General features: G+C 42.3%; 5 protein-coding genes across 12 annotated transcripts; 1 reads left to right on the top strand and 4 right to left on the bottom strand.

The window, feature by feature from the left end:
- Window positions 1-59,439: 59,439 nt before the first annotated feature.
- LOC120061002 (SLIT-ROBO Rho GTPase-activating protein 3-like) lies at window positions 59,440-80,517 on the bottom strand. Of its 5 annotated transcripts, none has more exons than XM_039010473.1 (21): window positions 80,366-80,517; window positions 74,944-75,027; window positions 74,284-74,455; window positions 73,846-74,011; window positions 73,510-73,572; window positions 72,998-73,318; window positions 70,448-70,669; window positions 70,253-70,354; window positions 69,847-70,080; window positions 69,584-69,668; window positions 69,139-69,166; window positions 68,928-69,027; window positions 68,782-68,842; window positions 68,583-68,660; window positions 67,926-68,054; window positions 67,739-67,844; window positions 66,771-66,998; window positions 66,626-66,663; window positions 66,308-66,464; window positions 60,899-60,947; window positions 59,440-60,647 (listed from the first exon to the last, which is right to left on the bottom strand). In XM_039010473.1, the coding sequence occupies exons 2-21, from the start codon at window positions 75,002-75,004 to the stop codon at window positions 60,483-60,485; spliced, it is 2,565 nt and encodes an 854-aa protein (XP_038866401.1). In that variant the 5' UTR covers window positions 75,005-75,027; window positions 80,366-80,517; the 3' UTR covers window positions 59,440-60,482. The 5 variants fall into 5 exon arrangements, with proteins under 5 accessions (XP_038866401.1, XP_038866404.1, XP_038866400.1 ...); XM_039010476.1 differs by lacking the exon at window positions 80,366-80,517 and having other exon boundaries at window positions 72,998-73,126; window positions 73,214-73,318; window positions 74,944-75,182; XM_039010472.1 differs by lacking the exon at window positions 80,366-80,517 and having other exon boundaries at window positions 74,944-75,183.
- A 4,488-nt stretch (window positions 80,518-85,005) lies between these two features.
- LOC120060624 (N-alpha-acetyltransferase 10-like) lies at window positions 85,006-88,278 on the bottom strand. 2 transcript variants are annotated; one of them, XM_039010009.1, is made up of 8 exons: window positions 88,106-88,278; window positions 87,361-87,459; window positions 87,105-87,163; window positions 86,975-87,020; window positions 86,676-86,791; window positions 86,357-86,401; window positions 86,001-86,085; window positions 85,006-85,615 (listed from the first exon to the last, which is right to left on the bottom strand). In XM_039010009.1, exons 1-8 carry the CDS (start codon window positions 88,124-88,126, stop codon window positions 85,430-85,432), a joined length of 657 nt encoding a protein of 218 aa, XP_038865937.1. In that variant the 5' UTR covers window positions 88,127-88,278; the 3' UTR covers window positions 85,006-85,429. The 2 variants fall into 2 exon arrangements, with proteins under 2 accessions (XP_038865937.1, XP_038865938.1); XM_039010010.1 differs by having other exon boundaries at window positions 85,006-85,606.
- A 40,051-nt stretch (window positions 88,279-128,329) lies between these two features.
- Window positions 128,330-140,394, top strand: LOC120060961 (ceramide kinase-like). The gene is made up of 13 exons (XM_039010414.1): window positions 128,330-128,456; window positions 129,712-129,810; window positions 130,921-131,058; window positions 131,408-131,536; window positions 131,754-131,817; window positions 132,098-132,243; window positions 132,501-132,575; window positions 133,253-133,405; window positions 135,564-135,669; window positions 136,539-136,642; window positions 136,930-137,126; window positions 137,334-137,620; window positions 140,274-140,394. Exons 1-13 carry the CDS (start codon window positions 128,330-128,332, stop codon window positions 140,392-140,394), a joined length of 1,746 nt encoding a protein of 581 aa, XP_038866342.1.
- A 24,909-nt stretch (window positions 140,395-165,303) lies between these two features.
- On the bottom strand, window positions 165,304-185,808 carry galnt6 (UDP-N-acetyl-alpha-D-galactosamine:polypeptide N-acetylgalactosaminyltransferase 6 (GalNAc-T6)). 2 transcript variants are annotated; one of them, XM_039010007.1, is made up of 12 exons: window positions 185,622-185,808; window positions 181,545-181,779; window positions 179,817-180,100; window positions 179,055-179,227; window positions 175,198-175,347; window positions 173,792-174,026; window positions 173,369-173,486; window positions 172,522-172,722; window positions 169,825-169,956; window positions 169,255-169,356; window positions 168,682-168,840; window positions 165,304-166,145 (listed from the first exon to the last, which is right to left on the bottom strand). In XM_039010007.1, exons 2-12 carry the CDS (start codon window positions 181,749-181,751, stop codon window positions 166,032-166,034), a joined length of 1,875 nt encoding a protein of 624 aa, XP_038865935.1. In that variant the 5' UTR covers window positions 181,752-181,779; window positions 185,622-185,808; the 3' UTR covers window positions 165,304-166,031. The 2 variants fall into 2 exon arrangements, with proteins under 2 accessions (XP_038865935.1, XP_038865936.1); XM_039010008.1 differs by lacking the exon at window positions 185,622-185,808 and having other exon boundaries at window positions 181,545-182,231.
- A 4,677-nt stretch (window positions 185,809-190,485) lies between these two features.
- Window positions 190,486-274,125, bottom strand: LOC120061001 (adenylate cyclase type 6-like). Of its 2 annotated transcripts, none has more exons than XM_039010470.1 (23): window positions 273,931-274,125; window positions 266,536-266,675; window positions 265,228-266,173; window positions 212,286-212,435; window positions 211,857-211,978; window positions 210,755-210,866; window positions 210,377-210,504; window positions 210,077-210,235; window positions 209,571-209,712; window positions 209,098-209,235; window positions 207,084-207,112; window positions 206,344-206,491; window positions 205,948-206,045; window positions 205,560-205,647; window positions 205,199-205,315; window positions 204,775-204,933; window positions 204,493-204,668; window positions 204,092-204,160; window positions 202,454-202,586; window positions 200,957-201,220; window positions 197,532-197,736; window positions 197,035-197,159; window positions 190,486-194,050 (listed from the first exon to the last, which is right to left on the bottom strand). In XM_039010470.1, the coding sequence occupies exons 3-23, from the start codon at window positions 266,167-266,169 to the stop codon at window positions 193,913-193,915; spliced, it is 3,642 nt and encodes a 1,213-aa protein (XP_038866398.1). In that variant the 5' UTR covers window positions 266,170-266,173; window positions 266,536-266,675; window positions 273,931-274,125; the 3' UTR covers window positions 190,486-193,912. The 2 variants fall into 2 exon arrangements, with proteins under 2 accessions (XP_038866398.1, XP_038866399.1); XM_039010471.1 differs by having other exon boundaries at window positions 265,228-266,170.
- Window positions 274,126-288,358: the final 14,233 nt, after the last annotated feature.

The raw sequence follows: 288,358 nt of genomic DNA, 5'->3' as shown, positions 1-288,358 counted from the left end.
AAAATAAGAACTTAACAAGGTCATGCAAGTTACTTGTTTCTGTTGACGTCAAAAACAACATAACAAAATGTCAAGTAAATTATATGGGGAGAAATTCGCCCAAGTAATATCACTGGCCTACATTAGCCTATGTTTGTTGAGACCTCTGCCTTATGTCCATAACTGAACACAAAACACAGAACATAGAACACATAAGCAGGGTTTGGAACCGGTTCAGGGAACAGAACCGAAAACCGGAAAATAACTATATTTGGTAACACTTCCTTTTAATTACATATGTAATTACACTATAACAAGTATTGTAGTTAACGTAACGACTCATAGTTATTTAAGTGATAATGCCCTCGAAGCCGGTGTTTAGAGGATATATTGGCATGGGTGTTGTTCATTGAGGGCCGGCAAACTGTGCCAATATATCCTCTAAACACCGGTTTCGACGGCATTATCACTTTGCCAACATATTCAAATAATGTTTGACATATTTTTATTAAAAACCTTATTTTAATGAATTTAGTCATACTATTTCATCCTTCCAGAAGATATAGTCCCAACACAAATCTAGCGTTGCCAGAGACGCGACCCAGTCGTTCAGTCTTTTTGTTCTGTATCTATGGACGCGACAGTCATTAGTTCTAAATGTTCCATTGCCATACCGGCTGGCAATGTTCTTATATCTTGCTTGCTAGCCAACTACGGCAAACTTACAGTCAAAACAAAAAGGGCAGCCAGAATAACAGCAAAGTAGCTGCGTTTGCATTTGTTTAAGCTGTTTTCTAGTGACATTTATTTGGATACATTCATAACAATGAGCTAATGAGGTGCGATTTCGCCTGGTATAGAAAATCTGCACACTCGTCAGGACACTGTTGTTCAGAGGAGCTAGCCAACAACACAGTTAACATAATCACTTCAAACTGAAGTTTAATTTGACCTTTTTTGAATTTACATTTCTTTGTATATATCCATAAAAAATTATGCCAGCTGATTCATGATTTCGACTGGCTGAGAAACGCTGCCTGTCTGTCTCGTCTCGACTCCAGACATGGTCATTACTATGGGACAACTGGAGATTGAATTTTAATATTTATACAATGTTGCAAATGTCAGAGAGACAGACAGCAAGGTTTATACAAATCTCCGCTGTTGAAGTCTAAAAGAATGTGAGATAATGTCTAGATGCTTTTTATAGTGGAGATCAAGTTTATAAATTGCCTGGCTGGGCTGATGAGACAGTGGATTGTGCAGTGAGATTGAACAGAGTAAATAGGCATTTTAACATCATAGATTTAGCTGGTGGTAACTTGTTGAATAGACACCGGCTGGAATGCGGTTTTAACCAATCAGCATTTAGGATTACACCCACCCGTTGTATAAAATGTGATAACAACATGTAATTGGTAGTAATTACAGAAGTGTAACAATGAATGCTTGTTACCATGCTTGTTACAAATGGGTAGGTTGTGACAAAGGTTGGGATCCCATGTGGATGCACTGCGTGTCTGAGAGATTATCGCCTCAATAAACGCTAACTACTAAACCATGAATGTGCACTGTTCAAAATATATCTCCAGTCAGCATTGTTGCTAGCACTTGCCCCCAAAATAAAGGGTTAACTTGGTTGAGCTGACGAAAACAGATCTAATACAAGTGTCATCCCAGATAAGGAATAAGACACTATTTCAAAGCACATGTAATGTTTGCCTAAGTACAATGTAATTGCTAGTTGTTACGCAGGTTTTAGCTAGTTAAAATGAAGTGTATCTCGAGGGGTACTTACTTGTACCTTTACAGTACATTACTCATTCTGACAACCTGGCCCTCAATTTAAACCTTGTGGATGTGAGATCCAAGTGGAAGAATAAATACACTAGTACACCACAGAGTACATGTAATATCTGCATAAGTACAATGTTATTACTAGGTGTTATACAGGATTTGTCTATTTATAATGAAGTGTATATTGAGGGGTACCTACTTGAATTATAATGTACCAAGCCATTGGTGGGAAAAGTACCCAATTGTCATACTTGAGTAAAAAATTCAAGATACCTTAATAGAAAATGACTGAAGTAAAAGTAGAAATAATTTCACATTCCTTATATTAAGCAAACCAGATGGCACAATACATTTTTTTTTTTTAATGGATAGCCTCCAACACTCAAACATAATTTACAAACAAAGCATCTGTTTAGTGATTCTGCCAGGTCAGAGGCAGTAGGGACGACCAGGGATGTTCTCTTGAGTGTGAATTGGACCATTTTCCTGTCGTGCTTAAGCATTCAAAATGTAATGAGTACTTTTGGGGAAATGTATTAAGTAAAAATTACCTTATTTTCTTTAGAACTGTAGTGGAGTAAAAGTAAAAGTAGTAAAGTAAGGTACAGATACCCCAAAAGACCACTTAATTAGTACTTTAAAGTATTTTTATGATTCGGAGATTATTCAGACCCCTTGACTTTCCCCACATTTTTTTACAGCCTTATTCTAAAATTGATTAAATAAATAAAACATCTAATCAATCTACGCACTATACCCCATAATGACAAAGTGAAAACAGATTTTTTATTTTTATTTTTTTAAATGTATAAAAAAAAGAAATACCTTATTTTCATAAGTATTCAGTCCCTTTGCTTTGAGACTCAAAATTGAGCTCAGGTGCATCCTGTTTCCATTGATCATCCTTGAGATTTTTCTAGAACTTGATTGGAGTCTACCTGTTGTAAATTCATTTGATTGGACATGATTTGGAAAGGCACACACCTGTCTATATAAGGTCCCACAGTTGACAGTGCATGTCAGAGAAAAAAACATGCCATGAGGTTGAAGGTATTGTCCATAGGGCTCCAAGACAGAATTGTGTCGAGGCACAGATCTGGGGAAGGGTACCAAAACATTTCTGCAGCGTTGAAGGTCCCCAAGAACACAGTGGCCTCCATCATTCTTAAAAGGAAGAAGTTTGGAACCACCAAGACTCTTCCTAGAGCTGGCCGCCCGGCCAAACTGAGCAATCGGGGGAGAAGGCCTTGGTCTGGGAGGTGACCAAGATCTGATGGTCTGACAGAGCTCTAGAGTTCCTCTGTGGAGATGGGAGAACCTTCCAGAAGGACAACAATCTCTGCAGCACTCCACCAATCAGGCCTTCATTGTAGAGTGGCCAGACGGAAGCCACTTCTCTGTAAAAGGCACATGACAGCCCGATTGGAGTTTGCCATAAGACTCCCAGACCATGAGAAACAAGATTCTCTGGTTTGATGGAACCAAGATTGAACTCTTTGGACTGAATGCCAAGCGTCACGTCTGGAGGAAACCTGGCACCATCCCTACGGTGAAGCATGGTGGTGGCAGCATCATGCTGTGGGGGTGTTTTTCAGCGGCAGGGACTGGGAGACTCGTCAGGATTCAGGCAAAGATGAACAGAGCAAAGTACAGAGAGATCCTTGATGAAAGCCTGTTTCAGAGCGATCAGGACCCCAGACTGGGGGCGAAGGTTCACCTTCCAACAGGACAACGACCCTAAGCACACAGCCAAGACAACGCAGGAGTGGCTTCGTGACAAGTCTCTGAATGTCCTTGAGGGGCCCAGCCAGCCAAACCCGATCGAACATCTCTGGAGAGACCTGAAAATAGCTGTGCAGCAACGCTCCCCATCCAACCTGACAGAGCTTGAGAGGATCTGCAGAGAAGAATGGGAGAAACTCCCCAAATACAGGTGTGCCAAGCTTGTAGCATCATACCCAAGACGACTCAAGGCTGTAATTGCTGCCAAAGGTGCTTCAACTAAGTTCTGAGTAAAGGGTCTGAATACTTATATAAATTTGATATTTATTTTTATATAAATTTAGCAACCAAAAAAACATTTTTTTTTTTGCTTTGTCCTTATTGTGTGTAGATTGATGAGAAAATGTTTTTTAAAATACATTTTTGAATAAGGCTGTAACCTAACAAAATGTGGAAAATGTCACAGGGTCTGAATACTTTCCAAAGGCACTGTATGCACATAATGTGACATAGTAAGCAATTTTCGGGACCACTTTTTGTATACAAAAGTACCGGAGAATCTCTTTAATAATAAACAACCATTCATAAGGATGGTCGTCAACATAAATACAATTTTATGTTGGAAGATTTTAAATGTTGTATTATTATTAGATGAAAGATATGGAAAGCCATTTTTGATTAAGCTGGCCCCGACTAGAAAATAAATGTTGATCGACAGAGAGTCGTCGTCTCTTCTTTCGACCAATCGATTAGTCAAAATTTTGAAACTTGTATTTTTCCATATATAGACACCCTATGTGTTTGAATAAAATCAACTATATGCACTGAGCTTGTCTGATTCTTTAAGCACACTGTTTGAAATAATTAATATAATAATTAAGACACACAAATGTAATTAAATAATTAAGACACACAAATGACTCAAGCGGGAGGTTTGGCCACATTGTAAAAAAAAAAGACTGACTGGAACACGTTGTCTCTCTCTCCTCCCTGCTGCATCGAACAGGCACCACAGCACAGTAAGTGTTTATCACACTGTCCGTGCTGAAGCTGCAACATAATTACAGCCATTTAGTTTCTTATTTTTTTCTCTGAATGAAAAGTTATGTTACCGAAATAACTTATTTGTTTTGGAAAAACTTTCCCTATTCCCTCAACCCTTGCCCTCTTTACGTGAAACATGTTTGCATCACATGCACGTGACCAATAGGGCTTGACCATTAGGGCTTGACCTATAGCCTATCATAATGACATCTATAAATTGGTTATAACAAACTCGAACACCGTAACACGTGACAGCAAAATGGATCTGGAGGACGTGAAAAAGAAACTTGAAACGGGTGAATGTTTACTGGTTTTTCAGGAGGGAATGTGGAAGTCAGATGTGTGGAAGACATTTAGACTTAGTTGTGGAAATTACTGGAGCTCAAGAAAAGGAGGGTATAGGAGGAAGTGCTGAGTGAGTATTGTGTGCCAAACAACTGCTGTTGGATTACAATATTATACTTTTTTCTGACCATTTGGAACAGTGAAACAAGACAAAATTAATTCGAAGTGTATCAGAGAGTCTGTTATGACGAGAAAATATATATAAAGCCTTTATTACAGCAAAGAATTAAAACAGTTACATGCATTCATGAATTGCGGTTTATTTTTTGTTCAGAGCTACTTATCCAAAGCTTCCTTTGTTAATTCATTTTAAAACTAAAATGCTTGATTCCATTTCAAAGAATGAATGATTTGTATGCTGTGTGATGACATGAATGAATGATTGATTGATATAGAAGCCTAAATATTGAAATATAGGTAAGGTACGGTATTAAGATTAAACCGGACGCACTCTTAGGACTGCAGCTCGATGGTGGTTATACAAGGCTACTACTGTAAGAAACCTACTAATGACATTACTTATTATAATGATGATCATAATAATAATTGTAATAATAACAATAAGAAGAAGGAGATCAAGAAAAATTAGGGTATACAAACAGACAGGTGCTGTTCGATAACAATATAATCTTTTCTGTCCGTTTGGAACAGTGTAAACATTGTAAACACGAAATAAATTATAAATAATATCAGAGAGTCTGTTCTAACGAAAAACAATTGTAAAGCCTTTAGCACAGCATTGCAAAAATGAAAAAGAGACGAATTTGTGAAATGGCTTTATCCAACATTTTGCGGTTGCGTGAGGCTTGGTGCTCACCGGATTCAGTAGGCTATTAACACGAACAGGCAACAGAGGCAGGATCTGTCTTATTTTTGTAGATTATATATGGATGATTTATAAAGCCATGCATGTTTAACAGTTAGGCTATTGATTATAGACCTAATTAAGTTGGTTTCCTCTCTACACAATTTTCTTAGACAATTTTGGCAAGAGCTGTTTCCTCGTCTCCTCACTCCGCTGCATTGTTCTCAACACTAATATGCTGGTTAACCCTCACTATTATGCACATAGCAACATATCGGGAAAGGCACCAATTCAACGGTTCACTGAAGATTATGTTTAAGAACCATAGACAGCGCTGGAGGTAGCGCATTTGTTATAAAATAATACTATATTTATTAGTGTTGCACCAATTAGTGTTGCACCAATATAACCAATTACAATTTCAGTAGCAAATGTCTTAGGGTGATGGACTGTGCCATCCACATGGGCTCTGTAATGGATTAGTCCACAGAGACAGGCACGAATCAGACATGTGACTTGAGCATGATACATTTGTTGATAATTTGCAACTGCTCGACTAAAGAAATCTCGGTCGACAAACAGCCTATTGACCAAACAATCGACCAGTCGACTAAATGGAGTCAGCCTCAGTTTTTGATTTTGTCTGTGTACAATTTATACTTTGAGTGTATATTTGAATAATTATCTGGGTTCATACATATATTAATTAGCATCGAAACAGTTTTGGTCAGTGTGACAGAATGTAGGCTAGGCACGTACACACCAGAAGAGAAGAACAAACCAAGGTGAGTATAAATCTTCTCTCCCTTCTCCCTGTCTCAGTCTCGGCTCTCACCTTTTTGTCAGTGCATGGTCAACCTCTTCATGCGTGTCCTGCTACAGCAGGGGAAGGAAGGAGAGAGAAATAGTTGTAGTCATAACCACAGCCTACAAAGACATAATGAAAAGTACAGAAAGGTCCACACACTATATGCTCTTTATACCACCTTTGATGCAAACGTTTGAAAAGTTCTTCATTAGTCAAATATTGTAATTGAAGGTGAAATACGGAGCATATAGCATGCAGGCCTTTCTGGTCTTCTCAGGAAAGGAGACTCATTATGTTCCATAAAAATGTATTAGACTGATGATTGGCTGGTCTAAACGCAGTGGCAATTCCCAGGACCAGGAGCTCCCATAAGAATCCCTACATACACAGCTACTGACCTTGGATTGGTCAGTTATACAAGGAATGAACAAACTAAGATAAGTGTGGCAAGAGTGTTGACATATAGGCTAGGTACATATAGCAGAATTTTGTTGACTTTCTGCATCAATGTCTATAGGCTAGCATGTTTATCACAAAGCTTTTAGTATAATCTTATCTCATTATGCCTGTCATCATGCTTCACACACACACACACACTGAATATTTATTGTTGTAAACTGCCATGCTCAGACAAACGCACAGCTACTGTAACATCTGAGGATTAAAAAAATACATATGTTTACACCGGATAGGCGCTGTGAAATGTGTTGTTTTACTTGGTCATAACGTTACAAGGAAAAGTAAAAGGTAGCTACAAACGCTCAAGTGAGTTAAAAGCTAAAGTACTGTACTTACTTTTGCTTGTGGTGCTCTTCAGTGATGTTTCACAAAGGTGTCAGAATCCTCACCGAAATTCACATCTTTGGTCCTTCAGTTCAACACTGAAGCCCATGCATTTCCATTGTGTCTGTGTTTGTGTCAGAATCAGAGAATCCGTGTGTCTATTTACTCTAATGTAGATTAAGAGACCTGTGTTAGAACTGTCTGTCTCAAAGTCTGTGTGATTTAAATTTGTAGAGAGCTTGTTGAGTGTATGAGGCTGAAGTGAAATCAGTGTGAATATTGTATGTCTGTACTGTATTTGCCAGGTTGTGTGGTTGATGGTATGTCGATGCTGTGTAGTTCACAAGAGTCTGTGAGAGTAATCCATTAGTTCACCATGCGTTTCCGGGCTCCCTCTCTTCTCTGCTATTTCTGAGTGCCTCTACTCACTGACAGGACTGAATTTGAGCTCCGTCTGCTCTTACCATCCCTCCTTCCCCCTCGCCCTCCCTCCCAGTCCTCCCCCTTCCCCTTCCTCTTGGCTCAAACCAACCTGTCCTCTAGAACGGGAGGAGGAATTAACAGCCAGAAGGAAGGGTGGCCAATGTTATTATACATACCTATGAACTCTCAGAGAGAGCTAGAGAGAGAGAGAGATACCGCATTGTAATAGGCTAGATTGACTGTACTGTATGTAGCCTATACTGTTGTTGTTATGGGATGGGGGAAGAGAGAGAGAGAGATAGACAGGAGAAACATCCAACCATAGGAATAAATCTACTTTACTGAGTAAGGTGTTGTTACGTCGTTGTTATGTGATTACTGAGTCATTGGCATTTACTGTTGTTTTCACGCCATCTCATCCCTTAATTCCTCCTTTGTTAACAACATTGTTACTAAACACGTAAAACCTTTGATCTCTTTATGGGGCTTCCTGGAGTGGCCTGTTGGTCATGAATACCACAGTCTATGACTAACTATTGGCAGAGTCAGCTTGGTCAACAACAGCATGTTCACAACCCACCTGGTTGAACACACATGTAGGTAGGTAGGTCACCATCGGGGCCTGTTTTGAATTATGTCAAGTTTTGTGACCCTTGTTAAATGCATTTTAAATACATTTGACTTTACTATACAAGAGAGAGAGAAAGTGAGTGAGTGTGTGTTGGTGTGTTTTAGAAACATACTTTGCTGCGTGCATTTGTGTGTGCACACTGTCTCTGTTTTCATGTCACCGCCACCAGCAAACAAAGGGTTTTACCAGGAGTGTTGTCTTTCTCTGCCTGACCATACCAGAGCAGCATGGCTCAGCTGGCCCTGAGCCAAACGATGTGGTAAAGAGTTCCATGGAACGCAGACCGTAGGGGATAGAAGAAGGACGCCGGAATCGGATTTGCGCACATTCAACAAATCTGATCTAACAAAGTGGTCATCTTCAAATCTGTTATGAATGATGTGTTGTAACAGGCCCATAATGTGGTTACTAAAGTCCGATTTTGGATAAATTTGGCTGTTTTCACTGCATAACATTTAGAAGTTGTTATTTTTCAGGTTAAGAAGTGACTGCTAAATGCTAACGCCCGTTCCTATAACTTGTTAGCATAGCTAGCATACAACAATCACTGGTAGTAGTCAGTCTTTTTAAACTGCAATGCAGTTTGTTGGGTGACGATGACATGAACATGTATTGGGGTTTACATCCATGCAAGCGATTTTTACCTCAACATAGTATGAAATACACATATAAACACTAGCCTAAATGTAGGCACATTTCTCTGGGGGGCAATGAGGAGATTCAGGATCTTTCCCCCAAGACATCTTTCCCACACAAGTTTCCATGGCATTACCATTGTTTGGGTCAAGCTCCGTTGACCTCTTCACCGCATCTGTAGAGACTCAGTGTTCCAGAGGGTCTCTGAAGCCAGAGAGCTATGGAACTAGAACAGTGCCAGATTATCCTCACATGCCACCGTCACCTTCAAACTATTCCATTGTTCTACCGATGGTTCTCATAAGTTAATGCAATATGATTATCCTGTCTCCTTTGGACATTGGCTTTGTCCAAAATGGCACCCAATTCCCTATATGGTGTACTACTTTTGACCGGAGCCTTATGGGCCCTGGTCAAAAGTAGTGCACTAAATAGGAAATAGGGTGCCATTTGGACGTTGCAATGTGTCACATTGCTGCAGTGCAGCATCAATCGCTGATCCACTTCTGATCCATTCAAATTAAACAGCAGTGCGTGAGCAGCGTATGGGAGGACAAACGAAGGCTTCCGGCCAAAGAACTTAATGAAATTACCTCAGGCAGCCCATAAAAAGCAAAGCTATGAGTCTTTAGGTCAAGCACTGGCGTAAATCCCTGAGAGGGAAAGGGGCATCTTGTGATGATAGTTTACGCAGGAGGGAAACATTTGATTAAGCCTGGTCACTCAGACATGGAGGGTGTGAGTAGTCTGGTGTCTAAGAAAACAATAACACTAAACAATAAAACCATTGAGACACGATAATAACACTTTGACCAGTGAGACACACGTTTCATTCAACCACACTTGACTAGACAGTCAAGCACTGCATTGGAACACCACCACCATTCTAATGCTCCCTAGAAACGAATATATTGTCCATAATAGTAATAACACGTTGACAGAAAACGAGTGAGACACGTTTCATTTAACATTTAACCACGCTTGACTACACAGAGTCACACACATTGAACCACCGCCTCCATCACTCACTGTGCAACAGTCCGCAGGCAGATCTGTGTAGGCTATGCGCATGGAAAGTGAATGCGCATGTCTAACGAAGTTAGGAATGTACTATAAACTCACTCCACAGCTAGCTTGAAATGTTGCGGATGGAGCCGTTCAGTTGTTACCTTTTTGGCGGCTCAACCCGTTGGAACGTTGTCAAGGAGGGCGGTCACGTTTGTTACGAAGCAGAGGATCACTGGTTTTAGCCCAGTACGGGGCAGTCGAACAGTGGAGGAAGCTAAGCTGTTAGCAGCACACTGACCCCCGTTACACATGTATGCGCTTAACAATAAACACATCTGGAGACATCGCACCATTTTTGGAGACATTATTTTTTTTTTTTTATCAGCTTTAATTAAAAACATAGCTCTAAGATGATTTTCTCTTTCATGAGATACAGACAGTTGCTTTGCACCATCTCTTTTTGTAACTTTTTTTTGTGCAAAAAATATCTTTATTTCATATTCAGTAGGCTTGTTTTTTTTGTGTGATTTCCCTAGTTTTTGTGATCAAAAGAGTTGATTAACATCAATACATTACATCACAAATGACTGAGAATTGATTTGAAGGAATTCACAAAACAAGAATATCACATTGTTCACCCCTTCCACATTTCATTTCAATGGTTCTTCTCCCTTTTTAGTTTTGTTCGAACTTGCCTCCCGGTCGTTAGCTTCTATTACAGTATTAAGATAACATTCTATAATGACCGTATACCCTATGGATAAAAGTTCCACCACAGACGTTCCTTTTATTCAAGAGTACGTTTAAAAATTGTTTAGTGTCTGTTAGATCTTTCAGGCAGAGTTCTTTTAAAAATGTCTTTCAATTAAAAGCCACATAGATTATGCTTCAGGATGTTAAACTGGTGTGGCCTCATAAAAAAATATAGGGTGACATCCTATGTAGGGCTACGTTTCACATCTTTTATTTTTGCATTACCTGTAGATGGTGAGGAGTGAAGACACTTGACCGGTTGAGCAGTCGTGCTGGCCATCTCAGAAGGGGTGGGCGGCAGGGGGTGATCTCTCATTGTCCTCGTGTCTCCGGCTCCTTCTGGGTCCCCGTTGGAGGACCGTTCACATATATTAACCTCGCTCTCAGGAAGAAAAGAGTCGAAAATTGTCTTCTTCTTTTGCGCTCTCTCCTTCTCGCTCGATGACTGAATGGTCTCTCTCAGATTTCTTGTCTTCGGCCTTCTGCTGTTTGCGTTCCTGTTCTGCTGGTTCTTCACTGGAAGCTGCCTGTCTTAGAAGGAGTGGCTTTGGCTTTGTGGCCAAGGGATCCACAGAGCCAGCACTTGATGGTTGTACATTCTTTGGCTTGATGGTCAGCAAGGTTACAGATGAAGCAGCTACCTGTCTGGTGTAGAAACCCTACCACTGTAGATGCCCAAAGCGATTGCGTTCGGCACCTTTAACAGCTCTCCTGTCCTTCCCCTCTTCACCTTGTACTTTCTCACTCCGTACCAGATCCCATAGTTATCGACGGGCTTCACAGCTGGCTGTAGAATGGTGCGATATCTTTTGATGAAGGTTCTTCTCATTGATGTTCATTGAGGATTCCACCTGCCAGTGCTTCCACTTCTCATCCTGTGACTTGGTTGCATAGATTCCAGGAAGTAGTGCAAAGACGTCTCTGCTTTGAAAACTAGTTCACGTTCCTTCCTATTAGCTAAGGCTATGAAACTATAGATGGCACTGGTATTGATCCAATGAGACTCAAACAAAAGGTTATCCCCAACATATTCTCCACTGGGGGCCTCGTCTTCCCCCACATATCTCAGCCGGGTCCAGTACTTGCCAAAACGTCCAGAGCTGGGAGCCATAATGGTAAGGCTTAGGTTGGCTGATCATTGTGGAAGATAAGGAGGGTGGACCACGGCTTACTGTCGCGTCCTGACATTGTGTGTTTACTAGTTGAGTTCAAGTGAATTAATTGCCAGGGCTGCACTTTAACAAAAGAGTGAATGAGTGTTTGCTAACTAACTGTCAACAATCTATAGCTGGCGAGCTAAGCATCACAACTGAAAGGTGTCTCTGTGATGCTCCATTTTCCAAGCATATAGCAGCTCTTGTTCCAGTTCTAGATCCACCACAACTTTTTACTTGAGTAGGAACCAACCAACATGGAACCCATGGAATTATAATTAACCAGTGGTGTAAAGTACTTAAGTAAAAATACTTAAATGGTTGTTTTGTGTATCTGTACTGTACTATACTATTTATATTTTACTACTTTTTACTCCACTACATTCCTGAATAAAATAATGTACTTTTTACTCCATACATTTTCCCTGACACCCAAAAGTACTTGTTACATTTTGAATTCTTAGCAGGACAGTAAAATGGTCCAATTTACACACTTATCAGGAGAACATCCCTGGTCATCCATACTGCCTCTGATCTGGCAGACTCACTAAACACAAATGCTTTGTTTGTAAATGATGTCTGCGTGTTGAAGTGTGCCCTTGGCTATCCATAAATGTAAAAAAAACAATACAATTGTGCCATCTGGTTTGCTTAATATAAGGAATTTGAAATGATTTATGCTTATGTATATACCAAATACTTTTAGACTTTTTCTCAAGTAGTATTTTACTGGGTGACTTTCACTTTTACTTGAGTCATTTTCTATCAAGGTATCTTTACTTTTACTCAAGTGTGACAATTGAGTACTTTTTCCACCACTGAGAATTAGTAGAATGGACATCCCCATTCAGGTCAATTATGCCATGATGGGTGGACTGGTGGCCATTTTGAGTGTCCCCATAGTTTCTCATTCTATTTCTATGGTGAAACCCAAGTGCAAACATCTCAATGTTCTCAATCAGAACTCTGTGGTTTCTGGCTGGACATTCTCCCACATGTTGAGGCTCATTTCCAGCTCAGCATTGGAGTAGGGTATCGAGGCCAGAAATGAAATGACAGCGGTTTTCCTCTGAGATGGTTAGGCTGCATCCCAAATGGCACCCTATTCCCCAAGTGTGTGTTGGTGGACGATGTAAGGAATAGGGTGCCATTTGGGACATATCCTTTGTCTCTTATGCAAACCCTTTCAGCAGCTACTCTCACAGACCTCCTCGTTCTAATGGTGGTGTTGAAAGCTCTGCAGTACACTCCGTTGCATAATGGTCAACAAATCAATCATGTGGTCAATCCTGGACTGATGGACGTTCCTTAGTTAATTCGTTCCCCGCCCTGGGGGATGTGGAATACATTGAGCCAGACCCAAAGCCAGTCTGTCAGTCTGCTTTTCTGCCTGATGTTCCAAGAAGTTAAGAACCCTTGGCCTTGAGTCCACCAACACACACACACACGCACAGAGTCGAGTTCTCCGTTCTTCCGTTTGAGTTCTCCAACCAATATGGCTGCCTGGCGAACGGAGCGTCGGTCCATAGAGATGATTACTGTTTTACGAGACACTTTATATTCTCCACGCGGGCCGAGGGGCGAAAAGTTCATCCAAGCAGATGGGGCAAGAAGTGGGCCACAGGCCTTGAGGAGGGGAGGGATGCCAGGTAGCACACTAACACACACTAGTGATGAGTGGGTTGACACATAATCCGCAGTCATATCGAGGCGGGCGTGTTTGGGGTCATGAAATATTATGTGGATGAAGGGCGCGTGGTTGAATAAAGAGGAAACAATACATAAAAACATCCATAAATGTAAAATTCTTGTGAAATTGATATCTATTGGCTACATTGAGGTTTTTCTTTCATTCTTTTTAGGCTATCTGGCATGAGTGCGTAAGCCTATAAGGTTTAGGGCCTAACTGTACGCGCGCCAAATAGCTTACACTCCAAACGCCAAATGCTTTTGGGAACGGGCAGAAAAAGTTAATGTCATCCACTGGGGTAAAAAAAACACAAAGTCAGAGTTGAATTCAATAAAAGAAAATCTGTGAAATGGAGAATGGAAAATAATGACAAGGGGGGGCCAGAAACGTAATGTTTGGGAAAGATTTGGTGAGGTGGTAAAAGAGGATGATAGCAGTGTTATGTATGATGATTACTATTTTCATTATTTTCAGTTCTCCATTTCGCAGCTTTACTTTTAGGTTTTACTGCTAACCTACAGAGCATTACATGGGCTTGCTCCTACCTATCTTTCCAATTTGGTCCTACATACCTACACGTACGCTACAGTCACAAGACACTGGAGGCAGGGCTTTCTGCTATAGAGCTCCATTTTTATGGAATGGTCTGCCTACCCATGTGAGAGACGCAGACTCGGCCTCGACCTTTAAGTCTTTATTGAAGACTCATCTCTTCAGTAGGTCCTATGATTGAGTGTAGCCCAGGAGTGTGAAGGTGAACAGAAAGGCACTGGAGCAACGAACCGCCCTTGCTGGTTCCTCTCTCCTCTGGGATTCTCTGCCTCAAACCCTATTACAGGGGCACTGGCTTACTGGTGCTCTTCCATGCCGTCCCTAGGAGGGGTGCGTCACTTGAGTGGGTTGAGTAACTGACGTGATTTTCCTGTCCGCGTTGGCGCCCCCCCTGGGTTTGTGCCGTGGGGGAGATCTTCGTGGGCTATACTCAGGATAGTAAGTTGGTGGTTGAAGATACCCCTCTAGGGGTGTGGGGGCTGTGCTTCGGCAAAGTGGGTGGGATTATATCCTGCCTGTTTGGGGGTATCATCGGACGGGGCCACAGTGTCTCCCGACCTCTCCTGTCTCAGCCTCCAGTATTTATGCTGCAATAGTTTATGTGTCAGGGGGCTGGGGTCAGTCTGTTATATCTGGAGTATTTCTCCTGTCTTATCCGGTGTCCTGTGTGAATTTAAGTATGCGCTCTCTAATTCTCTCTTTTCTCTCTCTCTTTCTTTCTCTCAGAGGACCTGAGCCCTAGGACCATGCCTCAGGACTACCTGGTCTGATGACTCCTTGCTGTCCTTCTGCCTGCGGCTATGGAACCCTGACCTGTTCACTGGACGTGCTACCTTGTCCCATACCTGCTGTTTTCAACTCTCTAGAGACAGCAGGTAGAGATACAGGTACAGGTAGAGATACTCTGAATGATCGGCTATGAAAAGCCAACTGACATTTACTCCTGAGGTGTTACTCCAAGCCCTCTACATCCACTGTGATTATTATTATTTGACCCTGCTGGTCATCTATGAACATTTGAACATCTTGACCATGTTCTGTTATAATCTCCACCCGGCACAGCCAGAAGAGGACTGGCCACCCCTCATAGCCTGGTTCCTCTCTAGGTTTCTTCCTAGGTTCCGGCCATTCTAGGGAGTTTTTCCTAGCCACCGTGCTTCTACACCAGCATTGCTTGCTGTTTGTGGTTTTAGGCTGGGTTTCTGTACAGCACTTTTTGACACCAGCTGATGTAAGAAGGGCTTTATAAATAAATTCGATTGATTGATTGATTGTGAGGCGCTATACAAATCGCTGTACAAATTCGCCAGTCACAGGACGGGGACTTCAAATATCTCGTCAATGGAACTGTAGCTTACTGAACAGATGGGTTCACTTGAAACTGAAATCTGGACACTGACTGTTGGTCTATAACCTCTCACATAGCCTTAATATTAACTCCTGCAGAATTAAGCATTTCTTGCAGTAAAATGATACACTAAATGTAAGTTCTGACTAGGGAACAGGAGTGGAGAAATAGGATGTCTTTCTTTCAACATCTGTAGAGGTGCTATCTTTATCAGCATCATAAAAAGCTGATAGTACATCAACCACATAAAATATACATCCAAGCTGAACTGAAATATGATCAGAAACATATCATTCCCACAGCTTTTTATTTCCTCGCAACCGATCAAACTGATGTCATTTGGAAATGGTTAGAATGGCGTCAGCTATTTTCTTTTATTATTTTGAATTGATCAAAATGGGGGTATTTAGAATACCATATAGGTACAGACCATTGAACAGAACAAGGCTGATGTCAGTAACTTCATTTGGACAAAAATGCAGATAGAACCTTATCATCCCAAGCTCTTGAAATAGCCTACCAAAAGGTTGGAAATTATAAGCAGAAACATATCTGAATTAGTTAAAACACTTGGGCATTTTCTATATTAGTGTATTGGTTAGGGTGAGGTGCAGGCCTCAGATTTTCACTGTATCACATATAGTCTGGCTGTTGCGGATGGGTTATTGGCAATTGCGGGCGGGTGCGGGTGAACGAACACCTGACACGCGGACCACTAACACACACACACAGAGGTAAATAGCAAAGACATATGTGGAATTTGGACATATTGTGCTCGATGGATGTCCTGGGGCCCTGCCTGGGTGGATGTCCTGGGGCCCCACCTCAATGGATGTCCTGGGGCCCTGCCTGGGTGGATGTCCTGGGGCCCTGCCTGGGTGGATGTCCTGGTGCCCCACCTCAATGGATGTCCTGGGGCCCTGCTTGGGTGGATGTCCTGGGGCCCGCCTGGGTGAATGTCCTGGGGCCCTGCCTGCCTGCACTTTATTTTATTACCAGGGGGGGCAACCAAGACCGAGTTTGGGAAACCCTGCCCTACGGTACTGCCCAGGGATACAGTGATTTATGGCAGAGTAGCAGATTTATGGCATGCGCCTGTCGCAGAGAAATACAAACGCCAGCTGGTTGGCAGAGCTCCGGGCCATCTCAATGCCCTTGTTGGCGTCCTCCTCCCACTGGAACATCCAACTCCTCCACTGTGTGACCACCGTTGTCCAGGGGAACATTTGGATGACTACCTTCAAATTAACTCTCATCTGACGCACCAGGGCTGTCCCCTTTGTGTGTCCTAAATTGTTTCCACGGAGGTGGATGGATTTCCTTGCTCTCGCCAATGATCAGTAGGATTATGAGCTGGGATTTTATCAATCAACGCACGACATTGTGAGGGTTCAAAAGCTGTTGCTGTATTATAATATAATGTATAATAATGTTGCATAATCATCCTTCCGGTGTAAAAACCATGGAAATTAAAAACTAAAAAAATATGTTTTAAGTGAGAATAGTCATTGGTCTGAAGCCAAAAAAGAAAGGAAAATCACGAGCACCACAATCCCTATTCCACCCATGTTCCACCAAGGTTTTCCAGCACACAGCTATGCCCTACTACAGTAGCTATGTTGATATTGTACTTCAAACTATGTGTAGGCAGGTTGCTTAGGGTTCAAACCTTCTCAAACAGTCTAATTCATACTCTTCAGAGGGGTAATGGACTTTACAGTGTCCTGTTATTAAAATGATGTATTCGGTATATACAAAACATTAAGAACACCTGCTCTTTCCACGACATAGAGTGACCAGGTAAATACAGGTGAAAGCTATGATCCCTTATTGATGTCACTTGTTAAATCCACTTCAATCAGTGTAGATGAAGGGGCGAAGACAGTTTAAAGAAGGATTTTGAGATATGAGATATGGACTGTGTATACGTGCCATTCAGAGGGTGAATGGGCAAGACAAAAGATTTAAGTGCCTTTGAAAGGGGTATGGTAGTAGGTGCCAGGTGCACCAGTTTGAGTGTGTCAAGAACTGCAATGCTCCTGGGTTTTTCATGTATAATTTGGCTGTATGTATTTTTAGATATAGGCCTATTATAAATGTGTATTTATTGCAAAAGGAAATACAAGGACAAACATCACTTTAAGCTACACATTATTTTGACAGAGATAACGAACTGTCCATTGATCAGGACAGCAATTGATAAAACAGGACCATGTTTGAAACAGAAGTGGTTCTGAGCTTTGTCAATATTACACAGGTAAGCTAACAGTGACAGAAATCAGGAATGCAGACAGGCTCTATCTATCTGAGCTACTGTCTCCAACATGGTGTTATGTTTGGCACCTACTGATACAACATTTTTCTATTACATGTTTTGCTAACATAAAGGTTTAAGTAAATACAGGGATGCACCACATTACTACAATATGAAACAGATCAAGCCTGATGGTCTTATTAGTCTAAAAGAAAAGCTTGCTTTCATTTAATTAAAAAAGCATTAAAAAGTAGCATAATGGAATAATGTCTTACTGTGGTGTGTGAATAATCCAAAAGTACAATACCAACATAGCTACTGTAGTAGGTCAAAGCTGTATGCTGGAAAACCTTGGTAGAGCATGGGTGGAATAAGCATTGTGGTGCTCGTGAATTTCCTTTATTTTTCAGCTTCAGACCAATGCCTATTCTCACTTAAAACATTGTTTTTAATTTACTGTAGCTCATCATTCAACACCATAGTGCCCTCCAAGCTCATCACTAAGCTCATGACTCTGGGACTGAACACCTCCCTCTGCAACTGGATCCTGGACTTCCTGACGGGCCACCCCCCAGGTGGTGAGAGTAGGCAACAAAACATCTGCCACGCTGACCCTGCTTAGTCCCCTCCTGTACTCCCTGTTCACCCACAACTGCGTGGTTGCACACGACTCCAACACCATCATTAAGTTTGCTGACGGCACAACTGTGGCAGGCCTGATCACCGGTGACGATGAGATAGCCTACAGGGAGGAGGTCAGCGAACTTGCAGTGTGGTGCCAGGACAACAACCTCTCCCTCAACGTCAGTAAGACCAAAGAGCTGATCGTGGACTACAGGAAATGGAGGGCTCGAGCACGCCCCCATTCACAACGACTGGGCTGCAGTAGAGCGGGTCGAGAGCTTCAAGCTCCTCTGTGTCCAAATGACTAATGACTTCAAATGGGCCACACACACATGACAGCGCCTCTACCCCTCAGGAAGTTGAAAAGGTTTGGCATGGGCCCTCAAATCCTCACAAAGTTATATAGCTACACCATTGAGAGCATCTTGACTGGCTGCATCACCGCCTGGTATGGTAACAGCACCACCCTCGATTGCATGGTGCTACAGAGGGTGGTATGGACAGCCCAGTACATCACTGTGGCCGAGCTCCCTGCCGTCTAGGACCTCAATATCAGGCAGTGTGAAAGGAAGGCCTGGAAAATCGTTAAAGACTCACAGCATGATGCTGCCACCACCATGCTTCACCGTAGGGATTATGCCAGGTTTCCTCCAGACGTGATGCTTGACGTTCAGGCCAAAGAGTTCAATTTTGGTTTCATCAGACCAGAGAATCTTGTTTCTCATGGTCTGAGAGTCCTTCACGTGCATTTTGTCAAACTCCAAGCGGGCTGTCATGTGCCTTTTACTGAGGAGTGGCTTCCATCAAGCCTCTCTCCATAAAGGCCAGATTGGTGGAGTGCTGCAGAGATGATTGGAGCTCTGTCAGAGTGACTATTGGGTTCTTGGTCACCTCCCAGACCAAAGCCCGTCTCCCCGATTGCTCAGTTTGGCTGGGCGGCCAGCTCTAGGAAGAGTCTTGGTGGTTCCAAACTTCTTCCATTTAAGAATGATGGAGGCCACTGTGTTATTGGGCACCTTCAATGCTGTAGAAATGTTTAGTACCCTTCCCCAGGTCTGTGCCTCGACACAATCCTGTCTCGGAGCTCTAACGACAATTCCTTCGACCTCATGGCTTGGTTTTTGCTCTGACATGCACTGTGCACTGCGAGACATTATATAGAAAGGTGTGTGCCTTTCCAAATCATGTCCAATCAATTGAATTTACCACAGGTGGACTTCAATCAAGTTGTAGAAACATCTCAAGGATGATCAATGGAAACAGGATGCAGCTGAGCTCAATTTCGAGTCTCATAGCATAGGGTCTAAATATAATTATATAAATAAGGTATTTCTGTTTTTTATTTTTAATACATTTGCAAGAATTTCCAAAAATCTGTTTTCGCTTTGTCATTATGGGGTATTGTGTGTAGATTGATGAGGATTTGTTTTTATTTAATTCTTTTTAGGCTGTAATGTAACAAAATGTGGAAAAAAGAAGGGGTCTGAATACACTGTATATCCTGATGCCTAGTCACCTTACCCCTATACATACCCCACTTCTAAAGACAAAGTTGTGCCCCTGCATTTCACTGTACCGTAATTTCCGGACTACAAGCCGCTACTTTTTCCCACGCTTTGAACCTTGCGGTTTATACAATGACGCGGCTAATTTATGGATTTTTCCCGCTTTCACAAGATTCATGCCGCCAAAAAACTGAGCACCGTCACATAATGTGACGTAAATCGAGCGCACTCAAACTTCCCATAATTCTGATTACGGTAGTCATTTTGTCACCCTCATCATGGCAAAGACACGGAGAAATTGTCACGTTCCTGACCTGTTTTTCCTTTTTCTTGTATTTATTTGGTTGGTCAGGGCGTGAGTTGGGGTGGGTTGTCCATGTGTTATTTTTCTATGTCGGGTTGTTTGTGTTCGGCCGGGTATGATTCTCAATCAGAGGCAGCTGTAAATCGTTGTCCCTGATTGAGAATCATACTTTTTGTATCTCGTGTTGTATCTCGTGTCTGTATTCGGGTCGTTTCTCTTTTGTCATTTTGTTTCGTTAGTGTTCCGTTTATTTGGTTAATAAATAATCATGGACACAAACCACTCCGCATATTGGTCTGATCCTTCTCGCCTCTCGTCCGAGGAGGAGGATTACGCCGACCGTTACAGAAATGCATATGATGCAGCTTTCAATTTGAAGGCGATCGATCTGGCTGTTGGAAAAGGAAATAGAGCTGCTGCACGGGAGCTTGGCCTTAATGAGTCGATGATAAGACGTTGGAAACAGCAGCGTGAGAAACTGACTCAGTGCAAAAAGACAACAAAAGCTTTCAGAGGAAAGAAAAGCAGATGGCCCGAACTAGAAAATGAGGCTTGGATGACAAGTGGGGAGAAATCCTTCACTAAAACGGGCCGCATGCGAAGAGCAACTTATGGTCAAGTCTGCCAGTGGGTCCTGACAGCGTGGAGCACTGTCAAAAAAAATAAAAAAATCCACTATCATCAACGGGTTTCGAAAGGCTGGATGAAACTGATGAGAGCGACAATGAAAACGATCCAACATCGGATGAAGCAATTCTGAGGCTATTCAACTCCGACACCAAAGGAGATGACTTCAGTGGTTTCAGTGCACAGGAGGAAGATAGTGACCAATGACTTTCTTGGTAGGCTACTGTTTACTGCTATTTTTTTTAAATTTTTGTTACAAGCCGTGTTTCGTTAAAGCCTATTTATTTTTGTTACAAGCCGTGTTTCCTTTAAAGGCTGTGTAAAGTTCATTTGTTTCAATGTACCGGTAGGCACCTGCGGCTTATAGACATGTGCGGCTTATTTATGTACAAAATACATATTTTTTTAAAATTCTGTGGGTGCGGCTTATATTCAGGTGCGCTTAATAGTCCAGCAATTACGGTACTTGTGCATGTGACATTAAAACGTGAAACTACTGCAACATGTTAACACCATCTTTTCACATGTGAGGAGAATAACAAATCAAAGTTTATTTGTCATGTGCGCCGAATACAACAGTGAAATGCATACTTACATTTCAACCCCACATGTGAATATGGAAATTCCACATCTGAAAGTGAGATTTTCACAATTGGAGTTTTCTTAAATATGAAACTGCAAATTAGATTTTCACTTTCAAATGCAAGATTACATGTGAAAAACAATCACATGTAAAAAACTACATGTTATTCTCCTCACATGTGAAAAGTGGTGTTAACATGTGAACTCTAAATGTAATACATGTGAAAATATGGTTTTACGTGTGAAATTCAAGCTCAACATGTGAAAATAGCTATTTCACATGTGAAAATGTGATTTTAACACGTGAAACTACAAATTTGACATGTTTTTTGACGTGCTTCTCCAAAAACGATTGTTGGAACTTCAATGTCTCCCAAAACAATTAGCTTTTTTCCCACGCTTGCAATCCCCCCATCTGTCTGTCCCCTTCTGCAACTATTCCATTGTAAACAGGAGGGGAAAGAACAGGACAAACCAGAGAGACAGTAATTCAAGCATGAAAACTGGATGGAACACAGTGGAAAAGAGAGAGAGAGAGAGAGAGAGAGAGATTCTAGTGCCGTCATTGTAAATCGTATACGTTCGTATGGTTCTGATTATATATGCATGACTTCATAATCTCCTACATTGTATGCATATGTAGCGGGTTTCTTATGTACCACAGGAGAACCAAGAAATGAAGAGCGACACTACGGCTGTCTTTTAGGCTTTTATGTTGATCTGCAATAGTATTGTGAAAAGACAGGACAGGAACACATCAGTCTCCAATGCACCATCTGACAAGTTGTTCTACACAGGAACATGAAGAAAGGCAAAACACATATCCTGTCTCACATCTAGGTGCTTTTAGTGTTGACAGTACCAAAATACAACAACTCATGTATAAAAATACTGCAACATAAACAAGTTACAACGTGAAATCGCATATATTCCATTCGACCGTAGAGGACCAAACTACATCTCCCATAATGCAACGCCAGCACCAGTCGGCAGTTTAGCTAACCGTCTGCATCACAGAAAGGCATGCTAGCTAGCAACAGCAGCACTTTTAGCACTCTGTAAACTACATTAATAACAACAATAAAACTCTGAAAGTGACATGTTTCAATAGCATCACACTCCCCTATAACAATATCTACAGCATTAACCTTGGGATGTTTTATTTATTTCACGTTATGGACTTCTACAAAGGAGTAATCTACAACACATACCTTTCTCTCTCAGTGTTTTCTCGGATTGAGGAGAGGGGAGCTACGGGTAGTACCAGGGTGTTAGTAGGTGACACAAGCACCCGGAGGAAATAAAATACATTTAATGAAATAAAACCCGAAGATGTTAACATCATTCAGCTACTGTAGCTGCCTACTTAACATCAACAGGCAGCACCAGTAGCGCAACAATTAAAAATAGACACCAAAAGTAAAGTTCCTGGCGATCATAGCGATCTGACTCTCCCCCTCTGTCTGAACTTGGAATATTCCTGTTCGCGGGCTTTGGCCACTGACCCTCAACCTGGTTGTTCTGTTCTGCGTTGTGTACTATTCTAATAATTTGAAGTTTGATGGAATAACCATGTTAACTCTACTACACATACATGTCTTATACATGACATGATCAAGATAAATCAGACCAACATGAATCAGCTTCTACAATGTGATGGTTGTAGGAGGGAAAGGCTGTGCAGAGTGTGCTGCATTCAGGAGGGAGTGTATTTACAGTGTGTGGATTGAATATGCAGATGAGGAAAAACAATCTGCCCCAAATGGCATCCTATTCCCTATACAGTGCCTTGCAAAAGTATTCATCCACCTTGGCGTTTTTCCTATTTTCTTGCATTACAACCTGTAATTTAAATAGATTTTTATTTGGATTTCATGTAATGGACATACACAAAATAGTCCAAATTGGTGAAGTGAAATGAAAAAAATAACTTGTTTCAAAAAATTATAAAAAATACAAAACGGAAAAGTGGTACATGCATATGTATTCACCCTCTTTGATATGAAGCCCCTAAATTTTGATCTGGTGCAAGCAATTACCTTCAGAAGTCACATAGTTAGTTAAATAAAGTCCACCTGTGTGCAATCTAAGTGTCACATGATCTGTCACATGATCTCAGTATATATACACCTGTTCTGAAATGCCCCAGAGTCTGCAACACCACTAAGCAAGGGGTACCACCAAGCAAGCGGCACCATGAAGACCAAGGAGCTCTCCAAGCAGGTCAGGGACAAATTTGTGGAGAAGTACAGATCAGGGTTGCGCTATAAAAAAATATATCAGAAACTTTGAACATCCCACGGAGCACCATTAAATCCATTATTAAAGAATGGAAAGAATATGGCACCACAACAAACCCGCCAAGAGAGGGTCGCCCACCAAAACTCACTGACCAGGCAAGGAGGGCATTAATCAGAGAGGCAACAAAGAGACCAAAGATAACCATGAAGGAGCTGCAAAGCTCCACAGCGGAGATTGGAGTATCTGTCCATAGGACCACTTTAAGCCGTAAACTCCACAGAGCTGGACTTTACAGAATAGTGGCCAGAAAAAAGCCATTGCTTAAAGAAAGAAAGAAAGAAAGAAGCAAACACGTTTGGTGTTTGCCAAAAGGCATGTGGGAGACTCCCCAAACATATGGAAGAAGGTACTCTGGTCAGATGAGACTAAAATTGAGCTTGTTGGCCATCAAGGACAGCGCTATGTCTGGCACAAACCCAACACCTCTCATCATCCCGAGAACACCACCCCCACAGTAAAGCATGGTGGTGGAAGCATCATGCTGTGGGGATGTTTTTCATCGGCAGGGATTGGGAAACTGGCCAGAATTGAAGGAATGATGGATGGCGCTATATACAGGGAAATGGGACGGAGGTTCACCTTCCAGCAGGACAATGACCCTAAGCATACTGCTAAAGCAACACTCGAGTGGTTTAAGGGGAAACATTCAAATGTCTTGGAATGGCCTAGTCGAAGCCCAGACCTCAATCCAATTGAGAATCTGTGGTATGACTTAAAGATTGCTGTACACCAGCGGAACCCATCCAACTTGAAGGAGCTGGAGCAGTTTTGCCTTGAAGAATGGGCAAAAATCCCAGTGGCTAGATGTGCTAAGCTTATAGAGACACACCCTGAGAGACTTGCAGCTGTAATTGCCGCAAACGGTACAAAAGATACTACAAAGTATTGACTTTGGGGAGGTGAATAGTTATGCATGCTCAAGTTTTCTGTTTTTTTTTGTCTTATTTCTTGTTTGTTATACAATAAAAAATATTTTCCATCTTCAAAGTGGTAGGCATGTTGTGTAAATTAAATGATACAATCCCCCCAAAAATACATTTTAATTCCAGGTTGTAAGTCAACAAAATAGAAAAAAATGCCAAGGGGGGTGAATACTTTTGCAAGCCACTGTATACTGCACTTTTTTGATCAAAGCACTGTGGGCCCTGGTCAAAGTAGTTCACTATATAGGAAATAGGGTGCCATTTGGGACACAAGATACAGATGCTGTGGGAGGGTGAATGGGAGTCATTTCACAGAGCCAAATCTTTGGGTCTCTGTACTACCTACCACTTGTATTGACGAAACTAGCTGCTTGCGTGTGTGTGTCTGCACATGCGTGTGTTTGTGTGCGTGTATGTGTCCGCACGTGCTTGTGTGTCCTGTCTTCTGTCTCTTCTTGTAGGGAGTTCCTATGCTGATTATTGGCTGCAACCAATTAGAGGCCTGAAGAGAGGAGAGGAAAGGCGATATGAAGGTAGAGGAACTCCTTTGTTTAGATCTAGCGTAACTGTCTGAATCCCATTACAGCATTAGTAAACCCGGGGGAGAACAGCTGAATAAAAGGCAGAAAGAGAAATCAAGAGAGATGGAAAGCAGGCGAATGAAAGACAGATGTGGAGATAGATGGATGGCCAGATGGCACATACGATAAAGGTGTATCAATCTCACATCACCATTACAAAAGGATCTAGACACACAAATAGAAGCCCAAAGATCTATATCACATGTCAAACTCTCCACCGAGTGTCTGCGGGTTTTCACCGCTCCCTTGTACTTGATTGATGAATTAAGGTCACTAATTAGTCAGCAACTCCCCACATCTAGTTGTCTAGGTCTTAATTGGAAGGAAAAAACAAAAAACTGCAAACACTAGGCCTTCCATGGAATGAGTTTGACACCCCCTGGTCTATATAATCGAACAGGAAGACTCCAACAATATTGATGGACTGACCAAACTTTCCTCCTGGACATTTTAGAGTATGGAGCCAATGTAAAGACAATGTAAACACTGTGAAGACAAAGTATAGACCAAGTTGTAAATAAACCTCTAGAAAGCTCTGAGCATAAGCCCCAATTATGTTTATAATGATGTACATAAACTGACTATATGTATAATATAGTTATTCAGAAAGGAAACACCACGTGCACGTTTAAAGATGCACTATGGAGAAATCGCTCCGCCGTTTCCTGGTTGCTAAAATGCTAATAGTTTGCCTAATTTCAGTTTATGTGACAAAACAAGCACGTAGGCTATAGTGTCGAGAATCATTGTGCCATCTAAACCGCTGTGAAATATATTTTCCGTAGCAATTTTTTTTGTATTTTTAGCTGTTCCAAGCTGGTGTACAAAACCGAAAGTAAAAGACGCAAAAACAAAACTTAAGAACGGGAAGCATTGAAATAGCGCACATAGAAAATATATACAGTTTCTTTGACTTGCTTTCAATGAGAATGACAGATCTATAACACACATTTCTATGTGAATATGGTCTGGTTGCCCAAAAAGTTACATATTGCAGCTTTAACCATTTATTAGGAAAGATTACAATGCATAGTCTTGGCGTTTGGTCTCTGCTCCTTCAGGGTAGCTCACTGCCAGAGCGAAGCGTCATATTAAAATAACTACAGGCAGTGAGCACGATATGTTATACCAAATCCCCTGAAAGGAAGAAACACAGAACCCAGACAGGTGGAGGTTGTGGTGGTGGTGGTGGGATTTCAGAAAACAACAAGCATAGTGAGTAACTGCTAGTTACAGCTAGTTAGCAGCAAGAGACACCAGCGCATGCATGCATGTGACATCTGGCATCAAGCAAGCACTGGTCAGGTTAAGTAGACTGCATATACAGTGCCTTCAGAAAGTATTCATAGCCCTTGACTTATTCCCCATTTTTGTGTTACAGTTTGAATTCAAAATTGATTACATATATCTCACCCATCTACACTCAATTCCCCATAATGCCAAAGTGAAAACATGTTTTTAGACATCTCCCAGTGTCTGGTGTAAAGCAGACTTAACCAGGTTTTGCCTGTGCTTAGCTCCAGTCTGTTTATTTTTTATCCTGAAAAACTTCCCCGTCCTTAACAATTACAAATATACCCATAACATGATTCAGCCAACACAATGCTTGAAAATATAGAGAGTGGTTCTCAGTAATGTTATGAAGAAGTAATGCAATGCTCTACTTTCTGGCTACCCGGATAAAGCACTAAATAAACTTCAGTTAGTGCTAAATATGGCTGCTAGAATCCTGACTAGAACCAAGAAATTTGATCATATTACTCCAGTGCTAGCTTCCCTACACTGGCTTCCTGTTAAGGCAAGGGCTGATTTCAAAGTTTTACTGTTAACCTATAAAGCGTTACATGGGCTTGCTCCTACCTATCTTTCCGAGTTGGTCCTGCCGTACATACCTACACGTACGCTACGTCACAAGACGCAGGCCTCCTAACTGTCCCTAGAATTTCTAAGCAAACAGCTGGAGGCAGGGCTTTCTCCTATAGATCTCCATTTTTATGGAATAGTCTGCCTACCCATGTGAGAGACGCAGACTCGGTCTCAACCTTTAAGTCTTTACTGAAGACTTATCTCTTCAGTAGGTCATATGATTGAGTGTAGTCTGGCCCAGGAGTGTGAAGGTGAACGGAAAGGCTCTGGAGAAACGAACCGCCCTTGCTCTCTCTGCCTGGCCGGTTCCCCTCTCTCCACTGGGATTCTCTGCCTCTAACCCTATTACAGGGGCTGAGTCACTGGCTTACTGGTGCTCTTTCATGCCGTCCCTAGGAGGGGTGCGTCACTTGAGTGGGTTGAGTTACTGACGTGATCTTCCTGTCTGGGTTGGCGCCCCCCCCTTGGTTTTGTGGGCTATACTCGGCCTTGTCTCAGGATGGTAAGTTGGTGGTTGAAGATATCCCTCTAGTGGTGTGGGGGCTGTGCCTTGGCAAAGTGGGTGGGGTTATATCCTTCCTGTTTGGCCCTGTCCGGGGGTATCATCTGATGGGGCCACAGTGTCTCTTGACCCCTCCTGTCTCAGCCTCCAGTATTTATGCTGCAGTAGTTTATGTGTCGGGGGGCTAGGGTCAGTTGGTTATATCTGGAGTACTTCTCCTGTCTTATCCGGTGTCCTGTGTGAATTTAAGTATGCTCTCTCTAATTCTCTCCTTCTCTCTTTCTTTCTCTCTCTCGGAGGACCTGAGCCCTAGGACCATGCGTCAGGACTACCGGGCATGATGACTCCTTGCTGTCCCCAGTCCACCTGGTCTTGCTGCTGTTCCAGTTTCAACTGTTCTGCCTGCGGCTATGGAACCCTGACCTGTCCACCGGACGTGCTACCTGTCCCAGACCTGCTGTTTTCAACTCTCTAGAGACCGCAGGAGCGGTAGAGATACTCTTAATGATCGGCTATGAAAAGCCAACTGACATTTACTTCTGATTATTATTTGACCATGCTGGTCATTTATGAACATTTGAACATCTTGGCCATGTTCTGTTATAATCTCCACCCGGCACAGCCAGAAGAGGACTGGCCACCCCTCATAGCCTGGTTCCTCTCTAGGTTTCTTCCTAGGTTTTGGCCTTTCTATGGAGTTTTTCCTAGCCGCCGTGCTTCTACAACTGCATTGCTTGCTGTTTGGGGTTTTAGGCTGGGTTTCTGTACAGCACTTCGAGATATTAGCTGATGTACGAAGGGCTATATAAAATAAACTTGATTTGATTTGATTTGATTCAATGGATAAGAAGTTAATGCTTTACCACGTTACTTTAGTGCCTTGTTGCAAACAGGATGCATTTTTTTTAACATTTTTTATGCTGTTCAGGCTTCTTTTCTTTTCACTCTGTCAATTAGCTTAGTATTGTGGAGTAACTACAGTGTTGACTGTTTTAAAGTCACCATTGGCCACCATTGGCCCACCCTGAGCGGTTTCCTTCTTCTCCGGCAACTGAGTTAGGAAGAACGCCTGTATCTTTGTAGTGACTGGGTGTATTGATACACCAACCAAAGTGTAATTATTAACTTCATCATGTTCAAAGGATATTCAATGTCTGCTTTTTTATTTTATAGGTGCCCTTCTTTGCAAGGCATTGGAAAACCTCCCTGGTCTTTGTGGTTGAACCTATGCTTGAAATTCAATGCTCGACTGAGGGATCTTACAATTATCTGTATCATTGTAGTCATTCAAAAAAAGTCCATGCAACTTATTATGTGACTTGTTAAGCAACTTTTTACTCCTGAACTTATTTATGCTTGCCATAATGAAGGGGTTGAGTACTTACATTTCAGCTTTTAATTTTTTATTAATTTGTAAACATTTCGAAAAGCATAATTCCACTTTGACATTATGGGGTATTGTGTGTAGGCCAGTGACGACAAATCGAAATGTAATCCATTTTAAATTCAGGTTGTAACACAACAAAATGTGGAAAAAGTAAAGGGGTGTGAATAGTTTTTGAAGGCACTGTAAGTACAATGTGAATCCAATTGGTGCAATTCCCGCTAACGCAATCAGCTGATGCTACCACACTCAGGTTTCCCTACTGAACCGGCTTTGCTTAATTTCCTGCCAAAACCAGCACCTGGATGTAGATGTGCTGCTGTTTTTTGTTTTGCACTGAATATATACATGTATTTGAATGTACTTTATGATTAGCCCTCCTCATAGGCTATAACCTGGGGTTGGTTATCTTACGCGTCATCGAACTGAATGAATGAATGAACAAATTAAATAATTAACGAATTAATGATTGAGCCAAAAAAACAAAAAAACAACCAAGAAATGAATGAATAGTTTATTTAATGGTTTATGTCAAGTCGACTTTAGCTACCCATTCCTTACGTTCTATTATGAGGTTTTGAACGAGCTAATTCATCTTTGCACAGGTTGTATTGCTACATAGGTGAGTGGTGTGTTTTGTATCATAAATATGTTCACGTCTGTAGGCTACGAGAGGTGACAGGAGGCGACAGAATGTTCAGGCCAATGTTCCATCTGGTGCCAAGGTGTGTGTGTTCCAGTGTGTGTCCGTGTGTGTGTGTGCGTGCGTGCCTCTGTGTGTGTGTGTGTGTGTGTGTACGGTACATCTTCCACATACAGTCCACATACTTCTAATATCCAGAGTACATGTATGTGAGCGCTGACATAATTCACTTAATTATGATGATGATTATGTTTGTTTGTGAGTGGAGGTGGATAATGTGGCTGTGGTTGAATGAGAGTGTTGTCAGTGGGAGCCCTGAGCGGAACAGGAAGAGACAAGGAAAGAGGGAGAAGGAGAGAAAGGGAGTGGGGTGGATAGTGCTCTGTTAGGGAGGGGAGAGGGAGACAAGAGAAGGGCTTCTGTGGTATTTTTACACGTCAGCGTGGTTCCAAGACTGAGTGATAATGTGTGTGCGCTTGTGCCTGTGAGTGTCTGTCCATCCGTCTGTCTGACAGTGTCTCTGTCTGTGTGCCTCTGTGTCTGCATCTGTGTGAGTCTGCGTGTGTTTACGTCTTGAATTACTGGGTTCTCCTCTGGTGTATAATTTATTCCAAACCGTTACGCCTAATGTTCTAAATGTCACCCGATGATTCAACGGACGTCCTTAGAAATGTCTGGCCTATGAAAACAAGCCGAGGTGCGTTTAAAGGCCCAGTCCTGCGTTTTCCATTAATTTGACTTACTATGGGACAAAGTTACAGGTAACTGACAAAATAATGTAAATGAGGGATACAAAGTATATTGAAAGCAGGTGCTTCCGCAAAGGTGTGGTTCCTGAGTTAATTAAGCAATTAGCATCCCATCATGCTTAGGGTCATGTAAAAAATGCTGGGCAGGCCATTCTTTTGAACATTATTTTGGCTACCGTGGCTATGCCCCCATAGGATGACAACGCCCCCATCCAAAGGGCACGAGTGGTCACTGAATGGTTTGATGAGCATGAAAACAATGTAAACCATATACCATGGCCGTCTCAGTCACCAGACCTCAACCCATTTGAACACTTGTGGGAGTTTCTGGAGCAATGCCTAAGACAGCGTTTTCCACCACCATCACCAAAATTCCAAATGATTGAAGAATGGTGTCGCATCCCTCCAAGACTTGTAGAATCTATGCCAAGGTGTATTGAAGCTCTTCTGGCTCGTGGTGCCTCAACGCCCTACTAAGACACTTTATGTTGGTGTTTCCTTTTTTTTGGCAGTTACCTGTACATACTAACACTCTCCCACAGACAGTGTAAATCTAAGCTGTATTTGGCTCATTAGTGCTGGTTTTGGATAGAGAGACTATGTGCACATCCCAAATGGCACCCTATTCATTATTTAGTGCACTACTAGTAACTACAGAGCCCTATTGGCCCTGGATAAAATTAGCGCACTGAATACGTAATATGGTGCCATTTAAGACACAAACAACAGGGTTAGCCAACAAGAGGTGTCGTCATAATAGAGAAAGGCCAACTTGACGAACTTTCAGGAAATTAAACGTAATTACAGAACAGACATTACTCTGCAATTACCCTATCTTAGAGAAATCAATGTGATTTTCAAACATTACATTTACCATGCTTTCATAGCACTGCCATCATGCAAAGAAAGCATAGGCTACATACAAATACCATAACCCGATAATACGTTTTGCTATAAAGATTTTTATCAGCAAATAGCCCATCTCAGGCAAACACATACTGGCTTTGAAGTGAGGTTAAAAAATGTGGGAACAATTTATGTTCTTGAGCAGATTTGAAAGTTTCCTGTGTCTAAGGCCTTGGAAGAGCTGTTTCTCATTATTCAACAGCAGAGAGGAAAGGGGAAGGAGAGGGTCGGAGGGAGAGAGGGAGGGAGGAGAGGAGGGATGAAAGGAAGGAGAGGAGTGAAGGAGGGAGGCTAATGGAAAGAAACCAAGGCGCTACACAGAGCATCAAAAACACTGAATGGACAGTGAGCTGTTTTGTTTGTTTTTTATCTGGAAAATGTAGTGGTTACAGTACGTAGTGATACAAGGTTAAATAGAAGAGAGATGGAGATATATAGGGAAGGGGAGAGAGAGAGGGGGAGGAAGAGAGAGTGTGCAGCGCACTGGTCATCCGCAAAGCCAACACCTGCTTTGGCCGCCTTTCCTTCCAGTTCTCTGCCGCCAGTGACTGGAACGAATTGCAAAAATTGCTGAAGCTGGGGACTTACATTTCCCTCACTAACACTAAACATCAGCTATCTGAGCAGCTAACCGATGGCTGCAGCTGTACATAGTCCATCTGTAAATAGCCCACCCAATCTACCTACCTCATCCCCATATTGTTTTTATTTACTTTGCTGCTCTTTTGCACACCAGTATCACTACTTACACACCATCATCTGCTCATCATCATCTGCTTATCTATCACTCCAGTGTTAATCTGCTAAATTGTATTTACTTTGCTACTACGGCCTATTTATTGCCTTACCTCCGCATGCCATTTACACACACTGTATATAGACTTTCCTTTTTTTCTATTGTCAAATCAAATTTTATTTGTCACATACACATGGTTAGCAGATGTTAATGCGAGTGTAGCGAAATGCTTGTGCTTCTAGTTCCGACAATGCAGAAATATCCAACGAGTAATTTAACCTAACAATTTCACAACAATTACCTTATACACACAGGTCTAAAGGAATGAATAAGAATATGTACATAAAAAATACATGAATGAGTGATGGTATAGAACGGCATAGGCAAGATGCAGTGGATGGTATAGAGTACAGTATATACATATGAGATGAGTAATGTAGGATATGTAAACATATAAAAGTGGCATTGTTTAAAGTAGCTAGTGATACATTACATCAAGATGACAAGATGCAGTAGATGGTATAGAGTACAGTATATACATATGAGATGAGTAATGTAGGGTATGTAAACACTATATAAAGTGGCATTGTTTAAAGTGGCTAGTGATACATTTATTACATACATTTTTCCATTATTAAAGTGGCTAGAGATGAGTCAGTATGTTGGTAGCAGCCACTCAATGTTAGTGATGGCTGTTTAACAGTCTGATGGCCTTGAGATAGAAGCTGTTTTTCAGTCTCTCGGTTCCTGCTTTGATGCACCTGTACTGACCTCGCCTTCTGGATGATAGCGGGGTGAACAGGCAGTGGCTCGGGTGGTTGTTGTCCTTGATGATCTTTTTGACCTTCCTGTGACATCGGGTGGTGTAGGTGTCCTGGAGGGCAGGTAGTTTGCCCCCGGTGATGCGTTGTGCAGACCTCACTAACCTCTGTAGAGCCTTACGGTTATGGGCAGAGCAGTTGCCGTACCAGGCGGTGATACAGCCCGACAGGATGCTCTCGATTGTGCATCTGTAAAAGTTTGACAAGCCGAATTTCTTCAGCCTCCTGAGGTTGAAGAGGCGCTGCTGCGGCTATGAAAAGCCAACTGACATTTACTCCTGAGGTGCTGCACCCTCGATAACTACTGTGATTATTATTATTTGACCATGCTGGTCATTTATGAACATTTGAACATCTTGGCCATGTTCTGTTATAATCTCCACCCGGCACAGCCAGAAGAGGACTGGCCACCCCTCATAGCCTGGTTCCTCTCTAGGTTTCTTCCTAGGGTTTGGCCTTTCTATGGAGTTTTTCCTAGCCACCGTGCTTCTACAACTGCATTGCTTGCTGTTCGGGGTTTTAGGCTGGGTTTCTGTACAGCACATTGAGATATCAGCTGATGTACGAAGGGCTATATAAATACATTTGATTTGATTTGATTTGCGGTGTGATTGCGATTGTGTCGTCTGTGGACCTATTGGGGCGGTAAGCAAATTGGAGTGGGTCTAGGGTGTCAGGTAGGGTGGAGGTGATATGGTCCTTGACTAGTCTCTCAAAGCACTTCATGATGACGGAAGTGAGTGCTACGGGGCGGTAGTCATTTAGCTCAGTTACCTTAGCTTTCTTGGGAACAGGAACAATGGTGGCCCTCTTGAAGCATGTGGGGACAGCAGACTGGGATAAGGATTGATTGAATATGTCCGTAAACACACCAGCCAGCTGGTCTGCTCTGAGGACGCGGCTGGGGATGCCGTCTGGGCCTGCAGCCTTGCGAGGGTTAACACGTTTAAATGTTTTGCTCACGTAGGCTGCAGTGAAGGGGAGCCTGCAGGTTTTGGTAGCGGGCCGTGTCAGTGGCACTGTATTGTCCTCAAAGCGAGCAAAGAAGTTGTTTAGTCTGTCTGGGAGAAGGACATCTTGGTCCGCGACGGGGCTGATTTTCCTTTTATAGTCCGTGATTGACTGTAGACCCTGCTACATACCTCTCGTGTCTGAGCCGTTGAATTGCGACTCTACTTTGTCTCTATACTGACGCTTAGCTTGTTTGATTGCCTTGCGGAAGGAATAGCTACAGTGTTTGTATTCGGTCATGTTTCCGGTCACCTTGCACTGATTAAAAGCAGTGGTTCGCGCTCTCAGTTTTGCGCGACTGCTGCCATCAATCCACGGTTTCTGGTTTGGGAATGTTTTAATAGACGCTGTGGGTACGACATCGCCGATGCACTTGCTAATAAACCCGCTCACCGACTCAGCGTATTCGTCAATGTTGTTGTTCGCCGCAATGCGGAACATATCCCAGTCCACGTGATCGAAGCAATCTTGAAGCGTGGAATCCGATTGGTCGGACCAGCGTTGAAAAGACCTGAGCGCGGGAGCTTCCTGTTTTAGTTTCTGTCTATAGGCTGGAAGCAACAAAATGGAGTCGTGGTCAGCTTTTCCGAAAGGAGGGCGGGGGAGGGCCTTATATGCGTCGTAGAAGTTAGAATAGCAATGATCTAGGGTTTTGCCAGCCCTGGTAGCACAATCAATATGCTGATAGAATTTAGGGAGCCTTGTTTTCAGATTAGCCTTGTTAAAATCCCCAGCTACAATAAATGCAACCTCAGGATATGTAGTTTCCAGTTTACATAGAGTCAAATTAAGTTCGTTCAGGGCCAACGATTTGTCTGCTTGGGGGGGGATATATGCGGCTGTGATTATAATCAAAGAGAATTCTCTAGGTAGATAATGCGGTCGGCATTCTAAGTCAGGTGAACAGAAGGACTTGAGTTCCTGTATATTGTTATGATCACACCACGTCTCGTTATTCATAAGGCATACATCCCCGCCCTTCTTCTTACCAGATAGATGCTTGTTTCTGTCGGCGTGATGCATGAAGAAACCAGCTGGCTGTACCGACTCCGGTAGCGTGTCTCGAGTGAGCCATGTTTCCGTGAAACAAAGAACGTTACAGTCTCTGATGTCTCTCTGGAAGGCTACCCTTGCACGGATTTCGTCTACCTTGTTGTCAAGAGACTGGACATTGGCGAGTAGTATGCTCGGGAGCGGTGCGCGATGTGCCCGTCTATGGAGCCTGAGCAGAAGACCGCTCCGTCTGCCCCTTCTACAGCGTCGTTGTTTTGGGTCGCCGGCTGGGATCCGATCCATTGTCCTGGGTGGTGGGCAAAACAGAGGATCCGCTTCGGGAAAGTCATATTCCTGGTCATAATGTTGGTGAATTGACGTTGCTCTTATATACAATAGTTTCTCCCGACTGTATGTAATAAAACGTAAGATTACCTGGGGTAACAATGTAAGAAATAACATATAAAAAAACAAAATACTGCATAGTTTCCTAGGAACGCGAAGCGGGGCGGCCATCTCTGTCGGCCCGGCAGTAGCGGTATTGACTGTACGCTTGTTTATTCCATGTGTAACTCTGTGTTGTTGTTTCTGTCGCACTGCTTTGCTTTATCTTGGCCAGGTCGAAGTTGTAAATGAGAACTTGTTCTCAACTAGCTTAGCTGGTTAAATAAAGGTGAAATAAAAATATTTAAAAAACAAGAGTAAGAGAAATAGAGGTAGCAGCAGAGAGAGAGGGAGGGGGAGAGAGAAGGAGGGAACAAGAGGGGGAGAAAAAGAAAGAGAGAGAGAAAGAGAGAGAGAGATAGAGAGAAACAGTAAAAGAGAGAGGCAGTGAATGAGGGAGAGGGAGAGGGAGAGAGATTCTGTTCATCTCACATTACAGTCAATGAAACATTAAGTGTGTCAGTCAGCATAGTTTAGTGTGTGTTAGTGTTGGGATCAGTTTAGCCTGTTACTGAATAATGAATATGATTACATGGACAGGGGTGACTTGATACTAGATCAGCACTACTACTCTGAGACACTCACTCTGGGGCCGGGGTTCAAATAGTATTTGTTTTCCTTTCAAATATGTCAAGCGTTTGATTGCCCGGAGTGCCAGATGAGATGGGCGGGTTTTGCACTTTTGGGACTATTCCATTGGTTCCATCGCACCAGCCAAGCTCAATCAAGCACAGCACAAAACATTTGAGAGAAAACCAATCCTATTTGAAACCAGGTCTGTACACAACAGAACAATATTAATCCACCCTGTGTTACTGATCCCTCTTGCCATTGACATCTCCTTCTCTCTCTATCTCTCTCTCTCTCTCTCTCTCTCTCTCATTCAGATCTACTTTCAGAGAACAGCAGCGCGATGCCAATCTGAGGAGGGAGGGATGTGTACAGTATCTGTAAATGAATTTGTTTATGATGACTTTCCCATAAACCCTCAGGGAAATATGACCCCCCTAGTTCCCAGGCCATGGTGTTTGTATGTGTGTGTGCTCACACATGCTTATGTTTGTTCCCAAGAAAGAGAGGACCAACTGGGGTTATAGAGTTCAGATCCTGTTCTGTCCTGGCTGTGGTGGAAAAAGTAGCCAATTGTCATACTTGAGTAAAAGTAAAGATACCTTAATAGAAAATGACTCAAGTAACAGTGAAAGTCACCCAGTAAAATAATACTTGAGTAAAAGTCTAAAAGTATTTGGTTTTAAATATACTTAAGTATCAAAAGTAAATGTAATTGCTCAAATATACTTAAGTATCGACAGTAAAAATATAAATAATTTAAAATTCCTTATATTAAGCAAACCAGATGGCATGATTCTCTTGTTTTTTCCCCAATTACGGATAGCCAAGGGCACACTCCAACACTCTGACATCATTTACAAACAAAGCATTTGTATTTAGTCAGTCTGCAGATCAGATGCAGTAGGGATGACCAGGGATTGTCACGCCCTGACCATAGAGAGCCCTTGGGGTTCTCTATGGTGCAATAGGTCAGAGCGTGACTAGGGGGGGTTCTAGGTATTACATTTCTATGTTGGTGTGAGTATGGTTCCCAATTGGAGGCAGCTGATGATCGTTACCTCTAATTGGGGATCATACTTAGTGTGTACTTTCTCCCACATGCGATGTGGGATATTGTTTTGTGTGAGTGCCTATGTGCGCTACGTATTTCACGATCGTTATGTCTTTGTTGTTTTGGAAGTCTCACTATCATTAAAATGTGGAACTCTACTCACGCTGCGCCTTGGTCCAATTATTCATACGACGGTCGTGACAGGGATTTTCTCTTTAAGTGTGTGAATTAGACAATTTTCCTGTCCTGCTAATCATTCAAAATGTAACGAGTACTTTTGGGTGTCAGGGAAAATGTATGGAGTAGAAAGTACATTATTTTCTTTAGGAATGTAGTGGAGTAAAAGTTGTCAAAAATATAAAAAGTAAAGTACAGATAACCCAAAATAGTAGTAAAAGTAAGTAGTACTTTCAAGTGTTTTTACTTAAGTACTTTACACCACTGGCTATGACCAAGCATTATGTCCTCAGGTGGTTCTAACAGTGAATTTTTTGTAACTGTGCATGACGTCTCCATGGATATTTGTAGTCACATTTAGAGTTGGGGGATTCTCTGGTGGTAAACTGCTCTCTGATTAGAGCTGTGTCCGAAATGGCACCCTATTCCCTACATACTACTTGTGCTACTTTTGTCCAGAGCCCTATGGGAAAAGGGTGTCTTTTCAGATGAAGCCTAGGCCTTGTATTACCAGTAGAGCTGGAAAGTGAGCTCACAGACACAGTTAAGACCTGATTTGATTTGATTTGACTTATGATCCTGGATCCCCCTCACCACCAGCAGACACACACACACACACATTGCATGCAAGCATGCAAACACAGAAGTGGAGACACACACACACACACACACACACACACACACACACACACACACACACACACACACACACACACACACACACACACACACACACACACACACACACACACACGTCAATAAAGATAGGATGTGAAAGGGGTTTGATACTGTATCAACCGACCCTATTACATACAGTGCATTTGGAAAGTATTCAGACCACTTCCCTTTTTCCACATTTTGTTACGTTACAGCCGTATTCTAAAATGGATTAAACACCTTATTTACATAAGTATTCAGCCCCTTTGCTATGAGACTCGAAATGGAGCTCCGGTGCATCCTTTTTCCATTGATCATCCTTGAGATGTTTCTACAACTTGGAGTCCACCTGTGGTAAATTCAATTGATTGGACATGGTTTGGAAAGGCACACACCTGTCTATATAAGGTCCCACAGTTGACAGTGCATGTCAGAGCAAAACCCAAGCCATGAGGTCACAGGAATTGTCCTTAGAGCTCCGTGACAGGATTGTGTCGAGGCACAGATCTGGGGAAGGGTTCCAAAACATTTCTGCAGTATTGAAGGTCCCCAAGAACACAGTGGCCTCCATCATTCTTAAATGGAAGAAGTTTGGAACCACCAAGACTCTTCCTAGAGCTGGCCGCCCGGCCAAACTGAGCAATCGGGGAGAAGGGCCTTGATCAGGGAGGTGACCAAGAACCCGATGGTCACTCTGCCAGAGCTCTTGGAGATGGGAGACAGTTCCAGAAGGACAACCATCGCTGCAGCACTTTATGGTAGTGGCCAGATGGTAGTGGCCAGATGGAAACCAAGCCTCAGTAAAAGGCACATTACAGTCCGCTTGGAGTTTGCCAAAAGGCACCTAAAGACTCTCAAACCTTGAGAAACAAGATTCTCTGGTCTGATGAAACCAAGATTAAACTGTTTGGCCTGGATGCCAAGTGTCACGTCTGGAGGAAAACTGGCACCATCCCTACGGTGAAGCATGGCGGTGGCAGCATCATGCTGTGGGGATGTTTTTTCAGCGGCAGGGACTGGGAGACTAGGCAAAGATGAAGAGAGCAAAGTACAGAGAGATCCTTGATGAAAACCTGGTCCAGAGTGCACAGGACCTCAGACTGGGGTGAAGGTTCACCTTCCTACAGGACAACGACCCTAAGCACACAGTCAAGACAATGCAGGAGTGGCTTTGGGACAAGTCTCTGAATATCTTTGAGTGGCCCAGCCAGATCCCGGACTTGAACCCAATCGAACATCTCTGGAGAGACCTGAAAATAGCTGTGCAGCGACGCTCCCCATCCGACCTGACAGAGCTTGAGAGGACCTGCAGAGAGGAATGGGAGAAACTCCCCAAATACAGGTGTGCCAAGCTTGTAGCCTCATACCCAAGAAGAGGCTGTAATCGCTGCCAAAGGTGCTTCAACAAAATACTGAGTAAAGGGTCTGAATACTTTTTATTTGTGATAAATGGGCTAACGTTTCTAAAAACAATGTTTTTACTTTGTCACTATGGAGTATTGTGTGTAGATTGATGAGGGTAAAAAACAATTTAATCAATTAGTATAAGGCTGTAATGTAACAAAATGTGGAAAAAGTCAAGGGGTCTAAATACTTTACGAATGCACTGTATGCAACCAGGTCGTTCAAGATTGATGTCGAAATTGGACGTCTTTCAAAACCGGCCAGTAGGGGCAACAGTGAGCACTATTACATCAAGTATGCCTGGGATTTGCTAGGGCGTGGTGGATGGGTGTAATCCCATGACTCTGGATCAGAAATTTGATGTTTGGAGAACATGGATGAACATCTAATTCTGCAGTGAAACTGTGAGATCTTGTTGAAATATGTGGGTTCGTGACCTTGGATTAGCTGTTCTCTCTGTGTGGATCTGAAGAGCAGAGCAGTGGAACTATATTAGAAATAGAACTACGAGAAATGACAAAGCCATCATGGCATATTGACTTGAACGGAGATGTCCATTCTAGTTAATCATTTTTTATGGGAACTACTGCTGTGTGTCTGACAGTTGTAAAGTCGTTATTCTGTCTGTCTGAATGGCCCAAGCTACAGACTGTCTGGAGGGCTGTTCTAAATATAAATGTGGTTGTTATGATTATTGATGGTTACTTATGCACATTGAGCATGGGAAATGCACTCTACAAATGAAATGTTATTATTGTTAATTAGACAGACAGACAGACAGACAGACAGACAGACAGACAGACAGACAGACAGACAGACAGACAGACAGACAGACAGACAGACAGACAGACAGACAGACAGACAGACAGACAGACAGACAGACAGACAGACAGACAGACAGACATGGACAGACAGACAGACCTGATAGATATACAGTGGGGCAAAAAAGTATTTAGTCAGCCACCAATTGTGCAAGTTCTCCCACTTAAAAAGATGAGAGAGGCCTGTAATTTTCATCATAGGTACACTTCAACTATGACAGACAAAATGAGAAAAAAAAATCCTGAAAATCACATTGTAGGATTTTTAATGAATTTATTTGCAAATTGGTCACCTACAAACAAGCAAGATTTCTGGCTCTCACAGACCTGTAACAACTTCTTTAAGAGGCTCCTCTGTCCTTCACTCGTTACCTGTAATAATGGCGCCTGTTTGAACTTGTTATCAGTATAAAAGACACCTGTCCACAACCTCAAACAGTCACACTCCAAACTCCACTATGGCCAAGACCAAAGAGCTGTCAAAGGACACCAGAAACAAAATTGTAGACCTGCACCAGGCTGGGAAGACTGAATCTGCAATAGGTAAGCAGCTTGGGGGTGGAAACATCATGCTTTGGGGCTGTTTTTCTGCAAAGGGACCAGGACGACTGATCCGTGTAAAGGAAAGAATGAATGGGGCCATGTATCGTGAGATTTTGAGTGAAAACCTCCTACCATCAGCAAGGGCATTGAAGATGAAACGTGGCTGGGTCTTTCAGCATGACAATGATCCCAAACACACCGCCCGGGCAACGAAGGAGTGGCTTCGTAAGAAGCATTTCAAGGTCCTGGAGTGGCCTAGCCAGTCTCCAGATCTCAACCCCATAGAAAGTCTTTGGAGGGAGTTGAAAGTCCGTGTTGCCCAGCAACAGCCCCAAAACATCACTGCCCAAGAGGAGATCTGCATGGAGGAATGGGCCAAAATACCAGCAACAGTGTGTGAAAACCTTGTGAAGACTTACAGAAAACGTTTGACCTCTGTCATTGCCAACAAAGGGTATATTGAGTATTGAGATACATTTTTGTTATTGACCAAATACTTATTTTCCACCATAATTTGCAAATAAATTAATTTAAAATCCTACAATGTGATTTTCTGGATTTTTTTTTCTCATTTTGTCTCTCTCATCTTTTTAAGTGGGAAAACTTGCACAATTGGTGGCTGACTAAATACTTTTTTGCCCCACTGTATCTGTTGTTTCAGACGTGAGACAACTTGCTCACTAAACAGCAGACACAATAACAAGATTGGTATTGCTATACTGTAGGCCTAATCTGCGTCTGGAAGGATGTCCGCAGTCATGCAGTATAGTAAACAGTCAATTAGTGAGAACATTATGCCATGCTAAGGCAAGCATGTAAGCAGTTAGCATTCAAATGCTGTAATGCTGCAGTCATGTAACAAGACAGTTCCGATAGGCATGTAAGATGTAAGGATGACTTAACACAAGTCAAGATAGAATGTCAGTCACTGGTATCTGGACAGTTCCAGACTGAAGAACCAGAGGTTAGGAAACCTGCAAAGTGATGACGCACGCCTCCAACTCAATCATCAAGTTTGCAGACAACACAACAGTGGTAGGCCTGATTACCAACAACAACGAGAAAGCCTACAGGGAGGTGGTGAGGGCCCTGGCGGAGTGGTGCCAGGAAAATAACCTCTCCCTCAACGTCAACAAAATGAAGGTGCTGATGGTGGACTTCAAGAGACAGCAGAGGGTGCATGCCCCTATCCACATCGATGGGGCCGCAGTGGAGAATGTGAAAAGCTTAAAGTTCCTCGGTGTTAAACATCACTGACAATCTAAAATGGTCCACCCACACAGACAGGGTGGTGAAGAAGGCGCAACAGCGCCTCTTTGACCTCAGGAGGCTGAAGAAATGTGGCTTTGCCCCTAAGACGCTCACAAACTTTTACAGATGCACCATTGAGAGCATCCTGTCGGACTGCATCACCTTCTGGTACGGCAACTGCACCGCCCGCAAGCGCAGGGCTCTCCAGAGGGTGGTGCAGTCTGCCCACAGCATCACCGGGGGCACACTGCCAGCCCTCCAGGACATCTACAGCAGCCGGTGTCACAGGAAGGCCTAGAAGATCATCAAGGACCTCAGCCACCCGAGTCACGGCCTGTTCACCCCGCTATCATCCAAAAGACAAGGTCAGTACAGGTGCTTCAAAGCTGGGACAGAGACTGAACAACAGCTTCTATCTCAAGGCCATCAGACTGTTAAATAGCCATCATTAGCCGACCTCCACCCAGTACCCTGCCCTGAACTTAGTCACTGTCACTAGCCGGCTAACACCCAGTTACTCAACACTGCACCTTAGAGGCTGCTGCCCTATGTGTATAGTCATGGAACACTGGTCACTTTAATAATGTTTACATACTGTTTTACCCATTTCATATGTATATACTGTATTCTAGTCAATGCCATGCTATTCAACTATTGCTGTACATATACTATTCTGTCCTACGTATTTTTCCGATATACTATCCGCATACTGTCCATAACGTCTATACATCCCATCACATATATATATATATTTATACTCCGGACTCCGACATTACTCGTACTAATATTTCTATATTTCTTAAATCCATTATTTTACTTTTAGATTTGTGTATATTGTTGTGTATTGTTAGATATTACTGCACATATGGAGCTAGGAACACAAGCATTTCGCTATGCCCACAATAACATCTCTAAATATGTGTATGCGACCAATAAAATGTGATTTGATTCCAGCAGCCGCTGTGTGTGTGTGTGTGTGTGTGTGTGTGTGTGTGTGTGTGTGTGTGTGTGTGTGTGTGTGTGTGTGTGTGTGTGTGTGTGTGTGTGTGTGTGTGTGTGTGTGTGTGTGTGTGTGTGTGTGTGTGTGTGTGTGTGTGTGTGTGAGTGTGTGTGTGTGTCTGAGGCACCCCAGCAGCATAGGGCAGGCTAGTATTAAATGCTTTGCCTAAATAATAAAGAGACAGGGAAAAAATGAGGGGGAGGGGATGAAATTAGACTGTGGGTCTTTGTGTTTTCAAAGCCCTTGTCTTTTACTACGGCTTGTTTAGTGGTTTAGTTGAACAGGGATTAAGACAAATCTAATAAGCATAATAATACAAAATCCCCATCAAAGTATGTCTGCTTAAACTAGAGATATCTCCGTTTTTGCATGAGCTGTGTCTCAATTCTGCAACAAGCTCTCATAGTCTCACTGCAGAATTAGATCTTTATCCACGTTCCTCCAAACATCAAGTTATTCCAAACGTCAAATGTTGAAGTGATTTTGACACCCTTGGCTAACTTCTCCTGCTCAGTATTGTTCCATTTCTCCAAACGTCAAATATCGAAGTTGCTCCAAATGTCAAATTTCGAAGTTACGTTTTGTGATAGGGTTAAAACAAAACAAAATGAAACAAATGTCCAACGCTGTGATCGAACACTTAACCTTCTTATCCAGAGCCAGATCACTGTTACCCCTAGAGGCCGGTTTTAAAGGAATTTCCGAAGTCCTCATGACATGGATAGACGTCCAGTTTCGAAGTCACTCTTGAGCGATCTGCCTGGTCAATCCACGCATTCACTGATGTCGGCCTTCTGCATCTGTTGTGGAAGGCGGCAGAGCTACAGAGGCGTTTGTCAGACTACTGTCTCCATGATTCTTGAGAGTTAACACCTCCGTCAAATATCATGAAAGGTTCAAGAACTGTTCTAGAACTGTGAAATAAAGTTCCAGAAGTTTATTCAAATATATTTTCAGTGCCCACTGTTCTAGAACTGTTAAAGGAGTGGTTCACTTTTTTTTAACCAAATCAAAAACATTTATGTAAAGGGCATGTTAAAGAAGTGTGCAGACACTATTTTTACGATTTCACTTGGTTTTGAGAAACTTATTCACCATCAATAGACTTCATCGTTGCGCGTTCGTCAGTATGTGGGCCAAGGAGAAGCATGAACAAAGGCTCCGAAAACACCCCAAATGAGTCCTTTTAGAAACAGCAAAGCTCCCAGTATAGTAATGCAGGTCTTTAGATGTTGTTACACATGAAATTGTGTCATTCTGAACTTTATCTGCAAGGTTATATTCCATTTTGTTGGACTCAAGCAATACTTTTCCATATGTGAGCATGCGCGTGCTTTCTCGTTCCCGTTGCGGTGATACGAGAAACGCATGCTCGCACATGGAAATAAATGAGTACAAAAAATTACTACAAAAATTCCATGTTAACGATAAAATGACAAACAAAATAAATATGCAGGCTATACCAGCCTATAGGTAAGTAAATGGTGGTGTCTTTCCTGTCTTCTCTCCTTCTGGCGGTGGCGGGAATGATGAATAACTGTAGGCAGCAGCAGTAGAGGTCTTCACGGAACCACCTGTACCCGAATACCCGAGACCTGATCCGGGACCCGAGCGAGTCCGGATCCAGAATTCCAAATAATGTCATGGGTCTGGGTCGGATCTGATATGATTGTCATGGGTCTCAGGTATGTGTCATTTTAACTAACTTGTCCAGAAGGACCCATATAGATCTGAACACGACTGCTGCAGTAGAGAGAGAGAGACATTTTTAATCATTTATGCTGCTGCTCTTTGCTTGTTGTTGTTGGCCAATCGTCATCAAAGCGGCAATTGGCTACAGTCATAGAGTGAGGCAAGAGTGGGGCAAAGGTTATGGGATATCTAATCAATGGAAGATGTAATTAAAAGTTAAAGGAGAAAGATAGGCTACAACAACCAAGAGCCAGCAGGTAGGGTGCAGGTAGGGTGCTAACGCTAGCTAGCTTAACTAGCTTTTCCCAGTTTGATGCAGTCAAGACAGGTACTATGTAATCCTATTGGATGATAAATAACCTACTGTAGCTATGGCAGGTATTAGTCTACTATAGGGTGAGTCGGCTTGGTGGGTTGCTGTGTCTTATCTCTCCCTCCTTCCTCCCTGTTCCATGTCACTCGCTCACACTCACAGTAGCCTACATACACAGCACGGCCCCTGCTAGAGCGTCACCTCTCTATGCCTTCTCTCCCTCACGCTTTATCAGTTCTGATTAATAAAGTAGCTTAAAAAATGGACTTTTCTGCTCACAACACTGACATTGATGAGCTTACATTTCACTGTGTGGCAGGCACATAGATGCAATAGGCATGGAATGTAATGTATCTAATGACTATGTTATGACTGTGTAATATCAGTGAGGCTGGATGTACTACCTGTCTGCTTAACAAGCATATGAAAGACAACATGGCCAGACACACAGACAGATGTACAGCCTCAATATACTTTAACATATCAACTTCACAGCCATGTCCCAGGCTCCCAGCTGCTCCATTAGTCATTGGTTCCATCATCTACTAGTGGAAAAACACCTGGGATTTTGGGAGACAACAACACCAAGAAAATAAAATGTGTTATAACTCTCTCCAGGTTCCACGACAGCCCAAACCAAAATGGCAAGACTTCAGTTGAAATGCTCCTTACAAAGATAGTGACTGCTTATGCGCTATTGTGTGTTAAATTCAGGCTGTAACACAACAAAATGTGGAAAAAGTAAAGGGCTGTGAATACTTTCTGAAGGCACTGTATGTACCTATTTTAATGTTTTCTACTTACTTTGCATTCAGGCCCATGGGGAAGGGGTGGGGGTGGAAAAACACCCTAGTTGCTAGGGGAGTAGGAGGGGTGAAAAAACAGGGTTTCCTGGTGGGTGGTTGGAGGGGGACATTTTGGATGGGTGGGGGTGGGGGTGGGGGAATGGGGTGGAGGCTCACTTCTTTTTTCCCTCTCATTACATACTAAATGTATTGTTACTTTTGGATCTGTGATGCGAGCTAGCTATTAAATGATATGAATTTGTGTATTGTGCATGTAGCCCCCACAAGAAAAATGAATTTAAAAAAAAGTGGCCTGACTTGGCCTGGTTTGTCTAGGTGCTCGGTCAGAGCAGGTATGCACTAAAGTAAGACAGATAGCCACTCACTAGTGTTCACTCTGTACTAAATACTCACAAGTGTACTGACCTGACCTGGTCCCTTTTAGTGCTGGGTCACAGTAAGTATGTACTGTAGTAAGACAGATAGCCTCAACATCAGGTATGTACTGTAGTAAGACAGATAGCCTCAACATCAGGTATGTACTGTAGTAAGACAGATAGCCTCAACATCAGGTATGTATTGTAGTAAGACTGATAGCCTCAACATCAGGTATGTACTGTAGTAAGACAGATAGCCTCAACATCAGGTATGTACTGTAGTAAGACAGATAGACTCAACATCAGGTATGTACTGTAGTGAGACAGATAGACTCAACATCAGGTATGTACTGTAGTAAGACAGATAGACTCAACATCAGGTATGTACTGTAGTAAGACAGATAGCCTCAACATCAGGTATGTACTGTAGTAAGACAGATAGACTCAACATCAGGTATGTACTGTAGTAAGACAGATAGCCTCAACATCAGGTATGTATTGTAGTAAGACAGATAGCCTCAACATCAGGTATGTACTGTAGTAAGACAGATAGGTAAGATGGATAGCCTTCACAGCAGGTAATGTTAATATAATAAGTGGTCTGAATCATCTTAGCACCAGATCACAGCAGGTGTGGACCAGAACTCCCCTTTTAAAGTGTCTCTCTACTACAATTACTACTGTACACTGCTATTCATTTAACCATGTACTGGCCTGGCTTGGCCTGGCTCCTCTTTTGTGCTGGGTCACAGCAGGTATGTGCTGTAGTAAGACAGATAGCCTGTCACAAGAAAGCTTTCTTTCTTTCTTTTTGTTTACAATACTTGAAAGTGTGCATTTGGAAAGTATTCAGACCTCATTCTAAAATTGATTTTAATATTTTTTCCCCTCATCAATCTACACACAATACCCCACAATGACAAAGCGAAATCTGCTTTTAATTTTTTTTTTCAAATTTATAAAAAATAGGCCCACAGTTCAATTTCAGAATAAGGCTGTAACGTAACAAAATGTGGAACAAACCAAGGGGTCTGAATAGTTTCAGAATGCACTGCATATACCACCTGTAAAGTATATATGGAGTGTTCAACCAACTCTCCCTCCAGAACCATTAGTCCACGTGTTGAAACTATTTCATATTGTGGTGTTCAAGTTATACCCACAACTGCTTTATTTGTACCTTTTTTCTTGCAGGCATTTGGTCCATCCTTCCCTATAGTGAAGCCAAAACAGTGTAATGTGTTATGCTGTATATATTTGTTTATTATGTGTTATGGACTTATTTACAGTGCCTTCGGAAAGTATTCAGACACCTTCACTTTTCCCACATTTTGTTACGTTACAGCCTTATTCCAAAATGTATAAAAAAAAAAATAATTCTCATCCATCTACACCCAATACCCCATAATGAAAAAGCAAAAACATTTTTTATTTTTTATTTTTGCTAATATATATTAAAAACTTCTCTGCGCTACGGATCCCTTTTACGGGATCATTTTCCTAAACAACCGCTGAATTGCAGGGCGCAAAATATTACTAAAAATATTTATAATCATGCAATCACAAGTGAAATATACCAAAACACAGCGTAGGTTGTTGTTAATCCACGTATCGTGTCAGATTTTGAAAATATGCTTTACAGAGAAAGAAATCCAAGCTTTTGTGAGTGTATCAATCAATGCTAGAACAGCTAGCCCCAAATTAGCATGGTCACGAAAGTCAGAAAAGCAATAAAATTAATCGTTTACCTTTGATAATCTTCAGATGTTTGCACTCACGAGACTCCCAGTTACACAATAAATGTTCTTTTTGTTCGATAAATATTACTTTTATAACAAAAAAACGCCATTTGGGTTGCGCGTTATGTTCAGAAAACTACAGCCTCGTTCCGGTGCTGAAAGGCAGAAGAAAATTTCCAAACGTATCAAATTCAAAAATATTACTAAAAATATTTATAATCATGCAATCACAAGTGAAATATACCAAAACACAGCTTAGCTTGTTGTTAATCCACCTATCTGTAACGGCAGTCTAAGTCGTCCTCCTCATCGGACGAGGAGAGGCGAGAAGGATTGGAGGACCAATGTGCAGCGTGGTAAGTTTCCATAATTTAATGACATGAAAACTAGACAAGAATACAAAACAACAAACGTACTAACCGTCACAGTCCCGTGTGGCACAAACACTGACACAGGAGACAGGAAACAATCACCCACAAAATTCCAACACAAAACAAGCCTCCTATATATGATTCTCAATCAGGGACAACGATTGACAGCTGCCTCTGATTGAGAACCATATTAGGCTGGACACAGAAACAGACAAACTAGACACACAACATAGAAATCCCACCCAGCTCACGTCCTGACCAACACTAAAACAAGCAAAACACATAAGCACTATGGTCAGGACGTGACACTATCGTGTCAGATTTTGAAAATATGCTTTGCAACGAAAGCAATCTAAGCTTTTGTGAGTGTATCAATCAATGCTAGAACAGTTAGCCTTATATTAGCTTGGTTAGCTTTTTCACGAAAGTCAGAAAAGCAATAAAATTAATCGCTTACCTTTGATAATCTTCGGATGTTTGCACTCACGAGACTCCCAGTTACACAACAAATGTTATTTTTGTTCGATAAATATTACTTTTATAACAAAAAAACACCATTTGGGTTGCGCGTTATGTTCAGAAAACCAAAGCCTCGTTCCGTTCGACGAAAATTCCAAAAAGTATCCGTAATGGTCGTAGAAACATGTCAAATGTTTTTTATAATCAATCCTCAGGTTGTTTTTAACAAACATAATCGATAATATTTAAACCGGACCGTAACCTATTCAATAAGAGAGAAAAAGAAAATGGAGAGCTACCCTCTCACGCGCAGGAACTAATCAGAGGACACCTGACTAGTTTTGAAAAATCTCGCTAATTTTTTAAAATAAAATCCTGAAACTATGTCTAAAGCCTGGTCACAGCCTGAGGACGCCATTGGAAAAGGAATCTGGTTGATACCCCTTTAAATGGAAGAAAGACGGGCCAGGAAACACAGATTTAAATTTTAAAAAATCACTTCCGGGTTAGATTTTCTCAGGTTTTCGCCTGCAGAATCAGTTTTGTTATACTCACAGGCAATATTTTGACAGTTTTGGAAACTTTGGAGTGTTTTCTATCCTAATCTGTAAATTATATGCATATTCTACAATCTGGACCTGAGAAATAGTCCGTTTACCTTGGGAACATTATTTAAAAAAATAAAAATAAAAAATCTGACCCCTAGCGTCAAGAGGTTAAAAACCCTGAAATATCACATTTACATAAGTATTCAGACCCTTTACTCAGTACTTTGTCGAAGCACCTTTGGTACCGATTACAGCCTCGAGTCTTCTTGGGTGTGATGCTACAAGCTTGGCACACCTATATTTGGGGAGTTTCTCCCATTCTTCTCTGCAGATCCTCTCAAGCTCTGTCAGGTTGGATGGGGAGCGTCGCTGCACAGCTATTTTCAGGTCTCTCCAGAGATGTTAGATCGGGTTCAACTTCGGGCTCTGGCTGGGCAACTCAAAGACATTCAGAGACTTGTCCCGAAGCCACTCCTGCGTTGTCTTGACTGTGTGCTTAGGGTCGTTGTCCTGTTGGAAGGTTAACCTTCTCCCCAGTCTGAAGTCCTGAGCGCTCTGGAGCAGGTTTTCATCAAGGATCTCTCTGTACTTTGTTCTGTTCATCTTTCCCTCAATCCTGACTAGTCTCCCAGTCCCTGCCGCTGAAAAACATCCCCACAGCATGATGCTGCCACGACCATGCTTCACCGTAGGGATGGTGCCAGGTTTCCTCCAGACGTGACACTTGACATTCAGGCCAAAGAGTTCAATCTTGGTTTCATCAGACCAGAGAATCTTGTTTCTCATGGTCTTGAGTTCTTTAGTTGACTTTTGGCAAACTCCAAGCGGGCTGTCATGTGCCTGGAAGGGCTTCCGTCTGGCCACTCTACCATAAAGGCCTGATTGGTGGAGGGCTGCAGAGATGGTTGTCCTTCTGGAAGGTTCTCCCATCTACACAGAGGAACTCTGGAGCTCTGTCAGAGTGACAATCGGGTTTTTGGTCACCTCCCTGACCAAGGCCCTTCTCCTCCGATTGCTCAGTTTGGCCGGGCGGCCAGCTCTATGAAGAGTCTTGGTGGTTCTAAACTTCTTACATTTTAGAATGATGGAGGCCACTGTGTTCTTGGGGACCTTCAATGCTGCAGACATTTTTTGGTACCCTTCCCCAGATCTGTACCTCGACACAATCCTGTCTCTAAGCTTTACGGACAATTCCTTCGACCTCATGGCTTGTTTTTTGCTCTGACATGCACTGTCAACTGTGGGACCTTATATAAACAGGTGTGTGCCTTTCCAAATCATGTTCAATCAATTTAATTTACCACAGGTGGACTCCAATCAAGTTGTAGAAACATCTCAAGGATGATCAATGGAAACAGGATGTACCTGAGCTAAATTTCAAGTCTAATAGCCAAGGGTATGAATACTTATGTAAATAAGGTATTTCTTGTTCTAACCCTAACCCTAACCCTTTTTTAAATTCTAATTTAGTAAAAAATCATTATGGGGTATTGTGTGTAGATTAATGAGGAAAACAATTAATTTAATACATTTTAGAATAAGGCTGTAACTCAACAAAATGTGGAAAAAGTCGAGGTCTGAATACTTTCCGAATGCACTGTATATTAGAGAGATGCTATGAAGATTCTCTTACTGAGATAAAAACTTCAAGCTGTAGTCATAGCAAGAGGAGAAAAAGAATCAAAGCTGTGTTTTCAAACACCGGAATGTGAAACGTAATCTACACCTCGATTAGGATGATAGTAATCATCTTTATTTTGTTAAATGATTTTCTATTTGAGCGTAAATATTTCTATATAGCCTACACTTTCTCATTCTGAACTGATGCAAGTGGGCTGGTGTGGCTTTGTGACAATGATCAAGAGCAGCTGCTCACCGATTTGACAGCTCAAATAGAGTTACACCTATGACACATCAGCTATGCGTGTGTCGGCTATCGCCGGTTAACGCTTGATCTGATTGAATCTAGACCTATAGCCTGATGCAATGGAACCAATAGAAAAGTTCAAACTGCAAACCCCGCCCACCTGGCACTCAAGGCAGGCTAAAGCAAACGTTAAAGTAATTACAAAGATTTTGAATAGTTTTTGAACCCAGGTCTGCTACCTTCTCCGTATGTGAGGTCTCATCCCGGTCTTGGGAGTAGCCTACCTCAGCCTCCTCGCCTTGTCAGGGGCTTGTCTAGACTGCTATTAGGGAAGAAAATATTGTCACATTAAAAGACCCTTGCAATCCTTCTAATCCTCCCGAAATGAGAGGTTGGACATTTATAGATCAGATTTTCAAAACAAATTCTCAACCAAGTCCAGAATCTAGACATATTTCCACCTCTCCTCCTTTCCTCCTCTCCCTCTGTCTTTCCTCCTCTCCCTCTGTCTTTCCTCCTCTTCCTCTGTCTTTCCTCCTCTCCCTCTGTCTTTCCTCCTCTCCCTCTGTCTTTCCTCCTCTCCCTCTGTCTTTCCTCCCATGGTAGCTGTCTGCAACACAGACCATTCCCCTCACATCACATTCCCCTCTTCTTTTTGATATTTTCCGCTCTCATACTATCCTCCTGGACTCTCTGTCTGTCTTTCTCTCTCTCTCTCTCTTGCATGTCTGCCCTCCCTCCTCCCTCCCTCATTCTCTCCAGGTGCACCGTTTCTCAAGTGCTTTTGAAGAAAACAGATTTTTCCGTAAATCTACCAGCTGCTCTTGATCATTGTCACAAAGCCACACCCGCCCACTTGCATCAGTTCAGAATGAGAAAGTGTAGGCTATATAGAAATAGTTACGCTCAAATAGAAAATCATGAAACAAAATAACGATGATTACTATCATCCTAATCGAGGTGTAGATTACGTTTCACATTCCGGTGTTTGAAATTATCAACAAAGCTGCATGGGATTTCTCTTAATGGACTCCATGCAGCCAATGGCAATGTCCGGTTTAGGTATAATGACAGGAGACGCTTGTGGATTTGACAGCTCTAACACAGTTCCATCTCCGAACCACCAAAACAACCGCTATGTGGATGTCGGCTAAAGCGGATCTGATTGAATCGAGCCCTTCGTTCAAGCAAGCCCAGTTAAAGTATTTGAAATGATTTCACATAGTATTCGAACTTGGGTCTGCACGAGGTAGTAGATGGGAGACAAGATCATTTATCACAAGACATTTCATCAACGTCCCCAAGGAATGTGGTCTGTTGCTTTAGTAACACCTGGCAGTAAAAGAGTAAAATAAAAATAAAACTGGGGGTTTGACTGAATAAGTGGGGGACTGATGGGAGGCGCGGAGCTGGCACCATGCCATGGGGGTAATTATGTTGGGATGAAACCACGATGACATCACAGTCATGTTATGTAGGTCATCTCTGTGTGCATTTCTTGATGTAATGCAGCTTTGGCATTTTCCCCTGAATCAAGCCAAGAACCCAGGAGGTAGAACACTTGTGAGGGATGGAGGAGGAGGAAGAGGGAGGAATAGTTTGAAAGAAGGCACAACGGGTCCAAATAGAACAAGCATCCCATCAATATCGAATCAATCACCCCCATGCTTCCTTTCGTCCCCCCCCCCCCTCTCCCTCGCTTTCTCTATTTCTCGCTCTGTCTCTCTCTCTCCCTCCTTCGCTTTCTCTTTTTCTCTCTTATTCTCTCTCTCCCCCCTCTCTCTTCCCCCTCTCTCTACCCTTCTCTTTCTTTTTAGTCTGTCTATACATCCTGCTAATGATCGCTGAAGTTTAACCCCTGATGATTAGCAGCTGCATTTCTCTGTGGTCCGCAGAGGTCTATCCCTTCTAAAGGAAAACAACTCCACCAATTTGACATTAAACCAAACAGAAATAGCACGTAGTTAGTCTAATGCCGCTCTCCCACCGGCTCGCAACCCTCTTAACCGGCCCAGCCAGGAGGCTTTCAGCCAGACATAAAAGCCCAGAGAGAGCTGACTGGGGAACGAGGGGGTGGGGGCGCCCACTCACCCTACGGACGTGATCCAATAACGCCCCAGCTGGACCAAGCCACCCCCAGCTAGCCTCATCTGTTCCCCTAAAAGAACAATGATCACCTAAGTCCTCTGACAGCTCTGATTACCAGCGCCGGGGCACAAGAGGCCAGAGAGCACGGCCCAGTGTAGGATATACACGTGGGATACATTTCCCTGTGTGAGCGCGTGTGTGTGGGTAGGGGTGTGTATGTGTGTGTGTGCGTGTGTATGTGTGTCATCACAACATTGACATGATGATATCAAATTACACTGTATGTGGCACCTAGATGCAATAGACATGTAATGTATAGTATGTAGCTAATTACCAAGTTATGACTGTGTGTAATATCAGTGAGGGAACATATAGGATCACTATAGGGGGAAACGCCCGCTTGACCCTCTTGCTCCTGTCCCATAGGGGCTTCCATGGAGCTCAGGAGATAAGAGGAGAGATCTATCTACAGCCAGTGGAAAGAGTGTCCCTAGGTGGTAAGCCCTGGTGGTATCCCTGCTGACACACACACACACACACACACACACACACACACACACACACACACACACACACACACACACACACACACACACACACACACACACACACACACACACACACACACACACACACACACACACACACACAGTAGAGAACAAACCCATAAACTCCCTCCCGATGACAACAGCAACAGATAAAGAATCAAACTTCAGTCAGCTGTTTCCTAATCCCATTACTGTACAGTTGATCTGGAGTGGAACAGTAGTAAAAAGTTATATGTATATATGCTGGGATCCCGTCAACGGGATCGATATGACAACAGCCAGTGAAAGTGCAGGGCGCCAAATTCAAAACAACAGAAATCTCATAATTAAAATTCCTCAGACATACAAGTATTTTACACCATTTTAAAGATAAACTTGTTGTTAATCCCACCACAGGGTCTGATTTCAAAAAGGCTTTATGACGAAAGCACAACATCTGATTATGTTAGGTCAGTACCTAGTCACAGAAAAACAGACATTTTTCCAGCCAAAGAGAGGAGTCACAAAAATCAGAAATAGAGATAAAATTAATTACTAACCTTTGATGATCTTCATCAGATGACACTCATAGGACTTCATGTTACACAATACATGTATGTTTTGTTCGATAAAGTTCATATTTATATCCAAAAATCTTAGTTTACATTGGCGCGTTATGTTCAGTAATGTTTTGCCTCCAAAACATCCGGTGATTTTGCAGAGAGCCACATCAATTTACAGAAATACTCATAATAAACATTGATAAAAGACAACTATTATACATGGAACTTTAGATAAACCTCTCCTTAATGCAACCGCTGTGTCAGATAAAAAATAAAAAAAAGCACAGCATGCTATAATCTGAGTACAGCGCTCAGAGCCCAAACAAGCCATAAAGATATCTGCCATGTTGTGGAGTCAACAGATGTCGAATAGCATTATAAATATTCACTTACCGTTGATGATCTTCATCAGAATGCACTCCCAGGAATCCCAGTTCCACAATAAATGTTTGATTTGTTCCATAAAGTCCATCGTTTATGTCCAAATACCTCCTTTTTTTTGCGCGTTCAGTACACAATCCAAACTCACGACGCGCAGGCAAGTCCATGCGAAAGTTCAGACGAAAAGTCATATTACAGTTCGTAGAAACAAGTCAAACGAAGTATAGATCAATCTTTAGGATGTTTTTAACATAAATCTTCAATAATGTTCCAACCGGAGAATTCCTTTGTCTGTAGAAATGCGATGGAACGCAGGTCTAACTCTCACGTGAACGCGCGTGGTCAGCTCATGGCACTCTGCCAGACCCATGACTCAAAGAGCCCTCATTCCCCCCTCCTTCACAGTAGAAGCATCAAACAAGGTTCTAAAGACTGTTGACATCTAGTGGAAGTGCAATATGACCAATATCCCACTGTATATTCGATAGGCGATGAGTTGAAAAACTACAAACCTCAGATTTCCCACTTCCTGGTTGGATTTTTTCTCAGGTTTTTGCCTGCCATATGAGTTCTGTTATACTCACAGACATCATTCAAACAGTTTTAGAAACTTCAGAGTGTTTTCTATCCAAATATACTAATAATATGCATATATTAGCAACTGGGTCTGAGTAGCAGGCAGTTTACTCTGGGCACCTTATTCATCCAAGCTACTCAATACTGCCCCCAGCCATAAGAAGTTAACAGACACTTTTATCATAAGCGACTTACAGTATAGCAAGTACATAATTAATTTGACGGCATTGCAGAAAAGTTATCCTGCAACAGTGTGATCAAATTAAAATCCTACATCTGTAGGGCCAAAAAGAAAAACTGTACTGCAGCAGACACTATGAGTTAAGTGATGGAGGGAATAGCTGACCCCTGACGTATTGTAATGTACCTAAACCATATGGCTCTGAACAGGCCTACTAACAGAGCAGCAAATGACTGGAGCCAGCTGTGGTGGGCAAAGGCCTGACCAGACAGCCCGATTGATTACTATCACCTGGAGAGCAGCGCTAAGCCGCGTTCTTTGAGTAGTGAGAGAAGATCAAAATTAGAACGAAGGAACACACACACACACACACACACAGGAAGGGAAGAACTGGAACGCAATCACACACACACAGCCATGTGCACAAACAAACTCACACATTCACGCACACTAATTTATGGCCTGAATATAAGGGAAATGACCTGTACGAACTTGGATTACGATAGATAAACAGAGGGAGAAATTAGGAGATATAGCCGGAGGGAGTCACAAGAGAGCAAGAGTTATGTCAACTAACATCATCATGTTGAATATCATTTCCATATCTCACTGTTAGGGTCAACCTCTAAAACCAACACTTAGTTTGTCATGGAAGAAAGGATTCGGTTTTCAAATACAAGAGGATGACAGAGACAGGAGGGAGATATGAGGAGAGAGGACTGAGAGAGAGAGAGAGAGAGATTGAGAGAGACAGGATATAAATTTGCCACAAGGGTGGGAGAGGACAACGAAGGGTATTTGGGCCTCTGGTCAGACCAAGGAGATGGTCAGAAAGAGCTACAGAGGAGAGAAAGGAAAGCGACAGGAGAGAGCGATGGAAGGCAGAGAGAGAGCGACAGAGGGGAGGGAAAGAGTAGGGAAGTCTGTCTGTAATTAATAAAATGGCTGAATTGAAATCCACACTAACCTGCTTGATTTGTTTCCCAGGCAACTCCAGTGGCTCTGCTGAAGGGGTTATGGGCTCAATCCCTGTTGGTCTATTGAATGATAACACATGGAGAGAGCTCGCAACCTTTCCATCAGGTGTCTGTTCTCTTTTAAAGCTCTTTCTCTCTACAGATCATCAAGCATGAGTTCCGACCACATGAATCACATGCTAGCTCCGGCTCAACCACAGGGACATTAGGGGGGAAGATTTATGGGGGAGAGAGAGGAAGAGATTGGGGAGAGAGGGTTGTTTAGGGGAAAGAGATGGGAGTGAGGGAGGAGAAAGAGGGTAAGAGTGCGGGAGCACGAACCAGCATTAAGAGAGAGGGAGGTACGGGGAGAGAGGAAGGTATGGGGAGAGAGAAGGTATGGGGAGAGAGACGGTATGGGGAGAGAGAAGGTATGGGGAGAGAGAAGGTATGGGGAGAGAGGGTGGTATAGGGGAAAGAGATAGGAGTGAGGGAGGAGAAAGAGGGAAAGAGTGCGGGAGAACAAACCAGCATTAGGGGAGAGGGAGGTATGACTGGATCCATAGGGGAGAGCGGTGGAGGGGTTATTAGGGAGAGAGGAGAGAAATAGATGAGGTATGGGGGAGAGAGAGGGGAGAGGTGGAAAAGGTATGGGGAGATAGAGGGGAGAGGTGGAGAAGGTATGGGGAGATAGAGGGGAGAGGTTGAGAAGGTATGGGGGAGATAGAGGGGAGAAGTGGAGAAGGTATGGGGAGAGGTTGAGAAGGTATGGGGGAGATAGAGGGGAGAAGTGGAGAAGGTATGGGGGAGATAGAGGGGAGAAGTGGAGAAGGTATGGGGAGAGGTTGAGAAGGTATGGGGGAGATAGAGGGGAGAAGTGGAGAAGGTATGGAGAGATAGAGGAGAGAGGTGGAGAAGGTATAGGGGAGATAAAGGAGAGAGGTGGAGAAGGTATGGGGGAGATAGAGGGGAGGTATGGGGGAGATAGAGGGGAGAGATCGAGGAGGTATGGGGGAGATAGAGGGGAGAGGTCGAGAAGGTATTGGGGAGATAGAGGGGAGAGATTGAGAAGATATGGGGGAGATAGAGGGGAGAAGTGGAGAAGGTATGGGGAGAGAGAGGAGAGAGGTGGAGAAGGTATGGGGGAGATAGATGGGAGAGGCCGAGGAGGTATGGGGAGAGAGAGGGGAGAGGTTGAGAAGGTATGGGAAGATAGAGGGGAGAGGTGGAGTTATGGGGGGGATCAGGGGATAGAGCTCAGCGCAGGGAGAACTGACCAGCATTAGGGAAAACAACATGGGAGGTATGGTGGAGAGAGAGCGATGGAGGAGAGAGGGGGAAGAGGGGGAAGAGGGGGGACTGGGGGAAGGACCGCAGGGAGCATGATGCAGTGATTAAGAGCTTGAGGGAGAACATGGGGAATGTGTTGGGGTGAACAGTCAGAGGGGGGTGAGAGAGAGTATTGAGCAGAGACATCAATCTAAAATGAAGGAGAGAGAGCAAGAGAGAGAGAGTATTGAGTACATACACACACACACACACAAGGAAATTGAGTGGGGTAAGTTTGAGCAAACTGGCCTGGAGAGGATGTACTCATAACATCAATCTTAAACGACAAACGAAAGAAACGCAAAAGAGTGTATAAGCCAATTTCAGGTCTTTGCGGGCCAAATATGTGATGGAGATGGCGATAGAGCCAAAATTCACTGGAGGGCAATTCCCGACCCACTTCACACACCATATATCACTCATCCAGTCCTTCAGTCGCTCCCCAGCGCAGCGCTCCCTATGTACCTTACATTAAATCTTCTTACATGAAATCGCTCCATAAACACGTTTCTTTATTCAATATGCAGATGAATAAATCGCAGGGAACAATTTTCCCACAGAATCCAAACAGTTGGGGAATTGGCCAACAGTGGATCAGTGGGTCTCTGTCCGTTCTGACTGCATGGGACAGAAGGACCAAAGGGGCGGAGTGAAAGTGATTGTTTAGACAGTACGTCTGGCCCCGTTGTACACCTGATATACACCATGTTTCAAACAATGGTTGTGATACAACTGAGAGTTTGTCTGTGCAAAAATGATTACACAACCATTGTGCAGTGTCTCGGCGAAGCTTTTGTGAAAAACTCTCTGTTGTATCCCAACTGTTGTGTCGAATGTGTTGTACATCAGTTGTGCAATCTGAGTGTGTATGGAGCCATGATGAATTGGACAGGGGTCTCTGTCCTCTCGGACTGCAGGGCCGAAAGAACCACAGGGGCGGAGTGACTGTGATGGCTGGGACAGTACCTCTGTGTACATTGTGCCGGAAATGTAGCATCTTTCACCAGAACCCGATTTTTCCTGCGATCTAGAGCCATAATCATTATGAATATTCTATGTAAAAAAAAATATATATGTCAATTTTTCGGTATAATGAGCTGTCTGTATTCTCCTGACTGGTGGTTCTTTAAAATAAATGTAAAAAAAAAAAATATTATGTGTGTTCAGCTAGCTAGATATTTTTATTTAACTAGGCAAGTCAGTTAAGAACAAATTCTTATTTTCAATGACGGACTAGGAACAGTGGGTTAACTGCCTTGTTCAGGGGCAGAATGACAGATTTGTACCTTGTCAGCTGGGGGATTTGAACTTGCAACTTTTCGGTTACTAGCCCAACGCTCTACCCACTAGGCTACTATCTGCTGCAGATAGTGTTCTGCAGGTTTGCCACATGCCTTGTCTTCACGAAGACTTCCTGCAACGTTTCACAATGTGTTTGTCTTGACGAAGACTTCCTGCAACGTTTCACACTTTCTCTGCTGCTCAAAGTGTTTCAAGCCTGTGCCGTTTCCTAATCCCAAACGCAGATAATTACAGTGTAAGAGTCACAGTGATTACATCATGGCATTTCTCCTTGTCAAACAGCTAATAATGGGATGCATATGTTGTTGGAGCACAGTGTGCTGAAGACAGTGCAGGACATTTCAAGAACGGGACAGACTACAGCTGACCTTTCTGTCCAGCTTCCCATTGACAGCATGACTAGCCCAAACCTAAAAACTGAATCTTCCCAAACCCAAACCCTAACCTAATTTTAACCAATTCAGAAATGAAATATCAGTTGCACGTCAGCCACGTCCCATTAGTTTCCCCCATCCAGAACATACAGTACTCCTACAACATAGGACACAAACATACTGCATCCTCTCTGTGAGTTGGTGTTGCCATCTAGTGAGCAAATGTCTAACTGCAAATATCTTCTCAGTATCCAGTACAATGTGAAGTACAGACCTACAGTAACATGGGAAATTCTGAACTAATTCAACAAAAACATTTATTCAAACAATCATCAGATCCAGAAAACTATATAAAAATAGCAATACAACATTTAAAGGTTCATCGTTATCAGTAGCTCAATGACTCAATCACAGACAGGAGATCTTGCTGGTAAAATGTTAAAATGTACATTTCATCTGATAAAGGTTGTTAGAACATATGTCTTATAGGATCTCAAAGACCATATGGCCGTTGAATGTTCATAATTATAGGCCTACCCAAACATGAACCGTGAACTGACCAAATCAGATAGTGAGCGCTTGTCTTGGTGTTGGCATTGCACACATTGGGCATAGAGGGCCTCCATAGGCCCATAACCACAAGAGCATAGAATACAAACAGCACTGATAATAGTGTACATTCCAAGTCATTGTGGGTAAAATAAGTTATGATATAGCAACTCAAAACCTGCCATTGACTGTGTAGCATTGGCACTGGGGTCACTGGGGTTCTATCAAACACAGCCTGGTCCCAGATACAGATCTGGAATCAGGCTAACCAAAAAAAGGCTTCACAGTGGGAATCAAAACCTGTCTGTCCACTTGCAATAGCAAGAATCCCCTTAATGCATACCATCCAATGCTTTTCAAATCCATGGCGGGGAGTGTGCAAGTGCACACTTTGGGAAAAGTGTGGAGAATGGGGACACAGCCCTACAGTGAAAATCAGAGTGGGGGTCATTGGGGTGTGTTGTATCAAACACACGAACAAAAGGCTTCACAGTAGGAGTCAAACCCTTTTGTCTGTGACTGTCCATTCACAGGCTTCACAATGAAGGCTGCTGTCTGAGCAGACTCATACAGTACAGTGAACTGACTGCGGTTCCTGTAAACCAGCCATCTGTAATCCCACTGTCAAAGGCTGCTGTCACAACCTGTCATCCTACACTGTGTCATCTCATCTAAGTATCTCGTCTCTTTCGTCTCTCTCCTTCCTTTCATTCCCTCTCATTCATTTATTCATCCATCTAGCCATTAATTCATTCTGGTCCCCTCTCTCTTTTTACCAGTCCAGTTGGTCAGATCTAAACAGGTCTTTCCCTTCTTCGCCCGACCCCTCCTTTCTTCTGCTCTGGAGGAGGTTGGGAAGAGCGGGATGAGGTGACCGAGGGGGTGGAGGAGGATGGAGGAGGGAATGATTGTCGAGCAATAAGCTCCTTGAAGACAGAGCTCATCTGGCGACAGACCTCCTGTGAGATGAAAAGAGGGAATATGGGAGGAGAGGAGGGGGACAATGATGAAGGGAAGAAAAAAAGAGAAGAATAGAGGACAGAGATGTTTTTCTTCACTGGACCGGAGTGGACTCCCTCTAGCGTGGTCGCAAACCTCTTATTATGCACGCTTAGTGAGTTCAAAAATGACAACAGTAATTGCAACAGCTGCTGCCGGTAATTACAGAAATAAAATATTAAATATTAGCTTAATGAAAAACATGTCAGACCTTGTCAACCTGAACTGTTCTATCTTCACTGGATGACAGGTCCTGGGCTCTGTGAAAAACAGAGAGAAAGAGAAATGGGAGAGAGAGAATTTCAGTTCCCCCGCTTAAGCTTATTTAGGTCACTACAATTTATGACAATGAGTGCTAAAACAATACAACAATAACAAGTCAAAATACCCTGTGAATATCAGAGTAGATGGTACATATTACTACCAAAGTTATGACTACAGCAGTGGATGCTCCTAAGAGAAGGAAGGGGAGGACCATCTTCCTCAGTGAATTTCATAAAAATACAAATAAAACATTTAAACAGTTATCCTTTTTAGATAAAACTATACTAAATATAATCACATATATAGTCACCAAATAATTGATTAAAACACACTATTTTGCAATGAAGGTCTACAGTAGCCTCAACAGCACTCTGTAGGGTAGCACCATGGTGTAGCCGGAGGACAGCTATTTCCGTCCTCCTCTGGGTACATTGACTTCAATACAAAACCTAGGAGGCATGGTTCTCACCCCCTTCAATAGGCTTACACAGTAATTATGATGACAACTTCCGGGGGACATCCTCTAACCGATCAGAGCTCTTGCACATTAACTTAAATGTTGTCCACCCAATCAAAGGATCAGAGAATGAATCTAGTACAGAAAGCATAAGCTACAGCTAGCTAGCGCTGCAATGCATAAAATGTGGTGAGAGGTTGAGTCAAAGAGAGAGAAAGACAATAGTTGAACAGTTAACAAATTAATTTCTTCCTAAATGAAAGAAAAGCGAGAAAGAGAGATTTCATACATTTTTTTCACTTTCAGTTTCAAATGCAGCTAGGTAGTTTAGCCTACTCAAACACCCTGCTCAAACAGAGGCTGCTATGAAAGCTATCTGGCTATGACTATCCAACGCAACACTGTATCTCTTCGAAGTCAAGGTTTTCCTAATTTATTGCCTCTGGGGCCCGCCGTTGTAAGTGCTAAACTGCTTACTGACTGTACACTGTAACGTTACTGCATGATTGTAGCGAGTTTACTAACGCGTTAGTTCTATTATCTATGTTGACTATGATGTTACTTTAGCTAACATGGTGACAATGATGTAGGCTGTGTGTAGCGGTTATGATATAGTTTGGCTTGGAAAGGTTTATTCGCCTGGTCACATACAGCTGATGTGTTGTGCATTGAAGTCCACAAGCGAAGGGAAAAGGTTAGAGGTGGAGATCACATAGATGCGAGAAGGAATACAATCTGGCTGCTATGAAAGTGAACTGGGTATTCATTCCGCTGATTCTGTTGAAAAACTTTTCTTAAACGGAAGCAAACGGGACGAAATTGGGATAAACATACCTGAATTTGTCCAATAGAAACTCTTGTTTATAACGGTTGGATTAATGATTACACTCTATATCATCTAGACGCAGGCAAGAGTGTGCAAGGCGGTATTGAATGTGTCACTGTCTGTCACCTCAAATTTCCCTCGACCTGTGTGCGACTACGTTGTAAACTTCATTCATAGGCTAGGTTGTAGCAACCTCATGATAGGTATAGGGAAAAGTTGAGTATCATATAGTAGCCTAAACGTATCACTGTTACATTGAACTGGGTGAATGGAATTTGAATAACAGTCATCCAATATGCTGTAATAGAAAAAAGGCCATGCTCATGAAAAAAATGATTCCTCCCACATCTTAAACGGCACTGACCGCCACTGGGCTACAATGTGGTTTAAAGTCTCAGTGGTACAGGTACCACAGTAATAGGTGAAATATCTTTGATGGTACTTGTGGTGTTATTTGCATATTGCATCCTGATTGGCCATATACTGTGGGAATGTAGGTGTTCACGAGGAAAGCATATCTCTCTCTCATGTGGCTCGTAATGTGAAGCAACGTGAAGTTAGCAATAAATGTGCCTTCATAAAGATGCACCGTTAGTAGTTATTTTACTCACATACAGACACGTTTGATTACACGACATGGTGTTAGAAGTGGACTAGAACGAGTTACTAACAGAGTTTAGCTTACAGTACCTGGTTGAAAACTTTTGCGAAGAGAATCTAGGAGGCTAATCAGCATGGAAGACATTGCTGGAGAATCTTCACAAATCTATCGAGGAGAACCAGGTAAACACTCTCATGTACTGTATGAGAGAGGACGTTTTGAAGGGTCTAAACCTAAACGAACTCGAGCAAAAACAGTATGGACAAATAAGAGACAGATTTCATGCATTCTTTGTTGTGAAAAAGAATGTGATCTATGAGCGAGATCGCTTTAACATGTGGAGACAGGGGGAAAATTAAACAGTGGATTATTTTGTCACAGATATGCCCTAGCAGAATATTGCAACTATGGACTTTTGTATGATGAACTAATTAAAGACAGGCTAGTCATTGGGTTAGCAGACGTGCATCTGTCAGAACGTATGCAGCTAGATAAAGATCTCACACTAGAGAGAGTCATTGAGATGGCAAGACTGAAGAAGTGAAACAGCATCAAAGTTGCCTGCGAGGTGACACAGTAACAACAAAAGAGGCATGCTCAGTGGATAGAGTTATGCAGAAAGGCAGCCAGTGGACACAGAAATTCCAGCGTGAGAAAGCTAGCCATGAAAATGCTAATGACAAAAAGCAGTCAGTGTCAAAACTGTGGCAAAATCCCTGCACATCCAAGATCACAGTGTGCAGCTAATGAAATAGTGTGTCACTCCTGTGGGGACGAAATGGCATTACCAACGTGTGTGTATGTCATCAAAAGCCCTAAACGAGATTCAAGAAGAAGATGATAGCATTTTCCTAGGAACAATAAAATCAGGAGGTGACCTATGGACGATTGACATTCAAGTGATGAACAGAAATGTGAAATTCAAAATAGACACTTGTGCCGGTGAGACTGTTATCCCATACAATGTGTTCAATCACATTTTCAACGGGAACCAGCAAGCCAGCTCTGCAAAAACCAACAAAACCTCTGCTAGGACCAGGAAGAGTGCCGCTGGACGTGATCGGCGTCACACGTCTGGTTCTTGGAAAGGGAGAAAAGGAGACACTGGAGGAGGTGTATGTCCTCAGAGATCTACACAGCTTTACTAGGCAGACCAGCGATCACAAAGCTTGAGCTAGTTGCTCGACTCCACAACATTGATTTACACACTGAAAGAAAGCTATCCAAAGCTGTGCAGCGGTCTTGGCACAGTACAATAACCAAATAACATCAAGCTGAAACCCGGCTGACAAAATTCAAGAATGAGCTAGAGCGCAGGAAAGGTTTTCACCAGAGCGGAGGAGCACACGGACTGGTGCGCCGGCACGGTGGTTGTCCCAAAGAAGAAGAGGGACGTGCGGATATGTGTTGATTTCACCAGTCTCAATGAGTCAGTGTGTAGAGAAAAAATACATACTTCCAACTGTCGAGCAGAACTTTGGCTCACTAGCCGGGGCGAAGATCTTCCACAAGCTCGAACCGAACATGGGCTTCTGGCAGATCCCGCTAGCCGAGGAGTCAGTTAAGCTAACAACCTTCATCACACCTTTCGGATGTTACTACTTCAACAGTCTGCCTTTTGGCATCGCTTCAGCACCTGAACACTTCCAGAACAGAATGGTGACCGAGGTCACTGAAGGCCAGGAAGGTGTGGTCTGTCACATGGATGATCTGTTGGTCTGGGGCCAAACTCAGGAAGCGCATGATGCAAGACTTCATGCTGCATTGCAGAAGATGGAAAAAGCCGGCTTAACTCTGAACATGGACAAATGTGACCAGTCAAAGGAGGAAGTGAAGTTCCTGGGCCACATTATCTCGGACAAAGGAGTACAGCCCGACCCAACAAAGACAGAGGCTGTCATGAAGTGCGGAGCCATCCAACATCAGCAAGCGACAGAGTTTTCTAGGATTTGTGAACCAACTGTTAAAGTTCATCCCTCTGCTAGCAAAAAAGGGCAAACCTTTCAGAGACCTACTCTCAAAGAAAAACCACTGGTACTGGAGGAGCCTTCAAAGAGCTGAAGGAGGAGCTGACATCCACACCCGTGCTAGCCCTGTACGACCCAAACAAAGAGATCAAGGTGTCAGTCGATGCGTCTTCCTACGGACTAGGAGGAGTGCTGCTGCAGAAGAAGAGCGAGGAATGGAGACCCGTTGCCTACGCTTCCTGGTCTCTCACAACGACCGAGCAGAGATACGCTCAAGTGGAAAAAGAAGCCCTGGGGCTGACATTGGCATGTGAAAGTTTCAGAGACTTTTTCATCGGTAAACACTTTCAGCTGGACACTGATCACAAACCGCTCCTGAGCTTTCTGGGGAACCAACCCTTGGACACCCTTCCTCCACCAATCCAACGCTTCAGGATGAGATTTATGAGATATTCCTACAAGATTGCTCATGTCAGTGGAAAGAGTCTGTGGACTGCAGACACGCTGTCACGTACGCCAGTCAAAGCAAAAGCTACTGCTGCAGAAAATAAGCACATGGAGAGCACAAATACATATGTGGATGCCATCATGGAACAGCTTCCAGCGAGTGTTTCCTACACGGACAATCTGAGAGAACAAATCTAAGCCGACAGTGTGTGCTTAAACATCATGACAATGTTTCAGGAAGGATGGTCTGAGTTCAGCGGATGCGAAGGACCGCTGAAACTGTACTGGGCAGAACGAGCTTTTCTCACAGTGCACGACGGTCTTGTGTTTAAAGGAACAAGACTTGTCATTCCATCAGCCTTACAAAATGATGTCCTCACTCCGCAGAAACAGACATCACCTCATCCCTATGGATGGACATGAGGACCTGAGAACAACAACGCTACGCAGGAGAAGATTCAAGTGTCTTCACCACTCCGACACTCTGCATTGTACCTTTTACACCCAGAGCAAGGTCTGGGCGAGCAATAGGTAAACCTTAAGGACTGGATTTATAAGCCAGAGCATCAAGAACAAAAGACTGAGCTCAAAGTTAAAACAAATAAATCAGATAAAACAACAGCTGTCAAGTTGTTACAGTTCTAACTTACCTGTGGGGTAGATTTGTGTTTAAAGAAATTAGACATTTTGGGTTAAAGTTTACAGAAAATATTTGATGTTCATGACTATGTAGAAACGTTCTAGAATAACTAGGCAGGAACAGACCTACTGACATAAGAGCAAAAATAATCTCTTGAGGTCTATTGAGACAAAGGAAGTCTAATCTTTGTTCTCTGAAAAGGGAAGATGTGGTGTTCTGAATATTGCATCCTGATTGGGCATATGCTAATGAGGGCCTGTGGGAATGTAGCGGTTCGTGAGGAAAGCATCTTTCTCTCTCATGTGGCTTGTAATGTGAAGCAACTTGATGTTAGCAATAAATGTGCCTTCATGAAGATACACCGTTAGTAGCTATTTTACTCACATACAGACAAGTTTGATTACACGACAGTACTTACTCTTTGCGTATGTAGCGGGGGGAGCGGGGCCTGCCATGTAGAGCCATGGGGATCTGTATGGTGAACTTTTCTCCAAGGGACACACTCCCACCTGCTGTGGATTGTCTGGAACTGCAGCTGCTATTGGATCGAGATCGCTCTCCCTTTGACTCTGACTCTGGATCACAAAGAGTTATTACATTTTTTTGACTGGGACAATGCACATCAATCAAGATTTCAGTTAATGTTTCTCATAAAGCATAGACGGAAAAACAATATCCCTGTGTCAAATGACTGATTCTCAAACACACATGAAGTTAGCAGCCGGCCCCTTCTCACCTTTACTGAGGATTTCTGAATCCCCTTCTCCCTCCTCACTGCAAAATAAACACAGACAATCAACATCAAGTGTATGTGCCTGAGTATGTGCTTGCGTGTATGTTTGTCTACGTCGCTGTCCATTTATCTATGTGTTTTCTGTCACCAATCGTCTTGCTCCAGCGTCATGCATTTCTCATACACCGGTCCCTGTAGCTCGGTCGGGCTGGGGAAGATGCTCTCGTGCTGCAAAATGATGCCCTTCACCAGAGAGTTGATCTGAGGCTGCAGAGTAACAACATCCTCATCCTGCAACCCTCGCACCAGACTGGGGCCGAAGCACACGGCTAAGTTATAGGGCTGCATCATGTTCTCATCGCTGTACTGGGATACACTGGGGGAAGAGGGGGGAGATAGAAAGGGGAGCAAAGGGAAAGAGGGAGGGAGGTAGAGCGAGAGTGTGGGAGAGGGAAAAGAGAGAAAGAGACAGATAGAGAGAGAGGGGGAGTGAGGGGAGGGAGAGAGAGTGAGAGAAAGAGAGGTAGGGAGGGAAAGAGAGAAGAAGAGGGGGAAAGAGGGAAGGAGAGAGAAAGAGAGAAAGAGGGAAGAGGGCAAGAAGAAGAAGAATAACATAATAAGACAGCTGAAATTTCACAGTTCAAGCTCTTAGTGCTGAACCAAATGGCTCCCTGACCCTTTGAAGAACTCTTTTTGGTTCCAGGTAGAATCCTTTTGGGGTCCCTGAAAAATCCTTTCCACAGAGGGTTCTACCTGGAACCAAAAATAATTCTACCTGGAACCAAAAAGGGTTTATCCTATGGGGACAGCCGAAGAACCCTTTTGGAACCCTTTTTTTGTAAGTGTAGTGCACAACTTTTGACCAGAGCCTATATAGGGAATAGGGTGCCATTTGGGACGCAACCTAAGTGTGTTTTAGAAAAGCGCCTATCTCATCAAATGGCTGCTTCTCTCTTCTTTGAACAGAGGGTTTTCTTTGCAATACTGACATTTGCAAGGGCTTTGTGGTAAGTATGGTACGTGTATGGTTAGTTCCTCTTGACAATGACAGTAAAGAAATCCCAAATAAGTGTTTGTTTGTGGACAATGTTTTAGAAATAGAACAAAGATACTTACTGATGGAGGAATGCAAAGAGGTATCTCATGACGATGATGACAGGTGGAGGATAGGAGGAGATGACCGATTTGAGTTTAGCTGCTCTCTCTGTCTCGTTGTCAATCTCTGGAAGGGTTGGGTGCAACAAGGAGAAAGATTAAGGAAAAGCATATGAAAAGCTACCCAACCCCCCACGCACACACTTACCTGCGTACTCCAGGAGCTGAGTGGTGCTGTCCTGAGGGAAGAGAGGGTTCTCCAGGGTTCTGAAGTAGAGCTTCAGTATTCCTGCAACTAAGTCCATGTCACACCTGCTGTCTGCCAGGGGGTCCTCTCCTACAGGGAACACCAAGGGCACATTGCCCAACATTATTAATGATCAATACTACAGCACTGGACTACGGCTTCCATAGACACCAGACCTAGGTTAAAATAATATTAACTTTCTATCTAAATACTCTGACTGTTCAATTGAGCCTGCCTGAGTTTGCAGTTTTGGGACTATACCATTTGTTACATTTACCACAATGCCAGCTTAATCCAGTAAAGACAAATGATCTGAAACAGATACTTTGAACCCAGGTCTGTACTAGATGCAGCTAGAGCAGCAGGCAAGGAGCAGGTTGATGTTTATTGGGATGAATATTGTCCTGGAGGCAGCACTGAGCGGTTTCTGCCAGATGGGCTAGCCGCAAAGTCAAAATTGGCTATATCATATAAAAACAAACAATTAATGTTAGGGTTAGACAAGGTTAGCAGTGTGGTTAAGATTAGGGTTAGGTTTAAAATCCTAGTGACCACCCTGCAAAGCTGCCTCCCGGACAAGATTCATTCCAATAAATGCCAACGTGCAGACAGGCCTACCTCTCTCAAACGCATCTCTCAGACTGTTGACCTCGGCCTGAGACCCTGGTACTCTGAAGATACCCTCATGGTGGAGACCTACAGTTTAGGATTGATTGACAGACGGACATGAAGACCTTCATAGATACACGCTACAGTCCATTAGCTGTTTGTAATATACAGTATCAATATGCACCAAACATGCACAATAATGGCTCACCATTGAGGTTGATGAAGCGAATGCAGCTTTCCACAACCACTGGGATCTCTTGCCCCGATGCCTGAGAATATTGGGAGAAGTTTATTGAAATCAGGATACTAAGGAGGAGAATGAGATGTTGACAGACAGCAACAGTAGGCTGGTACCTGTATGAACGAGAGCATGTCTCCAGTGAAGAGTTTGTGGGTGAAATGGATGCTAGGTTGACCCTTCATCCTCACACGAACAGACTTCCTGGAGTTTTCTCTACAGGGGGGAGAAGACACACTAGTCAGTTGACTATAAGACAGTGCCCTAAACTGTTATGTTACTCTTATGAGGCAGTTATAAAGGTCTTACAGAGGAATGTAACTCTACCTGGCTTGATGACCATTGGTTGCTTCAGCTAGGAAGGGAAGAAAAAGCAACAATTAGGATAGCTGTAACAGCTGTATTATAGGAAATGAAGAGCCAAAATGACACTTGGGCAATTAAGGAACAACAATGAGTGTACTGTATATGAGGCTATACTACAAAGTCATGCCAAACTGTTGTGTGTGTATTCGAGAGCTTGGAACTATAAGGTTCTATCTGAAAAAATAGGATTCTGCCTTTAATGTTCCGAACCCTCATTGGGTTTAAATGGTGTCCGCTATTTTTGTTCTTGTATTCTTTTGAACTTTACAACATAAATTGGGGCATTTAGAGTACTGTATAAGTAGAGACCATTGAACAGAACAAGGCTATGTCAATCACTACATTTGGACAGAAATGCAGATAGAAAGTTATTGTCCCAAGCTTGTAGAAGTGGTTAGTGCTGTACCTTTCTCTACAGCCACTTTAAGCAGATCATGTTTAGCCTGTAGTTTGGATACCAGAGAGCTTTTACAGAGATACTCCTTCACTTTCTGAGAGAAGAATCAAACACAATTCAAAAAAGTCATCATCATCGTCATTGTCATCATCATCATCACCTCCACCGTCATTTCCTTGTATTTCATTTTCATCATTACCGTAACCCCCACTATTATAGTGCACTCCTTTTGGCCTGACCCTTATGTGTAAGTCAGTTTAATAATGACTCACAGTACAGTAGAGGATCTCAGTCTCCTGCAGGTTGGCTCTGCGTCTGGCCAGATTAGGTCTGCTACTGCTGCTGGCCAGGCTTTCATTGCTTCCCTCCTGACCTTGGCTCTGAGACGGGGACTGAAGATGGACCTGGGAGCCCTGGGTCTGGCTGCTGGAGGGTGGAGGATCTAGGTCATCATCACTGATACCTTCCAGCAGGGTAACGCGGGCCGCCCGTAGAGTCTTATCTGCCTAGGAGGGAGAAAGTGTGTAGTGAATATATTGGAATCCATCTTATCCACTACAAGGTCGATTTTAAGCTTTTGAGGGAGTCATGGCCCGGTTACTGTAAAGCATTTTGTGTTGATAACAACAGTTGATAAAGGCTTTATACATTTGATTGATTGGGTGGACTGGACTTTACCTCCTCCGTTTCCTGGGTGAACCCGGTGAGTTTAGATTGTAGCTGTTGTAACCTGGTCTCCATCTCACCCTTAATCTCCTGCTCTGCACTCACCTCAAACACCTGAGAGGAACAGGGACAGGGAATAATCAGGGGATATCAGACAGGTGGGAGCAAAGACATGTGATGTTGAGATACACAACCCACACACCCTACCTGGTCTCCGTCGTGTGGCTGGTAGTGGAAGCGGAGGGGCAGACAGAAGGTGTTGGTGTGTGTCTGTAGCAGGTTGTCTCTGTCCTGACTCTGGTCCAGTCCAGACACAGCACTTTGGAGCTGCTGCAGCCCTACACTCAGGTTCTGCTGACCCCAGGACCGGTTGGACAGGTAGGCCGACAGCACACGGGACAGAGACAGGTGGTAGCCCACATCTGAACACTGAGAGAGACACAGAGAGATGACACTGGGATAAGATGATGTGTTTATGTCGTAGGCAGGGTTGGGGTCAAATCCATTTCAATAGTCAATTCAGGAAGCAAACTGAAAAATGCGAATTGGAATACGTCATGCAGGTCGTTTGAATGGACTTCAAGATTATTTCAAGAAATCCATGAAAATGCGGTCAAATAAGGTACACTACCGGTCAAAATTCTGAGAACACCTACGCATTCAAGGGTTTTTCTTTCTTTATACTATTTTCTACATTGTAGAATAATAGCGACGACATCAAAACTATGAAATGACACATATGGAATCATGTAGAAACCAAAAAAGAAATATATTTTATATTTAACTTTCTTCAAACAGCCACCCTTTGCCTTGATGACAGCTTTGCACACTCTTGGCATTCTCTCGTCCAGCTTAACCTGGAATGTAGTCTTGAAGGAGTTCCCACATATGCTGAGCACTTGTTGGCTGCTTTTCCTTCACTTCGTGGTCCGACTCATCCCACACCATCTCAATTTGGTTGAGGTCGGGGGATTGTGGAGGCCAGGTCATCTGATGCAGCACTCCATCACTCTCCTTCTTAGTAAAATAGCCCTTACACAGCCTGGAGGTGTGTTGAGTCATTGTCCTGTTGAAAAACAAATGACAGCCCCACTAAGCCCAAACCAGATGGGATGGCGTACTGCTGCAGAAGGCTGTGGTAGCCATGCTGGTTAAGTGTGCCTTGAATTCTAAATAAATCACTGACAGTGTCACCAGCAAAGCACCCCCACACCTCCTCCTCCATGATTCATGGTGGGAAATACACATGCAGAGATCATCCGTTCACCCACACCATGTCTCACAAAGACACGGCGGTTGTAACCAAAGATCTCCACCAGTCTAATGTCCATTGCTCGAGTTTCTTGGACCAAGCAAGTCTCTTCTTCTTATTGGTGTCCTTTAGTAGTGGTTTCTTTGCATCAATTCGACCATGAAGGCCTGATTCACACAGTCTCCTCTGAACAGTTGATGTTGAGATTTGTCTGTTACTTGAACTCTGTGAAGCATTTATTTGGGCAGTAATTTTGGAGGCTGGTAACACTAATGAACTTATCCTGCAGCAGAGGTAACTCTGGGTCTTCCATTCCTGTGGCGGTCCTCATGAGAGCCAGTTTCATCATAGCCCTTGATGGTTTCTGCGACTGCACCTGAAGAATCTTTCAAAGTTCTTGAAATGTTCTGTATGGACTGACCATGTCTTAAAGTGATGATGGACTGTCATTTCTATTTGCTTATTTGAGCTGTTCTTACCTTAATATGGACGTGGTCTTTTATGAAATAGGGCTATCTTCTGGATACCCCCCTACCTTGTCACAACACAACTGATTGGCTCAAACGCATTAAGAAGGAAAGAAATTCCACAAATTAACTTTTAATTGAAATGCATTCCAGGTGACTGCCTCATGAAGCTGGTTGAGAGAATGCCAAGAGTGTACAAAGCTGTCATCAAGGAAAAGGGGGACTATTTGAAGAATCGCTAATATAAAATATATTTTGTTTAACACTTTTTTGGTTACTACATGACTCCATATGTGTTATTTCATAGTTTTGTTGTCTTCACTATTATTCTACAATGTATAAAATATTAAAAAGAAAGAAAAACCCTTGAATGAGTAGGTGTTCTAAAACTTTGACCGGTAGCGTAAATCTAAAATTATATTTGTGTTTGTGGACAAATTTACTTCTGCCAGACATCTTTTTTGACATTTTTGTGCTGAAGAGCATTGCGTTACATTTTTGCCCATGAAAGGCTATTCAAAAAGCACACAAAGGTTCAAAACTACTTGCCGGGTCACTTTCATGGCGTATTTCAGTTTACTTCCTGAATTTAATTAAATTAAATGGACTTGACCCCAACCCTGCTTGTAGATAACATGTTGGATGCACATTGTATTGTAAAGTATTGTAGTAAACCTTGGCTTGTGTGAGCCAGAACGGCTCATAGAAGCAGGAGCCTATCTCTTGTTTCTGTAGTGTGATGTACAAGTACACCCCTTGTACAGGACGCTAGTCTATCGCAGGGCCTTACCCTTAATCTATCTCCTTAATGCTTAGTGCCAGGCAGAGACGCCTCGGATCCCATTTTTACAATCTTTGATATGACTCGGCCGTGGATCAAACTTCCATCTTTCCAATCTCAGGGCAGATACTCTTACCACAAGGCCGCTGAGTTTGCATCATTGCATTGCAGTCATTGTGTATTATGGCTGGTACTTTTCAGTACAATCCAGTGTCTTCCCTATTGGCGCCAGACAGCAGCTGTGAAGCACCACTCACATCTATGAGTGAGGAGATGTCCTGGAGATAGTACTTGTTCATGGAAGCGTTGGCTGCAGCCAGGTTGAGGAGGTAGTCGTTTCGAGCCTTGGTGCACTTCAGCTGAATCTCCTGCACTTTACACTGTCTCTGGAAACACACATCGGAATGAGCCATTACACGCACGCGCACGCACACACACACATTTTGAAAAAAGGGATGTGAGCTGTTCTTTACTTTCTCTATCTTCTTAGAAGCGCCTTGTTTCTGTTTCTCTGCTTCCTTCAGCTTTCCCTCTGCAGACACATAATCTGAATGGTACTGGTAGTAGGTCCTCCATGCCTGCAAGCCAGGAGAAACACACAAACATTGAAGCAGACACGCACACACACACACACAGAGAACATTCATCAACACGTCATATCATGCAAATACCAAGACGACTACTTTACATCTCACCGTCTCCTATTTTAGAAAATATGCCATACTTTGTTTCTTAACTGGTGTCTGTTTCCCACACATGTTGGACTTACTGTCTGTAGCTCTGTGGTGACTTTCAGTAGACCATCCTGTAACTGGGTACAGACATCTTTACTCTGGAAATAAAGAGATCAACCAATACATGTGTTAGATGACTAGAGAATGAAACAGAGGCCGAGGCAAAGATAGAGACAGATTAGAGATGGAGAGAGAGAGATTAGAGATGGAGATAAAGACAGATTAGAGATGGAGATAGAGACAGATTAGAGATTGAGAAATGTACAGATTAGATATAGGAATATGACTCCCCAGGACTCCCTGGAAAATAGTGCAAATGTTACTGAGCGGACTATCCTGGCTGAATGAATCAAATGAAGATGGAGCAGTACCCTCTTGGCCAGGCGCTGTGTGATGTCCAGACAGTGAGTAAGGGGCTCGGTTAGGGTGGTCCTACATATTTCACTCAGACCACTGTGGTCTCTGCTCTCCTGTCTGGTCTGAGCCAAGAGCACCACCCAACACTGGGCCACAGACTGGCCACTACAGGGCTCCTTCCTGAAAGATAGAGGCACAGGGAACGGGCCATGGTTTAAACATAGACATGGTTTAACCATAGAGTTACAAGAATGGAAAATTAAAAAACACTGGTTTTTAGTTCTGGAATAGGCTTAATCTGTGTCTGGGAAACATGTCATTTGTAGAGTGGATTCAGAGACACAAAGACCATCTCAACTCTAGCCTGATCCCAGATCTGTTTGTGACGTCTTGCCAACTCAATGACCATAGGACTAACAGACATAGCACAAACAGAGCTTGGAGCAATTTACCTTTTGATTTTGGAGGTGAACCTCTCGGACAATTTGTCAAGCGAGCGTGCATACTCCCCTTCTATCTCACTGCGTCTACGCAGGTAGTCTGTCAGGTCCTGAAGCTGCTGAGATTTCTGCTCCAATTGCAGGTCCAACACCTTCAACTGGTCCAACAACTGACAACGCACCTCTTGGGGTGGGAGCAGGAGAGTGGGAGGGAGGTGAGAGAGAGAGAGAGAGAGAGAGAGAGAGAGAGAGAGAGAGAGAGAGAGAGAGAGAGTGAGAGAGAGAGAGAGAGAGAGTGAGAGAGAGAGAGAGAGGGGGGAGAAAGAGAGCGTGAGAGCGGTAGAGAGAAAGAAAGAGGGAAGTTGAGAGTGATATACAGAGGGATGCCTCCATTTTGTTTACTGACTTTGAATAGTGAATGATCACTTCCATGTCCTGAACATGTAGACCTTCAACCAAATGCTGAAGGTGACGGTTGTGTTGTACCATTGAGTCCAATGTGTTTACAGTCAATAAGCATTTAATATGGACTCAGTCTGTGACTAGACAGACATGCATGGAACTAGAACTATGTTGTACCAACCGGAGGGCGGTGAGAAGAGAAACATTAAAGATGAGCAGTAAAGTAGAGTAATGTTAGAGAGTAAAAACAGTAACAAGGATTTCCCTTACCTTTGATTTGTGTGTCATAGTCTAGAACACCCACTTTTCTCAGCTTCACATTTGACGTCATTGTTGCTCTGACAGGGTGAAACCCTGTTGCAAAGAGATGTCAATAATTCCACAAGGTTTTCTGCGATAGTTCAACCTGAAACGTTACAACCAACCTGCTACCTAGTTCCTGGCAAAACCCCTCACTGTACCCATGCTTCTTAGAGAGTATATGTATGTGTGCAGCTAATGACCCCACTTCCGGGACAAAGTCCACTTGATTATTGACCTAACTCTTGAAAACCTTTCTGTCTATACTTGTAGTGTACACTACCCTGCTGCGTCTTGATACAATCTGTCCCAAACACTTTGGAACAACGCTCTGTGACACTCTGTGTTTACAATGCAGACTGACAGACTCCACAGTATCCACGTATTAGAGATAGACTGACTGAGATAGACTGACTGAAATAGAGTGACTGTAAACAGTATTCTCTTACTGCAACACATCTCCTAGTTCAAGTCAGCCTGCCTCTGAAGGATAGATGCGTAGAAAGTCAGTTGGCATGTAACGCACCGCTCTGCTCACGCTGCTGCATAACTGTAGTATGCTTTGCAAAAATAGCAGCAGAAACATTTCAGCTGCTCTATAAATAGTACTTTGCCACTGCCACATGGTACACAGCACTGTCACTGAGGGGATGTTTGTTTTACAAGCTACAGGTGGTTTCACTAATAGATTTAGTAACTGTAACCAATGTTCCCTCTAATTATTTTCGGCACTGAGCAAATTTCAGGTCTGCTGAGCGCAAACTTGAACTGTGTGAAAATTCTATGCGTGAGTTTACTGTGAACACTGATGTACCCACTTTAAGTTACAGTTTTAACAGTGGCCTTGTAGGCTATTTGATCATAATGTAGGCCTACTAAAGTGGCCAACCATCAAAAACAATGGAGAAAATGCATCCCATAACATTTTAACATGGAAATAGCTGTTATTATTCCCATAACATTATAACAGAGGATCAGACACATCGTGCTACTGTACCCTCTGCCTATTGGCTACTTAGCTTAATCAAGTCTGTCTCAAAATACAAAAAAAAGCTCTAACTGACTCGCTTTTCAAAGATGTCTAGTAATTTACACATTTGTGCTCTTGTAGGAAGCAATCACTCCCCTATTGCTGACTACAAGTTATCTATAACTGGGCTAATAACTCACTAACAAGTAAAGGATATTAACAAAATGTGCACACGCGGCTATATGCAGCTCTCACTTTGATCTCAAAACAAGCGCATCTACTCACGACTGATCTAAACACAGTCCAGTTCAATGTACAGTGCATTCGGAAAATGTTCAGACCCCTTGACTTTTTCTACATTTTGTTACGTTACAACCTTATTCTAAAATTGATTAAATCATTTTCTTCCTCTGTACTTTGCTCCGTTCATCTTTGCTTCGATCCTGACTAGTCTCCCAGTCCCTGCTGCTGAAAACATCCACACAGCATGATGCTGCCACCACCATGCTTCACCATTGGGATGGTTGAGGTTTCCTCCAGGCGTGACGCTTGGCATTCAGGCCAAAGAGTTCAATCTTGGTTTCATCAAACCAGAGAATCTTGGTCTGAGTGTCTTAATGTGCCTTTTGGTAAACTCCAAGCGGGCTGTAATGTGTCTTTTACTTAGGAGTGGCTTCCGTCTGGCCAATCTACCATAAAGGCCTGATTAGTGGAGTGCTGCAGAGATGGTTTTCCTTCTGGAAGTTTCTCCCATCTACACAGAGGAACTCTAGAGCTCTGTCGGAGTGACAATGGGGTTACTGGTCACCTCCCTGTCCAAGGCCCTTCTCCCCCGATTGCTCAGTTTGGCTGGAGGGCCAGCTCTAGGAAGTGTCTTGGTGGTTCCAAACTTCTTCCATTTAAGAATGATGGAGGCCACTGTGTTCTTGGGGAGCTTCAATGTTGCAGAAATGTTTTGGTACGTTTCCCCAGATCTGTGCCTCGACACAATCCTGTCTTGGACCTCTACGGACAATTCCTTCAACCTCATGGCTTGGTTTTTGCTCTGACATGCACTGTTAACTATGGGACCTTATATAGACAGGTGTGTGCCTTTCCAAATCATGTCAAATCAATTGAATTTACCACAGGTGGACTTCAATGAAGTTGTAGAAACGTCTCATGGATGATTAATGGAAACAGGATGCAGCTGAGCTCAATTTCAAGTCTCATAGCATAGGGTCTGAATACTTATATAAATAAGGTGTTTCTGTTTTTTATTTTTAATATGTTTGCTAAAATAAAAATAAAAACAGTTTTTACTTAGTCATTATGGGGTAGTGTGTGTACCCCATCATTTTAGAATAAGGCTGTAATGTAACAAAAAGTGGAAAAAGTCAAAGGGTTTGAATACTTTCTGAAGGCACTGTAAATGGCCACACAGGTCTATGGGCTGAGTAGTGTGTGTCAATGTAATAGAATCCTTCTCCGATGTGTTCTGCCTACAACAAAATCTCTTGCATAGTTTGTTTTGTTTCGGTATGTTGCGTTGAAAGTGGCTAATATTGCATCGATTCGATCACAATTGCCACAGTAAAAGGAAACGTTGATAGTGTTAACAGGGAAAACTTGAGAACAGTGGTCACCAACCTTTTCTGAGTCAAGATCACTTTAAATCAAAATGCAAGCTGAGATCTACTGCTGAGATTTTGTTTTATACATGACTTAAAAAATGTAAGCCTATGCAACATTAACCAATGAAAAACAGTTCTGTAGCAATGAGGTTTGTGAAGTGAGCTATAGGCCCAATATATTATCACCGCATACTGGCTTTGCTTGAATTGCCCTACCAATTGCTGTTCGGGCCATTTTTTTTCAATTATTTTTCCAAATTTGAGGTAGACTATATGATCACAACGGTAATAGTGTGATCATATAGTGAGCATACATTTAAATAATTTGCTTTCTATTTTTATTGGGCTAATGGTGCCTGAATCTGATGGTCAGTCTCAGCTGATGGAGAGAGCAGCAGACTGAGGGTTCGCCTCTCATCATCCCTCCGCTCTCTCTTTCCTCCACTGACACTGACCAAAAAGGGACACAGTCTTCCAGCTGATGGAGAAACTCGAGTCACACAGCATTATTTCTGCCTCATGCACACATTCATGTTGTTACTCCTACGAACAGAGAAAGTGAAATATTCCTCGATATTAAAAAAGACCCAAGCCTCTAATAATAACAACAACGCAACCATATTGATTCGCCTCCCTACTCATTCATTACTGCTGCAGTGCTTGTTGTAGTGCTGATTGGAAATAGGAAGAATGTGCATTTTATGGCTAATAAAAGTGTTGAATACAAAGTGTTGACATTGCTGAGTAAGAACTTAAACATGAACTCACTCATAAAAACAGCAGCTCTTTGCTGTGTTCGTTGACAGTCTCTCTCTAGTCATGGTTTTAAACGTTTTGACACCTCACAGCATCAACTTTGCTGTAGCTTTCTTTTATGCCTGCTACATTACTGCAGACACGGTCATCTGAGCCATCCTTCGGCCAGAGGAAGTCTTAAGAAGCACTAAGCTCTTGATTTGCCTTCTGGGCCCACGGGAAGGCAGCTTGTACCTTCAGACACATGACATGGTTCAAAATGGAACTATGTTTATTGTTGTGTTTTTTACAGAAATGTTTGCCGATCAACTAAGAATGCCTTGGAGATCGACTTTCGATCGTGATCGACCGGTTGGTGACCACTGCTCAAGAAAGTTGAGTGAAGTTCAATCTCCTGTTTCTCTCTGTGGGCTGATATTTCTGCGCGGCAGTCTCGGGGCTACTGCCGCGCACAGACAGACAAGACACAGCACACACAATCCTTCAATTCTAGTTGACATGATTTGCAGATTATATCCGTTTATAAACTATTAACTACAGTTACTGGTTTATGAATATATAATTTCATGACAGTCAGACCCAGCCCACCCATGTTGCTTTTCTGTTCAATAGCATAGGCCTGGTGTTGTTGGCATAATAGTGATCTGATGATCCAACATCATTTTCCCTTCTTCCTCTTTACGTTGGATCCAGAGTCATTAACTTGTCCAGTGGATGAGAGAAAAGAGAAGTCTTTATGGATTTGTGTTGTTTGTTATTCCTTATGTTAAGTACTGTCAAAGGCCTGAGAGGTGGATCAATTAACTACACTTCAACCTCCATTTATGAAGTTAGTATTATTGGTAGACTAACAGTGAAATGTTTACTGAGGAGCCCTTCCCAACAATGCAGAGGGAAAAAAAGAGAAATAGAAAAATAATAACATGGGGAATGCGGTTACCTTTAGGGGAATGATTGATTGAGAGCTTAACCAGTCAGTACATGATCACTGCCTGGACTTATGGTTATGAACTGCATTTGAATTGCCCTTCATGAAGTTAGTAGTTCAAATTATTGGCATCTGTCCTGCCTCTCTGTTTCTCTGTTGTCTGTCTATCACATAGAGACACCTCTAGTGATCTTTTGAAAGGGGAAGACAGGGGTGGTGTTTCCTGTGTCAGGGGCACACACACACACACACACACACACACACACACACACACACACACACACACACACACACACACACACACACACACACACACACACACACACACACACACACACACACACACACACACACACACACACACACACACACACACACACACTGAGGAGCATATTAGGACTCACTTGACCTCCCTAACCAGTCACTTGACTTCTCTCTCTCCATCTGTCTCATCACTCTCTCACTCTTCACTGGCAACTAACTTCCTCTTCTCTTTTCAAAAAGCATTCTCTTAACTTACAATTCACTTCTACATGTCACACAGCTGTTTTACAGTCTTCCCAATTTCACTCCCTTTCATTTCTTTTAAACAAAACAACTTTTGCCTGTGATTTCTTCAGTCCATCTAGATCGGCATGCCTATAGGTTAATCTATGTATGTGCCTGTAGGTTAGCTATAGGTCTATTGCATCTCCATTTGGAATTTGTAACACATTTCATCTATCTTAATAAAATGCATTTTAGGAAGCAGATGTTGTACATGCAGCATGTTGTTTTTACAGCTTTGTCACCCTTTCCTTTCTCCTTCTCTCCATTCCTTCACTATGTGATCATCATTGAATCACCCAACAGGAATTGGAGTTTATTGCCATCATCATCAGGACATAGGCAGGGTACCAATTCTTAACTGACATTCACTGGTCAGTTTTAAGGTGTTTCCCAAGTTATGGTCCAAACACAACCACACATAAAGGTCACAGTGGGGTGAGATACAAATTGAGGAATACAGTATTCATAACTGTCAAACAGTAAATAAACCACATTCACAGGAAGTAGAGAAAAAGTAACCTCACAAAATGTGAAATAAATACCCTAGTTATTCTGTCATGAAAATGTGATTCTTACCTGGCTGAAATTAGTTTTAATACTCTTCTTTTCCACAGTGAGTAACATTTATCTCCAAACGATAACTTCTCTCCTCCTCCTCCTTACGTTAAATACATAAACCTGGGTGCTCTCGCTCTCTGTCACAGACACACACACATCTGTTCTGTTGCCCTCTGACACACTCTCTGAGACATCCTGTGACAGCTTGTGAAAGAGTTGTGAAGAGTGAAAGCTTCTAATTCAAGCCACACCCTCTCCTCCTCATCATCCCCCTCTTCTCCCCTCCCTCGTCATCCATCCACTTTCCCCTATGAGTTCATGTGTATAGAAGTAACACACATAGGCTGAGTAAGAGTAAGCGCTGTCATCTATAATTACCGTATTAAGTCTTACCACCGATCTCTTACTCTGAGTAACTAATATACTTGATGAGAGCATTGCACTTAATTGTGTAACACGTCCTAAAATGGTGGTGCCAAATCCACCCACCATGTCATGACAAAACACATTCATATCATCTCACTGAACGAGTTCTCCACATATAACATGACATAGTGCTGATACTATACATGACTAGAGAGCAGTAGTTAGCTAATATTGTTTACCAGAAACAACGGTGCAGAGTGCAGTGACTGTGTTGTCATGCCTTTGCAAGGTGTGAAGATACCAGATAATGCGTGAAAACAGAACTGTATGCTTGTGGTTAAGAGAAGGGAAGAGTTTTACTGAATGTCTTAAAAATATTGCTGTACGAGCAGAGAACTTCTTTCTCACTTCTAACTTCCTGTGTATTTCCTTCCCTCCCTTCCAACTAAGACACATTAAATAGCTGACTGTTAACTGAAAGTGGCTTCTAACTGATCTATATTTTGTTTTGACTGTAGTTTTCGGTATAAATGTTATATGGTATAAATGTTGGTTTAAATGTTGACGCATTGCTAGGTTTATTTCTTCCCCTTTCTCAAGAAGTCCAACCTTCTTTAGAGTTTAATTCTAAAACTGTAAGCTATGCAACATTAAACCAATTTTTCCTTTTGTGCACAATTCCATTAATGAAACTTCTCAAAATGCTTTTTATTTCCATGAAAGAGAGTAGAGAGTCTTTTTCTTTCTAAACAAATCAAAATGTATTTTATATTGGCCAGGGTTTCTCTCAACCAGCTTCATGAGGTAGTCACCTGGAATGCATTTCAATGAACAGGTGTGCCTTGATAAAAGTTAATTTGTGGAATTTCTTTCCTTCTTAATGCATTTGAGCCAATCAGTTGTGTGTGACATACTATATACACACGTGTGTGACGGTGCTATACAGAAGATAACCTTATTTGGTAAAATACCAAGTCCATATTATGGCAAGAACAGCTCAAATAAGCAAAGAGAAATGACAGTCCATTATTACTTTAAGACATGAAGGTCAGTCAATTCGGAAAATTTCAAGAACTTCAAGTGCAGTTGCAAAAACCATCAAGTGCTATGATGAAACTGGCTCTCATGAGGACCGCTACAGGAAAGGAAGACCCAGAGTTCCCTCTGCTGCAGAGGATAAGTTCATTAGAGTTACCAGCCTCAGAACTTGCAGCCCAAATAAATGTTTCACAGAGTTCAAGTAACAGACACATCTCAACATCAACTGTTCAGAGAAGACTGTGTGAATCAGGCCTTCATGGTCAAATTGCTGTAAAGAAACCACTACTAAAGGACACCAATAAGAAGAAGAGACTTTCTTGGACCAAGAAACACGAGCAATGGACATTAGACCGGTGGAAATCTGTCCTTTCGTCTGATGAGTCCAAATTTGAGATTTTTGGTTCTAACCACCATGTCTTTGTGAGATGTGGTGTGGGTGAACGGTATTTCCCACCATGAATCATGGAGGAGGAGGTGTGGGGGTGCTTTGCTGGTGACACTGTCAGTGATTTATTTAGAATTCAAGGCACACTTAACCAGCATGGCTACCACAGCATTCTGCAGCGATACGCCATCCCATCTGGTTTAGGCTTAGTGGGACTATCATTTGTTTTTCAACAGGACAATGACCCAACATACCTCCAGGCTGTGTAAGGGCTATTTGACCAAGAAGGAGAGTGATGGAGTGCTGCATCAGATGACCTGGCCTCCACAATCACCCAACCTCAACCCAATTGAGATGGTTTTGGAAGAGTCGGACCACAGAGTGAAGGAAAAGCAGCCAACAAGTGCTCAGCATATGTGGGAACTCATTCAAGACTGTTGGAAAGCATTCCAGGTGAAGCTGAGAGAATGCCAAGAGTGTCCAAAGCTGTCATCAAGGCAAAGGGTGGCTACTTTGAAGAATCTCAAATATAAAATATATTTCGATTTGTTTAACACTTTTTTGGTTACTTCATGATACCATATGTGCTATTTCATAGTTTTGATGTCTTAACTATTATTCTACTTTGTAGAAAAACCCTTGAATGAGTAGGTGTATCCAAACTTTTGACTGGTACTGTATCTGTTGTTAAAATGTATCTCAGGACATCCTGTTTAAGACATCATGTTGGTGCACTTCAACACCTTGTAGAATGTGAGAGAGATGGTACCACAAGGCAGGCTAAATACAACAGTGTGAGGGTGATAGATGCTTCGGGTATGTGTTACCTTGGTATCAGTTCAGTCTGTGATGTCAATTCTTCTAATGATGATAATGATGTTACCATGGTATCAGTCCAGTCCTGGAGGTCAATTCTTCTGATGATGTTACCATGGTATCTATCAGTCTGTGCTGTCAATTGTAATGAAGACAGGAACAGAGTTACTGGCTCAGGGGCTCATTTATAAGATCGCAACATTACAGAAAATTCAGATAGAAATGTGTACAACAGAAATGACTGTCAGATAGAATAGTGAATTGTAAGCTCTATATATTACATTTCCATCTGCAACATTTAAAACAGCACTAGTGTGAATCAGGGTTTTCGTTAAGGAAATGTGGCCCTGGACAACAGATTTTAATTTAGCCTACTGGCCATTTGAGAAATTTGCCGGACCCATATGCATATCCCATTAGGGCGTCCACCCGCGGTGCTCAGAATGACAGAAATCACATTTAGATTATGGTAATGCATCTTAACAGAACATGCAACTCCTGTAAGGAAGCAGACAGTTTTCAAACTTTTGCCAAAATGCAATTTGCGGAAAAACACCATTCTAAAAAGTGCACCTGATAACGCGGTTCCATATGCGACGGAGATGAAAATCTCTGTTCGAAATTTAGGAAGAGGGAGTCTAAAGATGTCACAACGAGAATGGGTTGCTAATATGACTAGGACTGTGCATTTGGCTTCTGGAAAACGAAAGAAAGTTGATATGAAAAACAATAGAACAGGAGAGAAGTGGCATAGCTGTGGGTCCAATAGGGAAGTTATTGGAAATAAATTTGCCCAAATTATATAATCACTCCTATCTATCTTCATATTTATGTCTGTGTGTGTGCAAGTAGAAAAAACATGTTGATTCACCCTAGGTCTGCTTCTAGAGAAATGCCAATGCCATCTTCCGCTCTTTCATCTTGATGAAACAAACGGTCTGCTACGGGTGGCAACAATGTCATACTCTTTTTGAGCAGACAGCATCAATCAGGTTGGCTACACACACAGAGACAGAGGGGTGCTGTTTTGCTCGCTCGGATGCTTTATCAGGCGATAAGCGTTCAGCCTCTTGCGAATTGAAAGAAAATTATGAAGCAGAGTTTTTTTCTTGGTCAATTCTTTGGGCAAGTCTGGCTTCCCTTGGCATCCACGAACAAAAATGTTGAGACAAGAAGGGGAGGAGTATGTGGCGAAGACATATGAGTCTCTCTCCAGAAGGGCTTAGCTGTCTCCCGCCAATGCTTTCACATTCATTGTTTAATTGTGTGTATTGTTTACCCTTTCATTTTATTCATATCAATTCTCCATTACATATGTCCCCAGTAGTAAGTGTACCATTAATCACAGTCATTTGGTTACATACAGTACATTTCTGTTAATGCATGTATTAATTACAGTCATTTACTGTTCTCATTCTGAGTGGAAACAGTGTTTGCAGAGGTCACAACCTGCTACATATGTGAGAAACAAGTTTTGGTTTATTTCATAACTATCATTTACAATATTTGTCAATTTGTTTCATTGTCTTTTGTTTGGAGTGATCCATGTGAGTAATGAGTGTCTGTTTTTTTAAATAATTTTAATTCATGACAATGATTGAGAAACAAAAACATTATTGAAATTAAACTGTTCTATGAAAATGTGCATATGAAAATCATAAATGGTACAAGGATAAATTGTAAGCTTCCCCAAAATTGAAACTCGTGTTGCCTATGCAGTCGATAAAATAATTGCCTCCATGTTTAAATGGTCATATTTTGCCTATAGGCTACTTTGAAGCAAGGGAAGAAATGCCTCATAACATTAAATAAATATTCAGGTTTCAAACAATTCCGTATGTTTTTGAAATGCATACTGCCTAATTTAGCCAGGTAACTGAAACCCTGGTCTGAATATGCCCCTAGTCTTTTTACTAGTTGTAAAGTCTCACTACTGTAAGCGTTGTATTTATTCTACTCACAATAGTACTACCTAGTGGTCATTCTTAGAATTTCAGCCTTAAATAGTTGCAATTTCAAACCTAGAAAAAAAGAATGACACTACAAAAAGTATTACTTGAAACTTTTATTTTCAGCATTTTGAAGAATACTTCACAGATCTCATTAAGTCACACCCAAAAGGTTATATTTTCAAAATGTATTGATATCATGGGTGAGTGGGGGGGTCGAAAACAGTAGTAGTGACAGCATCAAGCCCAAAACAACCTTTATAGAACCAGTTGTGAATTTGAGCTCAACATCAACTTTTCATTCCAGTTGCAAAATAATTTCTTTCAATCACAGTGTATCACTAATGTCGAGAAAGAAATTATATTTTAGTAAAAAAAATCTATTTGACTTTACGCTGTAAAAGTAACAAAAGTGAATGGAGAAGCTGACTGCCACTGGGTATCATTTTTCCCTTTCTGTGAGATAAAAAGTGTAGTAAGTAACTTTGATGGCGAATTTAAAAATGGCTACTAAAGATGGCTGAGTCATTGTGAATCAGAGGATGAATCTTTGACGTCTGTGCTCTCTGTGGCCTCGCTAACTTCACTGAGGTCTTTGTTCTCTCCTCCGCTGTCCCCCTCTCCCTCTTTCTCCTGGTCACCAGGTGTGGTCGTAGTGGTAGGTGCCTCCTGACCCAGGGCCTTCATTCCTGGCTTCCTCAACTGTGGGACCCATAGACAGAAACAACAGACAAACGGTCAAAATGCAGTTGACAAAAAGGAAAGGTTGACCTTAACCCTCAGGTAAAGAGAGTGTCTTATGACTGCGTTACGATTCTCTACCCTTCATCCAGAAGTATGCACTTGTTCACTCCAGTTCATGCATTTAAAAGCAAGCACGGCGGGAGGGAGTTTGCACCATACTGCTCACACCAGTCTATTACTTTTAAATCCATGAGGGAGAATAGAATGTAGGACGCACCCCTCGGGAAAAGCGTAAAGAATTGGATCAAAGCGACTGTATGCAAAACACTGGGTGAGTCGAAGTTGGCTGGATTACACCCATAAAAGCCATGCTGCTGGGTAAAGGGAAAGAGTAAAAAAAATAAAAATTCACCTCATCAGCCATGTGGGCTAGGTCTCTCTTCATGGCATAGGCATCCTCCCCATCTGCATAGTACTTGGGCTCTATTTCACTAATCCTATGAAAGAGAAAGGAAATGATTCACTCAAGTGAGTGAGTGAGAATAGGGCCAACAACATATTATACATGTACATTGTATCACTGGTTAAATAAGGGGAAAAATAAATGAATTTGAATGCAAAGAGTATCATTAGGGAATATGAGGGAATATGACCCACAGTTCCTGAATAAACATCTGTTTGAATAGGAGGCTGACATGGAACATCTGTATTTACATATGCATTTGCTTTAAGAGGGTTTGTTTTCACAAGGATAGAAGGAGATCTTACTGGAATTTCAGTGTGTTTGAGTACAGGTGCAAGGCCGCTCGGTTACTGCAGTAGGAGAAAATTAGATGGATGCAATTCAAGTTATTTGTGAACAAACAAATACCATTCAATATACCATTTAAGAATGATCTGAAACGAACGTCTCCCTGTATTTAAATTATCTTCTGGCTACACTTCTAGAGAACCGAAGAGTGATATGTATTCAGCATTCCTTTACAACAACTAATGTAGAAATTCTTATTGAAGAGTCATATAAAAGCGACTCGAAATAGAACCATCTCATTGAAGTTCAACACAGGTATCCAGCACACTGCACTACCTTTTCCGGACATGAAGTGAGACATATTTGGCGTTGAAGTTTTCAATCATAGCTCGACTGGCTTGGTCCATCAGCTTCTGAGCTAGTCCCAAACGTCTGTGAGAGCGCTTGACAGCCTGAGCGACAGAGACAATCCAAACATTTGTTAATAATCCTTTCTGTTACTCAACAACCGCAACTAAACAACCTGACAAGTGCTGCAGATGATAGCGCGCGCGCGCGCGCACCCCCCCCTCTTCTGCCTCTCCCATATTGATTCAATTAAGTACTACAATGAACAATACAGAACCAAGACTCACCAGGGATGTGATGTGACCATGGGGGACATCATCTGGATCCTCCTCCCTGCATACCACATAAAGAGTGAGGGCTTGATAGAGACTGACAAACAATGGCTTGAGATAAGATCTGTAGTTCAGGTATACTCACATCTTGGCCAAAACATATCCCACTATTTTGCCATTCTCATCCTCTGCGATGTAGGAGAGCTGAAAGACGAACAAAGACGAGGTGATGTTAGAGATAGATACACTGAGTTACACAGACATCAGGTAACAACTAGGCCTACATCTAACTCGTCATTCCTTTTGATGAGTTAGATTCAATTTGTGACGGACTGAATGCCAAACAAAGACTTGAGTCAAGTGGTGATGGAGATGTCTGCTGAAGAGGAAGCCATGTTAACCTGCGGCCAGGACAGTCCGTGGTAGAAGTAGTATTTCATCTGGTAGTTCTCTGGGAGACACAGCAGGTTGCAGTGCTGCATGTTCATAAGGTCCTCTGGCTGAGGAAACAGAACCAGGAATGTCCTGTCAATGGTATGGATACTGACTGAAACAATTACATTAACGTTGTTAGCTAGTACACGTCCTGTCAATGGTATGGATACTGACTGAAACAATTACATTAACGTTGTTAGCTAGTACACGTCCTGTCAATGGTATGGATACTGACTGAAACAATTACATTAACGTTGTTAGCTAGTACACGTCCTGTCAATGGTATGGATACTGACTGAAACAATTACATTAACGTTAGTTAGCTAGTACACGTCCTGTCAATGGTATGGATACTGACTGAAACAATTACATTAACGTTGTTAGCTAGTACACGTCAGAAAAGGGACTACAAGAAGAGATGTCTGGAGTGGGGACACTGATTCAGTCAAAATATCACTATTGACTATAGTAGGCTAACGTTAACTACACTTCAAGTGGCACTTCTCTTGTTTACTTTGTTGCTAGTTACCATATAAGCAATCTAGTTAAATAGTAGCTAGCTAAATAGGCTAGTTGGCTCACAGTTGGACATGACATGCATAAGTGGAGCTATCAGGAATCCTTTGATTGTTATTATTAGCGATGGGTGGCTATCTAGCTAAGATGGTAAACTAGCACAGTGTTGCATGGTCGACAGTGCTTCTCACTTACCCTTGCGTTGCGAATATTCATGTTTTCTTCGACCGTCACACGTTCAGATTATGAAAATTATAAATAATGGAAGTAACGTGTTCAAGCTATGAACTCCTAACGTTGTCTTAGATTCTGTTTCAGGAGTGTTAGTTAGCTAGTTAAACCGAAGAAGAAGCATGCGCTTAACCGGAAGTGAATGAAAGGTAAGTCCCGCCTCTCGGGTCATGGGTTGAAGGAATCCAGCTTCATCTTCGGTGGGGTTTATCGGCGGTTGGCATCTAGCATTATAGTGCATTATCGTCACCTACTGTACTGGGGTGTGAGCCAGATACAAGGAGAAACTACTGTACAAACTTCCTGCCAGCCCCTTTTTACTCTTAAAAAATATAAAATATTTGGGACAATATCTAATGACGTTCTATTCAATATACTCTTTAAACTAATTTCCTGTATGCCATCTCCCTCATATCAGTTGTCAGCCTCTCTCTTTCCCTATGATACTGCCCAAGCAATACATGCTCCACGGTCTCGGTTTCCTGGCAATAATCACACTTTTCTGTTGGATGCTTTCCTATCACATTTAAGCACTTATTTAACCGGCTGTGTCCCACCCTTAATATTGTAAAAAATAGCCTCCCCTCTTCTGTCCCTTCCTGCCGTTCTCCCCTCCCCGACTTGCCTCTTTACTTTAAATAAATTAGTATTAGTATTTATATTTATATTCCACTGCTCCTGCCATCTCTGCACCATCACTGTCCATATCAGGCTTTTTGCCTCTGCATTGCTCATTGAAACTACAACATCAACATCCCCACTACTCAGTGCTTGTTTAGCCAGTACATCAACTGCCTCGTTCCCCTCCACCCCCACATGGCTGTGTCCCAAGTAAATCTTATCTGTATACCCATGTGTTTAATCCTGCCATGGGTTTGTAGCACCTCATATAGCAGGTCTTGTCTGCTACGTGATCTAAAGGACTGGAGACTCATTAACACTGCACATGAATCAGAGCAAATAACTACTCTGTCTGGCTTGACTTCCTCCACCCACTGCAAGGCCAACAGTATGGCCATCACATACTTTTTCTTGCCACTGTACCTCCCCACCCTCACCTGGATAGACTTTCCAAACCAGAAATCCTTTATCCAGTTGTACGTTCTTCCTCCTACCCCCATAATATCAAGCTTGATTAACAACCCCTCCTTCCACATCATATCATACGCCTTCTCCACATAAAAAAAGACAGCTACAAGTCTCCTTGTTCACCTGCGCCTTCCTGACCTCTGCTTCTAAGCAGAGCACTGGGTCCATAGTTCCCCAACCCTTCCTGAACCCACTTTGATGTGGCAATACTAGCACCCTGCTCTCCACGAAGTAAGTTAACCTCTCCGTAATCATACGTTCCATAATCTTACATACATGTGATGTTAAAGCTATTGGCCGATAGCTTGTTGGCCTCGTTGAGTCCTTTACTGGCTTCTGGATTGGTACCACTACTGCCTCCTTCCAGCTGCCTGGTAGTTTCCCCTCCTCCCACCCTCTGTTGTACAACACCAATACCTTATCCAGTGCCTCATCATTAAGATGGGCCAACATAACATAGCACACCTCATCTTTCCAAGGTGAAGTTAACCCAGCCTTACCTATTGCCCTTTTCACCTCTGCCATGGTAAATGGTGCATTCAACGCATCATTTACTTCCTCCCTCCTATCCAGCTCTCCAGGATAATCCTCTCTCGTTCTCCTTCTCCCCCTCTGCCCCTCCTCTGACAAATTTGCCCGAGCTATACACTTGGACAAATGCTTAGGCCATCACCTCTGCCTTCTCCTCATCTGTTACTACCACATCCTTCCCACTCGTCAACACTGGATAATCCCACTCCCTTCTGACCCCACTCATCCTCTTAATCATCCCCCATACTTCTCCTACAGGTGTCGCCCTTCAATGATGTCATAGACCCGATGCCAACTTTGACCTCTTTGCCTGACGAATAGTTCTCCTCACCAGGGCCTGTTTATACAGAATCAGATGTTAGAAGTTATGCGTCCTTTTCAGTACTCTAAATGCCGTGTTCCTACTCCTCACCATTGCCCCACACACATCCGTCCACCATGGGACTGCTTTCTTCCTCCCTGAACTCTTAGGTATAGTCTCAGTAGCTGCCACCACTAACGCTGTTCTCACCCAGTTATTCATACTATCCACATCCTCTCTCATATCCACCCAAGCCATCACCTGCTCACTCAGCTCCTGACACTGATCCCACTTTGCCCTTCCAAACACCCACCTGCCTCCTTGACCCATTGACACCTCCTCCTCCCTCTGGCCTGCTGTGCATACTATGGGGTAATGATCACTCCATACTGTCGACTCCTCCCATACCTCCCACTCACAGATTCCTGCCATCGCACTAGATACCAGAGTGAGTTCCGAGGCAGACTCTTTCCCTGTGGCTGCATCAATCCTGGTCCCTCGGCCATCATTCAGGCACACCATATCTTTCATTACTATCAGATTGTCCATCACTTGGCTAATTCCATCCATCTGTTTCCCCCCCAGAGCATATTGTGGGCATTGAAATCTCCACACCACATTACTGTACTTCTATCCTGGCCCTCCACCTTCTCCAGCACTTCCAGGTCCAATATCTGACAGGGATTATAGTAGTTCACTACCACTAGCATCCCTCCTCTCAACCACACCTCCACATATTCCTGTTCAATACCTTTGCCTAACATCCTATAGGGAAGTACTTGCTTTATGAGGGTGGCACTTCACCTCCCCACATATCCCTGTATGATAAACTCCACAGTCGGTTTGAGTCATGTTTCCTACACACAAATCACATCAACCTTAGCTGGCATATCTACAATGAACTGCTTGAATTCCTGCCCATTAGCCAACAGGCTTCGACCATTCCACTGTAGTACTACCATCATAACTAAGATCCAGTGATACATGACTCCACCCTCGGCTGATTGAGGTAGTCTCAAACCTCTTCCCATGTCAACCCTGTCATACTCAGATCCCTCCCAGCAGCTTTCACTATTAGCTGAATCCTCTCTGTTTCAGACTCTACTTTAGCAGTGCTATTGATAGCTCCTGCTATGAACGTCACCAGCTTTCTCTTATCAATGTATACCATATCGCCGCCCACCTGCCCCGTAATCCCCCGGTCTAGATGCTCCTACCCATCTCTCCCTTGAACCTGTATCTACCTGGACCAGCCTCACTGCCTCAGCATATGACACCCTTCTCTCCACTCTTACTTGTTGCACCTCCACTGCCTGCTTCATTGCCTCACACCCACTATATGCCACACTATGAGCACCCCCACAGCTGCAGCACTTTGGTTGTACACCATCCCCACATTTCCCATACTCATGCTCCCCTCCACATCTTGCACTCCTCTTTTTCTGTTTACAGGCTGTTGCCACATGCCCAAACCTCTGGCAGTTATAACATCTTAAAGGCGTTGGTACATACCTCACATAAGCCCTCACATAATAACTCATATATCCTATGGTTACTTTATTTGTCAGTACCCGGTCCTTGAAGTGTAACAAAATCGACGGGCTATCTACCCTAACTCCACCCCTTGTTGCTTGCAATCTTTGAACATCCACTAGAACACCTCCTCTCAAATTGTTGCTTACCTCTTTACTGCTGACACCCACAGGCCTGCTGACACCCATCACCCCTTTAATCCACTGCTTCCCTGCTTTTTAAAAATGTATTTTATTTCACCTTTATTAAAACCAGGTAGGCCAGTTGAGAACAAGTACTCATTTACAACTGCGACCTGGCCAAGATTAAGCAAAGCAGTTCGACACATACAACAACACAGAGTTACACATGGAATAAACAAACATACAGTCAATAATACAGTAGAGAAAAAAAGTCTATATACAGTGTGTGCAAATGAGGTAAGATAAGGGAGGTAAGGCAATAAATAGGCCATAGTGGCGAGGTAATTACGATATACAGTTGAAGTCGGATGTTTACATACACCTTAGCCAAATACATTTCAACTCAGTTTTTCACAATTCCTGACATTTAATCCTAGTAAAAATTCCATTTCTTAGGTCAGTTAGGATCACCACTTTATTTTAAGAATCTGAAATGTCAGAATAATAGTAGAGAGAATTATTTATTTCAGCTTTCATTTCTTTCATTACATTCCCAATGGGTCAGAAGTTTACATACACTCAAATAGGATTTGTTAACATTGCCTTTAAATTGTTTAACTTGGGTCAAACGTTTCGGGTAGACTTCCACAAGCTTCCCACAATAAGTTGGGTGAATTGTGGCCCATTCCTCCTGACAGAGCTGGTGTAAGTTAGTCAGGTTTGTAGGTCTCCTTGCTCGCACACACTTTTTCAGTTCTGCCCACACATTTTCTATGGGATTGAGGTCAGGGCTTTGTGATGGCCACTCCAATACCTTGACTTTGTTGTCTTTAAGCCATTTTGCCACAACTTTGGAAGTATGCTTGGGGTCATTGTCCATTTGGAAGACCCATTTGCGACCAAGCTTTAACTTCCTGACTGATCTCTTGAGATGTTGCTTCAATATAGCCACATCATTTTCCTCCCTCATGAAGCCATCTATTTTGTGAAGTGCACCAGTCCCTCCTGCAGCAAAGCACCCCCACAACATGATGCTGCCACCCCCGTGCTTCACGGCTGGGATGGTGTTCTTCGGCTTGCAAGCCTCCCCATTTAACATCCAAACATAACGGTGGTCATTATGGCCCAACAGTTCTATTTTTGTTTCATCAGACCAGAGGACATTTCTCCAAAAAGTAGTTGTTTCAACGTAATTTGTCAACATATTGTGATGTGGAACCGGTAACACTTTACTTGACACCCAGCATCATAACACGAAAGTGAACTTCTTGTCAGAGGAAAAAAAAAGTTTTGACACTCTTATGTAGGTGTCATAACCAGCCATAAAATAACACAATACACTGTATATCACAACAAGTGTAACTATATGGGTCATGACAGTGTTATGACCATATTATGACAGGTTATGACAATGGATGTCAAGTAAAGTGTTACCGTGGAATCTATGTGGAAAATACCTTTAATTTAGAAAAAAGTAATCAACGTAAACTGTTGTTTTAAGGGTACAATTTTGTCATCACGGCAACAAATTGTCAACATATTTTATACAAGGTTTGTCTATGTTGAATTTGTACCTTTGAAACGTCAGATCTTCAACGTAATATCCACAGGGCTCTCGAGTAGCGCTGTGGTCTAAGGCAGCGTCGTTAGGGTTTGGCCGGGGTAGGCCGTCATTGTAAATAAGAATTTGTTCTTAACTGACTTGCCTAGTTAAATAAAGGTTAAATAAAAATAAAAAAAGAAGATAGAGCACTTGCACCATGTACTTTAATGTAATCTCAATTAACTGCAATCCAGGTCATTTGGTTGTGCTATTAGATGAAGCACAGTGACATTAAGTTGTTGTATGAACAAAATATTAGACATTGTTTTCCTATTTGAACTATGTTGTGCTTTTTAAACGGTTGAAAGCATAGTGATAACACATTGGGATGTCAAAACCCTTTTGGCTGTCTTTTTGAGTGGTTGAAATTAGGTTGGAATCTCGTTCATCAACGTATCTACTTCTCTACGTTGAAATGACGTGGTGTGCCCAGTGGGCAGTTTATTCTAATGATGGTAGAAATTCAGAGGTAAGGGGTTGGCTGCTCTTTGACCAGTGTTCATATATTTTTCAACTGTGCTGTGATGTTTCACAAAAGATCTGAACCTATATACATTTTACGGACAAAGTATATTTTACAATAGTTATCTTGTTTTTTTTGGTTATTTTTAGTCCCACCTTTCAGCTCCCCTCAACCCCTCCCATCTATCTCCGAACACGATCCAGTTTTGATTTACAGTGCATTCGGAAAGTATTCAGACCCCTTAACTTTTTCCACATTTTGTTACGTTACAGCCTTATTCTAAAATATATTTTTTTTACATCCTTGAAATGTTTATACAACTTGATTGGAGTCCACCTGTGGTAATTTCAATTGATTTAACATGATTTAGAAAGGCACACACCTGTTTATAAGGTCCCACAGTTGACAGTGCATGTCAGAGCAAAAACCAAGCCATGAAGTTGAAGGAATTGTCCGTAGAGCTCCGAGACAGGATTGCATCGAGGCACAGATCTGGAGAAGGGTACCAAAACATTTCTGCAGCATTGAAGCTCCCCAAGAGCACAGTGGCCTCAAATTGAATAAGTTTGGAACCACCAAGAATCTTCCTAGAGCTGGCCGCCCGGCCAAACTGAGCAATCGGGGGAGAAGGGCCTTGATCAGGGAGGTGACCAGTAACCCAATGGTCACACTGAAAGAGCTCCAGAGTTCCTCTGTGGAGATGGAAGAACCTTCCAGAAGGACAACCATCTCTTGGAGCAGCACTCCACCAATCAGGCCTTTATGGTAGAGTGGCCAGACGGAAACCATTCCTCAGTAAAAGGTACATGACAACCTGCTCAGAGTTTGCCAAAAGGCACCTAAAGACTCTCAGACCATGAGAAACAAGATTCTCAGGTCTGATGAAACCATTATTGAACTATTTTGCCTGAATGCCAAACATCACATCTGGAGGAAACCTGGGACCATGCCTACTGTGAAGAATGGTGGTGGCAGCATTATGCGGTGGGGACACTTTTCAGCGGCAGGGACTGGCAGAGATTTTTGATGAAAACCTGCTCCAGGACCTCAGACTGGGGCAAAGGTTCTCCTTCCAACAGGACAATGACCCTAAGCACACAGCCAAGATAATGCAGAAGTGGCTTCGGGAACAAAGTCTCTGAATGTCCTTGAGTGGCCCAGCCAGCGCCCGGACTTGAACCTGATCGAACATCTCTGGAAAGACCAGAAAATATTGGTGCAGCAACGCTCCCCATCCAACCTGACAGAGCTTGAGAGGATCTGCAGAGAAGAATGGGAGAAACTCCCCAAATACAGGTGTGCCAAGTGTCATACCCAAGAAGACTTGAGGCTGTAATTGCTGCCAAAGGTGCTTCAACAAAGTACTGTGTAAAGGGTCTGAATACTTATGTAAATTTCTGTTTTTTATTTTTTATAAATTAGCAAAAAAATCTAAACCTGTTTTTGCTTTGTCATTACGGTGTATTGTGTTTAGAATGATGAGGGGGAATGATTACCCCTTTTTTCTCCCCAATTTCGTGATATCCAATTGGTAGTTACAGTCTTGTCCCATCGCTGCAACTCCCATACAGACTCGGAAGAGGCGAAGGTCGAGAGCAATGCGTACTCTGAAACACGACCCCGCCAAGCCGCACTGCTTCTTGACACACATGCTTAACCTAGAAGCCAGCCGCACCAATGTGTTTGAGGAAACACCGTACGGCTGGCGACCGTAGTCAGCGTGCATATGCCCGGCCGCAACGAGTCGCTTGAGCGCGATGGGACAAGAACATCTCAGCCGGCCAAACCCTCCCCTAACCCAGACGATGCTGGGCCAATAGTGCGCCGCCTGTTGGGTCTCCAAGTCGTGGCCGGCTGCGATACAGGCTGCGAACAACATTAACAATGTCTACACTGTATTTCTGATCAATTTGATGTTATTTTAATGGACAAAAAATTGGCTTTTCTTTAAAAAACAAGGCCATTTCTAAGAGACCCCAAACTTTTGAATGGCAGTGTATATAAATAGAATTAAACAACAGTGGACAGATCTTATAGCCTTCTTAGACTGAAGAACTGAAGCAATTATCAGCACCCAAAAAAGAATCACTAAAAACAGAGATCACCCAAGAATAAATATTAGATAGTTAAAACTTAGCACCGACAAAAGCACCAGGAATGGATAGCTTTCCCATATAATTCTATTCAACATTTTTGGACAAAATAGCCCCCCTATTTACAGAAATGACAATACATGTGTAATGGCTTCCGTCGGTAGAAGGAGAGGAGGACCAAAGCGCAGCGTGGTATGTATCCATATTTATTAGAATACTTTTTCAATAATGAACAAAACAATAAACAGACGAAAACCCAACGAAGCTACAGTCCCGAACTAGAGAACACAAAAACAGATGAACGCAAGAACAGGAACAATCACCCACAAACCAACAGTAAAAACAGGCTACCTTAATATGGTTCCCAATCAGAGACAACGTAAAACACCTGCCTCTGATTGAGAACCATATCAGGCCAATAAGACAAACCTAAACAAAGAAACACATAACATAGACTACACCCACCCAGCTCACGTCCTGACCAACTAAACAAAGACTAAACAAAGGAAATAAGGTCAGGAACGTGACAGTACACCCCCCCCCCCCCCCCCCCCCAGGGGTGGACTCCGGCCGCAAAACCTGAACCTATAGGGGAGGGTCTGGGTGGGCATCCACGGTGGCGGCTCTGGCGCTGGACGTGGCCCCCACCCCACCATAGTTAATCCCCGCTTCCCTGGCCTCCTCGGAATGGCGACCTTCCAAAATATCCCCACTGTACTGATGGGCGCCTCTGGACAGAGGGGCAGCTCCAGACTGAGGGGCAGCTCCGGACTGAGGGGCAGCTCCGGACTGAGGGGCAGCTCCGGACTGAGGGGCAGCTCCGGACTGAGGGGCAGCTCCGGACTGAGGGGCAGCTCCGGACTGAGGGGTAGCTCATGGCTGAATGGTGGCTCAGGCAGCTCCTGACTGGCGGGCGGCTCAGGCGGCTCCTGACTGGCGGGCGGCTCAGGCGGCTCCTGACTGGCGGGCGGCTCAGGCGGCTCCTGACTGGCGGGCGGCTCAGGCGGCTCCTGACTGGCGGGCGGCTCTGGCGGCTCCTGACTGGCGGGCGGCTCTGGCGGCTCCGGGCAGACAGGCGGCGCTGGGCAGACGGCAGACTCTGGCCTGCTGAGGCGCACAGTAGGCCTGGTGCGTGGTGCCGGAACTGGTGGTACCGGGCTAAGGACACGCACCTCAAGGCTAGTGCGGGGAGCAGCAACAGGGCGTACAGGGCTCTGGAGACGCACAGGAGGCTTGGTGCGTGGTGCCGGAACTGGTCGTACCGGGCTGGAGACACGCACCACAGGGCGAGTGCGTGGAGGAGGAACAGGGCTCTGGAGACGCACAGGAAGCCTGGTGCGTGGTGTTGGCACTGGTGGTACTGGACTGGGGCGAGGAGGTGGCACCGGATATACTGGACCGTGAAGGCGTACTGGAGCTCTTGAGCACCGAGCCTGCCCAACCTTACCTGGTTGAATGCTCCCCGTAGCCAGGCCAGTGCGGGGAGGTGGAATAACCCGTACTGGGCTGTGCTGGCGAACCGGGGACACCATGCGTAAGGCTGGTGCCATGTACACCGGCCCGAGGAGACGCACTGGAGACCAGATGCGTTGAGCCGGCTTCATGGCACCTGGCTCGATGCCCACTCTAGCCCGGCCGATACGAAGAGCTGGGATGTACCGCACCGGGCTATGCACACGTACAGGAGACACCGTGCGCTCTTCCGCATAACACGGTGTCTGTCCGTACTCTCGCTCTCCACGGTAAGCCCGGGAAGTTGGCGCAGGTCTCCTACCTGACTTCGCCACACTCCCCTCTACCCTCCCCCCCAAGAAATTTTTTGGGCTGTCTCTCGGGCTTCCTACCGCGTTGCCGTGCTGCCTCCATTCGCCGGTATCCCTCCTCACATTGCTCCATAGAATCCCAAGCGGGCTCCGGCACGCTCTCTGGGATCTCTCTCGACCGACCACCTGTCTATCTCTTCCCAAGTTGTAACACAGTCCAGATCATGCTGCCGAGCTAGCTCCTCATAATGCTGCCTCTCTGCTTTCGCTGCCTCCAGCTCTGCCTTGGGGCGGCGATATTCCCCTGGCTCTGCCCAGGGTCCTTTGCCGTCTAACTCGTCCTCCCATGTCCATTCTTCCATAAAGCGCTGTTGCTGCTGCTGCCGCTGTCCGTTACCACGCTGCTTGGTCTTTTTGTTTTGGGTGATTCTGTAATGGCTTCCGTCGGTAGAAGGAGAGGAGGACCAAAGCACAGCGTGGTATGTAACCATATTTATTAGAATACTTTTTCAATAATGAACAAAACAATAAACAGACGAAAACCCAACGAAGCTACAGTCCCGAACTAGAGAACACAAAAACAGATGAACGCAAGAACAGGAACAATCACCCACAAACCAACAGTAAAAACAGGCTACCTTAACATGGTTCCCAATCAGAGACAACGTAAAACACCTGCCTCTGATTGAGAACCATATCAGGCCAATAAGACAAACCTAAACAAAGAAACACATAACATAGACTACACCCACCCAGCTCACGTCCTGACCAACTAAACAAAGACTAAACAAAGGAAATAAGGTCAGGAACGTGACAACATGTCACTCAATTCAGTACTTTCTAGTTCCATGTGTCAAACAGATATTTAAATTATATTAAAACCAGGAAAATCTGAAGAGTCCCCTGCTGATTATAGACCTGTCACGCCCTGACCTTAGAGATCCTTTTTATGTCTCTATTTTGGTTTGGTCAGGGCGTGAGTTGGGGTGGGTATTCTATGTTCTATGTTTTCTATTTCTTTGTGTTTGGCCGGGTGTGGTTCTCAATCAGAGGCAGCTGTCTATCGTTGTCTCTGATTGAGAACATACTTAGGTAGCTCTTTTTTCCAACTGTCTTGGTGGGAAGTTGACTTTGTTTAGGGCACATAGCCTTTAGCTTCACGGTTTGTTTTGTAGTGTTTATTGTTTTGTTCGGCGTCTTGTCTAAATAAAGAACATGTACGCTCACAACGCTGCACCTTGGTCCAGTTCATCCAACAGCCTTGACAAGACCCGTAAATGTAATAAATTGCAACAAAATAATAACAATGCTTATAAGCAATATAATGGCAGAAGTCTTACCAGACGTGATGCATATCAATCAAATTGTTTTTATAAAAAATAGACCCTCACAAATAAATGGAAGAACAAAACAAGACACGCAGTACCAGTCAAAAGTTTAGACACCTACTCATTCAAGGGTTTTTCTTTATTTTTACTGTTTTCTACATCGTAGAATGATAGTGAAGACATCAAAACTATGAAATAACACATAAGGAATCATGTAGTGACCAGAAAAGTGTTAAACAAATCAAAACATATATTTATATTTGAGATTCTTCAAAGTAGCCACCCTTTGCCTTGATAACAGCTTTGCACACTCTTGCCATTCTCTCAACCAGCTTGACTTGGAATGCTTTTCCAACCGTCTTGAAGGAGTTCCCACATATGCTGAGCACTTGTTGGCTGCTTTTCTTTCACTCTGCGGTCCAACTCTTCCCAAACCATCTGAATTGGGTTGAAGGACAGATTTCCACCAGTCCAATCTCCAATGCCGTGTTTCTTGGCCCAAGTGCATCTCTTCTTATTATTTGTGTCCTATAGTAGTGTTTTCTTTGCATCAAATCGACCACGAAGGCCTGATTCACACAGTCTCCTCTGAACAGTTGATGTTGACATGTGTCTGTTACTTGAACTCTGTGAAGCATTTATTTGGGCTGCAATTCTGAGGCTGGTAACTCTAAAGAACTTATCCTCTGCAGGAGAGGTAACTCTGGGTCTTCCTTTCCTGTGGTGAGAGCTCATGAGAGCCAGTTTCATCATAGCGCTTGATGGTTTTTGCGACTGCATTTGAAGGAACTTTCAAAGCTCATGAAATTTTCTGGATTGACTGACCTTCATGTCTTAAAGTAATGATGGTCTGTCATTTCTCTTTGCTTATTTGAGCTGTTCTTGCCATAATATGGACTCTGTCATTTACCAAATAGGGTTATCTTCTGTATACCACCCCTACCTTGTCACAACACAACTGATTGGCTCAAACGCATTAAGAAAGAAAGAAATTCCACAAATTAACTTTTAACAAGGCACACCTGTTAATTGAAATGCCTTCCAGGTGACTAACTCATGAAGCTGGTTGAGAGAAACCCTGCCCAATATAAAATACATTTTGATTTTTTTTTACACTCTTTTGGTTACTACATGATTCCATATGTGTTATTTCATAGTTTTGATGTCTTCACTATTATTCTACAATGTAGAAAATTGTCAAAATAAAGAAAAACCCTTTAATGTGTAGGCGTTTACAAACTTTTGACTGGTACTGTAGATTTATTAATAATAGCTGCTTTCGACCGTTTTGAATGGCCTTTTCTATTCAAAACTTTGGGAGCTTTCAACTTTCCATCTGAAATAATACATTTTAGAAAATGTTGTATAAATGTACTAAAGCAAAAATATATACAAATAATACATTATCTGAGGAAATTGCTTTAGAAAGGGGCACAAGACAGGGATGTCCCCTCTCCCCCTCCTGTTTGCACTGGCTATTGAACCGCTTGCAGCAAGAATTAGACAGGACCCACAGAAAGGCATGGCTGCCAAAGTTTTTGTATTTATTTTCAGTAATACCATTTGCCCTACCAAAGACTTTCTTTTAAAAAAGTACACTCGTTCATAACAGACTTTATATGGCCAAATAAAATTCACAGAATAAAATGAAAAGTTTTATATCTTCCTAAGTCTGCGGGTGGTTTTAACCTTCCAGACTTTGGTAGCAATTTGATACAAAGACTTTTACTTGCAACATATAGTTAAATGCACAAAAGAAGAACAATGGTTACATACTGAAGATGCTCATGCTCATCCCCAGAATCTTTTTACATGTCTATTTTCAAAGGCTCAAGCTAAGAACATGAACAACTTTATAATTAAGAACACTATAACAACATGGAAGAAAATGAAACCTATTCTACAAGAACCAATATCACTTCCTAAATACCTTATGGAACAATCCTTGGAAAGCTTTTCAAAATTCACCAATAAATTGGTCCACATGGAAAATTAAAACTATAGAAACCGTAAATGACTTGGTAACAGGAAATGCATTTATTTCCATGACAGAATTAGAAAGTCATGACCAATGTAGATGTTTCAAATACATGCAACTTAAAAGTTACATTTCACAACATTTCGAATTGAAATATTTTGAACATCAGACTAACCTTGGCGGAATCTAATTTGAGTCAGAAAAGGATGTTCATATGATAGGGAAGATATACAAAACCTTGCAGAGAGTATATCCAACTGACAATCTCTTAGGAAAAAAATATGGATGGAAGATGGAGGGAAATTTGGTGCACAACTAACGACATGAAAGTAAACTAAAATGTACTCTTAATCCAGTATAGGCTATAAAGAATGTGTTATACGAGAAACAAAATTCACAAATTCTACAGCACTGTATCCAAGGCTCAATTGAATAGTAAGTGTCTGCTTTTTTTTATTTTTACCCATTTACGAATAGGTGCTCTTTGCATGGCATTGGAAAACGTCCCTGGTCTCAACTGATGGACCTTACAGATAATTGTGTGTGTGGTACAGAGATGGGGTAGTCATTCAAAAATCATGTTAACTACTATTTTTGCACACAGTGAGTCCATGCAACTTATTATGTGACTTGTTAAGCACATTCTTACTCCTGTACTTATTTAGGCTTGCCATAACAAAAATGTTGAATAGTTTTAGCTTTTAATAATTTGTTAAAAAAACTAAATCCACTTTGACATTATGGGGTATTTTGTGTAAATTCAGGCTGTAACACAACAAAATGTGTAAAAAGTTAAGTGGTGTGAATACTTTCTGAAGGCACTGTATGGCCAACCGCCGTTAAAACCCATTGAAGAAGAAGACGACTGAAGGAGAAGAGATTACTTGAAACTAATTAGGTTTCCACTTTTATCTTTGGATTAATTGTCGGAGTAGAGAACACACGATTTTGTGTGACTCAAAATATGTCAACATTCTGATTGAGTTGTGGCTGTCAGTGAAAAGCATCTAACATATGTGAGAAGATGATGTGTCTTCAGTATAATATTTTTTTTTTGCAACTCTCTCCAGAATGCATGCACTCAGCTCATATGTCACCAGTAGGCCTAGCAAATGTATTGTTAACCCCGTCATTTGGTGACATTCATTTCTGTTATGTATATACACTGAACTGAAATATAAATGCAACATGTAACGTTTCATGAGCTAAGATAAAAGATCCCAGAAAGTTTCCATATGCACAAAAAACATATTTCTCTCAACTTTTGTGCACAAATTTGGTTACATCCCTGTTGGTGAGCATTTCTCCTTTCACAAGAAAATCCATCCATCTGACAGGTGTGGCATTTCAAGAAACTGATTAAATAGCATGATCATTACACAGGTGCACCTTGTGCTGGGGACACTAAAAGGCCATTCTAAAATGTGCAGTTTCACAACTTCAGACCACGTGTATGGCGTCATGAGGGCGAGCGGTTTTCTGATGTCAACCGTGTGAACAGAGTGCCCCATGGTGGGGTTATGGTATGGGCAGGCATAAGCTATGGACAATGAAAACAATTGCATTTTATTGATGGCAATCAGCTTCTGGCCGACCCAGTTGATGTTTCATTAGCAATAGGTCAAGTCAAAGGGAGGCGGAGTAGAGAGATTAATGTTTCATCAGGATCATTTCTGTCTTTATTTGCTGGCTTTAGGCCTATGTATTTTACTTAGCTGACGATGGAAGTTATAAGCTTTCTGTTGCATTGGCCTATAGGCCATCTCTGAGTTTTTTGCGCTCCTTTCTTTAGCCACCATCGGATTCATGTGTCCATATGGCAGAGGCTGGTGTTCTCGCCTTAATTTAGCAAAGATTTGTATCATTTTACTTCAGATTTTTATGATTAACCACGTGACAATGCTTTTGAGAAACTAAAACGTTATTATTGAAATGAAACTGTTTCACAAAAATGCTCATATAAACTGATATAAACTGTCACTCATATAAACTGTCATGCAGATTGGTAGGATAAATTGTAAGCTTCCCCAAACTTAATACTCACGAGCTGCACACATAGGAGATCCCGTGAAAAAACGTGCCCCCTAATCGCCTATAGATATCAAAGGCCCGTCCAATTGATTTGTTCTGGCACTGGCCCTGTGCTCTATCCCACCTGGACAAGAAGAATGCATGTGTAAGAATGCTGTTCATCAGCTACAGCTCAGCTTTCAACACCAGGTATGAACCCCACCCTGCAGTAGTGGTGCGTGGGTAAAATCACTGGGAAGCCAAGCCAGTAAAAAGCCATATTAAAACCTGTTGTGATAATTGCGTTGTTTGCTCTGTAACCCATTCATTCATACGCCACCGTGATATATATTAAGGCCGTGACAACAAAAAGACAAGTCACACAGTGGCAAAATAAAGTCTGCGGTCCTGACCGCTCTGGAGCAAGTTTTCATCAAGGATCTCTATGTGCTTTGCTCCGTTCATCTTTCCCTCGATCCTGACAAGTCTTCTAGTCCCTGCCGCTGGAAAACATCCCCACAGCATGATGCTGCCACCACCATTCTTCACCGTATGTATGGTGCCAGGTTTCCTCCAGACGTGACGCTTGGCATTCAGGCCAAAGAGTTCAATCTTGGTTTCATCAGACCAGAGAATCTTGTTTATCATGGTCTGAGAGTCTTTACGTGCCTTTTGGCAAACTCCAGTCGGGATGTAATGTGTCTTTTACTGAGGAATGGCTTCCGTCTGGCCACTCTACCATAAAGGCCTGATTGGTGGAGTGCTGCAGTGATAGTTGTCCTTCTGGAAGTTTCTCTCATCTCCACAGAGGAACTCTGAGGTTCTGTCAGAGTGACCATCGGATTCTTGGTCTCCTCCCTGACCAAGGCCCTTCTCCCCTGATTGCTCAGTTTGGCCCGGGCGGCCAGCTCTAGCAAGAGTCTTGGAGGTTCCAAACTTATTCCATTTAAGAATGATGGAGGCCACTGTGTTCTTGGAGACCTTCAATGCTGCAGAGATTTCTCTCGATCTGTGCCTCGACACAATTCTGTCTCGGGGCCCCCGAACAATTCCTTCAATCTCATGGCTTGGTTTTTTGCTTTGACATGCACTGTCAACCGTGGAACCTTATATAGACAGGTGTGTGCCTTTCCATATCATGTCCAATCAATTGAATTTACCGCAGGTGGACTCCAATCAAGTTGTAGAAACATCTCAAGGATGATCAATGGAAACAGGATGCACCTGAGCTCAATTTCGAGTCACATAGCAATGGGTCTGAATACTTATGAAAATAAGGTATTTCTGTTTTTTATTTGTAGTAAATTTGAACAAAAAAAAATTCGAAAAACCTGTTTTTACTTGGTCATTATGGGTATTGTGTGTAGATTGAAGAGGGGATAAAATATTTAATCAATTTTAAAATAAGGCTGTAACGATACAAAATGTGGAAAAAGTCAATGGTGTCTGAATACTTTCCAAATGCACTGCATATTGTAACGATCTGGGTGTCGTGGGTCTGAAGTCAGGTGCAGGAAACAGAGAGTTCAAAATAGTGCTCTTTATTGCACAAACGGCGGACACAGGCCACCTCACAAAACCACTGGGTGCCGAACAAAACAAACGCCCCAAACACAGAGACTAAAACAGTATAGCAAAAACCCACGAACAGGAACAAACACGTTCGTCTCAAACGTACACAAATGTTACACCAAACAATCCCGCACAAAGAAACAGGCGGGCCGGCTGACTAATAAAGCCCTACCAATCACCACAACTCATAACAGGTGTAATCAATCAACATACAAGGAGGGGGAGAAAGAAACCGTGGCAGCTAGTAGGCCGGCGACGATGACCGCCGAGCGCCACCCGAACGGGAAGGGGAGCCACCTTCGGTCGGAGTCGTGACACATATATTACGGACTCTGACATTGCTCGTTCTGATATTTCTTAATTTTTTTATTTTTGTATTTGTGTGTATTGTTTTGTATTGCTGGGTATTACTCATTGTTGGAGCTAGACACACAAGGATTTCGCTGCACCTGCGATAACGCGACCAATAACATTTATTTGATTTGTCTGTCTCTCGGTCCATCAGCTTTGGGAACTGTATTTTTGTGTCCTCTTCCTTTCCCGTTGAGGGAAGCCTGGAGGATCCTCACTCCCCTCCTCCATCACATAGAGGGAGAGAAGACACCTCCTATACCATACACCTATGGAAGGTAAGTAATACTTACTAGGGTTGCAAAGCTACCGGTAATTTACCAAAGTTACCGGAATCTTCAGTAACATAATCTATGGTAACGTTGGTAATATATACTTGAATAACTTAAAAATTATATATACTGTAGTATTAATTTATTATATCTGTGTCAATATTGTCCATGAGTTTCTAGTAGATAGACCATATGGTTCAAGAGAAAACAGCCTAATCAATGAAAAAGCATTTAATTTTTTAATAATTTTCAATTAACTCTGCCATTCTTCAAACTATTGACGTTTTTCACAACTGCCCCTAGACATAGTAATCTGCCCCTTGACATAGTAAAATAAATAAAAGTTTGTATTTCATGATGAAACCTTCCCATGAAACACCAATGGTATTCAGTAAGTTGATTGTTTATATTTAGGACAATGTTTTACAACTTTGTCATTCTTTTTATTATTTTTAAATAATCTTATTCAATAATTTCATATATTTTACATGTGATAAGGCCACACAGAGGGCCAGAGATTATTACAGACACCTGTGATCATCTGAAATGTGTGTTACTTTTGTGTACCTTCTGTTATTTATACAGTCAGGAGTATGCATTTCTCACACTCCTGACTGATTCCCTCATCTCTACCACATAAGCATTATATCATGCTGTGCTGTAGCCAACTATTCTATCATTATCATACATGTTTGCCATGACAGTGATTGAACACAGAGAGGAGTTAAAGTACAGATCTGAAGTACAAATTGTTTGATTGACAATGTTAACCCTTGTGTGATGGTCATGTTTTTGTTATTCACCCAATGTTCGCTGGTCTGATGGACCCACAACATTATTGGGGTTTTAAAACAATACAGCCATAACAATTTACGTAAAAATACTTCATACTTAGATTTTGACTTATATCAATTACAAGCAATATAAACAGCATACATGGTTAATATTTGCCATTTATCTCTGCTAGATCACATTTATCAATAAAAGCGGTATTTGTTTGTGTAAACAAAAATCAATAATAATCAAGACATAGGTGGAATAAATCATTTTAATCTTGAACAAATATAAATGAAACTAGGTTTTTATCACTATTGATGTGTATTGCTTTGAACTGAACAAATTGGAAGGACAAATTTTACATACAGTATTTTATTGAAATTATAAATGTGCCCCATTGAACACATATTAAGGCCTGTCTACACATCACATGAGGGACATAGTTGTACTGTGTGTGTGTATGTTGCAAATGTATTTCTTGGACTTCATGCATGTGTACTGTGTCTTCCTGTCCTTCTTGGGTCACACACATCGCAGCGCTTCTTCTTGTTGCTACCGGCTGCAATCTAGAATGACGAAAACACTTACAATTTTACTTACATCTCACTCACTCACATATATAGTTACAGCAGGCCAAGGTAGGAGAGTCACACACACACAGATGCAACAACATCACTCACACTTACTTCCGGAATTGGAGTTAGTTCGGTGGGTCAGGCGGTTGGGGCACCAGCATCCTCCTTCTGAATCCTCCTCACAATGGCTGCAGAAGCTGGGCTCCTTGGGATTTGTTGCCTCTGGATTTGAGGTCTTACCAATGCCTTGCCCAGCTCCTCGAGAAATAGCCGTCTCCTCTGGAGATACCCTCTGTTCCAATTTGGGTTCAACACCATCCAGATGACAAACGCGTTGTACACCGAGATGTCCAAGATGTTGAAGAATATCACAAGTGGCCAGCGTAGGGTGGTTATTTTGCAGCTGTAGCCAGTCACCAGCTAGTCTAAATTGTCCACCACTCTTTTTGTGGCATTTTAATCCGTTATGATTTCTGGTTTTTGATGTTCCTGGCCACAGATTCTCCCTTCCCAATGCAGCATACTCATGAGTACCACATTTTTGCCTTTCTTTGGCACTTAGGACACTAGAGACATGTCGGCCATGAACACAAACTTAAAGGAATTGGTAGGCTTGTTCTGTGTATTAAACAGCTGAAGTGGTAGCTCTGGCTTGTTTTTTTGTACTGTTCCTACCATTGTCAGCTTCCTCTTGAGGAGCTCCTGAAAAAAGTTATTGCATGTGATGTTGTGGCTACGAAGTCCCTGTGTCACGTCCAGGACAACCCGCCTCCCTTGGTTCTTCTCAGGGGCTCCTTCATCTGGCTTCCCCAGTTCCCCACTTGCAAGTTCCACGCATATGATGAAGCAGCATCACAGGCAGCCCAGATCTTGATTCCATATTTTGCAGGTTTAGACGGTATGTACTGCCTGAAGGAGCAGCGGCCCCTAAATGGCATAAGCTGCTCATCAACAGTAATGTTGGGCCCAGGGTTGTAAAACAGGGGCAGGCGGTCCAACCACTTGTCCCACACTGACCTGATTGCAGCTAGCTTGTCTCTCTGCCGCCGAGCTGGTCTGGTGTCTCGGTTATCGAAGCGGATAATCCTGGAAATAATGTGTACGTTTTCCAGAGACATTGTAGCACAGAAAATTTCTCTGCCAATTTTTAGATCCAATGGGGAACCCCTGTGGGATGCAAAAAGTTCGCTGGCGAATCCCACAGGGATTCTGTGGATTCCCCATTGAATCTAAAAACACCAGCAAGGATAAGAACCCCAAAGTATGCATGTAAATGAGTTTGGTCCAAGTGTGGAGTCGGTGAGAGTCACAAGAAGTGGTATTTAAAAAAAAAATGTGTGTCTGCAGAGCAGAAGAAGCGTGTGTTAAGCCTAAAAAAGATAACCAAGTGAAATGTTTCCTGCATGGATTTTCGTAGCAGGGCGCCTATCAAGGGGGTTATTTCTCGGGTGGCGCAAGAAAAAGGCAGAGGATATAACTAAAGAAATCGATGGAGTGGTTGGTGCATGTTGATTGACCTGTATGGTGGACGGAGAAAAGAAGATCACTTCATCCATGCTACTGTTCTTTGATGAAGAGTCTCTCCCTTCTCATATAAAGTTAAGATTCATGAGATACCCTATAAGAGATTTTGTGCACAAGTCAATCAAATGTATTTATAAAGCCCTTCTTACATCAGCTGATGTCACAAAGTGCTGTACAGAAACCCAGTCTAAAACCCCAAACAGTAAGCAAAGCAGGTGTAGAAGCACAGTGGCTAGGAAAAACTCCCTAGAAAGGCCAGAACCTAGGAAGAAACCTAGAGAGGAACCAGGCTATGAGGGGTGGCCAGTCCTCTTCAGGCTGTGCCGGGTGGAGATTACAACAGAACATGACCAAGTTCAAATGTTCATAAATGACCTGCAGGGTGAAATAATAATAATAACAGTGGTTGTCGAGGGTGCAACAGGTCAGCACCTCAGGAGTAAATGTCAGTTGGCTTTTTATAGCTGATCATTCAGAGTATCTCTAGAGTTGAAAACAGCTGGTCTGGGACAGGTAGCATGTCCGGTGAACAGGTCAGGGTTCCATAGCCACAGGCAGAACAGTTGAAACTGGAGCAGCAGCACGACCAGATGGACTGGGGACAGCAAGGAGTCATCAGGCCAGGTAGTTCTGAGGCTTGGTCCTAGGGCTCAGGTCCTCTGAGAGAGAGAAAAGGAGGGAGAGAATTAGAGAGAGCATACTTAAATTCACACAGGACACTGGATAAGACAGGAGAAATACTCCAGATATAACAGACTGATCCTAGCCCCCGACACAAACTATTGCAGCATAAATACTGGAGGCTTAGACAGGAGGGTCGGGAGACACTGTGGCCCCGTCCGACGATACCCCCGGACAGGGCCAAACAGGCAGGATATAACCGCACCCACTTTGCCAAAGCACAGTCCCCACACCACTAGAGGGATATCTTCAACCACCAACTTACTATCCTGAGACAAGGCCGAGTATAGCCCACAAAGATCTTCCCCACGGCACAACCCAAGGGGGGCGCCAATCCAGACAGGAAGATCACGTCAGTGACTGAACCCACTCAAGTGACGCACCCCTCCTAGGGATGGCATGGAAGAGCACCAGTAAGCCAGTGACTCAACCCCTGTAATAGGGTTAGAGGCAGAGAATCCCAGTGGAGAGAGGGGAACCGGCCAGTCAGAGACAGCAAGGGTGGTTCGTTGCTCCAGTGCCTTTCCGTTCACCTTTACACTCCTGGGCCAGACTACATTCAATCATAGGACCTACTGAAGAGATGAGTCTTCAATAAAGACTTAGGTTGAGACCGAGTCTGTGTCTCACATGGATAGGCAGACTATTTCATAAAAATGGAGCTCTATAGGAGAAAGCCCTGCCTCCAGCTGTTTGCTTAGAAATTATAGGGACAATAAGGAGGCCTGCGTCTTGTGACCGTAGCGTGTGTGTAGGTATGTACGGCAAGACCAAATCGGAAAGATAGGTAGGAGCAAGCCCATGTAATGCTCTGTTGATTAGCAGTAAAACCTTGAAATCAGCCCTTGCCTTAACAGGAAGCCAGTGCAGAGAGGATAGCACTGGAGTCATATGATACAATTTTTTGGTTCTAGTCAAGATTCTATTAGCCGTGTTTAGCACTAACTGAAGTTTATTTAGTGCTTTATCCGGGTAGCCGAAAAGTAGAGCATTGCAGTAGTCTAACCTAGTAGGGACAAAAGCATGGATTCATTTTTCTGCATCATTTTTGGACAGAAAGTTTCAGATTTTTGCAATGTTACGTAGATGGAAAAAAGCTGTCCTTGAAACAGTCTTGATATGTTCGTCAAAAGAGAGAGTCCTTCACAGTTTTATTTGAGACGAATGTACAACCATCAAGATTAATTGTCAGATTCAACAGAAGATCTCTTTGTTTCTTGGGACCTAGAACAAGCATCTCTGTAGACAATTTGCCACCATACACTTCCTTATGTCTGAAACACAGGCTTGCAGGGAGGGCAATTTTGGGGCTTCACCATTTTTCATCAAAATGTACAGCTGTGTGTCATCCGCATAGCAGTGAAAGTTAACATTATGTTTCTGAATGACATCACCAAGAGGTAAAATATATAGTAAAAACAATAGTGGTCCTAAAACGGAGCCTTGAGGAACACCGAAATTTACAGTTGATCTGTCAGAGGACAAACCATTCACAGAGACAAACTGATATCTTTCCGACAGATAAGATCTAAACCAGGCCAGAACTTGTACGTGTAGACCAATTTGGGTTTCCAATCTCTCCAAAAGAATGTGGTGATCGATGGTATCAAAAGCAGCACTAAGGTCTAGGAGCACGAGGACAGATGCAGAGCCTCGGTCTGATGCCATTAAAAGGTCATTTACCACCTTCACAAGTGCAGTCTCACTGCTATGATGGGGTCTAAAACCAGACTGAAGCGTTTCATATACATTGTTTGTCTTCAGAGAGGCAGTGAGTTGCTGCGCAACTTTTCATTTTTTTTTTAGATGAATGGGAGATTCGATATAGGCCGAAGGTTTTTTATATATATAAGAGGAGTCCGTAATTTGCTTTCTAATGATCATGATCTTTTCCTCAAAGAATATCATGAATGTATCACTGCTGAAGTGAAAACCATCCTCTCTTGGGGAATGCTGCTTTTTAGTTAGCTTTGCGACAGTATCAAAAATAAATTTAGGATTGTTCTTATTTTCCTCAATTAAGTTGGAAAAATAGGATGATCGAGCAGCAGTGAGGGCTCTTCGATACTATACGGTACTGTCTTGCCAAGCTAGTCGGAAGACTTCCAGTTTGGTGTAGCGCCATTTCCGTTCCAATTTTCTGGAAGCTTGCTATAGAGCTCGGGTATTTTCTGTATACCAGGGAGCTAGTTTCTTATGACAAATGTTTTTTGTTTTTAGGGGTGCCACTGCATCTAGGGTATTGCGCAAGGTTAAATTGAGTTCCTCAGTTAGGTGGTTAACTGATTTTTGTACTCTGACGTCCTTGGGTAGGTGGAGGGAGTCTGGAAGGGCATCTAGGAATCTTTAGGTTGTCCGAGAATTTATAGCTTGACTTTTGATGATCGTTGGTTGGGGTCTGAGTAGATTATTTGTTGCGATTGCAAATGTAATAAAATGGTGGTCCGATAGTCCAGGATTATGAGGAAAAACATTAAGATCCACAACATTTATTCCACGGGACAAAACTAGGTCCAGAGTATGACTGTGGCAGTGAATAGGTCCGGAGACATGTTGAACAAAACCCACTGAGTTGATGCCTCCGAAAGCCTTTTGTAGTGGGTCTGTGGACTTTTCCATGTGAATATTAAAGTCACCCCAAAAAATGATATTATCTGCCATGACTACAAGGTCCGATAGATATTCAAGGAACTCAGTGAGGAACGCTGTATATGGCCCCGGAGGCATGTAAACAGTAGCTATAAAAAGTGATTGAGTAGGCTGCATAAATTTCATGACTAGAAGCTCAAAAGACAAAAACGTTTTTTTTTTGTAAATTGAAATTTGTTATCGTAAATGTTAGCAACACCTCCGCATTTTCGGGATGCGTGGGGGATATGGTCACTAGTGTAACCAGGAGGTGAGGCCTCATTTAACACAGTAAATTCATCAGGCTTAAGCCATGTTTCAGTCTGGCCAATCACATCAAGATTATGATCAGTGATTAGTTAATTGACTATAACTGCCTTGGAAGTGAGGGATCTAACATTAAGTAGCCCTATTTTGAGATGTGAGGTATCACAATCTCTTTCAATAATGGCAGGAATGGAGGAGGTCTTTATTCCAGTGAGATTGCTAAGGCGAACACAGCCATGTTTAGTTTTGCCCAACATCCCTTAGCCAATATACCATGGCTAAGGGATGTTTTTAAACACGACACATTGCGGAGTGCCTGGACACAGCCCTTAGCCGTGGTACTGTATGTTGGCCATATACCACAAATCCCCAAGGTGCCTTACCAACGTAATTAGAGCAGTAAAAATAAATGTTTTGTCATACCCGTGGTATACAGTCTGATATACCACGGCTGTTGGCCAATCAGCACTCGAACCAACCAGTTTATAATTTGGGTTAAGTGTCTTGCTCATGGACACAGCAACCATTTTTTTCTACCTTGTTGGCTCAGGTATTGAGTACCACAGTATGAGTCATAATACCCATTAAACCTAGCGGTAAAATCCGGAAATGGTTCCAATAGTTTTTCCATCATAGATTTTTCCATAGGGGATTTTAGAACTACTTCATAAGGTCTGTGTTGTGTAGTCTTACCCTGGCTTGGTGTTTTGATAACCACACAAATCTCTCTCGGATTTTCACGTTGCAGGTAAGACCCAAATGCAGACGGTGTTGAAGTAACAATGTTAATTACAGCAACAGGGGCAGGCAAACGACATGTCAAGGCAGGCAGGGGTTGAAAATCCAGAGATAGTGGGGCAGGACGGCAGGCAGGCTCAGGCAGAGGTCGGTAATCCAGAGTAGGGGCAAAGGTACAGGATGTCAGGCAGGGTCAGGGGCAGACAGAGAGGTCAGGCAGGCGGGCTCAGAGTCAGGACAGGCAAGGTTCAAAACCAGGAGGTTGAGAAAAAGAGAGTGGGGGGGGAAAGCAGGAGCTGAGACAAAACGCTGGTTGACTTGACAAACAAGACGAACTGGCAACAGACAAACATAGAACACAGGTATAAGTACCCAGGGGAAGATGGGCAACACCTGGAGGGGGGTGGAGACAAGGACAAGGACAGGTGAAACAGATCAGGGCGTTACACAAACGAGGTAACTTTTATCAATATATTCACCAAAAATTAAATGCTAATTAGCCGCTCATGTGGCTGTCATACTCGCAAGCTTTGACGTAATTACTCAAGGCAGGGGGTGGGAAAAATCTCCACATTTCTCTATGCAAACTCTCATCGACAAGTAGCAAGTAGATATTATAGCCTTTTTAATTTATCGTGTAAATAATTGATAGCTTTTATTTCTTGTGTGTATTCTTGTTTAGCATTTTTCAAATTATCTAACGAGTTACCTTAGCATTTTTTTAAATTATTAGAATGTTTTTAATTACACTGGCCTTTGTTGCTAACAAGCTAACTTCAGGTCTCGCCATTGATCAGAAGCGAGGATGGTTCTGTGCTATGTACTGATTTGTAAACAGTATTCCGATAAGCACACATGCATTTGATCATTTTCTGGCCTCTGTAAGTGACAGGAGTCGCTGGAGCTGTGTGATAAGATAAGGCCTTTGCTAGTTGCTAACAAGCTATTTTGGTTAGGCCAAAGATCTGTGGTTAGCTAGATGCTTTTTAAAATTAGCTAGATAACCACCGACAGTAGTTACATGTACAATGCATGCTACCTTTCTTACAAGTAAAGGAAAACCAGCATAGGCTAGCATAATGACTTGTGACCTTTGTGAGCTAGCCAGCTAGTTAACGTTAGCTCACGGTTTGTAGTCATACTTTTTCACGTGGTGACATGCTAGCTAACGTTAGCCTACCAGGGCAGGGATATAGCTACTTAAATTTCACCTGGTGGGCTAGCTGGTTAGGCAACTTGTTTGGCTAGTTGGCTACATTAGTTAACGTTAGCTAGCTAACATTGCACCTTCTCATACCGTGGTGTAGTTAGACTTTCCCTACAGGCAATAATCGACATCTACGTCTTCGGCGCCCGGGGAACAGTGGGTTAACTGCCTTGCTCAGGGGCGGAACGAGAGATTTTTACTTAGTTTGGGGATTCGATTCAGCAACCTGACTTGTGGGCTCAATGTTTTCCCATACAAAACAAGGTTTTGTTTCACAAGTGCATCTGTTGTACATGACTAATCAAATGACCTGTGAAGTTAGTTATATATGTCAGCAGGGATGGAAATGAAGCTATCCCAAGGCTAGTACCTCCCGGGTGGCGCAGTGGTCTAGGGCACTGCATCGCAGTGCTAGCTGCGCCACCAGAGTCTCTGGGTTCGCGCCCAGGCTGGGCTGGGTTCGCGCCCAGGCTCTGTCGCAGCCGGCCGCAACCGGGAGGTCCGTGGGGCGACGCACAATTGGCATAGCGTCGTCCGGGTTAGGGAGGGTTTGGCCGGTAGGGATATCCTTGTCTCAGTATGTAAAAAAATGTAATAAAATGTATGCACTCTACTGTAAGTCGCTCTGGATAAGAGCGTCTGCTAAATGACTAAAAAAAAAAAAAAAAAATGTAGTACTTTTCAGACTGGGCTAGTAGACAATGTGCCAAACTAGCCTGACACAGCAATGAAATTTTGCCTTTACAAACATTGCATGCCACAGATTTATGACCTGCATGTTACCTGGGCTAGTATAAATAGTGGTCTGTGCACAAAATCCTTATGTTCCATCCCTGCATGTCAGTCCCTTTCAAACGATCCCCCTATCACTGTTGGTTCTCCTCAGTGATCTGAAGGCTGACAGTTTTTACTTCCCTCTTGAGAATTAGAATCAGAAGTACAATCGTATAACTCCTTTCAATACTTCACCTCTTCAGGCAAATAGTACCTTAGACTGTCCTGATCATCTAGTTGAGCATTCCAGATAATTCTTCCATCCCAGCAGAAATGTCCCACTCACATCAGTGGAAGACCCTCATAGGAGGAAGGGGAGGATCATCCTCAGTGAATTTCATAAAAATTGAAATAGTGGAAAATTAAAAAAGTTATCCTTTTCAGATAAAACTATACTAAATATATTCGTCACCAAATAATTGAAAACATACTATTTTGCAATGAAGGTATACAGTAGCCTCAACAGCACTCTCTATGGTGGCACCATGGTGTAGCTGGAGGACAGATAGTTTCCGTCGTCCTCTGGGTACATTGGGTTCAAAACCTAGGAGGCTCATGGTTCTCACCCCCTTCCGGAGAATGTCTATTGAGCTCTTGCAGCATGAACTGACATGTTGTCCACCCAATCAAAGGATCAGAGAATGAATCTAGTTCTGAAAGCATAAGATACAGTGCAGCTAGTTAACACTACAGAGGATAAAATGTGGTGAGTAGTTGACTCAGAGAGAGAAAGATAATAGAATAACAGTTTTGAACAAATGTATTTATTTAAAAATGAAGGAGAAGCAAGAGAGAGAGAGAGAGCTAGCTATATTTTGTTGTATTTTTTTCACTTTCACTTAGCTAGTGAATGCAGCTAGCTAGTTTAGCCTACTCAAACACCCTGTTCAAACAGAGAGGTATGCTATGTTAGCTACCTGCATTCGCTGCTAGAAGGATTCTATGTTAGCTAGACATGGTAAGCTTTTGGTTTTATTAATATATTGCCACGTGGGCCCGCCGCTGTAACTGCTAAACTACTTGCTGACTGTACATGGTATTGCATGATTGTAGCATGTTTACTAACGCGTTAGTTATCGTAGCTATGTTGACTAGCTATGACGTTAGCTAATATGGTGACATTAACGATGTAAGCTGTGTGTAGTGGTTAGTGGTTATGATATGAAGTTTTGGCTTGGAAAAGTTTTTTCGCCTGGTCACAGGCAGCTGATGTGTTGTGGAGTGAAGTCCACAAGCAAAGGTAAAAGGTGAGAGGAGGAGAGCGCGTAGATGCAAGAAGCAATTCTACAATGACCAAAATGATCATGCTGTTTGTATGTGGCTGCTATGAAAGTGAACTGTTTGCATGTGATCAGGGGTGTATTCATTCTGACGATTCTGTTGAAAAACTTTTCTTAAACGGAAGCAAACCGAACAAAACGGGCATAAACATACCTGAATTTGTCCAACATCGAGCCTGTAGATGGTAACAGGTCAGTAACTCATCAAATATGATACAATATTGTGTAAAACATTGAATTTGTAGATGTATCGAAATGTTTACTTTATGTCCCTTTTTCTCCATGTTTTAGATATGAGGCGTGACATGCGGAACGTCAGGCTCACCCCACGAGAAGCAGTGCATGATCAACGCCACCCTCAGCAAGGAGATCTGCTGGAAGTGGTGTACTCTCTCTCTCTCTCTCTTACTCTGGGGGTAAGACGTCATTTAAACATCAAATATATAAATTCCCACTGTGCCCATGATAAAATACAATGTGAATTGTGTTGTACTACTGAATGAAACTGTGACCAGCCTTTGTGATTTAACTTATGTAAACTACCGTTGAAGTCGGAAGTTTACAAACACTTAGGTTGGAGTCGTTAACTTGTTTTTCAACCACTCCACAAATTTCTTGTTAACAAACTATAGTTTTGGCAAGCCGGTTAGGATATCTACTTTGTGCATGACACAAGTAATTTTTCCAACAATTGTTTACAGACAGATTATTTCACCTAGAATTCACTGATTCACAATTCCAGTGGGTTAGAAGTTTACATACACTAAGTTGACTGTGCCAACCTCTTGAGCCTATGGGGGCGCCATTTCGACTTTGTAAAAATGAGTTCCCAAATTAAACTGCCTCGTACTCAATTCTTGCTCGTACAATATGCATATTATTATTACTATTGGATAGAAAACACTCTCTAGTTTCTAAAACCGTTTGAATTATTTTTCTGAGTGAAACAGAACTCATTCTGCAGCACATTTCCTGTCAGGGAGTGAGATTTCAGAAATCGAGGTCCCTGTTCTGAGGTCAGTTTATAAGTCCCCATGTAAGCCATCGGGCTACATGCACTGCATACGCCTTCCTCTAGATGTCAGTAAGCGGTGAGAATTTGAATGGAGTCGATTGCGCAATCTGGGGCCCTATATAAGACCGTGGAACGGAAGTACCGTCCTTTTCAACGGTGCGCCTGGCGCATCAGGGACATCACTATGGCCTCCTGCAAAGCTTTCGTTTTAGCAGTTCTGTATCTCCGGTCATGTTTTTATTCGTTATAGTTGTTAAAGACATCATAAGGTAGTTAATTTAAACCGACTTATAGCAGTTTATAGCAGTTTATTGCGATTTTCCTGGATTTCTTTGTCATGCGCTTTCACGAGTTGGACACCTCTCCAGTGGGTGGCTAACGTTAGCGGCTATTTCGACAGGACAAGAGGACATCTTTCAACCCAAAGACGATTGTTCTGGAGAAAGGACACCTTGCCCAAGATTCTGATGGAAGCTCAGCTAATAGTAAGCAGTCTTTATGCTGTTAATTCGTACTTATGTTGACAAATGTCAAATAATAATTCCGCCATGAATTATGGTGCGGTCTCGCTTTAGCGCACGCTGTATTGCGCAGTAACGTTAATTAAAAAAATTAACACAGCGATTGCATTAAGAACTAATTTATCTTTCATTTGCTGTCCAACTTGTATTTTTTTGTCAAGTTTATGAATAGTTTTCGATTAGAATAGGTGCCTCTCCAAGATGGCGCCGGACAGATTGCTTGAAGTTTTGGCCACTAATCACATTGTATAACCACGATTTGTGCCGCTAAATATGCACATTTTCGAACAAACTCTATATGCATTGTGTAATATGATGTTATAGGACTGTCATCTGAAGAATTCTGAGAAGGTTAGTGAAAAAATTAATATCTTTTGGTGGTTTATACGTTATCGCTATGTTTGGCTTGAATCAATGCTGTTGTGATGTTTGCTATTGTGGTAAGCAAATATAACGCTATATTGTGTTTTCGCTGTAAAACACTTAGAAAATCTGAAATATTGTCTGGATTCACAAGATCTGTGTCTTTCAATTGCTGTACGCTGTGTATTTTTAAGAAATGTTTTATGATGAGTAATTAGGTAATACACGTTGCTCTCTGTAGTTATTCTAGTCGCTTTGGTGAGAGTTGTGATGGTGGCTGCAATGGTAAACTATGATTTATACCTGAAATATGCACATTTTTCTAACAAAACATATGCTATACAATAAATATGTTATCAGACTGTCATCTGATGAAGTTGTTTCTTGGTTAGTGGCTATTTATATCTTTATTTGGTCGAATTTGTGATAGCTACTGATGGAGTAAAAAACTGGTGGAGTAAAAAAAGTGGTGTCTTTTGCTAACGTGGTTAGCTAATAGACTTACATATTGTGTCTTCCCTGTAAAACATTTTAAAAATCAGAAATGATGGCTGGATTCACAAGATGTGTATCTTTCATCTGGTGTCTTGGACTTGTGATTTAATGATATTTAGATGCTAGTATTACTTGTGACGCTATGCTAGGCTATGCTAGTCAGCTTTTTTACTGATGGGGGTGCTCCCGGATCCGGGTTTGGGAGGAATTAGAGGTTAAACAGCTTGGAAAATTCCAGAAAATTATGTCATGGCTTTAGAAGCTTCTGATAGGCTAATTGACATCATTTGAGTCAATTGGAGGTGTACCTGTGATTGTATTTCAAGTCCTACCTTCAAACTCAGTGCCTCTTTGCTTGACATCATGGGGAAATCAAAAGAAATCAGCCAAGACCTCAAAAAAAAATTGTAGACCTCCACAAGTCTGGTTTATCCTTGGGAGCAATTTCTAAACGCCTGAAGGTACCACGTTCATCTGTACAAACAATAGTACGCAAGTATAAACACCATGGGACCATGCATCCGTCATATCGCTCAGGAAGGAGAAGCATTCTGTCTCCTAGAGATGAACGTGCTTTGGTGCGAAAAGTGCAAATCAATCCCAGAACAACAGCAAAGGACCTTGTGAAGATGCTGGAGGAAATAGATACATAGGTATCTCTATTAACAGTAAAACGAGTCCTATATCGACATAACCTGAAAGGCCGCTCAGCATAGAAGAAGCCACTGCTCCAAAACCGCCATAAAAAAGCCAGACTACGGTTTGCAACTGCACATGGGGACAAAGATCATACTTTTTGGAGAAATGTCCTCTGGTCTGATGAAACAAAAATAGAATTGTTTGGCCATAATGACCATCGTTATGTTTGGAGGAAAAATGGGGAGGCTTGCAAGCCGAAGAACACCATCCCAACCGTGAAGCACAGGGTTGGGAGCATCATGTTGAAGGGGTGCTTTGCTGCAGGAGGGCTGGTGCACTTCACAAAATAGATGGCATCATGAGGAAAGGAACATTTTGTGGATATATTGAAGAAACATCTCAAGACATCAGTCAGGAAGTTAAAGCTTGGTCGCAAATGGGTCTTCCAAATAGACAATGACCCCAAGCATACTTCCTAAGTTTTGGCAAAATGGCTTAAGGACAACAAAGTCAATCTATTGGAGTGGCCATCAGAAAGCCCTGACCTCAATCCTATAGAAAATGCGTGGGCAGAACTGAAAAGGTGTGTGCGAGCAAGGAGGCCAACAAACCTGACTCAGTTACACCAGCTCTGTCAGGAGGAATGGGCCAAAATTCACCCAACTTATTGTGAGAAGCTTATGGAAGGCTACCCGAAACGTTTGAATCAAGTTAAGCAATTTCTGGACTCCCCATCCCGGATCCGGGATATTTGTCATCAAAAACCCTGACTAGCATAGCGTAGCATAGCGGGAACGGTATATAATAAAATATAATTTCATGAAATCACAAGTGCAATATTGCAAAACACAGCTTAGCCTTTTGTTAACTTCTTATGGCTGCAGCCCGGCGTCGGTACACTTATGACAACAGCCACTTCAAGTGCAGGGCGTGAAATTCAAAAGATATTTTTTTTAAATATTCAACTTTCACACATTAACAAGTCCAATACAGCAAATGAAAGGTACACATCTTGTGAATCCAGCCAACATGTCCGATTTTTAAAATGTTTTACAGCGAAAACAGCACGTATATTTATGTTAGCTCAACACCAAATACAAAAAAGGACAGACATTTTTCACAGCACAGGTAGCATGCACAAAGCCAACCTAACTAACCAAGAACCAACCAAACTAACCAACAAACAACTTAATCAGATGACAGTCTTATAACATGTTATTCAATAAATCTGTGTTTTGTTCGAAAAATGTGCATATTTCAGGTATAAATCATAGTTTACATTGCAGCTACAATCAGAAATTGCACCGAAAGCAGCCATAATAATTACAGACACCAACGTCAAATACCTAATTACTCATCATAAAACATTTCTGAAAAATACATAGTGTACAGCAAATGAAAGACAGGCATCTTGTGATTCCAGCCAATATTTCCGATTTATTAAGTGTTTTACAGCGAAAACACAATATAGCGTTATATTAGCTTACCACAATAGCCAGAAACACATGCCATTTCCCAGTAGCAAAAGGTTAGCGATCGTAACAAACAAGCAAAAGATATATAATTTTTGACTAACCTTGATATTCTTCATCAGATGACAGTCCTATAACATCAGGTTATACATACACTTATGTTTTGTTCGAAAATGTGCATATTTAGAGCTGAAATCAGTGGTTATACATTCTGCTAACGTAGCTACTATTTCCCACAACGTTCGGATATTTTTCTGACACTTTTTATGACACACAATTCTGACCAAATAGCTATTCATAAACATAACTAAAAAATACATGTTGTATAGGAAATGATAGATCTATTAGTTCTTAATGAAATCGCAGTGTTAGAATTCTAAAAAATAACTTCATTACGACATCCAGCTTCGGTATAGCTAGAGTACCCAAACGTTGGGCGCCGACGACTAGTTCACATGCACGACAGATATATGAAATAGCATCATAAAATGTTTCTTACTTTTGCTGATCTTTCATCAGAATGTTGGACAAGGGGTCCTTTGTCCAGAACAGTCGTTGTTTGGATTTAGAACGGCCACTTTCCCTCTCGATTTAGCAAGCGCACTAGCCAAGTGGCACGAATCGCTCCATCGTCAACAAAGTCAGAGAACGGAACACGGCAAAACTCCCGAAAAAATGTCAATAATCTGATTAAACTATATTGAAAAAACATACTTTACGATGATATGGTCACATGTATCAAATAAAATCAAAGCCGGAGATAGTAGTCGCCTATAACGGCAGCTAAACAGAAGGCAAATCCAGGAACCACCTCGCGCTCTCCAGAAAACCGGAAATGGGGGACACGTCATACAAAGAGCTTGTATTCCACTTCAGACCAAGATAAACACAAAATTTCTTCTCTCACCGCCTCTTGACATCCAGGGGAAGGTGTATGACGTGCATGTATACTCATACGTATCATGCCCATTTATAGGCAGGAAGTAGAACAGAGCATCGATTTCAGACTTTCCACTTCCTGGTCAGGAAGTTTGTGCCAAATGAGTTCTGTTTGACTCACAGATATAATTCAAACGGTTTTAGAAACTAGAGAGTGTTTTCTATCCAATAGTAATAATAATATGCATATTGTACGAGCAAGAATTGAGTACGAGGCCGTTTGAAATGGGCACCTTTTATCTGGCTACTCAATACTGCCCCTGCAGCCCAAACAGGTTAATCCATCTGTCGTCTCAGATTTTGAAATTATGCTTTACAGCGCAAGCAATACTTGCATTTGTGTAAATGTATCGATCGCTCGACAAAACAATAAGAACAGCTAGCATCAGGTAACTTGGTAACAAAAATCAGCAAAGCAATCAAATTAATCGTTTACCTTTGATGATCTTCGGATGGTTTCACTCACGAGACTCCCAGTTAGACAGCAAATGTTCCTTTTGTTCCATAAAGATATTTTTTATATCCAAATACCTCCGTTTGTTTGCTGCGTCATGCCCAGGAATCCACCGGAAAAAGCGTTCGCGACAACGCCGGAAAAAAATCCAAATTATATCCATAATGTCCACATAAACATGTCAAATGTTGTTTTTGATCCAACTTCAGGGTGTTTTTCAAATATCTATTCGATAATAAATCAACCGGGACAGTTGGCTTTTCACTAGGGCCGAGAGAAACAATGGCTGCCTTCCACTTTTGCGCAACAATCACTCGGAGAGCCCCCACCTATCCACTTACGCAATGTGTCCTTTCACGCTCATTCTTCAAAATAAAAGCCTGAAACTATGTCTAAAGGCTGTTGACACCTTAGGGAAGACATAGAAAAAGAAGTCTTATTGATATGACTTTACATGGGCAATAGGAATGCATTGGAACAGAGAGGTCTCAAAAAGAGGGACACTTCTTGGTTGGATTTTTCTCAGGTTTTCGCCTACAATATCAGTTCTGTTTAACTCACAGACAAAATTCTTACAGTTTTGGAAACTTCAGAGTGTTTTCTATCCTCATCTGACTATTATATGCATATTATAGTTTCGGGGGCTGAGAAATAGGCAGTTTCAAATGCGTACGCCTTTTTAGCCAAAAGTGAAAACTGCGCCCCCTAGTTAGAAGAAGAATGCTACCAAAACATCCTAATTGAGTGTATGTAAACTTCTGACCCATTAGGAATGTGATGAAAGAAATAAAAGCTGAAATAAATCATTCTCTCTATTATTATTCAGACATTTCACATTCTTAAAATAATGTGGTGATCCTAACTGACCTAAGACAGGGAATTTGTACTTGGATTAAATGTCAGGAATTGTGAAAAACTGAGTTTAAATGTATTTGGCTAAGGTGTATGTAAACCTCCGACTTCAACTGTACATTACTTTAGTTGGCTGTTTTGAGCAAAACTTAAATGTAATATAACCTATTCTAGAAGCCTATTGTTTGTGTATGATCTTTAGTCATTGTTCACTTGTTTTTCAACAATGTCAGGTACGGGCAGGGATGGCTGGGGCCTCAGCAAGTAAAACACAGGGGGTATAAGAAATCATTTGAACATCACACATATAAATTCCCACTGTGCCCATGGTAAAGTGCCAGTAAGGATGGTCTTCACAGAGGCGGTAAGACACTCCCTCCTTGATAGAAATCCTTTGACTTCACTGCCTCTTCAATGGTAAGGTCCCTTGCACCATAGGGACACTTGACCTCCACCACTGTTGTGGTGGCCACCAGACCATCCGGTGAGGCACCAAGGATCCCGGACCCCGAACCCCGGACCCTGGACCCCGTGACCCAAAGCCCTGACTCCTGCACATTCTTTCCTGTAGCCGCTTTGAATGCCTTGATGCCCTCCTCTTCTTTATGTGTCCCACTTTACAGACACAACCCCATCCAACGACTGTGATATGAGGACCCTTTGTAGCAGCGACTGAGTAACGCGCATGGCCCTAACCACTGATCCATAATTGCTGGCCATCAACCTCCCTCTCCTCATGATGGTGCACTGTCCAACTGTTGCCTGCCATATAGCCTCCTGCTGCTTCCTCCACTCGCATTCTACATTGCGGACGATATTGTGAACCGCCAAAATAGGCTGCATGACTACACTGATGAGCTCCACAGAGGCATTCACATGTGGTAGAGAGAATCCCCTGGTCACCTATAGAGACCTGCCAAGAGGAAGGATGTTAAGTGCCACATGACTTTCCTTGCATGACTTTGAACACCTTGAAATGCATTTGTTGTAAGAAAGGCTCTATATAAATAAAGTTGGATTTGATTGATGACATTACAGCTGTAGAATATTTAATAAACTGTCATTTTCACACGAGGACAAGTGTCGTTTTTCCCTAAACTTTTAATTAATAACTTGACATATCAATCATATAGTGGGAAGGATCCTATAGATCAAGACTGAATGCATGTACCACTCAGAATAAATAAATACTCTGACTTTGAAGATTTGTCTCTGGTCATGAAACTATACTGAACAAAAATATAAAGGCAACATGTAAAGTGTTGGTTTCATGAGCTGAAACAAAAGATCCCAGAAATGTTCCATATACACAAAAAGCTTATTTCTCTTTTTTTTTTAGCACAAATGTGTATACTTTCCTTTGCCAAGATAATCTGTCCACCTGACAGGTGTGGCATATCAAGAAGCTGATTAAACAGCATGATCATTACACAGGTGCACCTTGTGCTGGGGGCAATAAGAGGCCACTCACTCTAAAATGTGCAGTTTTGTCACACAACAAAATGCAACAGATTTCTCAAGTTTTGAGGGAGCGTGCAATTGGCATGTTGACTGCAGGAATGTCCACCTGAGCTGTTGCCAGAGAATCGTATGTTCATTTCTCTACCATAAGCCGCCTCCAACGTCATTTTAGATAATTTGTCAGTACGTCCAACTGGGTCTCACAACCGCAGACCACGTGTAACCACTCCAGCCCAGGACCTTCACATCCGGCTTCTTTACCTGCGGGATCTTCTGTGACCAGCCACCCAGACAGCTGATGAAACAGGAGTATTTCCGTCTGTAATAAAAAGCCATTTTGTTGGGAAAAACTAATTCTGTTTGGCTGGGCCTTGCCCTCAAGTGGGTGGGCCTGCCCAGTCATGTGAAATCCATAGATTAGGGCCTAATTCATTTATTTCAAAGTACTGATTTCCTCATATGAACTGTAACTCAGTAAAATCTGTGAAATTGTTCCATTTATATATATTTTTTAATATTTTGGTTCATTATACAATACTGGCTGGATGTCTAAACAAAGTCAATTCTGAATGTCAATACATTTTTTGACAACATTCTAAAACAGTTATCACTCATCTATCTGGTATCCAGGGTAATCTGGTTAATGATTATATAATTGATTTAGTGGCTCTTTCCTTGTAGAATGTTGACAGTTGTATAGAACACATTGTAATGCTAAGATGCTCAAACTTACCTTAATAGCTACACTCACCGACACAGGATAAACTTTATCCCTCATGTTGGCCCTGACCAAACCAGCAAGTTGCCCCTCACTATAGCTGGTCTTCTCCACATAGCCAGACTTGTAGTGGTCTTCTCCCCTTTTAATGTATTTATTCTCATCCGTGAAAAAATGTCATAAGGTCTGAAATAGACACCAAAGTCGACATCCTGTACAAACAATTATCTAGGCTAAGTAATACAAAATAAAAAAAATTATCTACCGCTCTGCTAACTAGCTAGCTAAAGTGTAGTCATTGGCTAGCTAAGACAGAGAAAGGGGACAGAAGAAGTTCAACACTTAATTCAATTAATTTCAATACAGCACATGGATTCATCATGGATTTGGCACTGGTCTCTGATCGCAGTGGTGAAAGAACGGTAGATGACAGTGACGGCTAGAGATGACATGCAGAGCTTCCTGCAGGATTTGTAGTCTTGCTGAGGTCTTCTCTGTTGCTAATTAGCATTTTACATTTTTGGGAGAAAATAAAGGAAAATATATTAATAAAACTCACCTGTCCGAGAGAGAATTACACGGTTATCAAAACGTCAAACCAAGTTAAGCCTACACCAAACACATACTTCATTTGAAGTGTTTGTAAAATTCACGATGTGAAAAATGAATGGTGGAAAGATGATTGGAACCGTTTCTGTGTTTGACTGCTAGGTTTTATGGGTATTATGAGGCGCCCACTGTAGGGCTCTATTCGAAACAGCAACCTTTAAAGCATCAATACTTCCCACAGCCACAAAGTTAGAATTATGGCTAAACCTGCATATTTCTACAATTTCTCTTCTTAAAGGTCGACTTTGGGCAGAAACGAAAAAATAACGACTTTAAACTCTTTACTGATCAACACATCATCATACCAGGTCATGTAAACAAATAAGATATTTAATAAGATAACCAGTTGTAGCTCAATCTTGGGTGCAATGATCACGTTCCTGTGTGGATGCTCCTTGATTTAACGTTACGTAAGCCAACATGCTACACTAGCAAAGTTATGAATGATATAGCTGTTGGCTATATCAGCAACTACTTAGCGTTCTATGTGCAGCTTCAAATGTCGAACTGAGTTGCACCTCCGTCTGTCATTTTCTTCCCACATGTTTTGCAAGTTGCAATCTGTTTTTTTGTTGATACAGCGTAGTCTTTATATCCGAAAATAATAATTTTGGGTATCATCTTTCCAAAGGCTCCATCTGAATTCACCCGATGACGTTCACTCGGCACTGCCACGCGCAACATTTTCTCAGCTGGCACAATTTGATTGGCTGCTGTTTGATTCAAACTGTAATCTGTTAAATGAAGAGTTGATGCGCTGCACACTTTTTTTAATAGCATAATTTTTAATATTTGGACTTGGGGAGGGTATCAAGTTAGTTTGAGTCAAAATGCTCAAGTCCAAGTTAAGTCACGAGTCATTGGTGTTAAAGTCAAAGTCGAGTTGCAAGGCATCATATTTGTTAAGTACATTGTCCTCAGTTCTTATGGTTGTCTTGTCCTGTCATAAAATTATAATAATCATTTAAAAAAATACTGAAATGACTTAAAAGTAACTGATGTTGGCACAAGATGGAGGAAAAGTTGGAGCATAACTAACGAAATTACAGTTAACGAAAATGTACGCTTAATCCAGTATAAACTAATGTATAGAATTTATAATGCAAGAGACAAAATTCACAAATTCTCCAGCACAAAGGCAGATGTCTTGTCTTAAGTGTAAAACTAATAATGACTCAATAGTCCATGCTTTCTGGAAATGCTATATGATATAAATATATTCATCTGAACCCTCATTCTATACAGTCCTTTCCTAAGACTCACTCATCCTTGTTGCACTGGCAGGCGCATATGGTAGCAACAGTTGCTACGCACTACTTAGGAACAGTAAGAGGAACTCCAGAATTCACATGGTAGTCCGTGGTAGTACTAGAGTACAGACGGTCAAATATATTGGCATCAGGGCCGACTCCAGGCATAAGAAACATAACCGTAACCCTCAGTCCAGAATTCACATGGTAGTCCGTGGTAGTACTAGAGTACAGATGGTCAAATATATTGGCATCAGGGCCGACTCCAGGCATAAGAAACATAACCGTAACCCTCAGTCCAGAATTCACATGGTAGTCCGTGGTAGTACTAGAGTACAGACGGTCAAATATATTGGCATCAGGGCCGACTCCAGGCATAAGAAACATAACCGGCCCCAACCCCCAACGGGGGAACTCCGTCAGGGTCTCAATTTACCGTTGAGAGTTAGAATAGTAGAATACACAAGGTGCAAGTTGGAAATGTGGCTGTGCATCAGCAGTTTTTATCTTGTTTTGTCAGTCACTGATAATCACTCAATCAGCTAAGCAGTTAACAATATTTAGATTGGTAAGTTAGTCTAGCCTGTTATCTAAACTTGTAGTAATCATGGCCAAATACCGACCCTCCAGGGGCCCCCCATTGATTTTGTTAGTCACTCTCGCTCAGATAGCATGGCATAAGTCATGGCAAAATGGGTAGAATTGCAGGACATTTGCTTTAAGACTGCGCAAATGTCTCTCTGTGCCATTGCAAAATGAGTAGAATTGCATGAAATTCATTATAAAATTGCTAAATGTTCTCTCCGCCCAATGGCAAAATGTGTAGAATTGCAGAACATTTTCATTAAAACGGACATTTTTCTCTCCGCTGTCAAGAACGGGTGCACTAAAGGCTAGAGCAGGCTGTGATTGGTACCGTGGCCCTTTTCTAATGGAGTGCAATGGAGCCAAATGTTGTTTTCTCTTATCAAAACTGGTTGAATTGCTCTTTTTACCCTGTAGGCACCTACAACATTCCACAGGTGAGAAAAATGACACAGTAAACAAGAGAAAGTACAAACAAATTAATTATACTTTTTTGGGAGGGATAAAGAAAATATGCATGTTCCTGCCAGTGATGTGTTTCCACCCACAACAAAAAATCTGTGTGTGATGAAGTAATACACACAAAATGTAATTTTTAGCTTAAGTTTTCATGTACCGTGGTTAATGTAATGGAAATATAGCTATTGAATGTAACAGGGAAAACTGTGTTACCTGGCGCAAGCAGGATGAGCTACCATAAATCAAGTGCAAATCAAAATTCTCCGCAATCTATGCACAATGCTCATTCAAAAATGTTGCTAGCATTGGCAATAATCAGTGCAATACTAGAGTATTATGTTGATTAAAACATATAAATAGGCTTATTAAGTCAACATCATAGACAACTTCTCAATTCAATGTGCATTCAAGTTCAGACAGTTTAGGCAATAAAGACTAGACCTGGCTTTAGAAAGAAAATGAGATGGAGGGAGGGATATAAGGAAAACAACATATTTTTTAGAACAGCATTCTACCTGTCACTGACAAACGTGTTACTGTAAAGGGAGGGACTTTACAGATACTGAAAAGTTTTGCTGGCGGGTCTAGTTCCCTATCTTTTTGGTCTTATCAGAGCTTTATGGTATCTGAACAACACTTAAGATGTAGGCCGTCATTGTAAATAAGAATTTGTTCTTAACTGACTTGCCTAGTTAAATAGAGGTTACATTTAAATAAAAAAAGACAACGAGACATTGTTCTCAGAATGGAGCTGTTATCTTGAGAGTTCATCAATTGCATGGAATTATTGGAGTAATGTGTAGAATACGTTGTTTTACCCTTGCCGACATTCTTCTGCGATAGTGAGATAGACAGGATTGTAGTTCTCTATATATGTTTATGGACGTAGATCCAGTATGGACGTAGATCCAGTATGGTTGGAGTCCAGTCTATGGGTCGGTAAGAAACGTTACCGGGCAGCACTTACTGGCTGGCACCTCAACTGGACTGAGCTTGATAAGAAGAACCGCGATAAGAAGACCGGTGAGTGCCTTTTATCCTTTTATCGATCACTTTCATCATGCACGGCATCTATGCGACTCGCTCTCTTTTTTAATGCGCACATTTCATTATATACATTTCTTTAAAATAAAATTGTATATAGGCTAGGCTTATATAAGATTTATATAGGATTTAATCTTAAATTGCCTGGTAATGACTGCATAACAATCTCTTTCACTCTGAGATTAAAGGAAATAAAATAAACACTTGAGTAGCCTCATATGGTATGATTCCATCACACCAGCGTTACCAGTGCTTGTAAGTAGAGCGAATGTGTTCTATGCGCCACTAACAGAAAGTCACCAAACCTGTCTTGGAGACAACATGCAAGTGGAGACTGATGTAGACAGGCTACATGTTAGTGGTAAAATGTAAAGAGTTATTTAAACAAACAAAAATAACTAAATCAATTTTGTATGTAAGTTAGTAGGTTAGTAAGTAGTGCGTGTTTTTACCCAAATTTTTATATAAAAAATTGTATAAACAGACATTATTAGTCACTGTACTCATGAAGAATGTTCCTTTTCCAGTAAAGGTGAATAACAAGTTATACAGCACCAACACGAAACACAACTTACAGATAACTTAACACAGTCAAAACAAAGAAAACACATGCACATGCACATGCACGCACACGCACACGCACAGTACACACACACAAATCAAGAGTCACAAGAGCATTATTAGGTTAAAGCTTTTTGGGTGACCCGACCAAATGTACATAGAAATATGAGCTATAGATCTGTCATTTTCATTGAAAGCAAGTCTAAGAAGTGTATGTTCTATATGTTCTATATGTTCTATATGCGATATTTCTATGCTTCCCATTCTTAAAGGTGCAATATGCAGAAATTGCTCTGCCATTTCCTGGTTGCTAATATACTAATAGTTTGCCTAATTTCAGTTCATTGTACCATCTAAACCATTGTGAAATATATTTTCAATAAGCACGTGAATTTGGTAGGGTCGCTCAAAAAGTTACCTATTGCAGTAAGTTTCGTTTTTTGCTCTTTTACTTTCAGTTTTGTACACCAGCTTCAAACAGCTGAAAATTCAACATTTTTGGTTATGTAAAAGTAATTTCACAGCGGTTTAGATGGTAAAATAATTCTCTACACAATTACTGCTTGTTTTGTCACAAATTAAAATTAGGTGAACTAGGCGATTTCTGCATATTGCACCTTTAAAGGCAAAATATCATAATGGTGTGTGTCTGTCTGTCTGTCTGTGATCACAGTTTCAGTACCAGTATCTGAGGTTATTGGTGTGGAGGAGGGGCGTGTGCAGGTTCTACCCCAGAGGTCAGTAGCTAAAGACACAGACAGAGAATTCACAGGTGAGTTATGTTACTACCCCAGGTCAGAGACATAAGCGGGGCCAATATTAAACACAATACAAAATCCAACTAAAACAAGTTATTTGTAGGGGGAAAAGTCAGTGAAATGTGCATATAAAGAGTCAATGGGATAATCAGTAACAACAATAATCAAGGGTAAAAATAACCAGACAATGGACAATAACAATAATAATGGCATAGAGGACATGTGCAGGTTGGTCTGTCAGACACTGTCCCTCATTTTATGGCAGGCAGCAATGTAGGGCGCTGCCAATGCACAGCTCTCTGCGTCTTCCCCCAACAGGACAGGTAACCTATTCTCATCAGAGAGGTCTTTGAAACCTTGAATAAAGCTTTCAAATTTGGGGAAATTACACTAATTGTTTTGTCAGGAAATGCAGCTCTATCTCAGGTTCTACTGTGGTGCAGTGGTTGCACAGCCTTTCTTCTACAGGGAGACAGGTTTTCCTGTGTCTATCCTTCTCAATGGCAAGGTTGTGCTCACTGAGCCTGTACTTTGTCAAGGTTTTTCTAAAGGTTCTGATCAGTCAAATGGTTTGCCATGGTGTACTGTCGATTTAGGGCCAGATTGCACAGCATTTTGCTTTGTGCTTGTGTCTCCCAATCGGTAAGGTACTTATATTTTGACTGTGTTGTAATTACGTTTATTTTGATTGATCTCTCTCGCTGACTCTCTCAATCGAAAGGGCTTTATTGGCATGGGACACATACTGTATGTTTACATTGCCAAAGCAAGTGAAATAGATAATAAGCAAAAGTTAAATAAACAATCAGAAATTAACCGTAAACATTACACCCACAAAATATTATGGCTATGTACAGTGTTGTAACAATGTGCAAATTGTTAAAGTACAGAAGGGAAAATAAACATAAATATGGTTTTCATTTTTTCTTCACTGGTTGCCCTTTTCTTGTGGCAACAGGTCACAAATCTTGCTGCTGTGATGCCACACTGTGGTATTTCACCTAATAGATATGGGAGTTTATTGGATTTGTTTTTAAATTCATTGTGGGTCTATGTATTCTGAGGGAAATCTCTCTCTCTTTCTCCCCCTCTCTCCCCTCCTGACTGTGTGTCCTGTTCTGCAGTGTTCTATGTGAAACGCAGCAGCAGCAGTAGGTCCTATGGGTTGTTATGGCGCCTGGGCAGGACCCAGTTCTGCTGTCCCAGTAGGGACCTCAGAGACCAGTGGATGACCCAGCTGAGGATTGCCCTCAAAACACACAGTAAGGATAACTTCACTTGTCCTGAGATAAGACACCAATTAAATTAAATGTAACAATTCAACTGTATTTATTCCCTTAGGTTTAAAGGCAATGCAAGATCATGTCCTCCAGTATTAACATTGTAGTAGGATGTCCCTTGTGGGCATTCGTACTTATCCACTACATATAATATACTATACAGCCTGACTTTATGGCCCATAAACATAGGCATACTTTTATTTACACATGCTTATGTAGTGTGAATGTCTGCCTTCTGTCGTTTCTCATGTTTCCTCCTCTCTGCCTCTACTTTTCCTTTAAATTTGCTCTCTTTCTACCGATCTGTCCATCCTCTCATCTCCTCTCTCAGGCCCCTCTCGTCCTCACAGGTTGTTGGTGTTCATCAACCCGTTTGGAGGAAACAAACAAGGGAGGCAGATCTATCACTCTCTAGTGGCCCCACTGTTTGAGCTGGCAGGTATCAGCTCTCATGTTGTAGGTGAGACCCATGTGAGACAATAGTAATGCCGACAATCCTGTGACTTACTTAAACTGGTATAACTGGTAGTTAAGTGTATTTTGTCTATAGAAGGCGCATTGAAAGTGCATTGTGTGTTGACATTGGCTTGATATTGGCATGATTATGCTCATACTAACATGGTCTATTGCTGTATTTCTAGTAGTAAAACAAATTCTGATTGTTTATTGTCATTTAGTGACAGAACGGGCCAACCAGGCGAGAGACCACATACTGAAGAAAGACCTGACTGGTTTCGATGGGTACGTCAGACATTACAATGTTGTCATGTAAACAGTAACACTATGGCAGCCAGTCAGACCCACACAAAACAATCTGTTAATAATATTAAACTGGGCGTATGTCCCAAAAGTCTACTATTTGGCACCCTATTCACTATATAGTGCACTACTTTTGACAAGAGCCCTATGGTGGGTTCTAGTCAAAAGTAGTGCACTGTGTAAGCAATAGGAGGCCATTTCGCACATACCTGGGATTGGATTGAATCACATCACTGACTGTTAATGTTTGTCTCTACCTCAGTGTGGTGTGTGTGGGCGGGGACGGAATTTTCAGTGAGCTGCTGCACGGTGTGATTGGCCGAACACAGCAGGAGGCAGGGCTATCGGAGCATGACCCCTCCCTAACGCTACAGTCATGTGATCTTCACATTGGCATCATTCCTGCAGGTGAGATAGACATTATTGGTTAAAAATTAAAGGCATTTGGTTGATATAAACATTTCTGACTCAATTTTTTGCATCTCTCCTCACATCTTCTCCCACCTTCTTCTCAAAATTTCAGAAGGAAGTGTATGTTCTCTTCGTGTCCTTCTGAAGTTTTGAGGAGGCGGTGAGGAGGGAGGACACAAGGAATCGTGAAAGACTTGAGATTCACCCTGACTATAGAGTTGTGTCCGATATGAGTTTGTGTGTTCTCTCCTCAGGCTCTACAGACTGTGTGTGTTTCGCCACTGTGGGAGTCAACGACCCAGTGACCTCTGCTCTGCACATTATCATTGGTGAGATATGATCATAAATGAACACATTTATTAAAACATAATAACACATTTTAGATGACATTGTAGTTGACTTTGTTATACAGTATCATCTACAACTCTGGTGTTGCTTAAAATCATTTTAGCCAACTTAACAGAATCGCTTTACTGGAGCCATATGCAACCACTTTGGCAGTCATAAGCAGCAACACAATTTTACAAAGGCAGAGTTGTGATGTTCATGCCAATATTCAAAATCATGATCTAAACCAGGGGTGTCAAACATAAGGCTCGCTGGCTGGATCCGGCCCACGAGGGGGTCCAAACCAGCCCGCGGTCGTTTGAGTAAAACATATTTTTTAATTAAATATTTTTTAGGGGAGGGGAAACAAACTCAATATCCTTTAAATTACTAAAACCAAATCGAATCTGTGCAGAAATGATAATTGACCTTACAGTTTGACTGTCCAGCTCGCTAATAATCTCTGAAAGGAAAGCTAGAGAGTCAGGGAATATAGAAAACTCTCAAAATGATGGATAGAGGACTAGTTTTATTTTATTGACTAATATAACGCAATATAACGCATTTTCAGTGCGGCCCTCTGGACCTCGTTGAAGAACAAATGCGGCCCCCAGGGCAAAATGAGTTTGACGCCCCTCTAAACCCTCCTTGTCCTTCACCTTCCCACAAACCATTGCAGGAGACTCTCAGCCTCTGGATGTGTGTTCTGTCCACCATCGCTCGTCTCTGGTGCGTTACTCTGTGTCTCTGGTGGGGTACGGGTTCTATGGTGACGTGCTGGCTGAGAGCGAGAGACACCGCTGGATGGGGCCTCTCAGATATGACTACTCAGGTACATATGTAATGGAAAATTAAAGCAATAATACCCGAGGAGGTTTGCATTCATGTAATTATTGGCACAATGTGATGCGGTCACTATGTATGAGGCGAATGGTCAAATATTGCAGACATATCATAGATAGTGCCTCACAGACAGGACTACTAAGTTAAACTGTATATGGAATGTGACTCAAGTATATGAAAGGGAACCTAAAGCAGAGACATGTCATTATATTGAGTTGTTACTGCAATACTTCTTAAAGGGATTGGTAATTCGGGATTTCTTTGAATTGGCTCACGAAACTGCCTCTAACGTCCTTCATACTGGACACAGAGACATTAAAATAGAATCCATGAGTTCATCTGACTCTGGGGAAGTAGATAAAGGGACCCATTGCCAAAATCCATAAGTATCCCTTTAAACACTGTCTGCTAGACCAAGGTGGAGGTCAGAGGATAATACCTCTCTTACCCGACCACAACCTACAAACTAATTACACCTTAAATCAATGTTCAGTCAGAAACAAATATCTCACATCACCTGTGTCCCACATAAACCTGAAATGTCTTTATATGTATCACTACTATCAAGCTCTAAGAAGTAAGTCACGTCTATTATGTCAAGCTGTATCAAGACATAATATTCAAATATATACAGTACCAGTCAAAAGTTAACACACCTACTCATTCCACGGTTTTTCTTTATTTGAACTATTTTCTACATTGTAGAATAATAGTGAAGACATCAAAACTATGAAATAAAATTGCCTTGATGGCAGCTTTGCACCCTCTTGGCATTCTCTCAACCAGCTTCATGAGGAATGCTTTTCCAACAGTCTTGAAGGAGTTCCCACATATGCTGAGCACTTGTTGGCTGCTTTCCCTTCACTCTGCGGTATAACTCATCCCTAACCATCTCAATTGGGTGAGGTCAGGTGATTGTGGAGGCCAGGTCATCTGATGCAGCACTCCCTCACTCTCCTTCTTGATCAAATAACCTTTACACAGCCTGGAGGTGCGTTGGGTCATTGTCCTGTTGAAAAACAAATGATAGTCCCACTAAGCGCGCACCAGATGGGATTGTGTATCGCTGCAAAATGCTGTGGTAGACATGCTGGTTAAATGTGCCTTGAAATCTAAATACATCACTGAGAGTGTCACCAGCAAAGCACCATCACACCTCCTCCTCCATGCTTCACTGTAGGAACCACGCATGCGGAGATAATCCATTCACCTACTCTGCATCTCACAAAGACATGACAACAAAAAATCTCAAATTTGGACTCATCAGACCAAAGGACAGATTTCCACAGGTCTAATGTCCATTGCTCATGTTTCTTGGTCCAAGCAAGTCTCTTCCTATTATTGGTGTCCTTTAGTAGTGGTTTCTTTGCAGAGATTTGACCATGAAGGCCTGATTCCCGCAGTCTCCTCTGAACACTTGATGTTTTGTCTGTTACTTGAACTCTGTGAAGCATTTATTTGGGCTGCAATCTGAGGTGCAGTTAACTCTAATGAACTTATCCTCTGCAGCAGAGGTAACTCTGGGTCTTCCTTTCCTGTGGCGGTCCTCATGAGAGCCAGTTTCATCATAGCGCTTGATGGTTTTTGCAAATGCACAAATTTTCCACATTGACTGACCTTCATGTCTTAAAGTAACAATGGACTGTCATTTCTCTTTGCTTATTTGAGCTATTCTTGCCATAATATGTACTTTTACCAAATAGGGCTATCTTCTGTGTACCACCCCTACCTTGTCACAAAACAACTGATTGGCTCAAACGCATTTAGAAGGAAAGAAATTCCACAAATGAACTTTTAACAAGGCACACCTGTTAATTGAAATGCATTCCAGGTGACTACCTCATGAAGCTGGTTGAGAGAATGCCAAAGAGTGTATATTTTGATTTGTTTAACACTTTTTGGGTTACTACATGATTCTATATGTTTTACTTCACTATTAGTCAACAATGTAAAAAATAGTAAAAAAAATAAAGAAAAATCCTGGAATGAGGAGGTGTGTCCAAACCTTTGACTGGTACTGTGTATACATGTTACATAATAATTATTAGAGAAAATACATCCTCTCTCCCTCTGTGTGTTTAGGTCTCCATGTGTTAACAGTATGAGTTCGAGACATATGATGGCTGCTAACACCACTCTTCCCCCAGGTGCTATGGTGTACCTAAGTAACAGGAGCTATGCAGGCGTAATTCAGTACCTACCAGCAGACTCCCAGCTCTCCAACCCCAGGGACAATACACGCTGCCTCTCTGGGTAACAACTAACTATATTTCTTAGAGAATAAAGACACTCACTGCCTGGTACAAAGATCCAAAACAACAAACTGGTAGTTACAGCAGATGAGGCTGATCAAGGGACGAAGGAAAGGATGGCCCTCTTTACCTGTTAAAGACGTAGCACATGCTCCTCTGATTGGGAGAGTGCATTCTTGACCGCATATTGATAAGCTCAGCATTAACAACTCACTGATGGTAACAGAGGGGGTTCTGATATCGCTACCTATCTCAAATATAAGGTCCTGAAAGAAAATAATTGCCTTCGATTTCATGGTACCTCAACCATCCCAGTCCAGTGGAGAGAAACTGTTCTGGGAGCTAGGTTACATCATCAGAAGGCGAAAGTGACACAGCCTCAATTGCCTCAGTTACAGTCACTTCCACCTGCAACAGAGACCCAGGTGTTGGGTGTACATCTGTACCTTAAGGAGGGCAGTTCCCATGCCAACGTAGAGCAAGCTGATCCGGAAGAAAGGAGAGACAGCACCTCCTTGGGAGAGGATAGAGACGCTGGTGTCTGTGAAAGAAGAGTGTAGCCTACCTCTGTGAAAGACTATACCCAATGTCTTTTGTCTGAAATAACTGCCCCACGGTCTGTGAGGGAGTGTAAGGGACTGTGAGATGCTACAGTACAGGACGCTGGTGTCTTTGACAGACAGTACCTATCTTTTGTATGTGATGGATAGCTACCCCCAAGGGTCTACGAGGGAGTGCGAGTTGATGATACACATATGAATGGAATGTATGGCTGTCAGGAACATGTGCTGTTGTTACATCACTGGGTATATTACACTATACCTATATCATGTGTAAAACAAGTAATAGTTGGTAATCTGTGTGTTCCAGGTGCAGTGTGTGTTCTAATGGCACAGAGAGACTGTTCCCCCACTCTCCAGGTGCTAGTTCCCTCTACAGCTCCCACTTTAGTCAATTCAGCAGCGACACTGAGGGTAAGGCCCTTACAAACAGTCTATAAAAAGTCTACACAGACGACTGTAAAGTCTACACAGTGTACACCCAGTCTACACACATCCGATGTAATGCATGGAGGTGGTTCAATGAAACACACTGTGGTGGTGAGTAACTTTGCCTGAGACCGGAAGTCTTATGTTTGCTCTCAGAGTTAATGCCTAGGCTTTAGCTCAGTGGGCTAACAGTCTTGTGGCATGCAGGAGAGCAGAGTTCAAACCCTGGTGTGTCACAGAACTTCCTCTGCTCTCTCTGCCCCGTGCTGCAGGTGAGTGGGTGAGTGTGGAGGGCCGGTTCAGGGCTGTGTCGCTCACCTGTATGTCCAGCTCCTGTCCTCGCAGTCCCCTGGGCCTGTCCCCCTCCGCACACCTGGCCGATGGGACAGGTGACCTGATCATCGTACGGGACACACACCCCTTAGGGTTCCTCACCTTCCTACACAGACACACCAGCACACAGGACCAGGTGAAGACCACCTCAGCGAGGCCACAAGAAATGTAGCCAGACTAAAAATCCAAACCCTGCAGCCATGATTGCTAGCTACATTTCTATCGTACGTGGACTGGCTTGCCAGGCTTCAAGTACTGCACAGCAGTATGGAAATATCAGTTATCTGAGACAGAAATATTTCAATAGATGCATAAATTATCTTTCCTATCTGCTGTATTTTAGTTTGACTTGCCGTTCGTGGACGTCCACCGAGTGAAGGCAGTACGCTTTTCTTTCCCTACCGGAGAAGAGGAGGACAAGGATGAAGAGAGGGAGAGAGTGAATGATGGAGGGATGACGGAGGAAGGAAAGAGACCAAGCCGAAGCAGTTCCCACAAGCACCTGGTAGAAAGAGGAGAGGAGCGAGGGCAGAAAGACTTCCTGTGTGGTTTGTGCTGCAGTAAGGCTCCTACAGTGTCTGTGTGGAACTGTGACGGAGAGATACTGCCTCACACTGAGATCTCCTGCAGGTAAGGGATGACTCATCAGATCATGTCAATCACTACTTATTGGCTTACCTGACATTAAAGATTCAGTGTACATTTAGTAGTCTGCTTTAGGCATTATCTGGAGACTCTACTAACCCTTTAACCCTCTTGACTCAAAGTCTAGCTCAAACTGTTCAGACTAGACAGACAATTACGTGAAAAGTAACTATTTTGGCATCCTCTCATGTCTGACAAACACGGGGGGCTGACAATAGCCTATCTACCGCATATGTGAACGACCGATAAAGGAGTTATCAGTGGACTGTGACGCAGCCCATGCAAAAAAACAGGAAGTCTCTAGAGTAAACACACAGGGTTTTATAAAATGTGATCTATTATATTAACAAGATGGTAGACTGACCACTCTAAAACAAACAAAGCATTATAAATCTTCTATCCAATAAAATAAGCCTAACCTATCAAAATAGTAATTCACTTTTATCTTGACCAAATTCGACAGTCTCTCATTGGCCTAAAACTCGGAGTTGACCCCTTGCTTAAAATCAAATCAAATTTGATTTGGCTCTTGCTTCATAAACAACAGGTGTAGACTAAACAGTGAAATGCTTATTTACGGAGTAAATAATAGAAAAGTAATAGAAAAGTAATAACACGTAATAATAAATACACGAGTAACGATAAATTGGCTATATACACGGGGTACTAGTACTGAGTTGATGTGCAAGGGTACGATGTAACTTGAGGTAGATATGTACATAAAATTAGGAATAAAGTGACTAGGTAATGTAATGGGCCGTACGCATTACCCTCTGTAGTGCCTTGCAGTCGGATTCCAAGCAGTTGCCATACCAAGCGGTGATGCAGCCAGTCAAGATGCTCTCAATGGTGCAGCTGTAGAACTTTGAGGATCTGAGGGCCCATGCAGAATCTGGTCAGCCTCCTGAGGTTGCAGAGGAGTTGTCGTGCCCTCTTCACGACTGTGTTGGGGTGTGTGGACCGTTATAGATCCTAAGTGATGTGGACACCGAGGAACTTAAATCTCTCGACCCCACTACGCCATCAGCTCCTTTGTCTTGCTGACGTTGAGGGAAAGGTTGTTGTTCTCTGACCTCCTCCCTATAGGCTGTCTCATCGTCGTCAGTGATAAGGCCTACCACCGTTGTGTCGTCAGCAAACTTAATGATGGTACTCCCTGTTCACCCACCCAGTCATGGTTGAACAGGGTGTACAGGAGGGGACTAAGCACGCACCTCTGAGGGGCCCCCGTGTTAATGGTCAGGGTGGCGGATGTATTGTTGCCTACCCTCACCACCTGAGGGCGGCCCATCTGGAAGTCCAGGATCCAGTTGCAGAGGGAGGTATTCAGTCCCAGGATCCTTAGCATATGATGAGCTTAGAGGGCACTATAGTATTGAACGCTGAGCTGTAGTCAATGAACAGTATTCTCACACAGGTGTTCCTCTTGTCCAGGTGGGAGAGGGCAGTGTGGAATGCAATAGAGATTGCATCATCTGTGGATCTGTTGGGGCGGTATGCCAATTGGAGTGGGTCGAGGGTGTCTGGGATGATGGTGTTGATGTGAGCCATGACCAGCCTTTAAAAGCATTTCATGGCTACAGATGTGAGTGCTGCAGGGCAAAAGTCATTTAGACAGGTTACCTTGGCGTTCCTGGGCACAGGGACAATGGCGGTCTGCTTGAAACATGTAGTTATTACAGACTGGGTCAGGGAGAGGTTGAAAATGTCAGTGAAGACACTTGCCAGCTGGTCAGCACTTGCTCTGAGTACGCATCCTGATAATCCATCTGGCCCTGCAGCCCTGTGAATGTTAACCTGTTTAAAGGTCTTACTCTCATCGGCTATGTAGAGCGTGATCACACAGTCCTCCGGAACAGCTGGTGCTCTCATGCATGGTTCAGTGTTGCTTGCCTCGAAGCGACAGAAGGAATTTAGCTCGTCTGGTATGTTCACATCACTGGGCAGCTTGCGGCTGGGTTTCCCTTTGTAATCCGTGATAGACAGCGTTGTAGGATTCGATTTTAGTCCTCTATTGATGCTTTGACAGTTTTATTGGCTCGTCAGAGGTCATAGCAGGATTTATTAGAAGCGTCCAGATTAGTGTCTCGCTCCTTGAAAGCAGCAGCTCTAGGGAAGGGATATACCTAGTCAGTTGCACAACTGAGTGCATTAAACCGAAATGTGTCTTCCACATTTAACCCAACCCCACTAGCCTTTAGCTCAGTGCAGATGTTGCCAATCCATGACTTCTGGTTGGGATATGTATGTATAGTCACTGTGGGGACTATGTTGTCGATGCACTTATTAATGAGTCCGGTGACTGATGTGGTAAACTCCTCAATGCCATCGTTGAATCCAGGAACATATTCCAGAATCGCCTCTCCCCTTCTAGTTTTATGTAATAAAACATTATTACGTCAGGACACTATTGAGGGCACTACTGAGCTGAGCAGAGTTGTATTGCTCTGGCCTGGTAATACATACACCATAGTAGCTGAAATCGTGCTGGAAAGGACTTTATGAGAAAAATAAATTGGAGCCAGCACAGTATTGTTAGGATCAGCACGATAGTTTGAAGTGTCAATGCCACGTTTTCCAACTCTGACCCTGTCCTCATTTCTCTTGTTGTCCTGTTCCTTCCTTCCTTCCCTCCCAGGGTTCATGGTCAGCTGGTGCGTCTGTATGCCCGGGGCATTGAGGACGGATCAGCCACGCCCACCAGGAAGTGCCAAGACGGACACAGGAACTGCAAAGGGAGATGTGTCCTCAACTACTGAGGAAGGCTGAGTTAGGGTCCGTTCACACTACTTGCAGAGAAAAACACTATGCCAGAGATGACGACATTAATGATTGGTATCAATGATTTTGCCTACCAATGAAATGGCTTCCTTTCTGTTTCCAGTGTAAATATTTCAATACCTAAGTCTTAAGATGGAGATTTGAATTTGAAGGCAGTTCAAGGAATACTTTTTTCTACATAAAATGCCTTGATGCCAGTAGCCTATGACATCTTCTATGACATTGTCTTCTGTAAATGTGTTATGTTCACTTGAGCAGTTTTTTGCAGTTATGAAAATGTTGTACACACAACAATTGAAAACCTAATAAATGTACACACCTTTTTACTATGCAGAATGTTGAGCCTCCACATGATTTATTGTTTATGGTAGAACTGACATCCCTCTGGCTTAACAATGACATTTACCTGAGGAATTTGTGGCTTTGTATGTATACAATAGGACAAACCTGTTTTTCTTGAATCTTAAGATCATCTCCTTGAAGCACAGTGTTGATCTAAGTAGCAGAGAAGCAGGGCAGATGAACCAACAAACAAACATTCCATTCAGTGCAGCTTGATGAATCAGCTATTGTCATTGTTAAGTCAGTAACATACATTTGGGGTCTTTCAGTCCTTCTCCTTCCTCTGGCGCTTCCAGCCCCAGAAGTCAGTCTGTCTGTGTCTGTTTATTGGTGAAATGACTGGAGCAGTGTGTGTGTGTGTGTGTGTTGTGTGTGTGTGTTGTGTGTGGGCTGTAGAATGAAGGAATACTCAGAGCTGGGCCATATACCTGGAGAGAGAGGAACAGAAAATGGTGTCAGTCATCAGCCAATCACAGCGGAGCAACTTACGCCTAGACCAAGCCTGGACTGAGTGATATGAATGTAGGAACAGTAGATGGAAATATAATTAATCAGGTTTCTAGTTTAGAAAAGAGAGTTTGCAAATTTGGATGGTGTTATCTGATTATATATAATATATTATTTGGTTAAAGACAACTAAATGATTTTCAACGGGGGGATTTGAGTAGACAGTGGAGAACTTTTTACCTTGCTGGGTCATGGTTTGCACTCTTCCCACCGGGTAGACGTCAGTTCAACGTCTAGTTTTGATAGAAATTTTGTTGAGTTGTCAACTAATGTGGATTCAACATGAAATCAACTGAACATTTCACAAAACCATAGGATTTAGGTAAAAAGTTAGATAAAAAAATCTAAATGCCTTTACTTTGATGACTTTTTGCAAATCCAATCAGTTTTACACATTGATTCAACGTCATCACATATATTCATTTAGTTGACATTACATGGAAACAATGTTAATTCAACCAGTTGTTTCCCAGTGGGTTATCTCCTCTGCTCAGGCTCTCCACTGTGTTTTGGAACACAGCCTCACAGGCATTAACCCTTGTGTGGTGTTCGGGGCTGTGGGACCCATTTTCAATGTTTACCAAAAGAAAAATGATACAATAAAAAAAAAAAATCAACCTGAGACCTGAGCCTTGGCTCATTTTCTGTGAAGAACGTGTAAAAGAACACATTTTCATTGAGTACACACTGTGCACCCCCTACACATTTATATTACATATGTGGTGTTCGGGTCCACTGTAGCTGAAAATAAGAAAAAAGTTTGCTGTGTGCTCTTGTCTTCCTCCTCCCTGGGCCTGCTGTTTCAACATAGCACCAAGAACCTGTCTGTGTCACAACTTCCGCCGAAGTCGGTCCCTCTCCTTGTTCGGGCGGCGTTCGGCGGTCGACGTCACCGGCCTTCTAGCCATCGCCGATCCACTTTTCATTTTCCATTTGTTTTGTCTTTGTTTTACACACCTGGTTTCAATTCCCCAATTACATGTTCATTATGTAACCCTCTGTTTTCCCCATGGTTTTTGTGCGTGTTTGTTTTATGTATTTCGGTCCTATTGTGTGGGCTTGGTATTACTACATGTATTTGGTAATTTTGAGTAAAGTTACTTTTATTAATCATCTCTGCTACTCCTCTGCACCAGGTACACCCAGACCTTTTACAGTCTGTCTGCCTGTCTCCCGCTTTTCTCGCACTCTTTACCCTTTGTAGTGTGTGAAACTACAAAATGTCTTGCGGGAACCTGCACAATGTTATTACAATACATTATTTTGATACATTGTAAAAAAATCTGTATTTTCCCACACTCTACCCCAGCCAGATGCAAATTGGGCAAGGGACACAACAAATACATAGCTTTGCATGTGTGCCTCCTTACCACAATCAATCAGTATGGCAAAAATAATCTCTGCTCAGAGGGCCTTAGAAATAATTTTGTCAGAGAGAGAAGCTAGTGTGGAAGGAGCATCTTCCAATCTGGAAGATTAAGAATTTTCAGAATATGAGGATCATGTCTCTCAATTTGGAGTCTGACAGTGAGTTGGAAGAAGAGGATGAGATTGACCCTCAGCCAGCCCCAGGACCAGCCCGCCAGCAACCAGCTCATCAGCAGCCTGCAGGAGGAGAAATATGGATGTACATTTTTGGAGGGAAGACGTGTTTTTGGAGAGAGATGGAAGGAGATGGACCAAACTCATTTACATGCATACTTTGGGGTTCTTATCCTTGCTGGTGTTTTTAGATTCAATGGGGAATCCACAGAATCCCTGTGGGATTCGCCAGCGAACTTTTTGCATCCCACAGGGGTTCCCCATTGGATCTAAAAATTGGCAGAGAAATTTTCTGTGCTACAATGTCTCTGGAAAACGTACACATTATTTCCAGGATTATCCGCTTCGATAACCGAGACACCAGACCAGCTCGGCGGCAGAGAGACAAGCTAGCTGCAATCAGGTCAGTGTGGGACAAGTGGTTGGACCGCCTGCCCCTGTTTTACAACCCTGGGCCCAACATTACTGTTGATGAGCAGCTTATGCCATTTAGGGGCCGCTGCTCCTTCAGGCAGTACATACCGTCTAAACCTGCAAAATATGGAATCAAGATCTGGGCTGCCTGTGATGCTGCTTCATCATATGCGTGGAACTTGCAAGTGGGGAACTGGGGAAGCCAGATGAAGGAGCCCCTGAGAAGAACCAAGGGAGGCGGGTTGTCCTGGACGTGACACAGGGACTTCGTAGCCACAACATCACATGCAATAACTTTTTTCAGGAGCTCCTCAAGAGGAAGCTGACAATGGTAGGAACAGTACAAAAAAACAAGCCAGAGCTACCACTTCAGCTGTTTAATACACAGAACAAGCCTACCAATTCCTTTAAGTTTGTGTTCATGGCCGACATGTCTCTAGTGTCCTAAGTGCCAAAGAAAGGCAAAAATGTGGTACTCATGAGTATGCTGCATTGGGAAGGGAGAATCTGTGGCCAGGAACATCAAAAACCAGAAATCATAACGGATTAAAATGCCACAAAAAGAGTGGTGGACAATTTAGACTAGCTGGTGACTGGCTACAGCTGCAAAATAACCACCCTACGCTGGCCACTTGTGATATTCTTCAACATCTTGGACATCTCGGTGTACAACGCGTTTGTCATCTGGATGGTGTTGAACCCAAATTGGAACAGAGGGTATCTCCAGAGGAGACGGCTATTTCTCGAGGAGCTGGGCAAGGCATTGGTAAGACCTCAAATCCAGAGGCAACAAATCCCAAGGAGCCCAGCTTCTGCAGCCATTGTGAGGAGGATTCAGAAGGAGGATGCTGGTGCCCCAACCGCCTGACCCACCGAACTAACTCCAATTCCGGAAGTAAGTGTGAGTGATGTTGTTGCATCTGTGTGTGTGTGACTCTCCTACCTTGGCCTGCTGTAACTATATATGTGAGTGAGTGAGATGTAAGTAAAATTGTAAGTGTTTTCGTCATTCTAGATTGCAGCCGGTAGCAACAAGAAGAAGCGCTGCGATGTGTGTGACCCAAGAAGGACAGGAAGACACAGTACACATGCATGAAGTCCAAGAAATACATTTGCAACATACACACACACAGTACAACTATGTCCCTCATGTGATGTGTAGACAGGCCTTAATATGTGTTCAATGGGGCACATTTATAATTTCAATAAAATACTGTATGTAAAATTTGTCCTTCCAATTTGTTCAGTTCAAAGCAATACACATCAATAGTGATAAAAACCTAGTTTCATTTATATTTGTTCAAGATTAAAATGATTTATTCCACCTATGTCTTGATTATTATTGATTTTTGTTTACACAAACAAATACCGCTTTTATTGATAAATGTGATCTAGCAGAGATAAATGGCAAATATTAACCATGTATGCTGTTTATATTGCTTGTAATTGATATAAGTCAAAATCTAAGTATGAAGTATTTTTACGTAAATTGTTATGGCTGTATTGTTTTAAAACCCCAATAATGTTGTGGGTCCATCAGACCAGCGAACATTGGGTGAATAACAAAAACATGACCATCACACAAGGGTTAACATTGTCAATCAAACAATTTGTACTTCAGATCTGTACTTTAACTCCTCTCTGTGTTCAATCACTGTCATGGCAAACATGTATGATAATGATAGAATAGTTGGCTACAGCACAGCATGATATAATGCTTATGTGGTAGAGATGAGGGAATCAGTCAGGAGTGTGAGAAATGCATACTCCTGACTGTATAAATAACAGAAGGTACACAAAAGTAACACACATTTCAGATGATCACAGGTGTCTGTAATAATCTCTGGCCCTCTGTGTGGCCTTATCACATGTAAAATATATGAAATTATTGAATAAGATTATTTAAAAATAATAAAAAGAATGACAAAGTTGTAAAACATTGTCCTAAATATAAACAATCAACTTACTGAATACCATTGGTGTTTCATGGGAAGGTTTCATCATGAAATACAAACTTTTATTTATTTTACTATGTCAAGGGGCAGATTACTATGTCTAGGGGCAGTTGTGAAAAACGTCAATAGTTTGAAGAATGGCAGAGTTAATTGAAAATTATTAAAAAATTAAATGCTTTTTCATTGATTAGGCTGTTTTCTCTTGAACCATATGGTCTATCTACTAGAAACTCATGGACAATATTGACACAGATATAATAAATTAATACTACAGTATATATAATTTTTAAGTTATTCAAGTATATATTACCAACGTTACCATAGATTATGTTACTGAAGATTCCGGTAACTTTGGTAAATTACCGGTAGCTTTGCAACCCTAGTAAGTATTACTTACCTTCCATAGGTGTATGGTATAGGAGGTGTCTTCTCTCCCTCTATGTGATGGAGGAGGGGAGTGAGGATCCTCCAGGCTTCCCTCAACGGGAAAGGAAGAGGACACAAAAATACAGTTCCCAAAGCTGATGGACCGAGAGACAGACAAATCAAATAAATGTTATTGGTCGCGTTATCGCAGGTGCAGCGAAATCCTTGTGTGTCTAGCTCCAACAATGAGTAATACCCAGCAATACAAAACAATACACACAAATACAAAAATAAAAAAATTAAGAAATATCAGAACGAGCAATGTCAGAGTCCGTAATATATGTGTCACGACTCCGACCGAAGGTGGCTCCCCTTCCCGTTCGGGTGGCGCTCGGCGGTCATCGTCGCCGGCCTACTAGCTGCCACGGTTTCTTTCTCCCCCTCCTTGTATGTTGATTGATTACACCTGTTATGAGTTGTGGTGATTGGTAGGGCTTTATTAGTCAGCCGGCCCGCCTGTTTCTTTGTGCGGGATTGTTTGGTGTAACATTTGTGTACGTTTGAGACGAACGTGTTTGTTCCTGTTCGTGGGTTTTTGCTATACTGTTTTAGTCTCTGTGTTTGGGGCGTTTGTTTTGTTCGGCACCCAGTGGTTTTGTGAGGTGGCCTGTGTCCGCCGTTTGTGCAATAAAGAGCACTATTTTGAACTCTCTGTTTCCTGCACCTGACTTCAGACCCACGACACCCAGATCGTTACAATATGCAGTGCATTTGGAAAGTATTCAGACACCATTGACTTTTTCCACATTTTGTATCGTTACAGCCTTATTTTAAAATTGATTAAATATTTTATCCCCTCTTCAATCTACACACAATACCCATAATGACCAAGTAAAAACAGGTTTTTCGAAAAAAATTTTGTTCAAATTTACTACAAATAAAAAACAGAAATACCTTATTTTCATAAGTATTCAGACCCATTGCTATGTGACTCGAAATTGAGCTCAGGTGCATCCTGTTTCCATTGATCATCCTTGAGATGTTTCTACAACTTGATTGGAGTCCACCTGCGGTAAATTCAATTGATTGGACATGATATGGAAAGGCACACACCTGTCTATATAAGGTTCCACGGTTGACAGTGCATGTCAAAGCAAAAAACCAAGCCATGAGATTGAAGGAATTGTTCGGGGGCCCCGAGACAGAATTGTGTCGAGGCACAGATCGAGAGAAATCTCTGCAGCATTGAAGGTCTCCAAGAACACAGTGGCCTCCATCATTCTTAAATGGAATAAGTTTGGAACCTCCAAGACTCTTGCTAGAGCTGGCCGCCCGGGCCAAACTGAGCAATCAGGGGAGAAGGGCCTTGGTCAGGGAGGAGACCAAGAATCCGATGGTCACTCTGACAGAACCTCAGAGTTCCTCTGTGGAGATGAGAGAAACTTCCAGAAGGACAACTATCACTGCAGCACTCCACCAATCAGGCCTTTATGGTAGAGTGGCCAGACGGAAGCCATTCCTCAGTAAAAGACACATTACATCCCGACTGGAGTTTGCCAAAAGGCACGTAAAGACTCTCAGACCATGATAAACAAGATTCTCTGGTCTGATGAAACCAAGATTGAACTCTTTGGCCTGAATGCCAAGCGTCACGTCTGGAGGAAACCTGGCACCATACATACGGTGAAGAATGGTGGTGGCAGCATCATGCTGTGGGGATGTTTTCCAGCGGCAGGGACTAGAAGACTTGTCAGGATCGAGGGAAAGATGAACGGAGCAAAGCACATAGAGATCCTTGATGAAAACTTGCTCCAGAGCGGTCAGGACCGCAGACTTTATTTTGCCACTGTGTGACTTGTCTTTTTGTTGTCACGGCCTTAATATATATCACGGTGGCGTATGAATGAATGGGTTACAGAGCAAACAACGCAATTATCACAACAGGTTTTAATATGGCTTTTTACTGGCTTGGCTTCCCAGTGATTTTACCCACGCACCACTACTGCAGGGTGGGGTTCATACCTGGTGTTGAAAGCTGAGCTGTAGCTGATGAACAGCATTCTTACACATGCATTCTTCTTGTCCAGGTGGGATAGAGCACAGGGCCAGTGCCAGAACAAATCAATTGGACGGGCCTTTGATATCTATAGGCGATTAGGGGGCACGTTTTTTCACGGGATCTCCTATGTGTGCAGCTCGTGAGTATTAAGTTTGGGGAAGCTTACAATTTATCCTACCAATCTGCATGACAGTTTATATGAGTGACAGTTTATATCAGTTTATATGAGCATTTTTGTGAAACAGTTTCATTTCAATAATAACGTTTTAGTTTCTCAAAAGCATTGTCACGTGGTTAATCATAAAAATCTGAAGTAAAATGATACAAATCTTTGCTAAATTAAGGCGAGAACACCAGCCTCTGCCATATGGACACATGAATCCGATGGTGGCTAAAGAAAGGAGCGCAAAAAACTCAGAGATGGCCTATAGGCCAATGCAACAGAAAGCTTATAACTTCCATCGTCAGCTAAGTAAAATACATAGGCCTAAAGCCAGCAAATAAAGACAGAAATGATCCTGATGAAACATTAATCTCTCTACTCCGCCTCCCTTTGACTTGACCTATTGCTAATGAAACATCAACTGGGTCGGCCAGAAGCTGATTGCCATCAATAAAATGCAATTGTTTTCATTGTCCATAGCTTATGCCTGCCCATACCATAACCCCACCATGGGGCACTCTGTTCACACGGTTGACATCAGAAAACCGCTCGCCCTCATGACGCCATACACGTGGTCTGAAGTTGTGAAACTGCACATTTTAGAATGGCCTTTTAGTGTCCCCAGCACAAGGTGCACCTGTGTAATGATCATGCTATTTAATCAGTTTCTTGAAATGCCACACCTGTCAGATGGATGGATTTTCTTGTGAAAGGAGAAATGCTCACCAACAGGGATGTAACCAAATTTGTGCACAAAAGTTGAGAGAAATATGTTTTTTGTGCATATGGAAACTTTCTGGGATCTTTTATCTTAGCTCATGAAACGTTACATGTTGCATTTATATTTCAGTTCAGTGTATATACATAACAGAAATGAATGTCACCAAATGACGGGGTTAACAATACATTTGCTAGGCCTACTGGTGACATATGAGCTGAGTGCATGCATTCTGGAGAGAGTTGCAAAAAAAAAATATTATACTGAAGACACATCATCTTCTCACATATGTTAGATGCTTTTCACTGACAGCCACAACTCAATCAGAATGTTGACATATTTTGAGTCACACAAAATCGTGTGTTCTCTACTCCGACAATTAATCCAAAGATAAAAGTGGAAACCTAATTAGTTTCAAGTAATCTCTTCTCCTTCAGTCGTCTTCTTCTTCAATGGGTTTTAACGGCGGTTGGCCATACAGTGCCTTCAGAAAGTATTCACACCACTTAACTTTTTACACATTTTGTTGTGTTACAGCCTGAATTTACACAAAATACCCCATAATGTCAAAGTGGATTTAGTTTTTTTAACAAATTATTAAAAGCTAAAACTATTCAACATTTTTGTTATGGCAAGCCTAAATAAGTACAGGAGTAAGAATGTGCTTAACAAGTCACATAATAAGTTGCATGGACTCACTGTGTGCAAAAATAGTAGTTAACATGATTTTTGAATGACTACCCCATCTCTGTACCACACACACAATTATCTGTAAGGTCCATCAGTTGAGACCAGGGACGTTTTCCAATGCCATGCAAAGAGCACCTATTCGTAAATGGGTAAAAATAAAAAAAAGCAGACACTTACTATTCAATTGAGCCTTGGATACAGTGCTGTAGAATTTGTGAATTTTGTTTCTCGTATAACACATTCTTTATAGCCTATACTGGATTAAGAGTACATTTTAGTTTACTTTCATGTCGTTAGTTGTGCACCAAATTTCCCTCCATCTTCCATCCATATTTTTTTCCTAAGAGATTGTCAGTTGGATATACTCTCTGCAAGGTTTTGTATATCTTCCCTATCATATGAACATCCTTTTCTGACTCAAATTAGATTCCGCCAAGGTTAGTCTGATGTTCAAAATATTTCAATTCGAAATGTTGTGAAATGTAACTTTTAAGTTGCATGTATTTGAAACATCTACATTGGTCATGACTTTCTAATTCTGTCATGGAAATAAATGCATTTCCTGTTACCAAGTCATTTACGGTTTCTATAGTTTTAATTTTCCATGTGGACCAATTTATTGGTGAATTTTGAAAAGCTTTCCAAGGATTGTTCCATAAGGTATTTAGGAAGTGATATTGGTTCTTGTAGAATAGGTTTCATTTTCTTCCATGTTGTTATAGTGTTCTTAATTATAAAGTTGTTCATGTTCTTAGCTTGAGCCTTTGAAAATAGACATGTAAAAAGATTCTGGGGATGAGCATGAGCATCTTCAGTATGTAACCATTGTTCTTCTTTTGTGCATTTAACTATATGTTGCAAGTAAAAGTCTTTGTATCAAATTGCTACCAAAGTCTGGAAGGTTAAAACCACCCGCAGACTTAGGAAGATATAAAACTTTTCATTTTATTCTGTGAATTTTATTTGGCCATATAAAGTCTGTTATGAACGAGTGTACTTTTTTAAAAGAAAGTCTTTGGTAGGGCAAATGGTATTACTGAAAATAAATACAAAAACTTTGGCAGCCATGCCTTTCTGTGGGTCCTGTCTAATTCTTGCTGCAAGCGGTTCAATAGCCAGTGCAAACAGGAGGGGGAGAGGGGACATCCCTGTCTTGTGCCCCTTTCTAAAGCAATTTCCTCAGATAATGTATTATTTGTATATATTTTTGCTTTAGTACATTTATACAACATTTTCTAAAATGTATTATTTCAGATGGAAAGTTGAAAGCTCCCAAAGTTTTGAATAGAAAAGGCCATTCAAAACGGTCGAAAGCAGCTATTATTAATAAATCTACAGTACCAGTCAAAAGTTTGTAAACGCCTACACATTAAAGGGTTTTTCTTTATTTTGACAATTTTCTACATTGTAGAATAATAGTGAAGACATCAAAACTATGAAATAACACATATGGAATCATGTAGTAACCAAAAGAGTGTAAAAAAAAATCAAAATGTATTTTATATTGGGCAGGGTTTCTCTCAACCAGCTTCATGAGTTAGTCACCTGGAAGGCATTTCAATTAACAGGTGTGCCTTGTTAAAAGTTAATTTGTGGAATTTCTTTCTTTCTTAATGCGTTTGAGCCAATCAGTTGTGTTGTGACAAGGTAGGGGTGGTATACAGAAGATAACCCTATTTGGTAAATGACAGAGTCCATATTATGGCAAGAACAGCTCAAATAAGCAAAGAGAAATGACAGACCATCATTACTTTAAGACATGAAGGTCAGTCAATCCAGAAAATTTCATGAGCTTTGAAAGTTCCTTCAAATGCAGTCGCAAAAACCATCAAGCGCTATGATGAAACTGGCTCTCATGAGCTCTCACCACAGGAAAGGAAGACCCAGAGTTACCTCTCCTGCAGAGGATAAGTTCTTTAGAGTTACCAGCCTCAGAATTGCAGCCCAAATAAATGCTTCACAGAGTTCAAGTAACAGACACATGTCAACATCAACTGTTCAGAGGAGACTGTGTGAATCAGGCCTTCGTGGTCGATTTGATGCAAAGAAAACACTACTATAGGACACAAATAATAAGAAGAGATGCACTTGGGCCAAGAAACACGGCATTGGAGATTGGACTGGTGGAAATCTGTCCTTCAACCCAATTCAGATGGTTTGGGAAGAGTTGGACCGCAGAGTGAAAGAAAAGCAGCCAACAAGTGCTCAGCATATGTGGGAACTCCTTCAAGACGGTTGGAAAAGCATTCCAAGTCAAGCTGGTTGAGAGAATGGCAAGAGTGTGCAAAGCTGTTATCAAGGCAAAGGGTGGCTACTTTGAAGAATCTCAAATATAAATATATGTTTTGATTTGTTTAACACTTTTCTGGTCACTACATGATTCCTTATGTGTTATTTCATAGTTTTGATGTCTTCACTATCATTCTACGATGTAGAAAACAGTAAAAATAAAGAAAAACCCTTGAATGAGTAGGTGTCTAAACTTTTGACTGGTACTGCGTGTCTTGTTTTGTTCTTCCATTTATTTGTGAGGGTCTATTTTTTATAAAAACAATTTGATTGATATGCATCACGTCTGGTAAGACTTCTGCCATTATATTGCTTATAAGCATTGTTATTATTTTGTTGCAATTTATTACATTTACGGGTCTTGTCAAGGCTGTTGGATGAACTGGACCAAGGTGCAGCGTTGTGAGCGTACATGTTCTTTATTTAGACAAGACGCCGAACAAAACAATAAACACTACAAAACAAACCGTGAAGCTAAAGGCTATGTGCCCTAAACAAAGTCAACTTCCCACCAAGACAGTTGGAAAAAAGAGCTACCTAAGTATGTTCTCAATCAGAGACAACGATAGACAGCTGCCTCTGATTGAGAACCACACCCGGCCAAACACAAAGAAATAGAAAACATAGAACATAGAATACCCACCCCAACTCACGCCCTGACCAAACCAAAATAGAGACATAAAAAGGATCTCTAAGGTCAGGGCGTGACAGGTCTATAATCAGCAGGGGACTCTTCAGATTTTCCTGGTTTTAATATAATTTAAATATCTGTTTGACACATGGAACTAGAAAGTACTGAATTGAGTGACATGTTGTCACGTTCCTGACCTTATTTCCTTTGTTTAGTCTTTGTTTAGTTGGTCAGGACGTGAGCTGGGTGGGTGTAGTCTATGTTATGTGTTTCTTTGTTTAGGTTTGTCTTATTGGCCTGATATGGTTCTCAATCAGAGGCAGGTGTTTTACGTTGTCTCTGATTGGGAACCATGTTAAGGTAGCCTGTTTTTACTGTTGGTTTGTGGGTGATTGTTCCTGTTCTTGCGTTCATCTGTTTTTGTGTTCTCTAGTTCGGGACTGTAGCTTCGTTGGGTTTTCGTCTGTTTATTGTTTTGTTCATTATTGAAAAAGTATTCTAATAAATATGGTTACATACCACGCTGTGCTTTGGTCCTCCTCTCCTTCTACCGACGGAAGCCATTACAGAATCACCCAAAACAAAAAGACCAAGCAGCGTGGTAACGGACAGCGGCAGCAGCAGCAACAGCGCTTTATGGAAGAATGGACATGGGAGGACGAGTTAGACGGCAAAGGACCCTGGGCAGAGCCAGGGGAATATCGCCGCCCCAAGGCAGAGCTGGAGGCAGCGAAAGCAGAGAGGCAGCATTATGAGGAGCTAGCTCGGCAGCATGATCTGGACTGTGTTACAACTTGGGAAGAGATAGACAGGTGGTCGGTCGAGAGAGATCCCAGAGAGCGTGCCGGAGCCCGCTTGGGATTCTATGGAGCAATGTGAGGAGGGATACCGGCGAATGGAGGCAGCACGGCAACGCGGTAGGAAGCCCGAGAGACAGCCCAAAAAATTTCTTGGGGGGGAGGGTAGAGGGGAGTGTGGCGAAGTCAGGTAGGAGACCTGCGCCAACTTCCCGGGCTTACCGTGGAGAGCGAGAGTACGGACAGACACCGTGTTATGCGGAAGAGCGCACGGTGTCTCCTGTACGTGTGCATAGCCCGGTGCGGTACATCCCAGCTCTTCGTATCGGCCGGGCTAGAGTGGGCATCGAGCCAGGTGCCATGAAGCCGGCTCAACGCATCTGGTCTCCAGTGCGTCTCCTCGGGCCGGTGTACATGGCACCAGCCTTACGCATGGTGTCCCCGGTTCGCCAGCACAGCCCAGTACGGGTTATTCCACCTCCCCGCACTGGCCTGGCTACGGGGAGCATTCAACCAGGTAAGGTTGGGCAGGCTCGGTGCTCAAGAGCTCCAGTACGCCTTCACGGTCCAGTATATCCGGTGCCACCTCCTCGCCCCAGTCCAGTACCACCAGTGCCAACACCACGCACCAGGCTTCCTGTGCGTCTCCAGAGCCCTGTTCCTCCTCCACGCACTCGCCCTGTGGTGCGTGTCTCCAGCCCGGTACGACCAGTTCCGGCACCACGCACCAAGCCTCCTGTGCGTCTCCAGAGCCCTGTACGCCCTGTTGCTGCTCCCCGCACTAGCCTTGAGGTGCGTGTCCTTAGCCCGGTACCACCAGTTCCGGCACCACGCACCAGGCCTACTGTGCGCCTCAGCAGGCCAGAGTCTGCCGTCTGCCCAGCGCCGCCTGTCTGCCCGGAGCCGCCAGAGCCGCCCGCCAGTCAGGAGCCGCCAGAGCCGCCCGCCAGTCAGGAGCCGCCTGAGCCGCCCGCCAGTCAGGAGCCGCCTGAGCCGCCCGCCAGTCAGGAGCCGCCTGAGCCGCCCGCCAGTCAGGAGCCGCCTGAGCCGCCCGCCAGTCAGGAGCTGCCTGAGCCACCATTCAGCCATGAGCTACCCCTCAGTCCGGAGCTGCCCCTCAGTCCGGAGCTGCCCCTCAGTCCGGAGCTGCCCCTCAGTCCGGAGCTGCCCCTCAGTCCGGAGCTGCCCCTCAGTCCGGAGCTGCCCCTCAGTCTGGAGCTGCCCCTCTGTCCAGAGGCGCCCATCAGTACAGTGGGGATATTTTGGAAGGTCGCCATTCCGAGGAGGCCAGGGAAGCGGGGATTAACTATGGTGGGGTGGGGGCCACGTCCAGCGCCAGAGCCGCCACCGTGGATGCCCACCCAGACCCTCCCCTATAGGTTCAGGTTTTGCGGCCGGAGTCCACCCCTGGGGGGGGGGGGGGGGGGGGGGGTGTACTGTCACGTTCCTGACCTTATTTCCTTTGTTTAGTCTTTGTTTAGTTGGTCAGGACGTGAGCTGGGTGGGTGTAGTCTATGTTATGTGTTTCTTTGTTTAGGTTTGTCTTATTGGCCTGATATGGTTCTCAATCAGAGGCAGGTGTTTTACGTTGTCTCTGATTGGGAACCATATTAAGGTAGCCTGTTTTTACTGTTGGTTTGTGGGTGATTGTTCCTGTTCTTGCGTTCATCTGTTTTTGTGTTCTCTAGTTCGGGACTGTAGCTTCGTTGGGTTTTCGTCTGTTTATTGTTTTGTTCATTATTGAAAAAGTATTCTAATAAATATGGATACATACCACGCTGCGCTTTGGTCCTCCTCTCCTTCTACCGACGGAAGCCATTACACATGTATTGTCATTTCTGTAAATAGGGGGGCTATTTTGTCCAAAAATGTTGAATAGAATTATATGGGAAAGCTATCCATTCCTGGTGCTTTTGTCGGTGCTAAGTTTTAACTATCTAATATTTATTCTTGGGTGATCTCTGTTTTTAGTGATTCTTTTTTGGGTGCTGATAATTGCTTCAGTTCTTCAGTCTAAGAAGGCTATAAGATCTGTCCACTGTTGTTTAATTCTATTTATATACACTGCCATTCAAAAGTTTGGGGTCTCTTAGAAATGGCCTTGTTTTTTAAAGAAAAGCCAATTTTTTGTCCATTAAAATAACATCAAATTGATCAGAAATACAGTGTAGACATTGTTAATGTTGTTCGCAGCCTGTATCGCAGCCGGCCACGACTTGGAGACCCAACAGGCGGCGCACTATTGGCCCAGCATCGTCTGGGTTAGGGGAGGGTTTGGCCGGCTGAGATGTTCTTGTCCCATCGCGCTCAAGCGACTCGTTGCGGCCGGGCATATGCACGCTGACTACGGTCGCCAGCCGTACGGTGTTTCCTCAAACACATTGGTGCGGCTGGCTTCTAGGTTAAGCATGTGTGTCAAGAAGCAGTGCGGCTTGGCGGGGTCGTGTTTCAGAGTACGCATTGCTCTCGACCTTCGCCTCTTCCGAGTCTGTATGGGAGTTGCAGCGATGGGACAAGACTGTAACTACCAATTGGATATCACGAAATTGGGGAGAAAAAAGGGGTAATCATTCCCCCTCATCATTCTAAACACAATACACCGTAATGACAAAGCAAAAACAGGTTTAGATTTTTTTGCTAATTTATAAAAAATAAAAAACAGAAATTTACATAAGTATTCAGACCCTTTACACAGTACTTTGTTGAAGCACCTTTGGCAGCAATTACAGCCTCAAGTCTTCTTGGGTATGACACTTGGCACACCTGTATTTGGGGAGTTTCTCCCATTCTTCTCTGCAGATCCTCTCAAGCTCTGTCAGGTTGGATGGGGAGCGTTGCTGCACCAATATTTTCTGGTCTTTCCAGAGATGTTCGATCAGGTTCAAGTCCGGGCGCTGGCTGGGCCACTCAAGGACATTCAGAGACTTTGTTCCCGAAGCCACTTCTGCATTATCTTGGCTGTGTGCTTAGGGTCATTGTCCTGTTGGAAGGAGAACCTTTGCCCCAGTCTGAGGTCCTGGAGCAGGTTTTCATCAAAAATCTCTGCCAGTCCCTGCCGCTGAAAAGTGTCCCCACCGCATAATGCTGCCACCACCATTCTTCACAGTAGGCATGGTCCCAGGTTTCCTCCAGATGTGATGTTTGGCATTCAGGCAAAATAGTTCAATAATGGTTTCATCAGACCTGAGAATCTTGTTTCTCATGGTCTGAGAGTCTTTAGGTGCCTTTTGGCAAACTCTGAGCAGGTTGTCATGTACCTTTTACTGAGGAATGGTTTCCGTCTGGCCACTCTACCATAAAGGCCTGATTGGTGGAGTGCTGCTCCAAGAGATGGTTGTCCTTCTGGAAGGTTCTTCCATCTCCACAGAGGAACTCTGGAGCTCTTTCAGTGTGACCATTGGGTTACTGGTCACCTCCCTGATCAAGGCCCTTCTCCCCCGATTGCTCAGTTTGGCCGGGCGGCCAGCTCTAGGAAGATTCTTGGTGGTTCCAAACTTATTCAATTTGAGGCCACTGTGCTCTTGGGGAGCTTCAATGCTGCAGAAATGTTTTGGTACCCTTCTCCAGATCTGTGCCTCGATGCAATCCTGTCTCGGAGCTCTACGGACAATTCCTTCAACTTCATGGCTTGGTTTTTGCTCTGACATGCACTGTCAACTGTGGGACCTTATAAACAGGTGTGTGCCTTTCTAAATCATGTTAAATCAATTGAAATTACCACAGGTGGACTCCAATCAAGTTGTATAAACATTTCAAGGATGTAAAAAAAATATATTTTAGAATAAGGCTGTAACGTAACAAAATGTGGAAAAAGTTAAGGGGTCTGAATACTTTCCGAATGCACTGTAAATCAAAACTGGATCGTGTTCGGAGATAGATGGGAGGGGTTGAGGGGAGCTGAAAGGTGGGACTAAAAATAACCAAAAAAAACAAGATAACTATTGTAAAATATACTTTGTCCGTAAAATGTATATAGGTTCAGATCTTTTGTGAAACATCACAGCACAGTTGAAAAATATATGAACACTGGTCAAAGAGCAGCCAACCCCTTACCTCTGAATTTCTACCATCATTAGAATAAACTGCCCACTGGGCACACCACGTCATTTCAACGTAGAGAAGTAGATACGTTGATGAACGAGATTCCAACCTAATTTCAACCACTCAAAAAGACAGCCAAAAGGGTTTTGACATCCCAATGTGTTATCACTATGCTTTCAACCGTTTAAAAAGCACAACATAGTTCAAATAGGAAAACAATGTCTAATATTTTGTTCATACAACAACTTAATGTCACTGTGCTTCATCTAATAGCACAACCAAATGACCTGGATTGCAGTTAATTGAGATTACATTAAAGTACATGGTGCAAGTGCTCTATCTTCTTTTTTTATTTTTATTTAACCTTTATTTAACTAGGCAAGTCAGTTAAGAACAAATTCTTATTTACAATGACGGCCTACCCCGGCCAAACCCTAACGACGCTGCCTTAGACCACAGCGCTACTCGAGAGCCCTGTGGATATTACGTTGAAGATCTGACGTTTCAAAGGTACAAATTCAACATAGACAAACCTTGTATAAAATATGTTGACAATTTGTTGCCGTGATGACAAAATTGTACCCTTAAAACAACAGTTTACGTTGATTACTTTTTTCTAAATTAAAGGTATTTTCCACATAGATTCCACGGTAACACTTTACTTGACATCCATTGTCATAACCTGTCATAATATGGTCATAACACTGTCATGACCCATATAGTTACACTTGTTGTGATATACAGTGTATTGTGTTATTTTATGGCTGGTTATGACACCTACATAAGAGTGTCAAAACTTTTTTTTTCCTCTGACAAGAAGTTCACTTTCGTGTTATGATGCTGGGTGTCAAGTAAAGTGTTACCGGTTCCACATCACAATATGTTGACAAATTACGTTGAAACAACGCTGATTTAACCAGTATGTGCCCGGTGGGTTGAGATGACAAACCTTGACCAGCATTTAGGGGCAGTCATAAATTAGAATGATGTTTCAGAGACTAGGGACATAGAGAAGCACCAGAGCTTCTGGTCAGCGGGGTGGTGGCACTGGGATCCTCATCTCTCCCAAGTGGACATTCTCTCTTTCTCCCCTGACCCATCTGTCTATCGCCTCCTTTGAATTCCATGCTGTCACAGTTACCAGCCCTTTCAAGCTTAACATCCTTATCATTTATCGCCCTCCAGGTTCCCTTGGAGAGTTCATCAATGAGCTTGACGCCTTGATTAGTTCCTTTCCTGAGGATGGCTCACCTCTCACAGTTCTGGGTGACTTTAACCTCCCCACGTCTACCTTTGACTCATTCCTCTCTGCCTCCTTCTTTCCACTCCTCTCCTCTTTTGACCTCACCCTCTCACCTTCCCCCCCTACTCACAAGGCAGGCAATACGCTTGACCTCATCTTTACTAGATGCTGTTCTTCCACTAATCTCATTGCAACTCCCCTCCAAGTCTCCGACCACTACCTTGTATCCTTTTCCCTCTCGCTCTCATCCAACACTTCCCACACTGCCCCTACTCTGATGGTATCGCGCCGTCCCAACCTTCGCTCTCTCTCCCCCGCTACTCTCTCCTCTTCCATCCTATCATCTCTTCCCTCTGCTCAAACCTTCTCCAACCTATCTCCTGATTCTGCCTCCTCAACCCTCCTCTCCTCCCTTTCTGCATCCTTTGACTCTCTATGTCCCCTATCCTCCAGGCCGGCTCGGTCCTCCCCTCCTGCTCCGTGGCTCGACGACTCATTGCGAGCTCACAGAACAGGGCTCCGGGCAGCCGAGCGGAAATGGCGGAAATGGAGGAAAACTCGCCTCCCTGCGGACCTGGCATCCTTTCACTCCCTCCTCTCTACATTTTCCTCTTCTGTCTCTGCTGCTAAAGCCACTTTCTACCACTCTAAATTCCAAGCATCTGCCTCTAACCCTAGGAAGCTCTTTGCCACCTTCTCCTCCCTCCTGAATCCTCCTCCCCCTCCCCCCCCCCTCCCCCCTCCTCCCTCTCTGCGGATGACTTCGTCAACCATTTTGAAAAGAAGGTCGACGACATCCGATCCTCGTTTGCTAAGTCAAACGACACCGCTGGTTCTGCTCACACTGCCCTGCCCTGTGCTTTGACCTCTTTCTCCCCTCTCTCTCCAGATGAAATCTCGCGTCTTGTGACGGCCGGCCGCCCAACAACCTGCCCGCTTGACCCTATCCCCTCCTCTCTTCTCCAGACCATTTCCGGAGACCTTCTCCCTTACCTCACCTCGCTCATCAACTCATCCTTGACCGCTGGCTACGTCCCTTCCGTCTTCAAGAGAGCGAGAGTTGCACCCCTTCTGAAAAAACCTACACTCGATCCCTCCGATGTCAACAACTACAGACCAGTATCCCTTCTTTCTTTTCTCTCCAAAACTCTTGAACGTGCCGTCCTTGGCCAGCTCTCCTGCTATCTCTCTCAGAATGACCTTCTTGATCCAAATCAGTCAGGTTTCAAGACTAGTCATTCAACTGAGACTCCTCTTCTCTGTGTCACGGAGGCGCTCCGCACTGCTAAAGCTAACTCTCTCTCCTCTGCTCTCATCCTTCTAGACCTATCGGCTGCCTTTGATACTGTGAACCATCAGATCCTCCTCTCCACCCTCTCCGAGTTGGGCATCTCCAGCGCGGCCCACGCTTGGATTGCGTCCTACCTGACAGGTCGCTCCTACCAGGTGGCGTGGCGAGAATCTGTCTCCGCACCACGTGCTCTCACCACTGGTGTCCCCCAGGGCTCTGTTCTAGGCCCTCTCCTATTCTCGCTATACACCAAGTCACTTGGCTCTGTCATATCCTCACATGGTCTCTCCTATCATTGCTATGCAGACGACACACAATTAATCTTCTCCTTTCCCCCTTCTGATAACCAGGTGGCGAATCGCATCTCTGCATGTCTGGCAGACATATCAGTGTGGATGACGGATCACCACCTCAAGCTGAACCTCGGCAAGACGGAGCTGCTCTTCCTCCCGGGGAAGGACTGCCCGTTCCATGATCTCGCCATCACGGTTGACAACTCCATTGTGTCCTCCTCCCAGAGCGCTAAGAACCTTGGCGTGATCCTGGACAACACCCTGTCGTTCTCAACTAACATCAAGGCGGTGACCCGTTCCTGTAGGTTCATGCTCTACAACATTCGCAGAGTACGACCCTGCCTCACACAGGAAGCGGCGCAGGTCCTAATCCAGGCACTTGTCATCTCCCGTCTGGATTACTGCAACTCGCTGTTGGCTGGGCTCCCTGCCTGTGCCATTAAACCCCTACAACTCATCCAGAACGCCGCAGCCCGTCTGGTGTTCAACCTTCCCAAGTTCTCTCACGTCACCCCGCTCCTCCGCTCTCTCCACTGGCTTCCAGTTGAAGCTCGCATCCGCTACAAGACCATGGTGCTTGCCTACGGAGCTGTGAGGGGAACGGCACCTCCGTACCTTCAGGCTCTGATCAGGCCCTACACCCAAACAAGGGCACTGCGTTCATCCACCTCTGGCCTGCTCGCCTCCCTACCTCTGAGGAAGTACAGTTCCCGCTCAGCCCAGTCAAAACTGTTCGCTGCTCTGGCACCCCAATGGTGGAACAAACTCCCTCACGACGCCAGGTCAGCGGAGTCAATCACCACCTTCCGGAGACACCTGAAACCCCACCTCTTTAAGGAATACCTAGGATAGGATAAAGTAATCCTTCTAACCCTCCCCCCCCCCCCCCCCCTTAAAAGAGTTAGATGCACTATTGTAAAGTGGTTGTTCCACTGGATATCATAAGGTGAATGCACCAATTTGTAAGTCTCTCTGGATAAGAGCGTCTGCTAAATGACTTAAATGTAATGTAAATGTAAGCAGATTGCTAATAACTAACAGAACACATCAGACAACACAAAACATCTCACCCGCCATAGTGTGGGATAAATATTCTCCTTGGCATGATCTCCCTGAATGGATAGAAGTTCAGACAAAAATGTGCTTATAATGTTATGTTTGAAAGTACTCATATTTTCTGTCTCCTATTGGTACAGTGAAAAGCATGTACATGACACTGAGTCTGTCACGTGAGCTCAGTCCAATATCCAACCTACACACTACCTACCTACTGGAGTAAAACTATAAATTGACCTAGTCAACGTGGGGCATGTTGTGAGTAGTGGATATGTGGGTCATTTAGACACAACATTGACGACAGTCAAGAAGACATACATCACAGGTATTTTGAAAATGAACCGTTTAATGCACTCAACTGTAATGAATGAGGATAATCATTTGTGATAGGCAGACTCACATAAGTGGACAAACATTTTAAGTCCTAAACTTCTCTCTTTTTCAGCACTGGATAAAGGTAGATGCAGCACATTTCAGTCAGTGTGTGCTCACTCCCCCTTCTCCTCTTTACCCTCTCCATCCCCCACTCGGCTTCCTGGCTGTCACCACACTGTGCGGTTATATGTATTCACTGCCACCCACACACCCCCCAAGCAGAGTAGGTCATGCGGTTGCTCTTAAAGTATATCTCAAAGAAACCCTCTCTTATCAGACAGTGGAATTAGTTCAACAAGTCACTAACCTCCTTTTACATACTGTGAAACCACAGTTATGTTCCAACATTAACACTAGCATACTAGCATACTAGCAATGAAGCAATATTCTGAGCATGCAATCTAAGATGTGGTATGCTAATATGGACATTGAATTGTACTTAATGTATCCTATGTATCTGCACTTGCAGAACAGAAGTGAACAGAACATACAGTTGAAGTCAGAAGTTTACATACACCTTAGCCAAATACATTTAAACTCAGTTTTTCACAATTCTTGACATTTAATCCTAGTAAAAATTCCCTGTTTTAGGTCAGTTAGGATCACCACTTTATTTTAAGAATGTGAAATGTCAGAATAATAGTACAGATAATGATTTATTTCAGCTTTATTTCCACATCCCCAGTGGGTCAAAAGTTTACATACACTCAATTAGTATTTGGTAGCATGGCCTTTAAATTGTTGAACTTGGGTCAAACATTTCGGGTAGCCTTCCACAAGCTTCCCACAATAAGTTGGGTGAATTTTGGCCCATTTCTCCTGACAGAGCTGGTGTAACTGAGTCAGGTTTGCAGGCCTCCTTGCTTGCACACGCTTTTTCAGTTCTGCCCACAAATTTCCAACAGGATTGAGGTCAGGGCTTTGTGATGGCCGCTCCCAATACCTTGACTTTGTTGTCCTTAAGCCATTTTGTCCATTTGGAAGACCCATTTGCAACCAAGCTTTAACTTCCTGACTGATGTCTTGAGATGTTGCTTCAATATATCCACATCATTTTCCGTCCTCATGATGTCATCTATTTTGTGAAGTGCACCAGTCCCTCTTGCAGCAAAGCACCCCACAACATGATGCTGCCACCCCCGTGCTTCACGGTTGTGATGGTGTTCTTCGGCCTGTAAGCCTCCCTCTTTTTCCTCCAAACATAACGATAGTCATTATGGCCAAACAGTTCTATTTTTGTTTCATCAGACCAGAGGACATTTCTCCAAAAAGTACGATCTTTGTCCCCATGTGCAGTTGCAAACTGTAGTCTGGCTTTTTTATGGTGGTTTTGGAGCAGTGGCTTCTTCCTTGCTGAGCGGCCTTTCAGGTTATGTCGATATAGGAATCGTTTTACTGTGGATATAGATACTTTTGTACCCATATCCTCCAGCATCTTCAAAGTCCTTTGCTGTTGTTCTGGGATTGATTTGCACTTTTCGCACCAAAGTACGTTCATCTCTAGGAGACAGAACGCGTCTCCTTCCTGAGCGGTATGACGGCTGCGTGCTCCCATGGTGTTTATACTTGCATACTATTGTTTGTACAGATGAATGTGGTACCTTCAGGCGTTTGGAAATGAACCAGACTTGTGGAGGTCAAATACATTTTTCTGAGGTCTTGGCTGATTTATTTTGATTTTCCCATGTCAAGCAAAGAGGCACTGAGTTTGAAGGTAGACCTTGAAATACATCCACAGGTACACCTCCAATTGACTCAACTGATGTCAATTAGCCTATCAGAAGCTTCTAAAGCCATGACATCATTTTCTGGAGTTTTCCAAGCTGTTTAAAGGCACAGTCAACTTAGTGTATGTAAACTTCTGACCCACTGGAATTGTGATGCAGTGAATTATAAGTGAAATAATATGTCTGTAAACAATTGTTGGAGAAATTACTTGTGTCATGCACAAAGTAGATGTCCTAACTGACTTGCCAAAACTATAGTTTGTTAACAAGAAATGTGTGAAGTGGTTGAAAAACGAGTTTAATGACTCCAACCTAAGTGTAAGTAAACTTCTGACTTCAACTATACCATAGGAAAAAGGTTCAACATAAACACATGCCCAGACGGACTACTACTTCGCCTGAGTGGCAGTCTATTTGTACTATCATACCAACTCTGTCACGCCAATATTGTTGGGAAGAGCACAGATCTGGGACCAGGCTAACTTCAACATTACTCACTGAGGCTCCCAGGATGATGAAGATGTGCGAGTCAGATGGATGGGAGAGCTCTCTTCTCAGCTGTCCAAATACCTCAGAAAGGGTGAGACACTCAGGAACACCACTCATCTCTCTCTCTTGTGTTGTTTCTGCATGGCAAGCTTGGTTCCATCAAACAATAGCAAAAGGAAGACATTTGAGTATGTTTACTTTGTGTGTGAACTTACCCTCTTTTTCATTGCCGTCTCACTCTTTCCTCTGTGTTATCCCATTCACTCACAAAGGAGCGCAATTCTGTCATCACTGCACAGCAGAAATTGCAAAGTGAGGTTATGCAAAGAAAGAATGTCTGACTTTGTCACTCAACACATTTCCTTACGGATGTGGTTTCCATACAGTTCAGACTGTGCCAAATGCATTACTGTCATTCAGAGCTCTGTTATAACCTATTGTTATAAATACAGGATATCTTTCTTCTTGTCACTCAACACCCACATTTCCCCTCAGACAAATGTTCAGGGTGTAGCGAATGGAATAGACAACACTCCATTGAAGATTGCCTTCAATAATTGATCTACTTGATGCGTTTCAGTCTATGCTTTATTGTTTTGAAGTCATCTGTGAGGGAGCATGCTGTCATTGTTTATTACTTATTGATTAAATGTTCAGATTGTGACAGGCAAGGCATGAAAGACAACTCCCAACATCTCCACATTTCAACAGGCCTGGTTTGGCAACTATTTGTTATTTTTTTTTAACCTTTATTTAACTAGGCAAGTCAGTTATTAAGAACAAATTCTTATTTTCAATGACAGCCTAGGAACTGCCATGTTCAGCGGCAGAATGACAGATTTTTACCTTGTCAGCTCTGGGATTCGATCTTGCAACCTTTCGGTTACTAGTCCAACGCTCTAACAACTAGGCTACCTGCCGGCCCTTTTCATTTCATCCCAGAAATACATAGGCCTACTCGGTCTTCAACTTCCTTTTTTTCAAGCTTAGTTACAGTCGTGGTCTAACGCGTGTCATTTTTGTTGAGTTTACAATTACAGAAATACATTTTGTTGAACTTTTTCAAGATTAGTCTCAGTCTCTCATTTGTACTAAGTTTTCATTAATTATCTAAAGGAATGACCTTAACCAAACCACTCCTTGCATAAACATTAATATTGTGCAAAACAAATTGTGACCAAGATATTTATTGACTAGCCTATTCAACAGCTCACTCAGTCACACGGAGGAATGTTTATTATTGTCTTCACTATGTAGGGAATAGGGTGCCATTTGGGACGCCGACAGTCTCTTATCAGCATCTAGCTTCCGATATGAACCAGTTTCTTACCTCCAGAGTAATAAAGTTGGACCAATATCAAGCAGCACTAGCGTCATCGCTGGGGATACCTTAGGAGTGTGCACAACCACACATAATACATACCAGGCGGTGTCAGAGGACGACCCCAAAAAATGCCGAAGACTCCAGCCACAGACCGTTCTCTCTGCTATCGCACGGCAAGCGGCACCAGTGCACCAAGTCTGGAACCTGAACAGCTTCTACTCCCAAGCCATAAGACTGCTAAATTGCTAATCAAATGGTTACCAGGACTACCTGCATTGACCCTTTTTTGAGTGCATGATGTTAATAAAAAAACAAGAGCTCTCAAAAGTACTAATTCCATTTCTATCATAAGTTTATAGTAATGCTTTTCATTATCTGAGAATATCTCTTAAAGGTAAAAGCTGAGACAAACATTTATATTTTTGTCATTTAGCAGATGCTCTCCAGAGCAACTTACAGTAAGTGGTGAGTACATACATTTTTCTACTGGTCCCCCGTGGGAATAAAACCCACAACCCTTGGTGTTGCAAGAGCCATGCTCTACCAACTGAGACACACGGGACCAGTCATTTCACTCGTATGACAAATAAAACTTTATTTAAAAAAATGGACACCTTTCCCTTTGGCAGACATATGCATTGTCACAGAAACAACATTCACTATATCTACATTCATTACCTGACAAGATAAGTTAAGACAAAAAAAAGAGAACGCACTTCTGGGTTGAGGTCCTAGTTGTCTGGAAGAGACCTCCCGCCTGCCACTCCAGGATCGTGTCCAGTAGGGCACACAGTGGCAAAACATTTTGCAACAGAAAACTAAGATATGTGTTCTTACTGGATAAGTTTGGGTAGTAGGCCTAAGTTCTCTCCGTTTCACTCCATTCCAAAACATTTTCTCCCTACTGAACATGACCCAGGCTGCAGAGTCCACTGTCCACACACTCCACGAGAAGAAACCTTCATTCATGAGTCTCTATTATCATAAATATATAGTTAAAAGTGGTTATCCTGAGATCCTTCACTTAGGTGTGCACTGCCATAGCACAGTCAGCACTCTATATTCAACCTGTCCACTCCACTTAGGTCATCAATGGTCTCCAGTGCAGTATGACTCATGTCCTGTCAGGTTCAGCTAGTACTGGTGCTAGTACTGCCTGCTTGACCCAGTCTATAGGTAGATTGGTAGGGTCTATACGTTTGTTAATAGCATCTATGGGTGGGTGGGCTGGCGGGGGGGCGGGGGGGTCAACGTCTAGTGAAAGCTTCAGTTCTGCTTAAGGTCAGGGGTCGAAGGTTAGGGGTCAACTGAAGGCCCAGTGCTGGTTGAGGTCAGCTGCTTCACAGTCGTTCATCACTATCTGGCCCCCTTTCAGGAGTAAGCACTTTCCACTTGGTGGGTTCTTGAGGAGATTCTCCTAGAGAGGGCAGAGGGTTAAAAGTACAGAGTAAGACCATATACTGCAGTGGGATAACACTGGGTCAGCTATGGACAGATTCGATCTAGAGTGATAACGATCTTTCACAATGCACAAGAGAAGTTAACAGATAGTTACCTAAGCAGATTAAATGTACTTCATTCCGTTTATTTCATCAGTCACACATGCTTTACAAAAGCACTCTTCAAGAATGAGGAGTCTAAAATATTTCTCCCAGCAGATCTAGAAATGTGTATGCGTGTGTGATATACAGTGCCTTCGGAAAGTATTCGGACCCCTTCACTTTTCCCACATTTTGTTACGTTACAGCCTTATTCTAAAATGGATTAAATTGGAAAAAAAATCCTAATCTACACACAATGACCATTAATGACAAAGCGAAAACAGGTTTTCTAGAAATAAAATACCTTATTTACATAAGTATTCAGACCATTTGCACTCACACATCTGAGCAATCTTTTTTGCAGGTGCATGGTAACAGTTGAACAAGATGAAGGAAAAAGGAAACCGCACACTGCTCTTGATAGTATCACTGATCTTTAATAAGCTTACGTATCGGCCTCACGGCCTTCGTCAGAGCTTTTGTTGAGTTTTAAAAAAAAGTGCACCCTTATGTAGACCTAGCCCCACCCACATCCGTTCCACGCATCGAAAGGGGTTGGAGGCGAAGGAAAAACAAATAAGTGCTACCAAATATAACAAAATGCATTAAATAAATATTTGAATAAAGTGTGTAAATAAGACGTATTAAACACGTCTGTAAAACCACAATGAGGACATAGCAAGTTTTCATTAATCATTGGGTACATTGTACGAAAAACATCAGAGTAATCTTAAATAGGGACATTATTCATGTTAAAATTCACAACATAACATACATAGGCATTTCATCATTAAGTCCTTTAGGAAATAATGTCTGTAGGATGAAAATCCAAAAACATTCTCCTTTACTCAGAGTATTATTAATATCACCTCCCCTGTCTGATATCTTAACTTTCTCTATACCACAAAATCTAAAAAGATAGAAATGTCATGCTTTAGGTCATTAAAATGTACTGCGACCCTTTCGATGCGTGGAGCGGATGTGGGTGGGGCTAGGTCTACATAAGGGTGCTCATTTGTTTTTAACTCAAACGCTTTGACGAAGGCCGTGAGGCCGATCGTAAGCTTATTAAAGATCAGTGATACTCTCAAGAGCATTGTGTGGTTTCCTTTTTCCTTCATTGGTCATCCTTAAAACGTTTCTACAACTTGGGAGTCCACCTGTGGTAAATTCAATTGATTGGACATGATTTGGAAAGGCACACACCTGTCTATATACTGTAAGGTCCCACAGTTGACAGTGCATGTCAGAGCAAAAACAAAGCCATGAGGTCGAAGGAATTGTCCGTAGAACTCCGAGACAGGATTGTGTCAAGGCACAGATCTGGGGAAGTGTATCAAAAAATGCCTGCAGCATTGAAGGTCCCCAAGAACACAGTGGCCTCCATCATTCTTAAATGGAAGAAGTTTGGAACCACCAAGACTCTTCCTAGAGCAGGTCGCCCGGCCAAACTGAGCGATCGGAGTAGAAGGGCTTTGGTCAGGGAGGTGATAAAGAACCCAATTGTCACACTGACAGAGATCCAGAGTTCCTCTGTGGAGATAGGAGAACCATCCTTTATGGCCAAACGAAGCCACTCCTCAGTAAAAGGCACATGACAGCCCGCTTGGAGTTTGCCAAAAGGCACCTAAAGACTCTCAGGCCATGAAAAACAAGATTCTCTGGTCTGATGAAACCAAGATTAAACTCTTTGGCCTGAATGCCTGAAACCTGGCACCATCCCTACAGTGAAGCATGGTGGTGGCAGCATCATGCTGCGAGGATGTTTTTCAGCAGCAGGGTCTGGGAGACTAGTCAGGATCGAGGGAAAGATGAACGGAGCAAAGTACAGAGAGATCCTTGATGAAAACCTGCTCCAGAGCGCTTAGGACCTCCGACTGGGGCAAAGGTTCACCTTCCATCAGGACAACGCAGGAGTGGCTTCGGGACAAGTCTCTGAATGTCCTTTAGTGGCCCAGCCAGAGCCCGGACTTGAACCCGATCTAACATCTCTGGAGAGACCTGAAAATAGCTGTGCAGCAACGTTCCCCATCCAACCTTACAGAGCTTGAGAGGATTTGCAGAGAAGAATGGGAGAAATTTCCCAAATTCAGGTGTGCCATGCTTGTAGTGTCATACCCAAGAAGACTCAAGGCTGTAATCACTGCCAAAGGTACTTCAACAAAGTACTGAATAAAGGGTCTGAATAATTACGTACATTTAATTTTAATACATTTGCAAAAAATACTAAAAAACAGTTTTTGCTTTGTCATTATGGGTATTGTGTGTAGATTGATGAGGGAAAAAAACGATTTAATCCATTTTAGAATAAGGCTGTAACGTAACAAAATGTGGAAAGTGATGGGATCTGAATACTTTCTGAATGCACTATATATGCGTGCGTGCATGCTTGTCCAGGTGATGCTTCCTTACCTCTGTAAAGAGCCACTCCTGTTGTGGTGCCACGCTAGTCCCTAGTCCCTTTAGTGTACAGAGCTCAATCTTAACCTGGTCTGGCTGGGGGTTGGCCTGTAGACACAGCTGCTTCCCTATGTTGTGACGCAGTTCCTTATGAGACGTGTATTCAAAGTACTGGGGAAACAGCAGGAGAGATAAGCACATGTAGTCAAACATCACTTTCATATGGTGCTGGGGACTTATTATTGGAGATCGTCTAGGTTCACTTGAAAAATAGATGTCAATCTCAATGTGATTTAAATAAAAGTTAAACAAAACTTTGCCTATAAACCTGAATATGAAATTCCAAAATTGACTGAACATACTGTTGTTGAATGCATATCAATATCAGAATATCCCTCCACACAACCATAGAGTGCAGAGGAGGCTGGTGAGAGGAGCTATAGGAGGACAGCCCATTGTAAGTCAAACATGCGTTTTTCATATGTTTGATACCGTTCCATTTATTCCATGCCATTACAAGTGAGACAGTCCTCCTACATATCCTCCCACCAGCCTCCTCTGACAGTGTGAGTGAATGTACAGTACCTGGTTACCCCCCATATTGTGGCACGTGTACATGATCAGTGGCTTCCCTCCTTCATTTTTCTCTCCCACATCCAGACAGCTCTGGGCACCAGAGTTCTTAATCTGCGCGCACACACACTTAACAATGAACACTTATGCATCGCCATCATGTACAGTACTTTCCTAGTCACACTTTATGTAGATGCTCTACAGATGGTCATACTATCAACAAACCATCTGTCGATAAGCAACTGCTTGCTAAGCTTACGGTTAGGTTTAGAATAACGGGTTGGGTTAGGGTTAAGGTTAAGTTTAGGGTTAGTAGATATTTATTTGAAATGTTACTTATAGAGCATCTATCGATGGACTATCTAAAAAAGAAGTGTTACCTCAAATACTTGTAGCGTTTGTTTTGGACTGCCTGGCTAAACCCTGCATTTAGTGAGCAGGATTTGCACTTTTGAGACATTTCTATTATTTTCATGGCAACAGGCAAGCTCAATCATGCAAAGCTAAAGAATTTCAAAATACTTTAAAAAGTATTTGAAACCAGGTCTGATAGTTTGTACACCTGAATGGAACAAAACGTACCGCTCCGAACTTGGTAGGGGTGAGGTCTGGCACGAACGCCTCGGGGTAAATAGTATTCAGATACCAGGTGAAGTTCTTACACTGCAGCCTCTCCCTCAGATTCACACGCTCCGAGATGTCACCAAATCCTTTCTGCAACACACACAGAGTAGTGGAAAGGAGTGAGACAGGAACAAGTGACTTGCTCAATCCTGTGCACTGATAGTTAACTTTAAAGTAACTGTCCAGTGAAAATCTGACATTTCTCTACCTCATACCCAAATAATGTTGTTGACTCGTCCGATACTCGTATTTGTGGCCAAAGCATACATTTGAGAAATATATATATATATTTTTTAAATACACTTTAAAAACCCCCACATCAAATTTGTATCTCAAACAGACCATTTAAAAAATGCTTGCAATTTCCTCAGAGTATGATGTCATAATCCTGAGGAGGATGAGCTGGCCAATCAGCGGTCTACTTGCGTGAATATTTAATGACCGGTATACACCTACACCATTCTGTCGTTGGGGTACGTCCACACTATTCCAACACAGAAAAGCTGCTTTTCAACATACTTAATTACCATTTCTTGGAAGGAAAACTATTATTTCACTCATATTATAAGTAATTAAAGGTCATATTTCATAGAAATCTGGAAAGACTGGACAGCTACTTTAACCCCATATAACGGTAGTCATATCAAATCAAAAAGTATTGGTCGTGTACATAGATTTGCAGATGTTATCACAGGTGCAGCGAAATGCCTGTGTTTCTAGCTCCAACAGTGCAATAATGTCTAAAAAAAAAACTAAAAAAACAATGCCACAGATGTCTGAACTTTTGAGGGAGTATGCAATTGACATGCTGACTGCAGGAATGTCCACCAGAGCTGTTGCCAGAGCATTGAACGTTCATTTCTCTACCATAAGCCACCTCCAACGTTGTTTTAGAGAATTTGGCAGTACGTCCAACTGGTTTTACAACCGCAGACCACGTGCATGGGGTCGTGTGGGCGAGCGGTTTGCTGATGAACAGAGTGCCACATGGTGGCGGGGGGGTTATGGTATGGGCAGGCATAAGCTACGGACAATGAACACAATTGCATTTTATCCATGGTAATTTGAATACACAGAGATACTGTGACGAGATCCTGATGCCCATTATGAGGCCCATTTTTTAAAAAGGTATCTGAGACCAACAGATGCATATCTGTATTCCCAGTCATGTGAAATCCATAGAAACCCATGACTGATTTCCTTATATAAACTGTAACTCAGTAAAACCTTAGAAATTGTTGCAGGTTGTGTTTATATTTTTGTTCAGTGTCCATGTAATTGATATACATATAATGGTGTGTAAAGACATTATGGACAGTATATGAATAGAAAAAGGTGTGCACAACAGTAGTTACATTGAATGAGCCATGACAAGAATACAGTATATACATACAAAGTGGGTAAAACGTTATTTAAACATTATTAAAAGTGACCAGCGTTCAATGACTATGTACATAGGGCAATAGTCTCTAAGGTGCAGGGTAGAGTACCAGGTGGTAACCGGCTAGAACAATGACTAAGGCTAGTGGTGACTGTTTAACAGTTTGATGGCCTGGAGATAGAAGCTGTTTCTTAGTCTCTCGGTCCCAGCTTTGATGCAGCTGTACTGTCTCCGCCTTCTAGATAGTGGCGGGTGAACAGGCCTTGGCTCGGGTGCTTGATGATCTTCTTGTCCTTCCTGTGACACCGGGTGCTGTAGATGTCCAGTGATGTGTTAGGCTGACCATACCACCCTCTGGAGAGCCCTATGTTTGCGGACGGTGCAATTGCTGTACCAGGCGGTGATACAGCCCAACAGGATGCTCTCAATGGTGCATCTGTAGAAGTTTGTGAGGGTCTTAGGGGCCAAGCCAAATTTATTCAGCCTCCTGAGGTTGAAGAGGTGCTGTTGCTCCTTCTTCACCACGCTGTCTGTGTGAAGGGACCATTTCAGGTAGTCAGTGATTTGCACGCCAAGGAACTTCAAGCTTTTGATCCTCTCCACTGCGACCCGTCGATGTGGATGGGGGCGTGCTCTCTCTGCTGTCACCTGTAGTCCACAACCAGCATTTTGTTAAGGAAGAGGTTATTTTCCTGGCGCCACTCCGTCAGGGCTATCACTTCCTCCCTGTGGTCGGTCTCATCATTTTTGGTAATCAGGCCTACCACCGTTGTCGTCAGTAAACTTGATGATTGAGTTGGAGACATGCATGGCAACGGAGGGGGCTGAGCACGCACCCATGTGGGGGGCCCTGTGTTAGGGATCAGTGTGGCACAAGTGTTGTTGCCTACAGTATATAGGCACTCATAAAAACATATTTATTGTAGTTTAGCCTATTCCAGATAAATAATAATATCTTATAATAAACAGATTGCAGTATGCGCAGGCCGACACATTTTGCACAGTAGTGTGTTGTCTAACAGTTAGCCTTCATTCAGCTTTTCCTTCTGTGTCGAATGAATGTGAGATTACCAAGTCTGGCAACACAAGATTATCTAAAATTATTATGGAACTTGGAGTGAACGAAAACATGCCATGGGCTTAACCCTCTTCTCTCACCACTTGTGACATTTTAGCAGCGTTCTGGTTGCGTCGGTTGTAGATGTTTAATGCACAGCACTATATCGAACAGTACAGTATATGAAACTTTGAGTTGATTGAGAACATAAGCCTACCTCCTTGGCCATCTTGGCAGCGTTACTGTTGCGTCGGTAGTAGATGTGTTTGTAGTCATCCATCCAGACCTCTGCGAGTCGTACTTGGTTCCTTGTGATGACCTCAGTACCTTTAGGGAAGGTGTGGGGTGACTTGGTACGGAACACGTGACCCACCACGGAACACGGAATGATCTCCAGCTGGCCGCCACACTGCCACACCTGGGAGAAAGTTTATTGAAGTTAGCTGGCTAACTTAGTGACCTGCTTTGTCAATGGAGGCACAAGGACACCGATTATTCACTGTTGAATTGTATTGATGACATTCTGTGAACACTGTGCGATTCTGTAGCAGTTGACAAAGTTAGACAAAGTTGCTTTGACTTCCTACAAGCCTTTTGGGCTGGTGTTTACATAACATTTGGTGCTGTCTGATTAGGATATATAGGGTCTGTCTCCAAGAGGCCAGATAGACATTTGCTCTGCTTCTGTGCTGGGTGCTGTCTCCTTGTTGCAACTTGTAATAAACCAGATAGATTATTGATTAACTTTACCTACGGCTGTGTTTGTTTTTGTTCACCTGGAAATTCCTACTACAGATACACATGCTCACAAAAACAGGTTAACAGGATTCCTAAGACCTTTTCTGAGATGCTTTGTGGATACAGGCCCAGAGCCATATACAACGTCGAGGTCACATGACACCATTCAACCAATTGAATTTAGGTAATAATCAACTGAATGTCTTTGAGAGAAACCATAATCAGCAAACTCTCTATATATGGCTCTGTTTTAGACTAACTTTAGTATTTGATAGATATTCCTTTATAATAACATTGTTAGAGGAAAGGGAAGAGGGGAAACTAACCCTAAAGGACATCTCCACATTCTCACCCCCCCAGATCTCCATCTTGTCATCGTACGTCCCGATGTGTTCAAAGTACTTCTTGGAGATGGAGAAGAGACCACCGGCAAACGTTGGAGTTCTGAATGAACAGACATGCAGAGGTGAGTAACAGATACTAGATGTCCAATGCAACATTATGGAATATACATAGTCTGATTGCCGACTAGTGATCTGATACATATTTCAAGTGCAGAAATATAACATATGCTGAAATGTAAGATGAATGTATTGATGAATGTATTGCAAATAACTATATTATATATTATATTACTATATATTGCAAATAACTTCAGCAATCACAGCACTATATTCACTATGTACTCCACTAGCTGTCGGAAGGCAATGTACTCTATGAAACATGTTAGGTGGGTCCTTAGCCCTTACTTGACGGGGTAGGTCTCGTCTTTGCGTCTGTTGCTCTCATGCTCGGGGATGCCTTCCCAGCCAAAGCTGAGGCTCCAGTCAAAGTTCCCTCTGTTGCGGGCCTTAGCGGTGGCTACAGGCTTGTTGAAGGTAAAGTCATTCAGGCTGATGGTAGTGATCTCTGGGCTGACCACGGCTGTTGGCTCCTCTACGATACGAGCCAGCAGGGGCTCCAGCCAGCCATGGAAACACTCACCTGGGGACGGGAGAGGAGGGTAGAGTTCAGCAGGTGTAAAAATATTTCAAAGTACAAGAAGTCGGTAGTTGGTAGTTGGCCAACATTGTGAAGCGTTACAGATTGAGATACAATGAATGGAGCTTAGTTGGCCAACATTGCGGAGTTCAGTTGAGAAACATTTGTGGAGCTGACACCACTCCCAATTCTACACAACAGAAAATCCTGTCTATTCTACACAATACTTTTCTATGTGAACATTGTGTAACGCTGCATCCTCCTGGCCTCAACAGACCCCCAGGATGAGTCCTGAGCATTCTGTCAATGATATGTAATCTGTGGTCACAATTGCCTGACAACATCACATTATGCAAACGCCCTTGTCGGGATGACCCTGGGAATTCACAGTATTTGTGTATGTTTTTGTATATGTTTTATACATTACTGCAAAGCCTTTATCTCCAGTACATTAGTATCTATTGCCTTTCATCTGTATGTATAGCCCTTCATCACTCCACTACTTTGCATATCTCTAAGCATACGTGGGTGGAATGTGGTCATACATCTAGTTCTAGTAGGGAAACCTGAAGAGCAGGTTTCAACTGTTCACTACTTTAAAAAAGAACCGCAGGTAGTAAATATGTTCTAAACATTTATACAAATAAAGTTGTAACACTATGGTTGTAAATGGAATGATCACTTGGGAAACATTTTACCCACTCCTATCCTTCCTTGTGGGATAGCAAAAAGGGATGAGGGGGTCAATAAGGAGTTAGTTGTGTTGCTCTGGCCTTGTGCGCTAGCTATTCACAGTGCATCAATCCATCTCCTATCGTATTGTTTGTGCTTTTGAACAGAAAGTACAGTAAAGGTACAGTAGGAGATGGGAGAAGGTCGAGTCAAAGGGCAGAGGGCTGTATTCAAATACATATAGACTCTGGCATACATCTGTGCCATAGGCCACCATACATATATTCCTAGTTAGCTAGCTAGTCACATTGTGCATCCAGAAATTTAGGTCTCTCCCTGGGCCCCCGAGTATTAATGAATGAATCCATCCATCCCTTGTGGGCTAGTTACTCAAAGTGTGCATTCAGGAAAGTGAGTATATTTCTCTGTGTCCCCCTGGCCTCTAAGAGCTTGGCTGTTATCAGGCACTCATTTATTCATCCATCGTGGGCTAGCTACTCACAGTGAGCATCCAGGAAGGTGAGTATCTCTCCCAGGGCTCCCCGGGCCCCCAGGAGCCTGGCAGTGATCAGGCCCTTCCTCTCCTGCTGTCTCACCACCTTCACTATCTTTAGCTGCTTCACGTACTCATCCAGCCGAGTGCCCAGGTGTTCTGGTAGAAAGGAGAAAACACATACCTGTTATGACATTCTTTTCTTAAGGTGAGCTGGAGCATATCGGAGGGAATCACTTAAAGGGATAGTTCACCTAAATTACATTGGTTTCCTAACCCTATACGCAGTCTATGGACACGGTATGATCCTTGCTTTTGGTTTTTGTTTACCTGGCCACTCTTTCAAATCAAAATTGTTTGTATTTGTGGCACAATCCAATGCAAGTCAATGGTGGCATTTTTGTTCTTCATGTACAAACCTATAAGTAACTTAATTCAGTTATACAACCCATTTTCTTAAACCTAAGGATGATTTGGACATTAAGAGAGGAAATGCTAATATGGGTACCATTGACTTGCATTAGATTGTGTCACAAATTCTAAACAACATTTGAAACAGTGGTCAGGTAAACCACAACAAAGCATTGATTACAGTCATACCTTGTCCATAGACTGATTACAGGGTAATGAAACCAATATATGTCATTTTGTAATTTGGGTGAACTATGTAAAAACTAGACATCAATTAAACACAAACACGAAGCGTCATGTTTAGTTAGGAACTTGGCTGGCTCTTCAGGTAATACAACATTATTTTCATCAGGTGAGGGTGGAGCGGTTAATGACAGGTCAAGACCAGCATCGCTAGGTAACTGACTAACAGAAAGCAGGGGTGTGTTCAGTGACATGTACATATGAATGTAATGAATAGAACTGACACAATTCCCAATACTGCCAGACAGTCATATCTGTTCTACATAATACATTGCTTTCTAAACGTGATGGGACAGGACGGTAACAATAGTATTCTCTCGGTATGCAATCTGGTTTCCGCTCAGGTTATGGATGTGTCACTGCAACCTTAAAGGTCCTCAATGATGTCACCATTGCCCTTGATTCTAAGCAATGTTGTGCTGCTATTTTTATTGACTTGGCCAAAGCTTTTGATACAGTAGACCATTCCATTCTTGTGGGCCGGCTAAGGAGTATTGGTGTCTCTGAGGGGTCTTTGGCCTGGTTTGCTAACTACCTCTCTCAAATAGTGCAGTGTATAAAGTCAGACAATCTGCTATCTCAGCCACTGCCTGTCACCAAGGGAGTACCCCAAGGCTCAACCCAAGGCCCCGCGGTCTTCTCAATTTACATCAACAACATAGCTCAGGCAGTAGGAAGCTCTCATCCATTTATGTGCAGATGATACAGTTTTATACTCAGCTGGCCCCTCCCCGGATTTTGTGTTAACTGCTCTACAATAAAGCTTTCTTAGTGTTCAACAAGCTTTCTCTACCCTTAACCTTGTTCTGAACACCTCTAAAACAAAGGTCACATAATTTATAGATCGGCAGGTAAGGAAAATTCTGTTAAAGGTCCCCAAAGCACACACATCCCTGGGTCGCTCGTCTTTTCAGTTCGCTGCAGCTAGCGACTGGAACGACCTGCAACAGACACTCAAACTGGACAGTTTTATCTCAATATCTTCATTCAAAGACTCAATCATGGACACTCTAACTGACAGTTGTGGCTGCTTTGCGTGATGTGTTGTTGTCTCTACCTTCTTGCCCTTTGTGCTGTTGTCTGTGCCCTATAATGTTTGTAACATGTTTTGTGCTGCTACCATGTTGTTATGTTGTGTTGCTACCATGCTCTGTTGTCATGTGTTGCTGCCTTGCTATGTTGTCATCTTAGGTCTCTCTTTATATAGTGTTGTGTTCTCTCTCATGTTGTGATGTGTGTTTTGTCCTATATTTATATATTTTTTTGTTTTACATTTTTAATCCCAGCCCCTGTCCCCACAGGAGGCCTTTTGCCTTTTGGTAGGCCATCATTATAAATAAGAATTTGTTCTTAACTGACTTGCCTAGGTAAATAAATGTTAAATAAAACCCCCAAAATACAAAAACCCCACATCCAGTTATATTTAGAACAGACAAGACCGTAGAGGTCTGAAATTGTATCACAAGTTTCAGTTTAGTATTAATAACACACACTGTATGCAATGCACTGGCCACAACAGACATTACACTTCTTACACAGCATATGTTCTTAAACCATGTGATAATGCAGCTAGCTAGTATACAGGCGATTGTTAGAACACAGCGAGAGATTAAACCAAACTATATGGCCAGGAGGTTCCAAGGTCCAGAAGTAGATTTTGAACTAGGTGTCAAAGCACATCCTCTTTTAGTCTTGATTAGTGAAGCAATGCAATTTCTTGTTTCTAAGAACAGTACCCTTAGTTTCAGAATGACTGACGAAACGTTTCGCTGTTGGTGTGCCCTAATGTACAGTTCCCCTTTGCTTTTCCCTTAGCCCATTGTTAGTATCAGGCTCCATTACCTAGACTGGTTGCGTCACCGCCTGGTATGGCAACTGCTAGGCATCTGACCGTAAGGAGCTACAGAAGGTAGTGCGTACGGCCCAGTACATCACCGGGGCCAAGCTTCCTGCCATCCAGGACCTATATAATAGGCAGAGTCAGAGGAAAGCCCATAACATTGTCAGAGACTCCAGTCACCCAAGTCATAGACTGTTTTCTCTGCTAACGCACGACAAGCGGTACCGGAGCGCTTGTTTTGTACACCGCTGCTACTCGCTGTTTATTATCTATGCATAGTCACTTCACCCCTACCTACATGTACACCGCTGCTACTCGCTGTTTATTATCTATGCATAGTCACTTCACCCCTACCTACATGTACACCGCTGCTACTCTCTGTTTATTATCTATGCATAGTCACTTCACCCCTACCTACATGTACACCGCTGCTACTCGCTGTTTATTATCTATGCATAGTCACTTCACCCCTACCTACATGTACACTGCTGCTACTCGCTGTTTATTATCTATGCATAGTCACTTCACCCCTACCTACATGTACACCGCTGCTACTCGCTGTTTATTATCTATGCATAGTCACTTCACCCCTACCTACATGTACACCGCTGCTACTCTCTGTTTATTATCTATGCATAGTCACTTCACCCCTACCTACATGTACACCGCTGCTACTCGCTGTTTATTATCTATGCATAGTCACTTCACCCCTACCTACATGTACACTGCTGCTACTCGCTGTTTATTATCTATGCATAGTCACTTCACCCCTACCTACATGTACACTGCTGCTACTCGCTGTTTATTATCTACGCATAGTCACTTCACCCCTACCTACATGTACACTGCTGCTACTCGCTGTTTATTATCTACGCATAGTCACTTCACCCCTACCTACATGTACACCGCTGCTACTCTCTGTTTATTATCTACGCATAGTCACTTCACCCCTACCTACATGTACAAATTACCTCAACTAACCTATACCGCCGCACACTGACTAGGTACCGGTACCCCCTGTATATAGCCTCGTTATTGTGATTTTATTGTGTTACTGTTTATAATTTTTTACTTTAGTTTATTTGGTAAATATTTTCAACTCTTCTTGAACTGCACTGTTGGTTAAGGGCTTGTAAGTAAGCATTTCACGGTAAGGTCTACACTTGTTGTATTCGGCGCATGTTTACCTCCCTAATCTTACTGCAAAAAAATAAAAAAATGTGTCAAATAAAGTTTGATTTGACTTTATTTAGAGTCATCATGCCCACGGTACCCATAGAAATAGAATCCCCATTCAAGTCAATTATGCCACAATGGGTAGACTGGTGGCCATTTTGAGTGAACCCATAGAATTGATTTTCTCTGTGCCCACCTGCGGTGCTGGCGTCGTCCACCATGATGATCTCAGTGAGCAGGGCAGCAGGGGAGGTGTGGAGGACACTGTAGACGGTACGCAGCAGGGTGGACCAGGCCTCGTTGTGGAACACTATGATTACACTGGTGGTGGGAAGAGGAGGGCAGCGACGGAACTTACGCTCCACACACCTGGGAAGCAAAGGAAGAGCAAGGCACTGTTCGTCATAAAAAGGAAAAACTGTCAATATTATCTGCCCTGTGTTTGAGTTCACATGGGGGGTGTTTGTGTCTACGTAGATGCCCTAGCCGTACAATATATAAAGAGCATCCCTTAGCAAACATTCGTACATAAACCAAACTGATTGTGCTTTTCATGGCTATCAAGGTTTTGAAATGTTGATTAAATAAAGAAAAAGAAACATCTGCAGTAATAAACAATAGAGAATCTTGCTAATCTAGGACAAGTCTATTGAAAATGCATCTTTGAACAAGATTAGGAAACCACCCCCAAGAACAATACGCTACCCACCCCTCAACCCACCTTTCATCACCATGGTTACAGTTAAGACCGAAATTTTAGGGTGCATCCCAATAATATTTTGTTTCCCCTAAAAATGTGCACTTATTCACTACTTCCCACAAATCTAAAAGCATTATATTAAAATGCTTTTTTAAAAGCATTAAATCCACAATGTTCATTACCAGTAATTTCCTTTCAAAAACAGTGAACAAGTGCACATTTTGGGATGAAGGAGAGATAATTGGGACATAGTCTTACTCTGGTGGCCGGGTGTCGTCTCCTAGGCTACGGCTGAGGGAGATCCTGTCGGAGGAGAACTGGTTGAAACAGTTAACGGTCATCCCCTTTTCCTTCTCTTTCTCCTCCTCTGGTGTCATGTTCTTTTTCTCGTAGCCCCTCCCGTCGGCCCCAGGCCCTTGGGGGTCCTGTGGGGGCCTCTCCAGGACCGGCTTCAGCTCTGCCTGACTGTAGTGACCTGGAGGACAGTGGCGGTCTGGGGTGGCCTGCTGCTCCTCTATCGAAAGGGGCTGGGGAGCTCCGATCTGGAATCCCAGGTTATTGTTTCTTTATTTTATATCGATTTCTTGTATACTTAACAAAAATATAAACGGAACATGTAAAGTGTTGGTCCCATGTTTCATGAGCTGAAATAAAAGATTCCAGAAATGTTCCATATGCACAAAAAGCTTATTTCTCTTATTTTTTATCTACACATTTGTTTACATCCCTGTTAGTGAGCATTTCTCCTTTGCCAAGATAATCCATCCACCTGACAGGTGTGGCATATCAAGAAGCTGATTAAACAGCATGATCATTACACAGGTGCACCTTGTGCTGGGGCCATTTTGTTTTTAAGTGCAGTTTTGTCACAATGCCACAGATGTCTCAAGTTGAGGGAGTGTGCAATTTGCATGCTGACTGCAGGAATGTCCACCAGAGCCGTTGGCAGAACATTTAAATGTTAATTTATCTACCATAAGCTGCCTCCAACGTCATTTTAGAGAATTTGGCAGTACGTCCAACCGGCCTCACAACTGCAGAACACGTGCAACCACGCCAGTCCAAACTCGGCTTCTTCACCTGCGAGATCGTCTGAGACCATCCACCCGGACAGCTCATGAAACTTTGGGTTTGAACAACCAAAGAATTTCTGCACAAATTGTCAGAAACTGTCTCAGGGAAGCTCATCTGCATGCTCGTCGTGCTCACCAGGGTCTTGACCTGACTGAAGTTCGGCATTGTAACCGACTTCAGTGGGCAAATGCTCACCTTCGATGGCCACTGGCACGCCGGAGAAGTGTGCTCTTCACGGATTAATCCCGGTTTCATCTGTACTGGGCAGATGGCAGACAGCGTATATTGTGTCGTTGTGTGGGCGAGCGGTTTGCTGATGTCAACGTTGTGAACAGAGTGTCCCATGGTGGCGGTGGGGTTATGTTATGGGCAGGCATAAGCTACGGACAACGAGCACAATTGCATTTTATTGATGAAAATTTGAATGAGATCCTGAGGCCCATTGTCTTGCATGTTTGGGATGCTCTGGATCGACGTGTATGACAGCTTGTTCCAGTTCCCGACAATATCCACCAACTTCGCGAAGCCATTGAAGAATGAGACAACATTCCACAATCAACAGCCTGATCAAATCTATGCGAAGGAGATGTGTAGCGCTGCATGAGGCAAATGGTGGTTACACACCAGATACTGACTGGTTTTCTGATCCACCCCCCTTACTTATTCTTTTTTTGAAGGTATCTGAGACCAACAGATGCATATCTGTATTCCCAGTCATGTGAGATCCATAGATCAAGGCCTAATTAATTAATTTTAATTCACTGATTTCCTTATATGAACTGTAACTCAGTAAAATCTTGAATTTGGCATTTATTTTCTTGATCAGTGTATAATTATAAAACAAACAAAAACAATAAAGGCTGTTCATTTACCCCCCCCCCCCCCCCACCCACCAAAAGGACCCAGGGGTACCTGGAAGCCTAGGTTGTTGACTGCTCCTCGAACCATCACCAGCACCCGATCCTTGCGTTCCACCAGATCCTGGAACCAGGGGTCCTGGGCAGAGTTGGAGCCGGAGCCCATATCCTTCTGTAGGACCACCAGGACCACCATGAACAGAGTTCCCCCAGCCAGGGCCAGCTTCAGGGGGGACAAGCGCCGACGCAGGAACAGACGCATGGTGGGTCACAATTCAAAATGGCCACCGCTGAGAGAGAGAGAGAGAGAGCGAGCGAAAAGAGAGTTCAGTGTTTCTCCTATATTAAATGTATGCAGCGGCACAACTCTCTATTGATAGGGTTAGCTACACTTCCAGGATTACAAGCTAGCTAGCTAGTTACCTTGGAGGATTTTTTTGTACATATCTTCCTTAGATTCTTATCAGGTACTGTAGTCCGAGAAAACTCCTAAAATTATTTAAAGCTAGGGTAAAAACTATGGTGGAAAATGATTTAGGGGATATCAATGTTTTGACCCTTGTTGAAACACTCCTCCCAAAACCAATTAGCCTTTTCAATATGTAAACTGATATTTTTAAACTGCGGTAGCTTGTGTTTTATGTTGTAAATGTTTGAAACTGTATGCTGCTTTTTTTTGGCTAGGTCTCTCTTGCAAAATAGGTTTTGAGACTAACCTGGTAAAATAAATTGTCATCCTGGAAGTGTAGTCAACCCTATTACTAGACGTATGTAATAATTGTTAGTTAAGATACAGTAACGTAATGCTAGCTAAATAACTTCTGGCTTTAATATAGAATTGGCCGGTGATGTCATTTAGATTAAGGGATCCTAGGGGAAACACTGAAGTTATAAATTAACTGGAGGCATTACATAGTAATAGCAGTGAAGAGCTGGAGTATTTCAGACTATCATTTTCTTAAATAGACACGGGACTCAAACCCTTTTCGGAATAGAACAAAACAAACAGAAAACAGACTCAAATACTTTCTTTACCTGATGCAAAGGTGAATCTATGGAGACTAAGGAGACATTTTAAAACGCTGTTCTACCCAAAACCAGATTACTATAATAACTACATGCCAAATGTCAAAAGATGTGATCCAGTCAGCTCTTCTAAACCAGCATGTACTGTCCCTGTGTACCTAGCCACTCCCATAACACTTCTCTGCTGTCATAGCTACTTTCCCTCCGTCTCCCTCCCGCTCTCCTGAGTCGAGGTGGAGCCCCAGAGGAATAGCCTCACACACACACATACATACAGAGGGAGCAGAGTGAAAGAACAAACAGAACACACCTCTTGGTAAACAACCTGGAGTATTGCACCTGTATTCACCTTCTCTAGCCAAGAACACACATGTCATATACCCACCTGTTCCACTCCTTCCCGGATGCACATGTCAACAGGTTGGCCTTCCCCTGTTGGCTGACTTAGCAGCACCCACATTCACATTAATGAATGCCACCTTACATAGACACAAACACCAGTAGAATGAGTATGACTGGATGGATGACAAACACACCGGACATATTTCGCTCCACAGCTAGCCTGAGTCCCAGATCTGTGTCCCACTCATTAGCGCACATTGAAATCAAATGTATCGAAACATTTCGCAATGGAAAACAAAATTAAGCATTTCTAATTTCTTAAGTTCAGGTGGTCCCTCCCCGTGTCAGCCCATTCGCGTCCAGTTAGTTCTTTGTGAATACAACCCAGTTTGTGCTGTCATGTGAACTCCATTACGGTCATTCAATGGACCTGGACACACGTCACAAAACAGATCTGGGACTCAGGCTATTTAACAATGTCCTGCTTTATTAAGAGGGGTATCAAATCACAATAAATGATACCCTTAGGTGAACACTGCTTAGGGCCTCAAACTCTTAGTTTGTCATCATTAATTTAAGCCAGTCCTCTCAAGGAAATCCTACCTCCTTCATAATTGATCAAAGACACTCTCATGCTTCCAGAGCCCAACAATGGGCACACAGTTCACTCTCCTTGACTCAAATGTCATCTTAAGTTGACAACCTGTTTGGCTTGTTCCTATACTGGTAACAGACATTGGTAATGTGAAGAAAGGAAGACCGGCAGCTGAGAGGCTTGCTGCCTCAACTCTTTGTAGTTCTACCATATGATATGAAAAATGTTTTCAGAAGAACTTTGAATTAAATGCCTGCCCTTCAATTAAAAATGTCATTAATGTGTAATAATGCCAACAACAAAAAAATGTCCAATGCAGCCCTTTTTATCTCAATATAAAATCATTTCTGGGTAACAACTAAGTATCTTACTGCGATTGTTTTCAATTAAAATGGTCAAAAATAAACTTAATAGCTTCTTAGCAAAGATCAATTTCTGAAAGCAAGAATTTTACTAGGACTGCCTGGGAGTGGTCTGAGCAGGTAGGGAAAAACTGAAAACAAGCTATTATTGGCAGAAAGGTTTGGAAGTCTATTTCTTATTGGTCTATTAACTAATTTACCAGGCAGGCCAAAACTCCATCCCACCAAAACATGCTGAAATTTGAGGCGGTCTTTTCAAACAGCTCTTACACTAATTTGGGCATTATCATGTTTCACAATATTATTCTAACCTCACTGTTTACTTATTTATATAACACAGGAAAATAACATTTGACTGCACTGGGCCTTTAATATTTTGTTGAAAAGTTTATGGACAAACATTTCTATTAGCAAATAATGGATGGAATTTGTATCATAACAATACTCCACTTCAAAGTATTCCTTTTGTGGCTATCAGTGAATGCAATGCCAAATATAATCGCACTATGCAGTGAGAATAGGAGGTCCACTCATAAAACTGGTTTACCAGGTGGAGTGACTGATATTTGTGCATCGAACTTTCTCACTCATTTCACAATTAATTAAGGACTATACGTAATCACGGTAGCATCCACATTAATGTAGAAGTGTTAAGAAACATTCTATTCTTATTTACATTTTTTTTTAAGTGACTCAAATGACAAATACATTATTTACCATTCATTTCTATTGGGCACAAAATAATCTGAAACAATCAAAAGAAACAGCAAATGCAGCTAACACATTTCTAGAGTCACAAGCTTGATGTAGGCATTGCGTGTTATGAATATTGGACCAAATACTTAACTTTCTACTACTTTAATACACATACTGTATAATTGAATTTGTCCCAATACTTTTGGTCCCCTAAAATGGGGGGACAATGTACAAAAAGTGATGTACTTTCTAAGCGGATGAAAATCATTTAAAATCCAAAAGTGCTGTCCCAATACTTTTGGAGCTCACTGTATAAGGTCCTTGGACCTTAAAGAGTAATGGTAGGATATTACGTATGAGTACAATCTTGGGCTAGACAGAAACTACAGAGAGATACGAAGTGAACATCAAAACCGCAACAATGTAACACTACTATACTAAATAGGATTTTGAAAGTAACTAACTACCGATTAATGGAAGGCAATGTATGCCACGAACTCTACTCCAATGAATTCAATTACCGAAGAAAACGTTGTAGTTTTTAAACGGTCCGTGCCAAAGCGGATCCTTGGAACGTCCTTACCCAATTGAAGCTTAAATGTAAAATGGTTAAGGTTAGGGTATGGGTTAGGGTAGGGACGTCCCAAGGACGCGCATTCCTTGAAACTACTGGCCGTTTTAAAAAAGGTTGCCTCATCAACTAAGAAGATCTTTTTCAGCTCGAGCGTGTAACATGGTGCAATTTAACAGGAAATTGTTTGTGACAAAAATATCAGGAAGTATGAGAGTATGGCCGATTATAAATGACTAGAGTTAGTAAATATAAAAAGTGTTAAAATACAGCTGTCCCTTTGATTTACACAATGACAAAATAACTAATGTATGACAGATAGGATAAAATAGAATCATAACATGTCACGATCTTTATCGTGTATCACAATTTACTTATCTTGATATCTAGTGCCTCACAGGAAATTACAGATAGTTATATGAAAACGTAAAGGCTACATTGTTGCAATATAAATTCACCCTATCTAGTGCAACAATAAATAACACAATTCCTGATAAGATACAAGAGGCACAATGATGCGTTGTCTCCCGAATTTCTTACCTGGGAACCTGTTCACAAATTTGAAGACTGCCTTGCTGTGTCTTCGCGACGCTCTTTATTTAGTAGCGCGAAGGCGATAGATGGACTTAAATATTAACTTCAAAAGCCTTTCACGCAGCGCAAAAAGGATACACTAACACCACCAATGATGTATATATATTTATATATACACCATAGCGCGCCACCATCGCGGCTTCCCCTTTGAACGTAACAGGTGACATTGCTTGAAAGTATTAACTGCAGTCTCCAGGGTCCTAAAGGGAACTGTTTTCGGTCCGACCATTTCAAACAAACATCCCGCTGGGCACAGTTATAACTTCAACGTCTGTTCCACGTTGGTTCAACATAATTTCATTGAAATGACGTGGAAACAACGTTGATTCAACCAGTGTTTTCCTAGTGGGATGGGTTACTCGTTTTTTTCCACCAAGAATATAATAATAACATTTGGAGCATAGATTCATTTAAATCCACATCAAAATCACTTTGATTTTCAAGACAATTTCATTTGCTTTTGTCAATGGGAAAAATAATTCACATTGTTTAATTAATGCTCAGCACAGAGTAGTGTAGCCTAAGTTAACACAACCATTACCTCAACAGACTTACATTATTCATGTCAAGAAAGTAAATACTATCTCCACGACTGCTGTCTTGAAACCGTAGAGGGATTTATTCAGAGTGGCAACCTATTCCCTACATGGTGCAATACTTTTGACCAGGGCCCACAAGGCCAAAAGAAGTGTCCATATAGGGAACAGGGGACCATTTGGGATGCAACCCTCAGACATTGAAAAGATACTCTCAAAAAGAGACATGCTGGGCTCCATCTATCAGATATTGTCAGAAATCTACATTTTGATTAGAGGCTATTGATTGTCAAGTTGCTTGTGGAAATATGACATCCCAGCAACAACACAATACCAAAACCATGCCCATGTCTCAAATAGCACCCGATTCAATATGAAGTGCATAACTTTCGACCAGAGCCCAATTGACACTGGTAAAAAATAGTGCACTATACAGGGAATAGGGTACCATTTCGGACACATCTAATGTGATATTTAATGTCTAAAATTCAATTGTTAAACAAATTGCTTATGTGGTCTGTCAAAATTATAAATAAATAAACATGGAAACAAATTGTTTTTTGAAAAAAGAATAAGAGACAAAAGTGAAAGTGTGGTCTTTCACTTCCCTCCAGTGGTGCTAGCTAGGTACTTCCGTATGGTGTGTTGAGAACAGAGGAATTGATAGAGATCATTAATTGGAGATAACTCGTTTTTGCTTTGAAATTACCATTGAGGACTTGCATACTTTTAAATTAGTCGACAGGGTTGGACTTCCTATGGGTTAAGGAAGGATCCAGGTCATCAGGAGGGATCAGCCGATGAATTATACTCGTGCGCAAACATTCCATATGTCACGCCCTGACCTTAGAGAGCTTTTTATGTCTCTATTTTAGTTTGTCAGGGTGTGATTTGGGTGAGCATTCTATGTTCTTTTTTCTATGTTTTGTATTTCTTTGTTTTTGGCCGGGTATGGTTCTCAATCAGGGACAGCTGACTATCGTTGTCTCTGATTGGGAACCATACTTAGATATCTTTTCCCCACCGATGCTTTCTGGGTAGTTGTTTTCTGTTTAGTGTTCTTCACCTGACAGGACTGTTTCGGTTTCGTGTATTCTCTTTGTTATTTCTGTTTAAGTGTTCAGTTTCAATAAAAGTCATGAACACTCACCACGCTGCGCTTTGGTCCGATTCCTCCTCATCCGACGACGACACCCGTTACACCATAACATACAGTGCATTTGGAAAGTATTCAGACCTCTTGACTTTTTTCACATTTTGTTATGTTACAGGCTTATTCTAAAATTGATGAAATAGTTTGTTTTCCCCCTCATCAATCTACACATAATACTCCATAATGACAAAGCACAAATAGGTTTTGACATTTTTGCTAATAAATAAATAAATAATAATAAATAAACGGAAATATCACATTTAAATAACTATTCAGACCCTTTACTCAGTTTTTTATTGAAGCACCTTTGGCAGCGATTACAGCCTTGAGTGTTCTTGTGTATGACACTACAAGCTTGGCACACCTGTATTTGGGGAGTTTCTCCCATTCTTCTCTGCAGATCCTCTCAAGGTCTGTCAGTTTGGATGGGGAAAGTTGCTGCACAGCTATATTCAGGTCTCTCCAGTCGGGTTCAAGTCCGGGCTCTGGCTGGGCCACTCAAGGAAATTCAGAAACTTGTCCCGAAGCCACTCCTGTGTTGACTTGGCTGTGTGCTTAGGGTTGTTGTGCTGTTGTGCTGTTACCATAAAGGCCTGATTGGTGGAGAGCTGCAGAGATGGTTGTCCTCTGGAAGGCTGTCCCATCTCAACAGAGGAACTCTGGAGTTCTGTCAGATTGACTATCGGGTTCTTGGTCATCTCCCTGACCAAGGCCCTTCTCCCCGATCGCTCAGTTTGGCCGGGTGGCTAGCTCTAGGAAGAGTTTTGGTGGTTCCAAACTTCTTCCATTTAAGAATGATGGAGGCCACTGTGTTCTTTTGGACCTTCATTGCTGCCGAAATATTTTGGTACCCTTCCCCAGATCTGTGCCTCGACACAATCATGTCTCGGAGTTCTATGGACAATTCATTTGATCTCATGGCTTGGTTTTTTGCTCTGACATGCACTGTTAACTGTGGGACCTTATATAGACAGGTGTGTGCCTTTCCAAATCATGTCCAATCAATTGAATTTACCACAGGTGGACTCCAATCAAGTTGTAGAAATATCTCAAGGATGATCAATGGAAACAGGAAGAACCTGAGCTCAATTTCGAGTCTCATAGCAAAGGGTCTGAATACTTATGTAAATAAGGTATCTGTTTTTTATTTTTAATACATTTGCAAACATTTCCAAAAACTGTATTTTGGATGTATATGAAATGTTAAAGGGAAAGAAAATGGAGAGGTGAATACCTAGTCAGTTGTACAACTGAATGCAAAGAAATTGACTACTTCAAAATGGAGATAATCTCAATGGCGCTGCCCATGCCCTCAAAGACGCAATAATGGGACAGATAGAAAGATGTGTCGTCTAACTAAGTCTATGGTTGAGAAATAAAAAACATACATTATATATACAAAAGTATGTGGACACCACTTCAAATGACTGGATTTGGCTACTTCAGCCACACCCATTGCTGGCAAGTGTATAAAATCGAGCACACAGCCATGCAATTCTCCATAGACAAACATTGGCAGTAGAATGGCCTTACTGAAGAGCACAGTGACTTTCAACATACAGCACCATCATAGGATGCCACCTTTCCAACAAGTCAGTTCGTCAAATTTCTGCCCTGCTAGAGCTGACCCGGACAACTGTAAGTGCTGTTATTGTGAAGTGTAAACGTCTAGGAGCAAAAACGCTCAGCTGAAAAGTGGTAGGCCACACAAGCTCACAGAACAGGACCGCCGAGTGCTGAAGCGTTTAAAAAATAGTCTGTCCTCGGTTGCAACACTCACTACTGAGTCCCAAATTGCCTCTGGAAGCAACGTCAGCACAATAACTGTTTGTCAGGAGCTTCATGAAATGGGTTTCCATGGCCGAGCAGCTGCACACAAGCCTAAGATCACAATGCGCAATGCCAAGCGTCGGCTGAAGTGGTGTAAAGCTCACCGCCATTGGACTCTAGAGCAGTGGAAATGCGTTCTCTGGAATGATGAATCACGCTTCACCATCTGGCAGTCCAACAGACTAATCTGGGTTTGGCGGATGCCAGGAGAACGCTTTGTGCCTAAATGCATATTGCCAATTCTAAAGTTTGGTGGAGGAGGAATAACGGTCTGAGGCTGTTCTTCATGGTTCGGGTTAGGCCCCTTAGTTCCAGGGAAGGGAAATCTTAACGCTACGAATGTTCCAACATCTAGTGGAAAGCCTTCCCAGATGAGTGGAGGCTGTTATAGCAGCAAAGGGGGACCAACTCCATATTAATGCCCATGATTTTGGAATGAGATGTCCGACAAGCACATGTCCACATACTTTTGGCCATGTAGTGTACCTAGGTCTACACTATACCTCTAGGCCTACTCATATCTAGTCTCCATTGTTGGGGTCAATTCCATTTAAATTCCAGTGAATTTAGAAAGTTAACCTTAATTATAATTCCACATTTTCCTCATTGAAAAGTATTGAAGATAATTGGAATTGGATTTTCAGTATACTTCCTGAATTGACTGGAGTTGTAATGGAATTGACTCCCAACCCTACTAGCCCCTATCCACCATCCTGACCACTGTGCTCTCGTTTAGTTTCACTTTAAGGGACAAGTTCACTTTTGTTTGACCAAATCTGTATTTTGGATGTATATGAAATGTTAAAGGGAAAGAAAAGGGAAAGGTGAATACCTAGTCAGTTGTACAACTGAATGCATTCAACTGAAATGTGTCTTCCGCATTTAACCCAACCCCTCTGAATCAGAGAGGTGCGGGGGGCTGCCATAATCGACATCGAAGTGTCCAGACACTTTCTTTTTTTGCAATTTTCACTTGGTTTTAAGAAACTTAGCCCACCAGCAATAGACTTCCCCATGCTTCTATAACATGCCATTTACATCCAAAACACAGATTGGTAAAAAAGAAAAGAAAAGTGAACTTGTCATTTAATCCATATAGTGAAACGGAATGTTAGCTCATGGGATCAGGATCGTGGAACGAGGCTAACTCCCATCCTAAAACCCATCTATTTACATAAAAATTCCTATACAGCTATAGTCTTGTTATTGCAGGTATTATTACTGTATAGTTACATAGGTATAGGGGCGATTTAAGGCATGGTACCCATTATTATGAACATGACATTACCAATAACTTATCCAACTAATTATTTTAATAAAATGTGCATTGCAATGAAACAGCAGAAAAACACACAGGCCTAGATTGCACATTGATTAGGGGAAGACACTGAATAGTAACATAATAATAAATAAATGATCATCAATAACACAAAACAGTAATGTATTGATGTAGTTTTAAGGGGAAATCAAACCATTTAATTTCTTCAATTCTGCTATATTGTTATTTTTGGAATGGAAAAACAAACAAACAGTATTTGTTGGCCTTTCAACTCAAATACAGTAAGAAACTAATGGGAAAAGGATGAAAAAAATGAAAAGAGGGGGAACAAAACAACTTCAATCAGAGAACCATTCCTTCCTACACACAGGTTGATCAGCATCAGCAGGCTCGTGTTCATTAGGCTCGTGTTCACAGTAGGAATCTGTTTTGCCACAAAAAACCTAAACAAGCCATTTCTTATTTGACAAGTTCAGGTACTGTAGTACCTCCCTGTTTCACTTATTTTCTTCCGTTCCTAATGAACATGACATAGGTCGAGGAAGAAGATAGATAGACAGAGACCACAAGTCACCACGGTAGGGCCTACATACTGTAACCTACTCCCTGGTACAGTACAGTGAGCCTCAGTATTGGGGGGATAAGTGGGATCAAGGGACATAAACCTTCATTTCTATTCAATAGCAATAGTACTTCACATAATACAGAAGTAGCTCTTTCCACGTCCCTGTCCTGACCTGGGAGCCTGTATTGGCACCATTAAAACTAGTTTTCTGGTAATTTCTTTCAATAATAAGTAGTAGTTTCACCATAGACATACAGTATATTTTGTACATTCATAAGATGAGTTTCAACTACTCCTTTGGGGGGTAAAGAGCATCTATGTGCTAAATACCAATACTATCGGATGGTGTCAAATACTATGGAGTACAGATACTACCATTATATGTACCTCTTATTTCAAGTTAACAGCTAGTGTTCAACCAGATAACTTTTGTGTATTCTCCTGTACATGTAACATTGTACTGTAGGCTATAGGCCCACCGTGTGTAGATTACCACCTCCTTTAAACACAATCCAAAATTTGGATTCAAAAAATCAATTTGTGGGTTTTTAGACATTAAGGGTTGGAATGGAATTGTGATCATAATCACAGTAAAATAAAAGGCATGAAGTAAAGGTGATTTAAATCAAATCAACAAACATAAAATCAGGAATGAACACACAACTCCAAAGTATAAGATATAAAAACTACACGCATAAGCCTTGCAGCATCAATTTGGCATGTGTGCGTCCAAAATGGCACCCTATTCCCTATGTAGTACACTACTTTGGACCAGGGGCCATAGGGCTCCAATCAAAAGTAGTGCACTATATAGGGAATAGGGTGTCATTTGGGATGCACACCCACTTGTCATACAGATTCTTTAAAAACCTCACAGTGAAAAATTATGCCCCTTTAAAGATAAAGAACAGCATACACTTAGCCTCACACGCACACACTTATTTCATATAAAACATCTCACAGCAATGAAAACACTCACTCCGGTACCATGGTAGCAATGCAGTTGTTTGTTTGTCCGTCACTAAAGTTTTTGTTTTGGCTTGTACCAAAAAAATACATCTAGAGAGGGAATGTCATTGATGATACATAGAAAAGAGAACCCACAACCTTATGTGGGTTAGAATTACCCTGCACACAATAGAGGCCCTGAAAGGAACACAGAAATCCAATCCAAGGCTGCTCTGCTTGTGTGTGGTCTCTCTTCGTTCACAGTGCACAATCAAAGACAAGATTTCTCAGCTCTCTTTTCATATTAGCAAGCATATCAAAGTCAAAAACAATAATGTGTTCGCCGCTATCAAAGACAATGACGTTGTTTTCCGTGGCCCTTGTCAAAAGCGACAAGAAAGAAAAAGCTGAAAAAACAACAGGTTTGCAGTTGTTCCTTCTGCAGTCATGTCAGTTGTTCCATCCGCAGTCATGTCAGTTGTTCCTTCTGCAGTCATGTCAGTTGTTCCATCCGCAGTCATGTCAGTTGTTCCTTCTGCAGTCATGCCAGTTGTTCCTTCTGCAGTCATGTCAGTTGTTCCATCTGCAGTCATGCCAGTTGTTCCTTCTGCAGTCATGTCAGTTGTTCCATCCGCAGTCATGTCAGTTGTTCCATCCGCAGTCATGCCAGTTGTTCCATCCGCAGTCATGTCAGTTGTTCCTTCTGCAGTCATGTCAGTTGTTCCTTCTGCAGTCATGTCAGTTGTTCCATCTGCAGTCATGCCAGTTGTTCCTTCTGCAGTCATGTCAGTTGTTCCATCTGCAGTCATGCCAGTTGTTCCTTCTGCAGTCATGTCAGTTGTTCCATCTGCAGTCATGTCAGTTGTTCCATCTGCAGTCATGTCAGTTGTTCCTTCTGCAGTCATGTCAGTTGTTCCATCCGCAGTCATGTCAGTTGTTCCATCCGCAGTCATGCCAGTTGTTCCATCTGCAGTCATGTCAGTTGTTCCATCTGCAGTCATGTCAGTTGTTCCATCTGCAGTCATGTCAGTTGTTCCTTCTGCAGTCATGCCAGTTGTTCCTTCTGCAGTCATGTCAGTTGTTCCATCCGCAGTCATGTCAGTTGTTCCTTCTGCAGTCATGTCAGTTGTTCCTTCCGCAGTCATGTCAGTTGTTCCATCCGCAGTCATGCCAGTTGTTCCATCTGCAGTCATGTCAGTTGTTCCATCCGCAGTCATGTCAGTTGTTCCATCCGCAGTCATGTCAGTTGTTCCTTCCGCAGTCATTTCAAACAGAAATTGGTTGATGTGTGTAGAGTCAGTCCCTCATAATAAAACATTTGTTCTTTGGTCATTGTCATCCTTCTCATCCTTGAATATTTCATATAATACATATGTAGTTTTTGTTACAAGGTCGTCATGACAACAAAAAAATCCTTCCATTTCAGTGAAAAATAAATAATAGCTCCGGATGTGAAGTATTTGTTGTGTAGCTCACAACAAAACAAATATAGCCTTTTGTTCAGTAATTTCCTTCTAAGGCAATAGGTCTTCACTATAATTCGTTAATTATATCTTTCAAGTAGCTTCGTGTCTAAAGCCTTGAAGTGAGAACAAAATTCCTGGTTTGCGTCCCATATGGCACCGTATTCCCTATACGGTGCACTAATTTTAACCAGGGCCCTGGGCCTATACAGGGAGCCATTTGAGACCCAAACCTAAAGTAGTGTGCATAAGAATACATGATTGCACACACACACACACACACACACACACAAACACACACACACACACACATTTCCTTCAGGGCTTTGAACTGTTTCTTTTTTTTACTCATCTCTCTCCCTCCTCTCGCTCTCTTTTCTCACACACTCACTCCCCCCTCGCTCCCTGTCCATCTCTCTCCGCTTCATGTATTAGCAGCCAGCGGTAGTCCCGTGACCGTCCGTTAACTGCCCTGGGTACCATTGGGACCGCTGGTCAGGAAGTAGGTGGTCATCTCTCCTTTCCCCTTCACCTTGACCAGGCCTCTGTGGTCCAGCTGGTAGCCTTTGTTTACCAGGACATGGTACAGGTCTGTGGTCACCTGGGAAAAGACAACACAAGGACACGGTAAGTGTGTGTGTGCGCGCGCGTGTCATTCGTCACAGAGACACTCCACCTCGTCTCCACAGACAATGTCAGCCACAGCTACACAGCAGCTATCCTATTGTTTTCTGTTCTATCTAGGATGACCAAGGCGCTACACGGTGGAAGGAAAAGTATATGATGACAATTGTAGCTTCGGTTGAAGTGGAGAACTTGGTATCTGGTTACAATTCTTGTTCCTTGTAATAAATCATAGTTGCAAAAAACTGCGCTGCAGTAGGGTTTTATATACAGCAGGTGGTAGCACTGATCATAGAGGACGGAGGAGACACAATCTATATTGCTATATTGAGTTCATCATATACTATGTCATGACGTTGACCTCTTTGGGTATAGCAACCCCATCCCCCTCTCCCTGCCTCCCCCTTGCCTCCTTCAACTAGGCTGCTGTGGTCAGAGAGAGGTCGTAAATTCCTGAGGAGAAGACCCTGCCACATGGCCACACAGTATAAGAGGCAGTGTAAATTTTCATAGAGAACAAAGGAATTTCTTCCACCTCACAGAACTTGAGGTACGAACAAATTTCATGTTCCGGAGAAAGTATAAAAGATCGGTGAAGAATCCAGCTACGAACTAGTCCGTTTGTTACAACTTGGGGAAGCTCATGGGAGACGGTGTGGCCACATTACCATAACACTGTTTATATAATAGCCTCAGATATGAGGTTTACATCTAATTGTTGTATAAGATGAATGAGTGAGTATGATACTGTTTGTAAAATTGTGTAATATGATTTTGGACTGTTTAATGAAGGAAAATCCAATTCCCTTTTGATTTGAACTAAATCAGAGGATCGCCCCTGAGCCCAGTTAGGGTCAGGCATCCTGGGACAGCCCCTTTTCTGCAATTCCGAATAAAACCCAACTTTGAGAAATTATCAGGAGACCATGTTTTTCTCCATTAGGAGGGGACGAAAGTTGCAGATCATTGCTGAATGTTTTAACCATACCACGTGGTTAAACTCTTAGACTATCGATACTGACAGAATAAGAACAAGTCTTTGATATTAATTACTAGTCTGCAGCTTGGAATTCGGTATCATTGAACGTGAAGAACGACAACCGCCGAAACATCCATTCTACAACAACATGAATGAATGTCACTCTGAACTATCCACTATAACCACGACAGAGAGAGAGAGAGAGAGAGAGAGAGACGGACAATTCTACAAAAGAACCAACTTTTCAACAGCGATCAAGAAGACACACTGAGCGTAAATATATATATTGATTTCAATTGTTCCCGAATGAGTGAGCCATCATGTGCAAAGGATTAGCATTTCAATTGTTATAATTATCAACTCTGTAGTGACTTCTCAGCTGACCCCCACTCCCCGTTTTGTCCACCAAGCCGCGATGCCGGTTTAGCCCACTAGGGCACATTCCCTTATTATTTACTGTAACCATATTTACTTTGTTTGTTTGTTTATGCATTTCTGTGAATTACTTAGTTAGTAATAAATAAATGATTAAGACAATTGATGTATGGATGACTCATAGTGAAGACTGGGTTCGTGCAGATAACCAACAATTTACGATGTTTGGAATGAGACAAACGTGAGGTAAAGTAAATAATTCATTAATCAGAAGACTATGGATAAGATATGAAAATATCTGAAAAGTTATTTTAGGAAATTATAACTTTGTGATCTGAATATTTTCCTTGGTGCCCCGACTTCCTAGTTGATTACAGTTACATGATTATTCAGTTTAATCACGTAATACTAATTACAGGAATCTTTGATAAAAACTAAGTCTTCAATTTAATGATAGTAAAGACACGACAACTATATATACAAAAGTATGTGAACACCCATTCAAATTAGTGGATTCGGCTATTTCAGCCACACCCGTTGCTGACAGACAGGTGTATAAAATCGAGCACACAGCCATGCAGTCTCCATAGACAAACATTGGCAGTACAATGGCCTTACTGAAGATCTCAGTGACTTTCAACGTAGCACCGTCATAGGATGCCACCTTTCCAACAAGTCAGTTTGTCCAATCTATGCCTTGCTAGCAACAACAGCAACAACAGCTCAGCCGCGAAGTGGTAGGCCCCAAGCTCACAGAACGGGACCACTGAGTGCTGAGGCTCGTAAAAAATGTTTTGCCTGTCCTCGGTTGCAACACTCACTACCGAGTTCCAAACTGCCTCTGGAAGCAACAACAGCACAAGAACTGTTTGTCGGGAGCTTTATGAAATGGGAATCCATGGCTGAGCAGCCGCACACAAGCCTAGGTTCACCATGCGCAATGCCAAGCTTCAGCTGGAGTGGTGTAAAGCTAACCACCATTGGACTCTTGAGCAGTGGAAACACGTTCTCTGGAGTGATAAATCACGCTTTACCATCTGGCAGTCCGATGGACGAATCTGGGTTTGGCGGATGACAGGAGAACGCTACCTGCCGAATGCATTGTGCCAACTGTAAAGTTTGGTGGATAGTGGTTTGGGGCTGTTTCATGGTTCGGGCTAGGCCCCTTAGTTCCAGTGAAGGGAAATCTTAACGCTCTAGCATACAGTAGAAATGGTTTGTCGAGATCGGTGTGGAAGAACTTGATTGGCCTGCACAGAACCCTGACCTCAACCACATCGAACACCTTTGTGATGAATTGGAACGCAGACGGCGAGCCAGGCCTAATCGCCCAACATCAGCGCTCGACTAATGCTCTTGTGGCTGAATGGAAGCAGGTTCCCCAATGTTCCAACATCTAGAGGAAAGCCTTCCCAGAAGAGTGGAGGCTATTATAGCAGCAAAAGGGGGACCATCATCCAATGAATTTCATTGACAGATTAATATAGCATTTAAATAAGTTTTAAATGGGTGAACATTGTATGACTCTCAATGACATGTCTAACATACAGTGGACACCAAAGATATGTACAGTAATTCTTAATATCAGACAAAGTAGGTATATCTACCTGTATGCAGTCTGGGACTCCTGTGCTGTCCATACGACTGGCCACGTTGACAGTGTTCCCCCAGATGTCATACTGGGGCTTCTTGGCCCCGATCACCCCTGCCACCACTGGACCCATGTTGAGACCTGCATGAGGAAACAAGACACAGTCAACCTGCCTGCCTGCATTGCACCACTTCACCCATCTAGAAGTAAACCTGTAAATTTTGTCCTAGAGGGCTGCAACATGTGCCGGCTTTTGTTCCAGTACAACACATCTGATTCAAATAGTCAACTAATGATAGACTACTGCAGCCCTAACCAGAATTGAATCTTACTCTGTGTGTTGTCTTTACAAAGGGACACTTTGCCACACATGTAATACCACTTCATCTGGAAGTTATTGAAGGAGTGTTTGTAGGTGTACTTCATCTGTTCCCTGAGTCTCATGGCTAGTCCTACTCCTAATACTACTACTACCATCCCACCCCCATCTCTACTATAGGTCCAGGGACTCACCTATCTTCATCTGGAAGTTATTGAAGGAGTGTTCGTTGATGTACTTCATCTGTTCCCTGAGTCTCATAGCATAGTCTGCCAGAGCCAGGATGTGTGATCGTCCCTCACGGTCGTAGGTAGAGTCGTTGAGGCCAGAGGCAGCCATGTAGGTACTACCGATGGTCTTTATCTTTTCCAGTTGACGGAAGTTGTCCTCACTGATGATCTGGGCAGTCGGGGGGTAGACAAAGGCGAGTCATTGGTGGAAAGGGAGGGAGTTACAAGCAGTGCCAAAACGCACACAATAACAAACCATACTATAATAGCTGGGTCGTTCCATAAATAGAGTACATTTTGCATCCCTTTGATACTTTAGGTAGAAATTGTGCACCAATATTGAACTTTAAAAGCCTGTTATATTAAATTAATTCCTGTTTAAAATAGACCACATGAAACATTCAATAAATTCAATTTTTTTATATGAATATAGCGGCATTTTGTCCCTCGTCATGTTTTTCCGACATCGAAGAAGATTTGAATCCACTTTACTCAAAAATTTGAAACTATTCCTTTAAAAAATAATGTAAAACATTGAACATTTAATATTCAAATCATAGTGTAGGTGAGCTGTTTCTACTCTTTCTGGCAATTTTCTGGTGTTTTGGGGTGGAAAACTGAGCACGTCGGGCATAACATGTCAAACCATAGATAGATAGCCTTAGGGCTGACCCCAATTAGTTGACTGGTCGATTGTCTGCTTGTTAGGCTGTTGGTCAACCGACATTGTTTTAGTCGAGCAGTAACAAATATATATACAGTACCAGTCAAAAGTTTGGACACACCTACTCATTCAAGGGTTTTTCTTAATTTTTACATTTTTTTACACTGTAGAATAATAGTGAAGACATCAAAACTATGAAATAACAAATGAAATCATATAGTATTTTATATTTGAGATTCTTCAAAGTAGCCACCCTTTGCCTTGATGACAGCTTTGCACACTCTTGGCATTCTCGCAACCAGCTTTTCCAAGTCTTGACGGAGTTCCCACATATGCTGAGCACTTGTTGGCTGCTTTTACTTCACGCTGCGGGCCAACTCATCCCAAACCATCTCAATTGGGTTGAGGTCGGGTGATTGTGGAGGCCTGGTCATCTGATGCAGCACTCCCTCACTCTCCTTCTTGGTCAAATAGCCCTTACACAGCCTGGAGGTGTGTTCGGTCATTGTCCTGTTGAAAAACAAATGATAGTCCCACTAAGCCCAAACCAGATGGGATGGCGTATCGCTGCAGAATGCTGTGGTAGCCATGCTGGTTAAGTGCGCCTTGAATTCTAAATAAATCACCCACAGTGTCACCAGCAAAGCACCCCCACACGATCACACCTCCTCCGCCATGCTTCACGGTGGGAACTACATATGCGGAAATCATCCGTTCACCTACTCTGCGTCTCACGAAGACACGGCGGTTGGAACCAAAAATCTCAAATTAGGACTCATCAGACCACAGGACAGATTTTCACCGGTCTAATATCCATTGCTCGTGTTTCTTGGCCCAAGAAAGTCTCTTCTTCTTATTGGTGACCTTTAGTAGTGTTTTTATTCCAGCAATTCGACCATGAAGGCCTGATTCACGCAGTCTCCTCTGAACAGTTGATGTTGAGATGTGTCTGTTACTTGAACTCTGTGAAGCATTTATTTGGGCTGCAATCTGAGGTGCAGTTAACTCTAATGAACTTATCTTCTGCAGCAGAGGTAACTCTGGGTCTTTCTTTCCTGTGGCGGTCCTCATGAGAGCTAGTTTCATCATAGTGCTTGATGGTTTTTGCGACTGTACTTGAAGAAACGTAAAAATTTCCGGATTGATGTTCCGTTAAATGTTCCGGATTGACTGACCTTCATGTCTTAAAGTAATGATGGACTCCTCGTCTTTTACCAAATAGGGCTATTTTCTGTATACCACCCCTACCTTGTCACAGCACAACTGATTGGCTCAAACGCATTAACACCTGTTAATTGAAATGCACTCCAGGTGATTACCTCATGAAGCTGGTTGAGAGAATGCCAAGAGTGTGCAAGCAGTCATCAAGGCAAAGGGCGGCTACTTTGAAGAATCTCAAATATAAAATATACACTTTCTTGGTTACTGCATGATACCATATGTGTTATTTCATAGTTTTGATGTCTTCACTATTATTCTTCAATGTAGAAAATAGTGAAAATAAAGAAAAACCCTGGATTGAGTACGTGTGTCCAAACTTTGACTGGTACTGTATGTATATTTGCGCACATCTCAGTGATCTAATCCATTGCAGAGGCCAAGACTAAAAGCACATTTTAGCTTAATCCGAAAATGTGGTCGGAGCCTCTGGAGCCTCCAGAGGCATGCAGAGGCCAAATCGAGCTCTGTACCGCCTCCCAAATGTTGTAACAATGCCGAGGGTTCTGTATAACTCAGCATTGACATGATTGGTTGACGGTAGGTGGGGGCGGTACATCCTGTAGAAAACACTTCCACTTCCTACAACTGCTCCACACTGCTCCACGAAGCTCAAGAAGTATGTATGCCCTGACTTCTGCTGAGGCCGTATCACCGTAAATGCTTTATGGCCAATGCAGACGTCGGATTGACCATGTGCCCAGATGCACTTCTCTCTCCAGAATGCGCTCTTTCCCGCCAATTTGTGCTCATTCATTTTTTCACTTCATTAAACTGTTTAAACAAAAATGTGCATATGAAAACCATAACTGGCACATAGATTGGTATAAATGGTAAGATATATTGGAATTTCACATGAGAAAAGGTTGCCGACTCCTCGTGTAAACTATTACCGGCAACTTCAGGAGAGTGATGGCAGAATCTGCTAAAGCCAGCAGGAGCAGAAGAGTTGGGTCAGGTTACATTTTTTTATTCGATTGGTCGAAAGAACAGACAACTAGATACGGCCAGATTTTTAAAATGTATTTAACATTTTTGGTGAAGCTTGCATACAATTGCCCCTTCCTGTTGCACACAGCAAGTTTCCATTCCCCCAGTGACGGAGATTTATGGCTGATTTAAGATGAAAACCTCAACCCTGTCAACACTTATTAGTCTTTTTAAAAATTATTAACCCCTTGAGATGGGTAAATATGGTTTTTTTATGACAAAATGTTCAAAATTAGGTGCAAGTTACACTACCCAAAATGTACTCTATTCATAGAACGACTCAGCTATATCAATCGCTATTCTTTCTTTCTCTTGGTGACTTTGTGGATTTTATTCAAGACCACCCCTTTCTCCCCTCCCACCTCCTCCTATCTCCCACCTCGTAAAAGTCTGCGACAATCTCGTTCGGTAATCTCAAAGACTCATCCCCTCATTGTCTCTCCGCTCTCCCCCATTCTCCCTCTCCTCCCTCCCCGACCTTTCCCTTCCTTTATTTATACAGATTATTCTCTCTCACCTCGTCAAAGTCGGCGATGATCTCATTGAGCAGCCTGAGACACTCCACTCCCTCATTGTTGGCCTCCAGCTCCACGTAGAACTCAGAGAAGTTGGAGATGGAGGCGAACATGACGGCCACACACTCACAGGACTGGTAGTAGAGCTCGTCGTTACGCCGCTCCCGCGCCAGGAAGTGGGCGGCCACGTCTTTAGGTAGGATGTTGTGGAGGAGGCGGCGGTTGTAGGCCTGAAGCTCCTCCATCTCCTCTTTCTCCTCTGTAGCCTGGAGGGGACAGACACCGGGGAATGGGGAAATGGTTTGTTAAAAGGGATGAGAAAGTGATTAAATGATTAATAGGGCAACCTCATTGCTGTCTGTCTATAGGTATTGAAAGGAACCGAAAATGCTGATTGGCGTTTAGTATTCCACTGAACGTAGACCAGAGTCGAGATTAAAAGTCACTCTGCTGCAACCACTATCTACAGAGAAAGGCTGAGGTCTGCTGAGTGATGTCACCAGATACAACAACCGAGGCATGTGGACTCTACCTGCTGGACGAGTGTGTGGGGGGGTGCCAGGTCCTACCTAGCTTCCAGAGGAAGTCGAGGCGTGTGTGTGTGTGAGGGATGTGAATACATATTTTTTCCCTGCGTTTTTTCCAACTGTTAACGACGATGATGCAATGGTGGAGAGTCGACTCTCCAAAATAATTTATTCTTTGCACAGACCCCATTTCTGAGTGTCAAGATTCAGTATTTTTGAAACAGAGGAGACTGATTAGTTGCCGTACTTCAGAGAATACAAACACTTGTCTTTCATAGCAAGCTAGCGAGGGACGGAGAGAGAGAGGGGCACAGGGGCACAGTATAGACAGGTCAGCCACCAGGCAGACAGAATCAGAACCGTGCACTAGGCCTATCTATCAGAAATATAAAGGTGTATCTCGCAATGGAATGCTGTATCTTGCAATTTCTTGGCTTGCAATGTCTCGCAACTTCAGTAAAGCAGAGCCTATTATCAATGAATAAGTTAGGATATTTTACACGCAACAGACCGAAGACTGAACACACACTCGCACCATTAGCATTAGTGGGAACCAAGACTGTTCTCACGGCAGGTCTGCCGGTTTTGACTAGCAGAAGTGACTTTTCGTAGCAGGTTAGGAGAATTTATAGAGCAGGTTAGGGAAATTAACGTGGCAGGTTAGGAGAATTAACATGCCAGGTTAGGAAAGGGTTAGCTAAAATTTCCCCAGACGATGCGACAACCAGGACTTCCCTGAGAACTGTCTTGGTTTCTACTAATGCAATGCTGCCAGCACGAGGGAGAGAGGAGGGGGCAGGCAGAAAGAACCATGGTGTGCATAGGTCTTGGTAATCTGTATCTCTTGTCTTTTTCCCCCACAAAAAAACGTTTGTGGGAAAAAATAGAAAAAATAAGCTTAACGTTAAGGATCCCAATTTCTAAACGTTCACAATCTTAGTGAGTGTGTATGTGTGTGGTGCCAGGTCCTACCTGCAGCTTCCACAGGAAGTCGAGGCGTGCAGTGGACTCAACCTGCTGAGCGTGTAGGTAAAGAGCCAGGACGAACACCGTCAGGATGACAGGGGTCATGACCTTTAGAGACACCTTGGTCACACTCTCCTGGCTGAGGGGAGGGAGACAGGACGACAATCAATCAATCAAGCAATGAATCAAGTAATAAATCAGTGGAGGTTCCTTGGAGGAGGAAGGGGAGGACCATTTTCAGAAAAATACAAATAGTGAAACATTAAAAATAAGCTAATTTCCATCCTCCTCTGGGTACATTGACTTCAATACAAAATCTAGGAGGCTCATGGTTCTCACCCCCTTCCATAGACTTACACAGTAAGTATGACAACTTCTGGAGGACGTCCTCCAACCTATAAGATCTCTTGCAGTATGAACTAACATCTTGTCCATCCAATCAAAGGATCAGAGAATAAATCTAGTACTGAAAGCATACCGGTAAACTACAGCTAGCTAGCACTGCAGTGCATAAAATGTGGTGAGTACTTGACTCAAAAAAGAGAGAATGAAAATATTTGAAGTTTAACAACAATATAACAATGTTTAAATAAGAAGCAGCAGAGAGAGAGAGCTAGCTATATTTCATGTTTTTTTTCTTTTTAGTTTACCTTTAGTTTAGCTAATGCAGATGATTTAGCCTACTCAACAACCTGACTCAAACAAAGAGGAATGCTGTTTATGTTAGCTAGCTGGCTAAAGCTATCCAACACCGCAACTCTTCTAAGTCAAGGTAAGCTTTCAGTTTTAGAAATGTATTGCCACCGCCGGTTTAACTGCTAAACTGCTTGTGCTACATGTACTGCGTGATTTGACACATGGATTGGATTGTGGGTGTACTAACGCGTTAGTTCTAGTTTGTTGACTATGACGTTAATATGGTGACAATGATGTATGCTCTAGCAGTAACCGTATGGTGTAAAGGTTTGGCTTGGAGAGGTTTTTTGATGGAAAAGTTAGAGGAGAGCGCGTAGATGCGATGATGCTGTATGTGGCTGCTATGAAAGTGAACTGTGTTTGCGGGTGATCAGGGGTGTATTCATTCCGACGATTCTGTTGCAAAAAGTTTCTTAATTAAACAGACCTACCTGAATTTGTCCAATAGAATCTCTTGTTTTAGTTGAAAATGGAATGTTTTGCAACTGTTTGGACTAATAATTACACCTGCTAGATGCAGGCAAGAGTGTGCAAGGCGGTATTGTTTGTGTCACTGTATGTCATCATGATTTCTCCAATTTATCTATCGACCTGTTCACCTACGTTACAAATGTTCATTTGTAGGCTAGGTTGTAACAACCCCATGATTGGTAGGTATACTATAGGGGAACATTTAGTATCATGTACTGTAGTAGCCTAAACCTATCGCTGTTACACTGAGCTGGGTGAATGGAATATGAGGCCATGCTCATAAAATTAAAATTGGTCTCTCTAATCTTGATGGGCATGAACTGCCACTGTAATCAATCAATCACACTTCTGGCTGAGGGGGAGACAGAGGGAGGATGGACTCAGTCTAAGAGTAGACACGCACACTAACATGGACATGGTAACAGTACACTGACCAAAATACTAAAAGAGAAGACCAAAAGATAACAATGAACTTACCACGTCTCTGTAACTGTTTCATTGAAACTAGGAAACCAATCTAGAGAGTCATTCAAAGGTGTGAAAGAGCTACGGGCAAAAACATAACACAAATTGATTAAATACCTTCAACACTTGACAAGACATTTGTGCTTTGCACACCAGAAAGGTAGACACAAGTTCACATTGACTAGAATTGTATACTTGCGCTTTTAAGCTTGTAATGTGGACTGCAACGTGATTCAACCTGCCTTGAGTACCATATGGTCAGGGTTTGCACTTTCGGGACTATTCCATGCAACTTTATCAACTAGTGCAGCTTAAGTATTTGAACGAAAACAAGTACTACTTGAACAAATACTGTGAGGTGGGCGAACAGTAGGCTCCAGTTAGTGACAGGGTGTGTGTGTGTGTTAACTCACAGGGTGTTGGCGGTGAGCAGCAGATCTGCGTTGTCGAACAGGGTCACCTGGGGCCACTCCACGAGCAACAGGAAGGTGACCTGGATCAGCACCATAAGGGCCAGCTTGCCTATACTGCTGATGTGGAGGAACACACTGCAGGCCAGCAGGGTCAGGAGAACACTGTAGCAGAAATACTGGAGGAGGGGGGGGGGGGGGGGGTGTAGCAAATTATAACAATGTTATTACATACAGTATTCACACCGCACTCACACCACCCACTAGCGTCCCTGCTGGGCTCACCTCAGGGAAGTGGCATGGCATGGGCTGGCTGGGGCACAGGGTCAGTCCGTCCTGTGCCGACTGTGTCAGGTTGTGTAGTAGACACAGAGTCACCAAACTGGAGGACAGGTTACGCTCACGCACCACACAGTCCACCAGGCCCTCTCTGTCACAGGTAAACTAAAGGGAGAGCTACACATGTCAACCAACAGAGAAACCCAAACACACGGATGTCAAACTGAACTACTACCGTTGCAGGCACTATTGGGAGAATTATTCACAATGTTCGCGCAACACGGCGCTCTATCATCTTCTACTGATAGCTTGTCACAAAAAACCTATGCCACAGTACTGTACAATGTTTTAAAAAGGAAACGTTTAATTACCTGCAATTCTAACTACACTGTTATTGTACATGACCGGGAAAGCAAATAGTGGTCCCTACCATGTTAACGAAGGCAGACATGAAGAGGAGTATGATGGTGAGGACCCCCACCAGGGTACTATTGGTACGAGACTGGACGATCTTCTTCGTCAGCGTCTGCAATGCAGCCGGGAAGAGCTGGGAGGAGGAGGGGGGCAGAGAGACAGAGAGAGAAAGAAAGAGAATAATTCATCCTAGTCCTCCTCTTAGATTAAATGATACAGCCTGGGATCTGGGGAATATGTTTTCTGGTCATTTAAATTCTATTTCCACATGGATTCTTGAAGAATATAACGCATCATCATAACAAATGCCAACTTTTGGCTACATTGCTATGAAAGGGTGATAATACGATTAGAAAATGGTGGCCCTTGTCCCGTACCTTGATGCAGGAGTAGATGGCACAGATGAAGAGGATGTTGACGAGGAGGATGAAGATGCTGATGTAAAGACCCAGCATGAGGGGAGTGCTGCAGAGAAAAAGAAGAATACATCTTACCGGAAGTCCCATACTGCACCAAATTAAATGTACCATAGGCTACTATTCAGTACATTACTACATGAATTCAGTATATTGTCTTTGATAGGTTTAATACTGTTAAAAAGGCTGTCCTTTGAGCGGGCTACCCCGTAGCGGTTCAACCAGACCAACCAGCAGCCTAGTTTAGTTCCATGCAGGTACAATTAGAAAGGTTAATAAATACAAAATAATATATATATTAAAAAACAATGAGAAGAGAGGTTAGGTATAATTCAAGATATTGACTTACTGGGGGAAGATGATAATCTGGATGAAACAGATGAAGCAGAAGACTAACAGACCACAGGCCACGTAGCCTCCAAAACGATCATCCACCTTCTTAGAGTACTGAAAACATCATCGGGAGAAGGAATAATACAATTAGCAGTTGTGTAACTACTAGCTGCAGCAGCAAGCTGTTAACACAACAAGGAGGACCACAACGGGGGGGGGGGGGGGGGAATCCTTCAGGCTTTATTGTGCTTTCTTTATCATTTTGTAACGTATGTGATGTCTCCTGGTCTGGAGTGGGTTCATATGTATTTTAACAGTCCAATCAATCAATCAATCAATGAATCATTAACTCAATCAACAAATCACAACGCATCATACTGAACTTAAACAGTGTTAACATTTCTCCTCTGACCTTCTTCTCCAGGTCTTTAGTCTGGAAGGTGAGGAGGAACTTCTTGACATGGTCTTTACGGAGTTGGTCTATGCTGCGGGCGTCGATGGCTCGGCCCAGAAACTCATCCACCTCATCCTCAGGGTTCAGGGCCTCTTGGGCACAGCGGCTACAAACAGGGAGACAGGACAATAGACGGGGTCATGGAGACAGACAGACAGACAAGGACAACAGACAGGGTCACGGGGACAGACAGCCAAGGACAACAGACATGGAGATAGAAGCACAAATCAAACAGTATTTGAATTCTTAGCCTGTTTACAGATGTGCAGACTTTACACTTTTGAGACTATTCCATTCCATCCCAGGCATTGCTCAATCAAGAGTTTTATTGAAAGAAAACAAATACTATTTGAACCCAGGTCTACCTCTGTGATAGGCAGTGATTAAGAGCCAATAGGGAATTAGTGCTGGACTCACTCTGACCCTCTAAAACCAACAGTCTGCTCTAAACTTAGCTCCAACAATAACTAACAGTGTGCCAATCAGTCCCCAATGGGCCAATGCCTACACTACTACATTAAACACACACACACACACACACACACACACACACACACACACACACACACACACACACACACACACACACACACACACACACACACACACACACACACACAAACTGGCCAATGCCTACAACAACACAGAGTACACACACAGTAACCCGATAACAACTACTGGGCCAAAATAGGACTCACTTGTCTTGTCTGGATGTTTCATCGATACCCTGGGAAAAGTGAGAGGAAGACAAAGAGAGAGAGAGAGAGAGAGAGAAAGAGAGAGAGATAGAGAGAGAGAGAGAGAATAATGGATAAGAGAGAGAGAGAGAAAGAAAGAGGAGAGAGAGAAGAATGGATGAGAGAGAGCGATGTTTTAGACACGTAGCCAGTGAAAACCACAGTGTAACCAAGCCAGTGAAAATCACATACCGCCAGACTCAGACATCTGCACAGTTAATCCCTGGGAGCCAGACTGATGTTTTAATTAATGCTGTAGGATTAAAGTTACACCCTCCTCCCCCTGGGCAATACCCCTCAGAAAAGAAGAGAGAGCGAGGGGAAGGGAGGTAATGAGAAGAGGAGAAAAGAGAAGAGAAGGAGAGGAACAAGATGACAGAAGTTGAGAAGTGGAAGGGAAGTGAGTTTGGAGAGAGGGTGAGAAGAAGAGGAGAGGAAAGAAGAGGAGAGAGAACAGGAGAAGACAGGTGAAGTGTAGGGTGTGAGGAAAGAGAGGGGAAAGGAGAGAGGTTGAGAACAGGAAGAGAGGAGAAATGATAATGGAGATGCAGCCCTGCTAGACTGATCAGATCTGAAGCATTGTTGTTGTGAATCATATCAGAGTCAATAACAAGTGTTAGACTAGCTGTTTGCCACTGGCCACTAACTTCCATTGAGTGTTGGGTGTACATTAAAGGGGCAATCTGCGATTGAAACAATAACAAAGGGTACACCCTGCCTCTGTTTTGGTAAAAAGCTGAGGGATGGGCCTGGAGAAATGTAACCACATAAATTCGTAGACAGAGCTATTGATGCAAAGACTGACCATCCAAGATATCGAAATGATAGTTTTATGCATATTTTGAAGCTATACACAATGTTTGTTTACATTTAATTTGTTTACAAACATTGTGGTAAAACAAGCTTATATTTTGGGTTATGATGAGTATGAGAGTTGAACTGAGCTCATGAGGCATTTATAAGTTATATTCTTCAAGAAGAAATGCGTATATATAATTAATTTATAACTCAAAATATGTATATAGCAACTGTGGATTACCCCTTTAACCACAGCGGAGCTGTGTAAATAACTCCCGCTTGTGAGGTGGTGTTGGATCTATACTGATCGATACATGATTTCAGTTTTCCATTGGCTGTTTTAGAGGCTTGAGGCTTGTATTACGCACATGATTAAAGCTTAGGCTGCTAGACAAAAACATTAACCATTTTATGTGAGTAAAGTCATACCGTATAATAAAAAAAAATCACAATCGCTGTGATGGAAACAGGAAGTTTTGGTACAATTTCATAAATGTCGACAGATAATTTGTTTGTTCGACATGGTGGGAACTTTTTGTGTCGATACAATTCATTAATTACGCAGAAAATGGTGGAGTCAAGTGATGTGGTCCTCCCACTAAAACTCGTGAAACCATGCAGTTTATTAGGCTACAGGTGAAATAAATGATGAACTGCACAAGGTGGTGAAAGTGCAAGGTGATGAGCTTGATGCTCCTTTCCAATAAATATCGAGGGTCTTGTTCTGGTTAGACAAATAAAAGCATTCACTCTCTTATCCATAAGAATCTCATCATGTAGACTAGCCTACCCGCACTATCTGGAAGCTGTTAGCTAGAGTGCACATACTAAAACCAGAGTAGGCACATTTGCTATTTAACGCAACAGTTTTTTGTGACAAAACTATCAGCGGAGTTGAAAATGCGATGGAAACACATTGAACTTTAGATTTTTTTTATTCGGTACATGTAAACTTAAGCCAAAAAGTACATTTTGTGTGCACCACGTAATCACGCACTGATTTTTTAAATCCGCAACAAGTCAGTTGGGTGGAAATACCTCTGGTGGGAAAATGCACATATTTTCTTGATGCAGATTTTAGAATATTCGCATGAAAATCTGTCGCCTATTGGATGGAATCCTAGCTATATAGAGTTATCCTTTGCTCTCAGACCATTTCAGGTCATCAGTTTCTCACCATCTGCCTGAAGACCTTGGAGTCCTTGGTCCTGGAGAACCTTGTGTCGGGTACCCAGCGTGGCATCAGGCCCTCAGTGGAGTTGGCACGTACCCGCTGCATCATGGCACTCTTGGCCATCGCTGCCTTCTCCTCTTTCTGCAGGGAGGGAAATGACCACACCAATGGACCTTATTCACACTGGACATTTGAATGTTGTTACACAGTATTTCTTTATCCCCCCCAAAATTCTATACTATTACCAACATAGATTCTGACAGAGATTTTGAACAATACACATTCTTTTTGATAATTCAATGAATAATTAACGATAAGTACCATCCAGGAGAAGAAGAGGAAACCAATGAATAAATGGATAACTAAAGGAAATGAAGAATTTCTGTGATCTGAAACTGACAATGGACAATAAACAATTATTTTTCCTAGTATAAATGGAAAAATGATTGATTTAACTCGTTAAATAAACAACAGACCCTTTTCTGGCTGCACCCCAGCACCAGGAACGTCTCGATGTTGTTCTCCTTCAGATAGGCATTCCTGTCCCCTCCGAACCCCGGCTCCACCTCATAGTCCCCATTCAGGTACTGTAGGGTGGCCTTGGTAATGTGGATACGCCTAGTAACACACACACACATACACACAAGGACCAGGGGTCACATTGACACAGTACATCAGAGGACATTTTGAATCTCGAGGACTGCAATACCAGCAAGAGTGTAATCAATACTAACACTTTATTATGATGCCCCACATCTAGTTAGATGTATTGTATTATCAAGCGTGTGTTTTATCCTCTATTTGTTATTAATTGTGATGTGTCTGAGCCATATGCCTGTAAGCCAAAGACAAATGTTTACTTTTTAACCAAAAAATGGACAATAAAGGCTTGAACTTGCATGCTCAACTAAATGGTTAGCAGTAGATCAAGTGCAACCCTATAGGAGTTTTCTATGGTGTGTTGGTGGTGGGAGGGGCTTACCCTGCCGCACCCCCTGCCTCCATGTGATTGGCTAGAGTGACATCGTTGGACCACACGTCAAACTGCCACTTCCTCAGTCCCAGCACCCCACAGTGGACCCGGCCGCTATGGATACCCACACGCATGTTCACATTGACCCCTGTGACCTCTCTCACCAGCCTGCAGGGAGACAAACACACACACACACACACACACACACACACACACACCGAAAACCCCCTGTTACGATAGATTCCAGACAAGCCAAAGTGTGCTTCTTACTAATTCAAAGTAGGTTATTCATTAGTGTGTGTGACTCACGAGATGGCCTCTATCATGTCCACTCCCATCTCCACACAGCAGTGTGCATGGTCGGCCCTGGGTTCAGGCAGTCCAGACACACAGTAGTAGCAGTCTCCAAGGATCTTGATCCTCAGACAGTGGTTCTCCTATAGGACACACAAACATGTGCCGCAAACAACCACAGGTTCAGGGTTAGGGAGTAGTTTATACGTAAAATGTTAAATGTATTATGGAGCATTACACAACACAAATGTAAGTGGCCAGTAGCCAATGAATTACACGTCACTATGGGCGATGCAAAATCCACAATTTAAAAGTAAAGAGTACATCTATAATATGTTTGAAATCTGACGAACGGGGTTGAAGTGACTGATTATATGATGTCTAACTGCTCACCGAAGCTAGTTTGTCGAAGCGAGCGAAAAGTTCATTCAGTGTCATGACCAACTCTTGTGCGGTGCATTGTGATGCCAGGCTGGTGAATCCTTCGATGTCTGCAAACAGTATACTGTTGGATGGCGAGAGACGGAGAGAGAAAGAAAGATAGAGAGAGAGCGAGAGAGAGAAAGCGGGAGTAAGAAAGATTGTATGACAGAGGGAGAAAAAGAGAGGACGAAAGAGGGAGAGAGAGAGGGAGAGACAGATCAATAACCCATCATTAGCATGGTCATGCGCCTACCAGCCTGTCTGCTCCCTTCCTCCATCTCTTGTTGAGATAGAGAGCCATTTATTCTGTTCAGCTTTTCGTCTGGACTCATATAGGTCACCTTCAGTCCTCCCTCCCCAGTGAAGACATCTCAGCACGATTCTCATTTTCTAATTTGTGGTAATAATTACAAGGAAGAGGAAAAACAACTGGAACGTTGACACTTCTAGGGGAGAGATGACAGATGGCGCTGTTGCCCTCTTGATCAATGTTCTGACTCAATAATAATAATAACATCAACAACAACATGATAGAAGACAGACCGATAGAGAGAGAACGTCTGGGGAGTTTCACAGTGTTAATTCAACACATCTTGATGGTGATTGAATAGAGTTTAGACTAATATCTGGGTCAAGAGGCTGGTGGTGTTAGATCAGGTAGTCCAGGGTCCACAAAACAACTCAGAGTAGGAGTGCTGACCTAGGATCAGTTTAGTGTTTTAGTTAATACTTAACAAGATAGCATGGACTGATCCTAGATCAGCATTCCTACCCAGATACTTTGTGGATATGGGCCCAAGGCAGTGTCTGAAAACGTTACTGGCTTTCAAATGCTTGCTTCCTCCATCCTTGTTTCCTCAATTCCTCTCAAAGTTCATTGGAGGAAGCAGTCCTTGGATCCTTTCCTTTAATGTGCTTTAAGAGGATTTGAGTAACTGCGGCAGTTTTGTCATTTGAGCCAATACAGATGTGTCACATTTTGACCTCAGCACCACTTGTTGCGGAAGAGAGTGAAATGGTCAGTGTGTGTCCATGGTTACGGCAGAGGGAAAGGGTGTGTGTCCATGGTTACCTGACGTTGTCATGTTTCTGGATGTAGATCTTGTGGAACATCATATCTTCCTTCTTGGCGTTGATATCTGCCTTCATCTCCATGGCAACGTGCCTCGGCAGCACCGACAGCAACAGGCGCTCCTGGAGAATGTGTATGATAGACAGAGAGAGACAGAGAGAGAGAGAGCGAGAGACAGAGAAGTGAGAGAAAAGCACTCAACCCATTCCCTTTCATGTGTTTCAACAGCTAGACACCTCAATGAGTCACTGCCTTGAGTGGCAGTCATTCGTTGGAATACTGCGTGGGAACATGTTGGTAGAGTATAGAGGCATTCAGAAATACTCTATATTGTTGACCCACAATAATTTGAAAATATAGTTAGGTCAACAAGTGTAATGGCTTGTGTAAATGTATGCCTGTGTGTGTGTGTGTGTGTGTGCAGCCTACCTGTTGCTGATTCTCTCTCTGTAGGTAGAGCCGGGCCTGGATGTACCCCCTGGTCTCCTGAAAGGCCTGTCTCTGCGATACCTCAGCAGGGTAGTGGGTACAGATACCTATCATGTTGGTGCACAGGAAGATCAGCACGTTGGCACTCAGCTGGAGGGGAGGGAGAGAGAGCGAGCGACATGTAAGGTTACACATTTCATAATGTTATCACACGTTCCCACTGAGCTAGAGAAGAGAGGGAGAGAGATGTTGAATTATTATTGACACGTGGTGTGCTTTCTGGCACCACGTAACTGCCGTAGTCATCCAAGTGGGTGCCCCTTCATTTTGATAGTAGCGAAGGAGTAGCTAGCTAGCTAGCTACTACGGAGTCCACGCACCGCAGTGGTTTAGCTCAAACTTAATCCGAGGTCTACAACGGATAAGCCAGAGACAGCGAGACACCTTGATGAGACCGCGCTTGCTGCCTGCCTGCCTCTGGACTTTTTCTTACCGCTTGACCACCTCCCTCAGATGACCACTCAAGCCATGAACTTTCTAATGACTGTCCATCCCATGATGTTATGTTGTTTTTTTGCTTTGAAGCACTTTGAGATTCTTTGAAAAGCGCTATATTTGAATTTGAATAAATGTATTATTATTATTGTTATATGTTAATTAGCTATTCTAGTTCAGATTAATGTTTCTACATGTCATCCATGTCTTGTTGAATTGTTCAACATTGTTTTTCCTGACAACGCAAGTACTTTTCTTATGCCAATAAAGCATTTTAGAATTTGAAAGAGAGAAGAGCGATGGAGAGAGAGCGAGAGAGAGGGAGAGACAAGAGAAAGGGAGGTTGGAAGAGCGAGAGAGAGAAAGAAACGAGAGAGAAATGTAAGTATACACTCTGTTGTGACAGAGTGAACCTGGTGTGACCTGGGTGAGGTTGAATACGACATTCACCATCACCATGTCATAAGATTTACAGCACGAAATCTAGACATCTAATCCAGAAATGTCTGGATACACAAATTAGGTATGATATACAGTATATGGTTAGAGAAGATGAGAAAAACCTTGTGTCTTTCCAAAAGTGGACATTCTTGAGATGTCTTCGAGGCCATAATTGGGAAATCGGGATATCTACAATTTTTTTTGAAAATCTATACATTTCCTGGAAAATCTATACCTTTCCCTTCATACTGGTAAATGTACAGATAAACCGGGGAATCTATATATTTACAGGTGTTACTGGGAATTTATATTTCTGTAACTATACACAACCTGGAGTAGAGGGTTAAACCTACATTGACTGTAGGTTACAATACAACATTATAGACCAAGGGTGTGTACCAAATGTTGCCCTATCCCCTATATAGTCTCTGGTCTAGCTCTCCCTTCCTTTCTCATACTGTTAATAACCTTATTGTGACTGGCTCAGTGATTAAGTGGACATCAATAGGACAGCATTATGTTGCCTGTCTGTCTGTCTGTCTGTCTGCTTCCCTTATTGGATCTGACAACGCATCAAAACACAACTCATAATCATAGACAATACAAAGAAATGGGGTCAGAGACAAAGAAGGCCCACGCTTCTTCCTTACTCCACTATTCCTCCGCACAGATAGACACTAGGAACTGACTGAGAGAGGAGGCTCACTATTTCTCGCACTGTGCAGATAGGCAAATGCTAGTCTGATTTGCTTAAATTCACGAACGCTTGTGTTGTCAGACACAGCGGCAGTGGGGAAGAGACTAGGCGAATGTGAATTGTATATGAGCACACTGCAGCAAAACACAACCGCATTGTAGGCTTATATGCATGGGCTGGCTCAAATGAAGTTTAGAAGTTTAGCCTACAGTTAGACTAGACCAACACAACAGCATTAGGCTAGCTAAGTGAAGTTTAGATAGCCTGCAGTTAGCTTAGTGAGGTCGTTGACCTCGAGAACATTCCTCTGCTGCGCACACACACCCTCTACAGGCAACAAGCCAGTGTCTGTAAGTGATTTTGTCCACATCCAATGGTTTACACTGAACACACATGACTACAACCTCTCTCTCTCTCTCTCTCTCTCTCTCTCTCCCAGCCTGGGAAAATAGCGTGACCCCTGACCAGGGGACAGACTATTTCATCAGTAATGAGAAAAAGACAGACAGCCTCAGACCCTGGATAAAGCAGACTGTATAACAGCCAGATGGCCATGTTGTCTGATGGAGATTAATGAAGGAAATTTCTTAGAGACTGACTGGTGTGTTCTGCTGTTCTCAGAACAACATTCTAGACCAGTTCCATAGAAGTTCTAAGGCCATTCCAATTATGGACTAAGCTCTCCTCAAAGTGAACAATAGGGTCTTTTTTGGGGAGCGTATCTACTGGACAATCAGAACAACCAGTTCCATAGAAGTTGTATAGAACTTCTGCAACTAAATCAAATCCCACATGGATGGCAAAGTGGTGTGCTCTGTTCTCCTCAGAACATTCTGGAACAGTTGGTCTTAACAGACAAGATTCTAAAACAGCCAGGCTTTAAGCTTAAACTATTTCCACTAAATCAATCAAATGGCATTACCAAACATGGCAAGTATGCAGCACTTAAAAGTGCAGCACAGACTCTGCTCAAAGATCAGATTGTGAAGTGTAATACAATTCACTTGAAGTTTTTTCAATTGTATATTATAGCTGGAGGAGAGTGCGCCTTTACTGCCAGACTTGACATTTAATTATCTCCAACATCAGTACCAGCATAAGTAATTTGAAGCTGGTATGTGGCCAAACATGTTTGTTTGTCTGTGCATTCGTCTTGTGTATCTGTGCATTCGTACACCCACTGCATACTTCCTTGCATGTGCGTGCTTTGAAAAGGGCCATTCGCTTCATTGGATTCTACTGATAGTGTCTAGTACGTCTTCATCTATGATTACGAGGTAAAACAGACGTGTAGCTACTGTAGTGCGACTTTGCTCAAACATGACTTGTGAAGCACCCATGGCATCTTTATGAAGACTTAATAAATGTTTTATAAAGCCTGTAATTTGTAGTTTGTTTATAGTGGGACCAGCAGATGTGTAGGAGCCATTGAGACTAGACAAAGAATAGAGAAGTATTGGACGTTGATCCAAGAATACATATGTTTTTAGTCATATGTACAGCTTACACATGTACAGTGTATATGAACATAAAGTAAATGGCTCAGTACAATAGAATAAACACTTGAGCATAAGTATAATACACGAAGGCACAATTTATTGTCCAATATTTACAGTTGAAGTCGGAAGTTTACATACACTGAGGTTGGAGTCATTAAAACTCGTTTATCAACCACTCCACAAATTTCTTGTTAAAAAAACTATAGTTTTGGCAAGTCGGTTAGGACATCTACTTTGTGCATGACACAAGTAATTTTTCCAACAATTGATACACAACAAATGATTTCACTTATAATTCACTGTGTCACAATTCCAGTGGGTCAGAAGTTTACATACACCAAGTTGACTGTGCCGTTAAACAGCTTGGAAAATTCCAGAAAATGATGTCATGGCTTTAGAAGCTTCTGATAGGCTAATTGACATAATTTGAGTCAATTGGAGGTGTACCTGTGGATGTATTTCAAGGCCTACCTTCAAACTCAGTGCCTCTTTGCTTGACATCATGGGAAAATCAAAATAAATCAGCCAAGACCTCAGGAAAAAATTGTAGACCTCCACAAGTCTGGTTCATCCTTGGGAGCAATTTCCAAACACCTGAAGGTACCACGTTCATCTGTATAAACAATAGTACGCAAGTATAAACACCATGGGACCACGCAGCCGTCATACCGCTCAGGAAGGAGACACGTTCTATCTCTTAGAGATGAACGTACTTTGGTGCGAAAAGTGCAAATCAATCCCAGAACAACAGCAAAGGACCTTGTGAAGATGCTGGAGGAAACAGGTACAAAAGTATCTATATCCATAGTAAAACGAGTCCTATGTCGACATAACCTGAAAGGCCGCTCAGCAAGTAAGAAGCCACTGCTCCAATACCGTCATAAAAAAAGCCAGACTACAGTTTGCAACTGCACATGGGGACAAATATCGTACTTTTTGGAGAATTGTCTCTGGTCTGAGGAAACAAAAATAGAACTGTTTGGCCATAATGACCATCATTATGTTTGGAGGAAAAAGGGGGACGCTTGCAAGCCGAAGAACACCATCCCAACCATGAAGCACGGGGGTGGCAGCATCATGTTGTGGAGGTGCTTTGCTGCAGGAGGGACTGGTGCACTTCACAAAATAGATGGCATCATGAGGTAGGACAATCATGAGGATATATTGAAGCAACACCTCAAGACATCAGTCAGGAAGTTAAAGCTTGGTCACAAATGGGTCTTCCAAATGGACAATGACCCAAGCATACTTCCAAAGTTGTGGCAAAATGGCTTAAGGACAACAAAGTCAAGGTATTGGAGTGGCCATTACAAAGCCCTGACCTCAATCCTATAGAAAATTTTGTGGGCAGAACTGAAAAAGCGTGTGCGAGCAAGGAGGCATACAAACCTGACTCAGTTACACCAGCTCTGTCAGGAGGAATGGGCCAAAATTCACCCAACTTATTGTGGGAAGCTTGTGGAAGGCTACCCGAAATGTTTGACCCAAGTTCAACAATTTAAAGGCAATGCTACCAAATACTAATTGAGTGCATGTAAACTTCTGACCCACTGGGAATGTGATGAAAGTAATAAAAGTTGAAATAAATCATTCTCTCTACTATTATTCTGACATTTCACATTCTTAAAATAAAGTGGTGATCCTAACTGACCTAAGACAGGACATTTTTACTAGAATTAAATGTCAGGAATTGTGAAAAACAGAGTTTAAATGTATTTGGCTAAGGTGTATGTGAACTTCCGACTTCAACTGTACATGTGTTTTGGAGAAGGGGAGATTGGGGGAAAGTGATTAAAATGTGCACTATTCAGCACTCATACTAAGAGTCTGATAGCATCAGATGTGTGTGTGTAGCATGAATGTATGTACAGTATGTGTGTGTGTGTATGTGCGCTAAAGAGTGGAGAATCAGAACAGGTGGTCAGTCCAGTTCAAGTAGCAGTCTGATGGCTTGTAGATAGAAACGGTCTCTGAGACTGTTGGTACCAGACCTCATGCTCAGCTGCCTTAGGAAGTAGAGACGCTGTTGTATCGTTTTGACAAGAGTGCTGGTGTTGTTGGTCTAAGTCAAGCCCTCGGTGATGTGGAACTTATAACTCTACTGCAGTCCTGTTCCCTCCTCTGCTTCCGAAAGGTCGACAATCAACTCCTTTGTTATGCTGACGTTGAGGGAGAGGTTGTTGTGGTGGCACCGCAATGCCAGTTCACTTACCTCCTATAGGCTGACTCATCGTTGTTGGTTATCAGGCCTTCTTGATGATGGAGTTTGTGTCGTGCAAAGCCACACAGTCATGGTTGAACAGGGCTTATAAACTGAGTGGTTTGAATTCTGATTGGTTGAAAGCCGTGGTATATCAGACCGCATACCTCGGGTATAACACAACTTTCAGTTTTACTGTTCTCATTACGTTGGTAACCAGTTTATAATAGCAATAAGGCTCCTCTGGGATTTGTGATATATGGCCAATATACCACACCTCCTCGGGCCTTAGTGCTTAAGTATAGCAGAGAGCTGAGGTCGCATCCCTGGGGGGCCCCTGTGTTAAGAGTCAGTGTCGAGGAGGTGTTGTTGCCAATCTTCACAGTCTGTCCGTCAGAAAGTCCAGGATCCAGTTGCAGGGGTTAGTGTCCAGACCCAGAGGTCTGAGCTTGGTGATGAGCTTGGAGGGAACAATAGTGTTGAATGCTGAACTGTAGTCAATGAACAGCATTCTCACATAGGTGTTCCTCTTGTCCAGATGTGTTAGGGCCGTGAGAATAGCAATGAACCACTTCTTTTGAAGTGGTTTACTCTAGTGAAGACCTTGTTTGTGTGAAGATGGCAGGTTGGAGTGCTCTCCTTTCCACAATATCACTAGACTTGAGAGATTTACAGTGTATACAAAGAAACAGGCCAGGCTCTGTGTTGTTACAACAATACAGACAGAGGCAGGCTAACAACCTGACCCGGTACAAAGTGTGTGTGTGTTTGTACTCTGAACAAAATATCTATCTACCATCTCAAGACAGTGGCAGCAAAACCACTCAATATGTCATTGCTGTACTATGTGCTAATGTTGAACCAATCAAATTTCACTTGTGACAATAAAAAGGTATCAATCAGCACTGTTTAACTGACCTGATAATAACACTACTGACTGTGTGGTTTGGGCTGTGTCCATTTGAAAATTAATTCAAGACCAACTGGGGTAAACACTAGACTAGACTACAGCAGTAAACAAACAAGTAAACAAATGGTTTACATGTGTCGGACAACAACAAGTCCTGAAGGGACATTACAGGAAATCCTTCAGATAAATAAAAGTGTCCCGAGTGGCGCAGTGGTCTAAGGCACTACATCACAGTGCTAGCTGTGCCACTAGAGTATCTGGGTTCGAGTCCACTAGAGTATCTGGGTTCGAGTCCACTAGAGTATCTGGGTTCGAGCTGACACGGTCGCCGGGTGCACGGTGTTTCCTCCGACACATTGGTGCGGAGGGCTTACATGTTAAGTGGGCATTGTGTCAAGAAGCAGTGCGGCTTGGTTGGGTTGTGTTTCGGAGTACGCACGGCTCTCGCCCTTCGCCTCTCCCGAGTCCGTGTGGGAGTTGCAGCGATGAGACAAGACTAACTACCAGTTGGGGAGAAAAAGGGGTAAAAGTAACAACAAAAAGTCATATTCTGAGGTGTCCAGGAAGGGAGAGCGCTCTACTTCTTCCTTGCAGCACTATGATGACACAGAACGGTTGATAAGAACCAGAGTACATGAACGGAGATGAGCATGTATGTGAGCGGAGTTGAGCGGTCGGAAATCCGTCACTCATGGAGCAGTGCTTGTGCGCCACTCCAGCACTCCATGTCCTTTCCAACCGCTCTGCTAAAAACCGCACAGCATTCACAGGGGGAAAAACTGCCTCTTCAAATTCAAGCCATTCATTAAAATCACAATTAAACCAATACCCATCTATTTTTGTGACTACCATTTAGGTTTTGAAGTATTGAAAACAAACCATATGATTTGAATTAAAAGTATTTGAATAAACATGAAAAGGTATCTGGTAAGGAGCACTAGTCATTTAAAATAGGCTACATGTCATATTAAACAGCATATAAACAGTCTAAATAGGTCAGGAGCCAGACAGGGAGCCTAAGAAGGAACGAAAATGATTTTTTTTAGGCTATATTATTTAAATTATTTCAAGGCTATAGTCTACAAAGAAATACATTGTGAAGCATTTGCGAGTGCGACACACTAGGCTGATAGGGAGTCAGGGACATTAAGTGCTCAGCATTTAAACAACATTTTGTTGTATTAAATCATTATCGTCCATAAATTGTGCATATAGGCTGTGACTTACTTAGAATGAAATACAAATTAAACAAAATGCCTGATTAGGCTCAGTATACAGTGCCTTTGAATTCATTTTTAGAAACACGAGTTTGGCCAGAGTCTGTTGCTTCAGGCTCATGCGATGGTGCCTGGAAAGCAGTCTAGCAGTAGTGAATATCCTCTCCACACTTGCAGAGCCACTGGGGATGCTAAACACCCTTTTGGCCTCTCTTGCCAGACTGGGCACGGATAGAGTATTATTATTTTTTAATTCTGAAGGTTTTTAGGCAAAATAACCCAATCAAAACAGAAAGCTCCTTGAACGTGGGAATATGCCAGGCCCATTGGGCCAAAATCAATTATGGCCTATTGTATAGATAATAGAACAAAATTAAGGAAACTTTTAAGAGACCTGATTTTTTTGTTTATAGACACTTTACTACAATGACACACTTAATTAGCTAACCACTTCGTTCCTTTCTTTTAGCAAGTGCACGTAGTAAGTACATCATCATGCTTTCGGGATACATGTCTTTTCAGATCCCACAAGGATTCTTTACATCACCACTCTCCCTCTCTTGCTCTTCATCTTTGTAAGTCACCTTGATTTTGCACCTGTGTGTTTTATCAGCTGTTTCTTTATGAAAATATTTAGCAAACTTCACGACAGTAGATAAAGCAAGGGGCTATAGCAGCACACAAGTAAACTACAAATGCATGCTGGGCCGGGCATGCCCTAGGCTCGTGAAGTGAGCGCTACTGTAGCAAAATTGGAGCAGGTGAGAAGGACGAAGCTCCAGACATTGGGAATCTTGCTCTGCGCTCCAGTCAAATTGGGCACGCTATGCTCCTTGCTCCTCTCACCTTTTTCAAAGTGTTCATAATGCCAGGCTAGTCTAGTAACTGAAAAGGTCGCTGGTTCGAATACCTGAGCAGACAAGGGGAACATCTGTTGATTTGCCTTTGAGCTTAATCCTAATTGGCTCCAGGGTCACGGTATTACTATGGCTGACCCTGTAAAACAACACATTTCACTGCACCTATCTGGTTGATGTGACAATAAAACTTTTTTTTCTCTCTCGATTTTTTCAAAACAATCAACACGCGTCCCCAAACTGAAATACGTTGGCCAGAATTACACATTTAATTTGCAAAATTTATTAAAACTTCTTATGGCTGCATCCCGATACCGGGATCGATATGACAACAGCCAGTGAAAGTGCAGGGCGCCAAATTCAAACAACAGAAATCTCATAATTAAAATTCCTCAAACATACATGTGTCTTATATCATTTGAAATGTAATCTTGTTGTTAATCCCACCAAAGTGTCCGATTTCAAATATGCTTTTCAGCGAAAGCACTACAAACGATTATGTTAGATCACCACCAAACCACAATAAGCACAGCCATTTTTCCAGCGAAATATAGCAGTCACAAAAAGCAGAAAGAGATAAAATTAATCACTAACCTTTGATTATCTTCATCAGATGACACTCATAGGACTTCATGTTACACAATACATGCATGTTTTGTTTGATAAAGTTCATATTTATATAAAAAAATCTGAGTTTACATTGGCGCGTTACATTCACTAGTTCCAAAAACATCAAGTGATTTTGCATAGCCACATTGTTTCAACAGAAATACTCATCATAAATGTAGATGATAATACAAGTTATACACATGGAATTATAGATATACCTCTCCTTAATGCAACCGCTGTGTCAGATTTCAAAAAAACTTTACGGAAAAAGCAACCCATGCAATAATCTGAGACGGCGCTCAGAAATATAATAAAATTAGCCGCCATTTTGGACTCAACAGAAACCAGAAAATACATGATAAATGTTTCCTTACCTTTGATGAACTTCATCAGAATGCAGTCCTAGGAATCCCAGGTCCACAATAAATGCTTGATTTGTTCGATAATGTCCGTTATATATGTCCAAATAGCTACTGTGGTTATCGCGTTTGGTAAACAATTCCAAAGTCACAAAGCGCGTCCACTATAACGTGACAAAATGTCCAAAAGTTCTGTAAAAGTCAGTAGAAACATGTCAAACGATGTACTGAATCAATCTTTATAATGTTGTTAACATACATCTTGAATAACGTTCCAACCCGAGAATTAGATTGACTTCAGATGAGCGGTGGATCGGAGGTCCTCCTCATGTGAACGCGCGTGGTGAAAGCATGGTCAGCTCGTGGCAGTGGTGACTAATTCCTGTCTCCTTTGGCCCCCCTTCACATTAGAGTCATCAGACTAAGTTCTATTGACTGTTGACATCTAGTGGAAGCCGTAGGAAGTGAAAACTCATCAATATCTCGCTGTAATTTCAATGAGAGCTTGGTTGAAAATCTGCCACCTCAGAAAAAATCCAAACAGGAAGTGGAACTTATCAGGTTTTTGCCTGCCATATGAGTTCTGTTATACTCACAGACATAATTCAAACAGTTTTAGAAACTTCAGAGTGTTTTCTATCCAATACGAATAATAATATGCATATATTAGCAACTGGGACTGAGGAGCAGGCCGTTTACTCTGGGCACCTCTGTGCACCTTTCATCCAAGCTACTCAATACTGCCCCTGCAGCCATAAGAAGTTAAGACTCAAAACATTAAATACATGACACAAAATCAACTACCTCCATCAAAACATACAACTTGTTATCTAATGAAAAGTAATTTCAATCAATCGTTACATAATGGACCAATATATACTAACTACAACTATCAATATACCCTAACATGGCTAACCTTTTATACAGTATGTCTGTGCCATTTGTTGGTACTATAATTATAGTATGACCATAAAAGGCAAGTAAACGTATTATCACATCATGGGCTGTATTATTGTTTCCTAAAATGATTTTACCAACGATGACCAAAGCATAGAGAATGTCACTCAAGAGCATGAATACCCAGAAACAAAAGGCTTCATTTCACCTTTTTCCATTTTGTACTTTACAGATTCACTGATGCTGTACAGTACACACGGAGAACAGAAATTAAATACACCGAGCCAACAAATCACTCCAAAAACAAAGCAACGTGAAAAAAGGCAACACAAACACAGATCATTCAATCCATTCTTTGTCGATCAGTCCACGTTTTCATCAACGTTACACTGGGTGTTTTCCCTCGCAATGCAGCGAGGGGAAAAAATCTCCTTGTATGGCGCATTCATGCTTGGCAGTCCTCTGCAGTGATGCCCAGACAACCGGCAATCATTGCGTCTAAGAGGGACATCTGGTCATGTGGACGCGGTAATCATAAACTTTCCACCTGCACGCAGAGAAGAATTCCTCGGTTGGATTGAGGAAAGGAGAGAATGGAGGGAGAAATTGCATCATCATTCGTGGGTGGGCTGCAAACCATTCAGTAACAAGACCGGAGTAGTGGAAAGCAAAATTGTCCCATATGACGACGAAGCGGACATGTCAGGCCTTACTCTATGGTGCAATGCATCAAGAAATGTGAGGAGACGTTGTGTATTGTATGGGCCAACTGAAGGTATGTGGCAAAGAACACCATTGCTGAAGATAGAGGCACACAGGGTGATGTTTGCATCCCTTTGCCCTGGCACGTTTACGGTGGCCCTCTTACCAATGAGGTTCCTCTCTCGTCTCCTTACTTTTGAAATGCTGAAGTCGGCTTCATCCACATAAATTAATGTATGGGGTGTTGCGTTTGGCTTCAAGCTCCATTATTCTCTAAAATAAAAATACAATAAAAGGAACAATATTTATGTACAGTGCCTTCGGAAAGTATTCAAAGCCCTTGACCTTTTCCACATTTTCTTAACCTACAGCCTTATTCTAAAATTGGTTTAAATAAATACAAATTCCTCAGCAATCTACACACAATACCCCATATAATGACAAAGCAAAAACAGAAATACCTTATTTACATAAGTATTCAGACCCTATCCTATGAGGCTCGAAATTGAGCTCAGGTGCATCCTGTTTCCATTGATCATCCTTGAGATGTTTCTACAATTTGATTGAAGTCCACCTGTGGTAAATTCAATTGATTGGACATGATTTGGAAAAGCACACACCTGTTTATAAAAGGTCCCATAGTTGACAGTGCATGTCAGAGCAAAAACCAAGCCATGAGGTCAAAGGAATTGTCCCTAGAACTCAGAGACAGGATTGTGTTGAGGCACAGATCTGGGGAAGGGTACCAAAACATTTCTGCAACATTGAATGTCCCCAAGAACACAGTGGCCTCCATCATTCTTAAATGGAAGAAGTTTGGAAGCACCAAGACTCTTCCTAGAGCTGGCTGGCCGGCTAAACTGAGCAATCGGGGGAGAAGGGCCTTGGTCAGTTTATTTTTATTTATATAAATTAGCAAACATTTTTACATTTGTTTTTGCTTTGTCATTATGGGGTATTGTGTGTAGATTGATGAGGGGAAAAAACTATTTCATCAATTTTAGAATAAGGCTGTAACATAAAATGAGGAAAGAGTCAAGGGGTCTGAATACTTTCCGCAGGCGCTGTATACATAAAGTAAATATATTGTAAAATATTCCAGCTGCATGCAATTGAATGTTTTACTGTAAGAAAAGGCATTACAGTTACAAACCCTTACCTGTACACACTGGAGTCTAGTCTCCTTCACGCTCCCACAGTTTCTTCGGAATGGGACCAATGTTGTTTCATTTCCACTTTGTGTATTTTAAGGACCTGGTCAATAGTTGCCAAACTCATACTGTTAACATTTCTGAACATGTTATGATCTTGACTGACTGCTGTCTGGGTCTCTGACAGTTTGGTCACATGAATGGCATTGACAGAACTATTTTACACACATTTGACTGGATACAGTACAGTAATACCGAAATACTTTGTAGTTTAGCATTGCAACTTAAATAAAATATTCAAGAATGATGTTCACTATTGATGCCAAAGTTGATCAATGGAGATTGGGCTAGACCCGCTGCCCAGCCTCTCTCATGGAAAGGCCATGATTGACAACACTGTCAACAATTGTGGCATGAATTTCATCTAAAACATTAGCTCTTTGTGCAATGCCTTTGGAAAGTATTCAAACCCTTTGACTTTTATTAGGTTACAGCCTTATTCTAAAATTGACTAAATCGTTTCCCCCCCCTCATAAATCTATACACAATACCCCATAATGACAAAGCAAAAACAATTTCTTTAGAAATGTTTGCTAATTTATATGAATAAAAAACAGAAATATCACATTTACATAAGCATTCAGACACTTTACTCAGTACTTTGTTGAAGCACCTTTGGGAGCGATTACAGCTTTGAGTGTTCTTGGGTATGATGCTAAAAGCTTGGTACAACTGTATTTAGGAAGTTTATCCCATTCTTCTCTGCAGATCCTCTCAAGCTCTGTCAGGTTGGATGGGGAGCGTTGCTGCACAGCTATTTTCAGGTCTCTCCAGAGATGTTCGATCGGGTTCAAGTTTAGTCTCTGGCTAGTCCACTCAGGGACATTCAGAGACTTGTCTCGAAGCCACTCCTGCGTTGTCTTGGCTGTGTACTTAGGGTTGTTGTCCTGTTGGAAGGTGAACCTTCGCCCAAGTCTGAAGTCCTGAGCACTCTGGAGCAGGTTAACATCAAGGTTCTCTCTGAACTTTGCTCCGTTCATCTTTCCCTCGATCCTGACTAGTCTCCCAGTCCCTGCCGCTGAAAAACATAGCCACAGCAGGATGCTGCCACCACCATGCTTCACCGTAGGGATGGTGCCAGGTTTCCTCCAGACGTGACGCTTGGCATTCAGGCCAAAGAGTTAAATCTTGATTTCATCAGACCATAGAATCTTGTTTCTCATGGTCTGAGAGTCTTTAGGTGCCTTTTGGCAAACTCCAAGTGGGCTGTCATGTGCCTTTTACAGAGGATTGGCTTCCATCTGGCCACTCTACCATAAAAGCCTGCTGCAGAGATGGTTGTCCTTCTGGAAGGTTCTCCCATCTGTCAGAGTGACCATCGGGTTCTTGGTCACCTCTCTGACCAAGGTCCTTCTCCCCTGATTGCTCAGTTTGGCCGGGCAGCCAGCTCTAGAAAGAGTCTTGGTGCTTCCAAACTTCTTCCATTTAAGAATGATGTTGGCCACTGTGTTCTTGGGGACCTTCAATGCTGCAGAAATGTTTTGGTACCCTTCCCCAGATCTGTGCCTCGACACAATCCTGTCTCGGAACTCTACGGACAATTCCTTCGACCTCATGGCTTGGTTTTTGCTCTGACATGCCCTGTCAACAGTGAGACCTTATATAGACAGGTGTGTGCCTTTCCAAATCATGCCCAATCAATTGAGTTTACTACAGGTGGACTCCAATCAAGTTGCAGAAACATCTCAAGGATGATCATTGGAAACAAGATGCACCTGAGCTCAATTTCAAGTCTCATAGCAAAGTGTCTGAATTCTTATGTAAATAAGGTATGTTTTTTGGTTTAATAAATTTGCTAAAATTAAAATAAAATAAACTGTTTTCACTTTCTCATTATGGGGTATTGTGTGTAGATTGCTGAGGAAATTGTTTTATTTAATCAATTTTAGAATAAGGCTGTAACGTAACAAAATGTGGAAAAAGTCAAGGGGTCTGAATACTTTCCGAAGGCACTGTATTCCCCTTTGAGCTACTCTACCACCACACATTTGAATCCCAGTTCCTCTATGGGCCCCTCTACCTCGCCTTTGGCCTTGCCCTGGGCCTCTTCCTTGGTCCATTCTGGCAAACAGCAACTCAGAGAGGTGACATCATGTATGCATGAATAAGGACTGATTGTGGATTGATCCACAGCGCAAATAAGTTTTGCGCACATGCAGAAGAGGTTCACATTCATAGGAGTAATTTGTATCAGCCGTGACCAAATGTTTTAATTTTGTTTGCCATGATTTACTCAACTGAGTTTAGTGTCTTATGTAGAGTTGCGTTTCCTGTTTTGCAAAAATGTGCTTAGGATTTGCATTGTGTGGGAAAGCAATGAGAAATGACTTATAGTTTTGCAAAAAAAAAATGTGTTGTACTCATTAGGTTATGATGGAGATCAAGTGGACCTCAGTTTCATTGATAGTGTCTTAGCATTTGAGAAAAACTTTATTCCCGCACCAAACGGAACATTTACTTAAAGGCCTCCTCCTTAATTCCATTTTGTCTGTTCAAAACACCCCACTAAACGTTTTTCATGGAACGTTTATTTATACACGTTAGTCTGATTGTGCTAAAATCTCTTGAGAAACACAGACCCACTTTTGAAATGGAGTTAGCAGCTTTGTAGCAGACAGACTTGAACATAATCTAAACATTAGCTTATAAGGTGAGGACCTCCACAAGTTTAAGGAAAGAGAGACGGAGTGATGGAGAGAACACACCCAACAAAAAACACTTTCCCAGGCACGTGCGCGCGCACACACACACACGCACGCACCAGCTGCTAATAGACTTTATTATTGCTAAAAATACTGCACAATTTAAACACTTTGCTCTCCATATCCCCCTTCCCCGACATGTGTAAATATTGTACTGTCAATTTGTTGAGTGCCTTCGTGTATTTATACCTATGCTACACTACATGACCAAAAGTATGTAGAAACCTGCTCGTCAAACATCTCATTCCAAAGTCATGGTCTTTAATATGGAGTTGGTTCTCACCTTTGCTGCTATAACAGCCTCCACTCTTCTGGGAAGGCTTTCAACTAGATGTTGGAACATTGCTGCGGGGATTTGCTTCCATCCAGCCACAAGAGCATTAGAGAGGTCGGGCACGGATGTTGGGCAATTAGGCCTGGCTCGCAGTTGGTGTTCTAATTCATCCCAAATATGTTCGAAAGGGTGGAGGTCAGGGCTCTATACAGGCCAGTGAAGTTCTTCCACACTGATCTCGACAAACCATTTCTGTATGGACTAGAGGTCGACCGATTATGATTTTTCAACGCCGATACCGATTATTGGAGGACCAAAAAGGCGATACCGATTAATCGGCCGATTTTTATTTATTTATTCGTAATAATGACAATTACAACAATACTGAATGAACACTTATTTTAACTTAATATAATACATCAATAAAATCAATTTAGTCTCAAATAAATTTGGTTTAAATAATGCAAAAACAATGTGTTGGAGAAGAAAGTAAAAGTGCAATATGTGCCATGTAAGAAAGCTAACATTTAAGTTCCTTGCCCAGAACATGAGAACATATGAAAGCTGGTGGTTCCTTTTAACATGAGTCTTCAATATTCCCAGGTAAGAAGTTTTAGGTTGTAGTTATTATAGGAATTATAGGACTATTTCTCTCTGTACGATTTGTATTTCATATACCTTTGACTATTGGATGTTCTTATAGGCACTTTAGTATTGCCAGTGTAACAGTATAGCTTCCATCCCTCTCCTCGCCGCTACCTGGGCTCGAACCAGGAACACATCGACGACAGCCACCCTCGAAGCAGCATTACCCATGCAGAGCAAGGGGAACAACTACTCCAAGTCTCAGAGCGAGTAACGTTTGAAACGCTATTAGCTCGCACCCCGCTAACTAGCTAGCCATTTCACATCGGTTACACCAGCTTAATCTGGGAGTTGATAGGCTTGAAGTCATAAACAGCGCAATGCTTGAAGCATTGCGAAGAGCTGCTGGCAAAACGCACTAAAGTGCTGTTTGAATGAATGCTTACGAGCCTGCTGGTGCCTACCATCGCTCAGTCAGACTGCTCTATCAAATCATAGACTTAATTATAACATAATAACACACAGAAATACGAGCCTTAAGTCATTAATATGGTCGAATCTGGAAACTATCATCTCGAAAACAAAACATTTATTCTTTCAGTGAAATACGGAACCGTTACGTAACGGGTGGCATCCCTAAGTCTAAATATTCCTGTTACATTGCACAACCTTCAATGTTATGTCATAATTACGTAAAATTCTGGCAAATTAGTTCGCAATGAGCCAGGCGGTCCAAACTGTTGCATATACTCTGACTCTGCGTGCAATGAACGCAAGAGAAGTGACACAATTTCACCTGGTTAATATTGCCTGCTAACCTGGATTTCTTTTTCTATATGAAATACAAATGGTATAGAGAGAAATAGTCCTATAATAACTACAACCTAAAAGGAACCACCAGCTTTCATATGTTCTCATGTTCTGAGCAAGGAACTTAAACGTTAGCTTTTTTACATGGCATATATTGCACTTTTACATTCTTCTCCAACACTTTGTTTTTGCATTATTTAAACCAAATTGAACATGTTTCATTATTTATTTGAGACTAAATAGATTTTATTGATGTATTATATTGATGTATTATATTAAGTTAAAATAAGTGTTCGTTGTTCATTCAGTATTGTAGTAATTGTCATTATTACAAATATATATATAAAAATCGGCCGATTAATACTTTTTTGGTCCTCCAATAATCGGTATTGGCGTTGAAAAATCATAATCGGTCGACCTCTACTACAGAAAACATGTTTCCACTGCTCCAGAGTCCAATGGTGGCGAGGTTTACACCACTCCAACCGATGCGTGGCATTGCGCATGGTGATCTTCGACTTGTGTGTGGCTGCTCGGCCATGGAAACCCATTTCATGAAGCTCCCGACAAACAATTATTGTGCTTAAGTTGCTTCCAGAGGCAGTTTAGAACTCGGTAGTGAGTGTTACAACCGAGGAAAGAATGGGTTTACGCGCTACGCGCTTCAGCGGTCCCGTGCTTCACAATAACAGCACTTACAGTTGACCATCCTCTTTCACCAGTTCAACAAATCTTTCCCAAACATTACTTTTCTGGCCTACCAGAAATTTAACTCTCCATTTTAACTCTCCATTTTGAAGCTTTTCTCTTACCTAATTAAATTCCGACATTGTCCTTTTTGCTTCCGTGGATCACTGTTAACTTTTTCTGCCCGTTCCCAAAAGCATTTGGCGATTGGCGTGTAGGCTATTTGGCGTGCATACAGTTAGGCCCGAAAGCCGGGGTGTCAAACTCTTTCCACGGGGGCCGAGTATATGCAGGTTTTTGGTTTTTCCTTTCAATTAAGACCTAGACAACCAGGTGAGGGGTGTTCCTTACTAATTAGTGACCTTAATTAATCAATCAAGTACATTTATGATGTGCTTCTAATGTTTCCCTTTTGTATCTCCCTTCCACACCACCACATCCTAATTGACACAGCCAATCCTTTCTCAAAGGCCTTACAAGCCCCAACATCCAACCTCATCCAAACCCTCCTCCGGATGTGCATCTCTGTTCGTGTTTCTGTGTGTAATAAATACCCCTAAACCTGGATTCCTCATCGCATACTCACCAATATGCCATGGTGGCAACAGATATCCTGAACAAGTCAGTCCTATAGAAAACATCCTCAAACAGTCCTTTCTTCGTTTTATAATGAGAAATGGCTCATTATAAAGATGGAAAAGTTGCAATGTAGAGATGGGGAGTATATGGAGAGCGAGAGAGGGAACGAGAGACAGAGGGAGGATATAAAGAGAGACAAAGACCGAAAGAGGGCAGGAGGACGGAGGGAAAGGGAGCGAGGCCCATCCGTCTATGCCAACTTGGACAGCTTCCATCTGGATGCTGGTCTCTGTTTGTGTAATGGCTTAAAACCAAAATTGGTTTTAAGCGACCTGCGAGCCCATGGAGTAATCTGGTGTGTGTGTGCGTGCACGTGTACATTCCACTAGACTCAGCAGATTTAGACTGGAGCCATACATCTGTCAGAACTAAAATTAACGCAAAACATGAACGCAAATCTTCCCCAGCTATTCAGGGATTTAATAAGTAAAACAAACATACTAAACGTCCTCCTCCACCAGGACCCCTCCCCCCTCCTTTTTAATAGAATATACACAACTTTCAAATCAGAGGGATTACAGAGCTGTTTTCATATTGCTCTTTTCAGTGGGGGGTTTTGTGCTCATGTCCAATATCACTCACCCTCACATTACCTCACTCTGCCTCTCACTGCAACTCAGTTGCTTCAAAGTTAAGCAAACCAATGTTTTGCCTGAACTTAACTAATCGCATTCATTTCCGCCCTTGAGGCAGAGCTGCCTTCAGAACAAGATGGAATAAGGTCATTTCCATGTAAATGGACCCATGAGCAGGAACATGTGGAGCATGTCAAATTGGGTGTCAAATGAAAGCTAAGTCTATATAGCTAAGCTAAGTCTATGTGGAATAAGCAATGGCTTTGATTTTGTGTTAAACAGACAGAAAAGGAGTCTTAGAAAACATATACCAGAAAATGTTTTCAAAGGTAGATTAGATTAGAGAATGTAATAGTCATATGTGCAAATGTAGTTGCCGGGGACAGTGAAATTCTTGAGCTCCAACAATGCAGGACAAAGTGAAATAAACCAATAAAAATACATAATAAAAATAATATATATTGTACATATTAACAACTGTGGGGATAGCAGACTAGTGGTGGCTATTCAGCAGCCTGATGGTCGGGGAGTTGGCCAGTCTTCCAGTTTTTGCCATGATGCTCCTATACTGCCCACATCTGAGTGATGGAAAAAGGGAGAACAGACCATGGCTCGGGTGGCTGGGGTTCCTGATATTCTTGGCCTTCCTGTGACACCTGGTGTTGTAGGTATCCTGTAGGGCAGACAGTGTGCCCCCAATGGTGCGTTTGGCTGAGCGTATCACCATCTGTAGCGCCTTGTGGTTCGTGGCAGTGGAGTTGCCGTACCAGGCTGTGATGCAGCCCGACGGTATGCTCTCGATGGTGCTCCTGAAGAACACCGAGGGCCCTCGGGGATAACTCAAATTTCTTCAGCATCCTGAGGATGAAGAGTCACTGTCATGCCTTCTTCACCACGGTGTCCGTGTGGTTTGACCATTTCAGCTCCTCGCAGATGTATACACCGAGGAATTTGAAGTTTTTGACAGTCTCCACGACAGCCTGGTTCCTCCTGAAGTCCACAATCAGCTCCTTTGTTTTTCTGATGTTGTGGGAGAGGTTGTTTACCTGAAACCTCGCCGTCAGAGTGCCTACCTCCTCCCTGTAGGCCGTCTCATCGTTGTTGGTAATCAGGCCTGCTACTGTTGTGTTGTCAGCAAACTTGATGGAGTTGGAAGTGTGTGGGGCCACGCAGTCGTGGGTATAGAGTGAGAACAAGAGGGGACTGAGGATGCACCCTTGTGTGGCCCCCGTGTTGTGAATCAGTGTCTGGGGGTGGCCCGTCAGAAAGTCCAGGACCCAGTTGCATAGGGAAGAGTTCAGTCCCAGGGCCGTGAGCTTTGTTGTGAGCTTATAGGGCACTATTGTAATAAAGGCCGAAGCAGTAGTCGATGAACAGCATCCTCACATACAGTATGCATTCCTTTTGTCCAAGTGGGTGAGGGCAGTGTAATAGCGATTGCGTCGTCAGTGGATCTGTCAGGGTGGTAGGCGAATTGGAGAGGGTCAAGTACGTCATGAAGACAGAAGTGAGTGCTACGGGTCGGTAGTCATTAAGTTCAGTTACTTTCCCTTTATTGGGCACGGGGATGATAGTGGACATATTGAAGCAGGTGGGGATAGCGGCCTGAGCTAGAGGGAGGTTGAAAATGTCCCAAAACACAACAGCCAGCTGCTCTGCACATGCTCTGAGGGCGCAGGTAGGGATGCAGTCTCGGCTGGCAGCCTTGCATGGGTTAACACATATCCTCCGTGGAGACCATAAGTACATAGCCCTTGTTTTAGCCCTTGTCCTCAGGGGCTCTCCTCGGCCGCTCAGAGTTGTTGCTGAGCTCCAAGAGTGAGAAAAGATGTTTAGCTCGTCCGGTAGGGCGGAGTTGGTGTCCGCGACGTGCCTGGCTTGCTTTTTGTAATCCGTGATTGTTAGGAGCCCCTGCCTCGTGTCCAACCTTGTCCTCCACTTTGTCCGCATACTTGTGCTTCGTCATCTTGATCGATCTGCGTAGGTTGTATTTGTACTGTTTAACCATACTACTGTCCCCGGTCAACTTGCCGTGTTTATAAGCAGCATCTCTCTCTTTCAGTTTCCCTAAAAGGCTGCCATCAATCCACGGTTCTTGATTCAGGTAAATTTTGAAAGACACTATCAGTATCACATCATCAATGTATTTTTTTATGAGTCCAGTGACTGAGTCTGCGTATTTATTGATGTTATCCCAGAGGCGACCCGGAACATATACCAGTTCATGTGAATAAAAATACTCTTGGAGCATTCATTCTGATTGGTTGGACCAGCGTTGTACAGACCTGACCACCGGAACTTCCCTATTGAGTCTTTGTTTGTAGGCGGGGAGAAGCAAAATTGAGTCGCGGTCAGATGTGCGGAAAGGATGACGGGAGAGGGCCTCATCCCCGTGACGAAAAGGCATATAGTGTAGCAGTGGTCAAGCGTCAAATTTCCATGAGATGGACAGTCAATGTGTTAATAATAATAATTCAGGAGCACAGTCCTCTCTATTACTTTTGTTAAAGTCCCCACCGACGACAAAGAACGCTGCCTCCGGGTATGTGGTCTCCAGTTTGTTCAGGGTCCAATGAAGATCTTTGATAGCATTTTTGGTCTCAGCTTGGGGCGGGATGTACAAAGCCATGCCGATAATCCCTCAAAACACAATGCGAAGTAAGACCCCTACCAACTAATAGACACATATTAGTTAAGTGTTTTTTGTTTATTATACTGAACAAAAATATAATACGCAACATGCAACAATTTCAAATTACAGTTACAGTTCATATAAGGAAATCAGTCAATTTAAATAAATTCATTAGGCTCTAATCTATGGATTGCACATGACTGGACAGAGGCGCAGATAGCCTGACCGACCCACTGGGGAGCCAGGCCCAGCCAATCAGAATGAGTTTTTCCCCACAAAAAGGCTTTATTACAGACAGAATTACTCCTCAGAACCCCTCCCCCTCAAACAATCCCGCAGGTGAAGAAGCCAGATGTGGAGGTCCTGGGCTGGTGTGTACATGTGGTCTGCGGTTGTGAGACCTGTTGGATGAACTGCCAAATTCTCTAAAATGATGTTGGAGGTGGCTTATGGTGGAGAAATTAACATTATATTCTCTGGCAACAGCTCTGGTGTACATTCCTGCAGTCAGCATGCCAGTTGCACACGCCCTCAAAATTTGAGACATCCGCGGCATTGTGTTGTGGCCTTATTGTCCCCAACACAAGGTGCTCCTGTGTAATGATCATGCTGTTTAATCAGCTTCTTGATATGCCACACCTGTCAGGTGGATGGATTGTCTTGACAAAGGCCACAGTGCTCACTAACAGGGATGTAAACAAATGTGTGCACAAACTTTGAGAGAAATTATATTTTGGTGCGTATGGAACATTTCTGGAATCTTTCATTTTGGCTCATGAAACATGGGACTTTACATGTTTCATTTATATTTTTGTTCAGTGTAATTATGAAGTGATTTAATAAGTAACAGAATCCCCCCACCCCCACCAATTAGTTTTATCGGTAAAGGAATTTCTGCAATTGAATTGGCTACAATAGGGAATCATAGTTGGGTGACCCAACCACAGTTGGGTCACCTGCTACTGTCCTCCACTGGCATTCTTATGTTCAGCTGATAACTGTTTTTCTTTCTCTTTCTGTCGTCTGGTAGTCAAAGCAAGAGCGCAACAAGTCTGGATAATCCCTCCCCACTGGGCACAGACATCAGTTCAATATCTAGTTTTGATTTGCATTTGGTTGAGTTTTCAACTAACGTGAATTCAACAACAACAAAAATCACTATGACACTATCACTAGGTAAAAAGTTGTGCCAAAAATACGAAATGCCTTTACGATGACGACTTTTTGCAAATCCAATCAGTTTTCCACATTGATTCAACGTCATCACATTGATTTTTTGGGGTTTAAATGACGTGAAAACAATGTTGATTTAACCAGTTTTTGCCCAGCGGGCTCCCCTTCACTCTCTCAGTACAGTAGAGTAGAATAAAGGAGTAGAGTTCAGTACAGTACACAGTAGAGCACACCAGAGTTGAGTACACTAATGTACTGTACTGAACTCTACTGTACTGAATTATACTCTACTGTGCTGTACTTTGATGTCCAAATTTGGTCTTGTTTAGTGGCAGAGCTCAATAAAATAATAGCCATTGTGTAGAACAGTGGTGTAAAGTACTTAAGTAAAAATACTTTAAAGTACTACTTAAGTAGTTTTATGGGGCATCTGTACTTTACTATTCATATTTTTGACAACTTTTATTGTTATTCACTACATTCCTAAAGAAAATTATGTACTTTTTACTCCTTACGTTTTTCCTGACACCCAAAGGTGCTATTTACATTTTGAATGCTTAGCAGGACGGAACATTTTTCCTATTCAAACATTTATCAAGAGAACATCCCAGGTCATCCCTACTGCCTCTGATCTGGCAGACTCACTAAAGACATGCTTTGTTTGAAAATGATGTCTGAGTGTTGGTGTGCCCATGTCTATACGTAAATAAAATTTAAAAAAATGATGCAGTCTGGTTTGCTTAATATAAGGAATTTGAAATTATTTATACTTTTACTTTTGATTCTTAAGTATATTTTAGCAATTACATTTACTTTTGATACATAAGTATATTTAAAACCAAATACTTTTAGACTTTTACTCAAGTAGTATTTTACTGGGTGACTTTCAATTGAGTCATTTTCTAATAAGGTATCTTTACTTTTACTCAAGTATGACAATTGGGTACTTTTTCCACCACTGGTGTAGAATAATAACCAAATATGCAGGATATTGCATATTTCTACTTTTGTACACATATTTAGGATGCATAAACAAGTCCAAAAGACTTCTTCACAGCTTCTACCCCCAAGCCATAAGACTCCTGAAAAGCTAATCAAATGCCTACCCAGACTATTTGCATTGAACCCCCCTTTTACGCTGCTGCTACTCTCTGTTTATTAACTATGTATAGTCACTTTAACAATACCTACATGTACATATTACCTCAATTACCTCGACTAACCGGTGCCCCCGCACATTGACTCTGTACCGGAACCCCCTGTATATAGCCTTGCTATTGTTATTTTTACTGCTTTACTAATTATTTGTTACTGTTATTTTTTACATAACACTTATTTTTTCTTAAAACTGAATTGTTGGTTAAGGGCTTTATAAGTAAGCATTTTACTTTGGTATTCAGCGCATGTGACAAATACAATTTGATTTGATTAGATTGACATTCATATACATAATTATGCATTTCTGTGTAGTACAGATCTGGGACCTATGATTTAATTATCTTACCGCAATTCTGTTACTGGGTGTAAATCCACTTGGATTTACTGTAGTTTCAATAACCAAAAGAGATTTTTTCAAACTCAAGTTGTCATTTCATAGCTAACACCCCATTATTTCAGCAGCCATCTTTGAATCTTAGTAGTCCTTGTACATAGAGTTGTATGGTTTGTTAAACTTTGAAATCAATGGGGGGTTTTTTGGCATACATTTTAAGTGAAAAATCTGAGTCTCAGCACAATTCCATTACTGTTGAATTGCCCATAAAGCAAAAACTCCAATCTGTGCAAGTTGCAACTCTTGCAGAACCTAAAGAGGGAAATATCTGATATGTAATTTTCCCCTCACAGCTGTGGCATCATGCTGTGTGTGGACTCTTTATGTAGAAGTTAATTCCTAACCCTAACCCTTGCCCTACTGTGCTGAGCGATTAACCGAAATTACAGTAATTGACCGATGTCGGTTCAATTATTGGAATAATTTCTTTCCTGTGAGCTCAATGCGCACATTGCACAGTTTATCTGAAGTCAAATCAGATCAAGCCCGAACTGTGCGATGTAGTAGGGAGTTGAAGTTTCCAATAGGCCAATATTCTACATAGTTTACCCAGAAAACTACAATGGCCATAATCCATTGCACGCCTACTTGTGTGTTTCTTTTACACCTGGGGCTCGATTATAGCAAACCTAACGCAATGGTAAATCTAAACAACAGGCGTTAGCCCTATAGGTTCAGGAGTATTTCAGAAATATGTTATTTTCACTATTATAATTATTGGCGCACTTGCTGCCATTGGCGCGAAAGGGATGGGTTTTGATGAAAAAACGAGTTATGGGTGTGTCGAGGCTTGACCCTCCCTTGTGTATTTACGGTCTTTTATGTATTACCTTGGAATCAACTTCAATGTTGGTCTGTTATAGTTTGTTAAATGGCTTACAGAAACTACATCTAATGTAGACATATCTTTGATAAATACGTTAACTTGAACCCATTTGCAATCCACATTGTTCTAAGTAATTGCATGGCTTCAATAGCTTTCACACTGATATAGAGGCTATGCCTACAGTACATTGCATTATGACTGAGCAGGGACATGCCAAACATTGTCAATAAGCAAGATTAAATTCATTATTGAATTTACAGGCACCATCATTTCTGCCCGTGGGCATATAATATTAAAACAACGCAGACTATGGAGGGTTTTACGCACATGCAAACGTTTCACAGTAGCTGGACAAAGATCCAATGTAAAGAGAAAGGGAGAATGTCCACTCACCGTTATACTGCTCCCTAACAGGCCTATGTTTTACGAAGATAATCGGAACCATTTTACAGATCAGATCGCATTCACACATCTACAGAAGTTACATTGCATGTGCGCCACGGACGCTTTAATCATAAAACCAGGAAGGTGAATCATTCGAATAAGATTGCTTGTTTCCCTTAAATTGTATTACAACCAAATCAGTTTTTTGTTGTAATAAATAAATGTACAAAATGTAATGATATCATAAAATCGCCTGGATAAAAAAAAAGACACGCATTGCAGTTGAACTAGCCTTCGTTACAGAAGGCCCAAGGGGGGGGGGCTTTGGGTTTTGAACATATGAAACGGAATACAAGTAATTGTTACAGGTTATTGATAACTTCTAAATACGAGGTTTACCGGTATTCAACGAGGTTATCATCTCTAAGTTCATGATGGGCATGGACACGTAGCCTACATCATGGTTTTACGCACGTCCAAAACGGGACCTGCATGGCTAAAATAATGTGGGCCCGCCTACAATACATAGATACATTAGGCTACTCTTGTTTCATGCGCATATGGGCAGTGTGCGTAACGGCTGGATAGGCAAAGTTTCAACTGTCACAATTCATGCCATAACCAACTGTGTTACCGCTAAAACCAGGTTTTGGTTGGTCTTAAATATCCCGACCAGCGCTACCTGAAATTAGCACTTTGGATCACGTTAAGGACACGCCTAAAATATTTCCAACCCATCCCATCTGAGCGCAAGTGTGCGGATGTTTGACAGGTACATTGCTGAACCTGGCATTAGGGCTGGAAATGCCAGTGACAAAAATGAAAACTACGGTGCGTATGACACTACCGCCGCCTTAACGGCAGCCGAAAATGTTTTAGTCTGTGTTGTTACAGCATTCAACTCACATAATGCATAGTGCATTTAATTTTAATTTTTTTAATAGTCGAAACCGAAAACCGTGATTATTTTTAATAATCGAACCAAAACCGAACAGTCCTAAAAAAGCACTAGTTGCTCAGCATTAACACATGCACGAAAGCAATTACGTGCATGCACACGAGCGGACACACTCGTGGGTTCAGGGTTCAGCTGCAATTGCAGTTCTGTACAGATGGCAGAAAACAAGCTTTCAATAATTATCCTGACAGACCTGATTAGTGATTAGATTCTCTGTTCTATTCACTGATCTTTACTGTCATAGGCGAGCTAGACCTTGAACTGTACAATGTCCCGGACCAGCCAGACCACAATGCTCCAAGGATTTGGCTTTTTCAATAGCAGTTGCCTACATTTTAAGTAGGGCTGTGCGATATTGCCAAAATATCATATCACGGTATTTAAAATATATATATTGGACACTATGACGGTATTTTACGTTTTTGAATAATAAAAGTTCTAAATTTGCTTTATGAGTAGTGCTGACCCTAGGGTGGCAACACATACACTATATATACAAAAGTATGTGGACGCTCCTTCAAATTAGTTGATTCAGTTATTTCAGCCACACCCATTGCATAAAATCGAGCACACAGCCATGCAATCTCCATAGACAATCATTGGCAGTAGAATGGCCTTACTGAAGAGCCCAATGACTTTCAACGTGACACGGTCATAGGATGCCACCTTTCCAACAAGTCAGTTTGTCAAATTTCTGCCCTGCTAGAGCTGCCCGGACAACTGTAAGTGCTGCTATTGTGAAAAGGTCTAAGAGCAGCAATGGTAGGCCACACAAGCTCACAGAACTGGGCCGTTGAGTGCTAAAAGTGCTAAATATCGTCTGTCCTCGGTTGCAACACTCACTACCAAGTTTCAAACTGCCTCTGGAAGCAACGTCAGCAAAATAACTGTTAGTCGGGAGCTTCATGAAAGGGGTTTCCATGGCTGAGCAGCCACACACAAGCCTAAGATCACCATGAGCAATAAGAAGCGTTGGCTGGAGTGGTGTAAAGCTCGCCGTCATTGGTCTCTGGAGCAGTGGAAACATGTTCTCTGGAGTGATGAATTACACTTCACAATCCTGCAGTTCGACGGACTAATTCTAGACGATTCTGGGATTCCAACTTTGTGGCAACAGTTTGGGGAAGGCCCTATCCTGTTTCAGCATGACGATGCCCCGATGCACAAAGCGAGGTCCATACAGAAATGGTTTGTCGAGATCAATGTGGAAGAACTTGACTGGCCTGCACAGAGCCCTGGCCTCAACCCTATCGAACACCTTTGGGGTGAATTGGAACGCTGACTGTGAGCCAAGCCTAATCGCCCAACATCCGTGCCTGACCTCACTAATGCTCGTGGCTGAATGGAAGCAAGTCCCCGCAGCAATGTTCCAACATCTAGTGGAAAGCCTTCCCCAGAAGAGTGGAAGCTGTTATAGCAGCAAAGGGGGGACAAACTAAATATTAATGATCATGATTTTGGAATGAGATGTTCGACGAGCAGGTGTCCACATACTTTTGGTCATGTAGTGTATGTGGCTGAATTAATAAGGTGACGGGGCATCATATTGTGTTAGCTTTCTGCCATGTTTGAGAAGTCAAAGCCCTTTGGATGAGTTATTAGTACAGCTGCCACTGCTTTCTTGATTTCCTTGCATTTTTTCCCCCTCTCCGTTTTCAGCCCGTCAGCTCCTCCCCCCTCTTTTCCGAGCAGGCTGGCCCATTGCCCTAGCGACTCCAGACTCTACACAGACACAGCGTGTAGACCTGCTGCTGGAAAGCCCGTACTGCATGTGTCAAAACTTTGTTCATTTGCACAATGTCTCTCATTCACATTAGCTTGTAAAATGTCCAAACTCACCAAAATGACATTCGGTAGCTCCAACATATATATGTATAACTTCATGAGCTGGACTGTCTGTCTTTGCAATTTGTTTATTTTCGTTTGCGCTCGTTAGCATATTTAGCTAGCAGCCTCCATAGAAATTCGCCATTACTTGTGCTAATTTTGTTAGCATTCTGATAATAGACGTCCAATGGGCTTTTTTGCAGGTTTTTGTTTGCGCCCCCTTGTGTACTAAGCCGGTAATACCGTAAATCCCGGGGTGAGAGAAGGACGGAATGACGATATGAACATCTGGATACCGCCCAACCCTACTATAGATGCGTAAGCTGGAGCATTGGTACATTGTGGGAGGCAACCTGTCTGTCGAGAGAAAATACTTAATAAGCAGTCAATAAGCAGTTCTCTTTTCAATAAATTGTAAAATGACTTAGAAGTGCGGATAAAAACACAATTATTATGAATTAGGGGACGATTCCAACAATGGTCTGTTTGAGAGTGGAAGGCTCTGGGCTGGAGCGTTTTGAAAGGGGTAACAAGCAATGAAAGCCTGGCTAATCTGGATTAAACCAGAACGAGACCAATGATATCATGACACTAGTGTCGTTAAAGGACAACTGACCCTAACCCTAACGTCTGTTTGTCAACATAGACCAAGAGACTTGTTTGTTTTCGTCATGACAAAGATGACAGTTGTTGATGTTCCAAACCCAGGGGCCCAAGCAAGGCACGCAACACTATCAAGTGAGATCATTATTGGGGATGGCTCCTGCCTGTAAGAGGATAGGGCTACATCCAAAAGTGTCACCCTCTTCCTTATTTTAGTGTCCTACTTTTTACCAGAGCCCTATAGGCCCCGGTCAAAGGTACTGCACTACATAGAGAATAGGGTGCCATTGCAGACTGGGTAGTTTAGCCACAGTCAGTCAGAGTGACATTTGACAAGAAGGTCAGTGCCATTGATTCACCCTCACTATAATCACCACAGACAGATCCGGATGGAACACAGCAGGAGACTAAAGTGAAAACTGTCTTCAAAAGCCTTGGGACTTAGCATCCCAAATGGTACCCTTATCCTTATATAGTGCATTACTTTTTATCAGGGTCCATCCTGTTGGCCAACAGGCTCCGGCCAAAAGTAGAGCACTATATAGGGAATAGGTTGCCATTTGAAAAAGAGCCTTGGAGCTTGGCGTTCCATGATGGAGGATGGGGATCAACAGTTAACACAGCGCTAATGGAGCTCAGTCTCCCACTGCCATTCTCATCTAAATCCCTCTATTTACTTTAGTACAGGGGCCTGGACCGGTCTTTAGTGCAGTGTCCGTCAGACCTGGGTTCAAATACTATTCAAAATCGTTCAAATAAGTGGAGCATTGCTTTAGCTTGCCTGAAGTGCCAGATGGGACGGGTTTGCACTTAAGGGAGTGTTCTACTGGTTTCATTACACCAGCCAAGCTCAATCAAGACTATTGAAAGTATTTGAAAGAAAACAAATACTACTTTCTTTTCTTTACACTGCTGAATTTAGCTTCCAGGGAGGACTTGATTCATTATTGTGAAGATCTAGATCTAGATTATAGACTACATTTCTTGCACATACCCTTTTCATATAAAATTGTTTACATAGTATAGAGCACATACAGTACATGCTTAATACAAATTGAGGGTACATTATGTTTAAAGAAATTTAGACAATGTTGCTAATAATAATGAGGATAATGGATAATGGATCAAGCCTGTTTAGACTTGCATTTCTGTTATATTTAGCAAACTTTTTCCCTTTTCCCCCACCCTAACTCATCAAGTCTGCAAAATTACATTTAAATGTCTGAAAGGGTAAAATGGTTACCGGTACTTATTTTATGTTTTGCTTTCTTTCTTTCTCAATACCTTAAGACCCCCCCCCCAAAATATGCTGCTTAAGAGATTTTATATGTAAGGCTGCCACTCACCGTTACATGGGGGACCAATGGGGTGGGGAAGGACCAATGGGGTGGGGAAGGACCAATGGGGTGGGGAAGGACCAATGGGGTGGGGAAGGACCAATGCGTGGTGGGTTTCCCTGTGGGTCCTGCTTTTTGTTTCACATCCATGGGCTTATTAACACTGAAGATAACAATTACATCAATAATAATACATTATTTTCAAAACAATGGCACCGCTAGGTATTTTCTCCTGGAATTTGAAAGACCTAAACTGTCCCATTAAACATTCCAGCTGTCTTGATAACCTAGCAAGAAACCATGTTGATATAGCAATTCTCCAAAACGACACACATAGAATAGAGAACCATTTGTACAAACGGACTGCTTTTTCATCAGCCCCGAACAAAACTAAAGGTGTAATCATAATGATGCATAAGAAACTAAAAATCACCATCTTGGGTAAAGTTGAAAACCAAGAAGGCAGAATCACTTTGTTTAAATGCATCCATAATGGAAAGAAAATCAAATCAAAGTTTATTTGTCATGTGCGCCGAATACAACAGGTGTAGACCTTACAGTGAAATGCTTACTTACAGGCCCTGACCAACGGTGCAATTTCTAAGTAAAAAAAAGGTATTAGGTGAACAATAGACAAGTAAAGAAATAAAAACAACAGTAAAAAAGACAGAAAAATAACAGTAGTGAGGCTATATACAGTAGCGAGGCTATAACAGTAGTGAGGTTACAGTTGAAGTCGGAAGTTTACATATACTTAGTTACAAGTCGGTGAGGACATCTACTTTATGCAAGACACAAGTAATTTTTCCAACAACTGTTTACAGACAGATTATTTCACTTATAATGCACTGTACCACAACTCCAGTTGGTCAGAAGTTTACATACACTAAGTTGACTGTGGCTTTAAACAGCTTGGAAAATTCCAGAAAATGGTGCCATGGCTTTAGCTTCTGATAGGCTAATTGACATCATTTGAGTCAATTGGAGGTGTACCTGTGTATGTATTTCAATGCCTACCTTCAAACTAAGTGCCTCTTTGCTTGACGTCATGGCAAAATCAAAGAAATCAGCCAAGACCTCAATTGTAGACCTCCACAAGTCTGGTTCATCCTTGGGAGCAATTTCCAAATGCCTGAAGGTACCACGTCCATCTGTACAAACAAAGGTACGCAAGAATAAACACCATCGGACCATGCAGCCGTCATACCGCTCAGGAAGGAGACACGTTCTGTCGCCTAGAGATGAACGTACTTTGGTGTGAAAAGTGCAAATCAATCCCAGAACAACAGCAAAGGACCTTGTGAAGATGCTGGAGGAAACCGGTACAAAAGTATCTATATCCACAGTAAAACGAGTCCTATATCAACATAACTTGAAAGCCACTGCTCCAAAACCGCCATAAAAAAGCCAGTCTACGGTTTGCAACTGCACATGGGGACAAAGATCGTACTTTTTGGAGAAATGTCCTCTGGTCTGATGAAACAAAAATAGAACTGTTTGGCCATAATGACCATCGTTATGTTTGAAGGAAAATGGGTGGTGCTTGCAAGCCAAAGAACACCCAGATTAAGTGGATATATTGAAGCAACATCTCAAGACATCAGTCAGGAAGTTAAAGCTTGGTCACAAATGGGTCTTCCAAATGGACAATGACCCCAAGCATACTTCCAAAGTTGTGGCAAATGGCTTAAAGACAACAAAGTCAAGGTATTGGAGTGGCCATCACAAAGCCCTGACCTCAATCCTATAGAAAATTTGTGGGCAGAACTGAAAAAGCATGTGCGAGCAAGGAGGCTTACAAACCTGACTCAGTTACACCAGCTCTGTCAGGAGGAATGGGCCAAAATTCACCCAACTTATTGTGGGAAGCTTGTGGAAGGCTACCCGAAACATTTGACCCAAGTTCAACAATTTGAAGGCAATGCTACCAAATACTAATTGAGTGTATGTAAACTTCTGACCCATTGGGAATGTAATGAAAGAAATGAAAGCTGAAATAAATAATTCTCTCTACTATTATTCTGACATTTCACATTCTTACAATAAGGTGGTGATCCCAACTGGCCTAAGATAGGGAATTTTTACTAGGATTAAATGTCAGGAATTGTGAAAAACTGAGTTCAAATGTATTTGGCTCAGGTGTATGGTAACTTCCGACTTCAACTATATATTTGCAATGAGGTAAAAAAAACTATTTAATTCATTTTAGAATAAGGCTGTAACGTAACAAAATGTGGGAAAAGTCAAGGGGTCTGAATACATTCCGAATGCACTGTATATCCTTCCTTAGATTAAACCATTGGCAGACATTAACAGAACGCTCAAATCAATTCAATCCGACCTCAGTAGATGGACTAACATACCAATTGCTGTAACAGGAAGAATATCTGTAGTCAAAATAAATATACTGCCACGGCTGAATTTCTGTAGTTCAATACTTCCCTGGGGTCCCCCTTCTGGCAGTAGGGATCAAATTCATGTATACGCTTTAAAATGTATATGGCAAGTAAAGCAATCCCAGATAAAGTTACCAAACTTACAAAGAGGGAAAGACATAGGAGGACTAGCAATCAAATCAAAGTTTATTTGTCACGTGCGCCGAATACAACAGTGCATTCCCCCTATCTTAAAATGATTGAAACATGATTCTTCCGCTCCCTGGCTGAGTATAGAGAAACATGGCATATTACTCTGGAAGAAGTGGCCTTTACTGATATCTCCCTTAAACAATGCAAACTACTCTTTGGTCCTATTATTGCTCACACAATTACTATTTGGTACAATTTTGAAAAACAATGTAACTGGGAATCAAAATGGCATGCTCCAGTATTTCACAATAATGCCTTGCGATCTGGAGGGCGGCCTTTTGCAAAATGTAGAATTCGTATCCTTTCTGATATCATGGACAGTAATTGTTTGAGAACATTTCAAGATTTGAAAGACACACACAGATTACCAGGCAACTCATTTTGTCTATATTAACAACAATTTAGGTCAGCTATGCTGGCCTATGGAATCCCTTGGTAAACCCAACTACCAAACCATACAATGATGTGACTTATAAATAAATTATCTGGGCTTCCGAAAGGACTGATTTCTATAATATATAAAATAACAAAAATGAAAGCTCATATTCTGAGCTAGCCATTAAAAAAGTATGTTCCACAGATCTAATTGAATATGAACAACCCTTTAATTGGAACAGAATATTAAAAAATATGACCTTGGCATCCCGTAAACTCAACCATTAATTTATACATTTTAAGTTTGTTCACAGACTGTATTTAACACCAAGGAAACATTTTATGATGAAATTGGCTCCCAACTGTTCACCGTGTCCCATAAATCAGGTAGGCACATTCTTTCATATGATGTTGGATTGCCCTGCAGTTAAATGCTCCTGGGACAAAGCTACAAAATTAATTTAGAAGTGCATGAATGTAAATATTCAATGCTTTGCATCTACTATGTTACTTACCAATGCGAGCTCCTTGAATCTCTCAATCAGAGACGATAACTGTTGGCAGGCAGCACTGCCGCAAAAAATGATGTTGGCTCTTAGATGGCAATCCCCTCACTCTCTCCCAATTCACCAATGGATACAGTTACTATTAGAAGTTAGAACATAACTATCGACAGTGAGAATGAATGGTGCTAGTAAAGGATCAATTGAGGCCTGGCCAAATATACAGTGATGTAAACGTTTTCCGAGTTGACAAGCAACCTGGATGTCTTAAAGGGGTGGGAAAATAGCTATTTCCTGTGCTTGGCCCTCTTTTGGCTCCCTATCCTCTGGATGTGTACCGAAATCATTAAAAGTGGCAGTAATAAAGCCTCTCCCGAAATAGTTTTGAAAAATCCGGGTCAAAGTTTGGCTATCAGCCTATAATCATATCTCCCATTCCTCTCAAATATTTTAGAAAAAGCAGTTGATCTGCAACTCACTGCCTTCCTGAAGACAAACAATGTATACGAAATGCTCCAGTCTGGTTCTAGACCCCATCATAGTAATGAGACCACACGGGAAGGTGGTAAATTACCTTTTGATGGCATCAGACCAAGGCTCTACGTCTGTCCTCGTTCTCCTTAGTGCCGCTTTCGACACCATCGGTCACCACATTATTTTGGAGAGATTGGAAACCCTAATTGGTCTATGTGGACAAGTTCTTGCCTGGTATAGATCTTATCTGTCAGAAAGATATCAGTTAATCTCTGTGGATGGTTTGTCCTCTGACAAATCAATGGTAAGTGTCGGTGTTCCTCAAGGTTCGGTTCTAGGACCACTATTGTTTTCACTATATATGCTACCTCTAGCTGATGTCATTCGGAAACACAATGTCAACTCTCACTGCTATGCAGACGACACACAGCTATACATTTCGATGAAACATAGTGAAGCCCCAAAATTACAGTCGTCTCAAATTCAACTGAAGGACCTAGGCGTTACTCTAGACCCTGATATCTCTTTTTAGGAACATTAAAAAAATATTTAAAGAACAGCTTTTTTCCATATTCATAACATTGCAAAAATCTGAAACCTTCTGTCTAAAAATGATCCACAAAAGCTAATCCATGTTTTAGTCACTTCAAGATTAGACTACTGCAATGCTCTACTCTCCGGCTACCAAGATAAGGCACTAAATAAACTTCAGGTAGTGCTAAATACGGCTGCTAGAATCTTGACTAGAACCAAAAAAAAAAGATCATATTAGTCCAGTGCTAGCCTCTTTACACTGGTTTCCTATTAAGGCTAGGGCTGATTTCAAGGTTTTACTGCTAATCTACTAAGAATTACATTGACTTGGTTCTACTGTACCTCTCTCTGATTCGGTCCTAGAATGTCTAAGCAAACAGCTGGAGGCAAGGCTTTAACCTATAGAGCTCAATTTTTATGGAATGGTCTGCCGATCCATGTGAGAGAAGCAGACTCGGTCTCAACCTTTAAGTCTTTACTGAAGACTCATCTCGTCAGTAGGTCCTATGATTGTAGTCTGGCCCAGGGATGCAAGGTCAACGGCACGGCACTGGAGTGACGAACCCCCCTTGCTGTCTCTGCCTGGCCAGCTCACCAAGACCAGGGCAACCCTGGCCTAAATTGTTTTGTATGTTTTTTAAAGTTTTTTTAAACAGTGCCCCTTGTGTGCACTTCTGGTAATACCGTATACCCCGGTATGGTACAGAAACAGTACGACGGTATGAAAATGTGGATACCGCCCAACCTGGCTTTCGACTCCTGGCTATCCCTGTCCCCAGTCCACCTGGTCATGGTGCTGACCCAGTTTCTACTGTTCTGCAGGTCAGCACCTCAGGAGTAGATGTCAGTTGGCTTTTCATTGCCGAGCATTCAGAGGTCGAGAGAGAGAGTCTAAACAGCAGGTCCGGGACAAGGTAGCACGACCGGTGAACAGGTTAGAGTTCCATAACCGCACAGCCAGTTAGCATGCTATGGAACCCGGACCTGTTATCTTGTCCCGGGCCTGCTGTTTTGACCCTGGCCCCCCCGCAGAGCCTGGTTCCTTCATATGTTCCTGCCTTTTTAGGGAGTTTTTTCTAGCCACCTTCTAGCCATCTACATCTGCTCTGGATGGAGACATGTTGAGTGGGTAGGGTTGAGGGTGGAGTACCAATTTTTAGTTTATTTTCCTTTTAATACTGAATGTACTATTACTTAATATGTGACCCGTTTCAGGAAACTAGGCGTATGTCACGAGTTCACAGGAGAGCCATTTGAAGTGTTTTTTAAAAATCAAAATGCCGTTTTTTTTTGCAGAAATGCATTCTGGAACATGTGAACTTTCATGTGCCTTAATAACAAACTTGTATGCCATCTGTAAATAGACATATTTTTATTTATTTATGAGCCTTGTTGGTTAAGCCACAGAAAAGAACAGCAACCTTCCCACTAGCCATGATTGGCTGAGATAATGAGTGGGCTGGACATGCCAAGAGAGGAGTTCGGTTTGGTCTGCCATATAGCAGGCTTCTGTCTATTTGAGCTGGTCAGTCTGTGTTGGTAATCCTGTCGAACGCAGCTTTTTTTTTTTTTTTTAAATGTATCGTGTAGTGTTGCTCTCCACTTTCTGGAGGATCGAGTTTTGAAATCAGTGGAATTAGAGTATGATAGCTAAAGAGATGGAGAAAACACCTGTCTCCGGATTACATCTCCAAACTAAGGGCAACTGTGGCATGGTATCCGTGACAGGGAGACGCGTCCATCATGCATGATGATGTATACGGGTACGATATTCTAGTTAGCTACATTTTCAGATATTATAATTTCAAATTTTTACAGAAAGTGTTTTAATTTCAAGCTAAAGTGTACTGTTAGCTAGCTAGCTAATGTTATCTGGCTGGCTACCTAGCTAACGTTACGTGTATGACGTTATTATTCATATCCCAGAACCGTTTGCCTTGCTCGTTAGAGCTAGCTAACATTGAACCTAGTTTTGTTAGCACCCAGCAGATTCATGCAGAGTAGTAACGACATGATTTGGCACTATGTTCATTGTTGTTTAACTTGCCAACGTTAGCTAGCTGGCTCGTTAGCTAACGTTACGCAACGTGTGTGATCTTACATGTTGTTTACCTAGCTAGGTTCATTGTTTACCTAGCTAGCTAGCTACATGTCTTAAGCTAAAGTGTACAACACTCGTTGAATATGGCCAGTGTCAGTAAACGTCGGCAAAAAAGCGTAATGAAATTGTTGCCAGCAGAGCTGGTTAGGCTGTTTATCCGTAGGTAAACAAATCATCGGCCAGAGCATCAAGTATGCGGTCTGAATGCTCTGAGAGCGAAACGAGATGGGTGGAGCTAAAGCTTAAGAGGGTGTGAACGATGCTGAATGGGTGTAGACAAAGAAGAGCTCTTCACTAGATACCAAAACATTCAAAGGCCATTTCTCAAAAGTGAGTTTACAAGTTTATCAACTTTCGAAGCAGAATGACTTTCGCATTGTTCCTCAAATATGCAGTGTATGATATACAATTGTGTAGCTCTGAGTCTCTACTTTTAACCAATGTAAAAAAACACAATTTTAAATTTTGCTACATAATACCAAATCCAGGTGGTGAGTCATATATGAGCAAAATGAGCATTACTTTGAATTATGTAAACAAATAAATAACATGTTGTCCAAAGGTAAAAGAAAAATATGGAAAAGAATCAATGAAAATGTTATATGAACTGAATATATGAATTTGAAGATTTTACCTATAACCTCAAATGTGGTCCACCCAAAAACTACAAAAATACTACTTGAACCCAGGTCTGGTGTCTGTTATTAGAAGTTTCAGCAGTGTTAGCCTATCCTCACTCAAATTACTATTCTTAAGTCTCATCAGTGGTGTTATTTTATGTGCAATATTTATGTTATCGCTTATCCTGTGGTATGTCCCAAGTGACACCCTATTCCCTACTTTTGACCAGATTCCCTATATGGTGCACTACTTTTGACTAGAGCACTAAATAGGGAATAGGGTGCTATTTGGAACTCCTCCCACCCACTAGTATGGTGTACTGTAGAGTTATCCAGTGTTGTATCACTGTAGTATCACCCTTCTAGGCTGTAACACAATGACAGGATGAGTCACACGTGTGTGTGTGTGTGCGTGCATCTCTCTCTCTCTCTCTCACACACACACACAGCTGGGCTCCTGCGTTTCCATAATCTGAGCCAGTGTATTGTAGGCCTCCAGGGTTTGTCTTTCCCTATGGACTTGTTTGGCGCCCGTGAAATCTGGCGAAGAATTCTCACCGCCATTAGCCAAGTCTGCTGTACTGTGTTAGGGACAGAGAAAGAGACAGATCACACAGTCCACTTTACTGAGCCAAACCAAGCTCTACTAAGCTGGCCTGGTTACGCATCCACCAGTTGCTGGAAAATACAATATCCAAGCCAACGCAGTTCGGTCTGGTTCAGTACGATAGTGTAAAATGGGTACCAGTTTGCTGGGTTGATCAATGATCCCATAGCACAAAGGGCCCAGTAGGACCCTGAAGACCAGAGGAGTGAGCAAAACAATATTGATCTGCATTTAATGGAAATTAAGCTCTCCAGTGCATGCTAACGGCTAACTCTGTGAGGCTGCCCTCATTCCCTCTGACTGGGGTAAATGTCAGTGGGCCATGCGTCACAGATCGGTCTCCCTCATACAATTAGAATGAATAGAAGTACCAGTCCACCCATTATGGCATAATTTACTTGAATGGGTCCCCGTTCTACTAATTCTATGGTCTACCTAACACTTACCTCACAGTGCGAGCAATACAAGCAGAAGTGAGGTATTTTCTGAGCAAAAAGTGTGGATAATCAGTCTAAGGTTAAGGTAGATAGTGTGGTGATGGCTGGTGGTTGGTTGTCAGGCCGTTTTCTCTTTAAGGAAAGAGTTCTGCCCCAAATGCATTATGTACACCTCTCAGACTGTGACAACTCATTGATTGGTATCTTGTTCACCACTGGTGTGCAGTACTGGGTGTACATACTATTCAAAATCTTTCAAATCCGTTAAGCATTTGCTTTAGACTGCCTGGAGTACCAGGTGGGCAGAGTTTGAACTTTTGGGACTTTTCTAGTGGGTTCCATTCAACAGGCAAGCTCAATAGAACACAGCTAAAGTATTTGAAATGTTTTGAACAGTATTTGAATCCAGGTGTGCTAATGTGCACCAGGAGGATCAGTATATTATCTTTCCACTGGGTTGACCTGCAGACAGCAAGTTGAGTGACTACACAACAAACTAATTCCATAGAAACAGGTTTTTCCACTAGCAGCAACTCCAGGTCTAAACAAACTGCAGACACAAATCCTGGTCTATATGTGCAGTCAAATATATTGGCACACTTGCACAATTCACAATTTCTTCTAAAATAATTTGAAATTTAAATAAAATGTAATAAAAAGGTGGATATTGGTTTGATTTACAATTGCACAGGACCAACAACAACAAAAACTAAACTGAAATCGAGATTTTTCACAAAGTCAAAAAAATGGCCTGAACTAAAAAATCTGATTAATATGTCAAGAGGAAAGTGATCTTGTTTACTGTGTAATTTATCTACCTGTGAAAATGTTTAGGTGCCTACAGGGTAAAATGATAACAAATCAACCAGAACAGAACATCCTGCTCCGTTGCACTCCATTAAAAAAGGGCAAGGGTGCCAATATATTTGACCGTCTGTACTCTAGTACTACCACGGACTACCATGTGAATTCTGTAGTTCCTCTTACTGTTCCTAAGTAGTGTGTAGCAACTGTTGCCTGCCAGTGCAACACATATGAGTAAGTGAGTTGAAGGAAAGGTCAGTACAGAATGAGGGTTCAGATGAATATATTTATATCTAAATATATATTCTATATAGACTACTCCATAGTGCTTAAAACGCTCTAGAGACTAAGCCCTGTCTAAGCCGGGGGGGGTTCTACTAAGCTATATGGAAAGGTTTTAAAGAAAGTCATACAAAGGATCATTTAGCTATTTGATTTTGAAATGTAAGACCCCTTGAACTATATAAAAAAAAATAAGAATTATTTGATAAAACACCGGGGGACCATCAGACGAGTCTTGTGAAGCTTCTGGTGGTCCTAGAGCAACATAGATGTACGTGTTCGTGAGAGTCTCACCTTTCCACAGAGGGGTCATATTAGTGTGTAGCCCAAACTGTTCGGATGCTACAGACAATTTTGTGAGAAGACCGATTTTCGGGATGGCCTGAAAAACACCACTCTAGCTCTGTCACCTTTCACTGTAGATGCAGAAGTGCAACATTGGCGGATGCATCAAATGCAAAAAAAAACTCAGATTTCTCATTGGGATGTTTTTATTATGCTAATTAGATTTCCACGGGGCGCGGACATAGACTCTAATTAAGTTCATGTTATTACTAATGTAGTAAACTGTGTCACCACAGCAACATGGAGAATAGCTACAGCTAAGCAATAACTGATGCAATATATCACAATAATCCATATAATCTCAATATAAAACACCATCGTCAATATATCCAGTGTGTCCAACTGCCAGGACTTTTCTTTGAGAATCAAAACAAAAACGATCGGTCTACTTTCTAACTTTATAAAAGTTGGCCATATGTACTGTACTCCTGATTTGGATGTACTCCTGGTTTGGATATGTCTTGTTTTACCACTGTCACTAGGGACAATGACACAACAAACAGCCAAGGGGACAGGTGGTCCACTTCATGAGTTATTCCCTCAGAGCTGGTTGGTCTCTGCGGTGTCGGTCTGTCTGAGCGAGGAGTGTGCGTTCGTGCGCCTATCTGTCCCAGCCACAGTTTGAGCACACGGCGCCAGCCACCAGGCCAGGCAAGACCACAGCAGTCAATACTCAGAAATTCCCACATACACTCACAATGACCAGGCCACATCAGAGCCATATATATATATATATATATATCTCTATCTATAACCACATTTCCATCCATAGTTTTTATGCAAGTAAAGTCATACCGTATTTTTTTTAAATCACGACAGCTGACAGAAATAGGGCAAAATTGGTTACTGTTTCAGTCATGTCTTTGGTCACCTTTGCATGGGTCAAACAAAAACAGTCTAATGATTGGTTTACAATAGAACCTCTCACAATGCAGGCGATGGCTGCAGGATGAAGTTGAAGAGCAACAGCAGAAACTTGCAGTCGAAACGTCATGACCTTTGATAACATGATTTTTGTACATTTCATGCAGTCGACATGTACTGTAGGCACAAGTCGGACTATTTTTATCTCCATAATGCAACACTCTTTGAAAAGTAAAATTGTATAAATGCCGACAGATCATTTGGTCATTCGACATGGTGGATCTTTTTGTGTCGGTAAAATGTATTCTGTGAGAAATGGCGGTGGAAACACCTTGATGTGCAAATATTGATATAATAACCATCATATCGAAGTAAACTTGGAGTCACGCGATGATATGGTGTGTGGTCCTCCCACTACGACTCAGGAAACCATGCAGTTTATAGGCTACAGTTGAAATAAATGATGAACTTCACAGCGTGGTGAAAGTGCACGGTGATGAGCTTGAAGCGCCTTTCCAATAAATATTGAGGGTCTTATTCTGGTGTCATGATGATCGATGCTTGACTTCCGTTTGACAAATACAAATATTCTCATTATGTAGGCTAGCCTAGCCATACAGTCTACCCACACTTTATCTGCGAGCTGTTGACTAGAGCGCACGTGCCAAGAATTTAACACAACAGTTTGAGAAAAGTATCAGAACGGTTGAAAATGCAATAATGGAAACGCATTGAACTTTAGATTTTATTCAGTACATGAAAACGTAAGCGAAAAAGTACATTTTGTGTGCACTGTCATCATGCACTGATTTTTATACGCAACAATCTATTCTTGCTTGCAGATATTCCAAAGTTCTGTTAAGCTAGATGGGTAGCGGTGGTGAACAGCAATCTTCAAGTCTTTCTACAGATTTTCAATGGGATTCAAGTCTGGGCTTTGGCTGGGCCACTCAAGGACTTTCATATTCCTGTTCTGAAGCCATTCCAGCGTTGCTTTGGCTATATGCTTGGGGTCATTGTCATGTTGGAACTCTTTGCACTCTGAAGCATACCAGTCTCCCAGTCCCTGCCGCTGTAAATCATCGCCATAGCATGATGCTGCCACCACCATGCTTCACAGTAGGGACGGTGTTAGACGGGTGATGAGCTGTGCCTGGTTTTCTCTGGACATATAACTTTGCATTCAGGCCGAAGAGTTACATTTATGTCTCATCAGATCACAATCTTTTGCCTTATGATCCTCAGTCTTTCACATGCTTTTTTACAAACTCCAGGCATGCTATCATGTGCCTTTTTCTCAGCTGTGGCTCCCGTCTGTCCATTTTCACATAAAGCCCAGATTGGTGAAGTGTTGTAGAGACTGTTGTCCTTCTGGCAGGTTCTCCCATCTCAGCCAAGGAACACCTCCCTGACCAAGGTCCTTCTTGCCCGGTTTTTCAGTTTGGTCAGACGGTCAGCTCTAGGCAGAATCTGGTTAGTTCCATATTTTTTCAATTTCCCAATGATGGAGACCACTCTGCTCTTACAAACATTTAACACTCTAGAAATTGTTTTATACCTTTCCACAGATACATGGCTCATCGCAACTCTATCTCGGAAATTATGTCCAAACAATTGAATTGGCCACAGGCGGACTCTAATCAAGTTGTAGTGAGATCTCAGGGATGATCAAAGGAAATTGGATGCACCTGAGCTCAATTTGTAGTGTAGAAGCAAAGGGGTGTGAATACTAATGTAAATGAGATATTTCTGCATTTCATTTTCTAAAAACATGTTTTCACAGTTGTTATGGGGTATTGTGGGTAGATGGCGAGATAAAAATTATATTCAATCAATTTTGAATTCTTTCTGAAGGCGTATATATACAGTGGGGAGAACAAGTATTTGATACACTGCCGATTTTGCAGGTTTTCCTACTTACAAAGCATGTAGAGGTCTGTAATTTTTATCATAGGTACACTTCAACTGTGAGAGACAGAATCTAAAACAAAAATCCAGAAAATCACATTGTATGATTTTTTAGTAATTCATTTGCATTCTATTGCATGACATAAGTATGTGATCACCTACCAACCAGTAAGAATTCCGGCTCTCACAGACCTGTTAGTTTTTCTTTAAGAAGCCCTCCTGTTCTCCACTCATTACCTGTATTAACTGCACCTGTTTGAACTCGTTACCTGTATAAAAGACACCTGTCCACACACTCAATCAAACAGACTCCAACCTCTCCACAATGGCCAAGACCAGAGAGCTGTGTAAGGACATCAGGGATAAAATTGTAGACCTGCACAAGGCTGGGATGGGCTACAGGACAATAGGCAAGCAGCTTGATGAGAAGACAACAACTGTTGGCGCAATTATTAGAAAATGGAAGAAGTTGAAGATGACGGTCAATCACCCTCGGTCTGGGGCTCCATGCAAGATCTCACCTCGTGGGGCATCAATGATCATGAGGAAGGTGAGGGATCAGCCCAGAACTACACGGCAGGACCTGATCAATGACCTGAAGAGAGCTGGGACCACAGTCTCAAAGAAAACCATTAGTAACACACTACGCCGTCATGGATTAAAATCCTGCAGCGCACGCAAGGTCCCCCTGCACAAGCCAGCGCATGTCCAGGCCTGTCTGAAGTTTGCCAATGACCATCTGGATGATCCAGAGGAGGAATGGGAGAAGGTCATGTGGTCTGAGACAAAAATAGAGCTTTTTGGTCTAAACTCCACTCGCCGTGTTTGGAAGAAGAAGTAGGATGAGTACAACCCCAAGAACACCATCCCAACCGTGAAGCATGGAGGTGGAAACATCATTCTTTGGGGATGCTTTTCTGCAAAGGGGACAGGACGACTGCACCGTATTGAGGGGAGGATGACTCCTGTAGGTAGCGTTAGCTAGCGCTAGTAGGCAGTACCTGCGCAAAAACTCCGGTATTTTCATTCTATAACTTGTTCTCCATCTTCTTTTTAAATAGTGAGCAAACGTGTTTTCAGCTATTTTATTTACCTGACTGATCAAAAAACACTTCTCATGCTCTATTTTGTGTCTGCAGCAGACACATAGTGAGCAATATGTTTGGAACATAAAAATATCAAATCACCATATTAGAGGTCGACCAATTAATCGGAATGGCCGATTAATTAGGGCCGATTTCAAGTTTTCATAACAATCGGAAATCGGTATTTTTGGGCGCCGACTTTGCCATTATTATTTTTTTTTTACACCTTTATTTCATCTTTATTTAACTAGGCAAGTCAGTTAAGAACACATTCTTATTTTCAATGACGGCCTAGGAACAGATTATTAACCTTGTCAGCTCGGGGGATCCAATCTTGCAACCTTACAGTTAGCTAGTCCAATGCTCTAACACCTGATTACATTGCACTCCACGAGGAGCCTGCCTGTTACGCGAATGCAGTAAGCTAAGGTAAGTTGCTAGCTAGCATTAAACTTATCTTATAAAAAACAATCAATCAATGACTGTCATTGCTCCAATGTGTAATTAACCATAAACATCAATGCCTTTCTTAAAATCAATACACAAGTATATATTTTTAAACCTGCATATTTAGCTAAAAGAAATCCAGGTTAGCAAGCAATATTAAGCAGGTGAAATTGTGTCATTTCTCTTGCGTTCATTGCACGCAGAGTCAGGGTATATGCAACAGTTTGGGCCGCCTGGCTCTTTGCGAACTAATTTGTAAGAATTTTACGTAATTATGACATAACATTGAAGGTTGTGCAATGTAACAGGAATATTTAGACTCATGGATGCCACCCGTTAGATAAAATACGGAACGGAATAAACGTTTGTTTTCGAGGTGATAGTTTCCGGATTAGTCAAAGGTATATGGTTTAGAGAGAAATAGTCGACGCGTTATAATTCCTGTAATAACTTGCGGCTGAACTTGAAAGGGGTTCCTTCGTTATTTTACCGTTCATGTCTTCCATAGAGAATGTCTTGATCTACTTCAAATAAGGTCTGTGTTTCGCGGAGGTGCAGACTGGCAGGGGACCATGCAGACCAGCTCTGCTTTCTGCACTACAACCTAAAACTTCTTAACTGGGAATATTGAAGACCCATGAAAGCTGGTAGTTCGTTTTAATATATGTTCTCATGTTATTTGAGACTAAATTTATTTTATTTATGTATTATATTAAGTTAAAATAAGTGTTCATTCAGTATTGTTGCAATTGTCATTATTACAAAAATGTGTGTGTGTGTATGATTATATATATATAAATACATTTTCTTTTCTTTCTTTTTCTTTTTTCAAATCGGCCGATTAATCGGTATCGGCTTTTTTGTCCTCCAATAATCGGTATCGGTATCGGCGTTGAAAAATCATAATCGGTCGACCTCTAATACATATAGAATTGTGAGAATCGCAATACATATCGTATCGGCACCTAAGTATGGTGATAATATTGTATTGTGAGGTCCCTGGCAATTCCCAGCACTACTATTTAGTGCACTTGTTTTGACCACAGCCCCTGGGCTGCCATTTGGGACACGGCTTATGGTTCTGGGACACATGACGGGTGCAGGTGACCTAAAACAATAATAAATTAAATATCCATGACGTCATGTGCCATCTTTAATACTGACATGCATGTAGGGCTTAGGTGTGATGTAATGAGATTAAATCAGATGTAGGCCTATAGATGAGGAAGGATATGTGTAAGCAAAGGCTTTACCACAGTCACATGCCTCACATTCAGCTTCTTTCTCCCTCCATGCGTCCTCACTGGTCAGGTCAATATCATTTGGTGCGAAACGCACAGACAAATAGTAGCTACGTAGATATGATTAATATCCATTCAAGTTTTACACTTCAAACAATTGTTACCCACAACTATTCAGCGTGTAGCCTTCATTTTGTGGTCTGCATTTGTTGAATGGCACTAAAGTGTCCCGTTTCTGATCTCTCCAATCTCTCTAAAGAGTCCGCCCCCTAGAGAATTGGTATGTCAATTATGATGAAATGTCCATGTATTAGTTTCAGCCAAAGCTTTTCAGCCCATGGCCTTGCTTCTGTGGTCTCCATTACTAGCAACCGTTGTTTTGCATGACAGTAAAGTTTCCTGTTTCTGGTCCCTCCACTCTCTCTAAAAAATAGTTATTTTCCAGAGCACCAGAACCTCTGAACCTCAGCTCTTATATGGCCCAAAGTGTGAATGAGGACCTTCTCATCCAGCTCTGTGACTGAGAGAAGACCAAGACTGACATCAAGGGACAGAATAAGAGAGAGCCGGTTATCTATCAATCTTCATCGGTCTGCTTTCATCAGAGTGCCAGCCAGGCCAGAGCTCAGCCAGGGTGAATCAAGATGTAGCCCAGACCGAGCGAGGCAAGCCCAGAACAGAGAACGGGACACAGAGATCTATTGGAAATAATCATCAGAAGTTCCGTCAGCTCAATCTCATTCTCAGCCGAGCAATAAATAAAAGGCCACTCTATGTTAAGGCAGTCTTTGTGGAGAATAGAATCGTGTGACACACACACACACACACAGAGAATGAAAAGATATATGTGCTGTCGTTTTTCAGCTGGATGAGTCAGCCTGGTGCTATTTCACACACTCTCCATCTCTGTCACCACCCTCTCCGAGTCTCTTTTTTGTCCCTCCTATCAACAGTCTCTCTCTGTCCCTGATACATCATGTCCATTTCCAGAGGGAAAATTCAAGTAAGGGGAAAAGCGAAAAACATAGAAGGGGGAGAGAGGTTTGTGTGTGTGTGGAGAGAGAGAGAGAGAGAGGTCTCAGAAGAGGAGAAGAGTTTCCCAGATTAGGGATGTCTGGCCATGTGATGCCAAGGGCCTCCCAGCCTCCCTCCCTCCCTCCATCCCTCTGGGCTGGCTAAACTGAATGGGGCTCTACTGTACATTCACAAAATCACTGGTGGCAAATACAGACAGAGACTGACTGGCAGATTGTTCCCCAGAGAGGGTGAACAATTGTGCACACTACTATCATTCACCACTGAATCAAAGGGAGTACGTACAATCATCATCACGCTCATTTTTTTCAATTTTAATAAAGTCACATAAAACCTTTTAGATATTATTTACTTTATGTAACTCAAGAATGTCAGAGAACTAGAGGAAGGAGCACTACAGCAGTGTCCTCCCTCCCTCCCACCACTAGAGCTTATGTCCCTGTCATTGATTGCTCATGGGACTGGAACTTATTCCCATGGATGGGATGGAGAAAGGGAGAGAAACCCTGTCCCTGCGCACCAAAATGGCACACTATATAGGGACACAGGCAGAGTCCCTGCCAGAACATTCCCCCGGGCCTGTTAACACCCATGCATGACCAGTCCCTACAGCCCCAGGCCAGTTCACAGTCTATCAGGAGGCCATGATCACCAGACCAGGCTGTCCAGCCACCCTTCTCTGCCAAAACCAATCAGGCAGCGAGCCTCACACAGCCAACCACTGAGCCCACAGACACACACTCCCTGGATCCCAAATCGACCCCCAGCCCCTACCCCCATAGGCACGTGGAGATCTGACAGGATTGGATAGGTGTCTGCAATATGGCAGCAATCAGAAGGCAAATTGAAGCTTTATATTTCCAGAATACAGTACTTCATCTATCCAATCCTCCCAGATCTCCACAAGTACCTAGGGGGTAGGCGCTAGTGGTTGAATCAATGATGTACAGTGCCTTCAGAAAGTATTCATACCCTTTGACTTATTCCACATTTTGTTGTGTTACAGCCCGAATTCAAAATGAATGTAATATTTGTTTTCTTACCCATCTACACACTATACCCCATAATGATAAAGTGAAAACTAATTGAAAATGAAATACCTCATTTGCATAAGTATTCACACTTCTGAGTCAATACTTTGCAGAAGCACCTTTGGCAGCGATTACAGCTTTGAGTCGGCTTGGGTATGTCTATATCAGCATTGCACATCTGATTTGGGGATTTTCTCACATTCTTCCTTGCAGATTTTCTCAAGCTTTGTTAAGTTAGATGGGGAGCGGCGGTAAACAGCAATCTTCAAGTCTTTCCACATATTTTCAATGGGATTCAAGTCTGGGCTTTGCCTGGGCCACTCAAGGACTTTCACATTCTTGTCCTGAAGCCATTCCAGCACTGCTTTGGCTGTATGCTTGGGGTCATTGTCCTGTTGGAACATAAATCTTCGCCCCAGTCTAAAGTTGTTTGCACTCTGAAGCAGGTTCTCAACAAGAATTTGCCTGTATTTGGCTCCATTCAAAGTTCTCTCTATCCTTACCAGTCTTCCAGTCCCTGCTGCTGAAAAGCATCCCCACAGCATGATGCTGCCACCACCATGCTTCACGGTATGGATGGTGTTAGACGGGTGATGAGCTGTGCCTGGTTCTCCAGACATTGCGCTTTGCATTCAGGCCAAAGAGTTAAACATTTTGTCTCTCCAAACCACAGAATCTTTTACTTTATGCTCTTAGTCTTTTACCTCCCTTTTTGCAAACTCCAGGGGTGCTGTCATGTGCCTTTTTCTCAGGAGTGGCTTCTGTCTAGCCACTATCCCATAAAGCCCAGATTGGTGTTGTAGAGACTATTGTCCTTCTGGCAGGTTCTTCCATCTCAGCCAAGGAACTCTGTAGTTCTGTCAGAGTGGTCATTGGGTTCTTGGTCACCTCCCTGACCAAGGTCCTTCTTGCCCGGTTGGCCAGCTCTAGGCAGAGTCTGGGTAGTTCCATATTTTTTCAATTTTTCCAATGAGACCACTGTGCTCTTGGGTTCAACACACTAGAAATTGTTTTATACCCTTCCCCAGATATATTCCTCATCACAATCTTGGAGATCTACGGACAGTTCCTTGAACTTAATGGTATAGTTTCTGCTCTGACATGCACGGTCAACTGTGGGACCTTATATAGACAGGTGTGTATCTTTCTAAATTATGTCCAGACAATTGAATTGGCCACAGGTGGACTCCAATCAAGTTGTAGTGACATCTCAGGGAGAATGATAGGAAAATGGATGCAACCTGAGCTCAATTTGGAGTGTCATTTTTTTCCCCTTCTAAAAACATGTTTTCAGGTCATCAATATGGGGTACTGTGTGTAGATGCGTGAAAAAATAACATATTTAATCAATTTTGAATTCAGGCTGTAACAACAAAATATGGAAAAAGTCAAGGGGTATGAATACTTTCTGAAGGCACTGTATATAAAACACTAGATTGCTGATGCTATTTATTGGCCATTGAGAACCGGTCAGACATATTGGCACTCCCCAGTAAAAGCAGTCCTCCATAGGAATGAACGGAATTCTACAGTGCTTCAAGGACAAAATCACGTCTTTTTTTGTTGTAGTGGGGACAGTAACATTAGTCATCAAAAAAATTATACTTTAAGGAAAATGTTTTGAATGTTACTCTTTATCTCACATAATATAATTGAAAAGTATGCATTTAAGTGTCTGTAATAGAATAAACGTCACCCCCAAATGTATGTAGACATTAATAAATAAATTTCTATAGCTTCCAAAATATATTTTTAGCAATGGTGGCGGAGTGCCAACATGGAGACATAGTGGCTTCAACATAGCGCCCCCTATCGGTCAACCAGTGTACATATAAATAATTGAGTTGAATGCTAAAGGGTCGATTTGGGATTTGGTGTCTGTCTAGGGAGGGAGTGGGGAGTGGACAAGCAAAGCACCAGACCACTGAACCAGTAGTAAACTATACCATGTCAATACGGTCCCATTCAGAGTGGTTGTATCTACAGATGTAGGATCTTACATTTGAGCCAATTTACTACAGCAGGAAAAGAATCCTGCAGCAACAGGAAATGTCAATTATTATGTGGATTATAATTAAATGTACATTTTTGTATGGGTTAATACATTTTTCATTAGGGCAAATCGAGTTGGACATTTCAAAGTGGAAATTACTAACTTCAGAAGCCTTTTTAAAACTCAAATACAATACCAGTTTGAATTTCCTGCTTTCCAGGAACATTCTCAGCAACAAAAGAGTGATCAAATTAGGATCCCACATCTGTATCATGTCATACCAAATAGTATCATAACTATAAATCGATATGTTTTGATAGACTCTGTGTACAGCAGAATCTACTGCTACTGGCAATTTGTCAAGAACTCTTGATCTGAAGTGTTGGCTTATAGACTGTTTATAAAGTAATGTCAACAATTTTGACATGACGTGTTCATGTATTTATCAACATTAGTAAGTAAAGTTTAGCAAACTATGTAATAACGTTTATAGGCAGTTTATATGCAATAATCATTCATTATGATAAAATAATGCATAAATCTAGTAAAAAAAAAAAAGTTATGGTCAATCTCTTCCTCTATTTTCAAGCAATGGATATTCAGTTATGTTCCTTTGTCAAGTCCATTGGACTATCAGAATCCTCCCCAACGCCACCATCCGCAAAATATTCCCCCACCCCTTACACAAAACCACAATGGCGTCCTTGTCTCAGTGAATTGAGGCTTGAATATGAATGCTACTGGATTATATTATCATGATATTCCTGCAAAACACAGCTAAACAGGCTCAATCAACCCAAATGACCTTCTACAAACTCCAAAGGAGCTTCTGATCGTCGCCCTGAAGCTGAAAACACACACGCACACAAAGCTTCATTAAAAATAACATTTTAAGGCGGCCAACACTTCACGGTCCCATCTACTTTTAGTAAGGCACCTTTGACACCACACCATGGGAGAATGGTGAAAGGAGTGTGGGTGTGTGTATGTGTGAAATATGGAGTCCGTACACAGTTTATTCTATATTATATTCATGCAGAGGGAAGAAAAAGTAGGTTGCTTCAGGTCATGGATAGTTGTGTGTAGTGGGGCCTGATTGTAATGGGGTAATGGGATAAATAGGGGCTAAGAAGGAAGAGGTGGAGTGATTTTGTATCTTTCTTCTCATGCCAAAAGTGTGTTCCCTGAAACGTTCATTGAAGTTTAGCTACACTCGATCTAGCAAGAATTTGGATTGAGCAAGACTCCATGCATGGTCATGCATTGTTTTTTTTAAAGTTAAACGTACAGTGGCAAGAAAAAGTATGCGGAGCTTTTGGAATGACATGGATATATGCATAAATTGGTCCTCAAATTTGATCTGATCTTCATCTAAGTCACAACAATAGACAAGCATAGTGTGCGTAAACTAATAACACACAAAGTATTGTATTTTTCTTGTCTATATTGAATACATCATGTAAACATTCACAGTGTAGGTTGGAAGAAGTATGTGAACCTCTGGGTTAATTGGAGTCAGGAGTCAGCTAACATGGAGTCCAATCAATGAGACGAGATTGGAGACGTTGGTTAGAGCTGCCCTGACCTATGCATTCTTTTTTTTTACTCACAAACTTTGAGTTTGCTATTCCCAAGAAGCACTGCCTGATGTGCATCCTTTGCCTCGAACAAAAGAGATCTCAGTAGACCTAAGATTAAGAATTGTTGACTTGCATAAAGCTGGAAAGGGTTACAAAAGTATCTCTAACAGCCTTGATGTCCATCAGTCCATGGTAAGACAAAGTGTCTATAAATGGAGAAAGTTCAGCACTGTTGCTACTCTCCCTAGGAGTGGCCGTCCTGCAAAGATGACTGCAGAATGCTCAATGAGGTTAAGAAGAATCCTAGAGTGTCAGCTAAAGACTAACAGAAATCTCTGGAACACGCTAACGTCTCTGTTGACGAGTCTACAATACGTAAAACACTAAACAAGAATGGTGTTCATGGGAGGACACCATGGAAGAAGCCACTGCTGTCCAGAAAAAACATTGCTGCACGTCTGAAGTTTGCAAAAGTGCACCTGGATGTTCTGCGCTACTGGCAAACTATTCTGTGGACAGATGAAACTACAGTTGAGTTGTTTGGAAGGAACACACAACACCATGTGTGGAGAAAAAAGGCACAGCACACCAACATCAAAACCTCATCCCAACTGTAAAGTATGGTGGAGAGAGCATCATGGTTTGGGGCTGCTTTGCTGCCTCAGGGCCTGGACAGCTTGCTATCATCGACAGAAAAATGAATTCCCAAGTTTACCAAGACATTTTGTAGGAGAATGTTAGGCTACCTGTCCGCCAATTGAAGCTCAACAGAAGTTGGGTGATGCAACAGGACAACGACCCAAAACACAGAAGTAAATCAACAACAGAATGGTTTCAACAGAAGAAAATACACCTTCTGGAGTGGCCCAGTCAGAGTCCTGACCTCAACCTGATTGAGATGCTGTGGCATGACCTCAAGACAGCAGTTCACCCCAGAAATCCCAGGAATATTGCTGAAACAGTTTTGTAAAGAGGAATGGTCCAAAATTCCTCCTGACTGTTGTGCAGGTCTGATCCACAACTACAGAAAACGCTTGGTTGAGGTTATTGCTTACAAATGAGGGTCAACCAGTTATTAAATCCAAGGGTTCACATACTTTCCCCACCCTGCACTATGAATGTTTACACGGTGTGTTCAATAAAGACATGAAAACGTATAATTGTTTGTGTGTTATTAGTTTAAGAAGACTATGTTTGTCTACTGTTGTGACTTAGATGAAGATCAGATCAAATTGTATGACCAATTTATGCAGAAATCCAGGTATTTCCAAAGAGTTCACATACTTTTTCTTGCCACTGTAAATATTTTTTACATATAGTTACCACAGTGTCAGATACATGAGCCGAGCCATATTCTACTTACCTGGTTTGTGGAGTTAGCAAGGTAATTTTGGTCAACTGAGTTTAACTCGGGATAACTGGTACCACAAATGGCTCACCTTTTAGTCAGGTAAATTTCTATGGCACCGAATGCTTCAGAACTCCATTTATCCTGAATGAAGAGTCTGAGTCGCGAGTTGAGGCCCAATGAAATCAGATTCCGTCCCTATCGCAAAGATTGCGCCATCATCCCCTTCATTTAAATAAAACGGACTAAATATTTTATCAATCAAATGTTTTTTTGTGTGGTAGAAAATAGTAGTTATTAAAATACCAATGACATTACACATTCAGTAATGACAGAATGCAATTGAAACTTCAAGCACAGTAAAACTTTTATATGACTTAATAAAATTATTCTAGTGATAGGAGTGGGAAAAAAGGTGTTTGGTGTGCTCATCAATGCACAAAGTCGGCATTAGCGATAAGCAATAAAATAAATATGGCACTTCTAAAAGCCCATTTCACACCATAGCCTGCTGAATTTCAGTGGATGGATGGACGGATTGATGTTTCTCAATGAAGAGTTCGGCGTTCGACTAGCCATGTGCGACATGCACGCGCAGTTACAAGCCTGCTAGAGTTAGCAGCAGGCGGACAAGCAATATCCACAGTCATAATACAGTTGACGCCTGAGCAGGAATGTGAAGCTTACTGATGCTGGATAGCTCTAGAAAACCCTCAGTAGGTCTAGCTTGAATCGTAGTACACCCCTCCGGTCTTCAAGCTATTCTCAATAAAGCAATGCACAATTTCAACCAACGCACAGACAAAGTTGATTATTGTCATCAAAATCATACAGATACTGCTCAACAAAACTTGCTGAATAGAGTGTAAAGCCATGTAACGTCAACACTTTACTACATTACTGCAAGTGTGGAAATGGCAAGTGAATTTCCCCATGACGCATAATAAAGTTAGACTGTGTTTCAAGATGGCCACCAGCTGAATAAGATTAATTGCATTGTATTAAAAAGTGTTGATTGTATAATCCTACCCATTTCCAAAAAAGTTGTATGGGATCATATCATGTTGACTGTAGAGCCCTACCTGTTTCCATAGGAAAACATCGTCCTGGTTGAGTTGCCATGCGGTGATGAGGTGTATGGTAGACAGTACCCCTCCACTCAGCACTGCAGCTCTCATCCTCACTGGCAACAGCGTATAGATTATGTATATAAAGAACACGGACCACCAGATCCCCTCAGAGGCACTTCGGGGGGCAACCATCAACACCCCGAACACCTGGACCACCAGCAGCACCCCGATCACCAAGTAGCTGACGATCCACATGTAGTCCTGGTGGAAGCCGTTCCTGTTACACACCACCATCATGGACAGGAAGAGGGCCATGGCCACGGAGAGCACCGAGGCGTAGGCTACGTCGGGCGGAGCGTGGACACAGTGGAAGGCTAGCATGACGCCGCAGACTATGACAAGGACACCCATCAGCATAGTCAGAGAGCTCTGGTTGAGCCTGAAGAAGTAGCGCTGGTACAGACGTTCCAGTTTCGCCGACGTGAACTTTTTCGACTGGAACACTCGTACGACGCGCATCCAGCAGTCCGCGGCTGTGAAGGCTTTGCATGTTCCTCCGTCCTCCCCCGTTCCTTTCCCCAAATCCTCTTCCCCTGGACCTTTCCTCCCTGTCAGGTCTCCGTCATCGAACCCCAGATCCACGGCCTTCAACCCCAGGTCTCCCGCCGCCCCAGTCCGTTTCCCATAGTGGTCCTCCTGCCAGCCACAGCGCATCCCAAAGTTACCCCCTCCGCTGGGGCCGGACCCCCCTCCTCCACGGTGGTAGTGCTGGGGGGTGGGAGGGGTGGGATCCAGGTCCTCACCGTCCCGCAGGCAGCTCATGCAGCGGGGCTTGCAGAGAGATGACCCTGAGCAACCGTTCTTCCGCTTGTTGGACTTTCTGCCATTGCGCTCCCCCCACGCGGTCTTTCGTTCGTCCACTTTGGCTACGAAGAAGCCTCGGACCCACGACATCCTACTGGGGGGAGATAGCAGGGACAGATAGACAGGGATTAGACCAAGAGACCTCAGTACACAGTCAGAGACAGACGGGGGTTAGCAGGACTACAATAACACACAGTTAGGGACGGACATGAAATAACACTGTTTTTTGATCATGGTTTCAATATGGTTGACAATCGATCAAATTATAAAGTAGAAACAAACACAGGGCTCAACTGTTTATCATTCAGTTCATTCCTAGCATCTTCATACACATCCATAGTACAGCTTCTGTAAAAATCACTTGATTTACTTGACTCCGTAAAAGAGCATAAGTCCTCCTATGCTTCTTACAAAGTAAAAAGGTTCATGCGAGGTCTGAGAGTCCGGTTCCCTCACCTGTGTAGGCTTTGTGGTGTGTGCCAACGCTGCGATCCTCAGCCAGGCCACTCATTTATCCCACTGGTCCCAGATCAGCTCACACAAGGACTGGACAAGGACACATAGGAGGAGTGTGTCTGCCTTGGAGTGGCCCACTACTGTCAAAGAATTACAGTGTCAAACACCACTCATTTATCACATTTAGGTCACAGGTCCCATCACAACACAGCGGGCTCAGAGTCAGAGTGGTCAGGGAAATATAGGATTCAGGAGGTGTGTATGTCTGCCTTGGAGCCGCCCACCTCTGTCAAACAACCAATCACAGTGTCTAACATGATTTCCTGAAACACAACCTCCATTACTATGCAATTCAAATGCATTTAATAAAGTAAAATGTAACATGGTAATCCATGTTGTTAGTGAAATTACAACACAGGTATAAGAGCTACTTATTACGAAAGGGTTTTCAGTTGTATGTTGTTCAGTTGTTGACTGTAGCCTAAATGTGAGGATAGCGTATGCAGCCAGACAATACACAACTCTAACTCAAAAATGTGGCAGTGTGTTTGCTCTAATCAACAACAGATGAGCTAAATTGTCAACGTACATGTATAGTCCTGCATTCTCTTCTTTGTCACCACCACCCTTTTCTATTCCTCCCCCAATCCCCAACCCTACACTATGGCAGTTTCACCCAGAGAGAGGGCCTTCAAATGTCCTTATGTTTTCTTTACTAATACTCAAGTGTGACTGCCCTATCATTGACGTCTTACACTTTCGGTGCACAATTTTGTATACAGATTAGGGTGGCCACCCTCTCTGCCCAGAGTGGGTGAAAACGCACTTCGGTGATGACATTTTACTTCCTTATGTTATAAAATACTTTTTACCAAGACAAACATGATTATTCCTGTTCTGAATCGTTCAGTGGGGTCTTTCTCTAACACATAGTTAACATTATATCGCAAAAGTCAGACTTCGTAACCTAATACATCCGCTAAAAAGCACCGAGCTCTGTTGACATAGTGGTGCAGGTTTTTCTGAACAAGGATTTCACATTTTGTGGTGGTGGTCGTCTTCAAAAGATCGCAAAAAAGCTAAAGCATGACGAGCTTAATTAAATGTAAAAGGCCGACTTGAGTAAGAGATTTAAGCTTGTTAACCCTCCCAAGGCTGCTGGCCAAGCCGCATCCTCAGAGAATGCGCAGAGTATTTACGGACATATTCAATCTCTCACTATCCCAATCTGTTGTCCCCACTTGCTTCAAGAAGTCCACCATTGTTCCTGTACCCAAGAAAGCGAAGGTAACTGAACTAAATGAATATTGTCCTGTAGCACTCATTTCTATAATCATGAAGTGCTGTGAGAGGCTAGCTAAGGACCATATCACCTCCATTTTACCTGACACCCTAGACCCATTACAGTTTGCCTGGACAACAGGAATAGCTATGTGAGAATGCTCGAACTACAGCTCAGCCTTCAACACCATAGTGCCCTCCAAGCTCATCACTAAGCTCAGGGCCCTGGGTCTGAATCCCTACCTGTGCAACTGGGTCATTGACATCCTGACTGGCCGACCCCAAGTGGTGAAGGTAGGCAACAACACCTCCCCCACGCTGGTCCTCAACACGGGGGCCCCACAGGGGTGAGTGCTCAGCACCCTCTTATACTCCCGGTTCAGCCATGACTGCGTGGACACGCACGTCTCCAACTCAATCATCAAGTTACTGACAACACAACAGTGGTAGGCTTGATTACCAACAGCGATGAGACAGCCTACAGAGAGGAGGTGAGTGCCTTGGCGGAGTGGTGCCAGGACAATAAGCTCTCCCTCAATGTGGACTAGAGAAGACAGTAGAGAGAGCACACCCCCAACCACAGACGGAGCCGGAGTGGAGAGGGTCAAAAGCTTGAAGTTCCTCAGCGTGCACATCACTGACTACCTGAAATGGTCCCGTCACACAGACAGTGTGGTGAAGGCGCAATAGCGCCTCTTCAACCTCAGGAGGCTGAAGAAATTAATCTTGGCCCCTAAGACCCTCACAAACTTGTACAGATGCATTATTGAGAGCATCCTGTTGGGCTGTATCACCGCCTGGTACGGCAATTGCACCGTCCAAAACAACAGGACTCTCCAGACGGCGGTCAGCCCACCGCATCAGAGGCACACCGCCTTCCCTCCAGGACAGCTACAGCACCCTGTGTCACAGGAAGGCCAAGAAGATCAAAGGATCCCCAGCCACCCGGAGACAGTACAGCTGCAGCAAAGCTGGGACCGAGAGACTGATAAACAGCTTCTATCTCCAGGCCATCAGACTGTTAAACAGTCACCACTAGCCAGCCTCCGCCCAGTACCTAAACCTCAGACACTGTCACTAGCCGGATACCACCTGGTACTCTACCCTGCACCATAGAGTGGTCACTTTAATAATGTTTATACTGTTTTACCCACTTTATACGTATAAAGTGTATTCTAGTCATGGCTCATCCTATATAACTACAAGTATACACATTTTTGCAAATTGGATTTGTTCTGATATTTCTTAATTTCTTTCTTTTTACTTTTTGGATTATGTGTGTATTGTTTTGTATTGCTAAGGTATTACTGCACTGTTGGAGTTAAAAACGCATTTCTCTGCACCTGTAAGAACATATGCAAATCTGTGTATGTGACCAATAAACTTTGATTTGATTTGTAATGAAAGCTTGGTATACGCTCAGTGCGCCATTGACATTTCACTGAGACACTTGTTTTTGTGAGAAATTGTTGAAAAATAACAGGAATTTTTAAACATACTACGTCATGTCTCATAATCGATTTCCATCTTACCTCTATATTGTTTTATGCCCTGCGGAATCGAGAAAAAAGATGACGAGTTCAACGGGAAAGTGAGCCTGTCTGGTAGCCAGTAGCCTTAATTTTTCACAGAATTCAGCCTAGCTGACGCGATGTTCCACATTTTGTACCACTTTTTTTCTCTGGCCATTGATTTAGTCACCCAAATTCTGGCCAACCTGCAAGGGTAAAAAACTCCATTAACTTATTAACGTATTACGATAGAGACATGAGGTAATTGGTTTTCATAGAGGATTATCTACTATTTTACCATTTGGTCAAAAGATGTGTTCTGATTGGACACCTGATACAGATATACTGTATGTATATTTCTGGATTTCAATATGGTTCCTTGCATTCCAAATACACTTGGCCTATACAGTTATAGTGCTGTATGGATTACGTGAACATTTATATCATGCCTTGTTTAGGTAGATAACAACAACAACAACTGGAAAACCCAGACAATTGTAAATTTGTATAATGTAATTCAACTCTCACCAGCTGCTATTGGTATATTGCCTCCAACTAACCTCCACTAGTCCCATAGACTTACAGAGACACAGAGAGAGAAGTTAGCTAGCTAATTACATTATATCAATCTCCACATAACATCGGGGAAGAGTTGGGTTTGCCCTATTAGACAACAAAGCTCCTATGAGTGGGCAGTTAGCAGTCATCACAGATGAAACACACACACATGCCACACGCACACAGAGATGAAGAGCCCTCCAATCCAGATTAAATTGTGCATGTTTCCTCTCCCCCATTAGCCCTGATGACTGACTGCTTGTATCCCAAATGACACCCTATATAGTGCGCTACTTTTGACAAGGGCCTAGGCTGGCTTCCGGCTGCTTTCAGCACACGTCAAGGACATAGGTATATAACCTCTAAACTTAATAAAGACTAAATCTCTCAGTCAGGGAGAATCTGTAGAACAACAACATGGAGGAAAAATAATACAGAGATGCAGTGTTTCTGCGTGCGTGTGCCTCGACATTAGCGCTTGTCCAGGAGAACAACAAACAAAAAATGTTGGACAAAATTAATATATACTATACAAACAAAAGTATGTGGACACCCCTTCAAATTAGTGGATTTGGCTATTTCAGTCACATTCGTTGCTGACAGGTGTATAAAATCAAGCAACACAGCCATGTAATCTCCATATGGGTGGGGCAGGTAGGTAGCCTAGTGGTTAAAACGTTGGGCCAGTAACCGAAAGGATGCTGGATCGAATCCCCGAGCTGACAAGGTAAAAATCTGTCTTTCTGCCCCTGAACAAGGCAGTTAACCCACTGCTCCCAGGTAGGCCGTCACTGTAAATATGAATTTGTTCTTAACTGACTTGCCTGGTTAAAAAAAAAAAAAATTAAAAAAATTGGCAGTAGAATGGCCGTACTGAAGAGCTCAGTGACTTTAGGTGCTGTTATTGTGAATTAGAAACATCTAGGAGCAACAATGGCTCAGACGCAAAGTGGTAGGCCACACAAGCTCACAGAACAGGACCGCCAAGTGCTGAAGTGCGTAAAAATTCTCTGTCCTCAGTTGCAACACTCATTACCGAGTTCCAAACTACCTCTGAAAGCAACGTCAGCACAAGAACTGTTCGTTGGGAGCTTCATGAAATGGGTTTCCATGGTCGAGCAGCCGCACACAAGCCTAAGATCAACATGCGCAATGCCAAGCGTCGGCTGGAGTAATGGAAAGCTGGCACACATTGGACTCTGGGGCAGTGGAAACGCATTTTCTGGAGTGAGGAATCACGCTTCATCATATTTTTAAAGTCACTATTGGTATAATTTTTTACCCATCTACCAATACTTTTTTTGTGAGGCATTGGAAAACCTCCCTGGTCTTTTTAGTTGAATCTGACCATACAGATAATTGTATGTGTGGGGTAAAGAGATGAAGTAGTCATTCAAAAATCATGTGTGTAGGCCAGTGTGTGTAGGCCAGTGTGTGCAATATTTTAGCCTAACAAGGTTATAGATAAACATGTCTTAGTTATTTATCTTGCTTTGAAGTAGCCTACTTTAGCCAATTGTTCTCTGACCCATTGAATGAGGAAATTATTTTATAAGGACAAAAAGTATTTGGTTGTAATTTTGCTACTTTTTATAGCCTATGAAGGGTAGCCAACCATCCTCCAGGACAGCCTTAAAGGGACAGTGTTGTATTTTTAGACAGGCTTGAATATGCAAAGAAGTCAATAGGCAGAGAGTAGCCTACATTTTTTGTCTGATTCTCTGTATGGTAATAGGCCTAATATTCATAATAATTTGTTTTTTTTTGGTAAAGTGGTTCCTTGCATCATATGACACACTTTTAAGTCACCTTTTTGGCCCATAGTGTAACATACCTTTTTGGGGGGGACAAGTGACTTGGCAAAAAAGTTAATGTCAAACCCTGGTGTGGGGGGGGGGGGGGGGGGGGGGGGGGGTTGTTGTGGCAGAAAACAAATGTACATTTATCAAAATAGACAAAATAATCGATTATATTATTTTTGAATCTATTCAATTCTACAGTACATGCCTGGCATGCCTTTTTTTCTAATCAAAAGCAGTAGCTATTGATAGAAGTTGCTTCATAAACTAAACCTTTGGAACTAACTGAGGGGCTGGCAAACAGAGAATCCTGTTCTGTGGTTTGTTATTTCAAATACAGTTAGTTAAAATCTGTACTGCCATTCTGCCAATACACAACATAGTCTTTCTTCTGTCTGACATACAGTAGCCTAGGTTGTATTTAGTGTATTCTTTAATAATGTAATTTCCAAAACATGTAGCCTCCCTTTACTTATTTTATCATTACTAAAATTTCACCTATAATAAGTGGTTTCTCTTTTTATTTTCCTTTCCCCCTATAACCATACCACAATATCTCTCCATTAATGTCAAAGCAGGTTTAAGGACAAATATTAACATTGAGTTGATGATTGGAACGTCGGATATTCTATTTTAAATACAAATATTAAAACAGCAAATAGCACGATATGCAAATGAAATATATAGGTCTTGATTCGCAGATAAAAGCATCTGATCTGTGCACTAATAGATTATTCAATGCTCCTCTAGGTCAGACTGGTAGTCAAGCATGTATTCACCTCTGGTGCATGCACCGCCGGTCAGACACACAGCACGAGCACACAGCAGCATGCAGCGGTTATGTAACACAAACAGAACAGCGCATGCATGCATCCGCTCGAGATATCATAAAAATAAAAATATATACGTATTTCTATTCTTACTGACTCGGGATAAACCGGGAAAACAGTTGTCAACGTTGTAAATGAATATATATAGGGTATAAATTGAGTTTGAATGTATATTATCTATATGCAGGACTAAAGACCACATCATTCTCAGGATGTTTGCGATAAATAGGCCTCTATGATATGAGACATGCAATCAACTATCTGCATATAGCCTATTTGGTTGCAAGAAGGCCAGCCGAACACACTGATTACATCGGACGCACCGTGTGTATGTGTAGCCTATGTTAACCAGCCTTTACACTGCCAGACTGCTGACATTTCGTTGCAGTTACGGCAAGTATCCTATACTTCTCAAACATTGCTTAGGCCTATATAACGGGGTGTCTGTTTCCTTGCACTGACACGTTTGTTATCTATTTAAGACCCTATAGCCTTACCATTCGATGCCAGAATTTAGGTCAGAAGTAACGTTAATCATTTAAAATCTCTCTACCAACTTCTCTGATAAACTCTAGACAAGTACTCTAGACAAGTAATATAGCAGGGTTCCCTAACTGGCGGCCTGAGCAAAATAACAATATTTATATATATTTTTTTTTACAATTTTCATTGTTGTACATCATACTTTAAAAAACACCAGAAAATCAGCTCCAAGTCATTTTAATTTAGGAAATCTGTTCCCAATTATTCCCACGCATTATAGAGAGACACCTGATCGTATACAAATGTAAACAAGGTTTGAAATTGTGATGTTTTAGCCAAATACATGTTTGTGCTTCCTGAGGTCAATTTGCAGTCTACAAATGATTTATAATTATGTTCCGGACCCCCGACCATCCACTCAAGAAAATCTTGTTAATGATCCCTGGCCTACAGTATTGGCAAAGTCATGATACCGTGATGCACCTTCAAGCATATTTTTATGGTGAGAGAACATGATACATGTCCTAAACCGGGTTCTTCTTGGTAAGTCCCTTCTTGTAAATGCACCTAGAATGTCTCCTTATTTAGTAAAGGCCTCAACAAATGTATGATGCTTACACATAGCCTATAGGCATGTTACTAGCTACATGGTCGATAGTGCCAAGTAAAACAATGCAAATACTGTGCAAATACATTGCAAATACCTGCATAACATAACATGCCACCTTGAGACTAGGCTACAGGCTACTGCAACACTTTGCCTTAAGAGGCCGACTCTCAACATTGTAACCTCGGATGTACTGTTGACATTTTGTAGCACTACTGTTTTCTATAACTACACTGATAATTGTCGACTTGCTACTATTGTAGCGTTGTTGTAGCCTACAAAACAGTTGGCCAGAAGCCTAGGACAGCGGGAGGGCTTGTACTTACCACATTGACTGACACCCTTCGAATAGCGCGCAATGTGGACTACTTTTCTCCCTCTGTGTTGGTAGACATACTTCGCTGTCTTCTCGTTTCAGATGAAAACGTTTATCAATCGACGTCTGTAGGCGACAATCGAAGGGAATGGCTACAAATGTACAAATCTCTCGTTCGCGCTTTGCTCTTCTCAACGCTCTCTCACCCTCATACATTCTCATGAACTCAGTAAGCCCCCTAGAGGTAGCTCCAGTGTGTGTGTGTGTGTAGGGAAGTACTTCTCATGAACTAATAATAGGACAACAAATGGCAACACAAATACAGTGGTGAAAAAAGTACTTGGGAAAAATCAAAGATACCATAATAGAAAATAAAAGTGAAAGTCACCCAGTAAAATACTACTTAAATATACTTAAGTATCAAAAGTACATGTATTTTCTAAAATATACTTAAGTAGGCCTATCAAAAGTAAGTAAGTAAAGGTATAAATAATTTCAAATACCTTATATTAAGCAAACCAAGCATAGTTTATTTTTTTTATTTTTTTTATAGATAGCCAGGGGCATGCTCCAACACTCAGACATAATTTACAAGCATGTGTTTCGTGAGTCCACTAGATCAGAGGCAGTAGGGATGACCAGGGATGTTCTCTTGATAAGTGTGTGAATTAGACAATTTTCCTGTCCTGAAAAACATTCCAAATGTAACGAGTAATTTTGGGTGTCAGGGAAAATGTATGGAGTAAAATGTACATAATTGTCTTTTGGAATGTAGTGAAGTAAAAGTACATGTTTTCAAACATTTAAATAGTAAAGTTCAGATACCCCCCAAAATGACTTAAGTAGTACTTTCAAGTTTTTACACTTGAGTACTATACACCACTGCACAAATATGAGTGCTATTTTGAGTGGGACAAGCAATGAAGAATGTGATGGAGATTGAACTACTAAAAAGGTCAGTAAAAGTTAGTTAGGCCTACAAAGCCTTGTTTATACTTTGCGCTAACATGTTTTTTAATGATCTGATCAATATGATCCAATCAAAAGCTGACGTTGTGTCTGCACATTCTATTAAAATATGTCTATTATCCGTTCACTCTGTCCGCATTGGGAAAAGATTAGCTGGGGCCTCCCTCTATGCAAAATATTTGACAGATATTCTTTCAAAATAATATTTATTTAAAGACAATTTGATGCCATAATTCAATGGTACTACCTGTCAAGGATTTTAGAGGCCAGTATAATGATGATTTAAATGGTTTGACCATCCAGATCTGTTTACACTTGATTGATATCCAGACACAATGCACACCAGACTACCTCCAGAAATGGTCAGGAAGGTTTCATCACAATCAGATCGAAATGTGCCTTTGAATCATCTCTACACGCCTATTAAAAAAATGTGGCCACAATGTAGAATGTGGACAAGATCAGGACAAAGGGGGCTCAAGAGAGTGACAATGTTGACTGCAGCTAACCAAGATATACCATTAAGGAGTGCAGCCTACTACTTTAGCGTCCAAGGACTTTAGTAAGTAAGTCGCTTTGCACGAGCATTTCTCCTGTTTCTGTAGCATGAGGCAGTTTGATGTACAAGTACACCCACCAGACAGGACACTAGTATACTGCAGGGCCTTATCACCAATCAATGCCCTTAATGCTGAGTGCCAAGCAGAGATGCATCGGGTCCCATTTTTACAGTCTTTGGTTCCAATCTCAGGGCAGACACTAACCACAAGGCCACTGAGTTGGTTATATATAGTCACAATCAGAATGTGGACAAAATCAGGACAAAGGGGGCTCAAGAGAGTGGCAATGTGGACTGCAGCTAGCCAAGATGTACTGTTAACCTTTCTGAACCACCCATCCCGGATCCGGGGATAATTGTCATCAGCAACGCTGAATAGCATAGCGTAGCATAGCGCCACAAGTAAATAATATTACTAGAAAATATACATATTCATGAAATCACAAGTGCAATATTGCAAAACACAGCTTAGCCTTTTGTTAATCCACCTGTCGTCTCAGATTTTGAAATTGTGCTTTACAGCGAAAGCAATACAAGTTGTTTATCGATCGCTCGACAAAACAATAAGTACACTTAGCACCAGGTAACTTGATCACGAAAATCAGAAAAGCAATCAAATTAATCGTTTACCTTTGATGATCTTCGGATGTTTTCACTCACGAGACTCCCAGTTAGACAACAAATGGTCCTTTTGTTCCGTAAAGATATTTTTTATATCCAAATACCTCCGTTAGTTTGGTGCGTTATGCCCAGGAATCCACCAGAAAGAGCGGTCACGACAACGCAGACAAAAATTACAAATTATATCCATAATGTCCACAGACACATGTCAAACGTTTTTTATAATCCATCCTCGGGGTGTTTTTCAAATATCTATTCGATAATATATCAACCGGGACAGTTGGCTTTTCACTAGGACCGGGAGTAACAATGGCCGCCTTTCTCTTTTGCGCACAACTCACTCTGAGAGCCCCCACCTATCCACTTACGCAATGTGGTCGTTCACGCTCATTCTTCAAAATAAAAGCCTGAAACTATGTCTAAAGGCTGTTGACACCTTAGGGAAGCCATAGAAAAAGGAGTCTGGTTGATATCCCTTTAAATGGGCAATAGGGATGCATAGGAACAGAGAGATTTCAAAAACAGGGGCACTTCCTGATTGGATTTTCCTCAGGTTTTAGCCTGCAATATCAGTTCTGTTTAACTCACAGACAAAATTTTGACAGTTTTGGAAACTTCAGAGTGTTTTCTATCATAATCTGACATTATTATATGCATATTCTATGCATATTCTAGTTTCGGGGGCTGAGAAATAGGCAGTTTCAAATGGGTACGTTTTTTAGCCAAAAACGAAAATACTGCCCCCTAGCCTTAAGAAGTTTTTAAGGGCTGCAGGCTAGCCCGAAAAGGAACATCTATGTGAGAATGTTATTTACTGACTACAGCTCAGCGTTCAACACCATAGTGCCCTCAAAGCTCATCACTAAGCTAAGGACCCTGGGATTAAACACCTCCCTCTGCAACTGGATCCTGGACTTCCTGACGGGCCGCCTCCAGGTGGTAAGGGTAGGTAACAACACATCCGCCACGCTGATCCTCAACACGGGGGCCACTCAGGGGTGCATGCTCAGGCCCCTCCTGTACCCCCTGTTCACTCATGACTGGACAGCCAGGCACGACTCCAACACCATCATTAAGTTTGCTGATGACATAACAGTGGTAGGCCTGATCACCAACAACGATGAGACAGCCTATAGGGAAGAGGTCAGAGACCTGGCCGTGTGGTGCAAGGTCAACAACCTCTCCCTCAACATGATCAAGACAAAGGAGATGATCATGGACTACAGGTAAAAGAGGACCGAGCACGCCCCCATTCTCATCGACGGGGCTGTAGTGGAGCAGGTTGAAAGCTTCAAGTTCCTTGGCGTCCACACCACCAACAAACTAACATGGTCCAAGAACACCAAGACAGTCATGAAGAGGCCACGGCAAAACCTATTCCCCCTTAGGAGACTGAAAAGATTTGGCATAGGTCCTCAGATCCTCAAAATGTTTTACAGCTGCACCATCAAGAGCATCCTGATGGGTTGCATCACTGCCTAGTATGGCAACTGCTCGGCCTCCGACCGCAAGGCACTACAGAGGGTAGTGCGTACGGCCCAGTACATCACCGGGGCCAAGCTTCCTGCCATCCAGTACCTCTATACCAGGGGGTGTCAGAGGAAGGCCCTAAAAATTGTAAAAGACTCCAGCCACCCTAGTCATAGACTGTTCTCTCTGCTACCACACGGGAAGCTGTACCAGAGCTCCAAGTCTAGGTCCAAGAGGCTTCTAAACAGCTTCTACCCCCAAGCCATAAGACTCCTGAACAGCTAATCATATGGCAACCCGGACTATTTGCATTCCCCCCCACCCTCTCCTACGCTGCTACTACTCTCTGTTATTATCTATGCATAGCCACTTTAATAACTCTACCTACATGTACATATTACCTCAATTACCTCGACACCGGTGCCCCCGCACATTGACTCTGTACCGGTACCCCCTGTATATAGCCCCACTATTGTTATTTACGGCTGCTCTTTAATTATTTGTTATTCTTATCTCTTACTTTAAAAAATATATATTTTCTTAAAACTGCATTGTTGGTTAAGGGGGCATTTCACTGTAAGGTTGTATTCACCTGTTGTATTCGACGCGTGTGAGGAATAACATTTTATTTTATTTTATTTTGATGTGTGGTTGTATTGCATTTTCAAATTGGCAAATGAATCAAATCAAATTAAAATCACAACAAATGTAAGCTATTTAGAAACAACCAAACAGCTTGCAGCCTTTGGCTGGCTGTGGTTAGCTGGAAGGTGACAGGCCGAATTTGAGATAAGAGAAATTCCTTGCTATTGTCTTTCAAATTAACTCATGACTAGATGGCTTGTAATAGCTGTCCTCTGAGGAGAGGCTAAACGCCAGCGATGCAAATCACACATTGAACGGCAAACTCCACTCTCCTGCTTGTTTTTGTACCTCACAGTAATCACACATAACATAGCCGGCACTGCTATCACCCCATTGGGCATAGACGTCAGTTCAACATCTAGTTTTTATCAACTAACATGAATTCAATGTGAAATCAACAAAACAATTCACCATGTCATTTGATTTAGGTTAAAAGTTGGGTAAAAAAAAGACAAAATGCCCTTACATTGGTGACTTTTTGCAAATCCAATCAGTTTTCGGTAACACATTACTTGACACCCAGCGTCAAAACACGTTATGACATGGTCAGAGCCATGTCATAATATCTCATAACAGCTGACATAACTTGTCATAATATGGTCATAACACTGTCACAATACATATTTAGACCTATTGTGACATATTGCAGTATTTTATGGCTGGTTATGACACCTACATAACGTAAGACTGTCAAAACCCAGAAAACCTACCACGGTACTTATTTTATAGCTGGGTATGACACCTACATAACATAAGACTGTCAAAACCCAGAAGACCTACCACTGTACTTTTTAATGGCTGTTATGACACTTACATAAGACTGTCAAAACCCACAAAACCTACCACGGTACTTATTTTATGGCTGGTTATGACACCTACATAAGACTGTCAAAACCCACAAAACCTCCCACACAATGCAAAACATTCCATTACACCATAAACATACTGTTGACAAGAAGGCTATGTTATATACAATATTCTGAAATTGACCATATTAAATTAGCATTGTAATTGCGCACAAATTGATGTCAGACATGCACCTCCCCCAATGCTCTGTTGCTGATGACTGGGATGAATGCAGGAGCAGATTTCAGGAGCAGGACAAGACACCCTCTTTTTGACTGATGACTGATATAAGGGCATGTACATGATAGGCCTATCTGGCTTATATGATTATGATGGTCATAATGATTCTTGGCAGTGTCATAAAGTGTATTTTCTTAGTCCAAGTAAAGTGACACAGGACAGTCCTAATGCTTGTTGACAGTGTCATATTTTCTGCAAGTTATTTAAAATATGATGGAAAAAATCAGGACTGTAAATAATTAATCACAGCAACGACAAAGGACTTAAGAAACAAACTTTCAAACTAAAGGAAACTTCTTGGCAGGGAAAAAAACACATTTGAATAAATGTGGGTTTTGACACTCTTATGTAGGTGTCATAACCAGCCATAAAATAATGCAATATATGTCACAACAGGTGTAAATATATGGGTCATGACAGTGTTATGACCATATTATGACAGGTTATGACAAGTCATGTCAGCTGTTATGACATATTATAACATGGTTATGACCAGCGTCGTCCGGGGTTAGAGTTTGGCCAGTGTAGGCCGTCATTGTACATAAGAATTTGTTCTTAACTGACTTGCCTAGTTAAATAAAGGTGAAATAAAATAAAAAGTCAAGTTTAAATGACGTGGTAATAACATTGATTCAACCAGTTTTTGCCCAGTTTTTGCCCTTTTACCACTTCCCAAACATTACACTTCTGGCACTCTTCTCTTTATTTTCAACTCTCCATTTCACAGCTCTTCTCTTATTGAAATAAACTCTGACATTGCCCTTTTTGCCTTAGTGGATCGACATTAACTTTTTCAGCCCAAGTTCCCAAAATCATTTGGCGATTGTCGTGTATTTGGCACGTGTACAGTTAGGTCCTAAAGCTTAGGCTTATGCACTTATGGCAGATAAACATAATGAAAAAAACCTCAATGTAGCCTATAGATATGGATTGCACAAGAATGATACATATATGGATTTTTAATGCATTGTTTTATTTTTATTCAACCCACCTGCCACCCACCCCCTTCATCCACACAATATTACATTACCCTAAACCCGCCCGCCCCGGGTTATTAGTCAACCCGTCATCACTAGTGTGTGTGTGTGTGTGTGTGTGTGTGTGTGTGTGTGTGTGTGTGTGTGTGTGTGTGTGTGTGTGTGTGTGTGTGTGTGTGTGTGTGTGTGTGTGTGTCTCAGTCACCAGGTCTCAACAAAATTGAAAACTTATGGGAGATTCTGGAGTGTCGCCTGAGACAGCATTTTCCACCACCATCAACAAACACAAAATTATGGAATTTCTCATAGAAGAATGGTGTCGCATCCCTCCACTTGTAGAATCTAAGCCAAGACTCATTGAAGCTGTTCTGGCTTGTGGTGGCCCAAAGCCCTATTAAGACACTTATGTTTGTGTTTCCTTTATTTTGGCAGTTACCTGTACATGTTATTATGTTATATATCATGAGGTAACCTGGCTCTGGCAGCCAAAACAGCCAAATACTCAATCTAAAGGTGAATCGATCACTGAGCTTATAAATGAACTGGAGACAGTGTCCAAGGTGGATGCCCGTTATTTTCAACATAATCTACTCCCGTTCGCATACGCCGTTTTGTAGACATTGGCATCTTTCTAGATCCGGTTTTAGAGAGCCCATAACGCCTGTGCACTAGCACTCAGTGCGCACTGGAGCCCTGCTCAAGGAACGACGATGCCATCCAGAAACATGACAGACAGTGGATGAATATAAGGTGGATTTACTTCTGGCTGACTCAGAAGAGCTAAGTAGCATTAAGTACCATCGCTTATATGCAAATTAAAATACAGAGGATGTCAGGAGTGTGTTGAAGGCTATTGGTTGCAATTCTCCAGAGAATCTATTGGAGCTTGTCGGTTTGACCTCCTTTTGACAGCAAAACACAAGCCAATCACCACAGAACGAGGGGCGTTCCCAAAGTACAGGTGTTCTGAGACGCTAGATAGCTAATTAGAGGTGGTCGCTGGAAATATGGCTGTGTGGGAATCGTGTTGAAAAGATGTGTAGTAATTTTACCTTTCGTATTTATAAAATAATTTTCTCAATGATATATGTTCCAAAGGTTTCCAAAACAGTATCGCAAGCAAGGATTCTTAAAGTGTAGACAGAGCGTCGGGACTGTTGTACACATTTGCTGCGCTGTCGTCAGCGCTTCAACTGAGAACGAACGAGCACTAGACGGCACCTAGTTTCTAAACTCGCTAATTCTCCCACTCATAGACAAAAACATTTGTGCCTGAATATGACTTGTGAAGTAGAGCTGGGCGATATGGACTAAAAGTGAAATGTAACAAATCTATAAATACAATGTATTTGTTATTTTTTTGTAATGCACAGATACATTACATAAGTGGCAGGGCGCTAGACAATTTTTCACCCAGTTCCAAGTAAGAAAACTGAAATGGTGACCTATGAACCGCTAGAGTTGAAGTCCGCACCCCCGTGCGGAAATCTAATTAGTATAATACAAAAATTCCATCAAAATCTGTCGGTTTGAATTGCGACTGAACAAATATAGCAACTTCTCCTTCTTATGGCTGCAATCCCGGTAACGGGATGATATGAAAACAGCCAGTGAAAGTGCAGGGCGCCAAATTCAAAACAACAGAAATCTCATAATTAAAATTCCTCAGACATACATGTGTCTTATACCATTTTAAAGGTAATCTTGTTGTTAATCCCACCAAAGTGTCTGATTTCAAATATGCTTTTCAGCGAAAGCACTACAAACGATTATGTTAGGTCACACCAAACCACAATAAGCACAGCCATTTTTCCAGCGAAATAGCAGTCACAAAAAGCAGAAATATAGCTAAAATTAATCACTAACCTTTGATGATCTTCATCAGATGACACTCATAGGACTTCATGTTACACAATTATACATGCATGTTTTGTTTGATAAAGTTCATATTTATATAAAAAACAGAGTTTACATTGGCGCGTTACATTCACTAGTTCCAAAAACATCCAGTGATAGTGCATAGCCACATCGTTTCAACAGAAATACACATCATAAATGTAGATGATAATACAAGTTATACACATGGAATTATAGATATACCTCTCCTTAATGCAACCGCTGTGTCAGATTTCAAAAAAACTTTACGGAAAAAGCAAACCATGCAATAATCTGAGACGGAGCTCAGAACAAGAGTCAAATTAGCCGCCATGTTGGAGTCAACAGAAACCAGAAATTACATGATAAATATTCCCTTACCTTTGATGATCTTCATCAGAATGCACTCCCAGGAATCCCAGGTCCACAATAAATGCTTGATTTGTTCGATAATGTCCATTATTTATGTCCAATTAGCTACTTTGGTTAACGCGTTTGGTAAACAATTCCAAAGTCACAAAGCGCGTTCACTAAAACGTGACGAAAAGTCCAAAAGTTCCGTAACAGTCAGTAGAAACATGTCAAACGATGTATTGAATCAATCTTTAGAATGTTGTTAACATACATCTTGAATAACGTTCCAACCGGAGAATTACATTGACTTCAGATGAGCGATGGAACGGAGCTGCCTCTCACGTGAACGCGCGTGGTCAAAGCATGGTCACCTCATGGCAGTGGTTACTCATTCCTGTCTCCTCCGGCCCCCCTTCACAGTAGAGTCATCAGACAAAGTTCTATTGACTGTTGACATCTAGTGGAAGCCGTAGGAAGTGAAAACTCATCCATATCTCGCTGTAATTTCAATGGGAGCTTGGTTGAAAATCTACCAGCCTCAGAAAAAATCCAAACGGGAAGTGGAACTTCTCAGGTTTTTGCCTGCCATATGAGTTCTGTTATACTCACAGACATAATTCAAACAGTTTTAAAAACTTCAGAGTGTTTTCTATCCAATACTAATAATAATATGCATATATTCTCAACTATGACTGAGGAGCAGGCCGTTTACTCTGGGCACCTCTGTGCATCTTTCATCCAAGCTACTCAATACTGCCCCTGCAGCCATAAGAAGTTAAAAATGGCCTATGTGGCATCGATATGAGTCAGAAACATTTACTCTGATGTCAAAATTGACTACAAAGTGTAAATAGTGTAAATAATAATTTGATTATAAAGTCAGTCGTCCAAAACTGAGATTTGCAAGATAATTAGAAACAAATTGTATGTCACAGAATGAAGGGTACCATAACAGTTTTCTTTGGGTTGGGTTTATTTCAATCCTGCCCACAGCTGGCAGCACCCAAGTAATCATACATTTGGAGCGCAGCTGCATGGGACCTGATCATAATGCCCATGGTCAATTTGGTTTGACATTCGATAACCCTATGGGGCTAGTTAGGGACCATCAGTAAATTACACAATGTACATGGGACAATATTTTGTAAATGCCAATAGCTCCAAATTTCAATGACTTAAAAACCTCAAACCAACTATAAATTGAAGAAATTCAGATATACAAATATTGAAACATTTAATGAGACAACTAAAAGGTGTGCAACATGAAAATATTGTCACATTTACATTGTGTAATTTATTGACGTCCCTAACTAGCCCCACAGATGGGCTATCCAAAGTCAAACCAACTTTCAGCCGGCTGAAGTTAATTGGCAAAAGAAGTTGGCTATCTTTCTAGTTAGTCCAGGCTACTTCCAAACACAGAACCTGGTTAGACTGTTTCAAGTTATCTAGAAAGCTGAGTGGCTGTAACTGTGCACTGTTTTAGCAGAGTGAAAGTACAAACGCTTCCCACTTTCGAACACACACACGAGATACCCACATCAAAGCATGCTTCCGAGACCCAAATCTCATTCTCTGTTGCATTTCCTAATTAGGAGTATTGAAACCGAAGCTAAATCAGGAAGTGCAGCCCCCTTTAAGCTAGAGACTTTTTTGCATGAGGTGCATCTCAATACCCTGCATCCGCCGATGTCAGGAGACCAGGAGACATCCTGAAAATCGGTCTTCTCATGAAAAAGTATGAAGAGTCTGAACGGTTTGGGCTTGAAACTACTATGACCCCGCTATGGAAAGCTAACTCACACAAACATGTACATGTTGGTTGTTTTGCTCTACGAAGCCCACAAGCTTCACAAGACTCGTCTGAATGTAACCTGGCACCAGGCCGGAAAATGTATGGAAGTGAATACCACGTCAAAGGTATATGGGTCATTCCAAGGAAAACATATATCTTTTTAGATACAAACATGTTTAGCTAAAGTTTACACATTCCTGACTCAATGCAATTCATAGGAAACACACATCATTGTTACTTACTTAAATTTAGGGAATACAATTGCAATGTAAAAGGTATTTCTGAGACTCGCACAAATACGTACATGTCAGTTGTTTTGCACTATGATGCCCACAAGCTTCACAAGACTGGTCTGAAGGTAACCCGGTACCGGACTAATAAATACAGTGCATTAGGAAAGTGTTCAGACCCATTCACTTTTTCCACATTTTGTTACATTACATCCTTATTCTAAAATGGATTACATTGTTTTGTTCCCTCGTCAATCTACACACAATACCCCATAATGACAAAGCAAAAACAGGCTTATAGAAATTGTAGCAAATAAATGAAAAAATGAAAAACGAAATATCACATTTATTTAAGTATTCAGACTCTTTACTCAGTACTTTGTTGAAAAACCTTTGGCAGTGATTACAGCCTCGAGTCTTCTTGGGTATGACGCTACAAGCTTGGCACACCTGTATTTGGGGAGTTTCTTCCATTCTTCTCTGCAGATCCTCTCAAGCTCTGTCCAGTTGGATGAGGAGCGTCGCTGCACAGCTATTTTCAGGTCTCTCCAGAGATGTTCAATCAGGTTCAAGTCCGGGCTCTGGCTGGGCTACTCAAGGACATTCAGAAACTTGTCCCGAAGCCACTCCTGCATTGTCTTGGCTGTGTGCTTCGGGTGGTTGTCCTGTTGAAGGTGAACCTTCGCCCCAATCTGAGGTCCTGTGCTCTCTGGAGAAGGTTTCTATCAAGGAACTCTCTGTACTTTTGTCTGTTCATCTTTGCCTCGATCCTGACGAGATTCCCAGCCCCTGCCGCTGAAAAACATCCCCTCAGAATGATGCTGTCACCACCATGCTTCACCGTAGGGCTGGTGCAAGGTTTCATCCAGACGCGATGCTTGGCATTCAGGCCAAAGAGTGAGAATCTTGTTTGTCATGGTCTCAGAGTCTTTGGTGCCTTTAGGCAACCTCCAAGCGGGCTGTCATGTGCCTTTTACTGAGGAGTGGCTTCCGTCTGGCCACTCTACCATAAAGGCCTGTTTGGTGGAGTGCTGCAGAGATGGTTGTTCTTCTGGAATGTTCTGCCATCACCACAGAGGAACTCCAGAGCTCTGTCAGAGTGACCATTGGGTTCTTGGTCACCTCCCTGACCAAGGCCCTTCTCCCCCGATTGCTCAGTTTAGCTGGACGGCCAGCTTTAGTAAGAGTCTTGGTGGTTCCAAACTGCTTCCATTTAAGAATGATGGAGGCCACTGTGTTTTTGGGGACCTTCAATGTTGCAGACATTTTTTGGAACCCTTCCCCAGATCTGTGCCTCGACACAATCCTGTCTCGGAGCTCTACGGACAATTCCTTCAACCTCATGCCTTGGTTTCCATTGTGGGACCTTATATAGACAGGTGTGTGCCTTTCCAAATCATGTCCAATCAATTGAATTTACCACAGGTGGACTCCAATCAAGCTGTAGAAACATCTCAAGGATGATAACAGGATGCATCTGAGCTCAATTTCGAGTCTCATAGCAAATGGTCTGAAAACTTACGTAAATAAGGTATTTATGTTGTAAAGTTTCCATACATTTGCAAACATTTCTAATAACCTGTTGTCGCTTTGTCATTATGGGGTACTGTGTGTAGATTGCTGAGGATTTTTCTTTTATTTCATCCATTTTAGAATAAGGCTGTAACGTAACAAAATGTGGAAAAAGTCAAGGGGTCTGAATACTTTCTGAAGGCACAGCACATACAGTACTATGGACTGTCGTTTCTCTTTGCTTATTTGAGCTGTTCTTGCCATAATATGGACTTGGTCTTTTACAAAAATAGGGCTATCTTCTGTATACCAGCTCTACCTTGTCACAACACAACTGATTGGCTCAAACGCACTAAGGAAAGAAATTCCACAGATTAACTTTTAACAAGGCAAATCTGTTAATTGAAATGCATTCCAGGTGACTACCTCATGAAGCTGGTTGAAAGAATGCCAAGAGTGTGCAAAGCTGTCATCAAGGCAAAGGGTGGCAACTTTGAAGAATCTCAAATATAAAATATATTTTTCATTTGTTTTTTGGTTACTACATGATTCCATATGTGTTATTTCATAGTTTTGATGTTTTCACTATTATTCTAAAATGTAGAAAATGGTAAAAATAAAGAAAAACCCTTGAATGAGTAGGCGTGTCCAAGTTAAATTGCATTTCATTTTCATGTCAGTCTACCTGTTTAAGTTCAACACCTTGTACTTGTTATTTTGCAAAAGTTCTATTGAAATCTATTGAATTGTTTCTATTGAAAAGTTCTATTATAACTCCACTATAGGGAGTTTCTGCAAAGGAATTTGTGGTTGCCTTACAGAACAATTAAAGAGATCTTGCCACACCATCTAGTGTGTCTTATGTTATTGTTTGGTGTACATACAGGGAGGAGGAGTACAATTGTACACTGAAAAAGACTCAGTCATTGTCCTTAATATATTATGGTTCTACCCTACCTCATATTACAGTCAGAAACCTATAGGTCTGTAGCTTCAAGGCATATTCACAGTCAGAAAGTGGCAGTTACGAGCTCGGCTGTGCTTGTCATTGGCTCAACCAATGTGAACCAGTTAATACATCTGTAATAAACAATACATCCAAAATGAACAGATATTCAAATTAACTATTTTATAAACCATTTTGAATAAAGGGTTTTAGAAGATCTTTATTAACATAGATAATTAGAAGAACTGAAATACATATGGAAGGGACTTGAAAATTGCACCCAAAACAGAGTTTAGGCAAGCTAGAAAACATTGATGATGAACTAATGCTCCTCACAGAGTAAATCAATAGTATAAAGTGGCATCCCCTCATCCCCTTTCTCTCTTCCACAGATCGGATCTGCTCAAATGCTATGCTCGCTTCTTTCTGGTGTTTTGAGGAGTAGGCAAGGAGAGAGTATGCAAGGAATGTAGGGACTTTTGAGATTCACAGCATTCCACCCACTTAGCAGAGCTGTGGTTCTGCATGTTGTAAGTCATAAATTCCAATAGAGGGCGCCTTTGTCAGACAATGCTCACATGCAAAGAAAAACCCACCAATATAATCTATTTTCTAGCCAGAAGTCTTGGCACATCCGAGAGTATATAGATTGAATGTGGACATGTCTTGAGAGAGAGCGAGAGAGAGAGATTCAAATGGACTTGTTCTTGTCTGTTTGACATTACCTGCCTTTATGGGTCGATACATGTGTGAAAACGGACAGTGTAGCAGGATTCCTACAAAGTGCTAGATCAGTGAAAACTGAGGCGACCTGTATCACATCCCCTCCTCCCACATTAACTTTGGTCAGAAGACACTGTTACACACTGTTCTTTCCCTCCTTGCATACAGAGAATACATCAATATAATACATCAGCATCCTTTCTATTCAAGCCATGTCTATCTGTGTAGAAATACAAAATGACAATAATAATAAGTAGACAACCGGCAGGTGGTTCAGAGATGTTCTGGTTCTGTTTGAAACAGTAAGATCCTGTATCTTCTTCAATGTAGGAGGTATTCATACACAACAGCTTGTGCAATTTGCATATTCATCATCTTTTCTCTTTACTTTCAAGACAACAGATGGGAAACTGATGTATGGACAAACCTTAAAATACCGTGGCAATATTTGAGTTAGACTTTGTCTGTGTGGATGCATGTGCAGAGTATTTTGTTTCCGACATAATGTTCAGTTATAGTTCAAATCTATATTTGTAAGCAACTCTAATGCCTATTTCATTAGAAAATCTCCAAGCTCTGTCATTAAAACTATCCAATTAATGCAGAAGAATCTTGCTGATTATAAATTTGCTTAGTTAGCAAATCTTCAATAATTGAGTCCACAACATAGGCAAAT

This window comes from Salvelinus namaycush, chromosome 16 (assembly GCF_016432855.1).
Source record: "Salvelinus namaycush isolate Seneca chromosome 16, SaNama_1.0, whole genome shotgun sequence".
Classification (NCBI taxonomy): Eukaryota; Metazoa; Chordata; class Actinopteri; order Salmoniformes; family Salmonidae; genus Salvelinus; species Salvelinus namaycush.
The sequence above is the reverse complement of the archived record's forward strand: the minus strand, read 5'-3'. Positions and strand labels throughout refer to the sequence as shown.

Coding starts and splice junctions, on each gene's coding strand:
- LOC120061001 (XM_039010470.1), bottom strand. CDS start 266,169: ATGTCGTGGGTCCGAGGCTTCTTCGTAGCCAAAGTGGACGAACGAAAG. Junction 210,236..210,376: donor GACATGATAGAGGCCATCTC/GTGAGTCACACA, acceptor GTCTCCCTGCAG/GCTGGTGAGAGAGGTCACAG. Junction 207,113..209,097: donor CCAAGGTCTTCAGGCAGATG/GTGAGAAACTGA, acceptor CACTTTTCCCAG/GGTATCGATGAAACATCCAG.
- LOC120060624 (XM_039010009.1), bottom strand. CDS start 88,126: ATGAATATTCGCAACGCAAGG. Junction 87,164..87,360: donor ACGGACTGTCCTGGCCGCAG/GTTAACATGGCT, acceptor TTCGTCTTTCAG/CTCTCCTACATCGCAGAGGA. Junction 86,402..86,675: donor TCACTTCATGTCCGGAAAAG/GTAGTGCAGTGT, acceptor CTCCTACTGCAG/TAACCGAGCGGCCTTGCACC.
- galnt6 (XM_039010007.1), bottom strand. CDS start 181,751: ATGCGTCTGTTCCTGCGTCGGCGCTTGTCCCCCCTGAAGCTGGCCCTG. Junction 180,101..181,544: donor TCAACAACCTAGGCTTCCAG/GTACCCCTGGGT, acceptor CTGGGATTCCAG/ATCGGAGCTCCCCAGCCCCT. Junction 169,957..172,521: donor CTGCCAAGATGGCCAAGGAG/GTAGGCTTATGT, acceptor TGTGTGTTGCAG/AAAGGATTTGGTGACATCTC.
- LOC120060961 (XM_039010414.1), top strand. CDS start 128,330: ATGGACGTAGATCCAGTATGGTTGGAGTCCAGTCTATGGGTCGGTAAG. Junction 129,811..130,920: donor CACAGACAGAGAATTCACAG/GTGAGTTATGTT, acceptor CCTGTTCTGCAG/TGTTCTATGTGAAACGCAGC. Junction 132,576..133,252: donor TGCTCTGCACATTATCATTG/GTGAGATATGAT, acceptor AAACCATTGCAG/GAGACTCTCAGCCTCTGGAT.
- LOC120061002 (XM_039010473.1), bottom strand. CDS start 75,004: ATGACGTCAAATGTGAAGCTGAGAAAAGTGGGTGTTCTAGACTATGAC. Junction 67,845..67,925: donor TCAGCTCCTGGAGTACGCAG/GTAAGTGTGTGC, acceptor CAACCCTTCCAG/AGATTGACAACGAGACAGAG. Junction 66,664..66,770: donor ACGCTGGAGCAAGACGATTG/GTGACAGAAAAC, acceptor TTTATTTTGCAG/TGAGGAGGGAGAAGGGGATT.